Here is a 234,266-nt window from a genome sequence, read left to right as displayed (position 1 = left end):
ACATCTACATGGAGCACATCACAGACCACCGCTAATACTCTGACCCCACCAGACAGATCACCGCCAGACTGGACCCAGCCTGAATCCCCCCTCTGCACCTGATAGACTTCACTTTGAGAGGAATCTTAAGCAATGGACCACCCCACTCCACTCAAAGAGGACCCCCGCGATGAGACTGTATATGGACTGAGACACTTTCTTCAACTTACTTCCTCCACCACTGCAGACCATTGTACAGATTTGTGTGTATCCATCTTCTTTTTGTCTCAGCATCAGGAACCCCCTCCTTTCCTTTTCCCCACTCCCCTCCCTCACCCCCCAGGCTTAGTTGGCTAACATTGCATTTTCTGTAACCTAGTTGTGCTCCCTTCCTCACCCTCATCCCTCTAATGTTAGTCCCTCACTCGGGCAATTTGTATTTCCTTACTGGCTGTCATCTTTATTGGACTTGCAATCCTAAACATCTACTAATAAAATTCAATCTACTCTGATCAGTCCCTTTGAATCACCCAAAAGAAATAGCATCTTTAATTTTTTTAGCAACTGCTACAAGACAAAGCTTTTACCATGTAAAATAACTGTGGAAAACAGTAATACACCAGCAGAGTAGGTTTGCAAAGGTCAATTTTTTAATAACTGCTCTTCTCACCACGTTATGTCATGCAGTTACAAAGTAGTTAGAAAAAAAGCATGAGTTTCCAGAAGGGACTGGTTAGTTTCTTTAAAAAAAATCATTTATATTCATGACATAAATAACATCTGGCACTTTGATGGAACTCCACTGGACAAAGGCCTTGACAAAAACCTCAAAAAACTAAGTTTGAGCCAATACTGTTTTAAGGTCCACTTAGCTGTACTTGAGTGTTCAGAATATGCAAGACCTCCAAATGAAGAGGAAAAAAAAGATCACAAGTCAGGGTGTATTAAGACACCAGCTAAACTTTATAGCAGCAGTCTTACTTTTTTGTAGTAGTTGGGCCACCTGTTTCTGGGTTACAGTCCACTTGAGTTGTTCATAGAGGCAATATAACTAATGTTTAGAAAGCCTCTCAAGATGAGAACACTGAAAAGAATTTGAAAAGGTTTAGAGTTCTTTGGACTACATGTTTATGATTATACTTATCAAATTCAGTAATTCTCAAAAAACGCCTAGCAACTGAAAGGTTAGATAAAGTGACTTAATTAAAACATTATCAGAACAGAGATGGCCTGATGTCCGTACACAATTATACTACTTCAGCTTATAAAAATACCAGCTCCTGTCGCTTATCTCTATATTATAGTGCTTGAGTCAAGTTCAGGCTGAGCAAGCAATTGAAAGCAGTCCTATAAGAGCAGCAGTTTATAAAAAAGAAAACAAACATTGCCAAAAGAGAAACAGGTTTGAAGCTATGGTACAAGTAAAAATTAGAGACTCCTATTAAAGTTACTCCCTGCAGGAGGTCCATTCTGCCTTAAACAATGCCACAGCATTATTTATATAAGGCCTTATGAAAGTGCCAAAGCCAAAATTATATCATTAAACAAAAGTGCACGAAGTAGTAGTGAGCCAATTGCTCATCTAGTACAGGATGCGATAGGTGGCCCATTCACCAGGACCACTAATCTGTACATTAAATGTACCTTTTTGTTTTCAAGGTGAAATACCCAGAATGGCCCCCACAAGTGCAGATGAAGTAGTTATCTTTTGATACATATTTGTATACACCCTAATTCATGGATTTTTCTTTATTAAAAACTAGATTGGACTGAAACTAATTGAGAATCCACTCTAATTTCAGAAGAAAGGGGGAACAGTTATGGTTACATGTAAACTTGTGATAAGCTTTTTCAAGAAGAGGGTACATAACGGCAGGAGAATAAGGTATCAATAAAGGGTAGGTAATAACCCATTTATGTAAAGGTTAGACCAGCCTCATTGTACACCCTGAAAACTTTTTCAATTGCATTGACGTAAGCAGCTGTTCTCAGGTCCAAACCCAGGTTGTACTTCATGGCAGTGCGCATGATTTGCTAAAGTGAAATGGAACAAAAAAAAAAAAAAAGTCAAATAAGATTTCTTGAAAAGCCTTTCTATGTACACCATTTCAAAAGATTTTACTTAAGGTGGGGGTGACAAGGAATTTAGATTAAAAGCTCTGCTGTTAAGGCTTGTCTTCCCTAGATTTCAAGTTGCCTCCTTTATGAGGTTTAAGACACCATACTTCAATCAAATGAGGATGGGGACTGAACTTCACAAAAAAACAAGGTTGTCCCAGTGGTATGTCCCTCCATTTGAAAATATTGGGAAAAAGGGGTGAAAATCTACTACCCATACAAATGACATTAACACAACTTTGCAAATACTTCTACTGCAACAGATTATTCTAGACCACCAAAAAAGGACAAGCAAGTAATTTCTATAATACCCAAAATTTTTGGCTAAAATTTGTCCATACCCCCATCAATGGTAATCACCGTTTATGTCAAAAGACATCTACACCTAAGCCCAAGTAAAGCTAGTACACAGTGGTTTGTAATAGTATCTTGCTATTGTGGCAGTTTAGTTTCCGTCCTCTTTCTGTAGATCCACCTATCAATACAGTACTTACTCTGGCAGAACGCTCCATGGTGTAGGCCAATCCAGAGTGAACAATGTCTTTCTCAGATGCACCCTGCAATGGGAGAACGAAATCAGAGCTCAAACTGAAAGAAATACACAATGATTAACTGCCTCTGGTACATCAAAATGCAATCTACCATGGCTAGGTTCCTGAAATTGGTTGACTTCTTATGTAGAGTTCTTTTAACGCCCTATAGAAGAAATGCTTAACTCATGCAGAGTTTAAATAATTACTGGGTAAACTATCGAACGCTTTGTGCAACTAAACACTACCTTACAACATATGAAATATGGAAAAGTTCTGATGAAAACAGAAAATGTGCGTCATGCCTCCAGTGAATAACGTTTACAAAACTGGCACTCTGTTCTCAGTTTCTACAGAATAATGGGGATTGGAGAAATACTATTTGAATTTAATATTTGAATTTAAAAAGAATGTATTGAAGCTCTAGAACATTTCTTACTCCAAGCGCTTTTTAAAAAGTATTGCTAGTATAAAAAATATTCTGGTCTGTTTTACTGGTGTAGATCAAATCCATCAATGATGAAGATGAAATTATTCAGAATTTGTACAAATGCAAACAATGTTTTTAAAACTAGGGATAAAGTCATTCCGTCACGCAAAATTCAGGAATCCTAAGTTACAAGGGTTAATGTAAACCTCAATCTTCAATATCCTATTTACAAGGTGGCTCCAATTTGCTATTAAATGAAGAATAAATATATATTTTTTCTAAATGGTAGTTTATTTCTCAAATAGAAAAAATAGACTAGATTAGATGCAGAAATTACTGGGTATGTCTCTAATGGTTTATTATGAAGGCAGGCAGCATAAGGCTGCTGCAAGGGTTCACTTCGGCCTTGTAATAAACAATCAATAACTAGTCTGCTAATTCAAAGATTATTTTCACTTTCCTTGGAGAATTCCTCTGCCTTCAAGTCTATATAAAGTGGGAGAACATTATCTTTTCATCCCCTCATGCCAGAAACCCTTATTTCCAATTTGAAGCTCTCTGAATCGATTCAGAAAAAATTCAGAGAGCTTTGTAGATTCAGGCAGTCCCCACTTGCTGCCACAGGGAGCTGGACCTGGACTCCTTGCCAGTAAGTAGAGGGTTGGGGTGGGTGGGGAGAGGTAGGATGGACACCAACCATGGGGAGGGACTCCCACCAGGCCCCATCCTCTGCCTGCTCCCCTAGTCCCCTTAGCTCCCCCAGCACCCCCCCACTCTCCCAGCACCCCCCTCCCCCATGGCTGCCCTGCCCAGCCCTAGCTCCCATTTCTAAAACAACAAAAAACAGTCCCTACTTAGCAGCTGCTGCAGTGGCCATCAGGGCTTCTGGGGGCTTGTGGCAGAGCCCCTACACAGCGTGGGGTAGTGGGGAGCAGCAGGGATTGCCCCTCGCCTGGCAGAAGCTGATGAGTGTCGGGCTTTTTTTTTTTCCCCCTGAAGAGCCAGGAGGCTGGGGCTGGGTGGGGCAGCCACTGACAGGGCTGGGAAAACGGGTGGGGGGATGGAGGCTCGTAGTAGAGCCCCCCACACAGTGTAGGACAGTGGAGGGCAGCGGTGATCGCCCCTCCTCCCCCCCCAACCTGGCAGCAGCTGGTGAGTGGGGGCTTAAAAAAGAGCCAGAATGCTGGGGCTACGAGAGCGGGTAAGGCACACAGCACGGGGCTGTGGGGATCACCCCCCTGCCTAGCAGCAGCCGGAGAGAGCCGAGCTTTTTATTTTTATTTTTTTAAAGTGCCGGGATGCTGGGGCTGGGGGTCAGCCATTGACAGGGCTAGGAGAGCAGGCAGGGGATGAGGGCTGTTTGATTCGAAGATTCAGCAGCAGCTAAATCTTTGAATCAGATTTGGCTGAAGCGATTCAGTGATTCGAATCTCTGTCCTAAATTGAATCACTGTCCCCCAAATCAGCTTAATCCGAAGCAAATACTAGCCACTTCGTACAGGCCTGCCACTGAGTTTGGTTTTCACTTGGCATAAATGGCAATTTCAAGCTGACTCAACTTTTTTTTTTTAGATTTTTTTTTTTGGTCACCAATGAATTAATAGTATGAGCAACCCCTAAAACACTCTCAATATCTTCACTTTATATATGGTGTCATGCAAAAAAGACCATATGGGATTTAAACTTGCTACTTCTAATCTGAACAGCGACTAGTACTACAAAGAACTGAATGATTAACAGCGCAAACACCAAGTAAATTCTATGTACACATTAAAATGTCAGCTTCAAAGAATATTGGAATGTGAAACATTATGGAGTCATATACGAAGAGACCAATTACAAAATTAGCCGTGTTACTGGGCACATCCTTGATAGCAGTCACATCCGCCCAACAGAAGAGATTTTATCTACAATTACAATACTGGATTGCAAACTGAAGCAAGTCAAAACATTGCAAAGCAGTCCCTTACTGATATTCTATCCTGGAATTCTGCTGTAGGCACAACTGGAATAGTTCCTCCATGTTTCCCAAACTTTCTTTCTAAACTTTCTTGAACAGACACTGGAAAAGAAAAGGAAACAATGGCAAGTTTATTTTCAGTTGCTGGTATACTTTTTTGAATCAGCATTTCGTACATGGAAAAACCATGTGTATGCTGTTTCACAAAAGTAAAATGAAAGATACTAATATTTCAGGATACAGTTACTAAAAATAAAAAAAAGCATCATAATTTTGTATTTACATCACCAGTTTCCTAGTCAACTCTGTCTCTAGCCCACTGCAAATAATGCCAAGAAGGGGGTGTGAAGAAAAACAAACTCTCAGCTACTTTAGTAGGTCCCCAATAAGGAGCAAAGCAACATAAAGAGGTTCTGTTTAAAAAGTTCCTTATCTTAATCACCAACTCTGTTCTATCCTGACAGACTGAGGCAATCTTCAGTGCTACTTAGCATTTTTTGACAAGTCTTATTTAAGCCTGGTGTGAAATCGTACAGTTCTACTCCAATAAGACTCTACTTTTCACATAAATCAACATTTTGGTCAGGAAACCAAGAAACCAATACAGTGGACCTCAGTAGAGCTCTTCGGCCACTAGCCACATTTTAAGAATACCTGTACCAGGCTATGTTAATGTACTTTACAGATATCCTACTTGGCTGTATATGCAGAAGGGCATGTAGCCGCTCAGGGACAAAAGAAGTGCACTTCCAAGTTGTAACTTGTCACCTCATCATACCTAGTATACAGTTGAAGGGATTTTTTTAAAATGAAGAGTATTTTACTTCTTATGAAACTGGAAGTGAATTGGGGCTTTTAAGGCATTTTAACAAAACACTTAGTATCTATTTGTTAAGCCATTGATAAGTTCATACATTCTTTCTTCAAGTATTACCAGATTCATTAGTGAATTACTAATACATTTCCTTTGCACTTCATGTTTTCCCCACTATCCAAACAGTACGAACAGTTATATTGAATATAGATCATTTTCACATCTGGCTTCTACACCCTTTCACAAAGACATGGAACACATCTACAATTTACTTCCTACTTTATTAGAATTTCTTACTTATCCGTTGAGCTAGTAAAAGAACACTTACTAAGCAAATGGTAGTTTGAATCCCTTTCATACTTAAAAGTCAAACGTCCGTAACTGACATGGTTCAAATTTTTCAGCCACTCAAAGTAGGACACTGTTACACCACCAGCATTTAAGTAAAGATCCTGCACAAAAACAAACTTCTTGAATGATAAACATAAGATACCATAATGTCAACTTAACTTAAAATGTAAATTAAAATGTACAAAACATAGCATGGCTGGGTGTAATGGATGACACAAATTCAATCATGAATTTGCCCATGAATTGTAAGTTTTACTTGGTTTCTACTTGTAAATGTATTGCTTGCTTGTTTGCCTCTCCCAGCACTGCCCCCCAGACCCTCTTCTCTGCCTCCCTTCTGCTTTCGTATTCTAATATTTCTCTCTTAGTTATACACTGGTTTATGTACATCCTCACAGCATATGATAAAGTGAGTTTCAGCCTAAAAAAGCTTGTGCTGGACCCCCCCCACCCCACACAGACACTTGGGTTAGCCTATAAAGTGTTAATCTACCCTCCCTTCTACTTGACTTCAGACTAACACAGCTAAGTCTCAATTTTCATATACCGGTGTTGAACTCAACCTGATTTTCAGAGATGCAGAGCCCCAAAAGTTCCTACTGACTTCAATCAGGTGATCTTTGATGTCTAAAATTAGGTGAATAAGCATGAAAAATTTGACTGCTGAATTTAGACTTCTCCTCCCTACTTCATTTCACTGGACTGAATACTAGAATGTCATGTAAGATGAGCGATTATAAATCTCTGACAAATATTTACAGATCATTTCCTTCTTGAAAACTGCATTACTTCGATGCAATAGATATATTTAAGTAATGGGGTTGTAATGCAATCTGGATTTTGTGGAGAGCAGCCTCGCAAGTCTTAAGTGAAGTTACAATACCTTTTAAAAAGATGAGAACAGAAAGAACACTATAGAAATATCTTTTACATGAAAATATTCAGAATAGTTCTTGCAGTTATTCTTTTATTAAAACCTGTTTAAGGCTGCTCCTATGATCCAGAAGAATGAGTTTGCATTATTTTTCATTAACATTTACAAACAACTTACAGGAATGACCATTATATTCCTCTCCAAGAAGACTTTATCAGCTGCAGGGGTTGTAGGTCCATTGGCACCTTCAGCAATTATCTGGGAAAAGAACCACAACACAATAACCACTTACATAGAGGGCAAATGCTCACTGAGAGCTCGAGCCAATATGAAAATAAATCATTCTCTACATTTATAAACAGGGATCTGGATTTTCCATTTGCCATGACAAGATGGAAAAAACTGCAGATTCTCTTTACCGGAGAAAAATGTGGATTTTTCATTTCAGAGAAACATATGGATTTTGCACTTTTGCAAAAAGCTCTCTGCAGGCTGGCAGAGTTCTAATCTGCAAAGGGCTGGGAGACAGCGAGAGGAGGATGGTTAGGCAGGGGGCGCTATATGTATGTACTGTATATGCACAGGGCCGCCAGACAGCCTGGAGAGCAGGTCCCCCAGGTAAGTCTAGCAGGTGGGGGAAGGGTGGGGAGAAGGGGGGACTGAATCCCAGCGCTGGAATGTGGGCTGCAGGGCCCCGGCACTGAGCACAATGGGGCCACAGGCGACTCATCCACGGGGGTGGGGGGCAGGCTCCCCACCACAGCATGCACTCCCAGGAGTGGGGGGGAAACCTGCGTGTCCCCCCGCCCAGATGTGTGCGGGGCAGAGGCAGGTGCAAGCTGCCCATTTTGGGCTCAGGCTCTCTGTCCTGCTACCTTCCCCCAGACCCTTTGCAGCCCAGCAGGTGGGATCAGGTGAAGCAGGGCAGAGTGAGACTGGGCGGGGAAAACTCCTTGTCACTGTGAGCCTTGTGCTGCCCTGGCCAGGGGAAACCGAGTCCCCTGCCCAGGGGGAGGGCAGCCAACATCCACCCCCCAGCCCCCACAGTCTCTGCTCTGGCCTGGGGTGAGTGCTGCCTGAGGGGGAGGGGTGGGGAGAGAAGCTGGGCTCTGCACTCTGCTATGCTGCAGTGGTTGCCACCTCCTGCGAGCAGCAGCCAGGGCTTAAGCGCTCCTGCAGGGAGCTGCAGACCCAGGTCCCTAGAGCCATAACCCTAGCAGCTGGGGGACCCCTCTGGCAGGGCTGGGGGCTGTGATCTGGGAGTGAAGGGTCTAAACCTGAATTCTGTGAGCTAAGGGGGCAAGGGAAGCTCTGATTTTGCATGATAAAAAACCCAAAATCAAATACCAAAATGTATAGGTATTTAGAATGTATTTTATTATGGTGATTGAGGAACTGATAGCCTTCCAAACTACTTTAAAATGATAAATATATCAATAAAATATTGTGTTCAATTGATACATACATAAAACACACTAAGAGAGAGAGCGTGAGAGAGGGAGCGAGCTTAGTCTGTCCCTAATGCTCTTGGGGGGGGGGGTGTGGCTCCAGCCAGTCCTGTATCAAGAATGACAGGCAGGGCCAGGCAGAGGGGGAGGGGGGGATGTGTGGGCACACATCTGCATGTGAAATGGCTGCAGCCATATGCAGGCTTCTCCACCCTGCTCTTGGGAGGCAGCAGTGCGGGGTGGTGGGTGGCTGCCCATCCCCCCCGCCACTGTCATTCTTGACAGGCAATTCATGTGCACGCGCACACGCAAGTGCACACACACACTCTATATAGTGGTGTTTCATTTTAATGAGAAATTTTGGATTTCTTTCAGACAATGTGAAATTTTTATCAGAGAAAACTAGAAGCCCCATTTATAAGTTACACATTTAAATTCCAGGTTTAATTGATCATCTTACTTTTGCTTTGACCTTGTGAGCATTGGCTTTAGTCAACTGTTTCTCACTGGCAGCAGGGATGAGAATGTCACAGTCTGCTTCCAAGATGCTGCCTTCAAGTGGTTGTGCTTTCGGGAAGCCAATGATTGTTCCATGTTGCTATTTGAGGAGGAAAGGAAAAAAGGGGTTATTTTCACCCTCACGGTTTATTGCCCAATGTAAAATCCTGACTTCTGCCACTGTATCATGATAAAATGTTTCAGCTTTGAGAAGCATGCACCCTGAAGTGGGTCTCTGAAACACTAATGTGAAAAACACAACACAATTCCCTCACATTAATGATAAAACAAATGCTTGATTACCTTCACACTAGTAACAAATAGAAACATAAAACAATCACTATTTCTGATTCTTGTTTGATAGGTAACTTTAAAACATTACTGCTGACAGAATAACCTATAAATATTTCACACCACCATCAGCCTCCAATCTCCTCCTGATTTGGCAAAGGAACATTTAAATCATTCCTACTCTCAAGTCTTACCAATTTGAAATCTTCTAGTTCCTTTGGGTCTAGGCCATCAGGATTCCAGATAGCTCCCTCATGCTCTCCAACAGCAACACATTTAGCTCCAAAACGATGCAAATATCTCATAGAATGTAATCCCACATTACCAAATCCCTGAAAGAATAGAGATGGGAAAGAACAATGAAAATATTTAACTTGTTGCCTTGTTTCTGCTTTTCACCTTTCTATGTCATATGCTGGCATGAAGACATACGGTGTCAGTAGGGGCAGGAGGAATCCTGTACACTTTTAAACAGAATACCCTGAGGTCCTACATATTACTACTTAAGTCCTACTTAAAAGACTGGTGACTGAACTGACTTGCATGTCATGCCAATATTTACATCCCCCTCCCTCCCTCCCTCTGTTTCTAGGGTCGGAAGGGACCTGAGCAGATCATCTAGTCCGACCCCCTGCCATGGCAGGAAAGTACTGGGGTCAAACGACCCCAGCAAGATGTTCATCTAACCTCCTCTTAAAAACCCCCAGGGTAGGGGCCAGCACCACTTCTCTTGAAAGCTGGTTCCAGACCCTAGCCGCCCTGACTGTGAAGTAGCGCCTCCTGATGTCTAGCCTAAACCTACCCTCTGCCAGCTTGTGACCGTTATTCCTGTCACTCCTGAACAGGGACTCCCCCAATGCCTGCTGATCCCCCCTGACTAGTTTATAAAAGGCCACTAGATTGTCCCTCAGCCTTCTCTTTTGGAGGCTGAACAGGTTCAGGTCCCGTAGCCTCTCCTCGTAGGGCCTGCCCTGCTGTCCCCTGATCATGCAAGTGGCCCTCCTCTGGACCCTCTCCATGTTGTCCACATCCCTCTTGAAGTGTGGCGCCCAGAACTGGACGCAGTACTTCAACTGTGGCCTGACCAGTGCCACAGAGGGGGAGGATCACCTCTTTGGACCTGCTCGAGATGCATCTGCAGATGCATGACAAGGTGCGGTTGGCCTTCCTGACTGCCTCCCCACACTGCCGGCCCATGTTCATCTTGGAGTCAATGATGACTCCAAGATCCTTTTCCACCTCCGTGCTGACAAGAGGAGAGTTCCCCAACCTGTAGGTATGGTGCCGGTTGTTCTTCCCCAGGTGCATCACTTTGCACTTGTCTGTGTTGATTCCCATCCTATTCTCATCCGCCCACCCCTGTAACCTGTCTAGGTCTGATTGCAGCCTGTTGCTTCCTTCTAGTGTGCCCACATTCCCCCACATTTTAGTGTCACCAGCAAATTTGAAGAGGGTGCTTTTTACCACCTCGTCCAAGTCACTGATGAAGATGTTGAACAGTGTCGGCCCGAGGACCGAACCCTGCAGAACCCCGCTGCCCACGTCCTTCCAGGTTGAGAAGGACCCAGCCACTACCACCCTCTGGGTGCGGCCCTCCAGCCAGCTGGCGACCCATTTGACTGTGTGGGTGTCGACACCACAGTCCCCCAGTTTCTTAATGAGAATGGAGTGAGAGACAGTGTCGAAAGCCTTCCGGAAGTCCAGGAAGACTATGTCCACTGCTACCCCTGCATCTAATGATCTGGTGATCTAATCATAGAAGGCCACCAGGTTGGTCTGACAGGACCTGCCACTGATGAATCCGTATTGGTTGCCCCTAAGCATGCAGTCCCCTGCTGGCCCCTCATGGATGTGTGCCAGCATAATTTTCTCAAACAGCTTGCCTAGGATCGAGGTAAGACTAACTGGCCTATAGTTTCCCGGGTCCCCCTCCTTCCCTTTTTTAAAGATGGGAACCATATTGGCCCTCTTCCAGTCCTCCGGCACCACACCAGAGCACCACAAGTGCTGGTAAAGCCATGCCAGGGGTCCTGCAATGACCTCAGCCAATTCCTTTAGAACTCTAAGGTGGAGATTGTCCAGACCGGCTGACTTGAATACGTCCAGTCCCTCCAGAAGCTCCCTAACTAGTTCCTCGCTCACCCTTGGCCCAGGTGCACCTCCCCTGGGGCCCAAGGGGGGCCCCAGCAGGGAGGTGGCTGTTCTGGTCCCTACTTAGAAAGACGGAGGCAAAGAAATCATTAAACATGTTAGCTTTGTCATCTGGTGTGATGACCAAATTTCCCAACGTGTCCTGCAGGGGCCCATATTACCTGGGACCTTCTTTTTACCTCCTATGTATTTAAAGAAGGACTTCTTATTGTCCTCAATCTGGGAAACTAGTCCTAATTCCATCTCTGCCTTGGCCTTCCTGACTGCCCCCCTACATCCTCAAGCAACTGCAGTATAGTCATCCTTGGTGATGACCCCTTCTTTCCAATGGGTGTACGCCTCCATTTTAGCAAGGAGACATTCCCGAATGCTTTTGGTGAGCCATGGAGGCTTGTGTGCCCTCCTGCTCCCTTTGATCCTCGTTGGAATTACCTTCCTTTGGGCTTGGAGGATCATCTCTTTAAGGAACAACCACTCTCCTTGGAGAGTGGTCTCCCTCCCTCCCCCTCTCTCGGCATGACATGCAAGTCAGTTCAGTCAAAATATATATATATTTTTTTGTTAAAAGTGACATGCTTTAGTAGCTGGCCAAAGGTCTCAAAAGCCCATGACAGAGCTTAGAATAAAATAAAGCTGAAGCTCTTGCTTTTGGGGAGTAGTTCCCCCTTTTTTCAGAATCAAGCCTTGATACAAAAAAATGAAGATTTTTATGTAACAAGTTTGTCTTCAAGTGCTCTGCCCTCATTCTTTCACCATTAGTCTCCAGCTATTTGCCAAGTTTTCAGTTTACTTGTTCAATTTGAAGCTCTATGTTTAGGACTGAGCCAACATATAAATTCCAAAGGGCAAGGATGACAGTGTTCTACTGTTTTTCTAAGCAGGCTACAGGATGTTTGCCTCAAATCACTGGTTAACTAGCAAAGTTCAGTAAGGTCACAATCAGGTAGTGCTGTGGACTTGCTGCAAAATGTAGTAATCACCCTTTTACCATTTCTTATAATAAGCACACTGGAAAACAGTTCCAAATGAAGCAGACAGGCCCAGTTTCCAGATTCTGTATCTTAATAGCTCACTAATTGCATATTTATCAAATCCTGCTATTGAAACAGAAGAAATTGAAAAAAAAAACTTTAAAAGAACATTATGCATGTGAAGAGGTATTAGAAAATACTTCTCAGTGTAATCCACTACTTGGCAATAATCAGGCTGCTCCTAAAAGTTTAAAATGTAAATTGGAATTGCGGGCCTCCTAAAATATTATGAAAGCCAAAAACTTCACATCGTAACTGAAAATATAGGTCACCATTTGGCCCTTCCTTGTCTGAGTAGCACCCTGAAGTTTAATGAGTGCTAAAGTTAATCCTTGATGTTATAAAATGTCACTACTCCTCCACTACTCTAGCAATTTTAAAAACAATGACATTCTCAGCTTTTGTCAAAGTTATTATACATCTCAATAAGTTACCTGAACAGCAAATGTCTTATCCCCAAACCCTGGAGTCATTCCCAAAATGCTCATGTATGATGCTTCATTGATGAAATTTTCAATTCCATGAAAGAGACCACGACCAGTGGCAGAGATGCGCCCATGGATACCACCTTGGCTGATGGGTTTACCAGTAACACAAGCGTGGGCATTAATATCCTGCAAGACAGTGAAGAATTCTATGAACTGTATGCATTTCTCTCAGACTGGGATCAGTCATGAACAGCTGAAGTAAAATGTGTTATGAAAGTTGCAGAAGTATTTTTTTCCTGATACATTTAACATTCAAAGCTTTTCCTGAGAGCTGTAATAGAAATGTGGAACTGTCATGGATGGTCCTTCTTCAGCTTCCAGCAAAAATACTACACTATGGTGTATGGCAGGTTAGTACCATAAGGACAGTATCTGAAATAAAGCATAGCTTTATAAAACTGTTGTAACTAACAAATCTAGTTACACCAGTTGATTCTGATTTTATTTTATGATATGTTTAGCTCACATGAAGATAGGAAGCATGAAGAGCCCTATCAACACATTGCCTGTTGACAAGAAAGCACTGGGTGAGTGAGCTTTCAAGTGAATAATAATATTGTGATAGCCACTGCAGATATTGACAATTTAATCCCTTCAAAACCTTAGACATATTTATATCTTAAACTATTTAATCACCTTTAAACTATCATACAACAGGAAACAATAATACAGTCTTCTTAAAAGCAGACCCTATGAAAAATTTGAAACTTTACGCTCTTGATTGAGGTGATGCCATCACAGGCAATTGACTCAAGTCAAAATACTGACAGCATATGGCACAAACCACACCTTTGTGTTTGCTGAACAGTGGTTTGACCCTTTAGTGCAGTCATATGGAGAAAAGGTAGATAAGAGGCTGCTATTTTCATCTAGAAGGGTTCAACTGCAGCAAATCTGGATTTTGTTTTTTTAAGCACAATCATGTCTACTAAAATACATATATTTCTACCCAGTTACCTAACCTATACTATATAACCAAAGTAAGACTTCCTATTTAAAACCTGACAAAGAGAAGAGAAGACAGCATCTGTTTTCCAGTAGTGTTATCTTGCCATTTAGAATTTCCAGTCCAAAATTATCTACATTTCTTATAGAAAGCAGTCTGCTCCCTCTTGTGGTTTGCCGGCTGCAAATCACTTGTCACTTACAAGTATCACTTGTCACTCCAACAGTCTTGGACAATCCATCTGAGATATTACAAAGTTTTCACTCAGTCATATTTTAAAAACCCTGAACTAGTCACTATGTACCCAAACAAAAGGAAAGACCTGTTTATAAATACTGTGTTTGTGAACACAGCTTTCTGTCACGAGAAATGCAGTTAAGGAGACAAGATTTTAGATTGGGGTTTGAGGATGGGGACAGGGGGGCAAAAGAGAGATGCATCAGATCTTTTCTTCAAATTTATCAGTCAATAAGTTCAGTGTTAGTACTTAATAAAGCAATCCAGAAAGTTAAGGAGGATTTTCTGGAAAAGTTGATATGGTAGCTATTAAAGGATTGATTGGTCTGGTAGGAAAGGGAGGAGCAATGGAGAGACGCTACTATTCTTAAAGCCATACATTCAAATAACAATTTAATTTAAATCCTGGCTTCAACATTTTTAGAGATTCCTGACATCTAGAATGGTGCTTATGCTTAAACAAAAATATTTTATTAGATACCTCAGAAGAAAGAAAAATATTTAGCTTTCTAACACTAACCCATAAATCATTGTTAATTTTCTAAGATTCCTATCATAGTATTTGTAATCTTTGAACTTGCTGGATGTGGCACATATTTAAAACAACTTTATTTAGTTTTCTGGCTTACTCCTTAACCCTACTCTCTACTCTGCCATGCACTTCTTATTTCTCTGCTTCTCCTGTCCTTGAAGCTTCTTCCTGCAGATTTTACTTCCTTTTATCCTAGACATTTCAATGGGGGAATCCCATTGCCCTTCTAACTGTTGTTTAAACTCTCCCCTCTCCATTTCAGTTTAAGCTCTCTGAATATACTTGGGGGGGAGGGGGGCACCACAGTATTAATCATTTCAGTTCCTTCATGATGGATCCTGTCCATAGATTTACTCATTCACCCAAAAGTCTGGAATGGGTCATACTCCGTTTTCAATCTTTTTACTGTTACAAATTAATTAAAGTTTTGACTTTAATAGTGCTGATCTAGTTTTTCTTCTGCTTTTCCAGGAGCTCATTCTGCATGGGTCCAGTGGTTCTTCAATCATCTCCTTTACTTTTGTTGGTTTCCTCTTCCCTCTAAAATCTAGTCTCAGTAGTTCTTCCCTCAGACAGCTGCATTTATTTTGATTTAGATTACTCATTCTACCCAACTTCTCATCCAAAAAGATGAACCAAATCCAATCGACACTACCTGAGCTCTGCAGGTCTAATTTAAAAAAAAGAAAATATGCTGCATGGCTCTAGGGGAAGAAGGTACCATTGTGCTGACTAAGAATTACATTTTGCAGTTATTGATTTCTGCTCTCAACTGTACATTCATTTTTACAGAAGTGTGCATGCAACACCTCTGCAGGGACTGGTACAAGTTGCATCTATGGAATGGGAAAAAGCCAAGAAAGCCGGGGGTCAACAGCTGTCTAGGAGCAGTCTACCAAATTAACAGAATTATGTCTGAAGGTGGGCCACTAGTTCTGATCCAGCAGCCACTGCTGTAGCTTCCTCTCTACCACATTGCCATTGATGTCCCAGCCTCAAAAGACAGAAATAACCCACAGGTTATAGGCTGCCAGCCCATACTCTAAACATTTTATTTTTTTCTATTGGTGTTTTTACCAGTTATCAGCCTGAACTAGTGGTTGAAACCAACACTTTTTTATTGAGATTATAAAGATGTTATTCAAGTCAACCTGAATGCAGTACAAGTGCAGAAGGCTGCTGCTATATTTGCTTTCATAACTTCTATAAAAAGAGACAGATTGTGACACTAAAGAGGTATTTGGAGTTACTGCAGAAACCAAAGTGAAAATTCTGTATACTCTGCATCCTCCCAGTGTTACTGAAGCCCGCTCTAAGAGTATCACACAGCCCTGGCTACAGCCCAGCCTGTCCTATGTAGGTCTGGGGAACACATGCCCCCCATACTCTCCCAGGGTACAAGCAGTGGTGGAGACACCTTTCCCTCCCCCCCCACCATAAGCTACAGCTCTGGCCCCACTTTCACCTGCGCCCGCCCTCTCCCTCACTACAGGGAGCACTGACTTGCCCTCCAACACCCTTTCCCTTTCCCCTCCCCCTACACCAGACTTACCAGCTGCAGGGAGCTCTCCACGCTGCTGGCTCTGCTCCTTGCTGCCTGAGTGCTATGCTGCGGCTGCACGTAGCACAGGCATTTACTGGCCAAATTATCAGCCCTATTGGGCCAATATCCAATACAGCCAGTTTTCTTTATATCAGTACTGATCCGATATTGGACCGATTATTGGTGCACCTCTACTTATTAACCATTTGTAAGTCTCAACTGAGAACTCAATTTTAGAAAAATTATTTTAATATCGTGTTCAAATTTGAAGGACACAGTGATTTAATAATTTATAAAACTGCCTTATATAAAATATATGGTCTTTGAAGAGACAGAGTATTATAAAAATCGGAATGTTTAATAGAGTCTTTTTAAAGAAAATTATTAAGCCTAAAGGCTAACTCAAACTAGGTAAAAAGCAAAGTTCCTATTTAAATATAGAAGTCTTCTGAATTAGTCACTTTATCATGCTTTCTTATTGCTTGCAGTGTTGCTATCTTGCATTTTTACAAGTATATTCAAAGGTTTACTAAAGATTTAATTACAGACTTCACTTAAAACTTTGTTTTGCAGGTCTTTGTTTTTAAATGCTTTCGTAAAAATGCACATTTTCCAAAAAGAACACCAGTTGCCAACAGCTTAAGGCAGTTTAAATAGTATCATGCTACTTTCTTTATGACACACAATATATAAGGTATCAAATAATGGCTATAGCTGCTTTTCCTTTGAAACTGGTCATATTAGTGTAGACCACTTTGAACATCTGATGCTTAAAGAAAGTCATTAAGCTATTTTTTCCAAACCATGACCTAAAAACCTCAAATCAATTACAGCTCTATAGTTTACATTCATAGATTAAAATTAATCATAGATTAAAATTGGTTTAATTAAATAAACCTGGAAGATTAGGCAACAGGGTGACAAATCTCTAGCACAATGTTGGCTGGGTTTAAGCAAAGAATAAAGAAGCTTTTTCACATCTAGGAATCTGCTCAAAACTTACATAGTGTCCTATAGTATTGGCATAGGTGTCTGCAATCCAGGACATCTCCCTCTCCCCTGTGCTCATATCTGGAGCAGGTACATCAATACCAGGTCCTGTTGGCAAGAGTAAAAACATCTCTCAAGAGTCAAGGACAAATCATCTTCAAATCTTCTACATCTCTTCTCCATCGGTTGAGAGGTGGGAATAGGTTTCTAGCCAGAAAGATCTACTTTCCTAAAATCCCATTTAAAGCAAATATGCACACTTTTGACTCAATATTCCATTTCACACAACATAACATGCACCTATTTCAGAAAACTGCCAACAAACTATTCAAATCACTAAAATAGTCATTAGTTAAAATAGAGAGATAAGTGTCTCAAGCACGTATTTGTATTTTTGTTTAAACATTTGCATGTAGATCACTGTCCATGTCACTGATTTATACTAGTATTACATTTGCTTGTTCTACCTTTAGGAACTTGTCTATGTAATTTCATTTCTCTTTCATTTTGAAAATGTACATTTTCTTGCTTGAAAAATATTTAAGATTGGCTATTCTAAATACTGTTATCTAGTTTAACTAAATAACTTTTCCCTCTATTTGTTCCTTGTTCATCATACCAGAATAGAACATCACCTACTTATACAGAGTATACATCACCTACTTAAGAATGACAGGTACAAAATAATGCATTTCATGAAAAATATTCCTAAATGCACCTCCATAAATCAACTGTAACAGGTAAATTAAACACAGCCTCTCCTACAATAAGTCAGTAATAGAAGCATTTAAACTGTTAATGAAACCAGAACAAAAGAGCACAACAAACCATTCAGAATGTCAAAAATTATCTGTATACAAGCTTGACTCAAATCAGTGAACAGACACAGCTGTCCCTACATAGAGTGAAAAACGGAAGATAAATGTATAAAGGGACATTTATAGGGATTACTCTCCTGACCTCTTAAGTAGAAAAGATCTTTATCAAATGCCTTATTCTTCACCTTGGTTCTTAGGAAATCAAAAGGTTTGGGCCATGCAAAAGTACCCTAATAACTTTCATTTAAAATGGCCAAGTATTCCAGAACAGTATCAGGTCAAGTAAGAACTCCAAAGAGTGATATGAGAATAGCTCAGATATTCAAAGAATAAGAATAAAATGGAACACCCATTAATATCACAAAAGCTGATGTGCTATGGTAGCCACCTCTGCTTCTTTTGAAACTATCAATGTGGTCCCTAAGAGGTCCTTAAGTACTCATATCTTATGGGCACAGTGGAGCAGAGTCCCTTAATCCCTGCTACTTAGTCAATAAGAAGTCAGTATAAGAAGGCTGCAATTTGATGTACACAGCTAGGGTCAGATGCATTACAGTAAGCAGCCAGAAGAGAGCTTAGATAAGGGTTATAGAGCAACTGGTGAGTTGGCAAGCAACAGGAAAACAAAACAGAGTTCCAGGAAGAAAAGGGTAGAGCCAAATGCAGTTGGGCAAAACAGGCTGCTCAGTTGATTCAAAAGTTTTTACTAGAAAAAGCTGCATTACATACCAATAAATCCCTTCTTTGCTAACTCCATGGTAAATCTTCTTGTGATTTTTTCCAACTCATTGTCCTATAAATAAAATGAAACAAACATCACAGGTTATTACAGTTCACCAAAGTCAGCCATAAATTTAATATTAAGTGTAATATATTAGTTTTTACAAGAAAAAGGGTGTTTCATGGATTTATAGCTTTTATGCCATCTGCTTATTAATGGTCTTTTTTTGCAATTTCAGTGCTGTATCTAAATTGGTTTGAGGTAGTACCCAATCTTCTCTCTTCACATATTTCAACTCAAAAGGAAGCATAAGTGAATCAGGACAGTGTTTGACCAAACTTCAGTTCAATGTTTAAAGTAGAATAGTCCTATAAAAATAGTCATGTATAAGAACTGAGAGTCAACAGCAATATCTTTCCTGATTACAGCATAATTAACACAAGACTACAATTAATTCATGCAATTCCTTGAGTTTATTTTTAAATTTAGTATATACAATACATGAAATTATATCAAATTATATATAACATTTGCTTTCATTTTTGGAAGCTTGGCTATAATTGGCTTTGATTTTAAAAAGTTTGCTAGTAAAGCCACACTAAAGAAATACTATTATTTAGATTTATATCATAACATGTCCAGGAGGGCTCAGAGCAGTTTACAATAAGTGACAAACCAAAGCAGAAGATTTCCCAAATTACACCTCAAAAACTGACAACTCTACCGAACTCCACTATTACCCTTAAGAGCAAACCTTCTAGCCAAGTCCAACCCTCAGACTTGAAAACAACTGAAAACTATTTTGAAACCAATAAAAATTATCAAACTACTTCTCTTAAGTGAAAACATTTTCTCAGAAAGGTGATACTTAACCCTTACTAAACAGCATCACCTGGAAAAATTTTAGGCTCCAAATTAGTATCAATGACTTCACATTTCAGGAAAAGATTTAGCTATCTAAATAATCCATGTATTTGACTTTTTATATATACATTATACAGACCTTAAATACAACATTGTTTTTGATCCAAACTTGGCCATCCCAGGCATGCAAATAAGCTTAATTTAATTTCTTCAGAGTGAGAAATGGATTTCAAAACTATCAATGCTGCTCCAGAGAACTATGAACTGGTTAGCCTAACCATTCCAGTAAACTAAGTGTACATATGTAATTTAGACCTACTGTATAGTTTTTAGGATTGATCTTAACACCAGCTTTTGCTCCGCCAAATGGCACATCTGAAATAATAAAAAGGAAAATGATTTTACTTGTCAAAGAAAGAAGAGAACAACATCAGTAAGACTGTACAGAAAGTGTGTAAACAAAGATACAAATATACACATTTGAAAATTATCAAATCTCTAAACAATATTACTTTTGAAGTTGAACCTTTGCTATATCCACAGCACAATTTCACAAATAAATTCACTAATGTGTAGGTTTGGCAGGATTTGATTTTTTTATCTGTAAATGCTGAAAAACGCTAATTTTACCTCACACTCCCAGACTGACAAAAAAATATTTCCATTGTTAATAATCAAAGTTTAGAGCAAGGGGATGTAAGAAAAATGATGGCTAATGAAGTGGATGATGATAGGGAAGCAGTCCTACAGAACAGTTTGGACTACAACTCCCAGAAACCCCAGGGGGACTGGGAACAAAAGAAGAGGATGTGACGAAGCAGAAGGGAGGGAGCTACAGGGAAGTGGAGCCAGGACTGATGCCACTCAGCTGGTGGAAGTCCTACAGTAGCTGTTTGTCATGACAGGTGGTTAAACTGCACTATAATAATAGTATACTGTTATTACTAAATCATCTACCCCTAGTTTCATGAAATCCTGAAAAATTAAGTCGTTAAAAATAGAAATACATGCTTAAAAATAAACATTGATATTGTCTGTTGAAATGATAAAAAAAAAAAAAAAAAAAAAAATTCATCAAATTCTTCCAATCCTACTAATGTCAATGAACTCCTCTGTTCACAGGAAGGGAATATTTTCCAATCAGCTTGAAAAGGATCTTTAACTCAGGAAATCTAGCCTACTTCCTCTAGGTTCTGCTACAACATTTTTGTTCAAACAGGAACTTCTACCTCTTTCACACCCCCATCCACTCAATCCCTGATCAGAGAGAGGTATTTAGTCATGTCAGTCTGAAGTTAGGCCCAATGCAAAGTACGGTTTCACTCTATATACTAGTGGTTCTCAACCTTTTTAGACTCAAGGCACCCCTGGGTACACTCAAGGCACCCTTTGGAAAATGCCAGGTCTTTTTTTTTTTTAAACTACAGAAACATAAAAGAACAATTCTTGTGCTGCAAAGAACTCAGAAAACAAAAAGGTCAGAAAATGTTTTTAACACTACGGGTTCCTATTTGAAATCCCTGGATTTATGTGAACCACATTTACACAGTTTAGCAGTATTAACATTGTGTAGCATCCCACAACACCCTTGAAAGGATCTCAAGGCACCCTGGTTCAGAATCACTGCTATGGGCTAAGCCTATAGATTAACCCAGTTATAAGGTGCATCTAAATCCGTGAAGTAGTTTCCATGCAATAATGACATCTTAAAAAAAAGAAAAGAATATTTTACTGAATGATACACAGCAGGTAAGCTGAATCTGGAGAACTGAGTATATTCAAACATACGTAGCAGCGATAGCAAAGGGCAACATGCTACTTACACATGTGTCAAACGTCCAGCCCCACAAGCTATCAGGTAGCAGAGAGATGGCTTGTGGGGTTGCCCGCAGGGCCAGAAATTTGGTGACTGGCTGAACTGTGGTTAATACTGCTCCAAGAACTGCAGCAATTAGCACTGCTGCTGCTCAACTCAACCCCAATTTTCCAAACCCTCAGGCAAGATGGCATGGTTTCTTTGATACCCCTTGTATTACTTATACTATGGTGTAAGTGATCAGAATGATCTGTGGCAGATTTTATACAAAGGAGAATAGTATCTCAGATTATATCAAATTGTGGGGCAAAATTAACACACCAGAGAGTAAGGAACAGATCCAGGCAGATAGGTTGGAAAAATGGGCAGAACGAAATAGGATGCAGTTCAAAGACAAGTGTGAAGTGCTGCACCTGGGCAAAAAGAACCACCAACACACTTACAGGCTAGGGGATGACCTTCTCAGCAGCACAGCAGCGGCAAGGGATCTTGGAATCATAGTTGATTCCAAGATGAAAATAAGTCATCAATGTGACTAAGTGATCAACAAGGTTAACCACACTTTATCATGCATTAGCAGATGCATGCTGAACAGGTCCAGGGAGGTGATGCTTCCCTTCCATGAGGTACTGGTCAGGCTGCAGCTGGAGTACTGGGCACGGCACTTCAAAAGGGATGCAGAGAATCTTGAGAGGGTTCAGAGAAGGGCCACTCATAGTCAGAGGCCTGCAGGCAAGGCCCTATGAGGAGAGACTGAGGGACCTAGATCTCTTCAACAAGGCTGAGAGGTGATATTGTGGCTGCCTATCAGTCCATCAGGGGAGGGCAGCAGGGAATAGGAGATGCTCTATTTACTAAGGCACCCCCTGGAGTAACTAGGAAAAATGGCCACAAATTGATAAAGAGCAGATTCAGGTTGGACATTAGAAAGGACTTCACAGTAAGGGTTGAAGAATCTGGAATGGACTTCCAAGGGAGGTGGTACTCTCCCCTACCTTGGGGGTCTTCAAGAGGAGACTGGACAAGCACCTAACTGGGGTCGTCTGACCCCAGTGCTCTTTCCTGCCCAGAACAGGGGATCGGACTTGATGACCTACTGAGGTACCTTCCAACCCCAACATCTATGAATCTAAACATTTAAAAAAATTAAATCACTCATATCTTAGTATGAAGTGAATCCCAGCTAATCCAATTAAAAATAATGTCACTTACCAACCACAGCACATTTGTATGTCATTAGAGAAGCCAAAGCTTTCACTTCATCCACACTAACATCCATGCTGTAACGAATACCTGGGAGGAGGAAAAGGGATAAGAATTATGAAATTACTTTGTAAACAGCAGCAATTTAAATTATAACCATCAACTGTAGGCCACCAACCCATTGCATGTTAGCAGGTACTGTACATTTTGCCTGTCAAGATGCCAGCAAAATGTACAACAGACTTGAGATAAAGAAATAATATTTGAGCAGATAAAACATGGGATTCTCTTCTTTCATGTGAATAACTAACTTTCTGATTATAATTATTTTTTATATGGTTAGTAATTGTGAGGGGATGCTTACATGTCAAACACTTAACTTTGGCAAGAAAATAAACTATGTGCTTTGAAAGGACAAACAGTTATGGTAAATAACTCGCTACACTATTCGTTGTATATAAGTTATAAAGCTGTCAGCATCCTACTAGATTCTTAAACTTTGCCACTCATTCACTACTTATGTAAGATCAAGTCATTGCAAGTAAGAGACTTTTACAGGAAGAGGGAAAGTAACACAAAACAACATGTTAAACTTGCAGGCAGTTCAAAATGAGGTGAAAACTGATTACTCTGAATATTTTAAGTACAAGAACATTAATCTTTCTTCAACTGATTGACTCTTAAGGCTTTTCTGGGAAACTATTGTGACATCTCTCTGATAACTGGCAAGCATGAAGAGATTTAAAAACATGAAGAGATTTAAAATTTAAAACCAAATTTAACGCATCAATTGTATAGATCATTACCCGATGGCAGTAACAAAGTAAAGCTAACATTAACTTTTAGTCACCCCATCCTGAGGACAAAAAAGGAGCTGGACAGAATGTAGTTTAGTAACTGTGCAAGTTTAAGGATAGGTCTGGTCCACAAGGGTACTTAGATGCATATGCTTTTGTTGATCTGGGCCTTAGTATTGACAAATGCATACAGATAACAGCAATAGGTTGCATCCAGACAATATTAACTATTATCTAAATTCTTCCCACACTGCTAGACAATCTTACTGGAAGGTTAGAATTTATTCTCTACCATAGTCCTAAAACTCTTAGGAACAGGCCATGAATTGTATCAACTTGTATACCGGTTGGTAGCAGGCACAGAGTGTTTGTTAGAAATTAGAATAATGGTCCACATATGTTCTTATACAGAGAAGCACAAATCTAGGCTCTCAGAAGTGAAAGAGTGCACATTATCCCAACTGATGCATTGATCTGCTAATGAAACCCATTCCTGAATGCAGTGGAAGTGATCCCAAGTCTACAAAGAAAATGAGTGCTGCTCTAAGCTGGAAGGCCAAAACTCTGCCTCTTACGTGAGCATACTGCTCAATAAGTCCAGCAGGCAGTTCAAGTCTGCACTGAGCAGAATTTGAATTTAGTGTTTTGTCTGAGAATGAATCGAGAGACTAATAGTATGTAGTTTTTCCATAATGAAGCAGTTACTAAAATGGTAAATTGAGACTTGAAATAATACCAGCAGTTTTAAACAGGATATTTTCACATTAGAAATTGGAAATGCAACACATTAGAACAATAACGATTCAGCCTTGAGGTAGAACTCACAAATTCTTGATCACTCCCTACACTAGCTTCAATCACTCAGTATAAGGGAAGTGGAAGTAACCATGCTTTCTTGACCGTACCTAACCTGGCATGAACCCTATGCCCAGTACGGACTGTTCTGTCTGGGGCCAAACATTGCAGCTTCGTTCTGCTGACATGCCATGACTGTGGGGCTCCCCTTCCAACCAGAGGCAGGCTAGAAGTGCCTGAAGCCATTACAGAACTCAGCCTTTTTTATAACCACGACATGACATCTCTGTTCCGCCTGCATTAGGTTTACCAAGCATTTTTACTACCGATGTGGGTCATTAATATTTCTGCAGGCACACAAAATGTTCTGTATTAGTAAATTTGGTCAAAGCCACAACAGATACTCTGTACCTCAGTAGAAGGATATAGTGCCCGGGAAATGCACTGTCCTTGTCCACAGGTGTTACAATTGGGGACAAGAGTTCTGGACACTTAGACAACAAAAAAGCCTTCGTCTCTAAAGGCAAAAAGAGAAATAGAAGCTAAATATGTGGCTTAGTTCGGTCTTTCCCCTTTTTCTGGCTAGCACAGCCAGAATCTGTTGATGTGAATTTTTCTAGGACCCATAATATATGAAAATAATAAAATTCACTTTAATTTAAAAAGGTTCCATATCTTGCAGGTGTTCTCAAAAGCATTTTTAAAAAGTGTATCATACAAACAGTCCTGTCAACTACCCACCAACACATCTCCCATTTGCAACCACACACTACATACATAACCCATGTGTTGATACTCATATGTCCATACCAAATTTGTTTCTAGTGAGGCTTCTCAGCAACTCAGCTACTGCACACACTTTTTTTGAAAGGGAAGTTTCCCTTTCAAAAAAGTTAAAAGCTCTATTTTTCTTACAGTTTCACTATTAGACCAAGAACTGAGCAAGAATTATTTCAACAGATCTCTCAGCATGTTAGGAGCAAATATTTCTTCTCTCTTCAGAAAAAATAGAACTGCTAATTTAAATTACCCTTTGTTTTACTCACTATTTAAAAGTGGCCATTCTAACCAGAGATTCACCTGCTAAAAGTATTTAATACTGAAGTACTGGGCCTGAACTGTTAGATCGAATCTATTTGTCACCTGAACAGCTGAGAATAATCATATTTAGCTACATGCATATTAACAAATATTCCTGAAAAACATTTGAAATATTCAAATTGCAACAGAAATAAAATATTGACAGATCTGGAATAGCTAGAGCTTTTGATACGGAAAACAGACAGGAAGTTTTAGCCTTGTGTTGAACAGCTAAGATCAAACAGAAACATGCAATTGAGAATTAATCATAGTCTCTACAGGAGGACGCAAAAATAAAATTTAATTTCTGTTCTATTAGGACTTCAATGCAACGCAGTCTGACAGCTTCCTAATTTGGCAGGAGGGTCTAGTTTAGACTGGGAAACAGGAAGCATTGTTGTGCCTCTGTAAAGCCCTTCTGGGACTACAAATTCCAGTTCTCATAACTTTATTTCAGTCTGAAATAAATATAAACGTAAGTAAAAAAAAACCCCAGCAAGTATGCTGACCTTAAAAGTCAGTTAATTCATAGGTAGTAAAAGCTACTATGTACAAGCTGCAAACCCAATTTATGCTTTTTGAGTTTCGAAATCCTACTATTTTTCACAAAATAAACTTTAGAAATCTGAGACAAACTTGAACAAAACAGTTGTTTCTAATGAAAGCCTCCAGTTACAGGATGACTCACTAGCATGGAAAATACTTTCCACTAGAAGAGACTCACATATTCTTGTTTAGGTTGAGAATTTTCTCTTTCTACCACACCCAAAATAAGTTAAGCTACACTTCACAGAATAAGAAAGTTTTCTCCCTTTCTATATATTAGGTAACAGCAGCCTTTTAATTTTTTTAAAATTTAGATTCAGCTTTTAGACATTTGTATTTAAATGATACAAAGTAGTAACTACATGTAAGACTTTTTGGTTTTCTGGAATATTTGGTGTCAATGGAGCTATTTTGCTCAAACTACAGAGCAAGATCCAGTCTGTACCCAGCCTAGGTCAGAAGGGATATGAAAAAAAAAATTTTATAGGGCTGCTACTGCCAGGTGTTCAAAGAAAAGGCTTTGATTTTAAGAGAAAAAAATCAAAACTTAGCTGCAGATACTAGACTTAAGTGGGTACAGCTTATAGAGTTAAGAATATTGATATATATTTGCTTAAAGGGGGACCCCTCCCGCAAAAAAACCAGAATTGAGACACTAACAGACTAACTTTCATATGTAAAGAAATCATTACTTTTTGCACTATGCCTGACAGCCTGGAAACGTTTATTAAATGCATCCATCTGCAAAACTGATAGATTCAGAATATGCCCAAGGGCCTTGCATTTGATCATCGCAGAGTATGATCTATAACTTAAATACTCTTCCATCTACTGTACACCAAGTACTTGGATAAACAGAAATCTCAAGAACAAATAGAGCCTTTTTAGTTACCATAGTAACACTTCTCAGCAAAACATTCAATCCGCTACCACCCCTGCATTAAACATATTCTAAAACTCAGCTGGTTTGGCATGAGATCACCACAACTTGAACTATCCTTACCTTTGTAAATCATTCACATCAGCTTCAGGGTTTTGTTTTCAACAACAACACATCTCCCTCTCCCTTTAACTGTTATTACACCAACACATGGCGTATCTGTTCTGTGCACTTTTGCAAAATACTTATGGACTATCTTGATCATACAGCTGTTGATAGAATGCAGCCCATGATTCTGACTTTCATTCCTGATAATTCACATTTTAACTTCATGTTAACAACAGTTGCTTGACTGCTGCAATACTCCTGTAGGCTACTGACTTAGAGAGCCAGCCCAAGGATAGGGAAGAAAATCCCAATACTGAATCCAGCCCTTTTCTCTCCAGACCTTTTATTGGTTTCACCAGCAATTTTCACTTTGCCCTCCAATATAAACAATACAGAGTAAATCAAGTCCTGCATCATGATGCACAGGCCTCCTTACCACAGTCCTTCTGCTCCTGGCAGCCATTCTCTAGGACCCCTCTAAGTTGTCAGGCTGGAAGTTTCTACTGAACCTGTATCTAACATGGGGGGGGGGTGGGAACAGTTTCCTGCATCTTTCCTCTTCTGGGGTACTCTTCCTACTCAGGCAGTCACCTGAGCCCCTTTCCTGCTGGCTCTGATAATATCCTATAACAGACTCAAACACCTATTCTGAAAGAGGTCTGTTTCAAAACACGGGCTGACCATAAGGCCCCACAGCCTTTAAGCAGATCACTTTACAGATCCATTTAAGCCAGGGGTGCTCAGCCCTCAGGCAGGGAAGCCCTGTGATCCAGCCTGTCAGACTCTCCAAGGCTAGGTACAGACATTCAAAAAGCCCAAGGCAGAATAGTTTACCACACACACTCACCTTTTTTTTTCTTTTTTTGTTTTGTTTTGTTGGGGGAGGGGGGTGTTGTCTTAGACTGAGTTCTGCCATTTTTAAACCAGTCTGTGCACGCCAAATTTGTTCTGTTACAGGTACAGATTGGTTTCTGATCACTTATACCAGTAAAAGTGTAATGCCTGTACCTGGTCCAAGAGTCTGGAAATTTAGTAGGGGATGAGCTATGGCAATTAACGCAGCCACCACTTCCCCACCACCAAATATTGAAGCCTCATAGGCCAGACAGCATGGCCCTGCATGTGTGATCCCACTTGCAGACTCAGGGCTGGGATTGGGGCCCAATCTGGTCCACACAGGGCTGCAGTAGTGGGTCTGATCTGGTGTGGGGAACTGTGGCCTGACCCAGCACACACCAGATCAGGCCCCTTGACTGGATTCAGCCTGCGAACTTACTCCATCAGCTCCGTGCTGGCAGCAACTGCGTGCACACCTTGGAGCAGACAGCAGGGCAGCGCAGCTTGCTCTGAGATGTCCTTGAGTCACCACCAGCATGAAGCTGATGCCGGAGCTGTGGAAACCAGCACAGCTGTTTGCAGCCTGCCCACTGCTTACTGCTGCTGCCCAGAGCCCAGGCTGGCTACAAACAGCTACGCTGGGCTCTGGAACCCTGCTATCACCTCTGTGCTGGGAGCAGGGGAGAGACCGGGGCTGCACTGCCTCAGGCCCCTCCCACACCACCCACTCCAATGCGCGGGTACTCGCACTGGTATAGAGCTGATGCTGGAGCTTGGACCCCGGCACAGCTGTTTACAGCCTCCTGGCTGCAGCTGACCCTGGCTCTGGGTAGCTGCTGCCAGCCAGGAGCCCAGGCTGCTCCTAGCAGGCAGCTGGGACGCTGGAAGGCCTGCTGGGAGCAGCCTGGGCTCCATCGCTGACAGCAGCTACCCAGAGCTGAGGCTGGCTGTGGTGCGCTAAGCAAAATGGCTTCACGTGCCAGAGGTTGCCAACCCATGCCCTAGCAGGATATTCAAACCCAGCCCTTTTTGCCCATGGGGCACAATCTGACACGTTTTCACAGCACACTTACCAGATGTTGTACAAAGGATCAATCCTCAGCCAGGAACCAGAGAAGCCTCCATTAAATGCATTATAAATGCCCAGCGGTTGAAACATTCCTCTGGAAAGTAGAAGGGTCATTTTCAAATCCTCACTCCATCCAATAAAGAAGTGACCCACACCCAGGTTTCCTGCTTTCTAACTCAGGTGCTATTGGGTAATTTTGGATGAGCAATATGGGCAATGTGTCTAGTTTTTTGCAAGCAAGTCACATGGGTCCAGATCACAAGCTTTAAGGAGAGGGTGAATAGCAGATAACCCAAACAGTGTCGGTGCTTCTCACAGGCCCAGAGTAGGGATGTAAATAACAATGAAGTACCTGTTTAAACTCCGCCAATGTTATTGGTTAATTTGCTAATCAATAATAAATATCTACCAGGGACTAGCTCCCAATTATACTCACTTGCTTTAGAGGTGGCAGAAGTGGGCTGGGAAACCCCTTGGCTACTGCTGCTGTCTGCAGCTTTACAGAGCAGTGGCAGGGCCCGCTGCTGCTTGCATCCAGCTCCAGTCCCTGGGCAGCTGTACATTGGTGGAAGCAGCGGGCTGGGAAAGGCCCTCACCCGCTGCTGCCGCCTGTGGCTTTATGGAGCTGTGGTGGGTTTTGCTGCTGCTGCCTACAGCTGTCCTGGGTCCTGGGGCAGCCATGCAAGAGTGGCAGCAGCAGGGTAGAAAAGCTCCTCACCCACTGCTCCTGATGGTGTGTGGCTGCCTGGAGGCTGGGACCAGCTGCAGCCACAGGTGGCAGCAGCAAGCTGGGAAAGCCCCTCACCCACTGCTGCCAATGGTGCACAGCTGGTATGGGGCCAGGCCTGCAAGCAGCTACACTGGGGTCTACAGAGCCCTGGCCTGCCTCACTATTGGCATCGGGGTCACGCATGCCTCTGCCAGATGGCAGGGAAGCCGCAAGGGACCTGATCTTTCTTGTGGCAGTGCAGCCCCAACCCCTACTGCAACTATTTGTAGCCTTTCCGTTGCCCACTGTAAGCAGCCTGGGCCTGCCCAGAGCCCCGGCCATCTGTGACAGGCGGCCAAGAGCCTGCAAGCAGCTGCCAGTGGCAGATGCATATACATTTTGGAGTGGACAATGGGGAGGGGGCTGGGGCTGGGGCTGCACTGCCACAATAGCTTCCCACCTTAGCTGCTACTAGTCCCTCTTCTTGCCTGCCCAGCTGTATTCAGGGACATGGCACTGCTTCCCTTCCCCAGACTTCTCCTCCAGACTGCTCCCTGCTCCACGTTAAACAATAACCAATAAGATATTACCAGTTATCAATATGTGAACAATTAAATGTTTAACCATTCACATCCTTAGCCCAGAGCTAGGTTTCTAAGTATATCCCCTGAGGCTTAGACCTTGTTCCTCTCCTTGGCAATTTTTATTGGCTGCCTTAATCAGGTCCCTTACTGACACCACTAATTTTTGAGAACTGCATTTTCAGGTTTCCAGTTCTCTCCATGCATTGGATAGAAAGCTAAGCGTCTAATTTGGTGTTAGTTTACTGGGCAGCAAAATACCTAGGCACCATAGTAATTAATTCAAGTCTTGTGGGTTTATCCCTATGTGTTCAGAAAAGTACCATAATCATGAGCTTTTGTTTGATATACTAGAACAGATTAACTAGTTACTCCAAAGTGACCCTCAAACCTTTTCAGAACGAGTAGTCATTTTCTGACCAGTCAGAAGCTTAGTCATGCAGACTCCCATCCTAAGGCTGTTGCTTAATGCTGATTAATCATCTGCAAAAGGGGCAAACAGGAAGATGGCAGGTTGCAGATGACAAAACTTTAATTACTTATAACCAGAACAAATTCCAGAGGATCCTAATAAAGACAGATGGGCAAGCAACGCTACAAAATAAAACTGCTGACAAATATAAATATATGGGAACAGTGAAATAATGGCTTGGGGTACAGGACTAGATGGACCAAAGGTCTATTTCACTATAGCAATCTGTGTCCTTTGAGAAGCTACTCTACTACTTCATTCAAGGGCAAAACATGCATGCAGAGGTATAAATTCAACTTAATCCATGCCGGATCGCAGAGGTACAGCTTTTAATAAAGGTCACACAAAGATTCATTTGAATAAGCAGCACCTGTCTAAGTGCAAAGAACATGAAACTTTTTTTACATCAGCAACCAAGCATGTCTTACTGGCAAACATGAGTAGCTCATTAATGTGTACTCTTGGCATAATTTGTTGCTGTAGTAAGGACTAAGCAAACTTTTACTTCACAAGTATTAGTACAATGTACAGAGAACTTAATGTAGCATATTAACTCTTGCCTCTTTGGTCCTAATGTCAGAAAAGAGACTAGAGAATGGTTACGATATGAGCCATCAAAGCAATGTACTCATGCAAGCCTAAGGTGCACTTAACAAGGTATTTCCAGTTGAGACCAGGAACTATTAACGAATGCATTCATTACCTGGAATACTATGTAGAAAGTATTCCATGTTGAAAGAAAGGATTAATTCAACTTCAAACAGGTGCAGAGACTGACTATTGAACAGGGGCTGGCAACCCCTGGCACACGTGCCAGAATGTGGTGCCTCTGTGGGGGATGGCAGGGAAGGAGCTAGGCCTGCGGTGCCAAAAACAACCCCCTTACAGCTCCCTCACCAATCACCCCTGGCATACCAACATCTTCCAAGTAGAGGGTGCAGGTTTTTTTGGCACTCTGCCCAAAAACGCTGCCAATCCCTGTGCTACGATGATCAAGGGAGTGGAAAGCCTCAAAACCTAGAAAAGCAAAAGCTCAAAAGTGATATGATTCTTATCTTTGCATCTAGAAATATATTACCAGGCAAGCACCTAAGGAAAAACTGCAATTTAAGTTCAAAGACCATGTTGACTCAAGAACAAATGGGCACAAAGTGGCCATGGATAAATGTACCCAGGAAATTAAAAGAAAGTTCCTTTGTTCTTCTGCTGGATAAAAAAAGTTACAAATAGGAATGGTGAGGACAAAAAGCCCTAACCAGATTCACAAAAGAACTGAATTAGTTATGAATGGGATCATGACACTATTGCCTGCAATAATAAGGGACCAGATTCAACCCAAGAAGTCCCTTACAGTCCTGTCCTGGTTTTCCAATTCTTCAAATTTGATATTTTTACTAGCCCCAAAGAAGATGCATCAGACCTATGAAACTAAGATGTTATGTAGCTTGTGGGCCAAATCCAGCCCGCGGGACTCCTCAGGGTTGGGAAATTTAATGTCAGGGAAGCAGTGGCAATACTGCCATCTGTTTGCTGCCAACATTTCAAGCTTCATGGGTTGGGTCTGAGCTTGGCCACAACACCCCTTCTCTTCAGTCTGCCAGGTTAAGGCTGAGCAGCACCCCTTTCTCCCCATGGGGCTGGGCCATGTGCCCCCTCTACTCCCCACATGGGGTTGTGCCACACCCCCATCCCTTCCCCCTACCCTACAGGGCCAAACTGGGGCTAGCCCAAGCCTCCTTCCACCAAGTGGCTAGACTGGCACCAAGCTCCACACCCCTATTCCCCACCCCCTCGCTATGCACAGTCAGATAGGACCCTGCCAGATCCAGCCAATGGAGGGATTGGGCACTTTCATCCTGCCTGCCAGGAAAAAAAGATTAAACAACACTGATGTAGACTGTGCACACACAGTACAAATGGTTTATTCTACCTCCTTTTCTATAAAGTTTCAAATGTCTTAAAATTGAAGCGGCGTACAAACCCGTGCCCCACAAAAGTGCTAGCAAGATTAGCAGAACAAGATAATATCTGTTTTGATTCCTGGGGTAGAGTCCTGGTGACTTCTGAAGGCTTAATCTCCACATTTTATATTCTGCAATTTGTTAAAGACAGCATGGACACAGTTCAAAGATTCTTCAAGTTCACTCTATCCCTATGGAAATAAATTCTATCCATGTAGCCATGCCCACACATGAAGCTTTACTGATTTTAACTACATCGGTATAGTTACAGTACACCCTGTATATGCAAAGAAGACTCACTGGTCTGAACTATTGTGACTGTGGATAAGTGACTGCTACCAGTGACAGATCCAACATTAGCAGCGGTTTTAGTATTCCCTGTAGGGGTGCTGCTGGGGGAGAAAACAATAGTAGGAAGCAGAACGTAAATGTGGAGGAATGAAAACCTAGTTATTTTAGTAAGAAGCCCACTAATATGCAGACAGGAAGGAGAACAGAAACAGAAAACAGAAAAGAGGGGGAGACATGAAAGCTTTTTTCAGCAAAACTAGTTCCTTCTGGGAGTCTGCCAAGCAGCACCACATAAGGAAATCATATTTATGCATCTCCAAATTATGGGAACAATATTAAGAAACTTCCATCTCCAAGATAAATACTTGGACATGAAAATTTATTCACTACTGATTATTACTTCTTTACATTTTTACTTCAAGATTTTTGAAAAGCTGAAACCTCATGGCAGAGATACAAAATGCAAGGTGTATGTCAGAAGCTGGCAGAGCTTATTTCCCTGGAATTATAAACCAGGTTTGCTATATCAATTTTAAACCATTAAAAGCAGGCATTATACATCAGTGATTCTCAACCTTTTTAGACTCAAAGGCACTCCTTGGAAAATGCTAGTCTTAGTTTTCACTCTTTTTTTTTTGCCTACGGAAAAAAAAGCAGTTTTTCTGTTGCAAAGAACTCAGAAAGACCACAACCATGGATTGCCATTTGAAAACCCTAGGTTTATCTTGTGAATCATGTTTGTAAACCTAACTACTAACACTGTGTAGTACCCGGAGACATCCTTAAAGGACATGCCAGGATTCTATAGCACCCAGGTTGAGAATCACTGGTGTAGACAGAGGCCGAAGACTCTCAACCCCATGATAAATTTACTTTACAAATTACAGCACCCTAAACAGTCAGTTGGCATTTGAACAGGTTTTAAGAAGTTCAAAGATTATACAAAAATAGTCTAAAAGCTTTGGATCCATTGTAAATGAGTCCTATTAACAAACATTTAACCCTTTTCATACTATTAAGCAGCTGTAAAGTCGACAGCAAATGCTAATGTATGCAACACTAAGATACTTTCTTCACTAACTGTACGTTATTCAAGCCCTATATGCTATCAGAAACGCATCTGCTAATGAACAGTTGCAAGTAACTGGATGTTATGCTGAAAATGACATAAAACAAATCTTATACAGTCTACACTAATTTTTTTTAGAAAGGTTAATTATTTTAGTTAGAAACAGCTAGTCTACTTTGCCCTGAAGTAGCTGTACTTTTGCCGTCTCTCATTTCCTGTACCCTATTTGGACCGTAGATCTCTAGGCAGTTGCCACTGTGATGAGCAAGAGCAGCTGTGGTTTCCCGTTAACACCACCTCTTTGCATGAGTTGTCATTTAAGCATAGGAAGGAAGAATGATCCATGGTTTCACTTCAGCCAACACTAAGCATTAGCTCAGTTTTAAGAAGGTGTGGGGGGGGAGGAATGCACGGTAAATCACAAGTACTTCATGTAATAACCTCTAAGAACGGCATGACAACAAAATGTTTTCTTCTTTTCTATGAGTCTGATGGAATAAGGAAAATAATCTTTTATTTGACTTCACCGTCATTTACTTCTTTCTCCCTTCAACCCAGAAACTGAAATGCCTTTAAGATCTGTACAAATAATATCAAGCAGAATTTTTAAAGAACCAACCTGGAAAAGTTCACAGCAGTTTAAGTGTTCCTAGAGAAAGGAAATGCCTAACCATGAAAAGAAATAAAATCTATTATTTTGAGTTATAGTCAATTCTTGCCCATGCCCATACAATAAGTTACCTCTTCAATAATACTGAAATACAAAAGAAATGCTATGAAGATATGAGCAGAAACGTGATTTAAGGCAGCATCTCTAATTCTGAGGGTATGAAAAACAAGTTATAAACTTATACCAGACAGCATTTTTAATATGCAGCAGGGTTATTTCACCTACGACACTGAGCAGCAATTTCTTCTCTGAACTACTACATGGGCTGAACTGCTACTGACATGGAACAGGGTACCTTATTGGATTAAACCAGCTTTTGTTTGTAAGGCCTTAATTTTTTTTTTTAAATCTACATTGCCTATAGACCAGGGCTATGAAAATGGCAGCTTTTGAGTATTTAAATCATGGCCTGCAGGGCCAAAAATTCTGCAGCAGGTTGAGCAATGGCAGCATTCTTCTCCACAACTGCCAGAACCACTGTCAACAGGGTTGAGAACTGCTTGTCTCACTGTAGAATTTCCAGGTTGAGACCCTTCTGAGAATGCCTTCCAGCACTGTGTTCATCAAGCTGGTTGCCCCACCACCAAATTTCCAGATCAAGATCTCCAAGTTTGGGTTGTCTTTTGGTAGCTGGGCCAGATGTGGCAGCAAAATCTGTACACCACAGTTAATGCAGCTGTCATTTGCCCCGCCAATGGTGGATCATCCAACTTACAAGAAGCTCCATGGTCTGGTTTCAGCCTGCCAATTCAAATGAGTTGGATAGCCCTGCCTTAGACTATGAGAAGCATTAAGAATTTCTGTGCATTTTTTGCTTTTCTTTCACAAGACAGTCTGTTTCGCTTTCAGGGGGGATCAGCAGGCATTGGGGAAGTCACTGTTTCCCCAAGTACCACCAGGAGTGACCAGGAATAACAGTCACAAGCTGGCAGAGGGTAGGTTTAGGTTAGATATCAGGAGGCACTACTTCATGGTCAGGGCGGCTAGGGTCTGGAACCAGCTTCCAAGAGAAGTGGTGCAGGCTCCTACCCTGGGGGTGTTTAAGAGGTGGTTAGATGAACATCTTGCTGGGGTCATTTGACCCCAGTATTCTTTCCTGCCATGGCAGGGGGTCGGACTAGATGATCTGCTCAGGTCCCTTCCGACCCTAGAAAGAAACTATGAATAGCTAACTACAAAAATTACTGGCCTTAGATTTTGTAAATACCAGTAATTACATCCAGACATTAGTACCTACACTTCACTATAAATCAGGGATCAGCAAGCACACCTGGGTCAGAGCATGGTACATGAGGCCATTTTCCTTGGCACAACACAGCTGACTCAGACTCTGGGCAGCTTCTGCCAGCAGCTGCCAAGAGCCCAAGCTGGCTGCAGCTGGTAGGCTGCAAACAGCTATGTGGGGCTCTGCAGCCCCAGCACCAGCTCTAAGGCTGAGGCAGCTGTGTGCACACCTCTGGGTGCATGGCTAGGAAGGGGCCTGGGGCAGCGCAACCCTGGCTCCTTCCTCACCATCTGCTCAGAGGCATGTGTGTCGCTGGTGCCGGGGCCCTGGAGCCCAGCACAGCTGTTTGCAGCCTTCCAGCCACTTGCTATAGCTAACCAGAGCTTGGGCTGGCTGTGGAAGGCAGCTGGGAGACTACAAACAGCTGCGCTGGGTTCTGGAGCCCTGGCACCAGCCCTATGACAAGAGCAGGTGTACCTGCAGCTCATAGTGTGTGGCAGGGAAGGGGCTGGGACAGTGCAACCTTGGCTGCCCCAGTGCCGGGGCTGCAGGCTTGGCACAGCTGTTTGCAGCCTCCTGGCTGCCTGCTACAGCTGCCCAGAGCCTGGCACTAGCTCCATGACAGTGGCAGGTTTACATGCGGCTTGCAGCCATGGCAGGAAAGGGGCTGGGGCAGTGCAACCCCAGCCCCTCCCCCTGCCATCCACCTGGAGGCATGCACACAGCTACTGCCAGCAATGAGGATTGGGCCCCTTGTGGCTCTCTGGCATGCCAAGTCAAGGCATGGGTGGAGGTTGGGGTGATTTTAGCACTGCAGCCAAAAACGTTGCCGACTCTGCTATAAATGGACCATAGAACTTCTTAGGAGATTTCTGTCATGGGTATTAGGAACAGGACATGAGGATGATAACCTAGAACAAGAGAACACTAAAGAGAAATACTTGTTTTATAGTTAGAGACCTACTTAAATTGTGGTTTCACAATTTTTGCAGAAACAGCAAAAAAGTGGCAATCCCTGCTAACAATGGCATTGGTTGTGATTTCCCAGGAAATCAACCAAAAAACTTAATAAAAAGAAAATGCTGGATCCCCACTGCTGCAGTCCACACTACAGGGGAAGGCATCTGGTGGTGGGAAGGCACAAAGAGCAGCAGAGCCAAGACTGCAGCTGTCCTGTTGTGCCTCTCTGCCAATTAGCATCGAAGGACTGGGCCACACAAAGGGCAGCTGGAAGTCAGGATGGCATCTGCCCCATCTTTCCTCCTCCACCTGGGGCCTCCCTGACAATCAGCACCAATGGGTGGGGACACTATGTAATTGGCTCTTTGGGCCATGACCAAGCCACAGAAATTGCTTTTTCTTGCTGCGAGTTAGGTAGGTCCCTACGTATAGCATTATGTACTTTAAACCCTAGAACCTACTTTAACCCCTGGTCCGTAACATCTAAAGAGTATAAAATACTGATATTTGGAAATAACATCTCTCATCTTTCAGTTTAGTATTTTCTATGTCCTCGATTAAGTATTTTCCTTATCTAGACTTAAAATAAGGACATTAAGCCAAATTTGATTACATGTCTAATACTCGAAGCTCACAAATTACTCAGGATATTATTTTGATTACTGACACTAATGTACTTACTAATAATAATTTACCAAGATGAAGCACACCTGCTCAAACATTGTTATTTGCAATTAACCACAAATTCTTCTACACCTTATATAAAACATAAATCTTTATCAAAATATGAAGTTTCTTCCCCTAATATATCAACCCACATCGAGAGCTTTCCTTTTACTAGGATTTTGAAATAGAGCTTCACCAGCAACAGAAAAAAACCTAGGAACTGCATCTGTCTTGGCCCAAAAGCCTCCCCAAGAACTCAACGTGCCAGCTTTCTCCTTGAAACAATTTGTGTGGCAGAGATGGTTGTCATTTCTGTACAGACCATTTTCCACACTCCTCAGTGAGAGGTGACCATAGCTAGCAATTTTCCTGTGTGGTGGATAATTTATGATACAAAACTGAGCCCTGCTTTCATATACTTCAGCTAGTGTTTTCCTCTCCGCTAAAGTATATGCAACTGAAAGAGTGTGTAATAGTTACCATGTACGCAAGTTTTGAAAAATCTATGTTTGGATATAAAATGGTGAGCTGATGGGCCCAAACCACCAGTTTCAGCAGAACGCCAGTTTAAATTTGGAGAATAGCTTTCCAAATATTATACAATGCAGTATGGCATCTTCCAAAGACTCCAGACAGCTTTGTGCAACTTAGACCCATTTTATTACACTGATGCTTTTTTAGAAGCCAAAAGCAGTAACATCAGCATATGATCAACAGTCTTGAGGAGGATGACTCAAAATTATGAATGGAAATCTGCCTCAGAAGTAAATTGGTTTTGGTAAAAAACCACAGCATCAATAATCTGTTCCTTTCTCTCAGGAGCCAAGAGAGGAAGGAGGAAACAAAAACAATTCTTCACCTTCATATCAGTAGAAAATAATGATGCTTAAAGTTTAATACAGCTATTAGGCAGAAGCTCAAAGGCTGATGCACCCACAAGTGCTGAAGAAGAGCACCTTCCCTGCAGCTGGGATAGTCTCCTCTAAACAAACTATTTGAAAGCATCTGAAAACTTAAAGTTTTATGATAAACTGACACTTCCTAGCAAGCATGTGTTGTCTATTTGGTCTCAATAGTTGTTGGATTATTAAAGATCAGTACTCTGCCTAGATCAAAGATGATGTATCTTATACACCACAAATAAAATATATAGTGTTACTCCTCATGAACTATTCTCTCGCCTTCTCCCACAAACCCGTCTCTTGCCATGAATACTCAAAAGCAGGACCTCTTTGCTGAAAAGGAATTAAATACTGGAGCCTGAAGGCTCTATGGCAGGGATTGGCAACTTTTTGGGGCAGAGTGCCAAAAACACCCACAACTTCAACTTATAAAATGTTAGCATATCAGGGCAGACTACAGGGGAACCATGAGGAACCCAATTCTTGTAGTGGCCATATAGCCCTACTCACTTCCCTACCATCCACTGAGAGGTGTGTGTGCACCCACTGCCTTCCATGAGGCAGGCCTGGGCTCCACGGACTCTTGTGCAGCTGCTTGTAGCCCCCCTGCTGCCCGCCCACTGCAAGCAGCCCGAGTTCTATGGCAGGCAGCAGGGGCCTCTCCAGAGCCTGGACTGACTGGCAGGCAGCTGGGATGCTGTGCTGGGGTCTGTGAGGGGCCCAATCCTTCCTGTGGCAGCGCATCTTCTGCCTGTCCCCTGCCATCCACCAAGGCACATATGCCAGGCAAAATACCTTCATGTGTCATACATGCCAGGAGTTGCCAACCCCTGTTCTATGACATTTGGCAATGACAGCAGAAGAAAATGCAGTGACACTAGCAGGACCCTCCCTCCTTAGGGAAAAACATGAATACAATTTTTGCCATTTGAAACATGAAATAAAAAAAAGGAAAAGCAGCAATGAAGAAACCAACATAGATGCTGAGTACTTTACTAGTCTTTCAATACTATAGTAGTGGATGCAATGTCATTATCTATTCTAGACAGCACTGCGTACCATTTTATAGTAAAAAAAAAATCATTATATTCATGATACATTATTACATAAATCACCAGAAGACTTCAAATATCAGAAAATGGAGTGGCAAAAACCAACTTTAACTTGATTACAGTAAAGATGTGGCTATGAGCAATAACAGTGGTAGCTCAGAATGCTCTTTGCACATCTACACTATAAGGAATAAAGTGAAGAGCAGAAACAGAAACAGAGGAGCATCTCTACCTAAGAGAGGACATCAGGAAGTAACAGCCATCCATACTTCTGACAAGATCATGACAATAGGGGACGTACATTCTAGTTCCTACAAAGGAAGCCACTGCCTATGACAAAGGAACTTAAAAAATTAATTTTCACAGTAGTATGTTTTAAAATGACCAGTTTGGGACTTCTTTTGTACTTCTAGATCTTAACCAAATCCATTATAGGAAAATCAGTACCTATTTAACCTTGGAGAAGTTAAGCAGTATGCAAGCAGTCCAACTTCTAAAGCAACAAAACCTCAAAAACAAATTACCCGAGGCCACAGAAGAAAACATCCGTCTTGAAAAGACTGATATGTTTAAGAAATCAGAATAACAAACAATTCCAATCAGAGCAAGCTACTAAATGTCTATTCCAAGAATTCCTAGTAACAGAAAACAAAACTGCCACCAAAACTTTTTTCTAGCGGAGTGAAACATGGGATCCATCAGAAAACCTCATAAAGAAAAGCTTTTGAGTCACATTCTCTACAAAAGTTAAGTTCCATTTAATTGCTTCACTCCCGAGAAACCTGGCCTGCATTTTTGCCTATTTCACTACTAGTCCCTTCAGTCTAAGATCATACATCCTCCTGAAATGATCTCAAACTAGTTAACACAATTAAAACAAATTATGCAGTACAGACTGTGATATTATTCAGGCCTGATGTATTTTAACTCCATCTTTCAAGGAGATACAATCCTGGCCAAGTTTAGGATAGCATTAAGGAACATAACCTTCCTAACCAGCTGAGATTAATCTCTTGCTTCTTTTAAAGGAGGGATAACTAAATGCACTGAACCTTGAGGGATGGTGGTAGAAGGGAGCATGTAGCTGACTGGACACGTACCAAGTCAGCTTTATCTTAGAAGACCATTTGTTTTGGGCCCTTTCAATACATTTATCTGAAACCGTGCCAAACTAACCTGTCCCTTTTTCCCAATTTTGCATGAGGATGTTTTGTGCAAAGATCAGACAGCGTGAATTAAGAAAACCCAAAAGGGGTTAAAATCACCTCTCCCCTACTTCCTTCAGAACTACACTCATTTTTCATAGCTGAGGTTCCAGACTCCTTAAAGCTGAGCCCTTCTCTGGGTTACTTCTGATTGTTCCATCATCTGCTCTGGCTCAGAAAAGGCACTTTCACCCCAAAAAGAGCACAGTGTTTCGGGAGTCTGATGCCTCATGATGAAACACTGGGGTGACATGAGAAAGAACTGCTGACAGCAAATGAAGGCTGTGGAGCCAAGCTGCCCATTCAGCTAAGGGGACTTCTCTCCCTCCCTTTCTACCTTCCCAGAGAAGGGACAACTCCTGGCAAGTGGCACAGAGATGGTTACTGAGCCTTGTCTGAGCAGCCTGGCCAGCCCGTCATGGATCCGCTTCTCCCAGTGGGGCTTTGTTGAGGGGAACCGTCAAAAATAGGATGGTATCTGTTTCTAGTGATTTACAACTGAATGAGGCACAGGCCTGCACACAGGTCTGCTCAGCTGCTGCTTTGCTGCCGGGTGTACAGCTGGAGGGAGAAGCACCAGGCCTCAGGGCAGCATTGCTAGGTCTTCAATATTAAAGTATCCAATCGGTAGGTCAAAATGATTGTATTTGCTGAAAAACTATCATATGCTGAAAAAAACAATGTGCAAATATACAAATAAGCAGGCAAATTAGTCTTCTTATTTACTTTATAGTGCTCCCTGTAAGTTGCCAGTAAGGAGGAACTGGGCAAAGCTGAAACATTTCTTCATTTTGAAGCAAGCGCTGACAGCAAACCCAAATCAGTTAAGACTCCCCGAGTGCAACTTGGGTTTTGCAGATACTGCATCAGTTTGCTGCCTCAACAATTATCATACATTTTGAACACGTGAACTCTTATTGATCATACAAGGGTTACAATGATCGTACACATACGATCGTTATCTGGCAATAGCACTTAGGGAACAGCAGGGTCGCCAACATGGGCCAGGCGGGGGGGGGGGAAGGGGGCCGTGAGGCAGGAGCGCGGGCGCATGCGCGGGGCCTCACCTCCCTTGCAGGGGGTGCGGTGCTGGCTGTGCTGTGCCCGGTAGCCCTCGACCACCTCCCATTCGCCGTTGTCACGCTTGATAGGGAAGGAGACGCTGAGCACGTGGTTGCAGGGCTTGATGATGCGCAGGATGCCGCGGACACGGTGACGGCGCTCCTCCAGGCTCTCCCGCGTGCGCAGCCCCTCCACTAGCTGGTCCTCCACTATACCGGCGCCGCGGTCGAAGAAGCCCTCCACCATCTTGAAGAAGTTGGGGTCATCCTCCCGCTCCGCCTCGCTGTAACGCCGCCGCTGCGCCGCGGCCGCTGCCACCGCCCCGGCCCCCACCGCGGCGCCAGGCTCCGCGCCCGCCAGCACCAAGCCGGCGCTGCCCGCACGGGACACCAGCAGCTCCCCCAGGTAACGGTACATGGCAACAGCGGCTGGGGTAGCGAAGATAGAGCTGCGCGCCCGACGCGACCCAGCGGCACAATAGGCCCGACCCGGCCCCGCCGCTGCCTTTAAATGGCCGGAGGGGACGAGACCGAGGGGCCACTGGACGCGCGCGCCTCCCCGCCGCGCCTGCGCACTTGCTGCTCTCGGGGCGCCACCGCCCCCCCCCGTGCGTTGAGAGGGGGCGGGGCGAGGCTGTTTGCGCACTGCCCTCCCTCGGAAATACCGGGGAGCAAGTGGGCTTTGCGCTGCCTCTGAACCGTCTGGTTGGGGTTTTGTGAGGCGGGGCGGGCGTTGAGGGTACCACGCTCGACCACAGCACTCGGTAGGTCGGCGGCTCTGCCCTCGGTCAGAGCCCTGCCTCTCCGTCGCGGCACACGCGCGCTACTGTGCCTCAGCCCTGCTGCCGCCGGTATCCGTGCGTGTGCCTCCGCCATGCCCGGGGCCTTCGCACGTGCCTTTCCCAGATAGTGGGAAGCGCCGTTCTGCAGTGACTCCGCTGCCCCGCCGGCGCTAGGCTGCAGCTCCCTACCAGGTCCTTCCTGCCGACCCCCGCCCCGGGTCCCTGATTCTGGACCTGGGCAGAAGGAGGCCCAGGGAGCTGAGCCGGGGGCAAGGTGTCACTCATGCTGCTGAATCTGTCGCCTGAGCCGGCCTCTGCCCCTGCCAGACTTGAGCTGGCCCTTGTGCAGTCAGTCCCTGGGCTGGGGTCCACAATCGGCTGCTTGGTGCTTGGTCCTAGCCCTGGCACTGCATCTGAATCCTGGACTTGTTATTTCCCTAGAGCAGTCTTGCCTCGCGGAACACATGCTGCTTAGTACTATCTTAAGTTAATCCTCCTGTGACAACTCATAACTCTGCTACCATAGGATTGCATTTAGCTTGTGTTCCTCTGTTTGAAACATGGACACTTGGGTTTTAAGTGCAGTTAATGCATCTTAAATGTTATGTGCTATGTGTCCCTTGGAGACTAACTGGTTAAGAGATGCTTGAGTTTTGTCAATGAGTTTAGCATCTGGTGAAGTAAGCTGTTGCCTATGAAAGCCTACATCTCCTTGAACTAGTTAGTCTTAAAACTGCCAACCTGTTTAAAAAAAAAAGTGTTAGACAAAGAAATATCAGCCCATATATCACCAGGTGACTATTGTTTGATGGTTTTTTCTATGGTGATTAAGGGCCAGTAATAAGTAAGCCTCCCATTTTGGAGGAGGATGGTGTGGAAGAGTTTAGTCTCTTGGCCAGCAAAATGAGTTTTGGGATGCAGTCTGAATGAAGTAGGTATGCCTTCTAGGAAAAAAACCTAGGGAAAGCTTTGCAGATTCATGGACGGAGGCTGTTATAACTGGGATGGAAATGTCCCTAAAAGAATGTCTTCACTGCTGGGTTAACTCAAGGGCTGCTTCTAATCCAAGTTCCATATGTGCAGTATGGGGTATGATGACATTTCTAGCTCTAGTTGTTTGATGTACATGCCACAGCTTGACTTAGTGAAACTTGCCATCTGCTAATGCAACTCAAGAGTGGGGTCGTTCTCCAGCTTTGGCTCACTTGAATTACACGAGCACTGGTGCTGTGCCATTCAGCCTGCTGGGCTTCCCACAAGTCTGGAAATTTGGTAGAAAGGAGGTGATGGCACCGCTCCTGTGGTGCCAGATTTCCAGACCTGTGAGGAACCCCAGGCCCTGCACACTGAATTGAGTGCCTGGGCAGGGGAAACGCTGGCTGCCAGGGCCTGAGCCCAGGACATGGGGGTGGCCCAGGGCCCCGGGTCCTGATCCTGGGTTAGGAGGGTGCAGTGCCTGGCTCCAGGGCCTGATCCTGGCATGCGGGACAAGCCAAGGCCTCATAGGGCTTGATCCAACTTGTGAACTGTCTCCACATTGCTCACCTGGCCTGTGGGGCCAAAAGCCTGAGCACCACTGCTCAAGTGGAGTTGGCTAGGTCAAAGACATGCCCCAGAGTAAAAAAGAATATGTGTTGTAGGCATGTACTTCTAGGGATTTCCTTTGCAGTAGTTCAGGTACTTGCAGGCAGTGGCACAACAACTTGACTGGGTACCCAGGGCAGCTGCCACACACAGGGGCAGCAGGAACTTCTGATCTCATGGCATCAGCTGTTTTTTTTCTGTACTCCCTTCTTCAGTTGCCCAACCCTTGTTACTATACTGTCTGCAGGTACTTTGGTATGCAGGAGATTTGCTCTCCTTAGTTGCCCCTTTTCAACTGTCATGGAACTTCCTAGTTCAGGGTGGGTAAAATGTGGCCTGCAGTGGGTTCCTCAGCCCCACCCAACCTAGGCACAGTGGGCAGCCCAGGCTGTTGTTCACGTGACTGGTCCTGTATGTGCAATATGGGGTATGTCCTGTTCCCAGCTTTTTGTCTGCCCGTGGCCCCATCTCACCCAGCTGGCTGAGCATACCCTGCCCGCATGGGTCCTAGGCCAGTTTTCATGGAGACTCCCAGGGCCAGGATCATCATGTGGTCACAGTGCAAGGTTAGGTCTTGGGCCTGGGGCCCAGGGCAGAGCCACTTACAAAGTTTTCTTGTCGTGGAGGGAGATGTTGTAAGTAGAATGGGGATGGGCTATTATTTGAGCTGGAGGGCTACTTAGGGAGTTTTGGTGAGCTGCTGTGGGCTGGGGGGAAGTGGGGGGTTCTGGCTTGGCAGGGGGAGGGGGCGGGGGGGCTGCAGCTCCCCAAAACTCTCTAAGTGACCCTCCAGCACAAATAATTGCCCATCCCTGTTCTAGTTCCAACATAACATTTCCCTCCATGATGGCATTATTCAGCAAGAGGTTTGATATAAGAATGACAAGACCAGAGGGAAAAACTGATAAGGGTGCACCAATAGAGATTTTGGAGGCCGATACCGAAAGCTGATATTTAAGGAGGTGTATCGGCCAATACTGATCTGATGTTCAATACAGCCTCCAGATGGGAAGTCTGGTGTGGAGGAAGGAGAGGGGAAGGGAAGGGGCGTGGTGGGGGTTGGATCAATGCCCCTGTGGTGAGGGAGGGGGCTGGGGCAGGCATTGCCAAGGGGAGTCGGGAGGGGGCACAGGATGGAGACGTGGCACGTGGGGTGGGGACAATTCCTGCTGCTGCTGCTTGCACCCTGGGAGGGCAGGGTGGGGGCAGCATGTGCCCTGGGATCTGCGAGGTGTGGGGCAGGCTGCAGCTGTGGAGCGGAACCAGAGCTAGCACTGCATGGGGCTTTTCTTGCTGGGGGCTGATCTTAAACCGGGCCCACTCTGAGCCCAGCCCCTGGCAAGAAAAGCCCCATGCAGTGCTGGCTCTGGCTCCATCCTGCAGCTGCAGCCCATGCTGTTCCATGCAAATCCAGGGGCACATGTCCCCTGCCCTCCTGGGTGGGATACAAGCAGCAGGGGAAGCTGCCCCCTCCCCATGAGCCATGCGTCTGTCCCATGCCCCCCTGCCCTGGCTAGGCAGTAGCTGCCCCTGCCCCCTCCCTCACTGTAGGAGTGTTGATCTGCCCTGTTGCACCCCTTCCCTCCTCCCTCTTCTTCCAATTTTCTAGCTGGAGGCAGCTCTGCAGGCTGTGTTCCATGTTGTGTTGTTGTTGCACACAGTATGGGTATTTATCGGCCAAATTATTGGCTCCATGAGACCAATATCAGATAAAGACAATTTTGTTCTTATCAGTTCCGATCCGATATCAGACTGATGTATTGGCGCACGTCTAAAAACTAATTTTCTCTCTATTCCTGTTTTTTTTGACAGAAACATTTAGGTACAATTTCGCTGTTTGGTAAAACTGTAACTTTTTTTAAATTATTGGAAGATGTATGCACATATTAGAAGTCAGATTTAGGTTCTGGGCATGGTTATTGAGTTTTGCAGCTGGTGAAATTAACACGTTAAGGCCAGAAGCATGTAATAATATCACTAAGTAGTAACTTTAAAAAACACAAAAATGCCTTCTTTGTATTCATCTCAAGATTCTATTGCTGTGTTACCTGCATTTGATGACCATCTGCGTATTTGAGTTTCTAACATGGGATCGAAACAAAAACGTTTCACGGACATTAGAGGCTGGAAGGGACCTTGTGCAATCAGCGAATCCAGCCCCCTCTGCCATGGGCAGGAAGTCTGCTGGGGTCAAATAATCCCAGCAAGATAAACATCGAGACACCTTCTGATTGAGTCCAGAGTAGATTCTTGCACTACCTCTGGGGGGAGTCTGTTCCAGACTCTGGGCACACAGACTGTAAAGAAGTTTTTTCTTATGTCCAGTCTAGGTTGGCCTTCCAGGAGTTTGTGACCACTAGACCTTGTTGTCCCTTGGGGAGCCCTGGTGAGAAACTGTTCTCCCAGGTCCTGATACACCTGGCTTATATACTTGTAGGCTGCCACCAAGTCCCCCCTGAGCTTTCTCTTCTCCGGGCTGAAGAGTCCCAGGTACCTCCGTCTCTCCTCGTAAGGCTTGCCCACTTGGCCTTTGATCCTACGGGTGGCTTCCTTTTGGACTCTGTCAAGCATATCCACATCCCTCCTGAAGTGGGGGGGCCCAAAACAATGCAGTACTCCAACTACAGTCTCCCTAAGGCCGAGTAAAGCAGGAGGACGATGTCCCTGGTTTTGCTTGAGATGCATTGGTGGATGCATGCCAGTTTCGTTTGCTTTGCCAGCTACGACATCATATTGGTGGCTCATAGTGGTCAATCAAGATCCCCAATCAAGTTTCTCTCGGGCATGATGCTAATAGGCGTAGCACTGCCAAGCCTATAAGTATGCTGCTGGTGCTTCCTCCCAAGGTGGGGCACCCCGTACTTCTCTACATTGAAGGTCATCAAGTTTTGGTCTGCCCACCTTGCGAATGTGTCCAGGTCGGCCTGTAACCCCAACATATTTTCCAGTGTGACCACTTTCCCCTGACAGTTCATTGTCATCCACAAACTTTGCCAGCCCACATCTGATGCCCAAATCCAGATCATTAATGAAGAACTGGAAGAGTACGGGCCCATGTACTGAGCCCTGAGGGATGCCACTGGCCACCTTGCGCCACGCTGATTCTCTCCCATCAACTAGTATTCTTTGGGTCCGACCCCAGAGCCAGTTCCCAGCCATTGGACTGTGTGATGGTCGAGGTCATAGCTCCACAGCTTAACCATGAGGACACCATGGGAGACTAAGTCAAAGGCTTTTTTAATATCCAGATATATGACATCCACTTAGTCTCCCTTGTCCCAGCAGTGCGTAACCTAGTCATAGAAGGAGACAAGGTTGGTCAGGCAAGACCTACCAGTAATAAAGCCATGTTGGCTTGCATTCAAAAGGTTGCCTTCCTTTAGCCTGTAGCTGATGGATTCTTTGATGATTTTCTCCAAAATCTTTCTAGGGGTGGATGTCAGACTGATTGGCCTGTAATTCCCTGCATCTTCCTTCCTTTCTTTCTTGGGACCACTCTGGCTCTTCTCCAGTCTTCCGGAACCACACCGACTTTTGTTTGCAACCATGTTACTAACAGTAGTTGATCTTCAACCCATTCCTATGAGGTTTGTTTGTTTGTTTCCCAATCCATTTTTCTGTAGGAGAAGGGAAATGAGTTGTGGGTGAGAGCTAGGATTCAATTGTGAAGCACTCTGGTTCTAACTAGACCACATTTTTTCTGTCTGTTCTAGTCAAAACTGATAAGCGTTAAAAAATCACTAAAGGAATTGCTTCTTGTGGATTTTAAACACTGCTATATATGCACATATGTGCACATGTGTCTAATGGTTTCTTATCAATTTTAAAATAACAGTAATGAAAGATAATACTGTGTGTTCTTTCTTTTAGTGTAATATGTGGAGAGCATTAAAAGACTTATCTTGGATGGTTTTAAAGGTAATTTCTATATTGTGCTTGTCACTAGAAATTTCAGTAAATTTCTTACTAAAATAAGATCTCCCCCATGGAATTTAGATACAGAGATGTATAGTTAATGCATGAATGTAAGGAACTGCAGCATGGGGCATAGCTTGGTTTGTACATTTATTTTAACTCTTATAGCTAACTCTTATATGTACTTAGAGATTTATTTGAATTCTCATGTATGTGATAGGGTGACATGTTAGTGTATTGAAACCTAATAAAGGAAAACATTCTAAAATTGGAGAAAGAATACAAAGCTACTTCTAACACAGTTTTTGCTTTCTAAGTTTAGTGTTAACTTTATATTAGATTAAAGTAATGAATGATAAACAGTGTTTGTTTTATGTTATGGTTACTTGAACTGAAGAAGGCAGTGTTTTCAGACATTTCATTTTAGCAAGTATTTTTGTTCTTATTGTTAAAAATATTATTGCTTTGTTAACAAAATATTAGTTGCAAGTTTATTTAATTCCACTGTCTGAAAGTGCACAGGAAACTGCTGGGTAGATCTTTGTTGCTTTGCTTTTCCTAAATTTGATTGCCATAGAAGAAAAAAATCCGGATAGCTGTACTAGATTAAAATTAAAGCTAGTGAGAAAAAATTATCATCAAAATTAGTTGATTCAATTAAATAAAATTTACTAAAGTTGATTAATTGTGTTGCGTCCTTCCACCAGACTGGCAGAGGCCAAGAGCTAGAAAACCCAGGAAGCCTAACCTTCTTGGATGACCAGGGTAGTCCATTCAAGTGACTGCCTCAGATTTCTGGTTTCCCTGGCCTTCCTTTCCAGAACCACTCAGGCAGACCATCCTGGAGCACTGTCTATGTATAGAGCTGAGTGGAGAATGGTAATGCCTTTTGGGAGAGAACTTCATTTTTTTGATAGATTTCTTTCCAAACCAAAGTTGAAAAGAAACTGTGAAATCTTGAACTACCCTGCAAACCAGAATTACCATTCTTAACCGAGCTGAAGTTAAAATCTTCATTCATACCACTTCAGACAATTGTTAATAGCTGCTTAGAGTTAGGTATTTGGATTGGAGACCTGCACAGAATATCCAAATGTTACAGGATATTTGGTAGTCTGTTTAATGATATTTCTCTAAGTCAGCCCCAAACCAGTAAGTAAAAATAAAAGGTTCTAGGAATATGGGGTCATTAAAGTTCTCCAATGTTAAATATGCCAATTTACACAAGAGATTAAATTATTATCCAGTCTGAATCAAGGATTTTTGTGGGTAATAGTTTTGATTGGACGAAGTTGGGGATAAAGTTAGACAAGCTTTCAAAAACAAGGCCTTTTTTATCGGGTCTCATTGACCATCATGGTTATAATAGCACTCCAGTACTAACCAGTCTGAGTAACTCTATTCTTCCTATCTAAGTTCCACCTGTACTTAGTCAGGTAGGTTTTTTTTCTTGATTTCCTCCCCCCCCAATAAGTGTGTATGCAGTGTTGCTTTATGCATTTTTTTTCTTTTGCTAGGTGAACTGATTTCTCTGCATGTGTATCTAATGAAGAATAGTTCATGTAACATGGTGAAATAGGCAGAATATATCCCAGAGATCTGCACTGATAAAACAAATGTGCGTGTGTACTGAAGGTAAGAATTTTGTCTGTTACTTATAAAGCATTTTGGATCCTGAAGATCTTAGGGTGAAAAGTACAATATTATTTTCTTTAATAATAAAATTAACCTACTGGATACATGACAAATATATGTTTTAGGGTTTAGCGGGGTTTGGGATCTGTAAAACAAACAGTCAAGCAGAATAGTCGCAAGAAACTTCAACGAGTAATAATTTGTGTTGAATGCAATGAGAACGTAATCAGAATCACATAAACCTAATATAAACACATCTTCCCAAAAATTTAACCAAAAATACTTCTTGTTACATTTTCTTACATCAGAGGTTTTCAAACTTTGTAAAGTGGAACCCTTTCATATAATTTCTTTTGCCACAGAACACTTACCCCTATCCTGAAGACTGACATGGAGCCAGGCTGCCCAGCCGTGGCAGTGCAGTGCCTCCCAGCCTGCACCGCCATTACCCCCAGTCTATTTGCAGAACCCCTGGTGACCTGTCACAGGACCCCAGGGCACCCATGGAACATGGTTTGAAAATCACTAGTTTTTGTGATGAAATGAGAGAACCTTGCAGTTCTCTGGGCTATAATCTGCCTAAAGAAAAAATTGAGTTGTTCTGCTAAAGAAGAAAAAATAAGTTATTTACAATATTCATGAGAATGGTGCAGCTGGTTCCCATATGAGCTATGCCTTATAAATTCCAAGAATTAATTTAGTCTCATCTGTAATGCTCTCTGCATACTACAAGATCACTCTGCTTGGCATTCTTATCACTTAGCATTCTGACTATAGTTTTTTCTTGTTCAGTTTCTTTCCTGGCTCCTCTTTCTTTCCCTGCTCTTTTATTTTTTTCATTCCAGTGAAAAAGCTCTAGATAAGTGAATAGTTAGGATATTATTGAGACTTTTTTTTCTGTTTTGATAAACCTTTCAAATATGGTTGTTAATATGTACAGTAAAATATTTGCAATGTGTTAAGGTTACATAAACATACAGCTGCCTATATTTTTGTAACTCCATATGTGACATTACAAATTGCCAAATGAACTAATTTTTATATTTGCAGATATTTATACATTTCATCTTTAAATTATTGCATGGATTTAGAAGCTGCTCAGTTCAGCCCCTGAGCACAAATGCAGAAAAGGTGTGCTGTGGATAAGCTAGACAAAGAAAAGTATATGGTATTAAGGAAAGTGCAAATACAGAATGAGGGATCTAGGGGTTTCAGTGGACCACAGACTCAGCATGAGTCAGCAATGTAATGTTGTTGCAAGAAAAGCACATGCAATTTAGGGTTAGGTTGTCAAGACTTTTAGTTAGGTAAAAGGAGGTTAAGGAGGCATGTGTTAACATTTTTCAAATAATTGAAGGTCTGCTGTAAAGAAAAAGGAGAAAATTCCATTCTGTTTTGCTGTAGAGGGCAGGACAAGAGGCAGTGGGGTTTACACTACAGCAAAACAAAAGTAGATTAAATCTCAGGGGGAACAGTAAAAAGAGAAGACAGTGGAACAAGTTGCCTACAGAGGGTGTGGATTCTTATTTATTTGAGATTTTCAATAAGAGGTTGGATAAGCAACTGGGATGGCTGAGAAACAACAGTAAGTCTTGCATATGTGCCTGGGGCCATGGGTGTTTGAATTGATGACCCTCACGGTCTGTTTTTTCCATGGAGATACAATGCACATTTTTTGCTGTAAGTTACCATGACTAAATGTGACAAGGCTGTCCTGCTCATTTGGACTCATGGGTCAGCTCCAGATCATGGGCCTTACTGTGGACTGGACAACCCAACTCCAATGGTGGGGCTGTGGCTTGTTAGCGCAACTGCCAAATCAGCTGTGGTGGCATGGCTCATTCCTCTGTTTCCCCTGCAAACTGTTTTAGTCATCAGCTGTTACCAAGGATCTGACTTTGATGACGGGTATGGGGAGTTCTAGCAGTGGCAGCCTTTACTCCCTAGGTTCTGGAGCCATGCTAATGCAGCAGACCTAGAAGCTGTGCTATGTCCCAAAGGCACAGTATAACCACTTGTGGGCCTCCTGGTGGACTGCCAGTTGAACATCTTTGAAATATGAAATTGCGCTAGAGTGTGGGATATCAGTTCATAGATTTCATAGGGCTGGAAGGGACCTTGGGAGATCATCGAGTCCAGCCCCCTGCCCAAAGGGCAGGAAGTCAGCTGGGGTCATAGGATCCCAGCAAGATAAGCATCCAGTTTGCTCTTGAAGGTGTTCAGTGTAGGTGCTTGAACCACCTCCGCTGGCTTGCTGTTCCAGACCTTGGGGGCTCAGACAGTAAAGAAATTCTTCCTTATGTCCAACTTGAAACGGTCTCGCAGTAGTTTATGACTGTTCGACCTCGTCATCCCTTGGGGCCCTCTGGTGAACGAACGTTCCCCCAGATACTGGTGGTCACCCCAATAAACTTATAGGTGGCCATCAGATCACCCCTGAACCTGCGCTTTTCCAGACTAGAGATCCCCATGGCTCTCAGCCTGTTGTTGTAAAGTCTGTTTTCCTGACCTCTGATCAGTTCTTTTTCTGACACAGGAAGCAGCATCTGGCCTGATCATCAGAAGAGGCATATACATAATTTGGCATACTCATTCTATAGCTAAGTGGGTGAAATTTGTGTCTCATGAGATATATCTGGGTTTTACTCGCATGTCTGCCTGAAGTAGATTTCATAGACATTTGGGCTAGAAGGGACCCCAGAGGATCATCGAGTTCAGCCCCCTGCACCAGGGGCAAGAAGTCAGCAGGGATCATAGGATACCAGCAAAATAAGCATCCAAATGTGTCTTGAAGGCGTACAAAGTGGGTGCTTGAACCACCTCCAGCAGCAGTCTATTCCAAACCTTAGGGGCTCGGACAGTAAAGAAGTTGTTTCTTATGTCCAGCCTGAATCGGTTGCGGCGGAGTTTATGACCATTCGCTCTTGTCATCCTTTGGGGCATTCTGGTGAACAGATGTTCCCCCAGATCCTGAATGAGTACCCTGATAAACTTATAGGTGGCCACCAGATCACCCCTGAACCTGCAGTTTTCCAGGCCGAATAGTCCCATGGCTCTCAGCCTGTCATCATAAGTTCTGTTTTCCTGACCTCTGATCATACTTATGGCTGTCCTCTACACCCTCTCAAGCTTTTCTACATTCTTTTTGAATTGTGGAGCCCAAACTGGATGCAGTACTCCAGCTGCGGCTTCACCAAGGCTGAGTACCAGGGGAGAATGACGTCCCAGGATTTGCTTGAGAAGCATTTATGGATGCAAGCCAGCGTTTTGCTCACTTTACTAGCTGCAGCATCACGCTGAAGGTTCATGTTCATCACGTGGTCAGTCATGACCCCCAAGTCCCTTTTATCTGTAGTGCTAACCAGCGTTAGCCGAGCCTCTAAGGATGCTGCGGGTTTTTCCTCCCAAGGTGGAGAACCTTGTATTTTTCGGTGGTAAACACCATCAGGTTTCTCATCCGCCCATTTCATGAGCCTGTCAAGATCTGCCTGGATCACCCTCCTGTCCTCAGGTGTGGATGCTTTACCCCAGAGTTTGGTGTCATTGGCAAACTTGGCCAGTCTGCTTCTGACACCAATGTCCACATCATTGATGAAGATGTTAAATAGTATAGGCCCTAGGGCAGAGACTTAAGGGCCCCCACTGGTTACCGCATGCCAAGATGATTGGCTTCTGTCAACCACCACCCTCTGGGTCCTACCACGGAACCAATTCTCTACCCAGCAGATTGTGGTGAGGTCGAGGCCTCAGTTAGCCAGTTTAGCCAAGAGGTGATCATGGGATACCAGATCGAAGGCTTTTTTAAAGTCAAGATATACAGCGTCAATCTCTTCCCCCTTGTCCAGGTGATAGGTTACCTGGTCATAAAAGGAAATGAGATTGGTTCAGCAAAACCTACCTGCAACAAACCCACGCTGGGTATCCCTCAGGATATTGCCTTCAGCTAGTCTGTTAAGGATGACTTCTTTCATAATCTTTTGCAAGACCTTCCCCAGGATAGAGGTCAGGCTGATGGGCCTGTAGTTTGCTGGATCTACTTTCCTCCATTTCTTGAAGATAGGCACAACATTGATGAAGTGCCCAAAGATTGGAAGAGGGCCAGAGTGCCAAAAGCTCTCAAAGATCCATGCTAGGGGCTGAGCTATGATGCCTGCCAGCTCCTTGAGTACCCTTGGGTGTAACCCATCAGAGCCCCAGCCTGTCAAGGTGTGTTCCTTCACTAGGTCAGCTTCATTGGAGGGCAAGGAATCTCCCTCACCCAGGCCTCTCTGACCCACAGTGGGCAGGGGCATCCCTTGGGACTGGTGAAAAACTGATGCAAAATACCCATTTAGCAAGTTCGCTTTTTCCTGGGCATCAGTTGTCAGTTGCCCTGTCTGGTTTAGCAGGGGTCCAATGTTGCCCTTGCTTTTCCTCTGGCTCCCCACATATTTAAAAGAGGACTTTTTATTGTCCTTGATATTTGTAGCTCGCTGGAATTCCATCTCAGCCTTGGCTTTCCTGGTTTACTCTCTGCAGGTCCAGACCAAAGCAGAGTATTCCTCCTTGGTGGGGTTCCAGTCCTCCATCCTTTGTAGGTCTTCCTTTGAAGATGCAGGAGGTCCACCAGTTCCCTGGAGAGCCAAGGGGCCTGCTGTGCTCTTTTTTGCCTTTCCTCCAAGATGGGATGGACTTTGCTTGCGCATCCAGGATTGGTCCCTTGAGGAGCAACCACTCGTCCTGAACTCCCCTCTCTAGCTTGTAGCCCTTTAAGGGCCTCTCTGACAAGTCTCCTTAGCTTGTCAGACTCAGATTTCCTGAAGTGATCAGCCCATGGTTACTGTCACCCAGCTTCCCTTCGATTGTTAGGTCACTGATTAGGTTGTCCCCGGTTGCCAGTATGAGGTTGAGCAGCGCTTCACCTGTTGTCGGCCTGTAGACTTCCCGCATCAGAGGTCATCCATGCATGAGAGTAAGCTTTGCGACCACTTGGATTTGGCTGAGCCCTCCTCCCACGAGGTGTCTGGGTAGTTAAAGTCTCCCATGACAACCATATACTGGGAGTGTGCAGCCTCAGCCAATTCCCTGGTGAACTCCTGGTCAAGGTCTTTTCCCTGGGTAGGGGGTCTGTAGTAGACTTCCAACATAGTATTCCCTGTACCGTGTTCCCCACGGATTTTAACCCAGAGGGTCTCAAGTCATCCACCGTGAGTGCCAGTGTTGGCTTGTAGGGATGTGTAGCTTTCCTTGACATAGAGAGCTATGCCCCCTGCTCTTTTGTCCACTCAATCCCTCCTGTACAGGGTATAGCCATCTATACCTGTGGCCCAGTCGTGGGTGGAGACCCACCAGGTCTCTGCTATCCCTATGACATAGTTATCTGCATTTAGCAGGAGAACAAGTTCCTCCTGTTTATTCCCCAAGCTCCTGGCATTTGTATATAGGCACGCAAGTGTCCCCTTGGGGGCCCTTGCCTTGCCTACATTTTGTTCCAGGGCTCAGGCTGGGGTGGGACCCCTTAAGTGCCTTGGCCTGCTGGCTTTGCAAGGGTTGCTCAGCGGGCCAGCAGTGGCAGTAGTTCCCCCATCCCTCCGCAGGCTTAGTTTAAAGCCCGGTAAAACTTGTGCAACTTCTTGATTATCTTATTTGTTAGGTATCTCCCTCAGGAATGGGCATTAAATTACTCAAGACTTTCCACAGGAGTCACTTATGTTCCTCTGATTTATAATCTAGGTTATAAGGTATTTTATGATCAAGGTCCCATTTTCTCTCTTTATTTCCTACTTCCGTTCACAATGCGTAACTTTTCACTTTTTGTCCAGATAGGCACTACATTGGTAGAGCTTCATCTAGGTACAATGCCCTGCCCACATAAAATAGCCTGTAAATTGTGGCTGTAAAATAGCCTGTAAATTGTGGCTGTAAATGATAGCATCAAGATACTACTTATACAATAAATGTTTCATCTAACAATACTTTTGAGCACCTTTAGAAATGGGTATTCCTGAGTCTTACACATTGAAATTTCCAGCCTCAAGAATACATTGAAATAGAATTTTACTATAATTTTAGTTCTGTTTTTTCTTTTCTCGCTGTTTTCAGTGCAGTATGTTGTGCCATATGGAGCCTATCTGTTCAGGGAAAATAGAAAGTATACTGTCATAAATCGACAAAAACACAGTAGAGCATTTTGCCAGCTTTTTTAAAATCAGCTAAGATCATGGGATCATAGGAAAGTAAGGCTGGAATGGACCTCAGAAGGTCATTACTAAACCATCCCAGCCAAGGGTCTGTCTAGTCTGCTCTTGAAAATTTCCAGAGATGGAAATTCCGCAGGCTCTCTAGGTAGTTTATTCCAATGCTTGATCACAGTCATAATCTAAAAGTTCCTCCTAATCTCCACCCTCGGTTTTCTCTGCTGTGGTTTGGGGCTGTTGCTCCTATTCCTGTTCCTTGCAGCTTCAGAGAAAAACCTATTCCCATCCTTTCCATAATCATCATTCAGGTATCTAAAGACTGTTAGCAAGTATCAGTGTATCAAAGATACATTGAAGTTGTCTGGTTTTGTGCTACTATACTTACTGAAATACAAGATGAGGGGTCTTTCCTCCCCCTCCCTTCCCCCAGTCAGCATGAGGAGGGGCAGGGGGAAGCCCCTCATCTTACATTCACATAGGCAATGTATTTAATGAGGTTTTCTTCTGTCTTTGAACTGCAGTAAAAGCAGCCTGTGCTCAGTAACAGAAACCATCTTTGAAGTCGATTAAATGCAACCAGCAGTGAGCATGACTATAGAGTACATGGCTCATGTGGGGCAAACATGCTGATTTTTGTAAATATATTTATTTCTATATGTATCTACTTATACCTCTACTAACTTGTCTTGTGACTGCTGTGGTTCACCTGACAGTCCAAAACACACCTTTTACAGTTGCACCATTTTCATTTCCGTGACAAAACTGCACTTGCATGCCCACTTGCCTATCACTGTCACCATTAACAATCACCATTATGCGAAGGACTTCCTCAGTGCCTTCTCTTCTCCCAACTCATTTGTCATTGTGTTTGTTGTCTGCATTGTCATTGCTCTCTTTGAGGGAGCTTCCTCTGATCAGTCTATACCAGTTCCCTTTCTTCTGTATGATGTCCACTATCTCTTCCTTGTCATCTTCTACCGTCTTCCTGTAGTGCCAGTACATCTCAGTCCCATTTTGATGCAGCCCTCAACTGAAGGGCATGTGTGTCTGTTCATGAACAGGTTCCTGGTTTTCCACAGGGTGTTCCTGATGGAAACCTACTGCAAGGATATGTTGGTGCATCCCATCTAAATAATAACTGTATCTAAAAATAACGTAATCATTATTATCTGAATTGAAGGTTACTTCAAATTTTAAGATGACCCCACAATAATTAGATTCCATACATGGAAAATTATAACAAATTGTCCATTGATAAAATCTAATTAGGAGCAGGTTGTCTTAAATTCATCTTTGTCTCCCTCCCTTCCTCCCCACTTCCTACCACTGTGGCAATGAAAACAGTTGTGGGAGGGGGTGAGGGACCAGATCTTCACCCCTTGTCCCTGCCATGCCTGTTTCTGTACCCCACCATGCACCCTCCTCTGTGCCTGTGTATGCTTCCCCTGTCCCCTTCCTCCCACCTCCTTTGCAGCCTGCCTCCTGCTCCCCCATGCCTTCTTCCACTGCTTACGTTCTGCTGCAGCTCTGCTTCTCTGGGGCAGTCAGCAGCAGTCTGGCCCCAGCCTGGCCAGAGAGAAGTGGCATCATGAATGCCACGTGCCCCCAGTGGCTGGAGGGGCATGGCGAGCTCCTGTAGATGGTGGTGGCAAAAGCATGGTGGCAGCAAGCAGGGAGCTCCCGCAGGTGGCCACAGCGCTGTTAGTGGGGGTGGCTAGTGCTGACCAGTGGTCGGCGACCACCCGCAGACACTGGTGGCAGCAGTGGCCAGTGGTGATCACGGACTGCCTGCAGATGCTGCTCGCAGTGTCAACTGCAAGGGGGGGTGGCAAGTGTTGGTGGTTGACAGGAAGTGCACTACCACACTCAGGGGGTGCATGTGCACCTGCATGCACCCCCTACGCATCGCCAATGAGTGGCAGCTCCCAGTTGGGTTGAGTTAGGACTGGAACTGCAGCAGAAGTAATGGGAGGAGGGAAGGGGGAAAGGCAGGCAAAGAGAGAGCAGACTAGGGGTGGTGGAAAGGCTGCAGTTTCCCCCTCCACACACCCTGTGGTTTCTCTTGTACTCCCTCCAGCTGCATGTCCCCTTCCCTGCCAAATGAGCCAGTATGGCCCACAACAGGTGGTGCCCCAGTTCTGGCTTCAGCTAAGCAAGAGATGAGCTAAACTCAGAGCTGAGCTACTGCCTGTCCCCAGGCTGTTACTCAAGTCTAAGGCAAGGCTTTTTTTTTCTCTCTTTATACTGAGGTGGGGTACAAAGAAATCTCATCTTGGATGCAAGTAAATGGAGTAAATTTGATGGGAAGCTTTCTAGTGAAAGCAGTAGTGAAGGTTTGCCCCTAGCTTCTGTATCATGCCATCAATTCAAGAAATTCCCCTTTAAATCATTGGAAAGGTGTCCTTGTAAACTAGTGGCATTCTGCAATAGACCTTTCAAAATATTTCATCATAAAGTGTAGAGCAGATTCAGATTTATACTGAATTAAACAAATGTCAACTCATTACAAAATTTGCCAAGGTTTACTTGACTCTAACTCTTCCTTTAATGGAATGATTTTTTTTTTTTCGTTTCTACACATGGAAAATAAAATACTACCTCTGAGTTTTGTGTTTCCAGTTAAATTTGTTTCTTCTTATTTGCCATGAATAGTGAGTATGAAGAAGAAAAGTTGTTTGTCTTAACGTATTTTTGATACTGTGTAAGTGACAATTTTGAAATGCAAGGAAATGCCTTATTATTTTTAACATTATGAGCTAAAATTGTATACTAGGCATTCGGTTCAACACCTTTAAAACAGGATACCAGTCTTACTTTACACTTTTATAAAGTTAGATACTACGTTGCATTGGCCAGGTACTAAATTCCAATAATTGCCTTGTGTGTAAAGACAATTTTGGTTGCAGTGTGAAGCTGTGATGCTTGTGTTTGTCACCCTTGAAAAGCCTTCTATCTCCCTCTGTTTACATTGTTGGTGTGCAGGATGACTGAGACTGCCAGCTGCTTATTTCAGCTCTGTGATTTAAAAGCTCTTTAGGTATATACGAACTCATGATCTCATCTCTTGTTTGGGAAGTCTGTGGAGATCCAAAAACTGTACTCTAAAATGTCCTTAGGTACGCTGTTGCTTCTAGCATGTTGCTAAATTAGCTTTGCAGAATAATGTATTTGAAAAATAGTAAAACATTACAAAGCAATGCATTGGTTCATCCTGCATGTCCAAATCCTTTGGAAGTTGATGAGAGTTTTCCCTTTGGCTTCAGTGGGCTTTGGATAAAACCATATCCAAAGGCAGGGTGTAGCAGGGACTTGCTTAGGTCAAATATTCCTTAAAACTTCCCTGAATTCTTCATTTTCCTGGGCATACTTGCCTCTCAGGAACCACCACTGACCTACATCCACACTGCTGTCTAACATCTCAGTCTATCTCTGACTCAGTTTCCTGATGTGGCAGTGCTGCTGCTTCTAGTCTTGCCTCTCTTACTCTCTCCTGTGGACCCTTAGCTTCCTGGGGCTAGTCAATTTCCTATATCAGCTGTCACAGTCCTCTGGGCAGACATGTAATCAGGCTTCACTGCTCACAGCTGGGCTGTAGTTCCTGCAAGCTTGCAAACTGTAGGCTACTGCAAGTCTCTGCCAGCCAACCTACTACAGTCACTCTCTTAATTCCCTATCTTTCCTTGTATATCTCCCTGGAAGCCCTCTTAACTTCCTGTGGCCAGCCAGTTATTCCCGTCTGTTGGCCCAGTCCTCTGGGAAGATGTGTAATCAGGCTTCACTGCCCTAAGCTGGGCAGTCCCGGCAAGCTTGCAGATGTGTGCAGCCTGCTGCAAGCCTCTGCCAGCCAGCCTGCCACACAGGGCAACATAAAGACTCTTACTTTTGCCTGTTCCAGTAACTAAGCAAACTGCTCTTGGCATATTGGTAAAGCAAGAAAATGAACCAGAGCAGTAAAATATAATGTTTGGCTTTAGATTTACTGTTTTCCTTTTCTTACCTGATTCCTAGTTGAAAAAAGAGGAGGATGTCTAAATATACTATAATGGAAATACAAAGAGCAGTTGGGAAGGTTCTTTAGCCACCTATGTTAACTCCTGGAGCTAAAATTGTTAAATGCAATATTTTATATAAAGCTGTTCATTTTGGTCACCACAGCAATCTAGAACAGGGCTCTCCAGGTCATGGGTGGGTTAAGTTGTGGCCCTCGGTCTCTTGTCTGGCCATGACTCCCCCTATTTCTCTGGTTGCAACAGTAGCCAGAGACTCTGGGCTCCTCCTCTGGCTTCTGTTGTTTTCCACCCGTCCCAGGGAGCAATGTGACATGGTGTGAAAGCCACATGGCATGCAGTGTACCTGTGGTTATGGGGAGTATTCACGTGGGGGGGGATCATTGCAGTGGAGGGAGGAGGGAGGCAGTGCCTGTGTGTGTGTGTGTGTGCACTGTAGCAGTGGGGATGCAGCTGTGTGGTGTAATGGGGAGGCATCTATGTGGCAATGCAGTCTGTGATCCCTATTAGTATGGCCTGTGGGGCATGTAGCCTGTTACTGGGCATGGGACCCCTGACTGCTTAGAGCAGGGGTTTTCAACCTTTTATAGTCTAAGTACCCCCAGTGGCTAAACACTGGGGGGGTGCAGACCGCACAGGTGAATGCCAAGCGGGGGTGGGGGGAGGGAAGGGTAGTGCCTGGCCGGACGTGGAGCCAGGGAGGTGGGAACAGAGTGTCACTGCCTTGCAGGGGTGGGGCAAGGGAAGCTCACGGGGTGAGGGCAGCGGCGCCTCTCTGCAGGGTGGGGAAGCTCACCGGGCTGGTGTGTGGTAGCTGCTGTGTGTGAGCTTCCCTGCCCTATAGAGGGGTGCCACTGCCCTCACCCTGCTCCAGCCCTGCTCCTGGGAGGTGGCGATGCTCCATCCCCCACCCACCTGCATGTGCCCCGTAGGACTGGTCCAAGTACCCCCAGGGGTATGCGTACACCTGGTTGACGTCCTCTGGCTTACAAGTTGGACAGCCATGAACAAAAAAGCTCCATGGTTAGAAAATAATGTCATTAGGAGAAACTGTGAAATGTATTTGAAAATAGCATTCTAAAGTAAATTTTATATTTTCTGAGTCTTGCTGTCAACAGCTATATTGTTGAAAAATGGTAATTGAGATGCTAGCAGCATGGGAGCACAGTGTCAGAGATTGTTAATTCATTATTAAATCTGGAGGAAACTGGTTTGCAATCTGAAAATCTTGTTTATGGAAACAGAGTACCTTTTGTTTAAATATTAAACATTAATGGCCGTACAATAATAAACTCATGGGTAACTATCATCTGCACTATTTTTTTTTGCATTGCTGTTAACAAAATCTGCTTCTTTTTTACATTTAAAAGGGTTGGGTATTGAATTCTGTGTTAAGCATTCAGAATCTTTATGGTTAGAGAAGGGTTTGCAAGTTTTAGTCTGCTGTGGGGTATGCTCCGGTTGTCACTCCTGATTCTAAAAAAACAAAATATATCTTTGAACATCACTTGTAAAACTCTTGCTGATTTGGTAATTAACATCATAATGACCAAGAATAAATTCACTCTCTCATCACAGAGGATTTCAAAAGTACTCAATGTAACACAGTTTAAAAAATGTAATTGTATCTATGACCGGAGTCAAACTCGAAGCCAGATCACAAGTTTGGTGGGCAGGCCGTCTGCCCAGATTCATTTGCCATGACTTGAGTGTTAACAATATATTAAACAGAAGGCAGCCCATTCACAACCCCAATGCCAGGGGGCGCCATCCATGGCTCTGTGTCACCCCTACGCCATGGCCCATGCTTTGCAGATGGCATCTAAGCTTTTAACAATTCCAGCCCCACACTGAGCCCCATTACACTCTAGCCTGGAACCCAGCCAGAGCCCTACTAATTAGGCAACCTCAATCCCTGACATCACTCAGGACAGGCAGCTCCCTAGACCTTCCCTCTTGGTTGTGGCTCCCCTCTGGGACCTTTGGCCACACAAGTCCTGGCCCACCTCGAGGCTAGTCAGAACCTTAGGACCCCTGGCTCTGGGCATCTCTCACAGTGGTTACTCTACCCTTTGACCATCCTGGTCCTGGCCTCAGCATTGACCAGTTAAGGGTTTTGTCTTGGCTCTCGTGTTGCTCGCTCACTCTCTTTTGCACGCATCCGCCTTCTCAGTCCCTACTATGGGGTTACCCACTCCGTTGTGGGGGCTTGGGTTAAGGCACTCCTACCTGCCTTTCACTGAGGAGCTGAGTGGTCCTGGTATTTGAGGGGGGCTGCCGTGCCACCAGCAGTCCCACCAGCCCTTCCTTTCCCAGCAGGGTGCAGTTCTAGGTCATGCCCAGGACCAGGAGCCTCCAAGCCATCCCCCTGGCTCCTTCCCTTACCTCCAGGATGTTCCATGCCGTAAGGGAGTCAGATGGTGTTGCTCACTCGGCTGTAAGCAAGCTAACTGCTGTCTCTGCCTGACTTACCTTTGTTTGAAAATGGCCACCTTAATCAGGCACCTGTTGCCTGCCTGCTCCAGCCCTTAAAGTAGAAATAAAATTAAAAGGGCTTCTTTCATCCTGTTAGATCAGAATACATTATGCTCAAATAAAGCAGTTTGATTTATGTAATAGTGGATTATAGTCCACATTCTGTTATCTCTTAGATCTTTGCAAACTCAGTGATTTCAGCATGATTTCACAGATGTAATGTTCGGCAGCTCCATCGGCACCACTGATTCTGAGTGCTTAGTTGTGTACATTTCTATAAGTATCAAAGTTATTGAAAAATTATGTTGTTTCTTATTTGCTTTTCTGGATTATTCTTTGGGCTTTAATCCTGCGAATGCTGATCACTTCCAATTTAACTATTCTGCCCCTTTCTTGAAAATTAAGTGGATTAGTCATGTGTTTAAAGTTAGTCACACATTGAAATGTTTGCAGGCTGAAGCCTAAATTTATCATGATTAGAAATCACTGCAGTTGATCTAGTCTGCTCTGAGATGGAGTGATACATATGTCATGTGATTCATTGGGTCAGTTACTAGAACAATAGTGAAATATTCAGAAAACGTTGATTTGAATTGTTTTGTGTTGTCTGCCAGTTACTCAAAATAAACAGGAGAATGCTTATTAAGGAAAGATTACTTGAGTAATCTGAAAAAAAATTACACTTTTGAATACAAAAAAACCCCCTTTCCTTTGTAGTATCTGTGGTGCACATCTGCCTCAAGCTTATCATATAGTTTAGTATTGTGGCAGTTGTATACAAATATTTTGTATGCAGAAATCTGACTTTTATTTAGTATTAGTTTTAATTTACTCTTGTTTATGATGTGGCTAATAGCGAAGGTTGTTTTTTACAGTCAAAGTCAAGAAAATTAATGAGCCTGTTAACTGAAAGAAAAATATTACCTTATTTGGCACAGCTTTGTGTTGTCATTGCCTTTTTTCAAGGAATTTGGATCTTAAAGTTACAGAGTCATGAGGGAAAATCTGGGCATGGTTTATATTTTTAAATAGAATACATAGAAAATTAAAATTGTGAGTTTAAGGAATAAGAATTTGATTCTGCAATGAGATTCAGAGGAAGAAATGGTATGACTTCCAAATAGATTATCTAAAATGGACAGATATTTGAGACCTGGTGCTAATGTTAATTTAACATTATTTTATTTCTATTTTTATTGGAATAATGAAAATATTTTATACTGACATGGTATCTGTGTGCCTCGCAAGAGAATGAAAGTATTTGCCTGAGAAAGTGTAGGTGCCTTGTGTAGCAGCGAGCTTTGAGTATAGACGCAACATGGCTGAAGATAAAAATAACAATAGATAAATGAGCTAAAGAGAAAAGGTTTGTAACTATGATGTGAAAAATAAAAGAATACATTCTGAGGAAGGATAACCCAGTGATTTAAGGTGATATCCTGGGATTTTAAGAGAATTGCTCTGCCACAGACTTCTTTAGTTACTTGGGGTCAGTCATTTAAGTTTTCTGTGCCATAGTTCCCATTATGAAAAGCAGGGTTGATTATACTTCCCTTAATCACAGGAGTATTTTGAGGGTAAATATAAAAAAAATTTATTTAGGCTTATAGATTTCATGGAGATGGACGTCGTAGCCACGTAGTTAGACATTCATTAAAGAATTAAATAAGATCAACTTGTATTCTTTAGACTACTTTCCTATTCAATCAATGTGGGTTTTTTTCCTACTACCAAATTCAATTTATCCCATGGATGTTAAAAGTGTTTTGTATCTTCAGATTCTCATAGGAGGCAAGTTTAAAAGATTCTTCATCCTGGTTGTCAGGATTTGCCATGGATTGTCCTAAAACTTTTTCACAAGTTAGGAGCAGCAGAGACAGGTTGTAATGGGGCGTATGCCACCTGTTTTGTATAGAAACTAAGTAAAACAAAGGTAGTAACATGGCATTTCCTGAGTTCTCTCAGGATACAGAGAATTCCTGGAAAATAAGTTAAAGGCAGTATAAAAACATGCTCTTCCTCATGAGTTTTACAAATACATCTTTTTGGTGGTTGTCTTCCTAATTTTATTGATGAAAGAATAAAAGAAATGATTGTAAAATCACCATATTACGATGTTTCGTATTACTTTTCCTTCAGTGAATTTCATATATTTTATTTGGCTATAAAATTCAGCTGTCAGCACTCTGTGCTTATCTTGTGATCTAGAAATCGCAGGTTTCAGCCAGAGATATTCTGGAAACAGAATTTGGCCCACAATTTTCATGATATATAAGGAAACTGTAATGTATAGCTCTAAAGTGAAGTTGTTTTCCTCAGCCAGTTAAGCAAAAATAACTTAATAAACAAGAGAAACAGAATAGCATGGGATTCTCTGAATGTTTGTCAGCATGGATCCCACTGTAGATGTGTGTGTACTTTGTGAATATAAGATTGAATTCCTCTGAATATCAGTGTCATTTAGAGCCATGCCCCATCCTGTGCCTCTGTGCAAGAGCTCCTGTACAAGACCATAAAGTGATGATTGGCAGTAAATTTCCTTTACAGCCCATGGCAGCAACATGGAGTCCTGGTTTATTTTACCCAGTAGTTCTTAGTTTTGGCTACATTTCTTTAGATGAATATAATTAATTGATATACAACTTCCATGAATGATTGGTAGTTTTGAACTGAATATTTTTGGTCAGAGTCCTTTGAAAATCCACCTCTGTAAATCTGTAAAAAGATGTCATCAAAATTCAGGAGAAGAGGTCTCCCCTCTTATCCCAAAAAAGACAATATGGTTTTAATTCACTCCAAGACCTCAGAAGGCTCAACAAATATATACACTGTCAGATGCAGGATAGTAACACTTGCCTCCATCTCTTCATTTCTTCAAGCACAAAATAGGTTCATCACTCTAGACTTGCATGATGCATACTTCTGAATAGCAATCCATCCAGTCTACAAGAAGTACCTAAGATTTACAGTGAGACACAATTTTCCCTGAGTCTTGGGTCCCCTAGCCCCGACTGGGCAGCTTGTCCTGGCCCAAATCCCTCCCTCGCTGTGGAGGCGTTGATCGGCCTCCCCCACACCCCTTCCCTCCCCGCTAGCCACAACAGACTTACCAGCTGGAGGCAGCTGCATCCAGCATGGTTGAGGACTGCTGCCTGTTTAGTCTATGGCCGTGTCTTTGAATCCAATTCAGTCGAATTGGGACAGTGACTTGAATTGCCAAATCAAATCACTATCCCTTCAAATTGGCTGAATCCAAATCAAATACTTGCCCCTTTGCACAGGCCTAGTGATTGCCCAGAAACTGAGGGCTGCAGGGACTCCAGGGGCTCTAACCATCTCTGGAAGGACACCTTGCCACAATTATAACAATAATAAAAATATAAATAACAGTTATGATAACTGTTGCTGTAAACTCCCAGATAGCAGTTTGCCTCCTCTTTGAAAGTGGTTAAAATGAATACAAGCAGTTTCCTACACTGTGGTGATGCAGTGTCATAGTGATGTACTTATATATAGTGCCTTTACTGGAAAAAAAATACTTTTTACCCTGTTGCTTAACTGTGCTACAAAGTCTTCAGATTATTTTTTAAAGCGTTCTTGAACAAGGGGCACTGCATAGGCTTATTTTGTATTTCTCTATGTCTCTCTTCCCTATCTATTAACAAAGTAGATAACTTCTTTTGGGGCACCTATACACGAGCAACGAGGGTGCTCCAGTCCACTGTAATGCATGTTCCAGCAGTTTCCAGCTTGTTCAGTGAGCCTTAAAGTACCTCCACCGCCATTTTTAAGTTAGGGGATGCTGATACATGAGATGTTCCCGGCGCTTTAATTAGACTGGCTCTCAGAGCCGCTCTATTTAAAAGCGACCCCTTCTCCCCCACCCTCCCCAATCCTGGAGTACACGTATAAATGCCCTTTACATTATCCCTGATATCTGGAGCCCTGGAAATGACCTGCCCTGTTTTTTAACATATTTGAAAAACAATCTTGCTAGGTATAACTAGGCTAACAAGATTTATATACAAGTGAGTATCTACTTTCAGATAAATCACAGGTTAAAAAGAAAAACACAGTAAGTGACATACTTTAAAAACTCCTAAATCCAAGCCTCATAGCTAGGTTAGGTGCCATTTTGGAGCTGAAAGTCCTGAGAGTTTTTTTCCACAACTGTGCTGATACCACCATGAGAATGGATTACAAAGTATTTTGAGCTTCTAATTGTTGTTTTTTTTAAGCTCTATTTTTAAAAATTAAGAAACATACAAGTATGAAACATGTTTCATATGCTTCTTCATTTGCTGTCAGCTAAAAATCTGACAAAAGTGGTTTTAGGACTACCTCTGAAGCTGTAAAACTATATGCAATGACCATATGCAGAAACATTGAAAAAATTAATTAAAGGAGCTCCTAGGAATCCATGAATAGATGCTCCTTCATAAATAACTTAACCATGCTGCCAGCCAGAGTAAGGAACAGTAATTTTTTTCTGTATAGGTCTTGCATATACTAGTCTTTTCTCCCTAAAATTTTCCAAGGCGCATAATTGTTGCAGCTTCATTGATATTGACTCTCCTTCTCACCCCATGAGCCTTTCACTCTTGACTGCAACAAAAGGCCAGCTTCAACAGGAAGGGTGGAAGATTCTCTCATTTCTTGATGACTTAGGCAACATCTGGAAAAGTGGGAAATCTGGGTTCGAGTCACCTCAGAGTGAGAAAAGGCATAGAGCCCCAGATTTTCCATCTCTTGAACAACAGCTGTTAAATATTAAAACTCTGAGGAAAAGGTGAACACCACCAATCTCACTGTTTGGCAGTCACTAATTGCATTTCTGCTTCCATCAACTTTCAGGCCTGTGAGAAGTTCCAGTACTGTAACTGGGGTGGAGGCGGGGAAGAAGGGGTGCAAGTAGGACAGCAGTCCTGGGATCCGCTTTTATGGAATGGCACAAAAACAGCCACTAATGCAGAAGTGGTTGACTAGTTCATGGACCAACCCCATGGAACCAGTTCTAGCCATGGACTGAACCTGTGTGCCAGGCCATAGACTGGCCCTGCATCATTCATTCAACCTGCGAGGCCAGATGAGTTGGGCATCACTGGTCTAGATGACGCTGAGCTATCCATTTGAAGAACCATTTCCACATGGAAATATGTCTTCTTGATAAATGGCTTCTCACTCTGTAGGAGGATTGCTTATCGTGCTTAGAAAAGTTTCTATCAGTAATGCTCAACCAGCCAAAATCAAAACCAACAGGTAGAATGACTCTAGGTCTGGGTACGATATCCAGCTGCAGTTTTGGGATATTATTTTTGGGCAGACCAGGAAATAGCTACTGGCCAAATAAGTGTGGGCAAAGTTGAAAAGGAGAACTCCTAAAGCTAACCATCAAGTGAGTTCTATAGAATCATGACCCTGGTCATGAGCTGCTCAAACCAAGAGTACAAAAGCCTTGCCCTTAGTTGTAAGGACTGTCAAGTTTGACAGAAGGCACCACGTATATTCACACTGATGTGGCACAGCTGCCCCAGGTATGTTATGTGCCAACATCACCGTGCTTGATCTCATGTCCTCTGCTACTCTATCCTTTGGCAGGTAAGTTTTCTGAGAGAGAGAATTAATCATACTGCCTTTGAGCTGTAATGTTCTGTGACACAGAGAGGAGGATTTCTCATATTTTTAGGAGTCCTGGTACAGGACTGGAATGCATCCTTGTGATGCCACGAGCTCCTGCTGGGACCCTACTGGGCCCCTGTCCCAAACTGCCAGTTGTTTAGATATGCATAGACAGTTACAGTTTTTCCTTATGTGAACAGCTACCATTGCCAGGCACTTTTCAAATACTCTTATTGCTGTGGAGAGTGTAAAAGACTGTAAAATGTTCTGATAATGATTTTGTTTCGCTGCGAATCTTAGGTATTCTTGTAGACTGGATGGATTGCTATTCAGAAGTATGTATGGGGAATAACCTTTAAGAAAATGTTGCAGTTTTCACAAAAGAAGCCCCTGGATGTTCTCCTGGAATAATTCATGCACATACAAGAATAGAAGTCTCTAAAAATCCAGATACCAAGCACTGTATTCGCATGTTATTAAAATTCTCGCTTGAGCATAATTCTTTTCAGCAGCAAAGATAGGAGGCTTTCACGCTTTCTGAGGTTTAGTATTAACTAAGAAAATTCAATCCTCTGTGAAACCAGCTGCTTCTGTTTATCGTTGACAGCCCTCAGACTCAGGAGAACATAGGGATTGCGCTGTTGGTAGGTTACTGGATACCACTTCTTGAGTGGCTGTGGAGTCTAATGTATGACAGGCGGACCCTCTGGCAAGTTGGACATGCAGACTTGGTTGAGCTTGCACTGGCATGCCATGTACCATTTTGTCTTGGCTGCCTCTGACAAAGGACAAGAGACTTATGGATAGAGAGTGCCTATTTAAATATCAGTAGATTCGTTAATAAAATATTATTAGGTCTTTGATACCAATTCATTCAAGAAGTTACATTGAACCTAAACAAAAATGCACAGGATTGTTATTAATTATGGATATTTACTAAAGAGGTAATAACAGTTGTGCAAAATCTTATAATGTAGAAAAAGAAGAGAAAAGTTCTTGATATCACAGACATTTAGAAGTTGGCCTGATAATAGACTTATGACTTCAGGTTAATAACAAGATAATAAACGCTACTGCAGCTGTTGCGTCTGTAAAATCAGTGGTAAGATCATAAGATTAAATTGGACTCACACATTCTGTCATCCATTGATTCTAAACTTGATACTCCCCCCACCCCTTCCCCCTGGATATTTTCTGTGAAAAACCATAATGAGGCAATGGATTAGTTTAGAATGACATGACCATGAGTTACCAAAACAGCTGTGAGAGAAATATTCCAAGTTGACAGAATGTATAGATCTCATTTTTAAGACGTTTTGGAAGTTTTATAATGAAGTGCACTTGCTGGGAGAAACTAGTACTTTTTTTGTCTCGAGTACCTGAGACCAAAAGCTCAACCAAAGAGTTCCATCCATTTTTTGTATATTATTTGTGTTTTACCTACCTTTTATATAGGACTTAGGATTTCTATTTTTTGTAATAGTAACTGTATGTTCATGTCCCTTTTAATTATGTGGCATATGTATTGCAAAACAAAAATCAATAAATAGTGTTTATTTTTTAGAAGGGAAAGTTTTGCAAGAGACTTTTGCAGAAGTTGGCAAAGGCTTTGCATAGCTAAAAGCAAAGTAACTTACTTTTACTCTACTTTTTCACAGCAGTGGGAAGCATCTAATTTGTCTGAATGGAAATAATATTTTTCTGTCTGAATATTCAAACACCTTCTTCCTATAAATTATCATTTTAAACAAATGACTGATATTGCTATAATAATTTACAGCAATTGAAAGTACTCAAATGAAAAAAATGTTTGTTTTCAGGGAAAAGTATAGACGTACTAAGCCAACACACTTTAGGTAACAAAGTGCATCCAAACAGAACAAAGTTTTGGAAACCTTACCCCTTCAAGTAAAGGGGTTGTTTATAACCAAGGAGGTCCCTTACATTCCTGTGTTCCTAGTTGTGAAAACTCATAAATATATGTTTAATTTTTAGCACTTGTGTAGTCCGTAATGTAATGCATTTAAATCACTATATGAAAGTGTTATAAAGAAGAAATAAGTGTTGCAAAGTGAATTCAGCTTTGATCCCTGAGTTCTGGTTTAAACTCTTGAACTTTTCTGCTTATAATATGGAAGGGTTATCAAGTTAGCACCAATGTTCTTTTCGTCCACCAGTATTAAGAATGAGATACCAAACAGATACATCGGGAGGTGGGAGGGAAAAATAATTTGATATAAAAATAAGTGGCTTGCAGATTCACTCTTAATCTGCATTTGAATTTCACTGGAAAGTTCAAACAGAATTTACATGGGTCCAATTTTATCCAATCTATAACAAGTGTTTTAAAAGAAGATAATATAGAAATCGGTCTCATCTTCACAGAGGAATTCACTGGCAGAGCTGTTGCAGAATAAGCTGTAGCTGAAAGTGTCCGCTTCTGTAGACTTTGTTTCAGAACAGTTATTTTGCTTTGTGAGTAATTATTTTGAAACAAAGTCAGTTTTATTTCAGAAAAGTGATATCAATCACTTTCCCAATATAGACATTTACTGGTGACAGTATCAGCTACATCAACCTAAAAAAGCCAATTGCCAATAATGTCAATTTTCCTTTTATCAGTACCAATATGATATGGACCGATGTATCAGTGCACCTCTAATACAGATATTTTATATGCACTACAAGCTCACAAATTTTTCAGCAAACAGTGCAAAATGTTCTCTACCTTCTCATCCACCCAGTTCACTGTTGTTTTGGTAGGCTATTCAAATCTCTTCCCTCATTGCTCAACATATTGTGAAGATCTTCAAAATACTCTGAGGCTCCTCATTCCTGTGTTCCCATCAGTGAGACTCATACCTCATTTGGATCCTTGAATATAGTTTCTCAATGGAAGACCTCAGTTGTCCCATTGAATCTTTTTTGGGCTTGGCCTTTCATTGATTTGAGGGATAAAATGTTAATGGACTTCCAAGCTTCCTCTCATGTGGTGCCAACATGGAGTTTCACTGTACCTCAGAATATGATCTTTCTTTTCCTTTTACATGCTTTAATGGCATCTGCAATGGGGCCATCACGTGGCTGGTCTCCATACCAGCCCACCCCTCTGTTTAGGGCAGTCTACCCTATCTCTCCTGCCATGACTTGGTGTAATAAACTTATTGTGAAATACAGGAGGCTGCCATTTAACGCCTCAATGCCTAGGGCGTTACACACAGCTCGGACCTGCCTTTTAGCGTGTCCCATGCCTCGCAGATAGCATCCAAAATACTAGGCTCCACTGGCCCAAACTACCAACTGTTTCCACACTCTCCACTTTCTTCATCATCTGACCCAAAACTCAGCCTCAAAATGTCTGAGGACTTACGGGGGTCACAATTCCTCTTCCCCCTCACTGGGACTACTCCACCACCCTCTCACTGGGGCACTAAACACACCCCTTCACTGGGGCTCACTCAACTAGCTACTTATGGGGCTGGCCTGTCCACAGCCCTTCAGGTAGCCCCTGCAACCCTATTCTTCACTGAACTGCTCAGGCCTTCAGGCTGCCTTTGCGGCATTACTGTGCATGGCCTAAACTTCAGTTGACTTCTCTGCCCCCTTGCTATGAGGCTACTTTTTTGCTCCCTCCCTGGGGCCAACTCCACACCCTCCTAACTGGGGTATCGGGTCTTATACCTTATGGGCTCAGGTGTCCGAAGACATGCCTGGCCCCACTGCCTTTCCCTACTCTGGGTTACCCACTGGGATGCAGGAGCTAGGGCTGTAAGGTGCACCTTGCCTTGCACTGGGGAAGAAACTGGCATGGCGTTTCATGAGGACCACCCCACTATGGGTGGACCCACCATACCATCCTACTCCAGCAGGGTGTAATTTTCAGGCATGCCCCAGAAACAGGAGCCTCCTGTCATCCCCATAGCTCCTGCCTTTACCTCCGAGCAGCAGTTTCAGCTGGGTGGTGGTCTTCCGGCTGCTTGCAGCAGATTGCTGCCCTAGCTGTGAGGTCCTGGGTTTAAAAAGGAGGCTGCTCAGCCCCCTCCTATCCCAGGGCCCTCCTGCAGTCATGTGATGACTGGCTTGTTACCTAGCTCATACCTGCCAGCTGCCCTGTTGCATGCTCTGACCCTTAAAGTGGCAGGCACCAAAGGTGCTCTGCCACAGCATCATTGACAATTCTGAACAATTTAAAATATTGCTGGGCATTTCTATATCTGTTGAAATGAATGGGATAGGTCATCCATTTTAGAACTTATCTTTTCAAGGTTCATAAATGCAGAGAGAGGTGGCTGAGTTGATTACAGTTAGTTCATGTTATCAAGGCTACTTTATAGTCACAATAGTTAGAAATTTACTTTAAAAATAACATGGGCTTAGATTCTAAGGACAAAAAGGCAACATGAAAGAGGTGCCTGTATTATTGTACAACTATGCAATCTAAGCCCTGCATCCACTGATGGAAATTCGTAAGTGATTTCCTACATTCCCATTCCCATTTTTACCCCAATTCTCCTTGTAGGTGACATTACCTGATTAATTTCTATTCTTTTACTGTTTAGAGCAGATTTTTTCACCAGGTGCTATATACCTATTTTTTAACTGAACTGAAAGGAAACTAAAAAGAGATGATTAATAAACAGACTTCAGCTTTTTTGTAGTGCAAGACCAATGGAATTTTTGTTTGGTTTTTCAATAAGTTAATAAATTGTTTTAAACTAAAGGCAAGAAAAATATGAAAAAAAATACAATAAAATGATAGAACTGCCATCCTTTAAAGTTCAAGGGAAACACTTACTAATTTCTTGATATTTAGGACAGACAGGGTCAGATCTTTGTCTGGAGTTAGTCTCCATAACTCTTTTCAACTAAAACAAGACTAGCCGTTTTGTTAAATCTAAGCGACAGGTTCAAATCAGACCATTGCCATAAGACTACACCAAATAGAAATCCAAAAACATTATGGGGGTTTTTTGAGTTCTATTGAAAGAGAACAGTTTATCTTTATGAATCTATTTTCCTATCTATCTCTTCTGATATGCTGTTGTTTCTGAAGACATCATTCTATGTAATAGTTAAAAAATGAAACTATAATATGGGGTGGGATTGTCATAATTTATTTTTGCTAAGTAGGAAACTAATGCCTCTGCTATCCCTATTATAGCTGTAATGTTCAATGGTAGTGACACAAATCTCTTAAACTCTTTTAAAATATCTTGCTGTTTATGTTTAACGATAACAGTATTAGGGAAAAGACATTTAAAAGTCATTAATGTTGACTTGTAAGATCATTTAGTAGAATCTGTTTATCACTATTTATTTTTGGAAGAATTTTTATTGTTAGATGAGGGTCTTAAAACTGGTACAAATATTTTGATATACTTAGACTAGGTATTATAGGCGTTAGTGACAAAGTTGCTTTTAAAGAGTTTAGTTAAAATAAAGACTTCTGTCTTGTATGGGATGGAGGAAATACTCTGTGTTCTATCAGATTTGGTATAGCAATATTAATAATCACTTGTATTTCAAGTGCAAAACTTGCTGATGGAGTTAGTTGTATTTTAATAGATCATTGACCCATCAATCAGACTCTGACCACTTCAGAGATAAAAAGCTATGATTCTATTGGTCTTTATGAATAGCGCAGTCTTCTGTAAATTAAGAAATGGTATAATCATTAACAGCAGTAATGGATATGTGCATTCAGGTTTAAACTAGTATCTCTAAGAGCTTCAGCTGTTATTATCATTAATGTAGTTAACTCTTTCTCTACCTGAACATGATCAAGATGTATTGTGTAATAGGGCTGTGTGAAGCTTCGGGTGCTGATTCGTTTCAGAGGAGATATGGCCCAATTTGGTGGCCAAATCTCTGAATCTGAATTGAATCAGAAGACCAGTAAAAAGGTCTGAATCAATTCAGAAAGCTTCAGCAATTCCGGTAGTCCCTGCTCACTGCAGCAGGGAACTGGAGTCAGACTCCCTGCTGGTAGGTAGGGGGTGGACGTGGGGACCGTGGCAGGACCCCTGCAAGGCCCATTCCCTGCCTGCTCCCCCAGCCCCCCTGAGCATCCCTCACCCCCTGCCCACTCTCCCAGCCCCACCCCATTGCTGCCCTGCCCAGCCCAGCCCCACCACCCAGCTCTTTAAACAACAACAAAAAAAAGCCCCCACTCACCAGCTGCTGCCAGGTGGAGGGGTGATACCCGCTGCCCTACACCACGTGGAGGGCTCTGCCACGAGCCCCCTGATCCCTGCCTGCTCTCTCAGCACCCCCATGGTTTCCCTGCCTGCCCCAGCTCCTAGCCCGTAAAAGAAAAAAGGAAAAAAAAAGCCCTGATACAGCAACCCCAGGGCTTCTGGGGACTTGTGGCAGAGTCCCCCCACACAGTGCAGGGCAGTGGGGATCGCCCCTTCCCTGCCCCCCCCGCCCATCCGTGCTCCCCCCCGCCCCAGCCTGGCAGGAGCCGGTGAGTCTGGGCTTTTGGGCTTTTTTTTTTAAGGCCTGGGAGCTAGGGCAGGCAGGCCAGCCATGAGTGGAGGCTGGAGAGCGGGTGGAGGTCAGGGGGCTTGTGGCAGAGCCCCGCCACTTTGCGTGAGGAAGCAGGAATCGCTCCTCCGCCTGGCAGCAGCCAGTGACTACAGGGTTTTTTTTTAAAGATCTGGGGCCGGACAGGGCAGCCATTGAGAGCAGGTGGGGGATGGGGCCGTTTCAGAGATATGGCTGATTCAGCTGTGGCTGAATCTCTGAATCTGATTTGGCTGAATCGATTCAGGACAGTTATTCGAATCACCAGATCAAATCATTGTCCTCCAAATCAGCCGAATCCAAAGCGAATACTAGCTGTTTTTTGCAAAGACCTACTGTGTAACGCTTTAAATTTCTGGTAGTGATAGGTGAACAGTTTATATACAAACTGGTAATTTATAACTTGTTTTTTAAAGGACTGCAATAGAGTCAAAATCATGATTATTGCTTTTTTTCAAACTTCATTTCTTGGAATTTTTTAACACAAAAATCAAAGTGAGTGTTCCGTTACAGAAATTTTAATAAGATGTAGAACTACCTCCTAAAGAGTATTGTTTTAAAGGGCCATTGCCACATTGAATCTTAAAGATAGCCTGCCGGGCTTCATTGAAATGTTAAATGTATTTCATGTGTTTTAAAACTTTTACTGATTGTGAAGTAATTTGTGATGTTGCTGTGTAGTGCCTTTACCATAATAAATCCCTTTGGAATCACCAAAGTAGGCTGCTCTGTAGTGGGTCACTTGGTGAACTGAGCACAAGACAAAGGCTGATAATGTTACTTAGGTTCAAAGACCTTAACAAAAATTGCTTGGAAGGAATGTGATTTAAGTGCTATTTAATGGTCAAACGACTTATGAAAATGTTCAGGCTATATAGAAAGCCTGAATTTCTAGAATTAGCCTCATGATTTTGTGTTTGTGTAATTTATTTATGATAGAAAAAGTATGGGGATACCAATTTTATATAGAACAGAAAAAGTGTTGATCTCGTTTGAGAGAGAGTCAAAAGTTATGCTGTTAGTACCCGAATTTACATGCAGGCATTTTTCTCAATTGCAGAATTGATAGAGAAAAAAATGAGGGGAGACTATATAGACAATTAAGGTACTGATAAAATATTGCGTAAATGAAGATCTGCTAACACTTAATAGTTATTCTTTGTCATTTTAAAATTACCATGTCGGTTGAGCAATGCTATATGTTCGTTGTATATGTTCTGTGCAGCCTAACTTACTTTGAATATATTTTAATGCATCAGATAATCTTTCAAAATAAATGATTCATAAGATAAAAAAATCTTCTCAAAAAAGTTGGCAGAACTTCTTCATATTGGAACTTCCATTAATCCACTTCGAGTAAGGCATTTCACAGGGTTTCATGAGGTATCTCCAGACATGTACAGTAATAAAATCTGCCAACACACTTATTTATTTGAAGCTGCCAGACATTTGAAACATTTCATACCTTGTGTATGTATATGATCTATATAATGATAAAGTATGTAAGTGCTATTAAATCATGAGGTAATGGTTTAATTAAAAAAAAATCTCAGCCACCCACAATTATCTGCAGAAAAATACAACATTAAAATGGCTGTGAAAGCATTTGTGTATGGAGAAAATCCACTAAGATAAATTTCATCATATAATTGGTCATTACTTGCAGTGTAGTTCCCTGTGGTTCGGTGGTAAAATCTTTGTCTGCCATACAGGAGATCTGAGTTTGATTCCCTGATGCTTATACAACTACAGCCACGGAGGCATCAAACGTTTGGACTTAGTCTGGCCTTTGGATTTGTCTCTGGGCTAAATGGGGGGGGTGGAATGTCTGGGCAGCCTAGGCATGTGTCAAAGGTCTGGGTGACCTCTTGTGCATATGCCATGATCCAGAAGGACTGACAGTTGCCAAATCATTACTTGCAGCATGTATGTGTATGTGCTCTTACGATATAAGTAGACAAGGTTCTTTGGGTAGATGTGATATCTTTTATTAGACCAACAATGATATGAGCATGCATACCACTTAAACCAGTTTAAATCTGAATTGGGCAGACATACAAGCCTGTTAAACCAGTAGGATTTCTTTGCCAGACGGTTACAATTTTTATAAGTTACGCTAAATAAAAGTCCCACCTCAATTCTTTTGGATTTCTAAAGAGTATTTGCTGCTTCTCCCCGCACAAGCAGTTATATCAAATAAGCAAGTAACACATCAGCTATTCTGCAGTACAGGTTTTCCTCACTGTATGTACAAATTCGCTTTTATGCAATGACCCTTTTTAAACTAAAAAATTAGTTATATGCGAGGTAAATTCACTCTTATGCTATTGGTGTGGTGGAAGCCCACAGTTAGTTAGTTGCTTTGTGCAGTGCACTGTGGGAGTGACATCCACCAAAATATAGTCTCCTGTGTGGATTTGTGCTCCTCCCTCATTGTCTGAGATGTGTTTCTGTAGTTGCCATCCCCATTATGATAATGCCCTGTGCTTGTGTACTGTCTGCTGTTGGTGAGTATCAAAATTGTCTTGTAAAAATGGTAGAAATAGGTCTGAGGGTCAGTACAGTCCAGGTCTTGGAACGTATCCCTATTTGTTACATTGTAAAGTGGGTTCCTTTTATGTAAATTCAAGTTATGCATGATTTTGCAGGAATGCATGTACAGCATAAAGCGTGGGAAACCTGTAATTACCTGTGTGCCCATTCTTACCTTGCCTTAAGTGCAAGAAAACATCCCATTTTCACTGGAAGGGTGTGAGCCCTTCATTTAATGCAAAGAGTATACTATATATATGTGCAGGTACCACGGAGTAGCTGATGCACCGTAAACTTACATCCTTGTTTATCTGGCAGTAATTTCTTTCATAGTTTCATAGTTGTTAGGGTTGGAAGGGACTTCAATAGATCATCGAGTCCGACCCCCTGCCCTGGGCAGAAAAGAGTGCTGGGGTCACATGACCCCAGCCAGCTGCTTGTCCAGTCTCCTCCTAAAGACCCCCAAGGTGGGGGAGAGCACCACCTCCCTTGGAAACCCATTCCAGATTCTGGCAACCCTTACTGTGAGGAAGTTGTTCCTGATGTCCAACCGAAATCTGCTCTCTGTCAGTTTGTGGCTGCTGTTCCTGGTTATTCCAAGGGGTGCCCTGGTAAACGGAGCATCTCCAATTTCTTGCTGCCTCCGCCCCCCTGCCCCGCCGATGAATTTGTAAACAGCCACAAAATCCCCTCTCAGCCTTCTCTCGTGGAGGCTGAAGAGATCCAGGTCCCTCAGTCTCTCCTCATAGGGCCTTACCTGCAGGCTCCTAACCACACAAGTGGCCCTCCTCTGGATCCTCTTGAAGTGTGGAGCCCAGAACCGGACACAGTACTTCAACAGTGGTCTGACAATGCCACATGGGAAGTATCATCTCCCTGGACCTGTTCATGATGTACCTGCTAATGCATGATAGAGTGCGATTAGCTTTACTGATACTTCAGCACGTTGACAGCTCATATTCATCTTGGAGTCAACTATGACTCCATGGTCCCTTTCTGCCACTGTGCTGTTGAGAAGGTCATCCCCTAGCCTATAGGTGTGTTGGTGATTGCTTCTCCCTAGATGCAGCACTTTGCACTTGTCTTTGTTGAACTTCATCCTATTCTTTTCTGCCCACTTTTTTCCAATCTGTCCGTCTGCCTGGATTTGATTCCTTCCCACTAGTGTGTTAACTTTACCCCATAATTCCATGTCATCTGCGAATTTGGACAGAGTGCTTTTCACGCTCTCATCCAAGACATTGAATAGCACAGGTCCAAGGACCAAGGCTTGGGGGACCCCACTGCTCATCTTTCTAGGTCGATACCAACCCATCCACCACCACTCTCTGGGTGCAAACCTTAAGCCAGTTTGCCACCCACCTGATCATGTAATCATCTATGTCACAGCAGCTCAGTTTGTTTATGAGAATAGGATGAGATACCATATCAAAGGCCTTCTTAAAACCCAAGTAGTTGACATCTACCTCAACTCTTGCATCTAAGTATTTTGTGACCTGGTCATAAAAAGAAACAGGGTTAGTCAGGCAGGATCTACCTGCTGTGAACCCATGCTGGTTGCCTTTCAGCATTATTTTTCCTGCTGGGCTCCCACAATGTGATCCTTGATAATTTTTTTTAAAGGTTTTCCCAAGGATAGAAGTGAGACTAACCACCCTATAATTTCCCGGATCCTCCTGCCTCCCCTTCTTGAAAATAGGGCCCACGTTGGCCCTTTTCCAGTCCTCTGAGTGCTCAAATAGCCATGCAAGTGGCTCTGCTATGACACAAGCCAGTTCCCTCCATACCCTTGGATGAAGATCATCTGGGCCTGCTGACTTAAATACATTTAGCCCCTCCAAATGTCCCTTTACTGGGTCGATGCTGACTGTTGGTTTGCTGGTGTTCCTCCTGTGCCTATCTATAATGCAGTTGGGAGAGTTGTCTTGATCGGTGTTCAGGAATACAGAGGCAAAAAACTCATTGAAGAGTTCAGCCTTGTCCCTCCTATCTGTCACCAGTTGCCCTAGCTTGTCTTGTAGGGGTCCTATGTTACCCTGTGCCTTCTTTTTGCTCCCTACCTGAAAAAGGACTTCTTGTTGTCTTTTGTCGCCAGCCTGAGTTCCATTGCTGCTTTGGCCTTCCTAACTGACTCCCTGCAAGTGCAAGCCAAGGAGGTATACTCCTTGGTAGCTACCCCCTGCTTCCACAGCCTGTATGCCTCCTTCTTTGCACCTAAGCTTTCCTGGATTTCCCTGTTCATCCAAGAGGGTTTCCTGGCCCCTTTGCCCCCTTTTGTGCACAGTGGGATTGTCTCCTTCTGCTCCCATATGATAGCTCCCTTGAGGAACAACCACCCTTCCTGGACTCTCATTTCACCAATGCTCTTGATCTTCAGTGCCTCACTAACTAATCTCCTGAGCACAACGAAGTTAGCCTTTCTGAGGTCTAGCACTTATGCCCTGCTGATTTATTTTTCCCACCCTATGCTGGGTAGTGAATTCAGTTAGTCGATGGTCACTATCCCCTAGGTTACCTTGTACCTGCAGATCCCCCACCAGGTCATCTCCTTTAGCTAGCACCAAGTCCAGCAAAGCATTTCCCCTAGTGGGGCCGTATATCTACCGTGTTAACTGAAGATCCTGTATACAGGTTAAGAACCTATGTGAGCAGTTTTAGATCTGGCTGACTGCTCCCACCAGATGTCAGGGTAGCTTAAGTCAACCCATGACAACCATGTCCCTTGACTGTACAGCCTCTGAGAGCTGCCTTGAGAATTCTGGGTCTAGCTTATCCTCCTGGTGTGGCAGTCTGTAATAGACTCCCACTACCAAGTCCCTTTCCCCCCAACCCCCTTATATTCTAACCCAGTACCTCAATTTGCCCCTCCTCTGATCCCATCTTGATTATAGATGTGTATTGCTCCTTAACATAAAGAGCAACACCCTCTCCTTTTTTCTGCACTCTATCCTGTCTGTACAACCTATAATCCTCAATGCTTACTGCCCAATCATGAGTAGGGTCCCACCAGGTTTCAGTTAGCTCAACCAGGTTGAAGTTATTGCTTGCAAGCAGGAGTGCAAGTTCCTCCTGCTTGTTCCCCATTCTCCTAACATTAGTGTAGAGACATTTAAGGCCCACAATGGGTGCCTTTGATACCCCTCTGTCCTGATGCCTATCAGGCCCCTTAGTACTTACCTGGGCTGAATCCAGTGCATGGTTCATGGCTCACTGATCCTAGGATCTCTTTGTCCTCTGCATCCCCATCCCCAACGAACCTAATTTAAAACCCTACGTAGGAGATCAGCCAACTTGTAAGAGAACAGACTCTTACCTTTCGAAGAGAGATGAAGACCATCACGTCCCAGGATGCCTCTTTCATGGAAGTGCGAATCATGGTCAAAGAAGCCAAAACCCGCACGATGGCATGAACTCTGGAGCCGCAGGTTGACTTTTCTGATGTAGGTGTCTTGATGCTGATGGCGACCGCTGACCGGATTGACGAGAAGACCACCTGTGTCCCTGACTTCCAAAGCCTGGACCCCAGAGCCCTGCAGTCATTTATGATACAGTCTGGACTACCCCTGGCCACATCATTTGTGCCCACGTGGATGAGGACCTCATCTGGCCCTCCGACTACTATCCCATGGTCCTCATCCATGTGGGCACAAATGATGTGGCCGGGAGTCCTTGCAGTGATGTCCTGGATCCAGGCTTCAGCCAGGCAGCATACCTCCTGCGCCATGGGATCTGAGCAACAGATTGGTCCCTCCATTCCACCGCAATGACTCGGTGTCTCTTTCTCCGGCGGCCTAGTTGTCCCTCAGCCTGCATGGTGGTTGTTATGGATGCGGCTTCCCCTGCTGCATTCTTCTCCAGTGCTGCCAGGGCCTAATATCTGTTCCCCAGCTGCACTGGAGAAGTTATCTTAGCTGTATGATGATTGGCCTTGGAGGCGACCTTCTTCCATTCATCTGCATCAGGTCTCTCCTGTGTTGCCTCTCCACTAGGTGTCTGATTCTGAAGAGAATGGAAATTACCCGTCAATCTCATCCTCTGCAGCCCTGATCCCCCACAGCCTGCTAACCTCTGCCTTGAGTTCCTCACCTGGCTCTTCAAGGTCTCAGGCTGGGCAAACATGGGACAGGTGAGGGAACTCCAGCTCCCCCTGCCTTCCCCGGGCCAGGGGCCAGGGTGCCGCCAATCCTCCTGAGGGCTCCGCCTGGGTGGAAGCCTCAGGAGCCTTGGGTGGGAAGCATCACCAGGGCTGGGTCCCTGGCTGTGTGTTGTGTCCTTTCTATGGTTGAAGATTGAAGGCTCCTCCTCTTCCGCTCTGACTTACCTTGTGCACCAATCGTACCCATGCATAGCCCTGCGCACTGCCTGCAAACTGCTTCCCCTGTTGGCAGTCCCTGTTTGCTGGCTTCCTGGTAACTTGTTCATTTATTTCTATTAAGACCTGCAATTTATTACCTTCCCTTTTGTTCTTTCTCCTCTTCCTTGAAGTCTACAGGACTTAAAGTGTGTACATGCTGTTTCAAATCTTAAAGGTTTAAGAATTCGATTCTGATTTGCAGAAATGCAGGTATATAGCATCCCAGAAATTAGGATATTGCATTCAAAACTCTTTTAAAAGAACATTTTTTAAGATTTTGAACTTACACAATCAAGTTACTGAAAGTCAGAATTAAAGCTGCATATCCATATACTCTATAATGCAGTTTTCATGAAATAATCACTGTTTTATAGCTACTTCCATAATATGCCTAAGTTTTATATAGGATCACATTTCATGAGGTCTATATTACCTTCTATGAACTCTAAGAATACGAAGGTGTATCTGTGTCATAGAGTTTAGTGACCCCTAATGGTCTATTGTGAAAATAAAAAATGAAAGAAAAATATGTTTGTTTTTTTTCATTGCAGTGTTTATTATAATATCCTGGTTTTTCTTTTGTAGTGGACCAAATTTTTAAGTTCCTTTCTGTGATTGTTATGCTTGCCACCATGACCAGATTCCAGCAGCCCCCAAAACATTGAGATAGATAGATAGATAGATAGATAGATAGATATATATATATATATATATAACCAGATGTATCTGCATTTTGAACTCCTACATTTAGAGAGTTGCATTTGGATAGCAGTAAGGCTAAATTATTCTTGATACATAATCCAGTTTTGAAGAATGTTGTAGTAGAAATGAAAAAAATAAATCCTTTGTTTCATATTTCCCTAGCTGGACTTGTCTTAATATGCAAGAGAGGCTGGACAATTCTGTCTTTACGTATATGAATTAAAGCTACTATTGAAGCATTTTTCTTAAGTTTCACTGTGATATTTTAGAGGTTATTGAAAGACTAACTTAGGAATTCAGTAACAACACAACTTTTAAAGAGCTGCTGTATTAAAATAGTCATCTTCCCAATGTGACTTTATTTTACTGCACTTATTTGTAGCTTTAAATATGTATTTTTAAAAAGGATTTGCATTAGTAATTTTTAGACTGGTTTTAACGTTTTTTAAATACATAGCATCTCTTTGAGATCATCTTCTGTGGTATGACATGAAATGTGAATTAGGTTGTAAGAAATTTTGGATATAGTCATTTGCCTTGTAAATATATCTGAATTATATATATTATCTAAAAAATTAATTCATGTTACATTTTTTAAGCATCAAATAATGGTATTGAGTCTTTATAGAAATGAAAAAAGTTTAGCTTCCTGGAAATTTTGTTCAGGAATGCTCAGATTTCATTCCTATGTACACAAAGTTACATCTGTTACATAAGGACAATGACACCCTGATTTTTAAATTATTATTTTTATAAATAGAACTGTTGGGAAAAATAACTCATTCACATTTTTCTGTACTAGAAATATTTAATTGTATGGATTGTCAAAAAATGTAAACTGGTTATATATGTTGTTTTTAGGGCATTTTATTAAATACTACTGTTTCCGGTTTAATTATTTGGAAATACGTGACTAGTTGGAAGATACAACAGTTTTTTGGCATTTTATGTGAATATATGAAGTACTGCAGTTATTGCACTAAATTACGTGTTCTCAAAAATCAAACCTATGCAGTAATTGAATATGTCTGGAAGACGACAAATCCATGTTTTCTTTGGAGCACCCATCATTCCAACTCAATTGGAGGTGTATGAGAAAAAGTGTTCTTCAATAGCTGCTGCTGAACCATGGAAAGAACTACATCTTTCCTATTGTGGGCATGCCTTAAGCTTTTCCTCTGAGAAAGTAAAAGAAACTGGCCATGTAGAACTTCAAGCAACAAACTCTGTGGACCTGACTCATCATATCAAAAATCAGTTTTCTTTGAACTCTGGACAGAGGAGATTTGAGGTTGCAGAAGACTGTATGACATCTTGTGTTTCAGTAATAGGAAGCATGGACATTCTTGACAATGCACCTACCAGAACTGGTGATCTAACTTACTCTGATTATCAAAAATCTAAAGATAGAGAAACATACAAAAATCAAGTTGCATATCAACAGCCTCCTCAGATATTTACAAAAACAGAAAAACGCCATAGAAAACAATCAAAGGACTGTTTTTCAAACTCTACTGAAAGTGATACCAGACATATGAAAGACAACTGCTGTGATATTTCTGATTTGTTTTCCAGTGCCAAACAGATTAGCATACATCTAAAATCTGTGGGACAAAAAGATGTTACATCAGAATTGAATAGTGTTAATCATGAACATCTGAGTCAGTATCTGGAGATGTGTTTTCCCATGAAATTAGAAGAGTCAAAACCAAAAATAATTAAGAATGATTGTTTCAACCTTGCAGTATCAACAGACACTGAATTTCTTAGTATAATGACTTCAAGTCAAGTTGCCATTTTTGCACAAAAAACATTTAAAAAACAAGCTGCACAACTAAGTGGATTAGAAACAGGAACAATGTGTGTTGAAAGAAAAGCAGCTTTAAGTCAAACCTTTAAATTGAACCATAATGCTGGAAAATGCATTAGTGTGACTGAAACTGAATACAGACAAGAGTCTTCCAAGTCTCGTGGACTTTTCAGTTCTGAAGGTGCCAGAAAAACTAGCTGCTTTGAGTCTACAAAAAACCCAGATTCTTGTGAAAATACAAAAAGGTCCCTGCAGCTCTTTAATGTTTCTGAACAGCTTCTGAATGAGATCCATATTGAACCACTGAGCACAGGACTTCTGTGCTCCCAAGTAAATTATTCTCATAAATTCTCTTCTAAAAGAGCCCGAACATTTGAAGATACTCCAAGTATTATTAATTCGGTACCTAAAACCGAAAACTCAAAGAGAGCTAAATTGTCTTGTTCTTCAGCTAGTCCTGGAATAATAGCAGATCGAGAGAAAGTATTAGAATTTGGGAAACTCCAGAACACTCCATTATTACTTAAAAACTGCTGTTGCAAAAGTCAGAAATACGTTGTTTTGGTCGTAGTAATACATCCGTGTCATGTCAAAGAAATTCTAATTAAGTCAAGATCAAAATCTTCCTCTAAAATTCCCATAGCAACTATTGTTGTTATCGACCAGTCAGAAGTAGAAAGAAAAATTGTGCTGTGGCGAGCTGCTGCATTTTGGTCACTCACAGTGTTCCCTGGTGATATTGTACTACTCACAGGTAAGAACTCCCTTTTGTTTTCTTTTTTAAATTAATCTCTTCATCTCTTATTTATGTGTAGTGATTTGAATATGTCACAGTTAAGTCGCTCAAAATCATCTCAACTATCTAGCCCCTTCAACAACAACAAAATTTGACTTTTAGGGAGACCATTAAAAAATTACTGTACAGTGTTTGGAGAATCTTTGGGTACAATGTTTAGAGAATCTTTGGGCTCTGAAAGACTTTACATTTTATAGTAGCATGTTAATCGTGCAGTAAATTATTCAGCCAATTTATGATGTGATAAAATGGTTCATCTGAAGACCCTGTCTGCCTTGGGTACAAACATGTACTATATAAAATATATGAAAGATTGCAATTGGTGGAGTCAAGTATATATAAGAAATACCTTCTCTTAGAGTGTCTTTATGAGATGCTTGGTATCAGATTATTTAATGTTTTACAGTAAGGGATGACTATCATGGTGCTGAGAGAACTTTTTAAGTGTTCTTAAGACTGTCCCAGTGTATTCTAAAAATTATTTGTTTTAAAAGTAGTTTATTTCTTCTTTAAATTTACTTTTTAGATGCAAGCTAATACTCCATTCCAAAGTGCTCCAGTGAAGTAGGTAGAGTTCTCATTTACAGGGTTCTGCTTCTATGGAGCAACTTACATGATGAATCACTAGGAATGTACTTTAAGTCAAAGTAACTTAAAGCCAAAGGTTGGCTGTTTCTGAAAATTACCTCCTTGAAAGTCAGTCTTAGATATTGCACAAAAAGAGAGAAGAGTGTACTCAGTAGTGAAGTGGGTCATTGAATAATAAAGAAAGGAACAGTAGATTACTCCATTATGCTTTGGCAGAAGAAAAAAGAAAAAACAACTAGCAACTTAATTATATTGATACTAGATTGATATTGATACAAGTTTCCAAATTAAGATTCTGAAGTAAAATCAGTTCCTGAGTGGGACCTGTGGACATTTTTCAGTGTGTTCTGTGCTGATAGCCATCCATTTCCTTTGTTGCAGATGTCACTGTGTATGAGAACCTTTGGTTTGGGGAGATGATGCTACAGTCAACCTTTGCCAGTCGGTTATTAAATCTGGGGAGCTGCTCAGCTATTAATCCCAAAGAATGTGAGGCTGAAATATATTCATAAGAGAACCATAAGAGGTTCCAATTCGTAACCTTTGTACAGGCAGTCCTCAGACTTACGACACAATTGGTTCCTGAAAGCTGCATCTCAAGTCGAAACGTAACTCAGAACCAATATTCCCATAGGAAACAATGTTATAAATTGGGGATTGGTTCCTGAACGAAGGCCCAGTACCCTATTTTCACCAAAAATAACACAGTATTTTATACTCAATCAATTATAGACGAGTAATATAGCTACGTTAATGTATTTATATTGTAAACAGCAATCATATTGATTTGGAAGGACTTATTTGAGGTGACTTTGCTGGACTTTTTGAAGGGTTCTTTGTTGGAGTCTTCTCAGGAGTCTTGGCTGTAGGTTTTTCTGGAGTCTTGTCTGCTTTCTTAAAATGTCTAAGGACATTTGGATAGATGTTCTCTTCTTTTGCTGCAGCTCATCTGGCTGCCCCCCCTGCGGTGAGGTGAGCAGTGCTGGGCTACGTTTTGGTGGTGCTGGGAGCAGGGACTATGAGCAGCTGTGAGAGAATTAGCATCTTGTCCAGCTGCTCCCCCATGGTGAGGTGGAAGGCGTCAGGAGTGGGGACTCTGCCATGCCACCACTTGTCCAGCTGGGGTGGAGGGGTGCGGGATGCAGGCGCAGAGGCTCTGGGACCAGAGGTTATTCCCTGCTGCCACTTGCCCAGCTGGGGCAGGGAGCAGAATGTGCTGCACTGCCTCAGACAAGCAATGCACAGTGGAGTAGCTGCTCAGGCCTCCCTGCACATCCTGGATGAGCCGTGGTTTCACTCCGCCCTGGTGAGCGGTGGCAGGGCATGGGGCAGATGGAGCCAGAGCTGCTCCAGGCATGCGGCAGGGGTTATGGGGAATTTTAGGGTGGCTGCAGCCCCCACATAGCCACTGCTCTGCTGCCTGCCCTGTGCAGATCTGGGAGCACACGTCCTCGCCGTGCCCTGCAGATGCCACTGCTTGGCGAGGTGAAACTGTGGCTTATCCAGGAGGTGCAGGAAGGATGGAGCAGCTCCTCTGCTGCCCGCCGCTTGTCCAAAGCAGTGTCTCCACCTCGTGCTTCCCCTGCCCCGGCTGAACAAGTGGCACCAAGGCAGAGCCCTTGCTCCCAGTATCTTCCACCCAGAGCAAGCTGCATTGCACGCCCCCACCCTGGCTGGGCAAGTGGTGGCACAGCATAGCCCCTGTTCCCAGCACCTTCCACCTGGCACACGGCCCCAGCCACCTCATGCAGATCTGCAGCAGCGCCCCCCACCCCCGCCCTGGACCTGCGGCATTCAGCAGTGGGAGCTGTTGGGCCCCCTCTCCGTGCCCCATCCCAGCCACAGCCACAATCTCTCCCTCACTGCAGGGGCATTGATCTGCCTTCCCACACCTCTTCCCTCCCCTCTCCCCCGCACCACCACAGACTTATTAGCTGGATGCAGCTGTGTTCAGTGTCACAAAGGCAAAACCAGCATCGTAACCTTGAAACAAGGTGTCAGTTTACAAATGTCATAAGTGCCATTTGACGAAACTTGAAATGTAAATAGAGGACTGCCTGTACTAGATTAGAACTCAAAGAAGAGAATATTAAATCTTTTGTTTTCCAAAATTTATTTAAAAAATAGTTATTTAAAGTAATTTTATTTGTATTGATGTTTATAGTTTTCTAATAAATAAATATGGAAAATTTAATTTGTACAGAACTCTACCAAATTTGAAAACAATCCTGGACTGAGAGGCTTTTATACTTTGTAGTACAATTTAGTGGTTACCATTAAAAAGTATTAATTTACTGAAATATCTTAGTTCTGTGAACTTGGAATACAGAAAACAACATAAAATTTGTCTCGGGGATAGCACATTAGTAAACAATGATGTAACATAATCATCTTAATCAAAATTGCTTTACACCTTACAATTTGGTTATTGTGTAAGATGCATTTTTATTTTCACATGAGTTTTGGGTGCATTTAAAATGGCACATATTTAGTGCTGGAATTCTGTCACAAAATAAAGCATAACTTTTCCACTGTTAAAAGAAATGGCACCTTGTACTATTTCAAAGGTGGACAAAGTGGTACAGATAATAAACGGTAATACTTAAGATCTTTTCTTGACTCCAGAAGTCCTTTGAGACTTACTTTAATATTTTTTAAGTTTCTCATGTAGTAGACGTTGGTGTTCTCCAGGATTTACTGGCGTATGTATCTTCAAAATTTACCTACCTCAGAGATCTTCCACGCATGCATCCTCAGAAATGGGATAATATACAGCATGTTCAACTAGACCAACTTCAGCAAGATACATTGATTCATTCAGTATTAAAAATCATCAGCATCTCCATACTAACAGGTTAGTTGACTTATTGAACTTAAACTGCCACCACATCATAATTACTTTGCTGAAACGTAATTAAATTCTGCTCTAGCAATTAGTATTTTTAAATAACAGTAAACTTTTTTAGTTAAACCAACATTTTTTCTTTTTTTTAATCGGTATTTAAATTTTAGATGCTGTTTCTGACCTTAGAACATTGATACTCTGTTAGGCCTCTGCTACACATTATACTTGTTACACAATTAACAAAATCACCCTGACATCTGCGGGAGGGCAATATAACACTGCACAGGCAATCCATAAAGTTTTAGAGAGCGTTGACAGCTTCCTGGTGCAAATGTTGGAGAAGCCAACTGGGTGCCATGCTATTCTTGACCTGCTGCTTACAAACAGGGAAGAATTGGGCAGCAGCAACCATGAGATGATTTGAGTTTAGGATCCTGAGGAAAAGAAGGAAAGAAAGCAACAAAATAAGGTCTCTGGACTTGTGAGAAGCAAATTTGGATTCACTCAGGAAACTGATAGGTAGGATCCCCTGGGAGGCCAATTTGAGGGGGAAAGAAGTCCCAGAAACCTGGTTGTAACTGCAAGAAACATTATTAAGGGTGCAGGAACAAATCATCCCAATGTGCAGGAAGACTAGCAAGTACAGCAGAAGACCAGACAGGCTTAGCAGGAATCTCTTAAGTGAGCAGAAACACAGCCAGGAAGCTTTCCAAGAAATGGAAACTTGGAAAGACAGCTAGGGAAGAGTATAAGAATATTTCTCAGGCATGCAGGGATGAAATCAGGAAGCCAAAGTGCAATATGAATTGCATCTAGTAAGAGACATGAAGTGTAACAAGAAGGGTTTCTACAAGTATGTCAGCAACAAGAGGAAGATCTGGGAAAGTGTGGGTCCCTTACTGGATGGAGGAGGCAGTCTAGTGACAGATGACACACAAAAGTCTGAAGTACTCAATACCTGTTTTACCTCATTCTTCAGAAACAAGGTCAGCTCCAGGACCACTGCACCTGGCCGTACAGTTTGTGGAGGAGATGGAGTAGTGAAAGATCAGGTTAGGGACTATTTAGAAAAATTGTGTGTGTACAGGTCCATGGGGCCAGGCACAATGCACCTGAGGGTCCTAAGGGAGTTGGTCGATGTGATTGCAGAGTTGATGACCATTGTCTTTGAAAACTCATGGCCATCAGGATGATTGGAAAAAGGCAAATATAGTGTCCATCTTTAAGAAAGGGAAGAAGAAGGATCCAGGGAGCTACTGGATCCAGTCACCTCATTCCCCAGAAAAATCATGGAGCAGGTCCTCAAGTAATTCATTTCTAAGCACCAGTTAGAGAAAGTGATTAGGAACAATTAGCTTTGAATTCACCAAGGGCAAGTCATGCCTGAGAGCCACATCTGATCCTCCCCTGAAGTTCAAGAGCTGGACAACAGGGAGTAGGTGCGACTGCTGAGCAACCTGGAGTGGAGGTGAACCCCCTGCACCACTGAGCCACTCCGGCTTTCTCTGTGGGGAGTATGCCCTGGGGTAAGTAGCACAGCTGCAGTCCATGCCCCAGCAGCCCAGCGCCTGATCCAGCAGTTCCAGAGAGAGAGGAGGAGGGAGGAGGGCGGGCTAAGGATGTGCTCCCTGCAGGGAAAGCCAGAGCAGTGGGAGGGTGCTGTGCTGCCTCAAGGAGAAGTGGGCGGGGTTTCAGCCGATTTTTTGGAGAACTGCAAGTACCATGCCAGTGAGCTGCATGCAGCTCATGAGCAGCGGTTTGGCCACCTCTGTAATATAGCTTGATTTTAGCAAGGCTTTTGATACCTTTTTGTAGCATGTTGGAGTCCCAATGGCAGCCATGATGCCCCCTGGTGGCTCTGTGACCATGACCTGCTCTACCCCAGGCTGCCTTTCCTTCTTGTCCACCATGCTTTGGTTAATAAAAAATAGGGAGGCTGCCCATGGGCCTATGCATAGGCCCCAGTCCAGCTGGAGCCTGCCCTGGGTTGCCCCGGCACCCTACTGGCCTCTACTAGTCCCAGACCCTTCTCTGGGCATCCTTATGACTGTGCTGCAGCAGGGCACCTAAAGCCTTGGGGGCTAAATGCGCAGCTCCAGTCCTCCCCTACACCATGCTCCAAGCCTCACTGGTGTTGCAGTAATGATATTCTCCTGTCAGGGCTTCGGCCTCTGCCCCTTTATTCTAGAAGCTAGGAGCTCTTCACCCTGTGGCTGCCAGGGAGAGACTAGCCTGCTAGCCCAGCCTCAGGCTTGTATCCTTCCAGGGCCCTGACCCCTTCTGGTCAACAGGCTGGCTGCAGGTGCCTGCTAATTGGCTTAATTGCCCTATAGTCTTGGCAACCTTCAGCTAGTGCACTCTGCCTAGCTTGCTGCTGCTTCCTTAAAGGAACAGAGAGCCCCAGGTGTTCTGTTGCACATCTCCCACAATATTTGTGCAAACAAGCTAAGGAAGTATGAGTTGGATGAATGGACTGTAAACTATATAGAAAACTGACTGGATGGTCAGACAATAAGGTTAGTAATCAATGGCTTGATGTCTAGTTGGTAGCCAGTTTCAAGTGGACAGCTTCAGGGGTCGGTCCTAAAGTCAGTTTTCCTAGAATCATAGAAAATTAGTGTTCACAGAGTCATAGATTCATAGATGCTAGGGTCGGAAGGGACCTCAGGAGATCATCTAGCTTTGTTCAATATCTTCAGCAATGATCTGGAAGATAGGATGGAGTGCACCCTCAGCAAGTTTGCAGATGATGCCAAGATGTGGGGAGTAGTTGATATGGTGGAGGGTAGGGCTAGAATTCAGAGAGACTTTGACGAATTGGAGGATTGGACCAGAAGAAATCTTATGAGGTTCAGTAAGGACAAGTGCAACATCCTGCACTTAGGACGGAACAATCCCATGCACTGGTACAGGCTCGAGACCAACTGGCTAAGCAGCAGCTCTGCAGGTAAGGACCTGGGAGTTACAGTGGGCAATAAGCTGAATATGAGCTAACAGTGTGCCCTTGTTGCAAAGAAGGGTAATGGCATAGTACGCTGCCTTAGTAGGAGCATTGCTCTCAGATTGAGAGATGTGATTATTTCCTTCTATTCAGCACTGGTGAGGCCACATCTGGAGTGCTGTTTCCAGTTTTGGGCCCCCCACTGTAGAAAGGGTGTGAACAAATAGGAGAGAGTCCAGCAGAAGGTAATGAAAATGGTTAGGGGGCTGGGGCACAAGACCTCTGAGGAGAGGCTGAGGGAACCCATTAGTTAGTCTGAAGGAAAAACTGCAGGGGATTTAATAGCAGCCTTCAGCTACCTGAAGGGTAGTTCCAAAGAAGATGGAGTTAGTCTTTTCTCAGTGATGGCAGATGACAGAACAAACAGTAATGATTTCACATTGCAGCAAGGGAAGTTTAGGTTAGACATTAGGAAAAATGTTCTCACTAGCACTGGAACAGGTTACCCAGAGAGGATGTGGAATCTCCATCCTTGGAGGTTTTTAAGACCCAGCTAGACAAAGCCTTGGCTGCGATGATCTAGGTGAGGATAGTCCTGCTTTGAGCAGGGGGTTGGACTAGATGACCTCCTGAGGTCCCTGATTTTCTATGATTCTCTGAACTAGTTAATCGTGCAGTAAATTTAGACTGGCCACATGTACTAGGTAATATATGACTATAGCTGATTGGCTCTTTTTATAGTTGCATAAAAGTAGTGCTTGAAAATGTGTAACAATTTATGTGGTTTCTATCCAACTTTAATTTGAATATGTAGCAGGGCCCATAGATTCACAAAATGTGATTCTTTAGAAACTCCAGTGTGGTGGTCTTGGTGATGCAAGGAGAGCTTGCTTGTGGAACTAGCAACATAGAGGTAATTCATGTTCTCCCAGTGGTGTTTTGAAAAATGAGGTTCATGGATTTTCAGAGTGGTATGGCCTCATTCCTTCATATTAACCCAGTGGGGTAAAGAGGTTTGAGTGCCAGGCTCTTTCCCCCTCCTGTGATGAGTACTGGCCCAGAATTTGTGAGGTGGAGTAGAGCTGCAATTGGCCCCAACTTCCTGACCAGTGGAGAGTTCTAAGAATGGGATCTTGAGGAATGGAAAATCAAGACCTTAGTGGTATGCCTGAATCCCTGGGTAGAGGTTCAGTGGTACTGCTGAGGGTACCATGAGGTGGAAGGAGGGTTTCCAAGTGCTGTGGGTGAGGACAATAGGCCAGTTCTAGGGGGTGGGGGGGTATATTCAAAGTGCTGTTGAGGATGGTCTTTGCCCTGCAGTGTAGTTCTGTGGGCTTCTGTAGGTAGTCCTACCCTGATTGGTACCTGATGAAGGCTGATCTGGGTAGCCCACTGCTTTTCCCATGGTGTTTTGCAAAATGAGACTGGACTTGAAAACCCTGTCCCTGCATGGGTGTGTAGGTAAGGCCCTGGTGCAGGCTGAAGAGAGTACCCCTGGCTGTAGTGTCCCATTGGCAGAGGCTGTTATAGGTACCCTTTAGGGAAGTGCAGTAGGAGACCACCTTTCTAGACAAGAGTCTCTTCAATGAGTTGAAACTCAAAAAGGAATCCTATAAAAAGTGGGATTAAAAGTGGAATTGGTCATATTATTTCAGAATAATATAGGTGTATTATATGGGTGTGCAGGGAAAAAATTAGGAAGGCCAAGCCAAGATTTCTGATGCAACTGGCAAGGGACATAAAAGTAATAAAAAGGAATTCTGTAAGTATTTCAAGAGGACGACCAAAGAAATGGTAGGCCCCCTACAGAATTTAGTTATGGATAATGCAGCAAATGCTGAAGTATTTAATGCCTTTTTACTTCAATCTTCACAAATAAGGGGCAACTACCAGATGAGTACAGTTGGCAGAAAAGATAAGCGAAGGAGACATGCAGCCTAGAGTAGTTGAAGTAAGTGAGGGATTACTTAGAAGCTAGACGCTTTCAAAAAGGGAATGAATGAATTCTTGGAGGAAAGATGCACCAGTAGCTATTGAGTATGGGAATTTAGGTACAGCCTCTGACTCAGAACTTCCTAAACCTTAAGGCTAGAGACAGATGTTACACATAAACTGATTTAAGTGATCAGAAACTGGTTTAAACCTGTAACAGAATAGATGTTCAGTGCACATAAACCAGTTTGAAAATGGCTGAAACAAGTTTGAGATATACCTGGTTGATTGTAGTATGATTTGACTCAGGCCGGTTTATCCATTGTCTGTCCCAGACCCCTTCCTGGTTTAAGTTAAACCAGAATCCTCCAGCATCCCAGCATGCTCTCTGGCCTGGGCAGGGCTCTCTGCTGCAGGGCTGGGTCTTGATGACAGGGCTTTCTGCTGCAGGGCTGCTGGGTGGGACTTTCAGCTGCAGGGCTGATCCTTCCTCTCTGGTCTCTAGTCCAAGCCAGGGACCAGCCCAAGCAGAGACACTGGCCGGCATAGCCCCATTAAGGTGAAGTGGGTAGGGAGGAGGTTAATTCTTCCCTCCTTCCCCTCCTCCATCACCACAGCCAGGGTCTACTTGTTTGCTGGGGAGCAAAGGGGAGGGTGCTGCAGCAATGGTCCCTGGGGCTGGCAGACCCTGGCTGCAGGGCAGAAGGGATGGAGGAAAGAATTAACTTTTCTCCCTGCCGCCTTCAACTTAACAAGGTCATGCCAGGGCTCTGTTTGGTGGAGGGGGGAGGGAACTCTTCCCCCTCCACTTCCTCCCCTCAGGGTGGGAGGGCTTTATGCAGCACTGGAGAGGAATTCCTGCTCTTCCTCCTGGGGTAGGAAGGGGACTCTGCGAAGCTGCCCAGCCCCTAGAGGGGGACTCTTCCCCTGCTCCTCCCCCACTGCATGGCAGGGAGGGGGCTCTATGCCAGGCCCAGCCCCAGAGGGGGGCTCTTCGCCCCCCCCACACCAGTCTGTGTGGCACTCCTCAGCTCAGCCCAGCCCAGTCCAGCTGGGGCACAGGGAGTAGCTGTAATGGAGCTGCAGCTGTTAGGGGTGGCTTTGCCCTGATGGCCCAGACCAGCCTCACTTAGCTCAAGCCAAGGCAGCCGTATGGCCTGACCAAGCTATGGGGGGGGTAGGGTAGGGTAGGGTAGGGTGGGCCGGCCCACCCCAAGCAGCTGTGGCTCCCAAGCAGCTGTGGCTCAGTGACTGGGATGTTGAGCCCTATCAGCATGTGCAGCCTGGCTTAGCCCAGCATATAAACAACAGGTGCTAGCCAGGCGGCTCAGAGATGCCGCGGGGGTTCATGGGGCTCTTGCCAGCCTCATTGATGGGTGGCTACTGGGCTCTGGGCTCACTGGCCCCTCTGAGCCAGCCCAGCTAGCCCATTGCCTGGCCAGCCACTGGTTGCACGCTGGGCCAGGCCAGGCTGCACTCACTGATGGCTCAACATCCCAATCACTGAGCCGCAGCTGCAGGGGGTGGCCCCACCCAGATCATGTGAATGCCTTGGCCAGGTCTGAGCAAAGCTGGTCTGGGCCATGGGGGCCAGGCCAGGAGCACCACACAGAGCTGCCCTCCCTACCCCATGGGGGGTGAGGAGAAGGGGCAAAAGCCCTCCTGCAACACTGAACAGCCCCCCCCCACCCTGTGGGGGAAGGCAGGGGGCAGAGGAGTTTCCCACTGGGGGAAGGCAGCCTTGCAGAGCCCCCCTTCTCACCCTGTGGTGGTGGGAAAAGCGCTTTCCTTTGGGACAGCCTGTCATAGAGCCCCACCCCGCAGCAGTGGCAGAGCAGCAGAAGAGTCCCCCTCTGGTGCTGGGCAGCCCTGCAGAGATGCCCTTCCCACCTCTCAGCAGCAGGGGGAAGAAGGAGGGGAACAGTCCCCCAGCACCAAACAGAGCCACCCTCCCCGCCCTGCAGCAGTGGGGGAGAGGGAGGTTGGGGAAGAGTTCCTCCTGCAGCCATGTATGCCAGGATTGCTCCCAGTTATCAGGGATCAATGGGGTGGACAGAGTGCTCCCCTCCTCCTCCTCCTCCTCCTCCTCCTCTGCCACAGCAATCTGGTCAGGCTCCCACTTCCCCCACCTTCAGCACCCTGCAGGTGAAAGTCAGGGTTTACTCAGGCTTGCCTGGGTCTGGCCATGCCTCCCTTCCTCACCTCAGCTTCCCTGTGGAAGGGGGGCTGCTCTAGTGCCCCTGGGCTTCTGGTTTGAGCCACTGCAGGCATGTGCCAAGCATCTATCCATTTGCAAACAGGTTCACTCTGCAGGTGAGACTAACCTGCAAAGATTGAATCATTTCAGGCACTTTGAATGTCTGTCCCTAGCCTAAAGACTTCAAATAGGAAAGGAACCAGTGCTCATACCGTGTTTACTCTGTTTCAGCACCCACTCTCTGCCACTGTGTGACACAGGGTATTGGCCAAGATAGACCAATAGTGTCACCTAGTAAATGGCAGTTTTTATGTTGCAAGTCAGTAGGTCTGGATGGGATGCACACTAAGCTAGTGAAGAAATTGGCTGAGGTAATTTCAGAGCCATTGGTTATCCTCTTTGAGAACTTGTGGAGGTTCAGTGAGGTCTCAGGTTACTGGAAAGGGGCAAATATAGTACCCATCTTTAAAGAAAGGACAGGAGGAGGATCTGGAGAATTACAGACCTGTCAGTCTGACCTTGATACCTGAAAAGATAATGGACCAGGTCCTCAAGGTCTTCAACCAGCTATATACCCAGGTGATGGTTATTATATCCAGATCATAATTCTTTAGCTTGCTTATGAGAATGTTATGTGGGGAAGCTTTACTAAGTTATGTGACATCTGCCTCCCTTAGTTGCTAGGCTAGTTATCGTGTCAAAAAAGAAAATTAGTTTGGTTTGGCACTGTCTGCTCTTATCACTTTGTTATCTTTTAGATCTTGCAAACTGATTGTTTAATAATTGGTTTCAGTATCTTCCAGGGGATTGAAATTAGGCTGTTTGGTCTTTAATACCCTGTGCCAGCCTATTTTCCTTTTCTATATTTATTATATTGCCCTTCTTTAGTCCTTTGGGTCCCAGTCTTTCCTCTGTGTACCTCTGGTACAAGAGATTAATTGTTCTTGAGATTACAGCTAGTTAATGAAGCTCTCCAGCATGAATTTAATAGACACTGAAGATGTAAATACATCTCTCTCGCCTAAATACCATTTGAGAGATATATTTACCTATCGTGCCTCTTGTTCCTATCTTTCCATTAAAATTAATTTTACGTATCTATTTGAAACTAATATTCTTTCTCATTCTCACAAGAAAAAATTGTAGTTTCTTTCTTCCACTCGTATATAAATCATATATTGTAAGACTGTGTCTAATTATCTGATTTGATCTTTATTACCACAGGTATTTTCACATTTTACAGAAGTTCACAAAATTATTATCAGAAGCAAATATTTTGGGGGGTGATATCTTTTATTAGACCAACTGCATAGCTGGGAGAAATTTCAGGCAAGCTTTCAGGCACAAGATACCCTTCCTCAGGTCACTTCAGGGTACCTTGAGCTCATAAGCTTGTCTAAAATCTCTCCCTACTGTGCATTTAAGAGACCATCACAGCTACATCACTCCAACATTACCACAAAATTAATGACATTCATATCATTTGAAACTTTTTCAGAAGCTGTGTACAGTTATAAGGGAGAAAAGCAAAGAAAAGTTATTCTAACAGTGGAACAGGTCAGAGATCAACCTTATATAATGGTACTGTGGGGTGCAGGGGCAGCCTGGTACCCTCAACTACAGAAGAAAAAAGGTACGTATAGCTAAATTAAATGGACAGTATCTGGTGGAATAACATTTGTATACTCTGCCATTACAGTCAGGAGCATAAGAAGGAGAAAATATTAAGCCTCTCTGCAAGGTATGAGTGAAAAATAGAAAAGATACGTTGTACATGCTTCTTTTAATAATACTTAAGCATTCAGTTATAAAATATTTAATTCAAGATTTATGTGGCCCTTGGTTCTACTGTGATGACATATTTTGCAGTGTTAGATGTCTAATGAATTTCCTTTACTTGAAAATTGTCGTCAGCAACAAAAATTACAGTGTCCTTTGTTTTCAGAGTCTTAACTGTTAAGATAATAAAGCAGGAATATTTATAAAATGTGAATGAGATTTTATCAATCTACTTGTGTTATATTATTGCAAAATCGTAAAAGAGAGGTCTTTAGAAGTGTTCTGATATCTCAATTTACCTTTTTCCTTGATACTTTTATTTTGGAAACTGTAGCTTAATTTTTTTTTAAAGGCCCAGCATGTTCCCTAGTTTTTCCACTCTTTAATTTCCAGAGTACATCCAGTGTCACCACATTATCAGACTCCACACAGGGGCTATTGGTTCCATTCACTAAGGCTAGGGACAGCCATTCAGAAAGCCTGAGCCTGAATTAATTCAGTCTTTGCAGATTAGTCTAACCTGGCTAGGCAAAATCGCTTTGTAGCTACACAGACATCCCAGAAATGCAGCCACATGCCTGCAGTGGGTCAGGCTAGAAGCTGGGGGATGCTAGACCAACCCTCCCTTCCCTTCCCCAGGGCTGACTTAAAGGGAGCATGACCAGGCCCCAGCAGCACACTGTGATTAGGGAGGAGTCCCCCCTCCTTGATAACAGAGCATTTATCAATTCTGTTATCAGCATTTAGCACCCCATAAGAAAACAAACCCTTGCTGAGCAGTTGAAGCTCTTAAACAGTGTTTTCCAAAGGAAGGAATGCAGGGACATTACCAACTGAGCTGTTGATTAGCTCCAAAAGACCCTAACCAAGCACTGTCCTATCTGCCTTACATAGCACTAGCTAGCATACCACATGCTGGCTACAGTCTGTGCTGTGGGGGAAAGGAGAAAGGGATCTCTGTTTAAGCAGCAACTGGTGAAAAGGGGAGGGGGGCACAGGAAAGCCAGCAGACCCTGCTGTGCCTGCAAGTCTCTGTTGGAGCTTCAGCCAGGGAGCAGAAGCCAGTTCTGCTGTGGAGGAGAGCATCTCGCCATGCCCAGAAAGCATACCAAGATGCTGGGGGAGTCTGGTTTAGCATATACCACAGTGTCTGGGACAGACATTGCATAAACCTGTTGGACCCAAATCAGTTAAGTCTGATACTACATTCAGCTAGATTTATCTCAAACCAGTTTCAGCCATTTTCAAACTGGCTTATGAGCACTGAACATCTCTTCTGTTACAGGTTTAAAACAGTTTCTGATCACTTAAACCGGTTTATGTGTAATGTCTGTCTCTAGCCTAATTGACTGAAGGTATCCCTGTTCAGAATCTCAAGCCCTACATTTTGCAGTTGGCTATTACTGATTTACTGCTGGTTTTACTGGTGGTTGTTTATATAATGTGTAGAAACGGATTTTTGAGTTAGTTACCTGTAGTTCATATTTCTAATCAGTAGTTATTTTAGGGTATTATTTTGCAGAAACTGAAGTACAGAGTGCATGTCCCCCAGAAGTCAGTTTAAAGTCAGTATATTATAGTGTACTTGACATTATTTAGTATTTGTGGTTATGATTTTAATGAAAAGTGCAGAATCTGTCATATATAACAGGATTGTCCAATTTCTGAGTACCCAAGGGCCACATGCTGTGCGAGCCACGGGTAGGCTTTTCCATTGTGCTGCACTACACTGTGTGAACTGCCCCAAGGGACAGGGGCAGAAAGCTGAAATTGCAGGAATAAGGGGAACCTGGAGACCCCTGTGTAAATTAACTCTTTGTAGGCTACCAGTTGAACAGACCTTACCTACAGTATACAAGATGGGCTTAAGAAACATTTTCCCTATAGCTCTAGTGTTCTGGGGGCCAGCATACTGAAAAACTTTTAGGATCTTATTCCCACTAGTCATTAGACGTGTGTAAAGTGGCAGGTATTCGATTCGTATTTGGCCTATTTGGAGGCACAGTGATTCAGTTTGGTGATTTGAATCACTTTGCTGATTCGATTCCGCCAAATCGGATTTGGAGATTCGACCGCAGCATATAATGTGGAATCATTAAAACACCTACAACTTTGTCTTTTTTTTTTTTTTTGGATTTGGATGAAAACAGCAGAGATGGTAGTCCCTTCTGAGGGCATAAAGCCTGCCAAGTTTTAAGGAGATAGGTGCAGGGGTTTCTGTGAAAGTGCCCCTCAAACTGTTGAAAGCAAGAGTATGTGCTGTATGTGCTTTTCCTGGGTGGAAGGAATACTAAAGCAGCCAGAGGCTGGTATGCAGGCAAGAAAGCCAGTCAGTGAAAATGGAAATTGAGGTGTTGGGGGGCAGGGTGAGGGACAGGCGGGGGGGCAGGGAAGGGGGTGTAGCAGGTAAAAGTGGAGCGGTTCCTGGGGAGTCAGAAGTCAGGCAGGTTATAGTGTGTCATAAATCCAATGTCTATATTGAGTCCATGAGTTTTTGTATCTAGGAGGTTGATGAAGTGAAGTTCATAGGCTCATCTGTGAAAAGTGTTTTGTAAATTTAAACAAGCACAGAACCTCGGTAACCTTATCACCAGAAGCAAACTTCCTGTAGCCCAAAACACACCGAATGGATGCGGACCATGCCATGACAAGAAATGCAAAACCTGTCAACATAAATCCAGTACCCTGACAATTACTGCATCCCCACAACAGAGCCATTACCATTCATGGATCTTGGAGCTACGCTTCTAAACACATTATATATCACATCCAAAGCCCCAAATGCCCTAATGGAAAATACATAGGAGAGACCAAACAACAACTGCACACCAGAATGAATGCACGCTGAAAATCTATTAAAGACAAGAAAACCCAATTACCAGTGGGGGCACATTTTTCACAAGAAAGCCACCCTCTCTCCATTCTCTGTCCTGATCCTCAAGGGAAATATACAAAAACATCTTTTGTAGACAAGCCTACAAACTTCATAAATCTCTTGGATATAAAAAAATCATGGACTCAATATAGCCATTGGATTTGTGACATACTAATACCTGCCTAACATCAGACTTCCTAGGTACCTCTCCACTTTTACCTGCTACATTCCCCTTCCTCCCAGCCTGTCTCTCACCCCTTGATGCCTCAATTTACATTTTCGCTAGCTGGCTTTCTTGCATGCATTGCATGCCAGCGTTTGACTTCTTTACTATTCCTTCCATCCAGAAAGAGTCCACACATCAACTATTGATCCTTCCTCAGCCTGACAGTTGGTTTTTAAACCTGAAAGCTTGCAAGATATATTTCTCCAACTGTTCAGTTGGTCTAATAAAAGATATTAGATTGACCCAAAGACCCTTGTCTGCCTTGTGTGTGTTAAGGCAAAGCGGAATGAATGCAGCAGGATGGTAGCCTGTAACAGGGGGCCTTCCCGGTGCCAGTTAGTTCTCAGTCTGCCCACCTGGTTCCGGTCCAACTGCCCGCCCATCTTTTTCCTGCCATGCCTTGATGGAAAACTGATACAGATGTTACCCAGGTAGGAGGCTGCCCATTTAGGCTCATGATGTCTAGAGGTGACATCAGTTCCACAGCTCTGTACTTCTACACTGTGGCCCATGTCTCCCAGATTGCATCCTTCACCCATTTCGCTGTGGTCCCCTCTCTCTGGAACCTTTGGCCTCCCTCTTAGGTCCTGGCCCTGCCTTCAGGCCAGTCAGAGTCCCAAGCCTCTTGCTCTGGACATTCCTCACAGTGGGCCCCTTGCCTTTTGACCCCCCACCCCTGTGGGTCCTGGCACCAGCACGGACTAGTCGAGGGTACCTCAGGTCAGATCTGAGCTGCCTGCCTGTTCTCACTCTCACAACTCCACTGCAGCCAGTAAGCCTCAGGCCTCTCAAAGATCTTACAGGTTTGGTCTTTCCCCAGCCAGGACTGTATATTCATACGTGCAGTGGCTATAGGTTATCAGGCATCTCCTTTCACCAGGGAGGTTCACAGTTCTGGCAGTTCCTGGGGCTGCCGTGCCACTGGCAGTCCCACCAGGCCTTCCTGCCCTGGCAGGGTGCAGTTTTAGGTCATGGTCAGGACCTGGGGCCTCCTCCTTCCCCATAGCCCCAGCCCATGCCTCCAAGTTCGTCCTGGCATGGGAGCTCAGCAGGGAGATGTTCCTCCCTGCTGGCTGGTGAAAAATCGAACTCCTGTCTCCAGCTCTGAGAGTGGGGCATTAAATCATTGTGGAAGGAACTAAAGGAAGGAAACAGGTGTGGAGTGAAGAGGGTGGCACTCACTCCATCTGCATATGGAGCTTGGGGAACCCCAGCAATGGGAGGTTGACCTTCAGGAACACCAGCTGTTCCATCAAACCAGGATCCAGGAAGGTACAGTGGGGTGTCACAACATCCCCAGCAATGCTGAATACCCTCTCGCTTGGAACGCTGGTCAGTGGACTGGACAGGTATTCCTGGGCAACTGAGGCCAGATCCTTACACATCTAGCTGTGTGTTGCTCGACATCACAGTGGCATCTCATCCTTGGCGAGATGAGTATCCATCGAGGCCTCTGCACTACCTGCCGGATGGTGGGGTCTGGTGCCTCAGGACCCCAACATTAAAGCCATGCCCTTGGCCCACATTGGCAGCGGCTATGGAGGAGGAGATTGGCTGGTGCTTGGAGAGCTGGCATGGGACAGTGGATCCCCCTCTTCCACATGCCCCCATCTGTGCCCTTCTTCCTCCCTGACTGTTCACCAGCTCCACTGTCCAGTGATCAAGGAGTTTGCTGCTGCAGATGCTCCCCTTCGCCCTTGGGTCACACATGCCCACCAGCACATGAACTGTACTGTACTGCAACAAATCCAGCCATTTTTTGGTGCCCTTCTTCAGCTGCTTCACCAGTGCCTGCACCTTTGGTGACAGCAGCTTGTCCCAGCCAAGAACATTGACCCCCTGGAATTTCTCCATTTGCTTCTCAAGCTCTTTCACTACAGGGATCACCTGGCTAAGAAAGGCATTGCCAGTGCTGAGGCTCTCAGTGGCCTCGAGGAACAGCTCGAGGACCACCAAGATCTGGGAGATGGTATCCCACTCAGTTTTGTTAAGGGGGTCTCTGATCCCAATCTCCTTGAGCAAGACCATCTCATGGATGGCTTTCTGTTGCTCATACAGCCTTTCAAGCACCAGGTATGTGGTGTTCCACCAAGTCTGTACTTCCTGCATGATTTTGTGCTGTGGGATGTTCAGCTCTGCCTGTTTCTCCTGCAGCATCTTGCCCCCCCAATGCTCCGGTAGAAGTAGCCCACCGCCTTCCTGAATTTCAAAATGAGCTGGCTGGTCATAGTAGTGACAGCATCATCGCCAGGAGCCCTGTTCCCCTCCAAGGCATTTCTGATTATGAGGTGGAACTTGTGTGCTACATGGTGGATGCCAACAAGTAGCGTCACGCACCATCTCAATCATATCGACACAGTTGTTTGTGACCACGAACCCATAGATGAGCTTGCCCTGCCCAACAAACCACCCCTGCACCATGAGGTTCATGGCCCCCGTGATCTCTTTTGCTGTGTGGGACTCATCCATCACCTCCACTTGAAGGGGAGAGCCCACCGATGGCCTGGCTGATGGCACCAGTGCCCTGTGAGGGAAAGGTAGGCATGATCTCCACCCCGGCTGCTCCAGATGTCTGAGGTAAAGTGTAAAGCTACCTGCAGCCCTGTCTTTCACACCTCCTCCCTCAAGTACTCCTTGCATGCCTTATACAGGGAGGGCACCCCTGTCTTTCTGAAGGTGGGGCATGTGGGCACTTGGTAGGATGGGGCCATGAGCACCATAAGCCACCTTACCCTGGATACTCAACAAAGGAGAAGGGCTGGCCAGCCAGAGCAAGCATCTCCCCAATGCTCTAGGTGACCTCGCTCATCTTGGGAATGCACCCTACCCCCTTTGTCCCCACCTTTCCCTCACTGATCCAGGGTGACCTGCTTCTGCTTCTTGGGGACTTGGGGTTTGGAGTGAGAGGGGGACTTTTGGGGGGGCACACTACCACTGGTGCCAGGCTGAGGAGGAACAAGGGCAAGGGAATGCTGCCTCCTAAGATGTAGCAGCATCACTGTGGTGGTGAAATGTTTCCATCCTTGCCCTGGCTGATCTGCTTTCAGCAGTGCTGGCAGGTAGCATACCTCAAAATGATCCTACACTACACTACTCCCCCCCACCGTTTCTGGGTTGTGGGTGGGGATCCCGCCTTATCCCCCTCCTCAGCAGGCAGAGGCACAACAGGAGGAGGAGCTGAATCACTTGCCCCCACAATCTCCTTCAAGGTGCCTTCCCGAGAAGGAAACCTACCTCTGGGGGAACTTTGGGTGTGGAGCAAAAACTCAGATTCCTCTTTTCTTCCCCAGAATTTCCTTTGCTATGGCACTCAGATTCCCTGCTCCCAGATGCAGCTCCTTCTCTGGCACCAGAAGGCTTACACTGGTAACTGAAATTGGAGTGGAGAATGTCATGCTGCTGCTGGTTGTGGTTACTGGTGTTATGGGTGGTGCTGCAGGTGCAGACACAGCTCCTTGCTCTCACTAGCAGAAGACTCCTTGCTGCCAGGAAAGAGGGTGTGTTAATGGGTGTGGGGGGGTGGGACTTGCAGCTCTCCTTCTGCCTCCTCTCCCTTCCATTGCCAGAATACCTGTCACCTGCCTTTCTAGCATGCTTCATGATGTTTGGTATGCTGCAAAATGTGTGCGTGTCTGTGTGTAATATATGTTGTTCTTTCCTGCACAGTGATGACACACTATCAGGGAAAACACAGATTTCTTTTTGTGGAAAGGAAAAAAAAGGCTAATAAGAATAAAAAAGATAATTTTGGGGGAAGAATAAGCTGAAAGGAATGGATAACAATAAGGACTGTAGGCAAGGGTAAATAGGGAAGGATTGGATAGAACTTGGTGGCAAGAGACTTCCCAGTATCAAGCCAGAGCCCTTCAGATGCTGCTGCTAAACTTTGGAACTTTGGAGTTTGTTTCGACTCCATTTCTGTATCAGAGGAATTTACAAACGTTAACAAATTAATTGTAAAAGTACTTCTGTGGGGTATGGTACCCTTTTTTACAAAATAAGACATTGGACACCAAAGCACTAAGAAGTTTCATAGATTTCATAGACATCAGGGCTGGAAGGGACCTCGGGAGATCATCAAGTCCAGCCCCCTGCCCAAAGGGCAGGAAGTCAGCTGGGGTCATAGGATCCCAGCAAGATAAGCATCCAATTTACTCTTGAAGGTGTTCAATGTAGGTGCTTGAACCACCTCCGATGGCAGACTGTTCCAGACCTTGGGGGCTCAGAGAGTAAAGAAATTCTTCCTTATGTCCAGCCTGAAACGGTCTTGCACAAGTTTATGACCGTTCAACCTAGTCCTCCCTTGGGGCGCTCTGGTGAACAAACGTTCCCCCAGATCCTGGTGGTCCCCCCGATAAACTTATAGGTGGCCATCAGATCACCCCTGAGTCTACGCTTTTCCAGGCTAAAGAGTCCCATGTCTCTCAGCCTATCATCGTAAGATCGGTTTTCCTGACCTCTGATCGTGCGCGTGGCTCTCCTCTGGACTCTTTCAAGCTTCTCCACATCCTTTTTGAATTGTGGAGCCCAAAACTGGACGCAGTACTCCAGCTGCGGCCTCACCAAGGCCGAGTACAAGGGGAGAATGACGTCCCGGGATTTGCTCGAGAAGCATCTATGGATGCAAGCCAGCGATTTGGTCGCTTTACTAGCCGCAGCATCGCATTGCAAGGTCATGTTCGTCTTGTGGTCAATGATGACCCCCAAGTCTCTTTCTTCTGTAGTGCTATCCAACGTAGCACTGCCGAGCCTATAAGGATGCTGCAGGTTTTTCCTCCCAAGGTGGAGAACCTTGCATTTTTCGGTGTTAAACACCATCAGGTTCTCGTCCGCCCATTTGCTGAGCTTGTCCAGGTCAGCCTGGATCACCCACCTATCTTCTGGCGTGGATGCTTTGCCCCAAAGTTTGGTGTCATCGGTGAACTTGGCCAGTCCACTCCTGACTCCAGTGTCCACATCATTAATGAAGATGTTGAACATTATAGTCCAAGGACAGAGCCTTGAGGGACCCCACTGGTCACAGGGCACCACAATGAGTGACTGCCATCAATTACAACCCTCTGGGTCCGACCACGGAGCCAATTTCCCAGCCAGCGGATCGTGGTAGAACCAAGGCCACAACTGGGCAGTTTGGCCAAGAGGTGATCATGGGATACCAGATCAAAAGCTTTTTTGAAGTCAAGATATATGACATCAATCTCTTCTCCCTCGTCCAGGTGATAGGTCACCTGGTCATAGAAGAAAATGAGATTGGTCAAACAAGACCGGCACCACATTGGCCTTCTTCCAGTCTTTGGGCACTATACCAGAGTGCCAGGAGTTTTCAAAGATCTGTACAAGGGGCTGGGCTGGGCTATGACGCTCACCAGCTCCTTGAGTATCCTGGGGTGCAGATTGTCAGGGCTGGCTGACTTGAAGGTATCCAGCTTCTCAAGGTGTTCCTTCATGAGGTCAGCATTTATGGAGGGTAGGGGATCCCCATCACCCGGATCTCCCTGTCCCATAGCAGGCATGGGCGTCCCATGGGACTGATGAAAGACTGATGCAAAGTACCTATTTAATAGGTTAGCTTTTTCCTGGGCGTCAGTTGTCAGTTGCCCCAGTTTAGCAGGGGTCCAACGTTGCCCTTGCTTTTCCTCCGGTTCCCCACATATCTGAAAAAGGACTTTTTGTTGTCCTTGATGCTTGAAGCTAGTTGGAGTTCAGTTGCAGCCTTGGCTTTCCTGGTTTGCTCCCTGCAGGACCGGACCAGCGCAGAATAATCCTCCTTGGAGGTGAATCCCATCCTCCATCCTTTGTAGGCTTTCCTTTTTAGCCGCAGGAGGTCCGCTAGGTCCCTCGAGAGCCAGGAGGGCTGCTGTGCCTTCTTGCTGCCTTTCCTCCGTGTTGGAATAGATTTAGCTTGTGCACTGAGGATCATGTCCTTGAGAAGCAACCACTCTTCTTGAACTCCCATCTCCCTGGGGTCATGGTCCCTGAGGGCCTGACCGACAAGCCTCTTGAGCTTGTCAAAGTCGGCTTTTCTGAAGTCAAGGACTTCTGCGTTGCTGACTGACTTGCCAGCTTTACAGCGGATGGTGAAGGTGATCAGCTCGTGGTCGCTGTCACCTGGCTTCCCGTCGATCGCTAGGTCGCCGATTAGGTCGTCCCCCGTAGCCAGTACCAGGTCGAGCAGCGCTTTGCCTCTCGTTGGCCCATAGACTTCTTGAGTCAGGTAGAGGTCATCCACGCACGAGAGAAAGCTTTGCGACCGCTCGGATTTTGCTGAGTGATCTTCCCAGGAGATGTCCAGGTAATTGAAGTCACCCATGGCAACCAAGGTCCTGGAGCAAGCGGCCTCAGTCAGTTCCCGGGCGAACTCCTGGTCAAGCTCAGGACTTTGAGCGGGAGGTCTGTAGTAGACTCCCACCGTTGTGTCCCCTGTGCCGTATTCCCCACGAATTTTTACCCAGAGGGTCTCTTGCTGTCCATGCTGGTCGCCAACATCAGCTTGCAGGGACATGTAGCTTTCCTTCACACAGAGAGCTACACCCCCGCTCCTTTTGTCAACACGATCCCTCCTGTACAGGGTATAGCCCTCTATCCCCGTGGTCCAGTCATGGGTGGAGTCCCACCAGGTCTCCGTTATCCCAATGATGTCATAAGTTGTTGAACTTGTCCAAATAACTTCGTGATTCAGCAGTAGAGCAGGAAATAGATCCCTTAAGGTCTCTTGACTGCTGATTGTGTTTTTGTCTCTAGAGCAAGGGTTTACAACTTGTTTCTACAGTGAGGCACTGCTTGTGGCCAAGGGCCCCCTGCAGGCCACACCCCTCGCTCTCTGGTGATCAGCAGAAGCTATGAAGGGAATAAATATAAAAAGGGAGGTACTACGACCCTAGGAGTGCATTTGCTGCTGCATGAGAAAATCAACTGAATAAGGCAGAAAGTAGGACCCCAGGGATACCTCCTCTGCCATTGTGGCTGGAGGATACTGCTTTGAGCTACCACCAGCCAGATCTGGTCCACAGGCAGCTGGTTGCTAACCCCTGCTGTAGAATATTCTCTCTTCCAAAACTCAAGTAGGAACAGATAGAAATAAAGATATGCAAAAGGAACTTTTATGGCAAGAGTGTAGCTTGCTTGCAGAAACTGAGGTTTAAATGTATAAAACCTCTATTTTAGAGGTAGATAAATGAGAGATTAGGATAGGCGAAGTCTTTGGTTAGAAGTGATATCTTTTATTAGACCAACTTAAAGTTGCAAAACAGTTGTTATTTGCAAACTTTTTTGCAACTTTTTAGATGGTCTAATAAAAGATATATCGCCTCTACCCAAAGGCTTTGCTTGCCTTTTGTGCTCAGACCAACATGGCTACGGTCTAGATCCCAGAGATTAGGATATGTAAGTAGTATCCAGTAAAAATGGAGCTGCAAATTCTAGAGAACAGAAAAGTAATCTTTTCAGTAATACAACAGATCATTGAAATTGTGGACATTGAAAAAAATCCTGATTCTACAGTTCAAGTTAAAGCAAATATCACAGTTAATCAATCTGTAGAACTTCCATACTATAGTACAGGTATCATTATTTGGATGTTCAAAAAGCCTCCCTAAAAAGGTTAAGAATATATAGACCCATATAGGATTATTATAATTGTTTTACCTTACTACAAATCTTCCATCTTATTCTTCAGTTAGTGTTCAGTGCATCTAGCAATTCATATTTTAATCATTAAAAGACTGTATCTAAAATTTAAGATAAAGACTGATTTCTCAACTGTCCAAATACCAATTGCTGATAGTCAAGCCATGAACGTTTGATCCAGCAAAACAGCCGAGTAGATAAGTCCACATCAGGCCAAATGGGTACATAGGTCACGACAACTAAATGGCACAAATGGGTCACAGGAAGACAGCATGTGATGGCCATTCTTGCTAAGAGAAGTCGAAAGTCAGCTAGGCATGTGATAACCATTTGTAGAAGGTTAAAGTTTACGACATAGTCTTGCATAAGTAGGTGTAAGGATTTGTACCTTTTTCATCTACATGTAATGCTTTATCAATATTCCTGCTTTGGAACAGCAAAGCAATATTTCTTAAAAAAAGTGATACAGTTATATTGACATCTTGCTGAAATTGTAAAGAAAACCAACTTGTGTATGTTGCCACTAAAGAAATTATCATTACAATTATCAATACACAGCATTTCTGTACAATAGTATCAGATGCTAGGAGCCTCTCTTCTCTGTTACTCTAATCCAGATTTTAGGTTACAAACACAAGTGGTTCGATTCATGAAATATTCTTTTGAGAACAGAATAGCATACAGTAGAACCCAGGTATTTCACAAGCTTAAGTGTTCAACCTTCCTATGAAAATGAAGGGATGAAAAACTGCAGCTCTTATTTGAAATGATACTACTTCTCTGTATTGGACCTCTGTTTGGAGAAACAATACCAGTTGTGGTAAAAATGAACATTTAAGCAGCAAATTCTCAATTCAGCATCCCAGTGCAAGTTAAGCTGGTTGCAAACCACCCAGATATAAATTATTCATATTCTATTGCAATAAGTTGGGGTGAAATCCTGAGGTCGGTAGGAGTTTTTTCACTAAAGTCAAGATTTTAGCCATGACGTTTTTACAAATTTAATTGATGTGACTGAAAAGTTATTTGTGGACAACAGCAGTTAAGATTAGTGTTAAACTATTGGGCTAAGGACAGACATTCAAAAAACCAGAGCCTGAACTGATTCAGTCTTTGCAGGTTAGTCTAACCTACCTAACTTGAACCAGTTTGCAACTGACCAGACATTCCCTCCGGACAGAGAAAATGCAGGCACATGCCTGCAGCCACTCAGGTCAGGAGCCAGGGGGTGCTAGAGCCCGCCCTTAGCTGTAGGGGGAAGCACCCAGCAGACCCCGGCTCAGGTCTGTGGGACAAAGGGGGAGATTCAACCCCGGTCCTATCTAGTTCACTCCAGGCTACTGCCAGGACTGGCCATGACCCCGCCACTGGAGCAGCCAGCAAGGAAGTATGGGTCTGTGCTGGTGGGACAGGGAAGAGAGGGGAGAAATGACCCTCTTCCCTGTTCGCTTCTGGGGCCAGCATCTGGTCAGGCCCCTGCCCCTGCCTGTCCAGCTAGGGAGCAGAGGGGTGGGGCCAGCCCTGCTCCACAGGAGCAGAGAGCACAGCCCAGAGAATGTGCTGGGATAGTTTCATAGTTTCATAGTAGCTGGAGTCGGAAGGGACCTAGGTAGATCATCTAGTCCGACCCCCTGCCTTAGCAGGAAAGAGCACCGGGGTCAGATGACCTCGGCAAGGTGCTCATCTAACTTCCTTTTAAAAATCCCCAGGCTAGGAGCCTGCACCACTTCCCCTGGAAGCTGGTTCCAGGCCCTAGCCGCCCTGACTGTGAAGTAGCGCCTCCTAATATCTAATCTAAACTTACCCTCCGCCAGTTTGTGACCGTTATTCCTGGTCACTCCTGGCAGCGCACGGGGGAACAGGGACTCCCCCAATACCTGCTGATCCCCCCTGACCAGTTTGTAGCAGGCCACAAGGTCCCCCCTTAACCTTCTCTTGTGGAGGCTAAACAGGTTCAGGTCCCGTAGCCTCTCCTCATAAGGCCTGCCCTGCTGACCCCTGATCATACGAGTGGCCCTCCTCTGAACTCTTTCCATATTGTCCACGTCCCTCTTGAAGTGTGGCGCCCAGAACTGGACGCAGTACTCCAGCTGCGGCCTGACCAGTGCCGCATAGAGGGGGAGGATCACCTCCCTGGACCTGCTCGAGATGCATCTGTGGATGCATGACAGGGTACGGTTGGCCTTCTTGACTGCCTCCCCACACTGCCGGCCCATGTTCATCGTGGAGTCAATGACGACTCCAAGACCCTTTTCCGTCTCTGTGCTGGCAAGAGGGGAGTTCCCCAACCTGTAAGTGTGGTGCCGGTTCTTCCTCCCCATGTGCAACACCTTGCACTTATCAGTGTTAAACCCCATCCTATTCTCATCCGCCCACCGTTGCAACCTGTCAAGGTCAGCTTGTAGCCTATTGCACCCTTCTAGTGCACCCACATCCCCCCACATCTTAGTGTCATCAGCAAACTTGAACAGGGTGCTTTCTACCCCCTCATCCAAGTCACTGATGAAGATGTTGAACAGTGCGGGCCCGAGGACCGAGCCCTGCGGAACCCCACTGCCCACATCCTTCCAGGTCGAGAAGAACCCATCCACTACCACCCTCTGGGTGCAGCCCTCCAACCAGTTGGCGACCCATTTGACCGTGTGGGCATCAACACCACAGTCTCCCAGCTTTTTGATGAGGACAGGGTGAGAGACAGTGTCGAAAGCCTTCCGGAAGTCCAAAAAGACTACATCCACAGCAACCCCTGCGTCTAATGATTTGGTGACCTGATCGTAAAAGGCCACCAGGTTGGTCTGACAAGACCTGCCACTGATGAACCCATGTTGGTTGCCCCTGAGCATGCATTCCCCCGCAAGGCCCTCCTGGATGTGTGCCAGGAGAATTTTTTCAAAGAGCTTACCCGGGATTGAGGTCAGACTAACTGGCCTGTAATTTCCCGGGTCCTCTTTTTTTCCCTTTTTGAAGATAGGGACCACATTGGCCCTCTTCCAGTCCTCCGGCACCTCACCAGAGCACCACGAGTGCTCATAGAGCCGCGCCAGGGGTCCCGCAATGACCTCGGCCAGTTCCTGTAGAACCCTAGGGTGAAGATCGTCCGGACCAGCGGACTTGAACACGTCCAGCCTCTCCAGAAGTACCCTAACTCCTCGCTAACCCCTGGCCCAGGCGTGTCTCTCTCAGGGCCCGAGGGGGGCCCAGCAGGGAGGTGGCTGAACTGGTCCCTACTTAGGAAGACAGAGGCAAAGAAATCGTTAAATATGTTAGCTTTGTCATCTGGCGTGATGACTAAGTTGCCCATCGTGTCCTGCAGGGGCCCCACATTACCCGGGACCCTCTTTTTACCCCCTATGTATTTGAAGAAGGACTTCTTATTGTCCTTAATCCGGGAAGCTAGTCCTATCTCCAACTCTGCCTTGGCCCTCCTGACTGCCCCCCTACATCCTCGGGCGACTGTAACATAGTCCTTCTTGGTGATGACCCCATCTCTCCATTGGGTATATGCCTCCCTTTTAGCAAGGAGGCATTCCCGGATGCTCTTAGTGAGCCATGGGGGTTTATGTGCCCTCCTGCTCCCTTTGACCCTTGTTGGGATTACCTCCCTTTGGGCATGGAGGATCGTCTCCTTAAGGAGCAACCACTCCCCTTCGACATCTGATTCCCTTCCCCTCTGGGTCCTCAGCGCTTCCCCAACGATCCTCCTTAGCTTGTTGAAGTCAGCCCCCCTAAAGTCTAGGGCTGTTGCCTTGCTGCAGCCCTTTGCCACCTTACGCTGGATGGTGAATTCCAGCAAGCGATGATCACTGTCTCCCAGGTGGCCCATCACCCGCAGCCCCCTCACCAGGTCATCACCCGTGGCCAGCACCAGGTCCAACAAGGCGTCTCCCCTGGTGGGACTGTGCACCTCCTGGGTTAGATGGAGGTCCTGCACTCTGGCTAAGAACCGACGTGAGCGATCAGACTTGGCTGACTGCTCCTCCCAGCAGATGTCTGGGAAGTTCAGGTCCCCCATGATGACCACATCCTTAGCTCTCACTGCCTCTGTAAGCTGACCTAAGAATTCCTGGTCGAGCTCTTCTCCCTGGTTGGGAGGTCTATAGTAGACTCCCACCGTTAAGTCTCTCTCCCCTGGACTGCCTTTTACTCTAACCCAGAGCACCTCAGAGTGCCCCCCCTCTACCCCCTTGCTAATTAACGAGGAAGTATATTCCTCCTTGATGTAGAGTGCTACTCCTCCACCTTTCCTTCCTATCCTGTCCTTCCTGTATAGCCTGTAGCCCTTGACACTCACCGCCCAGTCATGCGATGAGTCCCACCACGTTTCTGTGATCCCTACTATGTCAGGGCTGGTGACAGCTAGGAGGAGGGCGAGTTCCTCCTGCTTCTTCCCCATACTTCGAGCATTCGTGTAGAGGCATTTGAGGCCTCCAACGGTTGTGCCCACTGACCCCCTAGTCTCAGCAATGCCCCGTCCCCCATCGCTTACCTGTTTCTCCCTTTTGACCATTGGTCTGGGCTCGCTGGCTGTTGCTGGATGCTGCAGGGGCTCTGGTTTAACTTAAACCAGGAAGGGGTCTGGGACAGAAGTTGCATAAACCAATTTGAGCTTAATCAGTTAAGTCTTATACTGCATTTAGCCAGGTTTATCTCAAACAGGGTTTGGCCTTTTGAAACTGGTGTATGTGCACTGAACTTATGTTCTGTTACAGGTTTCAACCAGTTTCTGATCACTTAAACTGGTTTATGTGTAATGTCTCTTCCTAGGATGTATAAAAGCAGTTCATTGTGCCTAATGGTGTTGTCTGTAGTAAGTGTATCCACTGTATAGTTAGAATAGTGCAGTCACTAAAGAATTTACTGCTGATGCTCTGTAACAGCTCTGTAAGGCCAAAATACAAAGTGGTTTATTCTCTGTTATCATGCTGAATAAATGTTTTAATATGCTTTAAAGGACATGAAAAACTAGTATTGTGGAGCAATAGGTATTGCAAAAATTACTTTTGTATGTGCCTTGACCAAATTGAAAGTAGTACTAAAATAACCTTAACTTTTAAAGAAAAGTGATTTTCTCATTAGAGAAAAGCCAATGTGAAATAGTTTAGCAATAGTCATTTTATTTTGAAAATGTGAAAAATAGCGGTATAATAAGGAGATTTAAACCCTGCAACAGGATTTTAAAACCCAATCAAAAAGTTGAGGAAAACTGGGAATGCTGGCAGTGCAGTTTTTCCCTCAGAACAGTAAATGTGGAAACTGCAAATTCCTAAATAAGGTCATAAAAGCAAATAGATTGAAAGATACAACAGCTGAGCAGACAAGTGGCCAAGCACATAGGGAATGTTGAAATATGCTTCAGTGGTCTGATGTAAAGCCATTGAAGCCTATGAAAAGTCTATGATTTAACGTTCTTTGCATCTGTTATTCTTTCTGTGAACCAGATTTGTAGACCTAGGTTTTCAGGCTGCATTTTCACCCATTCCTCATTTCTTTGTAATATTTTATTTTTCTCGCCCATGTTACGATGATTTAAAAGGACAGTTTAGCGCATGAGAACTGCTATTCTATTAAGGATGTTTTTGAGAAATTATACATTGCCAGGTAATATTTTTTTTCCAGTTTTATTAAGATTCCATTTGATATTTTTCAGGGCATCTAAAATCCAGTTTTGCAAAATTATGAAACTTACGTAGAAGGATTTCTAATTTTGCTCAGCATAGGAAGAGGTAGAACAAGACCTTCTTTAGTTTGGTACAGCAAAAAAGGCAAAATAAGAATGGATTACTTCAGCCAGGGGAATGTAATTTTTAGCTGAAATCATCTGTGGAGTTCTGGATAAGCAAAATAATCTGTTTCCCAGCTCTCCTTTAATTCCACTCCTCATCTAGGCCTCAAATTCCTTATCTTATTTCCTCCCATGGTTAAGTGTGGCCTTGACAACCTTATTTTTCTATGCCTTTTGTTCTAATGAACCTGAAAATTAATTCCATTATTGTCTCTCTTCATCTGAGAGATGTAACCTTTTATATAATTATATCACAAGCCTTTTATATAATTATATCTAAAAAGAAGGCTATATAATTTTTGTATATTAAATAGTATATGATCATGCATAGATAACATTAATCCTAGGATAACTGTTTGTATGTTCTTAATGTCGTTTGTAAGGTTTTTTTCTTTAAAAAAATACTTCAAAACTGAGGAAAAATAAAAATGTTGTAAATGGGATTATGCTGATCCCCTGTATAGATCATAAACAGGCTTGAGATCTTTAGATCTACATCATAGCCCTTCACCTCTTGATGTGATAACTAGTATCAGTAGAAGGTTATTGTCTTTTATCCCCCAGCAGACCAGGATGGAGGTACATATACTTTAGGCCTGTATGAAGCAGCCAGTATTCGATTTGGTTTCAGATTCAGCCAATTCAGAGGGACAGTGATTAGATTCAGTGATTCAAATCACTGTCCTGCTTCAATTTGGCTGAATCGGATCCGAAGATTCAGTGCCCCTTTGGAGATTCAGCCATAGACTAAACAGGTAGCAGTCCTCAACACTGGACACAGCTTCCTCCAGGTGGTAAGTTTGTTGTGGTGGGCAGAGCGGGGAGGGAAGGAGCTTGGGCATTGTGGAGCAGATCGGCACCCCTACAGCAAGGGAGGGATTGGGGCTGGGGCTGGGACCTGGGCTGGGGAAAGGTGAGGACCTGCATGGGTGAGGTGGCTTGTGCCGCTGCACACCGCCAGTTTGGGAGCTGCTCATATGGCAGCTTGTTCAGCAGCTTTTGCCATTGCTCCCACCACTGGTCTGGGAGGGTATGGGGCATGGGTGTAGGCATGTGTCCTAGGATCTGCATGGGGCAACAGGGCTGGGGCTGCGCCAGGTAAAAAGTGCAAGGTTCTGGGAGGGGATTTTTTTCTCCTGATGTGGCCAATAATGTGGCTGATAAATGCCCTGTGCATGTGCACAGATGCAGTATGCACAGGGGCAGGAGTAAAGCCTGCCAGCCCAAGCATTGGGCTGGTAAGTGTGTTGTGGGGGAAGGGGCATGGGGGAGCAGATGGAAGCCCTAGCAGTGAGGGAGGGTGTGGGGCAGGGGCAGGCACTGCTCAGTTGGGGTGGGGCACAGGACAGAGCTGCAAGTGGCTCATCTGGGGGGCATGGGAGAAGAGCGGCTCCCACCCTGCATACACCCTGGGTTAGCATGGGCAGCATGTGCCCTGAGATCTGTGTACGGGGTGAGCTGTCACTATGGGCTAAGCCCAGAGGTGGCTCTGAGCTGTTCCTGGCGGGGGACTGGGCTGGACCAGGCTGTGTTCAGGGCAGGCAGCAGTGGTGCTGGGAGAGGGGCTACAGCCAATTTTGTGGTTGTGTGTGTCCCGCCCCCCACCCCCCGTAGCCCCTCTCGCAGCACCGCCGCCACCTGCCTCAAGAACAGCCTGGTTCAGCCCTCCCACCAGGAACAGCCCAGTGTAGCTCCCAGCCCTCAGCAACAGCCTGCCCTACCATACCCTGCGTGCAGATCCAGGGGCACAGCCCCCCCTCCCCCCATGCCCTCCCAGGGTATGTGCAAAAAATTTTTTTAAAGCCTCTTCTGAGCATATGCAAACTCAGAGGCTTATAATTTGACCCAGTTGAGGAAAAATTTTGCAACCGACAGCAAAAGACAGGTGACACCTTAATAACCCCTCCCCCTTCCCCTAGCCAAATTTCATCTTTCTTTTCCAAAGTATGAAAGTGCCTCTCTCACCAAGTGCTAACACTTAAAGACAAAATTATTTTAAATATATTTTAATATAAGTGAGTAATACATATTTTCCCTCATTTCCAGAAATGGCTGAACTGTTTTCTGATTAAACTTTCAAAAGATAACTAATCTAAGTGTTAACATTTTTAAAGGCACCTGGAAAAAGAAAAATAAATTGTGTAGTTTGTTGACCAAACTTCAAAAAGGGGAGGTTAATGACAGGGAATTGTTAACAAACTATCAAGCTCCTCTTTTGATACCTTTTTTCCCCCAAGCAAAATTCTACCCTTGGATGAGATGTGGTGGAGAATTTCAGATGGATTAGTTACTTTATGGGAAATTTCAGTTGAAAATTGAGTTTGCTATAACCCTTACATAGGTGCCTGGGCGTGTCTACACATGCCCCTATAGCACTGTTGTTTCTGTGCCATCATTTAGTACTTCCTTTTGGAAGTAACAACCATTACTGCACTATGCTGGTGGCACATGGTTATTTTTAGCCCCTACGTCTCTGTATCTGTGGCATCACAGTTTGCACCCACCATAGTGTGTTGCTATGGTGACATAGTGTCATGTGTAGATGTGCCTCTCAGCTGTACAGTGGATTAAAAATGAGTAATATTTTAGTGCCATGTTCTTCTCTCGGTGGCTTGTATCAGCCACAGGGAATGGAGGAGAGGCTCTAAAACCATTTGAATGGAATATGTATGCAACAAATGTCATCCAAGTGTCTTATGTTTAGCTTTCCAGCAGCCTAACATATCAGACATGAAGTTCAATATCCTCTTAGTAATGCAATGGATTTTCATGTGACTGCATTTCAAGGATACCCACAGTTTAGTGACCCTGAACACCAGATAGCAAAGTATTTCTCTTTTAATGCCTTCATTATTTGCTATATGTGATTGTGCAGATCATTATAATGAAATGTCCTGAGCAAAGTGCAGAGTTTGGGGAAGATCAGTTAAGTGTTTGGAAGTGGCAAAATGACTCTTATTGGTGATACCCAGTATACTTTCAGAACTGAGTATCAGAACATCATGCTAAAAAACTGATTTTGGCAGAGTGCTTGGTTTACTGATCTCTAAACAGTTGGTTAACTAAAAATAAGTTTAAAGATTGCTGGTGTATGTTAAGACCTAAATTCTCTATACTAATTCCCACAACTGACTTTTTCATAGCTATTTTTCTCTTCAGACATGTATGGAAGTTTATAGGAATTCTGCTCACATGGGGAGAACAAAAATAGCTTAAACCCTTTCTGGATTGGAGAGTAAGATTTAGAATGGCATTTTTCAATAATCTTTCTCATGACTAAAGCTTACCATTTTTAGCACATTGTCATTTTGACATCCAGAAATAGCTAGGAACCTTTAAAACAGAACATAATCAGTAAGGCTGAGCAAAACATAATTCCATTTCACAGTAAATACTTTTGTAACATGTTCTGATATAAAATAAAAAAAAGTGAGACCTTTTGAAAATTTTTCCAACAGAAGCATGAGAGAGACTCTCAGCTTATATAATAGGCAATAGTGTGGATGCATCCTACAGGGACATGGGAGAACTGGTTATGGCCCCTGGACCACAACAGCCTGACAGGGGCTTGAATTAAGAGCTTCTGCCTCTCAGGAGAGTGTCCTAATGGTAGAGAAGGATGTAGAGTTGGCTTCTTACTCTAAGAATGTACATCAGACATGTATCTGAATCTGAGAAACATTTTCCACTAAAAAATTTGGTTTCAATGGAAAAAGGATTTGGCAAATATTTTGACCAACTCTAATGTTTATGGCTCTTTTAGGTATCATATTTTAAGGTGTTTAGGTCGGCACGTTGTATAAGTTGACCCCATATTTCTGTTAGGATTTTTGTACATCCAGTGTATATGTCGACCCTGCCTCAGTGTGTGAGGCGCTGGAAGACCATGCGACCTCATGGGAGAGGTAGTGTGCTCGTAGGCTCCCAAGAAGTTGGATCAACCCTGGGAGCTCAGGCAGCACACAACCCACTAGCAGCCCACCCGGCTGGCCCCGGGGGGCTGTACCACCATGGAGGGAAGGAATGGGCCCCACCACAGCTCAGAGTCTGCCTCCCTGCTCACCCTTCGCCCCAGCCACAGGGTAGGCGAGGAGACTACGCTGAAAGCTGGATCAAGCCCCTCATTGCTTCTGCCTTCAGGCACCTGTGGCTGGCAGGATGCCTGGCACCATCCGGGAAGGGGCTGGCTTTATGCAAAACTCGACAAAACTCGACACCATGAAATATAGTTTGTAATGCAGTGTTTCTGTTTAAGAACAGCTTGTAGAAAACTAGTGCAGTCGTTTCTAGTGCATTAGAAAACTTTCTTACTTAATTACTCTAGTGATTGTCTTATTCTAGAGAGCGCACAGCATTACCAACCTCAAGCATTCAAAATTCATGCTCTAACTTCGTAAAAATCATTAGATTGCCTTAGAACTCACGAGATTTTAAAAGTGATAAGTTTTGGATTCTTTTTGCATGTATTAGGTTTTGAAGTGATTTTTCTGTAACCATGAGGTCTAAAAACTTGCATGTATTCATGAGAGCTGAGAGTCTCATGCAGTTGATTAACATTAATTGCATAAGAATTAATTGTTCTTTACTTATTTGTTATCTTTTAGATCACCTCTGGGAATTTAAAAACCTCCTTGTCCAATGTAGTTCTATCTCGGGTACCTTTGAGTTGCACACAACTCCTTGGTCATCCTGTGAGTGCTTATTTGATGATGACAAAAGGGTAATTATGTTTAAAGAGAAGTTTCAAAAAAGTGAAAAGTCTGTCATGAAGATGACAGATCTGTCAACACACCTAATGGAAAAACGTTCAGGTAAGATTATTATCTAAAAATAATAAATGGCTATCTATTTAAGGAAACACATTGCTAAGCATTAGAGGTGCTATAATAGTAAATGTGTTTATCCCCCCACCCCCGTAAGTTTTTCTGGGGGGTAAAGGGTAGGGACTTTTGGTGGCAAAGTTCAGGGGTTAAAGGTGGGACTTCTAGTCCCAAGATGGGAATGGAGGAGGGGAGGCAACTGTCAAGGGGTGAGGCTACCCATGTGGCCCTTGACAGCTCACCAAAACTCATTAAGCAGCCCTCCACCCAAAATAATTGCCTGACCCTGGTCCATAAGATACATTAGATGACTTACATTCCTTCATCTCTTATCATGGAGTTGTAGATTGTGGAAAATCACTACTTAAACATACACAGTAGAGCTTGCTTAACAGAACTTCTGAATGATGCAAGTGCAGTGCACATGCTCCTGGACTCCTCTGAGTGTCTTCCGTTGCATATAGTATCTACATTCATCTAGAGCTCCAGTTATAAAAAAAAAAAAAAAAAAAAGGCAAACCAAATAATCCTTTTTGCTGATTTTCCCATCTGTCAAAATATCATTAGATGCCATAAACTTTTGCTGTATCATAATATCTTGTTGCCCTATTATCACTTGTTATATCTGGCATAGGCCATGAAAAGCTGTTACATTGTACTGAGACATATGCCCTTTCAGCACCACAAAAAGCAAGTGTTCAGCCATTCAAGTGGTTTGTCAATTCCATGACAAAATGTTAATTCTTTGCAATAGGAGCTTCATAGCTGGTGACAATTTCTAGCACCACGTGCAACTCCTGTACCTTAGTGGCACAGACCAAGGCTTGGTCCACCAACATCCTAGGAGGCTTTACTCTCTCCCCACCCTCCACCATGGCTACAGGGTACCTGTCTGCGGTGCCATGTAAGCTGGGCCCACATGTTGCCATGCAAACTTGCTGCTCAGCCCTGCCTTTCTTTGTGAGCCAGGATAAAATCCTGCCCAAAAAACACTCTAGGAATATACCTCCTAAACCATCCTGCTGTGCCAAAAATATGTGTTCCTGTCATGGCACTATCTCTGGTGTTATTTACTAACCAAGGAAGGGCAAAGAGCAGGAACTTCTGGCTGAGCTTGTGTCTGCATTTTAAAAGATCAGTTTTTGGCTTTTACAAGTGGTAAATGCCCTGGCTGGAGTAAACAGGAGACTTGTCAGCATTTCTTGTGGAGCAGTGGGAGTGTTAATCCTGCAAAGCTGTGCTTTGGTTGACACCGCCAGGAAGTCCATGTGTACTCAGTCCAGTGACTGGCTGTTGCAATTTGGAAATTCCATGGCTGAAAAGGGGAAGCTCTACAGCCCCCTTCTGAAGTGGAGCCAGCATCCGTGCCCTCTCCCCACTGCTGAACTTTCACAGATTGATGAACTAGGTAAATTACAGTGATGGAGCTGCCTCTCCCACTTTCCTACCCTGAACTGGTCAGTGAAGTAGGGAACACGTGGCCAGGGCCTTGGTCATGTCTGAATGGCCATACATACTGCTGTGCGCACCGACTCACACAGGAGTTGACTGAGCTTTCAGAGGAAGTGGTGACAGGCCTTGACTCAGTGCTGGCAGGAGTGTAGTACTGGACCTGCCAACACTACTGGATTGGAAGCTGCATGGCACACAGGCAGCAGGGATCCTTGAAAGTCTGGAAATGAAATGGACAAGGTTTTGGCAGTGAAAACTGACCACGTGCACTGTGACTGCACTCCTAGCAAAAGTATGGGTTTTTGTGCCAACAACACAAGATCTGATCAAAAGCTTTGTTTTTACAGGACTGTTTCAAGTGAAAGCTCAAATCTTAGAACTGAAGTTCGTGATTGCTACTGACCAGTTCAGGCAACTCATCTTAGACTCTGACACTTCACTGGAATGCATTTTGGCTTCCCTTCCTCTTATAACGTATTCAGGGTGTGCCAAATGTGGGTTGGAACTACAGACCGATAAAAACAAGATCTACAAGCAGTGCTTGCGGTGCTTACCATTAAACGAAGTGAAAACGTTCTACAGGTAAAACAAACAAAACTAAAATAGTGTATAGTTTTAGTGACGTATTAAAATAGAATAGCTATAATGAATCTAAAAATGCAGCAACACAAATTCACATTGCAGGTGAGAATACATTCTATTCTTTACTGTATATATGCTATTCAAAAATAGAATTTTCTCATGGTCAGAGCACATTTTTGGTCATAAGGAGGTGGGATTTCTGTGCCGAGCTCTGCCACTAATTTTTCATGAGATTTTGGCTGAGCCACATCAGCTCTCTGTGCCTGAGTCCCCTCCCTGCTCTCTCCTCTGAGATGAAATACTTCTGTGCCTTAGAGAAAATGCAAGTAACTTGGTTTTGAAAAGAGTATTGCAAGAAAAACTTTGCAGAAACCTAAGTATTTTTAATTATGTATCATTATTACTATTGGTTTTATTCTGTATTTAAATAACCTGTTGTTTATTTAGTCCCACTAAATAAAGGAAATAATAAAGTTTAGTGGTACTACAGCAGTGGGCTATGGTTAATAAAGATTTTGATTTTAGGTATCATGTCAGGGCCAAAGGAAACCATTTTACCACGTCAGTCTAGCTTTTAAAATGGGTGAAAAGGTGACAGCATCTCAACATTAGATAATCCATCTGATTTTTACTAAGGGAAATAAATTTGGGAAAAAACCTGCTCTTTTCCAATAAACATACTAGGAAAGAGCAAATATTTTAAGATGAAACAGCAGATGGCATCATAGGACAGAATATGCACACATTTTTATATGCAAAGATGAAGTAAGCTACAATTCTGTATTTGATTTAGCATCATTATTAACTGTTTCATTGTTTCAAGTAAGCTTTTAGTTCAAGCTAGTACTGCATTTTTTTAAATATAAAATGACCCCCAATAATTAGATTCTATCTATGGTAAATTTATAATTTTGTTATAACTAGTTATGTTATAGTTATATTAGTTATATTTATAAGTTGGTATATAATTTTGTTAGCTAAGATTCTAATGATTGGATGTTTGCCTTTAATTTGCCCCCTTCCCACTGCTAGAGCAGGCGAAATACATCTTCGGGGGCAGTCAATGCCCTTGCTCTCTGCTGCCCCCCCCCCAGCTTTCCCCCTTTCCCTGTACCCACTCCCCCCACACCCTGCAATCTGTCAGACTGATCTCCTGAGCTTATGGAAGTAAGGAGAAAAATTTGCATATAGGAAAATTACTACATGTATCCATAGACTTACTTCAGGCAGAATTGATGCAGTTTACCTTTTTTTAAACTGCCGCAGGTTTTAGCACAGGTACTCACTCTATAAACCAGGGGCGAGCAATTATTTTGGACAGAGGGCTGCTTACCAAGTTTTGGCAAGCTGTTGAGGGCCGCATCTTGAGGGCGCCATCTTGTGACTGATAGTCCCACCCCTTAGCCCCTGACGTTTGCCACCAGAAGTCCCTCCCCTTGCCCCCAAAAGTACTCCTTTTAGCCAGGGGTATTGTCATCTTGGAACCAGAAAAATACCAAATTATATTCTAAAATCTACAACATTCATTAATTTGATTTCAAAAAATATTTTTGTCCTGATTTACATGTGTTTGTGTAGTGTACACAGAGGTGACTGCACAATAGCTTAAAGTGAAGTCTTACTCTTGTATATTATGAAGGGTGTGTATAGGTTTGTGGGGGGCTGTGGGTATGTGGGGTGAGGGAGCATGTTGGTATGTGTGTGGAGTGTGGATACGTGGAGTGTGGGTGCGTATGGGGCTTGGGGGGCAATGTGTGGGGAGGTATGTGGGGTGTAGGTGGCTAGGGTTTGTGTATGGCAGTGTGCAGGGAAGAGTGGGTACATGTGTATGGTGGGGTGTGTGTTTGGGACTCACCCTATGAACAGGCACACACCCTGCCCCTGCAGATGCACATAGACACTGTGCCCCTATGCCTGCAGACACACACACACACACACACACTCTCTACCCCTGTGCCTGCAGACACACACACACACACACACTCTACCCCTGTGCCTGTAGACACACACACACACTCTACTCATGCCTACAGACACACACACACACGCGCGCGCGCACACACACACATACACACACACACACACACATATGCACTATGCCTCTGTACCTGCAGGCACACACACACTCTGCCCTGGGTCCTGCAGACACATACATACACACGCACACGCACCCTGCCCCGTGCCTGCAGACACGCGCACACACGCCCCCTGCCCCTGCAGACACACACACGTAAACACTGCTACCAGCACAGTCCCATACTCCACGGTTTAGGGATGCAGCCGGGAACCGCCTGGTGCTGAAGCAGGGCAGGGGCAGGAAAGCAGGGTACTGGCTGGGGTGGGCGGGGCTCAGCTGCTTAAGTCTGCTATGGGCTCCCTCTGGGTCCTACTGCCCCTGGCTCCAGTCAGCTTTGATAGGGGGCCGGGGCAAATAAATATTAATTTACTACATTTTTTAGGGGCTTTGTGGGCTGGATAGAATGGCCTGGCAGGCTGGATCCAGCCCACAGGCCGTATTTTGCCCACCCCTGCTATAAACACACTTTTAAGCAGCACTTTTTACCTACATATATATTGAATTTTATTAGTAGATGTTTAGGATTGTGAATCCAAAAAGATGACAAAAGCCAGTAGGGAAACACAAATTGGCTCCAGTTCTTGAAGAGAATAGTCACGTCCACAATCACGACCTTCTTGGCCTCTTTGTTGGTGACCATGAGGTCGGGTCTCATCTGGCTCTCACAGCCCAGGACAGTGTGGTTCACGGAGATCTTCCATGCTGCGGCCAGGATGGCCGTCACCAGGTGGTCCTGGACAGCATCGTGGCAGAGCTGCCAGGCTCTGGCGTGCGGCCTGTAGCTGCACAGCACATGGGGGAGGGTCTCTATTGTGTAGCTGCACCTTTGGCACCTCTTGTCCCAGTGGCTGAAGCGGATGACCCCATTCAGAGGCAGGCAGTTAAGGCAGGTGTGGTGGAGAAAGCGCCAGTCCGCAAAGCACGTGAAGCTCTCGTTGGGCATGAAGTGGTTGCTGGAGTTCCACTTCAAGGTGATGCCGAAGACCTTGCCCTGGTTGGGTTTCGCCCTCAGGTTGCCGGCATATTTGTTTCGGACGGCGTCCTTCAGGAAGCGCTCCAGCAAGATCCTTGTGTGGGGTGTCACGGTGTTGCAATTGGCATGAGGGACTGATTGCAGGGAGACTTCCAGCTCCTGGCACTCTTCGGTCCAGGCACAGCCAATGCGCTTCCCCAGGCGACGCGTGATGTTGCAGGCTCAGCTTCACAGCGAGGCAGAGTCCCCGCCATCTCTGCCAAACTCTCCCTCCAGCGAGCCACTGAGGAAGGTGGCCAAGTTGCATCCAGTCAGCTGTCTCGCGATCCTATTGCAGGTGGTCTCCTCAAGGGCACTGTTGATGACGATACTTACCGTGGGGTCTAGGCAGGTCAGGAGGTGGAAAGCGTGGGTGACCACCACAATGTCGCAGAGGTCTCCTATGCAGAGCATGTTGGCACCTCCCTGTCGGTAGGGGATGTGCAGGATCTTATTGCCGACCCTCAGCAGCAGGTGCTGCCACTTCTTCAGCAGCCAGTGGAACTCAGCATCCACCTTCTTGAGGAGTGTCTTGGGAGCTGCCATGCCTCTCAGGACGAATGCGACGCGGGGGATGAGGAAGGTGTTCACCACATCTGTCTTCTACCAAAGGGCCAGCAGGGATGAGTCCAACTTGTGGGCATCCTGCATATCCCTTTGATGGTCTCTTCCAGTGTCTGCTTGGCCCGTTGGCCAGTGGGCATTCCCAGGTGGCAGTGGGCCTCACCGTCGCGCAAGTGCCTCATTGCCTGCCCCTGGATCATGAGAATGGAGTCCAGGACATGGCTTTTCTGCCTGCCGTTAATGTGCAAGGAGGTTCACTTGGCAACGTTGAAGCGCAGGCCCATCCACCTGGCCGCCTTGGATCTCACGTCCAGCATCTGTTGCAGCTGGGTGGCGTCAGGAGCAAGGAGAACAAGGTCATTGGTGTAGGCCAGGATGCTCAACTTCTGGCCGTACGGGTCAAGCCCACCGAGGCCACCTGCACAGCTTGAAGGAGTGGTTCCATGGCTAGGTTGAAGATGATGGGGCTGAGGGGACAGCCCTGTCTCACCCCCAATGGATGGGGATCTCTGTTGTCTCTCCGGCAAAGACAGTCATGGTGCATCTGCCATAGAGCTCTCGCACCAGGTCGATGATGCCATCTGGTAGGCCAAGCTCGTGGAGGGTGCCAAAGACATGACGGTCGGGCACTAGAGATGTCCAGCCATGCCACCGTGCACTGCTTCCTGGTCCTCCGGGCATTGTCCAGGGCCATCTGGAGGGTGAAGTTGTGATTGTAGCAGCCCTCCGTTGATATGAAACCCTTCTGTCTCTGACTGATGGCCCCACCGGTCACCACCCAGTCGGTGATGTGGGCCACCAGGCAGCTGGCATATAGGTTGGCGTTGGTGGAGCACAGAGCGATGGGGTCTCCAGTTGCCCGGGTCAGTCGGGTCTTCCTTCTTGTGGATGAGGACCATCATGGCCCTCTTCAAGATGGTGGGTGTGCGCTGGAACTCTCTGCACCTGTTGAAAAGAACAGAAAGAACAAAGCAGCCCAGGTCACGTTTTTTGAGGAGACTGTACCTGATACTGTCCCTGCCAGGGGCGGTGTCCCTGGTCCTCTTGAGGCAGGCTTCCACTTTCTGCAGTGTGAAGGCATCCTCGAACCCCTCCGCTGGGGGGATGGGGATCAGTGCTTCAACAGTCACAGGGTGTGGGGCGGCGGCTTCTGCTGGGGGGTTGAAGACCTGTTGAAATAATTAAACAGTCTCCTGGGGGATGTGGCAGAAAGGCAAGGGTCTCTCCAGGATCTCTCTCACCGCCTTGAGATGGTTGGCTCAGTACAGATTCTGGATCCGGGAGGTGGCCGTCAGGTTGTAGTGCTGGCACCTGGGTCGCCTCTGTGGCTGCGGTCTGTGGTCTTGTCACATCGTTGGTCTGTTGTTGCCCCCCCAGGGTTGGCCAAATGGTTGCCGAGAGCTCCTCTATGAGCCAGGCCGCTGAGGCCTCAAAGGTTGTGGTCCTGGAGAGCTCCTCCAGCCAGAGGGTTTGCCAAGGGGTGGGCATCCTTTGCTAAGGGATGGGTTCCGTACCTGGGGATCCTGGCATGTTCGGGAGATGGGAGGCTCCCAACAGTTCAGTTCCTCCAGGCGGCTCTGGGATCCTTGGTGATTCAGGGGCATTGGGTGGTCCCAGGGGTCTGGGAAGTGGGCGTTCTGGTTGGGACGTCACATCCTGCCGGGGATCCCTGGGCATAGACCTGCATGGTGGTGTCACTGGGGCAGGTTGCTCTGCTGGAGGGTCCTCAGAGATCTGGTCCAGTGGGGTTGTTGGCAAGGTGGCTGGTCTCATGGGCCTTTGCACCACAGCCTGGTCTGACGGGCCAGGGCAGTGGACCTCACCAACGTGCCGGGTCTCCTCTTGGCTCTGTGGCTCTCACATCCCTTCTGGTGGTTTTTCAGGAGCTTCAGGGCCTCATACTCAGTGCCACACTTTTAAGCAGCACTTTTACCTGCTTATATATTGAATTTTATTAATAGATGTTTAGGCATGTGAATCCAAAAGATGACAAAGCCAGTACGAAAATACAAATCACCCAAGCGCGGGACTAACATTAGAGGGATGGGGATGAGGAGGGGAACGGAACTAGGTTACAGAAAATACAGTGTTAGCCAACTAAGCCCAGGAGTGGGGAAAGGGGGGGGAGGGGTTCGTGATGCTGAGAGAGAAAGAAGATAGATGCACACAAACCTGTACAATGGTCTGCAATGGTGGGGGAAGGAAGTGGGTTGAAGAAAGTGTCTCAGTCCATATAGAGTCTTATCGCAGGGCTCCTCTTCAGGTGGAGCTAGATGGTCTGTTGCTGAAGAATCCTCTCGAAGTGAAGTCCATCTGATGCAGAGGGGGTCCAGGCAGTCCCCTTTGGGTCCGGTCCGGCAGCAGTCTGTCCAGTGAAGTGAGAGTACTGGCAGTGGCCCATGATGTGTTCTACGTAGATGTCGCAGGACCAGCAGATGGTGTCGGACACCATGAGGCAGCGCATCATCTTGGTGTAACGGTGGGAGACGTGGCAGGCACTCAGGACGCTCTTGTTGCTGAGGTCTCAGAATCTGAGCGTTCCCACAATGAGCGCGTCAGCCATCACATTATAGCCACAGCCCCTCAGGATGTTGGCCAGCAGGGTGCACTTGTCCCGCTTGTGAGCCCAGGCATCAGTGAAGGCTTGCCGCTGGTTCTTGAAGGGGATACACTTGATCTTAGCCCAAAAAGCTGAGAAGCAATTTTTTTTTTAATTTCGTTTCCTGGGCAAAATTAGTTCTGAATTAATTTCCAAATTTCAGCTGAGCAGATCTCAGTTGTTCAAGTCTGTGTGATGCTACCACCAGCAAGTATCCTACCTCCCAGACCCATAGTCTGGGACTTCAGATACTCCCACTTCACGGCAGGCATCTTACATGCAAGCTCTGAGACCAGGGGTCTTGGAGTTCTGTTGCCCTCTAGTGTTGCTTGCCCTCAGCCAAAAGGCCGAAGGAGCAAGCTAGGGTGAAAGCCCAAAAGTCCTTTCCCATGGCTATAAAGTGTGTAGTCAAGATCCTTTCATTTGGAGGTATTGCAGACTCTCACAGGGGTCAGCCTGCCCACGGTGCAAGAGAGAGGCTTTCATCCTCTAACTACACTGAGTCATTCAAGACCAAGAAGATGGTATCTCCCTTGCCAGGTAAGTATGTGATGCATGATATTAGTCCAAAGCCAAAAGGTTCATGATTTTTTATATAGTTCATTAGCCTGGGCCTGAGCACAGTCAGCATTTCAAGCCATGGTGACCCGTCTGCTCAGCAGTGCTCAGTACATGCGTGTACTCCAAATACCCCCCAACCCCCCAAAAAGGGATCCATGTGCTAATTAGTTCCCCACTCATGTCTGAAACTGGATGGTCTTGTCATGAGTCCTGCCATCCTCCAAAAATTTGTATGCAGATAAGGCACAGTAACTTGATCTGGTTCCACTTAATGGGGTGCGGGCACACTAATCATACAACAGACTGAGAGAGGACCTGGCAGAGGGATTTTGGGTGAATTGTTTGGGGCTGCATTTGGTGTTGTTTGCCAGACTTTTAAGCTACGAGAAGAAGAAACAGGAATCATTGGAAATGGAAAAAAATGCTGCAGCTCAGCTGTGCAAGTGAAGAGGAAGTTGAAATGCATTTAATTTAGTGGCTCACCAAAACTTGAAAAAGAGTTAGTGCTGAGGGGCATTACTATATGTATTATTTAGACTCCCATCAGTATTTTTATCCAACATAGGCTTGTGTTGGTTGTATTTAATCAACTTCCTGGTTGTTTTCCATTAATAAACACATGCTGCTTTTGGCAGCAGTTTAGTGATAGACAATGTCTTTAATGAGATTTCCTTGTATGCAATCATAAGACTATGTGGGGGGGGAAGCCCCTCATGATAGAGGGCAAAAAACCTCATCTTGTATTCAAGTAAATATGGTATATATCTTTTGGAAAGTACCATAATTACAAAGTGGATTACATGTATAGCACAGGTGAATTCATAGCTGATAAATTAGGTAATTGAGACTGTAATATTTATCGCCTTCATTTCTTAAATTACCCAGCCTGATGTAAAAAAATTACCCTTTTCCTAATTTGCATGTTTGTCCTGATGATATCTGTGTACTGTATATGGGAGTTGAATTTGATGAAGTAAGCTGTCACCTGTGAGAAATATATGTCTCTCTAAACCAGGTAGTCTCTAGTCTAAGGCACCATCCTGCTCTGGTTCCTGCCTAAAACAGTTAACTTCCTATCTCCTTTTATAAGAGATTAGTCATAGAACAAAATTTTCTGCTTGTAGTGCCAGGATATTAATAGCTTGTTAAAGCTAATGAGACTGTTTGAATGAAGAATTTTCTGAGAACAAAGCTTGAGTTAAGAAACTGAGACTGGTCAAAAGGAGAAACCAAGTCAATATAAATCTTTTCAGAATGCTTTATTTGGTCCAAGAAAGACTGCTCTGCAGTCTGTTTTATTCTAAAACCTGAAGTTTTGTCCCGTCTAAAAAGAAATCTTTCAAAATCTACTAACCCGCAGACCTTGAAATTAACCATGTGACAAGACAGCAAAACTGAAAAATGCAAATACAGATTCCATGTATAACAAAAATATTATAGTGGTAATAGGATATACAGTTAGAAAAATAATGGAGATAAAAATTGAAGGGAGAGGAAAAAGATAAAGGCCAGTGTTGAGATGGAAAGATACAGTTAGGAAAGACATTAACTACTTGAGTAAGAACAGGACACCCAGTAATTGGAACAAGTGGAGAAGGAAGATCAGAGCAGATTACTGTATAGTTGAATGGTTGTAATAAAGGGGAGAGAAAATTAACCAATGTAGCCACCTTAAAAGGGAGTAGAGTGTACATCTGCTGTTTTTAGCTCTCATTTTTATTTTCTTTTTTATGTCAGCTGTTTTTGGAAACTAGCAGATGCGATGGCCTTGCCATTGTCGTCTTTTATAGTCTTGGGCTTTCTTTTAGTAGGGTGAAGAACTCTTAGTTTTGCATTTAATCATATTAGGCACATCTACATGAGACTCCCTAATGCACAGTAGCCTGTTCTGCTGCACATTGCGCATCACAGCAAAAACCATGCATCACAAAAAAAAATTCACCTTTGCTACTGCACATTAGTGCAGCTACTGCAGCTTTATCTAGTACCTCATATTAGAAGTATTAAACTTTAATGCGCAGTAGCAAAGGCACATTAGTGAACATGTAGACGTGCCCATTGAGTCCCAGTGATCAGCTTCTTGGTGCTTATTTTGTTAGAAGCAGTAAGCTATGCTGTTGTGATGTTATAACTTCCAGTACAAGAACCATAATAGGGACACTCTGGGCATGTCTGCACATGCCTCTACAGCGCCATTGTTACTGCACTGTCATTTAGTACTTCCAAAATGGTTATTTTTAGCCCCTGCGTCACCATAGCAACACACTGTGGCAGCATAGCTGCAGCATCTCAGTTTGTGCCTGCTGACACTGTGTTGCCATAGTACGTTGCTATGGCAATGTAGTGTCATGTGTAGACATGCCCACAGTTGGGCAAATAACTATCAGCCTTTAAAAATATTAGAAGAGTAAATGCTTTCACAAAAAACATGTAATTTTGATGATAAATAAGCAGTAGTATTAAATGCAAGACATATGATAATGCCACTCCATGCTTATTTGGCAGCAGCTACACTACTATATACACTTCTGGGCACTGCATTTTATGAAAGGGTATAGAGCACAGTGGTATCAGAGATCCAGCCTGCATGTGTCATATGCCCCGTGGGAATTTGGTGACCAAATAATAGAGCTCTGTGCTCTGGTCCACAGCTTATGGACCAGCCCTACATGTCTGAGTGATGATGAGAAGAGGGCTAGAACAGGTGGATATTGGAGAAAACCATGCTCAGCATGAAGAAGAGCTCTATGACTGCCATAATTATAAAAGAAGATTAAAGCAGCTGGGATAAATTGTTGGAGGAAAAGTAAAAAGCGGAGTTCTGCCTGTACAGTTAGAGCAGGGGCAGGCAATTATTTCGGGCGCAGGGCCACTTACCCAGTTTTGGCAGGCTATCGAAGGCCGCATGGGTAGCCCCACCCCTTGACAAGTGCCCCGCCCCTTGACTGGTGCCCCACCCCCTGGTGACCATCTTGGAGCCAGTGTCCCAGTGTCTTGTGACCAATGTCCCAGGGCCAGCACCAGTGGGGCCCAGAGTGGGGCGCAGGCTGGCAGGGGTCTGTGAAACCAGGGGGAGCTGGTCCACCTCCATAGTGCCCCTGCCAGCTGGGACTCCATGTTCTTGCCACCCTGCTCTGGACCCCGCCGGCACTGGCCCCATGACACCGGTGCAGGCCCTGTACTTCCATTGGCTCCCTCCCTGCTCACACACAGTGTCCCCTTATCCCTGCAGTACAGGCAGGGGACAGCGCACAGCCCCGATCCTCTGCTCGCCAGCAGGGAAGAAGCTGAGCTTCCCGTGCCGGGGCAGCCACGTGCTCCCAGCCCAGAAATCCCGGCTGGGGGGCGGGGCCAGGTGGGCCTGCTGTTGTGGGAGCCTGCTGGGCTTCCCCTGGGTCCTACTGCCCTTGGTTCCTTTTATTTTGACAGGAACCAAGGGTGGAGAAATATTAATTTTCTGCATTTTTTTTTAGGGGCCACACAGGCTGGATAGAATGGCCTCGTGGACTGGATCTGGCCCATGGGCCATATTTTGCCCACTCCTGAGTTAGAGGGTGTGATATATGGAGTTATGCTTGCTGTTCCCAGATTACAGAGCAGAGTGGAGGGTATTTGGTTTTTGGAAATAATTTTACCCTGTTGGTACTGACTGAGGGTTTTTGCCTTCCTTTGTAGCAGGGTGCATAGCATCCTTGGATCTCCTAAGTCCATTTTAACAATCCTTACAGAAGAGAGATGCTGACAGCCCTCATCCTCCTGCCTTATCCATGGCAAATTAGGGTGCTTTTGGTGGATTTGGGCAATATGCCTTGCACAATAGGGTTTGCTTTTAGGAACAGGTTAGACAAGGATTTGTATGGGATGGTTTGGATGAGGATGATCCAGCCTCAAGCAGGAGGGGTAGACCGTGCTCAACTTCTGTCCCAGTAGCCAAATCTGTGTTATCTGGCCTGTGGGGCTTCCCACAGGTCTAAAATTTGGCAATGTGGCAAGCTGCAGCAAGTACTGCTGTCACCACTCACCCCTCCCTGTACCTTCCCAAATTCCTGGACCCATGACAAGCCTTATTAACTAGATAATATGGTCCCATGTGCCAGATCATGCTTGCAGGTGGGGTCACTCCACAGCTGAATCTGGCATGTAGGGTTGTGCTAGCATGCCAGATTGCATCCATTGACTGATGCCATGCACCGATGCTGCATTGGATCCAGCCTCCAGACTGGCCCTGTGTGGCTCATAGATCAGCCTGGAACCACTCATACAGCCTACAGGGCCAGAAGTTTGAGCACCACTGGACTAGATGACCTCAAGCCCAATTTTTCTATGATTCTCTAACTCCTATGGCATGCAGACTGGTCTCATGGGTCCAGATGAGTTTGACATTCCATTGTAATGAAACTGGATAGGATCCATGGATGAAGAATATAAGCCATGGAAGGAAAAGTTAATAAAACTAGATATGCCACAGGTATGACTCAGGTGTGGGAGGTCAGGCTTAGAAACTGAAGGTTTGCAATATTATATGTCCAGAAGCTAGGCCAAGGTTCAGAGTACTGGGTGTCGGTCTGAGTCCAGTGCTTCATTCCAAGGTATCAGGTAATTCCATGTTCAAGATCAGGCGAGAATTTAGGAGCCAAGGAATGCAACACGCAGGATTAAGTAGGCAGGAGCCAAGGTATGGAGATTCAAGGCTGGACACAGAGCAGGAAGCATCTGAGGCAGAAGCAAGACAGGTGCAGGGCACAGGCAAGTCAAGAGGATCTGAGAAAGGAGTGGGAGTATCCAAGTCAGGCACAAAGGTTCACTGCAGAGATACTGGAATGTTGTTGTAGGGACAAGGCCCTGCAGGAAGTGGGTGGGTTTTATAGCCCTTCCATCAGGACAGGCTTCCCATTAGTTCCCTTGGGTCACATGGTCTCCCACTGCAAACCTTATGGGAGAGACTTGGTCCAGCACCCAGCCAGGTACTTGGTGGTACCGCAGCCTAGGTATCTGCCCACAAGCCTGAAAGACCCAGGTTTGAGCACCAGGTGTCCTGACAAGGTAGCATTGGAGATTGTAGCAGCAACCTGGTCCCAGAGGCAGCAGTGATGCACCCCGGTGGTTGAATAATTCCTGTCCTGTTCCACCTCTAACCTATCCCCCTTCACTTTCGCCTGCCAGGCCTTGATATTCTTAACGTTTAGAAGGGAGGCTGCCACGGGAACTTAGAGTGAGTCTCATTTGGTCCTCTTGCCTGTGGGTCCCTTTTGGATCTGTGTAAGGAACTGGACTCTATCTGTTCCTTAAACTGCATGGGACCGCCTAGCCCCTACACAAGTGCACCAGATGCTTTATGAGCTAATCATGGCCTCCAACCTCCCCTACAGCCATACCTATACTTCTCATGAGTTGCCAGTCACTCATCAGTGGGTGCTGAGCTCAATTTCCACTCACTCAGTCTGGGCCTCCCTGCCTGTCTTTGCCCCTCTTTGAGGCTTAGTTCTATGTGCCTATATCCATCTCTGTCCCTTCTGGAACTCGGGTTCCTATGTTCCTAATTGGTTTCCGCCCCTCCTGGGCTATGGGCTCCCTGAACCTGTTGATTCTTACCACATTTGGGCTATGGGTCCCAGACCCTGTTTCTCGCCGCCCTTGGGCTATGCTTCTCTAGTTTTCACCCTTCTCAGGCTATGTTCTTCGCCTCTCTTGAGCTATGGAACCCTTGGTCCCAATTCTGCCCTTCTCATGCCCTGTGGTCAAGTCTTTCTCCCTTTCTCTTTCTCTAGTCTTCATCCTCTAGTGAAAGATTGCTCTGTGTGTTGGGACCCAGCTCCTGGCAGGGCTCCCTACAACTGTTGTGTGCCTCTTTGGCACCTCCAGGACCTCCAGCCCTCCCTTCAGGCCCAAACCCAAACTGCCAGTAACAACTACAACGCAAGCATAAGCACACGGGCTGTAACATAAGTCCTACTCCTGACTGTGTAGCTAACCTTTCCCTGTAAACCTGTAACCTTATTTGTAACCTTCATTGCTCTCATTTGGTCTCTCAGCTCTGGTTTTTTGAATATAGGTTTCCTTCTGTGGAGGCTTGTCTTCAGAGCAAACAGCTCCCAGCCATTCTCTCTGACAGAATCCTTTTCAAAGAAGAGCTCCTTCCCTGGCCACCCACAAGGCCAGACTAACTCCTCTATCAAGCCCTGGGCTTTTATACCTTCTAAGCCCTGCCTGCCCCTGAAGGTCATGTGGCTGTCCTCACCACCTGCTTGTTTCATCAGGACTTGCCTTCTCCTTGCTATAGGAGCTGCCAGTTACATCTGTAGCTGCTTCCTTGTTGCCTGGCTAGGGTCTGCTCTACTGTGTTGCTCAGAGGTAGGCAATTTTTTGGGCTGGAGGGCCACTCAACAAAATTTGATGAGCTCTTGGGGGATGGGGAGGGATGGTGACCCAGCCTCAGCCCCATCACAGCTGTTTACACTGTGCAGGGGTGTGGGGATGGCCTGGGGAGATTTCAGTTTATCCTAGCTAGATGGAGCAGGTTGGCAGGGTCACCATGGGGACAAGCCCAGGACCCCCATGGCCAGATGGATGGGATAGAGCCATGGGTGAGAAGCATCCAGGAGCAGGATGGGCAGATGGAGCCAGGATTGCGGGGCAGACCCATGAGGAATAACAGCCATAAGTTGTTGTAGAGTAAGTAGGTTTAGATTAGACATCCGTAAGAACTACTTCACAGTCAGGGCAGCGAGGATCTGGAACCAACTTCCAACGGAAGTGGTGCTGGCTCCTACCCTGGGGGTCTTTAAGAGGAGGCTTGACGCCTACCTAGCTGGGATCATTTGAGACCATTTTTTTCTCCTGCCCAGGCAGGAGGTCGGACTTGAAGATCTACAAGGTCCCTTCTGACCCTGCTTCTATGATTCTATGATGCACTCCCCACATTCCTGTGACAGGCGCTGGTTCACAGGCAGAGGCCATCTGCTGCCTACAGAACCAGCACCAATGATAAGGATGTGTGGGGAATAGATCATGGCTCTGCCCTGGGCCCCAGCCCTATGCTGACACTGTCCTATGATCCTGGCCCGCCAGCCGATCCTGTTCCCAGACACTCCTCCCCATCCATCTGCTTGCCGCCCTGTGCTGTTTGCCCAGCCGAACACACCCTGCCCATGGGGATTCTGGACGGGTCTCCATGAAGACCCTGCCCACCTGCTTTGTCTGGTGCACCCAGTGGCGGGTGCAGGGCAGATGGGCCCAGGGTGCCCAGGCAGCATAGCCAGGGTCTGGCAGTGGTGGGACACCTGCTCCCAGGAGGTGACAGTGGAGGCTGCCAGGAAGCGGACTCCAGCTGCTGTGTCCCGACCCTCCTGCCAACCACTCAACCCCACAGACTACGTCCTAGTGTACCTGAGCCACATGTGGGGATAGGACCAGCTGCATCAGGCAGTGGCTCCATGCCTGGGGGCAGCAAAACCAGCTGCACGCATCACAATCTGAGATCCTCCCTGTGCTTGGGCTGAGTGGGGCCGAAGGACCAGCCATGGGCCAGATGGAATCACTCATTTTGCCTGCCCCAGGCGTTGCTGTAGCAGAGCCACACCTGCACTTGGCAGTCCTAGCCTATGGCATCTAATTGCCTTCCTCCTTGCAACCAGCTTACTCTGTACAGTGTTCCCTTGACTGGTGGCAGGTGTTCTTTTCCTCAATGGCGAGCACTCTGCCCAAGTAACAGGACTTCCCTGGTGCCTACTCCTTTGCAGCTACCCTCTGTTCAGCTCTTTGGACTCTATCTGCTGCAAGTTTTCCCTTAAAGTAATGGGAGCATTAGTTTTCCTGTTACAGAGATAAAAAGAGAGGACCTGATAGCAGTTTTCAAATATTTGAAAGGCTTCCATAAAAAAGGGAGAAGAACAGTTCTTGCTTGTTACAGAGGACAGAACACTAAGCAATGGGTTTCAGCTGCAGCAAGGCAGATTTAGCTTCAGATTAAATCTTCAGAAAACTTTCAAGTTGTGTAAGACTGGATATAAGGAACAACTTCTTCACAGTTCGTGTGACCATGCTCTGGAATAGAGTCCCAGGAGGGGCGGTGCAGGCTCCTACCCTTGAGATCTTCAGACGGAGACTGGACACACACCTTGCTGGGGGTTATTTAACCCCAGCAGTCTTTCCTGCCCAGGGCGGGGGAGGGGTGGGGCGGACCCAATGATCTCACAAGGTCCCTTCCAGCCCTAAACTTCTGTGAATCTGTGAACAGTATGACAATGAAAAATGCTGCTTCGGGAAGTTGTGGAGTCTCTTTAAATTGGAGGCCGTCAAGAAGAGGCTGGGTAGGCATTACTTACTTGAATCCAAGACAAGCCTTTTTTTTTTCTCCAGTTACCATGGGGAAGAAAAGCCTCATTTTAGTTTTGAGTATCAGCTTGAGGTTGGTTATAGCTTAGCTCTGGCTTTGGCCATGGGCTCAGGGATAAAACCACAGCTGAGATGCTGCCTGCCCCAGGCTGGAGAGAGGGAGTGGTCTGGGCACACGTCAGACACCTGCAATAAGGAGTTGGGGGAGAACATGCAGCCTGCTTGTTCTCCCTCCCCCCCCCCACAATTGGCCCCTTGGCCTTCCCTCCACCCTCCTTACTTTCCTTAAGCTCTAGCTCTGGCTCCAGCCCCTCTGGGCTTTTTCTGGAACAGGCCAGGGCTGGGGCTGCCACTGTTGCCAGTTGACCTGGAGCCACCCAAAAGGTAAGTAAGAGGGGAAAGCAGGGGTTAGGGGAGGGCTGGCTGGCTGGCAGCAGGGTCATTGGTTAGGAGAGGCATGTGGCAGGGGGGACAGGCAGCAGAGGGCAGGCACAGAGGCTAGAGGCAAAGGGTGGCGGGGGGGAGGCAAGGTTTGGGGGGTGTATTCCCCCCCCCACTGCTTTAGGTGAATTAATGCAAATGAGCCCCCAATAATTAAATTAGATACATGGAAACATATAACAGATTTATAAATATTCCATGCACAGAATGTAATTATTGAGGGGTCATCTTAAATCCAAAGTTGTCTTGGATTTGGGTAGATACAGAAAAAATAAGACTTTCAGTATCTGTGCAAGGGGTTGGTGGATGGAATCCCCGATATCCCTTCCAGCTCTACAATATGATTTTCAGTGCCATTTGATTCAGTGAGGAACAGACTGCATACATAGTCCTTTTTTGTTGTTTTGGATCTGATAACAAGTTTACCATGCAGACATCTTGTTATCTCCTTTAGAAAATCAGTAAGAAGAAAAAGAATAAGATTTTTCTTCTGTTTCTTTCAAGTATTATATCCTCAAGAATTAATAAAATTCAATAAATATTGAAAAACAAATGCTAGTTCTAATTAATTTATGGACACAAGTCTTTCTGAAAAGGAAACATGATTTTTTCCTCTTTAATATTACAAATGATTCTTAGTTGATTAGAAGTATTGCCAGGGGAACATAACAACTGCTTAGCTGCCAACAGATTCTTCTAGTCTTAACTGCTTGCCTACAGAAAGTAGGCTGATTTGGCTGCAGTACTGGTTAGGCATTTGGAGTTGAAAGCAGGAAATGTCCTTGAATCCTGAAATACCGTTGCTTTACTTGAGTATATTTGTTTTTGCTATAATTTAATTCCACATCATGTGGCAGGCACGGGAGACACACCTGTGTATATACAACACATATACTCCATATATTTGCTTGCTCTGCTTATTTTGAGCTTTAGAAGAATGCATTTTCACCCTCTAATAAAAATACCTGCATGTTCCTTTTTAAAAAAAATTCCAGGGCTTACATTTACAGATTTTTTTTTTAAGTTTAAAAAGTTATTAGAAAAGAACACTTGTCTCATAAGTCTGTATTTTTTTTGTCACTGTACTTCCTGTTTGTGTAGATCAGGCCAAAATTATCCATGCTAAGGTAAATTCTCTTTAACTTAATAGGAGGTGTGTTTCACTAGGTATGGCAGGTTTGGCTCATAGCAAGTAGCTCATGATAATAACTTCAAAATAGAGAGTTGAAAACGTCCTTAGATCAGGAATGGGCAGTTATTTCAGCTGGAGGGCTGCTTAATGAGTTCTGATGAGCTGTGGGGTTGTAGAGGGGGGGGGGTGTATGTGTGTGCACGCGTGTGTGTGTGCGTGCATGCAGGGCATGGGGAGTGGTTGTGGGTGTGTGGGATGATGTGAGGGAGGGCTCGTGGCCCATGCAGGCAGAGTCCCAGAGCAGCACATAGCTCTGGCCATTTCTGGGAGCTGCATGCGTTGGCAAGGAGCTGGGCCAGACCACCATGTGTCTGTTGCACAGGGCTCCCTGCATCTCAAGTGCAGCTCCCAGGACCTGGCCAGAACTGCACATCACAAGCAAGGAACCCCACACGATGAAGCCAGCAGCCTGGCTCCACTCCCTGCCAACACGTGCAGCTCCTCAGACATTGCTGGGAAGCAGGGCTCCCTGCTGCACTTCTGGCAGAGGTGGAGTCCCAAGAGCTGAACATTGCAGCAAGAAGCAGCAAATGCCACCAGCTTGATCATGCAGCACTTACCCCTGGTGGCATGTGAATCTTGGGAGCGGTACGTTTGCCACAGGGAGCCCCATGTGATGGAACCAGACCAACCTGAGCTCTGTGTTCTGGCCACCTTGATGGGTGTGGGCCCCAGGCTCTGCATTCCTGCCCATTGTAACTTTTCCCTGTCCCCCAGTGCTTCCTAGAACACTGCAGCAAGGACATGAGGAGAAGCCAGGGGAGCCAAGCGGTTTCTCCGGCAGCAGCAGCAGTGGCCCTGCCTGGAAGCTGTGTGCTGCATGGGGCCGGGATTGGGATGCTCTCCCACATGAGTGTGGGAGCACAGTGTGTTGCCCAGGTGGCCGTGGGCCTCATACGAATGCAGCAAGAACAGCTGTGGGCCAGGTAGGGTACAATTAATTGGTGGGCGCTTGCTCATGGGCCAGATTTAAATTGCCTGGCAGGCCAAATTCAGCCCACAGGCCATATGTTGCCCACCTCTGCCTTAGATCATTCTTTAAGTGATTAAGGGCCCCTCTAGACATGCAGGTAAATCACAATAGGATCTGATGCATAATCCACATGGCTGTTTCTTGCCATGCCACGCATGCATGGCAGGAAGCATGACTAGGATCATGAATTAGATCCTATCAAACCTCATTTCTGGTGTAAGGGGAACACAGGATCATGATCCCAGGCTCCCCCTGCACCAGCAAGTAGAAGCTCACATGACTGGCAGCCCCCTCAGCTGACAGGGCTCCCTGACATGAGGGTATGCTAGGCATTCCTGCAGCTGGAAAGCAGCAGCTGATGTGATCCACACATCCATTTGGCTGGGACACTGTGTCAACTGTGGTCTCCTAAATATGGGGGTGCCTGAAGCACCCCTGTAGCTGGGAGCCCTGTCAGCTGATGGGGTATTCAGCCACAGGGGCATGTGCTCCCATGACTGGGAGCTCCTAGACTCAGGTGTACATGGGCCTTTCCCAGCTGGAAGCTGTAATCAGCAGATGGTACTCCCAGCCGTAGGGCCCCCAGCCATCCATTCAATTAACTGCACAGTAGGAAGCAGCTACAAAGTTATTTAACACATTTTGTGGAATTACTTTGTAGCTTATTCCTCATTTTTGTCTCGCCATTAATTGATTGAACATGTGGCTGATTAATCACTTCAGATGTGATTAACTGGTTAGTCATGCTTTAAGTATAATATGTAGATGGGGCCTAAGAGAAGTCATAGAGACATAGAAAAGCTTTTGGTTATAACTCTATAGTTAATCCAGTAACAAAAATCCTTGTCTCACATTTCCCTGAACCATAGCTATTTCCCATTATTAGTTATAGACCTATCTTTGCTTTTCATTATTTTAGTTTTGAAAACAACAAATCTTGCAAGATCTATAAGATAGGGAAGAATTAATATTACCACTTTTAGCAATGAGGAAATGGGCACAAAAAAATTATGTGGCTTGCCCAAGATCACACAGAAAATCCATGGCAGAACTGATCACACAACTTTAATGTCCTATGTTTTTAGGGCATGTTTAGACTGCCTCCAGATCATGCTATGGAGTGGCTCAGTGAAGTAGAGCGCATCTCTTCTGTTTGCACTAAACTCCTAATTGATGTAGTGTCTTTGCCTGAGCATAGAGCTAGACATGTACCAATAATTACCTAACACAGAGAAGCTTTTTCGTGTGTGACCAGGGCTGTTCTGAGGTGGATAGATTACCTCTGAGATGAATTTAGCATGCACAGAGCAGCCGTGCCTTGCTTCACAGTAGTACTCTATAATATGGGCCAGAGATGTTGCAGGCACGTCCTTAACCATAAATTATCCTTCCCTCAAGTCCTAAGTCAATAGTGCAACTATGAGCTTGAAGAGTAAGTGTCAGATGCCCAACTGGTCTAAACCAGCATCACACCATAACTTGCTTTTATCAATACCTGAAAGGTCTCAAGTGGTAGAATTTTTATTGTCCTTCAAAATAAAGTTTTTTGGCAAAAAACTGCAAAAGCATAACTTCCCCATTTTCTGCAAATACCTATTAACTTATAGTTCAATGGCACTGTCATTCATTGTGTTTGGAATTCAGCAACCTCAAACTTTTCCTCTCTAGATGGTAAGAGTTGAGAGCACAACAGAGATTCGTCATACCACTAATATTATGTAATTGAAAACAATATTTAATTACCTTGACCAGAAGTTGTTTCAGCTATAGAAATTCACCATTTCAAATTCTTTGTGTAAGAGTCTAAGAGTCTGCATACTTGTTTTCTGTTTTAGACCTGCCCTGATGACTGTAGAACATGGGGAATGTGATATTTGTATTCATGTGGTGTCAGAGTTGATGGAAAAAATCTTCCTTAATATTCCTGCAGACTGGCTGAACAGACTCGTAGGTACTGTTCCATAAGTTATTTGCTAGTAGAACTATTAAGTACACAACAAAAAATCCCAAACCATAACAAACATAGTTACTGACCACACACCAGAGGCAGACTGCTGGATGAGACAGGCCATTGGGATCGGTACAGTATTTCTTATGTTTTATATAACATATTTTTAATCTTTAAAACAATTTGTTTCATAGTGACCTTGGGAGATGCTTATACCTAATTCCCAGACTTCAGAAATTATTACTCTGAAGTTAAGTTGCTAAATATCAGTCAGTTATTTAAAACTTGGGTCTGTTTAAAATATCTGTGTGCCTCTCCTTTCAGAATTCCCCTGAGGTGGCAGAACTTAGCCTTTCTGCCAGCAGAATAACACTGTCTGCAACTAGAAGACAGCCACTACTTGGTAAAAGATGTGTAGATATGCTTGCATCTTGTGACTGCTGTGGTCATTTCAACATCTGGTGCCTTCCCATAGTTCACTTCACTCCTGCCAGCACAGCTGGCAAGCTGTGGAGCCATGCTGACATGAGTACTCTCTGGGGGTGTCCCAGTTGTGACTTTTTGCTGGCAAAAGTTCCAGTGGTATAAGCAGTCTTGTGTCAACAAGGCCTTAACGTGAGCTTTTGTTTTGTTTACAGCAGGGCTGTCCAACTGGCTGCCTGTGGGGGGTGCATGTGGCCCATGAGGAGTTAACATATGTTCCCTGAGTAAATTCAGGGACCTAAGGAATTGTAGCTCATCACATAAATAAAGATCTTGCCAAATAAGAGTGTGTTCAAACCTCCTCCAGGGAAGGATATATGTGTTTTTTAATTACTAGCTAGTTTCCGAACTTTGTTATTTATCCAGTGCTTTTTTCCATTTCTGTTTTAACCTGGAGTACCTCAGTGACAAGACTGGACAGATTGGACTGTAAAATGACAGCTCTCTGGGGTGGAAGGGAGACTTAACTATTAGTTGCATGACAGCAAAGCATGACTGGTTGGTTCTCTGTCTTTTGCAGGGCCCTCTTCAGATACAACCTATGCCATGATAGTAGCAGACCTATGCCACTCACTGCTAGCAGATACCAAAGCATCCTATTTGTTGGAAATTAGAAGCCATTTTGTGCTGGATGAAAACAGCTATCCTTTGCAACAAGATTTTCATCTGCTGGATTTTCATCCTGAAATCTGGAGCACTGACCTCTGCAGTTAACAGAGATCATATGAGCAAGCCGATAGCAAGCTAAAGAAAACAAATAAATTAGCCCATGAGAGTGTTTTTTAAAAGTATAAAATTGTTTTATGCTTAATTTATACAAAAATCTAAATATGGAAATTTGTTATTTGTATATACTGCTTCTGTAGTATTTCATGAATTGTCATGTGGTATACTTTTATACAACAATTTTGCTTTTATTTTCATTAAAGAGGATTTTCCCCATTGATTGCTCCTCCTCTTTTCATCATGTAGCAGCTAAACTTAAACCACTACATAATGCAGCCATCTGATTATTAAGCTACATTAGCAGGAGCACATGGTATTCATGTTCTCTAATTTGCACAGCTTCGTACAATAACCTGCAGACATTGACCTTAGGATATACGACACAGTCAGTATAGCCATTGACTGTTGCAGAGGGGAAAGAGAGAATGGTTAGAAGAGGAGAGGTCTATAGCAGTTTTTGTCCATCTGAAACATTTATGTATATCTGTATGTATATCATTCAATCCCTGTAATGTTATGTAGAATCGTTAAATGGCAAATCTCACATAGTCACAGTACTTGTTATTTTCTATAAGCAGCACTGAGAAAGGAAGGAAGCAGCATTAGTGCAGTGCAATATTTTTATTGTGTATTATATACTGTTTGAGACAGAAATGGATGCACTGTCAACCTGACAAGTACAAGCAAAGGACCAAAAATCCCTTGTTTTCTAGCTTTAGTAACATTTAAATGAACATTAATAATACATTATTAATTGAAGCTACACATGGTCTAGTAACACCAACATGACTGATACACAGTTTCATAGATGTTAGGGGCTGGAAGGAAGTTTACAGATCAAGTCCAGCCCCCCCGCACTTGTGCAGGAAAGATGATTTATTGTTCACCTTTATCAGATAAGTTGTTGTCTTTTATCTTAAAGGTGCCACACTGTAAAAATAGTGGTCACTACAATTGCATTGTTACATTAATTTAGTTAGCACACATTTAGATATCATTTTGCTTCCCAAACCAGGCAAGCTATCTAAATAATAAACTTTTAAACAGTTTTGAGGAGTAAACTGGGAAAACCAGATCTATGACACATTTTTGTTACTTGATAACTCTGATTCAAGGGAAAGTATATACATTTCTCTTGGGAGACCAGATTTGAAAATACTGTACCTACTGCCCATCTTAGAGGTATTCCAACACACAGTACCTTTTGCAAACAGGAGCAGTGTTTTCAAAAGAAAAAGTGCTGTAGTTTCTCAGGAGATGCTTTGCTTAATGTATTAAGCTAATTAATGGTGCATCCTGTTTGAAAGAAAGCCTGTTTTATATCTACTATAAAAATTACAACACTGATTGGAACATAAAGTACCAAATGATTCATTAAAAGGAAGTTAGTTGATCTGATTTATAATTGTTGTTTTGGGTGTGAAAGGTCCTAGGTTCAAGCTCTGGATGAGCAGTCAAGGAGGGAAGAGGATGTCCTGTTTATTTTACACTGATTAAAAATAATTGTTCCATCTTACTTTTCCACTAAAACTATTTCATCAGAGTTCAAGCTGGAAAGAGATTTTAATATGAGAGTTTTAGCCAACATTTTCAGTACCTTCTCCTTTGTCTGTCAGTTTCACCAGAAAGTCAATGTTTTAATTTGAGCCAGTTGGAGACATTCAGCTAAACTGTTGAAATAAGTACAGTTATCTTGAGATGCACATAATTGTGCTAATGGTTGTTCTGAATATTATCATACTCCCTCCCATTCAAATTTACAGTATAGTCATTCTAAGTAACATAGTATATGCATTACATACAGTATTCAGCCAACATAGTTTAGGCCCAGTTGATCAGTGTGTCACTCCAATTTAGTGCCAAAGTACCCATATTAATTTTAGTGAAGTTGCCTTGGCCTAGAACAAGGATAATACAGCGGTCAGTTAGGCCCAATTCCTAACTTGTTTTACATTGCAGCCACATGAAAATGTAGTGACCAGCAGGCAGAATCAGTAGCCCAAATTACTGGATATAGGATTACTATACTCAGGCTTATCTTTGTTTCATTTGGTCTATCGTACATAATTAAAGAGAACTGAAAAATAATTTTGGAGGAAGAGGGAAACAGTATTAGCAGCCAACTATGTTGTGTGCATGTAAGAGGAGGTTAAATGTAAAGTTGTCAGCTGGAGGAAGAGGTTAAATGGTGGGACCATTTTGTGTCCTTGTCTTTGGATTAGAAAGCATATCAGCACTTGTGTGTTATAGGAGGTCTGTGTCCTTTGACTACCATGCAGAGGGACCAGTTGCTTAATTAGGTGCTACAGCAAGAGTGTGCCATCGTTTAACTAGCTCCTTAGGCTTGCTGGTCATTTCATTCCAGTGTTCCAGCTCTCTGCCCCTAGCGTACATATAGGGCCCAACCACTACACGTCCTAGTTGGTGGCTTTCTGAATAGAAAAAGAAAGGGTGGTTAGTAACCAGTACCTGTCTAATGCTCTGATTAGATCTTTACCTAAGATCAGAATATTAGCATTTATTTTACTAACTTTTAAAAAAAAAAGTATTTCCAGTTGAGTGTGCTGTTAGGATACCTACAGATGTTCAGGGCCCCACTCTAACACCTGGTGCTTTACATAAAGTGGCATGAGTTAGAGGCCCCGCGCTTCCCCAACCCAAAAGACAGACATCCACCCCACTCCCCTCCCCATCTCTGGTCATTTAAAGCAGCTGGCAGCTCTATGCTGCTGCTATCAAGAGGCCCAGGTCAGGGTGGAGGAAGGGAGCCCCTGCCATGTGGGCTCAGCCTGGTTCCCCCCCAGTACCCCATATGGCAGGAGTCTGTGAGCCAAGGGGTCTCCCTTCCACCTTGCCCCTACTCCCCTCAGCCCAGAGCTGCCTGCTGCTCTGAATGACCAGAGCTAACAGCCCTGGAGGCACAAGCAGCAGCCCAGTCCTCCTCCACACAAAAAATTAACCCTGGAGGGAACATGTTCCCTATGGCACTCTGCTTTAGAGTGCCTTAATCTAATACCTTATTTGTAGGGACCTACCAAAATCACACTGGAAGTGCACTGCCCAGCAGCTCCTTTAATCTTGCAGTTTTCCCCATGTGCCCCCACACACTGATTCATGGAGGGGCCCTGCCACTTGCTCCTTACCAGCAGGGAAACTTAAACTGCAGTTTTAAATATGGCGCTGTTTTTACCTCCCAGACTGTCAGCAGCAAGCAGCAGGGGTACTCAGTGATGGGAGGCAAAAACCATATTGTGGTTCTCGCCTCCCTGCCAGTCAAGAGCGAGCAGTGGGGAGAGTCATGAGGGAAACTGCAAGATTAAGGGAGCCACTGTGCACACTTCTGCCATGATTTCAGTAGGTACTTACTCATTTGACCAGGGTTAATTTTCCACATAATCAGCCATTTTAAAAAAGCTCTGCAGCCATGCATATACGTTGTCACAGGTGTGGAGAGTTTCAAGGGTGACATTTTTTGTGAAAAAAATGTAGGTTGTATAAGAACCCTATATCTTGAGTTATAGTACTCTTCCAGTATGCTCCAATCTTGTATACATATATTTTAATTTCAGTCCTTACACCTCAAGAGTTACTTCAAAATATATCCTGCTTTGGTCAGCTGCAAACTGGCTGAGACTTGGAGGTGAAAGGCTCTTTATAGGAAAGAAGACTTCTTAGTTACTGCAGTACCAAATCAGAGGTTGGAAGTTATGGATTCTGTTTCCAGCTCTGGACCATTGACTCAGTCTGAAACTGAGCAAATCATTTAACTTTTCCATGCTTCAATTTTTCATCTGTAAAATGGGTTTAGTAATTTGCACCCATCATAACTGGATTTATTTTTAGGTATGTAAAGCATTTTGAGATACTTGCATGAAAATTGCTATGGATTTGTGTGTTGATTCTAATACAGATGATATCACTAATTCCAGAGTCAGATCATTATGTAACTTTTGGCAAGATTTTACACTTGAATCTTGTGAAAATTGAATCTTGGCACTTGAATCTTGTGAAAGTTATTTCTGTTTCAGTACTAAGGCCATGTTTAGATTTGAGAAAAAGGATAATAACCAGATAATATATGGATGCTTCCTAGGTCACAACATTTCTGTTGCTGACCTGTAGTTTAATTTCAAAGAGATGTATATACCCACAGTCTGTCTTCTGTCCAAATTATTCTAAATATTACTGTAAATCAAGTATTGAATTAAATGTGCAGTTATCCACCTTTACTATGAATGATTTCCCATTCTCATCAGAATATAACAAGCAAGGAACTAGTGGTTCTTAACCTTGTTAGACTCAAGGCACCTGTCAGAAAATGCTAGCTCTTAACTTTCACTCACTTCTTGACTACAGAAGAATGGAGCAAATCTTCTGTTGCCCAGGACTCAGAAAGACCATAACAGGTCATAATGTTTTTGACACTATGGATTCCTACTTGAAATCTCTGGGTTTTTCTTGTCAATGTGTAGGTGTAGGTGCTAATATTAAGTGGCTGCATGCTGCACCCTAAAATGAATCTTGTGGCACCCCAGGGTGCCATAGCATCCTGGTTGAGAATCACTATTTAGACATCCCTGGTCTCTGAAAGATGTGCAAGTAACACACTAAGGCAGACTACTGCAAATCTCTAAAATTACTGTTTCCCACTGCAGGTTCATTCATAAGTATGAATACTCTTTTGCTAAAGAAAAATATATATTATATTTTAAAACAACGTTATTAGCTTTTCTGAACCCTTTTCCAGTGGCTTAACCATCTAAGCAGCAGCTTCTGAAATACCCAACTTTCCTATTAATAAGTACCATTGTGCTTCTCTCAGTTTAGAATTATCCAGAGTAGACTTATGCCAGTGTACAAGAGCCTAACAAGCTTTAGGACATCTCAGGTACAGTAAATTATATTGCTTACTGTCATCCTCAGCTTTCTGAAGTACAGACAGGCTCAGGCTTGCTGTATCCAGCTCTTTCTGGTCTGTCTTGAAGCTGAAGGATTCATTATATACTGGATTGGGGGATCCTAGAACAGCTGCTGTCTTTTTACACTTGATGAATTTATTGTGGTTCATCAGTGCCACTTTGACATACACACCTGCAATGAAACAAGATTAAGAAAAGAAAGCAACAACATGTCAAGAGCACTGAGACGAAAAGTACAAAGATAACTGAAAGCAATTCCATGCTTTCAGATGCTGTGTATCATAAAAAGGTTAATGAAGGCTTATAAAATAGGTATGATGCTATCTAGTGAAAACACAGTGATGCTATCTAGTGAAAACACTTTAGGTTCCCATCAAGGAAAGTGGCATTACATTCAAGACAGAGATTTATAATGTCACTGATTTCTTGCCCTTCATCTTGGCACACTGGAAAGGAAGTTTGTAGAAGATACTGGCACCTGGCAAATAAAAGTTGTGTAGTGTCTGTTTAAATTTTTTGTCTTTCAGAGACTTCGCAAAAAGGAAAAAAAGAGAGGGGGAAGAAAGAAACGTAATGTCTTCCGTTGCTTCCTGATCTATACCATCCCCACTCTTCATTGTTGTTCAGCTTACATCTGAATCTGCTAAAGTCCGAAGTGGTCTGAATATTTTCCGTTTCCCCCCAGTTTAAATATTCACTGGAAAATACATAAGAACTTTCCTCTTGCTGACTATACAGCTGTCTTTTCCCTAAAAGCAATACAAGCTCCCCTGCTGCTGCTTTACTTGCTACTCCCTGTTCCTCAGTTCATTAATGCAGAAGTTTAGCAGTACTATAATTTCCAGAGTTGACTGTTAAGTTGATTAGAAATGTCAGGAGTGATCCCACAACTGGCAATGGGAGAATAAAAAGATCTTTATCTTTTCTAGTATCCTATCTTTGACTAATATGAAACATTTAAGAGGAACATGCAAGAACTCCTCAGTAGACAGAGATGGAATAAAACTCTGGTTTTATACAGATCTAATACTAGTCTCTAACAATCAGACGTGCTCCAGGGCTTAAACCAAAGATCAGGTGACCCTTCTAAAATGTTATATTTGGTTATAACAACAGTAGATAGCATGATTTCCATATAAATAGTTAATCCTTTTTTGGATCCTGTTAATTTAGTTTTGATGTGATATAATCCTCTTTACCTCAATAAAAAGAAAAATTCCTGGGTGCCGTACTAAATTATTCTTGTAACTGGAGAATCAGTTTTGGAAGTAACACTTGATGGTTAAAGCAGAAACACTAGGTTTGGTGCATTTGCTTTTCATGTGTTGCAACGACATTCACCTCACTTCTCAGATTATATGGTTTTTAATCTCATTCAATTCAGTGAAAGTTATTGGTCCAAACAGGAGTTTGGAGGTTAACATTCTACTCCTACATCCCATTCACAGACATTACACATCTTGGTATTCAGCAGTTTACATTCAAGAGAGACTGGGTTTAGCAGGCTCTGTCAAGTCATCACACTTATTTTTAAAAACACTAAATTCACTCTCCAGCTTTATTCAATCAGTAAATACCCCTTTATTGATCTGTATCTTACATCAGACTACCATAGACCTTGCTTCAAATATCACCCATACAAGGAAACATAGTGGAGTAAACACAAGAGACTTCTCACATAGGTTTTCTTTAGCATCTGCAAGAGAGTCAGCAATCACCAAGTCAGCTGTACTAAAAAAGCATTACCAAAGGAAATAAGGACTGATTGATTTAATTTATTAAGTATTTATCATTTAGCCTGGGGAACTGTTTGTTGACCATTCTTCCTTCCTTCCTCCTGGAGAGTGTCATGCCTTTCATCAGTGTACTGATGGTTACTATAATAACCTGCAAGACTGTGGCATCAAATTAACACAGCAGCTTTGTGGCATGTGTATTGAAAGAAACAAAGTGAATTTAGCTCTTGCTGTTGAAAAATTTCAAAGTTTCACTTAGAAGAAAGATCAAGTATAAGAAGCTTTCTCCTCTGGGTCATAAAGGTAATGACAATGAAGAACTGTCCATGTTTAAGCTTTTCCACTCTTAGGATGTTTCACCTACATTATTTGTAATTCATTTCCCAAAAGCCAGTCATATAAATGTTAGGGCTGTGCAAAACTTTGGCAACTGTTTCATTTTGGAGGTGTTTCAGCCCATTTCATCATCTGGAACACCGAATCTGAATTGGAACAAAAGGCTCCGAAATAGCTCTGAAATTAAACAGAACTATCCTAAACGTTCCAGAGGCAGGATTGATCTGGGAAAAAGAAACTCAGAAGAAGGGGGCAAGGACTGCTCTGGTATTGGCAGCTGTAGCTGGCTAGTGTCTGCGATCTGTCTCAGGTCTGTTCCAATCCTGGTTCTCTGAGGGAGGGATGGAGAAAGAACATATAAGGCTGTTTGTGAACTGCTCTCTGCCTTTTGTGAGATCTGTCTCTTGCAGCACAAGCAGCAGAGTATAGCATCTGAAGGGTCTAGGCTGGCAGCAGTAGGTAGTTTCTTGCTAGCAAGTTGTAGCCAACTATTAGCCAATCCTTTCCCACTTATCCTTGCCTGCCATCCCTGTTGTTAATCCCTTTCAAATATTTCTTCCCCCAAAATCCTGTTGTTTATTCTTGTTATTTTTTTTCACCCCAAAAAAAGCTGTAAAAAAAGACAGTATGGCAGTGTCTCATCACTGTGCAGGAAAGCACTACACATATACACATGCAGACACATTTTCCAGCACACCAAATATGAAGCATGCTGAAAAGGCAGGTGCCCAGTCTTCCGGTGGAGGGGAGGGCAGAAGGGCCAAAGTGAGAGCTACAAGTTCCGCCCTCCCCCCCCCAGACAGATGCACCTTCTTCCCTAGCAGGCATGAGGATCCTGCTGCTAGTGGGAGCAAGGATATGGGAGCAGTGTCTGCATCTGCCCCATCTCCACTAACACCAGAAATAATAATAACAACCAGCACCACCAGCATGATAAGCACCATCATGACAGTGTCCCCCACCCCAATTTCAGTTCCCAGCTTGAGCTTTCCAGTGCCAGAGGAGGAGCTGGATCTGGAAGCAGTGGAGCTGAGGGCCATAGCCAGAGAAGTTCTGGGGGAGGGGTAATCTGAGTTTAAGCTCCACATGCCTCAGAGTTCCCCTAGAGCCAGGTCTCCTACAGAAGGCACTATGGAGAAGGTTGTGGGGGCAGGTGGCTCAACATCCCCCGCCATTGTGCCTCTGCCTGCTGAGGAGGGGGGATAAGGTAGGATCCTTATGCGCACTCCCAGAAACTAGTGGGTAGTGTAGTGTGGGATCATTTTCAGGTGGCAGATGACTCCACATGCCATCTGCCTGTAGTGCCAGTGCAACGCCAGCTGAAGGAGGTGAAACACTTCAGCACCATGGGTATGCTGATGCATCTCAGGAGGCACCACCCCCTAGCCCATGCTTCTCAGCCTGGCACCAGTGGGAACGTGCCCAAGAGGAAGTTCCCTCCTCGTTCCAAAGCTCCTGTCCCCCATAAGTAGAGGCCAGCCACCCTGGACCAGTGGGGGAAAGGCTGAGGGAAAGGGAGGTGCATTCCAAAACCAAGTGAGGTCACCCAGAGTATTGGGGAGATGCTTGCTCTGGATGGCCAGCCCTTCTCCTTTGTTGAGTGGCCAGGGTTCAAGCAGCTCATGGTGCTCATGGCCCCATCCTACCCAGTCCCGCACACACCACCTTCAGCAGGATGGTGGTGCGCTCCCTGTACGAGGCATGCAGGGAGTACTTGAGGGAGGAGCTGTGCAAGGCAGGGCCACGGGTAGCCTTACATGTCACCTCAGACATCTGTAGCAGTCCGGGTGGAGATCATACCTACCTCTCTTCCATAGGGCACTGGTGTGATCAGTCAGGCCATCGGTGGGTTCTCCTTCAAGCCGAGGTGATGGATGAGTCCCACACAGCAACGGAGATCATGGGGCCCATGAACCGCTTGGTGCAGGGGTGGCTCATTGGGCAGGGTGAGCTCACTTGTGGGTTTGTGGTCACTGACAACAAGTCCAATATGGTTAAGGTGGTGTGTGATGCCAACTCTTTGGCATCCTCTGTGTGGCACACAAGTTCCACCTCATAATCAGGGATGCCTCGCAAGGGAACAGGGATCCCGGTGATGGCACCATCACAACCAGCCAGCTCATTTTGAAATGCAGGAAGGTGGCGGGTGGAAGATGCTGCAGGAGAAACAGGCATCGCTGACCAGCACACAGCACAAAATTATGCAGGATGTGGAGACTTGGCGGATCGCCACATACCTGATGCTCAAAAGGCTGGTTGAGCAACAGAAGGCCATGCATGAATCTGGCTACAGTTGCTCAGGAACACCTGTCCTGTCCACCAACCAGTGTTCTGAGCAAGAGGGTGTTCAGCGCTGCTGGGGATGTTGTGGCACCCCTCCGCACCTTCTTGGATCCTGGTTTGGTAGAGCAGCTGGTGTTCCTCAAGGTGAATCTCCTGCTGCTGGTGTTCCCCAAGCTCCACATGCAGACAGGGTGAATGCCACCATCCTTACTGTCTGCACCTATTTCCTCTATTTATTTATTTATTTTTTAAACCATTTAATGCTCTGCTTTCAGAGCTGGAGGCACCATTCACTGTATCATTAGCCAGCAAAGGAAGATCATCTTCTTGCTGAGCTCCCACGCCAGGATGAATTTGGAAGTATGGACCGGGGCTTTGGGGAAGGAGGAGGCCCCAGGTCCTGAAAATGACCTAAAACTGCACCCTGCCAGGGTTGTGAGGCCTGGTGGGACTGCTGGTGGCACGGCAGCCCCCAAGAAATGCCAGGACCACAAACCTTCCTGATGAAAGGTGAGTAGGAGGCAACCTTATAAACTCCAGCCACCATGCACACGCACGGTCCTAGCTAGGGAAAACCCAGACCTGTAAGATCTTTGAGAGGCCTGAGGCTTGCTGGTTGCAGTAGAGTTGTGAGGTTCCAGGTGAGCTTAGCTGCCTGGAATAACATCTGCGAGACATGGGCCACAGGCTAGGGTAGGTATGGAGCTGCAGAATGGATGTCACCCCTACACATCAGGGAGCTAAATGGGCTATCTCCTGCCTGGGTAACATCTTAATCAGTTTTCCATCAAGGCATGGCAGACAAAAGAGGGCCGGGCAGTTGGACCAGAAACAGGTAGGTGGGCCGAGATCTAACCAGCATCAGGAAGGCCCGCTGTCACAGGCTACCATCCCTGCTGCATTAATCCTGCTCTGCCTTAACACACACAAGGCAGACAACGGTCTTTGGATCACTCTGATATCTTTTATTAAACCAACTGAATAGTTGGAGAAATACATCTTAGCAAGCTGTCAGGTTTAAAACCCTTCATCAGGCTGAGGAATCATCTGCAATTGGTGTGTGTGCTGTTCCTGGATGGAAGGAATAATAAAGAAGCCAGCGGCTAACATGCAATGCAGGGAAAAAAGCCAGTCAGTGAAAATGTAAATTGAGGTTTCAGGGGGTGAGGGATGGGGGGAAGGTGCATGTGGCAGGTAGAAGTGGAGGGGTACCTGGGGAGTCAGATGTCTGGCAGGTTATAGTGTGTCATAAATCCAATGTCTATATTGAGTCTATGAGTGTCTGTATCAAGGAGGTTGATGAAGTGAAGTTCATAGGCTCATGTGAAAAGTGGTTTGTAATTTCCCTTTGAGGATCAGGCCTGAGAAACTGGAGACAGAGTGGCTTTCTTGTGAGAAATTTGCCCTGACAGGTAGTTAGGTGTTCCTGTCTGTAATAGATTTCCGGTGTGCATTCATTCTGGTGCGCAGTTGTTGCTTGGTGTCTCCTACATATTTTCCATCAGGGCATTGGGTGCACTGGATGAGATATATAACTTTTCTGGAGGTGCAGTTGTAAGATCCAGGTGTGGTGATGGTTCTGTTGTGGGATGTAATAATTGTGGGGTACTGAAGATATGTTGGCAGGTTTTGCATTTCTTGTCCTGGCACGGTCTGAATATATTCTGTGTGTTTTGGGCTGTAGGAAGTTTGCTTCTAGTGATGAGGTTAGCAAGGTTCTGTGGTTGTTTGAATTTACAAACCACTCTTTAAAGACAAGCCTATGAACTTCACTTCATCAGCCTCCTGGATACAAAAACTCAAGGACTCAATATAGACATTAGATTTATTGACACACTATAACCTGCCAGACATATGACTCCCCAGGTACCCCTCCACTTTTACCTGCTACATCCCCCTTCCCACCCCATCCCCTGCCCTCCCAGCTTGTCCCTCACCCATTGACACACTATAACCTGCCTGACATCTGACTCTGACTCCCCAGGTACCTCTCAACTTTTACCTGCTACATCCCCCTTCCCACCCCACCCCCTGCCCTCTAAGCTTGTCCCTCACCCCCTCACACCTCAATTTATATTTTCACTAACTGGCTTTCTTGCATGCATACCAGCCTCTGGCTTCTTCACTATTCAGTCCATCCAGGAAGACCACATGCACCAACTGCAGATGCCTCCTCAGCCTGACAAAGGGTTTTAAAACCCAAAAGCTTCCTAAGATATATTGTTCCAACTGTTCCAACTATTCGGTGAGTCTAATGAAAGATATCAGAGATACCCTCAACTGGTCTGTGCTGGGGCCAGGACCCAAAGTGGGGTCAAAGGGCCAGGGGCCCACCGTGACAAATGCCCAGAGGAAGAGGCTCAGGTTTGCAACTGGCCTGAAGGCGGGGCCCGGCCTAAGGCAGCAAAAGGTCCCAGACAGGGGACCACAGCTGGAGGAGGTGAAGGCATGGGCTGCAGTGTAGGGGAGATAGGCAGCTACGGAATGCATGTCACCCCTAGACACCTAAATGGGCACCCTCCCACCTGGGAAGCAACTGAATCAGTTTTCCATCAAGGCATGGCAGGAAAAAAAGAGGTGGGCGGTTGGCCCAAAAACAGGTGGGTGGGCGGAGATCTGACTGGAAGGCCCCCTGTTACAGGCTACCATGCCTGCTGTTTTCATCCTGCTCTGCCTTAATACACACACACACACAACATGTGTTTTGCTTTGAACAGTTTGAGGTGCAGTTTCACAAAAACCCCTGCACCTATCTCCTTGAAACTTGGCAGACTTCATGCCCTCAGACAGGGCTACCATCCCTGCAATTGTCATCTGAACCAGGCAAGAAGTGACAAAGTTCAGGCATTTTAGTGATTCCCCATTATAGCCTATGGCCAGGGGCAACACGTAGGAATGCACCGATGTCCCCCCTGCGAGTGCCAGCTGGGGAGCAGAGCACTGCTTTCATGGTGAGTGAGATTGGCCGTCCCCCCACCCCCAGTCAGCAGGATCAGGCACTGGGGGACCCTTCCCCCCCAACTCAAGCACGAGACACCCATGCCTATGGCCAAATCACTGAAACAGCATCCAAACTCCAAAACAGAGTTGGCCAAATCAAAACGGAACAGTGATCCAAAATACCAAAACAAATCACTGTCCCTCCGAAATGGCTGAATCCAAAACCAAACTGAAACATAACTGTTTCGCACAACCCTAATAAATGTTTTCCTTATCTCTGCTCTCTAAGGCCCATTTATAGTAGCTGTTCTTAAAGCCATGCCTTTACAACTAGGGCATGGCTTTTGACCTCATGTCTTTGCTTATTGGAAAATTATTTTGTTTGTTTGTTTTTAATATCAGTTCTGCCTTGAGGAAGGCAAACCCATCTCTAGAAACAAAATGCAATATGTATCTTGTTTTTACGTGCTGCATTTTACATATTGAATTCAGAAAACATCATTTTAGCATTTTATAATAATGCCTGAAGTCTGGATGTTTAGAGATACCTGATACAGCAGCATTTCATCTCTGTCAGTAAGAGCCTTGTTACACCTTACACTGTGAGCTGCACAAATGATGTTGCAATTACAATACTTCACAAGTTTCTAGAAGTGCACTGAAGTCACACAGTTGGGTTCAGATATTATTTTGAACCCATGATTCAGAGCCTATGGATCTCTGAAATGTAGCCTTTTCTGATTTGGAGGCCAACAACCATGTTCACAGTTAATTGTGGGCACCAAGCTTCAGGCACAATAAATAAAAGTTATCAACATCTAGTTAGCACAGTAACACAAAACTTTGTTTCTGTTAATTCTGAAATTAAATCATGCTGGTGTTTAGTTATTCAAATGGGGTCAATGCAAGCTTGGCGGTGGATGAACAGGGTAGGAATAAATTAAAACAGGAATTCTGGAGTGGTAAACTGAGAGTAAGGCAATACTCACTTGTAGTAAGGCTCTCATCTTGTAGCTTCAATCCCCTTGCTCTTAGCACCACCACACTGAGACGTCCCAGGTAGTCATTATAGCTGAGGGAGAACTGGATATCTCCATACTCTGAAGGGGGCTTTGTAAGCAGAAGATTACTGGTAAAATTCAACTGAAAGGATCTCTCTTCAGTCATATACAGACGGACACTTCCTGCCACTTACAGTCATATACAGATGGGCAGTGTTTTCTGCCACTTTAAGAATGGAAAATGAACTCTAATGTCTTTGTATTTCATTTGCAATGAGCAGTATTTTGGTGTTGGTTATATTAGACAAAAGTGCTTTTGCAGTGTACTATTCAAGAGATTCCAGTATGCTCCCTCACACTAAATCCTTCACTTTATTTACATGAGTAAATACGCTGATGTCAGCAAAAAAGTTTTGTACCCTCTTTTTAACTGCTAGTCTCATGTGACCCCCCATCCCTCTATTGCACATTATCAAAGTGTTGCTTCATACTCCCACACTTCCCACAACCTTTCTCCCCTCAGGACCAGCATGAGTAATGCTGTAGCCATTGGGCAATATAAAGAATTCCAGACTTGTCACCAGCTAAATATCTGTTTTTGTAGGTTTAATTGAATGGGGTCAAACTTGCTGATGTGTTATGAAAGTGCTAACAAATGAGAAGGTTCCTTAAAGGCTCATCTGCAACATTCCTGTACATTTGAATTACTATTTTTGAGGGTACAGCATTCTTTTTGTTTTGCTGTGACCTGCTTTTCTCTCCTCTTTTTAATTTCTGGCCATGTACAGACACTCAGTTTCTACAAACATTTCCATTCTCCCATTAGAAAACAAAAGCGTGCAGCCATTCAAGCTTTTTCTCCCTGAGCAAAAATGGCTGCTCTGAGAGAAAAATAACCCAGGAACAACCAGAGTTAAATTGCTCCCAGGAGCTTCTCCTGGGAGACTTAATGTCTGCAAGCTTTTCACCAGTTTAACTCCTCCTAGGAACAAGGAGGAGTGGAGTTAGGAGAAAGGGCCCCTGCCTTCCTGAGACCAGGGTCATCCCCTGGAGAAGGAACAAGAGGCAGCTGTTCCCCAATCCCACAGACATGAGACGAAAGGATGAGCAACTCCAGCTGCTCTCCGCCCCGTTCACACCAGAGCTCCCAGTGTGAGAAGCAGCAAGGGGTTTTGGCATGCCTCTGCTCCAGGCACTAGGAGCCAAGCGCAGCGAGTGTTGGTCCCCACCTGCTTCCCCCTGCACCCTCCCTTTCCCCACAACTCAGCTGAGCAGGGGCAGCAAGCTAGGCTTACAAAACTAGCTTTGGGCTCCACTGGTTTCCTTTTCTTTTCCCTCACTGCTCAGCTGAACAACATGGCTGGGAATTGAAAAGTTGGCACAGCCAGTAGCTGGGCTTGTAAGTCTGATTCTCAGCCATGCTGGCTTCCACTTGCAGTTTAAAAGGCAGAGAAGCTGGGAAATGTGCTTGGGGGAAGGCATCTCAAGTCTGGCTCCCAGCCCTACCAACTTTCCTTTGCCTCCCAGGGCAGAATAGGATGAAGCAGGCTGTTGTGTGGCAGTGTCAAAGCTTGATGAAAAGCCCTTGCCTTGCCCCACACTACTCTGGTTCAGACCAAAGTAGTATATGGTGAGGCAGCTGTCATTCCCCTGTGGCAAGGGTCCCAGAGGTTTGCTTCAGTGGCTGAGTGCTCCCCATCCACCCTGCACTTCTCCAGGCCAGCCCAGAGAAGTGCAAGGAGCAGGGCTATTCTCTTGCAGAGGAGAACTTGGAAGGCCCCCCATCAGGGCTGACAGGATTGGGGGTCATTCTCCTGGGCCTGGGGCCCTTCTAGGGCAGTCTGTGGCAGCTGCTGTTTAGCAGCTACCATCTGCCACTTGACAGTCTGTCCCTTTCCCAGGTAGGGGAGAGTACAGGCTGTCAAGTAATGGGCTCTCCTAAGGGTGGGGTGGAAGAAAGTTATCTGTACACAGCTTATAACAAATAACAACAGAAAGTGTTCTAACACTTAGCTACTGCATTTTGTTTAAGCTGTGGAATAGGTAGATATCTATGCATGCAGCTATTCCAGTGTTAAGTCCATGTTGGGGAAACATCAGAAGTTCTGTAGAGCTGAATGTTATTATGTCAGGGTTCAACAAAACAATATATTATTTGATTTCATGTTCTTCGGTCCCATTCATGTCCACATGTAGTTACTGTATGTTCCCTAGCCATCCTAGTAGGCCCATCAAGATGGAAAATTTAAAAACACAAGTCAGAGTAATAGTTACCTCATTTATTTAACCCTTTGCTTAGTTGCCTACCTCCAGGTTTTCTGCCTCCAGATCTCTCCAGATGACCAGTTTGCTGTCACTAGTTAGTGTTTCATTTCTCAAAGGCAAAATAACTTGGCCCAGGAGGTGATGCCTTTTCTGTTTATCAGTGTGAAAGACCAAGAACTTCAGGGTTCTTTGGTGTAATGTTTTACTGGAAGCCTGTGCAAGAATAAGAAAAGTATTTCAATATAGACCAAATGGGTGCTACTGAATTATTTATACCACTATGTAGAATATAATCATCATGTATATTTAAGACAGATTTTTTTTGAAACGTGTTGGAGAATTGGAATTTGAAAAAAAATGTTTTAAGCCCAGTGTTTTAAGTGTGTGAAGTCACAATTGTGCAAAGAGCTCCTAGGATCCAAACAAAAATAGTATTAATATAATTGTAAAATCTCTAGAATGTACTTCAAATAGTTTGTAAATTAATATAAATTAATATTGTGAAAGTATGATATTGTGTGATGTTCCACTTCTAGAAGCAACTGGTATCCCCTGGGAAGGCATGCATTTCCTAGTAGTTCAAAACTGATGCTTTTAGCATTGTAGTGTTGCTAGATGTCATACCTTCAACCTATCACTTTACTAACTATGGACATTACCCACCTGAAATCTTAATACAGGGTAATTCCGGGGCCAAAGAATTACATTTTGAGAGGAGTAAAACCAGTTCACAAATTTAAGAGAGATTGTTTATTATTTGGTTTGTTTTTAAGCTTCTCAGAAGTAGGAAAATATTAGTAGTTTTAGGTTAATGGATTAACAGATCAGGTAAAGATGTTTGTTTAAAATGTCATGACAAAAGCAATGTATTACATAGCTCCATAGTTTATCATCAGGACACACAATAACAGGAATGTCTAAATTATTTTTCAGGCTTGTTTCTGTACTCAAAAATATAAATGTATAGCCATATAGCTAGCAAAATACCTTGTATGATTGACCCTCCTTTTGGTTTATGAGTATGCATTTTTCTTTGGAAAAATGCATTGAAAATTACTAATTTATTAAAATCAGAAATTATATAAAATATCTATCACAAAATCCAGGAGCTGTCTGGTTTATACTAAAACTTTCAGTGCTTCTAGTCATTCAGTTCTGCAACAGATCACTGACTTGAGCTGGAGTTCCCAGGATGGCCAGGCTCCCACTTACTAAACAGCAGGGATCCAGGTTTTCTCTGATAACTCCCCTCCCACAATTTTTGGATTAAAAAAAGTAACCCAAAATCCATTTTTTTCCATGATTAAAATGAAACACCACTGATATATGCGTGTGTGTGCATGTAGATAAATATACACACACACAGATATATGTAATTAATGGTGTTTCATTTTAATCATGGAAAAAGTAGATTTGGGGTTACTTTTTTAATCCAGAAAGTAGGGATTTTTTTAAAATCAGAAAACCTGAATGCCTACTAATAAGGAAGCTTGGAACCCCAATGAACCCCAGTCCAAGTCAGTGGTCTCAGGATTTTGATTCACTGCTGTGGAGCCAGAACTCCTAGGTCTTCCAGGTTCTGCAGCAAGGAGACTGAAGCTCTGGAAACACTGATTTCCCAACTGTGTCAGTCTATGTGGAAGGGCTACCCTGGAGTAATTGACCTGGAAAGTCTAGGGTCTCTAAGCACCCCAAACTAGACTGACTAGAGCTGGCATGAAAGCAGACAGATGTCCAAGAGAACACGTGCCTATGTTTTGACAGAAGTTTATTGAAACTGGTTCATTCTTGCAAAGTATTTTAGTTGCGATGAATCATCACTTCTGGGCAAAAACTTGCTTCATTGGAACGTTTTTACCAGCTAGTCATGGCCATATATGTGTTGGGAAAAGTTCATCATGAGATGATGTAGCCCTCTTGACTACCTAGCCTATCTTACTTCCTTTGATCTTATTTCCCTTATATTCATAGTGAAACATCATAGGCAGAAATCCAGTTAAAAAGCAGGTACCTGAAAAACAAAGTTTTCATCAAAATGTGGGTTGGAGGTTTTGCATTTGGTTTTGGATTGCAGGAAACGCCTTTCATCTGGCAACAGGTAGATTTTAACAAAGGGACTACAGGAATCTGCAGGGGCCTGAAGGTTTCTGGCTTTAATCAAGAAGACAAGGAGCCTCTCTGTTTCTTGCTCATATTCCACTGAGAACCAAAGACGACCAATGTTGCCCTCAGGGAAGTTTGTCTCGCTGTTGTCTTCAGTGTCCTTGTATAGTTCTGGATTGATGGATCCTATAACATAAGCCCCAGCTTTGTAAAATAAAAAAAAAAAAAGAAAAAGAAATCAGGTTGACTTTAAGGGAAACCATGTATCGTTCTTGTTTACTGACAAGCTGCTTCTACATATAAATACAAGGTTTGAACTCTCTGAATTCAAAACTTGGGAAATGTTTGTTTCTAGGGCCCATCTCTTTTATTCCTTTTATTACAGAGCAGGGCCCATGGGCCAGATGTAGCCTGGAGAGCTGTGTGATTTGGCCTGTGGGGCTCCCCAGAAGTCTGGAAACTTGGCAGTGGAGTGTTAGCAATTCTGCTACCAGTCCTCCACCACCAAATTTCTGAGCCCTATGGGCCACATGACATGGCCCTGTGCATAAGATCCTGCCTATATGCACAGAGGTGGATGACAGGGCCCAACCAGGCACACATGGGGCTGGAACAGTATGGTTTGATGTGTGGCTGAGGGCAAGCAGTGGGGCCCAATCCTGTGCATGTGGGGTGATTTGACCCAGATCCTGAGTGCATAGCAGTGGGGAGGGGCTATGGGGCCTGATCTGTAATATGTGGGGTAGTTTGGCCTGATCTGGAGCACATGGGGGTGGGGCAATGAGCCTGATCCTGAATAAGTGGGCTGAGGATGGGTGGCAGGGCCTGATCCTGAAACAGCACAGGGCTGACATTTCAGGCCCCATCCCACACAAGGCTGTGGCTGCGGCTGCAGCCACCATATAGCATGCAGGACCAGTGCCTGGTTCACTCTGTATTGTCTGGGGCCCCAGCCCTGTGCATGCCAGATTGGTCCCACAGAGTGGATCCAATCCACAGAGCAACAAGTTTGGGCACCAGTGTTATAGACAGTGACTGCTTTGCACGGCTCCTGGGAGAAAGTAGTTGCTGCAGCCCTTGTAGGCTGCAACAACTGCAACTGGCTATGCCCACCCATCTGGAGAGGTGAACACTGTCATAGCAGTCTACAGTGTTGTGCATGTGGAAGATAGTGGGGAGGCAGGGCTGATGGTTTCTTGTGGCCCAATTTTGCAGGAAAACACAGGAAGTGGTTGGGACTATTCCTGTTGAATACTGTAGTAAATTCACAGCAGATGCTACTCAGTATCATTTCCTTTCCAATAGTCTGTCCCACCTTTGCAGTGTCATCATACCCAAGGAATGAAAAGATGACCAAGATCCAGGCTGAGGGGTCATGTACAGCTCATTGTCCTCCTGGATCTGCTCTTCATTTGTCAGATTAATCCAGTCTTGCGCATGAATTTTTGGTGGAATGATGAATGGAACACTTCTAGTTCTGCTCAATGACAACATCCACTATCAACTTTTCCATTAAAACTAAGAAAACCACATTTGGTAACAGGAACATGTATTTAGTATCATTATAATTTCAAAGTTTTCCATAAATTATATCTGTATCACTCAACCAAACAACATAATACTTTTTATTCTATGCTTATGTAAATTGTAAAAAGTTGCTTGTATTGTGGCAGATCTTAGAGCACCCAACCAGGAACCTGGCACATCGTTGTGCTAGACTCTGTAAATACAAACATATTTTTAGACAAATCCCTTTAATCCTCAAGTAATGTGTAAAAGCAGGCAGGGGGGTTGCTTGTTTTGTTTTGGAGACTGAAAGCATAACATTAGCCCCCCCACACACACACTTTTTTCCTTTTGGTCTACTGCTTCATTAATTCCTTGATCACTAGGTTCTTGAAAAATTTCATTCTGAGCATCACCAGATAGTACCGACCATAAATTTGATTTCACCAACAAATAGCATTTTCTGGGGGGGACCTCATGTCTACAGGGAAGGGCCTTGAGTCGAAAAGTATTGAGAACCACTGCTCTAGTGTGCGTGTCTGCCTACATTTTGACATTGGCAGGATGAGAGGCATGCAGTTTAATAAGCAGTAGCCTGTGATAGGAAGAAATATTTTCACCTTGTGCTTTTTGGTTGAATTGCAGGGGACGATTGGGTAAAATTCTGATCCTGTAGACTGGGCTCCAGACATGGTGGAGTAACTGGATTGACAAGTTCTTCATAAGAAGGTAGGAAGCATAACTTCTTCCAAAGCAAGTATAGAGCTATTCCAATAAGGGTGAATAAAAGGATCCCTCCTATCACACCTCCTGCCACAGCTGCTACCTGTTCTGATTACACACAAAAAAAATACAATATAGTGAAATACAAGATAGAATAGGGGATTTTGAATTGGGATATTGAAATTTAGGATTAAGAATTTCTAGTTACTGTGTGTGTTAAAATATTTCATGACAATGGAATTGTTTGTTTCATTGCTAATTATATTGACTGAAGTTTTAGGGACAGGATTTGGCCCTCAAATATTTTCTTGGGGTCAGTCTAAGCCTGTGGATTAAACTCCCAGAAGAAATAGGGACCATCACAAATTTCACCACCTACTAATCCACATGCACGGCACATTTCTTTGACCTACATTCTCAGATACAGACACATAGCAAAATGTTTGTCTGAAGGAAATGAAAACCTTACCAAAGTTGTGTTGCATGCATGCACACACACTTCTGCTTTGTAGAAGACAAGAACAAACAATATAAGCATTAGTCACATTATTTAATACACTACCGGAATGTGTACAAATATTGTGGTGATGTTGACAGAGTAAGAGCATATGTAGAAGGACAGTAAACTTAGGAAGCAAAAATTTGGTTTTTTTCCAGTTCAATGTGAGAGAGTCCCAATAAAAAGCAAGCTAGACGCCAAGTATCAAGCAACAAATAGTACCATTACTTTGATTCATTTCCTTTCTTCTATGCTCACTTTTAAAAAATTGTCAAAATGAAAAACAAATTAAAGTTTAGAAATTAAACAAAACACAGACTTTTTTTTTTTTTTTTTTTTTTTTTTTAGGTAAAAGCAAAGTTAAGAAAGAAAATAAAACAATTACAGGATACATATGTTTCCTGGTTTGGAAAGGTTAACTCAGACATCATCCAAACATTGTATCTGGAACCCTGATTACTTAAGATACAAATAATATCTCCAGAAGTTCTGTATCAGCAAAAATGAAGAAAGTTTATAAAGGAATTGCAAATGCCTTTATTTAATAGTAACCTACAGAACTTCCTTGATAAGAAGCCCTCTTAATAAAAAGCAAGTGTTGAATATTGCTAATAGGCCCTGGTCACTGGTGCTGCAGGCTCCTTTATGTAAGCTATGGCAGTAAAGCAACTACAAAGAGACTAGATGTCCAGTCTCCCAGACCTCAAATGACAATCACAGAGTCCCCATAGGCAACGCTATGCTATCCTATACAAAAGACTTTGGTGCCTGTGACATGCCACATTCAGTTTTAGGCAGAGGAGACATGGCAAAGACCCTTGTATACTTGGGTTTTTGACTGCTCCAGGGGCCTGTAATGTCAGCTGGCAAATCTACAGTAGAGCAGATGACAAAGCAAGGCAAGGCCAGACCCTCATCCAGGATATAACCTCTGTATATTCTTACATGTGAGTGACCAAGTTAACCTGACTATGTGAGATCAGAATTGTTAGAAGTGTAGTGTCCTTGCGAGCCAATCACCCTTCCCTTTTCGCAAGAGTTCCCAAGGTGTGAGAGAACGAATGGCTGCAATGCCTTTTCAGTTCTTCCTAATTCAGTTTTATCTTTACTTCTTTCTCTTGACTTTCCCTTTGCCTTCAAACCCTTTCTTCTTATACAGACCATGGACAGACAAACCTCTCTTCTCTGCAAGCTTATGCTATCTTTAGTAATGGTATATTTTGGTTATTTATGGACTTGGCAACACAAAGTTTTGAGCCATATATGAACTTTCTCAGTGTTTGTGGCATTCAAAAGCAGGTGCTCCTTTATTATCTGAATCAGCATGGCTATACTCAAGTTATGAAATCAACTCCAGGTTGCTTGGATTGAGGATTTACTCATACAGTATGAGGCATGTTGTCAACTTCCAGCAAATCATAATAAATAAACTATTTGTTCAGATTTGAAGTGATCACTAGCAAGTAGTTTATAAATGGCTGGTTGGTAGAGATACATCTGATTATACTTTCTTCCTATATATTGTTTATGATGCCCAGCTCTGTGTACATTTTTTCTATTTGGCTTGTTTAATTGACAGCCTTTATAGCAATGCCTGTAAAAATATCCATTCATAAAGGCCAAAAAAGGGCCATTACATCATTTAATCTGATCTCCTTTATAATAAAGCCAAGGTTGTGATAGTGTTTCTTTTACTTTTTTGTATTCAATATATATTTACTTTTCTATCCTTTGCCTTCCCTTAATCAAGCTCTGTTCTTTATGGTCACTGAATCATTTCCCTGTCAATGATAAATTAATCCAATAAGAAAGTCTTTTCAAGGTTTTCCTTCAGGCACAATTTATTCTTCAACTAATGGCACACAGTTCAACAAAACCTTTATATGTATAATGAGTCTATTCCTAGGACCAAAAGCAGCCTGTAGTGGAGCAGAGGCTTTTTCCCCCTTATGCTTCTGCCTCTGTTCCAGGTAAGCCACAGAAGCAAACTTCCTTCCTGATTTCAGATCTCCAACTGTTCTCTCTCAGCCCTTTCTAGGAATCACTTGGGCCCTTTGAGCCCACTTGAATAGATCTGACTCCAAACTCTCTAGCCCTTAAATATTTAGATACTTGCATTACTGAACCTTCCAAAATAATGGGTAATCATTTTTATATCTCTTGTTCTTGAAATTTATAGCTAAGTTGAGTATTTTTAGGTGTCAACAACACTATAAATGTTATAATTATTGGTAACAGGCAACTGGATAGCCTGTTTAATATAAATAAAAATTAAAACATAGAGAAATCTGGTTGTACTAAACTGGTAACCTAATTTCCTTTGCCTGCATAAATATAAATCAGAGATTTGCTCTTGAGCAAAAAACTTCAGCATATGCCTTTTAGTCATACAGGACACACTCACAGAGTTCCATTAACACACTTAGGTATTTCTACAGAAAAAAAATTGTCAACTCACTTCCCCATGAACACATCTTTGTCTATAGTTTTGAAAACTAGAGAGAGAGTGTCAGTCCTTCAATATAAATAACTCTATAAAATGAACTAGTAAAAATATACTAACATCAACATTGCAAATGTTTGTATGGTTGATGGTTTTATTCTCTACCCTGCTATATGCATGTTTAAAAAATACCTAGCATTTCAAGGGTCATAAAAGCTGAAGCCAACTCCCTTTGTTTTCAGTTTATTTCCTCATCCCCATTCCCAAGTAGTTACACCCATTCTAGCCATCCTGTGCTCTACCTAATAACTCTCTTATCTATACAAGTATTAACAGCAACAAACTAAGAAGGTCTGTAATGTACCATACAGCAGCCACTCTGGAATGAGGTAGAGCAGATCCAGAGAGAAGGAATTTCTAACTGTCGTGTAAATTCAACCTTATTTTTCATTGCTGAATCATAATGTTTAAATGTTTCCAACTGATTTGCTCTACTCACTGACTTTAGGTCAGATTGTGCATTTATTCCTACTGGTATAAATATTCAGTTTATCAGCTGAGTACAACATTTGTATTCAGAACTTACACAAAGTAACTGGAAGCTGAACTGGGCTTATTTTCTTTTTAAAGCAGTTGGCCTGGTCTGATTAAACCAAACCATACTAAGAAATAGATCAGAATACAGTGTAGCCCAAATCAAAAAGGTAACCAGTGCAATACTTGTGGATAAGCAGTCTGATTTTTTTTTTTTGGAACCACCTGCACTGATGGAAAAAATACAATATTATTTTTCCATCTGTGATATTGGTTCATAGTAATCAAAGTCTGAAAGGATTGCTGGAGCAGTGGATTAATTTTCTTGCACTATATGCCCTGCAAGGACCATCAACATGTGTTGGGTACCATGCTTGATCTTAGTGTGCACAAGATTTTGATAAGCAAGCTCTCTCTCTCCCTTGAACTTACAGCCTTTTGCTTATTCTTTGAAAAAAACTGCATAAGCTTTCACCCCATTCCATTCCCCAACCTTCCTGCCTGTCTCTCTGGTAAATCTTTAACTTAGGAATTAAGGAAACATTAAAACACATGTGACAATGTATAAAATCTATTACAGTTATGTCTGGGTAACACTTCATTGCAAACTTTAATTTTATAGAACTCTCCAAATCACAGCACACTTTCCCTTTCTTCATGTTGTGATTTACATACATATCCCAACACAATCTTTTAAGAAAGAAAAGAAATACAGTATTTTTTGACCAAAAAAAAAAAATAAAATAAAAATCAGCTTTTATTTTTCCTTGTGTGCTCACTTGGCTCTACTTGGATTACTTACAACAGACACCAAGCAATTATTTGATAGCAGGGCAGTCAGCAAAGGCATATAAGCAAAATCAAAGAACTGCAAAGCTTCTTACCTCTTAGATTTACTGAGTTTTATGCTCATAGGTATTCTAGAAAGGAGCTAGACCTACAGATTTCTGTTTGGGTGCATATATGTTTATTATATTATTACTGGTTAGAGAGCCTAGATCAAGGCACTAATTCTCTAGCACGAAAGTCAGGAGGGATTTGACCAATTCCAAAAAATTTGAAAAGCCATCTGCCAGAATGAGCAGCATGTAAATGGGCTGGATTTCTGACAGGAAGGGAAAGTTCAGTTTAAATTGCATTCATAGGAACCGATATCAGGCAAGAGTAAGAATGTAACAGATGCAGGCATGGGATACCAAAGCTGAACAGCTGAGCTGGCTTGGCTTTACAGTGTTGGGGCTCTCTACTGCAGTGCATTGTTCTCTCCCTAAGACCAACCACACACCAAGTCTCCAGATTTAGCCAGGAGAGGGGAAGAACCACAGCAACCTGAGCCCCAAGTTTCACCAGGTAGAGTCCCATCAGATAGCAACTCCTTGTTTATTCTTGCTCTCCCCAAGGGGGTCATGCAGTCCTGGATCTCAGCACTGGCACTTACCAGACATGAGTTCTGGTGCATCTCACAGCTGCTAGTTTGGGTCCTTGTCCCTGCGGTGCAGATCTCCAGCTTACAGCCCCAGCCCCATCTCTTCTGTCCCCAGTCAGCAGCAGCTCACTTTCTTGCCTCCCTTTACCACAGGTAAGCAGCTGGGTAGAGTGAGCACTTCACCTCCCTCTGTTGCAAGGCTGGGGATGCAGCACTAGCAGAGCTGGAGTCTCTCAGGTGCCAGTCGATGACAGTTTTTCCACATGGATCTTGCATTTCTGACAGCCTGAGATTAGGAGGAGGAAGGCAGCAAATCCCTGATCAACTACCCACTATGTCCCTCTCTCATGCCACTAACTACTCCTCCTTCTGGTCACAGATGAGCTCCTTGGTATTTAAAGGGCTGCAGGGACCTGCCAGCTCCTGTGGGCTTGGAAAGCCCTGCAATCAACTCCTCCTAGCCCAGGCTAGGCTGCTTTGCTTTAGGGCGTTTATTGCATTCTTCAGATAAAATCACCAACACCAGGCTGCTTCCTAAACCTTTCAACTGTATTTTGCTGATGGGGTGGGGGAGCTTAGGCAAGATTCTTGGTGCCTGCCTTACTGCTCCAGAAGGCAAGGCTTTATCAGATCAGTGTGTTTGTTTAGTGAGAGAACAGGCATGGTTTATTAAAGTGTAAAGGTGTCTAGTTAATAAAGGGAATTCCTGAGAGGGAACCTGTATGAGGTGCAACACCCCCCGCCCCCCGTGGCCAGGCAGAGAGGACTGTGTAGGGGTCTTTCTAAACTGAGGCAGAACTTCAGGACAAGGAGTGTGACAAGCCTGGTGGACTTCTGAGCCAAGGTTCTGGGATGGGAAGCAGAGTCTAGTGGTTACAGTACCAGCCCAAGCATCAGGGAACTGGTTCTGGCAGGATTTTCCACAGACATGCTGTATGCAAAGCACAGCACTTAACATGCCTGTTTCTCCACCTGTAAATGTTTAGTGTCCTTTGTAGTGTACTTAAAAATCTTTGTATCTTAGTACTACAGAACTTCAAAGCATTACACAATTATGAACTGTTACATTAATCTTCTGGCAAATCTTGATAAGCCAGTTCAGTTGTTTAAACTCAGATAAGAAAAGAATATATAGGTAAAGCATAATGTATTTTTAGCAACAGTAAATGGTATTTTATTGACAGTCCTGCAGAACTGATATGGTCTGGAGAACTGGAGTGCAAACTTAGCCAAAACTTCCTCACCTCTGTCCCTCAGCCATGCCCTCGGGAACTTCTTACAACACTGGGTAGAGCAGAGATCCATTATTTAACATCTTTATAAATAGGCTAGAAGAGAGGGCAAGCCACACGTTAATGAGGCCCGCAGTTGAAACTAAACATGGAGGAGCTGTGAAGGTCAGTGAGTGCAGACAAATTATACAAAAGGGAGAGATTCAGAACTTATGCATAAATAAATGGAAATATATCAGAAAAAAAGTTAAGTCATTCATATGAGGGAAAGATACTCTAAAACAGATAATCAGTAAGGGAGAAACCTGGACAGGAGTAGCTTTGATAGAAATGCAGCTGTGTTAGTGGATAGTAACTTTACACCTGCAATTCACTTAACAGATCAGATTTCTACAAGTAATCTGTAATGGATTTGGAGTACACAGTTACCTTTCTTATTAAAGATGAAGTAGTAGTTTTAAATTGTAAGCTCTTCAAAGGAAGGAATGCTAGCTGAATATTCAAAAGCACATACATGCATTACAAGCACAAATCCTACAGAAATCCAATGAAACATGCTTCCAATTCACACAAGCACTTTTTAAATCCATCCCATGTTTTCAAATACATTTGTCTTTTGTTTATCACAATAGAAGGGGCTGATAACACCATCTGTTGGTTGCTGAACATTTTCCATTTTTGTACCAGCAGTCCTCAACTTACAACTTTTCCAGTTACGGTAAATGGCACTTACGACCTTTATAAATTTACACCCTGTGTTGAGGTTCTGATGTTGATTTCAACTTTATGATACTCTCAACACAGCTGCCTCCAGCTGGTGAGTCCCTGGTGGTGGGAGGCGGGGGGAGGGAAGTGGTGTGGGGGGGCAGATCAATGCCCCCCACAGCGAGGGAGGGATTGGGTCTGGGACAGGGGCTCTATCAGAAAATAGATTTTTCTTAAACTGGTTAGTTTAAAAAGAACTTCAAGACATCAATATCTTTGTAAAGGCTTTAAACTTTAATTTCACCTCTGTCTGAATAACTTTCATCCATGCTATGTTTCATTGTACTGTGGCTCCTTTAATCTTGCGGGTACCCCCAGGCATGCCCCCACCCCCACACCATTGATTGATGGAGGAGCCCCACTTCTGTCTCACTCCTGATTGGCTGGGAAGCAATTATCATGGTTTTAAACACGATGCCATTTTTGCCTCCCCACCACTGATTGGCCAAGGGGCCCTGGCAGCCCCACTGCTTGCTGCTGACTGGCAGGGAGGCAAAGATGGCACCATATTTAAAACCATGGTTTTCGCTTCCCTGCTGATCAGCAACAAGCAACAGTCAGTGGCTGGGAGGGAGAGCAGCGGGGACAGACCTGCAAGATTAAAGGAGCTGCAGCACAGCCCACTTCTGCTGTGAATTCAGTAGGGGGCCTAATTATAATTTATAGCAAAGCTCATTATAACTAAAAGTCTTAAAATACTTTTCTAATTTTTCAAATATTTTACTTGGTGTTGAAATCACCGTGTTTGTAGCAAACCCCCCAGTTTTTCTTTTTTTTCTTTATTTTAAAAAGATTCCCTCCCCTTCCCCAACCATTTCTGACTTTTTCTCTCCCTCTCTATTCCCCATAGATAAGTATAAATAAGCTAAGATGTAGGATAATCTTAACATTTTATTGTAGGTAGTAAGTTTTATTTTTCTCTCCCCTCTTTGTAAATAAGTGCCCTGATATTTTGATATAGATATCCACTGTTTCATAAGTGATGATTATTATGTTTGTATTGATTTTTTAAATTTTTTTTACTGCTTTTATATTGTGTGTTTACTGTTTTAGGCCTATATATATAAGTTAGCATAAGTCATGTCAAGTATCCATCTTGTAATGTCAGGCCTCTATCTTATCCCCATGCCCAGTTGTGTAACCCATGACTCACACCTACTCCTCCTATGTAACTTGGTTCCTGAATGAATGGGGTGAATGAGGTTGCTTGAGAGACAATGGCAGTAAGCTCCCTCTGCATGACCGAACTATCAGCACGAATACCTGGACCAAGGACCCAGCCCTTGGAACCACCCTCAGCATTCAAGAAACAAACGATGAGGCAACCCACCATTGTGCCAAGGCTGCACATGCTCAGTAAGAACACCTGGAACCCTCTGGGACAGGACCGACCTTGCCTGGACAGGTCTTCCCCATAGGAGATCAGAGGTAGTCTGTCCCATAAAAAGGGGTAGTGAAGACTGACTCTTTGGGATACCCTCTCCATCTGGACCAGCACCACGCCACACCACCAATCCACCCAGAGGCCTTGCCAGCAACCCCCCTCTGGACAACACCTGCTGGACAGAGACCCCTTTCCAGCCTGGATAGGTAGCTATTACCCCCCACCCCTCTTCAACCAAGGACTTGGACTCTGCTTCTCTTCCCTACCTGCACTCCAGCCCTTCCACTGAGTCTCTTTCTCCTGCTGCCATGTTACAACCATAGTAAAGCAAAACCCAACTCAGGGGTCCAAATAACAGGCTTATTAGACAACACACTACCAGTGATTAATTCCTTTTGAGCATACACCTTGACTGAGTTGGGAGAATAAAACTTGTTTTAGGAGTCTGGAGCCAGCCCAGCAAAATTGATGTTAGATGATCATTGCTTTGATTCTCATAGTTTTTGCTTGTGAGAGGTCACTAATGTTGGGGCAACTATCTTCCCACTGGATTTGAAAGATCTTCTGTAGGCATCATTGGTGGTACTTCTCCAATTACTTCAGTGTCTCCTGTATGCAAATCATGTCTCAGCTCCATACAGTAAGGTGGGGATCACTACTGCTTGATAAAACATGAGCTTGTTTTCAGATCTGATTTTGATCTTCAAGCACCCATTTCCTCAGGCGTCTGAACTGCACTTGCACTTTGAGATGATGATGTTGGATTTCTTCATTGATGTCAATCTTCTGTGACAGATGGCTTCCAAGGTACAGGAAATACTCAGTGCTCTCCAGAGTTTCACTGTGACTCTGAATTACCAGAGCTGGGGACCACTCATTAAGACCTTGTTGATAGAGAACCTTAGTCTTCTGAAGATTTAGTGTCAGTCCTATTTTCTTACATGCCTTGGTAAAGACATAAACTATTGCCTGAATGTCTGCTTTTGAGTGAGCACAGACTGCATCATCAGTAGCACACATGAGCTCAATGATTGAGGTCAGAGTAGCCTTGGTTTTGGCTCAGAGTTAGCTGAGATTAAAAAGTTTACCATCCATTTGATAGATTGCTCCACTCCAACTGGAAACTTGTTGGTGATCAGATCACCAGTAGGGAATATCGAGAAGAGTGTTGGAGTAATGATGCAGCCTTGCTTAACTCCCCTTGTAACTTCAAAAGGATCTGTGATAAATCTGGTACTGAGAACTACCATTCTCATACCATTATGAAGCAGGCAAAGAATGTAGTAGACAGTAAGGCAATTCCTCTGTTATTTCCGCAGTCAGACTTGTCTCCTTTCCTAAAGATTGTCATCTCTGCGGTCATCTGGGATTTCCTCATCGTTCCATAGCCTTAAGATAAGGCTATGGAACTGTTCTGTGAGCTCCTTTCCCTCCTACTTGAAGAATTTGGTGGGTTTTCCATCAGCTCCAAATGCTTTGTTGTTCTTCATCTGCTTGATGCCTTTCTTCACCTTGTCAAGGGTTGGAGGGATTCCAAGTTCATCTCTGACTAGGTATTGCAGAATGGAGTTGAGAACACTCTCATGAACAACAGTGTTCCTTGAGAAGGTCTTCAAAATGCTTCTTCCAATGGGCAGTGATGGCTCCCTGTTCCTTGATCAGGTCTCCTCCATCTTTAGGTCTCTAGGGAGTTAGTCCCTGAGTGCTTGGAGTGTAGCTGGCTTTGGTAAAACCATTTAAATTGTAGTAAAGCAGGAACAACAGAGTGTATACCAGACTGCAATTTCTCATTTGTTATGTTTGTAGGCAGGCATGAATCAAGGAATTTGAGTGCAGCATGAGAAAGTGCAAAATCATAAAATACACTATATATAGAAAAGTCATAAATTCAAGTGCACATTGTAAGCCAAGATCTGTCCAATTAAACCAAGAACTCTCACTGGGGCAGCCTTGGGGAAGATGCTAAAAATGTACAGGTGTAACCGAACATAGCATTCAGCCTGATGGGTCTTCGTTACTGAGCTCAGATGCCAAGATGTTGAGTGCCTTTAATCACTGAGAAGACTGAGATGTGCCTGTGAATTCAACTCTTTTATGCATGCAGTTATTTCAACTGCATATCATTTTAAATCCCCGTAGCTTTCTGTGTGCACAAATGCTGGGTTTGGGGGTATAATCATACATCTGTGCAAGTAAAGAAAATAAGTGTCCAAAATTAAAGGAACCGCAGTACAGTGAAATATAACATGGATGAAAATTATTCACACAGAAGTGAAATTTAAGTTGCAAGTGTTCCTTTACAAATGTATGATGAGTTGAAGTTCTTTTTAAACTAACCAGTTTAAGAAAAATCTATTTTCTGATAGAGGTCTCTTTAAATAGTATGTTTTGAAATTAAAGAAAAAAAATCTTTGCAAAAACACCATCTTCCTTTTCCTGCTCCCTTACTAATGGCACTTGAAAGATCTTTGAAGCAGATTTAAGGGCAATACTACTAAATATTTCAGGCTCACCCTTCCTCAGTTTCCTCTCTGTGTATCTGTCTGTCTGCTTCATTGCTGAAGCTGTTATAGATGACTCCCTACTAGTGCAGTCATCAAGGGTGTGATGCCCTCTTCCTAGTACCCAAATTTGTGTAAATACCTTTACACGAATGCATATGGACCTTAGGCTTCAAATCTATCTGAATCAAGTCCTGGAAGACAAACATCTCCTCCTTCATGTATCTAAATATTTATTAAATTTGCACAATGATTCCTTTCTGTTTGCAAAACTGCTGTGAAATTACAGGACACTCATAAGTCTTTGGTTCCCCCTGCTGGTTTTTGGTTTTGTATATTGTCAGTTAGGAAATGACTAATTTTCAGGGGGCATTCCTCAGCTTTCCCAGAAAAATAAAATCCAATAAAATAACATAACATGGCAGAAGACAAGATGAATTTGCAAAGAAATTTTGTTTAATGAGGTTTCATGGCAGGTGTCAAACTGGTTCCATAAGAAACAGTAAATATGTCCTTATAGTCCTTAGACCAACACAGCTACAACCAACACCCCTGAATCATGGATTGGTAATATTTGTATATATATCTTTTTTGGATAGTACTGTGGATATACATGATGTTATTCAGGAGATTAGATGTATTAAACATAAATTAACTCAAGGCTTAATCCAAATTCTACCTAAATCAATAAGAAAGACTTCTACTAAGTTCAGTGGGTTTTGGACACTTCTAGAGCTTCAGTCTAATGAGTTTTCAATCTAACCCAGATCTCTTACAAGCATCAAGGATTTTACCAGTGAGCCACAACAGCAGGTTATGCAGGAAGGTGTATGTACAAGCATGCATAAGAACTCTGAGGCAGAAAAGGTCTTTGCTCCTATGAAATCATATATTCTTACATGGTACTTATGCTAGTCCATTGCTTTAATGGGAATTGGGGGCAACTACATTTAGTCTGTTCTTCAGCTCCAAAAATACAGGCTCAAATTCTCCTGACAGTTATGTTCTAACTCCCTCAGAATACACATATAGATAGTGAAGAGAAGAGAACTCCTGGAATAGACGTTGGTACCATAAGATAAAGAAACAGGCTGCACTGATTGAATGCAGCACATACTGGGCTGCCTAATTAGCTCCTCAGTAAAGTCTCCACGTCTACATGTATGACCCTATTAGGCTGCAGTAAACCAATAAACTCCATCTTATGATGGAGTTATTTACCGTGCAGCAATGCACGTGTAGATGCTGACCTGGGCCATGAAGTTGCTTCAGTGCAGGGTCTGCCTGCTGCCTAGCCCCACACTGGAGCACCCTGTGCCCCAACCAGCCCCTTCAAAGCACATTGAGTCAGATTGTAGCAGCCCTGGGCTAGCAGACTGACACCCCCTGCCCACCCTGGCCTCTTGCCAACCAGGGCTGCTCTGACACAGCTCAATGTACTGCAGTCCTGGGTGCACATTCAAATGCAGCTCCCAGGAGCAATAAACTCCAGCATGGTATGTGCTAGAATTTGCTTTGAATTAATTGCATTAATTGCATGTGTTCAACTGAGCCCACTGTCATGAAAGCCTTAATATCATCTCTGCATATCTAGCTGGGTTGAGCTTGTCATTGAAAACTGTGAACTGTAATGTACTGGTGGTAAAGACAGGCAAGGTTCTTTGAGTAGATGTGATATCTTTTATTAGGCCAACTGAGTAGTTGGAAAATTGTTCTTAGCAAGCTTTCGGGTACAGTCACCCTTCTTCAGGCATAGGAAGTCTCTGATGGTCTGAGGCTCCAAGGAATGAGAGAAACTTAAAGTGTGGCAGGATGTCAGTGAGAATGTAAATAGGCAGAATTAGAAAGCCAAAAGGTAAAGCAGAGTGGGGGGTGGGGGGAAGAGAGAAGAGGGGGAAAAGGCCAAAGGTAGGCATTATAGTGGTAGACTGCAAGGTAGAAAAGAGGCTGTCTGTGAAAAAGGAAATAGTTGGAGATCCGGGAAACAGGAATGTTCCCGTAAAAGTGTGATAGAATATCAGGGAACATATATCCTTAGACCAGGTCATTCTATTCAGCCCACAGGACTCTTAAAACAATTAGAAAATATTTATCTGCTCCTGGCTGCCTATCAAAGATGACAGGAGCCAGAGCAGGTGTGTGTGTGTGCGCGTGTGTGTACGCAGGCAGGGGCAGTGTGTGTGCAGGTAAGGGTAGTGTGTTTGTGTGTGTGCAGGCAGGGGCAGAGCGTGTGTGTGGGTAGGCAGAGTCAGTGTGTCTGTGCAGACAGGCAGTTTGTGTGTGTGTGTGTGTGTGTGTAGGTAGGACAGTGTGTACTTGTGTGTGTAGGCAGGGGCAGAATGTGTGTGTGTTCATAGGGCGAGTCTAACACGCTAACCCCACCATACACATGCACCCACACGCCCACCTCGCACTGCCATACATGCATACCCACACACCCTCACACACCCAGCCACCCTTCCCCCACACACATCCCCCCACAAACCCCATACCCACCCACATCCTATGTATCCACACACACACACCCACAGCCCCCCACAAACCTATACCCACCCCCACACAATATACAAGTGTACGACTTCATTTTAAGCTATTGTGCAATCACCTCTATGTATACTACACAAACACATGTAAACCAGAGCAAAAATATTTTTTTAAATCAAATTAATGAACGTTGCAGATGTTCTCTTTCTTGAATATATGCTGGTATTTTTCTGGTTCTGAGATGACAAAATCCCTTGCTGAAAGGAGTGCTTCTGGGGCGAAGGGGAGGGACTTCTGGTGGCAAAGGTCAGGAGTTAGGGGGCAGGACATCTGATCCCAAGATGGCGACCAGGGGGCAGGGCGCACCTGTCAAGGGGTGGCGCTCCCTGTACGGACCTCAACAGCTTGCCAAAACTCAGTAAGCAGCCTTCTGCCTGAAATAACTGTCTGCCCCTGCCTTAGACAAATGCCACTACAACCAAAAACCTAGCAACCTGGGGGTAAAGAGAAACCTTTCCAAAGAACTTTAGGTACTTTATTGTCAAATTTAACATATAGAGGCAGTATTCCCCCTGGACTGTGCTTAAGTCAGGTTGGCAGGGCAATGTGGGGAAATTTGTACTGATATTTGCTGATGCTTACCTACCTATTCATTGAGTGAAAAAGAGACTTTGGATTCTGCATCTGCTAATCTTTCATTACAGTGTTCAATGACTAGTAAAGTAACTTTAAAAATGTACTGGATCGCTAAGGTCTTCAGCTAAATTCTTCACTGAGTCCAGGGAGGCTTTTCATAAAAGAATGGAATTAGTGTAAGCATTTGTTTTACAATTCCCAAAAACTTGAGCATCAATTGCTACTTGATAGAAGAGAATAGAGCCCATTTAACTAAATTATTCTGTGGTACTCCGTACATTTAAGGGTGAGAGAGGGGATGGGGAGGGATGAATATAACAAAGAAGTTGATCCATAATTAGTTCCAAAAAATATGCTTAAATTTTCCTCTCATCTCATCAGTGTAGCCCCACTGAGTTCCAATGCTGATGACCAGCAATAAGCTTTTGGAATAGATAAGCTTATGGAACAGCCCCATGAACTTGGCCAATAGAAAGACTAAACAGCTAACACATAAGGCATGTATTAGAGTTGGAGTGTTATTGTAGGTGTTTTAGTCCGGGAAATATGCAAAAAGCAAGGGTATTTTTAGTGATATATTGGAACAACTGTATAGTTGGGAGAGATGTCAGACAGGCTTTTAAACCCAGTGTCCTGCCTCAAATCATTTAGTACAGGGTTGTTCAACCTCCAGCCCATGGGCAAAATGTGGCCCACAGAGCCATAGCATGTAGTCCACAGGTCTCCCCATGGGGCAGGAAATTTGGTTTTGAGTGGTTGCCATTAATATAGTCACCCTTCCCCTGCCAAATTCCCAAACCCCACATGCCATTTGCAGTCAGGCCATGCTCCTTCCCCGCATCTGGATCAGGGCTGGGCCATGCTTCCTTCTCCGCACTCCCTTTTCCCATAGAGCTGGGCCATGCCCCCTCCCCCTGCAGGCCAGGTTGGGTCCCAGACATGTCCCCTTTTCCCCCTTGTGGAGCCAGGCCACACCTTTTCCCCACTGGGCTGGGCCACGCTCTCTTCTACCTCGCTAGATGGTGCCCACCATGCCCATCCTAGTGCCAGATCAGGACCACCAACAGGAACTGGTGCACTGCAGATGGACAGGGTACTGCCCATTCTCCAGGAGGACAAAGGTTGAGCATTACTGATTTAGAGCATGGACAGACAAAATGATTATATTGGTATAAAAAGAACAGTGACACAAATCCCTAAATTGTGGTAACTTCAACTAATCCTGGGAAGAATTACCTCTGAAGAAATCTTGGATGAAATGCTACTGGTATATTACCAATTTTTTTTTCTTCACGTTCATACCAGAATCACCTGTTGCTAATAGCAAACAGCCTATTAACTGCTCTTCTGTTTCCTAGTGGTAAGGCACAGGACTAGTCACCTAGCTAATCCAGGATAGCTGTCTGTTCTTGATTTAATTATCTGTCTGTTCTTGATGTCAGTATAATTTAATTGCTTTGTACTTAGACTAGCCTATGTATACCATCAATCCATGCCATTAGTTACAACAGGCTGTAATAAATGATTATTACAAATGGAACGGTGTAAGTTCATCAGATCCTGCTGCTTGTTTCTCATTTAAAATATATCTATATATGTTCAAAAAGAGATAACAAATAATTAAAAGGTCCTTCAAGCTAAGGACCAGATGTAACTTCCTTTGATACTTATTATTACCTCCTCACAGTAAGAAAGCTAAGTGCCAGAAAGAAACTTTTTTCTGCCTAGAAACCAAACATAGCACTTGTAGTCCTTTCTAAAGATGTAAGATTCAAATTGTGGTACAAAAAATAATCTAAAAGCTACTAGTCTAGCATTATCTAGCCTATTGTATAACTTAGGTTTAATGTGCAAAGGAATACAGACATTTTCCATGACAGATCATTACATTTTTTTTCCTCAAACCTAATTTTTGATTCAAGAAGAAAGGTCTAGACTCCTGAAATCTATAAAACATTATGTCCATCAGGGGAAGGTACATAAAACTGATAGATTAGAACAAGATTTAGTTGCATAAACACTATTATTGCACATCAGTCTGTCTCAGAGTCAACCCTGCAGATTATTGCAAGCAGGGCTAGACTGCAGCTTAGATTCCATTCTACTGACCTTTCCATGGAACTGTATGTACTTGAAATAGCATTATATCCTTGTTGGAGTTAAAAACACCTTGGTTATTTTGCAGCTCTCACCTGAGCCTCTCATAATAAATATATGGAACCATTACTCTGCCATGTGTGACATGCTATCTAGACCTGTTAGTTATATGATATTTAGTCTGCATTTCATCCAAGCAGGGTTAATTCCTCCAAATTTATTGTAAGCTAAATAATTTGGAAATAGTCCAAGTCAAATGAGTAAACAGAGCACTGATTAGGGTTCCTATTTGTATATTTTCCCAAAGCAAAGTAAATGGTAGTTTTAGGATGCAGTGCTTATGCCATGCTAAGGTTAACTAGGCCCATATTTTTGGTAGTATTTTCCCACATCATATCTGGAAACAGGGTCACAAAGGTTCAGATGCTCACAGATACTCAGATGCCTAGCTTATATTGGGGTGTTTAAGTTCCATTTATTTCAAATGTCCACCCCATTTGGGTGCCCAAGTTGAGATGCCTTAGGCCTGATTTCGCATTTTTAAGCATTCTATATGGCTAGAACAGACCCTTTTCAACAAGTTTGCATGTTCTTGCATATATTTTCCCTTATAACAGCAGCATCCCTGCACAGACTTTATCTGATGTCTTTTTGTCTATCTGTTAGGGCCTGCTCCTATTCCTACTAAAATTAGTGGGAGTTCATCATTTTCTTGATTTGGGATTAGAAGCAGGTGCTTAAATCCACTCGTTTCAACACAAATTGTGACTATGATAGGGGATATAGGTTCAATGATATCTCCAAAGGCTTGTTTAAGGGATTTTTATCACAATTATTTGCTGTCCAAAGATAAAAGCACTTCTTGAATTACAAGAGGAGAGGAAACGGTTTATTATGTTTGTTAACCTGTTCTTGAAAGAAACATTCCTATTTTGCAAGACTGCCTTTGCTTACAGAAAGCCATACAAGGTAGAATTTTTAGGGTCACCTTGAGGTGTGTAATTATTGTAATGTTTATATGAAAGTTTCTAAACTAGGCCTTTGGAGCACTGCTTGGTCACATGATGCTGGCTTGCCTCCTCGTTTCCAGTTTAGAGAAGCAGAACAGATGTGTTGCACAAACGGCGGTTCGTTGCCCTGGAGGCGCGCTGAGATCACAGACACACAGACATCAGTCGGCACAAAAGGATGTATTTGTTTGCAAACAAAGGTTAGAGTGGAGCAAGCTTGGTGCTCAGATCACCTCTAACGAACTAATTGTGTTTGCAAGTGGCATTTATCTTCTCTCTCCTGGGCACGTGTGCAGACACAGGAGTTCCTGCAGCCTACTTCGTTTCATACAAACATACATGTAACTACATCATCACATACATCGCATGTATAATATAATTAGCTATTTGAGTATACGGGGCGGAGAGGTAAATATGCAACAGCTCATTAAGCATGCTCAAAACCACAAGAGTTCATCAAAGGTTCATTCCCCCCCCAAGGCCATGCAGTTGAATTATAGCCTAAACTGGTTTTTGTAATCAGCATGTGAAAGGGTAAGGAGGGACTGGGGGAGAGAAGCCTTGGACAGTATTTCTTTCTTATCAAGAGCAAGATGTAAGCTGTGCAATTCTAACAATATTCCCCCCTCAAGATGCTTTCTGCTTCCCATTCTTATTTAGACAGATTAAGATAATTACGAGGAATTTTTCTAAGAACCATGACTTTTGCTACAGTCTGCGCTTTGAGGGGGACTGTTGCAACTTGCATTCCTTCAACTGTAGTGGTTATCAATCTTATGAAACAAGGAGTAAGGTAAGGAATAAAAATTAACCCAGCCAGAGCACACAGAAATACAAACCCTACTTTTTTCCACCAGGCTCTTCCAAGCAGATTAGGCCACCAGTCCCCATCCCAAGTGTTTTTCCACGTTTGTATTGGTACATGGGCTATTTTTCTAATCTCTTTGGCAATCTCTAAGACTGCTTTCCCGTTATCATCTATTTGGAGACAACAATTAGAAAGGTTGAACTTTCCGCAGACTCCGCCATCCTCTGCGAGTAAATAGTCTAAGGCCATTCGATTCTGGTATATGGCTTCTCTCATCTGAGAACTTTGTCTGGCCAATAACTCGAGAGCAGTGGCAGTTTGGTTAGTAATTATTTCCAAGACTGCCTGCAACCTGATAATTCTATTTAACATGTATATTGGTGTTCAGTATCCCCAACTTCCATCATTGGCCCATGTGGCCAGTCCATAATACTCAATAATCCTTTGAGGGGGCCATTCATCCTCCTTCCACTTTTGGGAGCCACCCCGTGTCAAACTTACATCAATACTTCTCTTGTTCCTTTTCCAATCATCATACAAAGAGATTCCCAACTTATTTCCAACCTCAGACAGTAGTAAAAAGAAAGCTGGTACAATCACCCCAATGTAGCAGGTTCCTACCCTCCCTTGTGGTAGTATTGTATAGGCCCGTCGTCCGCAAATCCAATAGTATCCTTTTAAGCCCTATTTTCTCTATTAGTGGCATTTGGAGGGGCCCAACCATAGGGCATCTCGGGAAACCCCAAGCCCCCTTCTGGACCCAAAGGACCAGCGGCTGCGAGGTTTCCTTTTATGGAACATTCCCATAGCCCATCCTGGTTCTTGTTTGTACAATCTGTTCCATCACTACTTTGATTTGTGGCACTCCAATACTTATTAAACCACGCAATTGTTCCATTAGGGTGCTGCCACTCTAGCCGATTATACCCTGAGCTGTTAGGATAAAAAAATCTGTTCTAATTTTGTAAGGTTCATCCACCACACCTTCAAGGTCCATGTGCAATGGCTATGTCCTAAACTCTTTCCTGTACCATTATTACTGATGCAATACTCTCCTAATGCCACTTGGGAAAGATCCCAGCTGAGGCTTTCATCCCATTCTTGGCTAGTACTCTTAACATCCGCCTTACTACTCACTAGCCACTTTGGGGCCAGAGGAAAAGCCCTCCAAGGCCACCGTCCTCCGACCTCCTGGAGTCCCCCACAGGCCCAGCAGTTGGTGAGATTGAAGGTACCTGCAATTCTTTCCATCATGTCAACATACAAATTTGCTCCTGGGGAAGCAATTGAGGGGAACGGGGATATAGGGTGGCAGCTAGGGCTGCTCAATCCTGCCTCTTTTACTACATGGATAACAACAAGGCATATTAAGACTCCCGCCATATCCTCCCTCTCTTGAAATCGAATACAGCCTAAAATCTTCCTTTGTTACTTCCTTATCTGATTTTCTGAACTCTGATTAAGCCGTCTCAGGCGCACTTGGAGATCACCAGTAGGTTCACAGCTCCACCTGCTGGCTTCTTGTTCCGAGGACGGCTCAGCCTCCGGAGTGAGCTTGTCCTGGGAGCTGGTGTCCTCTGATGCTCGTGGATGTTGTTTCACACAGGTATGGTGTATCCAACTGTCAAGGCCGGCAATCTTTACAGCGGTGTGGGTTGTTAAAAGTACCTGGAAAGGGCTACTCCACCTCTCAGTCAAAGGTTCCTTTTTCCACCGCTGCACCAAGACCCAGTCTCCCGGGTGGAATTCATGTACCGGAACGTCTAAAGGCAGACGTTGAAAGGAGGCTGCATACCTGTGAAGAGAAGACAAGACAGACTGCAAAGCAATAACGTACATGTGAAGCTCACTATTACCTAATTCAAAAGTTACATTTTCTCGCATCCCAGGAGGTAAGACTCGAGGAGGCATGCCAAACATAATTTCATATGGGGTTAATTTAATGCCCCGTCGGGGAGTGTTTCGAATGCAAGTAAGAGCTAGCGACAATGCCTGAGGCCACTTAAGGTGTGCTTCAATACAGATCTTGGTGAGTAGAGTTTTTAAGGTCCTATTCATGCGTTCCACTTGTCCTGAACTCTGTGGTCTCCATGGTGTGTGTAGTTTCCAAGTGATCTTGAGGGCTTGTTCGACTTCTTGAACTACCTTTCCCACAAAGTGTTGTCCTTGATCCGACTCGATGGATTCGGGCAGGGAATACCGGGGAATGATCTCCTGCAACAGATACTTCACTACTGTAGCCGCAGTGGCAGTCCTGGTGGGCCAGGCCTCGACCCAACCGGAGAGCTGGTCTACCATGACAAGTAAAAACCTATGATGTCCGGACTGTGGGAGCTCGGCAAAATCAATCTGCCATGCTTGTCCAGGGTACGCTGCCCAGGGTCTACCTCCCATTGGCACAGGAAGTTTCGTTCGAGGGTTTACTTTCTGACATGTGATGCACCTGGTAGCAATACACTGAGCTTCTACATATAGCCCTGGGGCTACTGCTTGGCGGATCACTAGATCACCCATAGCCAAGCCTCCCATATGGGTACTTTCATGGAACTGGTGCAGCACCTCCCGAAGCAATGCCCTGGGTATCATGACTTTCCCTCCTGGTACTATCCACCACCCCTGGGAGTTCTTTTCTGCGCGAGCCTCCTGTGCAAATTTATCTTCTTCAGGGGAATACTGCGGGACTAGATCCCGGATGTATGGCCATACGGCATGGGACAAGGCCTGCCTGGATACTTCCTCCGCCTCTCCACCAATAAATGCGGCTTCCTTTGCTGCCGCATCAGCCCTTGCGTTTCCAAGCTTATGCTTTTCCTCAGCAGCCTTCCCATGGGCTCGTACATGAATGACTGCTACCTCTTTAGGCTGGTGGAGTGCATCTAGTAGCTTGATAATCTGGGGGCCGTTAGCAATTTTATTCCCAGAAGCCGTAATGAAACCTCTTTCTTTCCACAATAGTCCGTGCGCATGAACCGTAGAAAAAGCATAGCGAGAATCAGTATATACATTAACCCATCGGCCTGTCCCCAACTGTAATGCTCGGGTGAGCGCAGTGAGTTCCGCGGCCTATGCTGACCATGAGCTCAGCAATGATTCCCTCCGTACTACCTTATCCAAGGTTACCACTGCACATCCTGTTCGTCTTTTTCCATCGATGACAGAGCTGGAGCCGTCTACAAAGTATTCAGCATCTGGGTTTTCAACTGGGTCCTCAGCAAGATCAGGTCGCACCTGTGTGGTTTGATTCAGGACCTCAAGGCAGTCATGCGTTGGTCTCCCTGGTTCCGGCAGCAAGGTTGCAGGGTTCAAGGCTGTAGTATGTTTGAAAGTAAGTTCTGGATTAGAGAGCAAAAATATCTCATACCGTGATTGTCTGGAGGGGTTGAGAAACTTTTCTCCCTCAGTCCCTAGAATCTGGGGAACTCCATGTGGGGTGTGTATTTCCATGTCCACACCCATGACTATCTTCTGGGCTCCTTTGACAACCACTGCTGTGGCTGACACAGCCCGAAGACAGGCTGGCCACCCAAGCGCAACTGGATCTAGAACCTTTGAGTAATATCCTATGGGTCTCCAAGTTGGGCCTGATGGTTGCGTCAGCGCCCCTGATGCAACCCCTCGATTCTCATGAACATACAGTCGATATGCCTTTTTATTATTTGGGATGGCCAGGGCAGGGGGCTGGGTTAATGCTGCCTTAAGCACATCAAAGGCGTGCTGCATTTCTTTAGTCCATTTCCATTCAGTGAGACTCTCCTTAGTCAGGGAGTCATACAGTGGTCTAGCCTTCCCACCGTAATCTGGTATCCATAGTCGACAGAACCCAGTTAGCCCTAGGAATGCCCGCAGCTCCTTGGGTGACTTAGGTGAGCCTAGACCTTGGATTGCCTGTATGCGATCCGCACTCAGGGCTCTGACTCCCTTTGAGAGCTTATATGCCAAAAATGTAACTTGAGGCTGACATATTTGGGCTTTTTCTCTAGAGACCTTATATCCTTTTTCCCCTAGGGTGTTTAGCAGTGATCTGGTGGCTTCCTCACAGAGTTGCAAATTTGGGCTTGCAACCAGCAGGTCATCCACATACTGGAGGAGAGTCACTGCGGGGTGTGATCCCTTCCACTCCTCCAAGTCCTTCTGAAGGGCAAGTCCGAAAATATGGGGGGCTGCTATGAATCCTTGTGGGAGAACTGTCCAAATGAGCTGGGCTTTATGGAAAGTATCTGGGTCCTCCCATTCAAAAGCAAACAATTTTTGACTCTCTAGGTGAAGGGGAATGGAGAAGAAAGTATCTTTCAAATCTAACACTGAAAATATTTCAGCTTCCCCCGGTACTTGTGTTAAAATCGTGTGTGGGTTCGGGACTACAGGGTGGTCTGAAAGAACTGCTCGCAGGTCTTGGACCAGTCTATATGAGACCCCATCTGCCTTCAGCACTCCAAGAATGGGGGTATTATATGGTGAGGACCCTTTCACTAGCCATTTGTACTTCTTGTATTTCTCTATTAACGGCTTGAGTCCAACCCTGGCCGCTCGGCTGAGTGGATACTGCTTTACCCGAACGGGCCCCTCCCCATCCTTGAGTATGATCCTTACCGGGGAGACCGACGTAGCTCGCGCAGGGGTTCCATCAGCCCATACCGAAGGATCTACTCCAGTCACGTGATCTTCAGAACTTACTACAGGGCGTCGGCCCTCCAGGAGAGCCATCTGATAGTTCGAGCTCTGCTTGACAGGTAACTGGACCACCATCTGGTTGTCTCTGAAAAATATCTCAGCTTGCAGTTTTGTGAGTAGGTCTTGCCCAAGTAGCGCAACTGGGCAACTTGGAGAGTATACAAAGGAGTGCTCAAGCAAATGGTCCCCCACTTTGGTGAGGAGTGGCTTACAAACGGGGAGTCGGGATTGCGTTCCCTCAATCCCTTCCACAAGAACATGCTGTTCGCTAGTTCCTGCACGGGGGGTGGTTTCTGGAATAATTGAAAATGTAGCCCCAGTATCAACCAAGGCTTCAAAGTCTCTGCCACCAACCCTAATAGTTACCATGGGATCTTCTCGGGCTCCAACCCGAAGGGTAGTGGTCTTAGATCCCTGTCCCCTTCATTCTGTGTCCTCACCCTTTTCTTCTGCCCGCATGAGGTGACCCCTTGGTTCACCCTCTCTCTTCTCCTTCAACTTTGGGCATTCCCTCTTCCAGTGTCCTTTCTCCCTACAGTAAGCACATACGTCTGCTCCCACTCTTCCTCCTTTCCCTTTCTGTATCCCAGTCTTTCCAGGGTTACCTCCAATTACAGCAGCCGCCAGCGCTGCCATCTGTCGCTGAGCCTTTTTATCCTCCTTGCGCTCCTGCACTTGCTCACGATTCCCATGTACCTTATATGCGATTTCCACCAGCTCTGAAATCGGTTTCCCGGGACCTCCCTCAGTTTTCTGTAGCTTCCTATGAAAATCAGCAGTGGATTGACCAATAAACATAAGATTTACCATGCGTTGATTATCTGGGGCTTCTGGATCTAGGTCCGAAAACTTAAGGAATGCCTCGTACAGCCTCCCGAGGAAGGCTGAGGGATCCTCTTCTTTTCCCTGTCTCACTTCATACAATTTAGACAGATTAGTAACCCGAGGCACTGCCTTCCCCATTGCTTCCACTATAATCCCCAGATACTGTGCACTCAGCTCTCTTCCTGCTGCGGTATGATTATCCCATCCCGGTTCCTCAACAGGGCAGGTATCATGCAAGGCACGACCGGCAGTTCCCTCCGCTTCTACCCTGGCTGCTGCAATGCGCTCTGCCATCCCCAATACTAATCTCCTCTCCTCAGGGGTCAGGAGGGTTTGGAGCATCATCTGGACATCAGCCCAAGTGGGTTGATGGGTTTGCCCAATGGATCGAAACAAGTACCTCATCTTTTCAGGGTCTTCACGAAAAGAGGGGCTCTGATTCTTCCAGTTAAATAAATCTGAAGTACTAAATGGGGTGTAGACAAAAGTTGCATCGCCCCTCTCTCCGATAACCTCTCGCATCGGGCAGTTCAGCACCGGCCGTGATTCTACAATATTGCGCAAATTATAGTCCTTATTTCCTGATTCAGATGGGGCACTTGGCTGAGGCACTCGCTCTGAGTCTTTAGGTATATTTTGATACGCCGGTGGTGGTTTCCCTGAGGGAGGAAGCGGTGGTGCAGAGGGACTGGGTCCTGGGGAGGTGTCTGATTCATCCTTGCTACTTGTCAGGGTGACCGGAGAACGAACCCGATACTCGGCCAATTCAGGATCCCCCCCACCCTCATTAGACTCAGGGAGTACAAGAGGTCCTCCTTGGGTCTTTCCTTTAACAACCATCACATGAGACTTTACTAAGTATTTCTTAATCCAAGGTGGCTGATCTTGGACCACTCCTAACCAACAGTCTATGTAAGGGAATTGATCCCAGTGTCCATTCTGCATAACTATTTCATGGACAGCTGTCACTTCTTTTACTACAAAGGATCCTTCTGGGGTCCAGTGGATCCCGAATGTTGGCCACTCGAGTTGACAAAACTTAATTAAATCATCCTTTTTCATCTTCACCCCATAATCTGCCTGCTTTGTAAATTTGCTAAAGTTCCATAAAACACAACCCAGAGGAGTACTTGAGTTTTCTACACGGGAGCTACCCACACCCATTTTAATGCCCACAAGACTGCGTCCAATGCACACCAAATACCAGAAAGCATGCACCAAAAGATCCGAGCCAAAGACTGTCCGCAAAAGTGCGTCCAATGCACACCAAACTCCGGGCCAAAAGAATCCCCGGAACAAAACCAAATCGAACAAGTCTCTTTGTCCCCAGATCCAAAAACCAAATTGGGCAAGGGAATTTGTATACTCACTCAAGTATCCTAGAGATCTTGATCGGAATGCTGGAATGTGTGTCTGGCGTCCTCAGAAACCAAGAATTTTACACAGGTAGCCTTTAACCTCCCGGGTACCCCGACTCAGTCTCAAACCCCCTGGGTGAGCCCAAAAAGGCGGCTCGGTGCGCACTCCCCGTGGTGGCAGGGACCATCTTGTCACTGGGTCCCAGGGTGGTCCAGGAGGCTCCTGGCTGGCTCACCAAATTGTTGCACAAATGGCAGTTCGTTTCCCTGGAGGCGTGCTGAGATCACAGACACACAGACATCAGTCGGCACAAAAGGATGTATTTGTTTGCAAACAAAGGTTAGAGTGGAGCAAGCTTGGTGCTCAGATCACCTCTAACGAACTAATTGTGTTTGCAAGTGGCATTTATCTTCTCTCTCCTGGGCACGCGTGCAGACACAGGAGTTCCTGCAGCCTACTTCGTTTCATACAAACATACATGTAACTACATCATCACATACATCGCATGTATAATATAATTAGCTATTTGAGTATACGGGGCGGAGAGGTAAATATGCAACAGCTCATTAAGCATGCTCAAAACCACAAGAGTTCATCAAAGGTTCATTCCCCCCTCAAGGCCATGCAGTTGAATTATAGCCTAAACCGGTTTTTGTAATCAGCATGTGAAAGGGTAAGGAGGGACTGGGGGAGAGAAGCCTTGGACAGTATTTCTTTCTTATCAAGAGCAAGATGTAAGCTGTGCAATTCTAACAGATGGAAGAGGGGCAATGAAACGAAGAGCAAAGCTAAAAAGCATGATTAATTCCTCAAAAAAGACAAAACCCTTATTGTTCTAAAGGCAGCTTAAAATTATTTAAAGGCTATTCTAATATTTTTCCACGCAACTATTTGCTGTTTTTGATAAAGGGTTGTTCAGCAATTGTAGGAGAGCTGCGTAAGGGTGAAGTAAGAGATTTGCTTCATAATATGAAGTACTTGTTTTATACTAAACCTTGATTATAGGAGAAGGTAAGCAAGAACACTTTGTAATCAGCTGTTTGATAAAAAAAAATGCTTAGCAAAATATCTGCACTTCTGCTTAGTCATTGCTGAGTCTTTAAAATGTTGACCCAAGGGTTAGGGACAGATATTAAAAAAGCCTGAGCCTGAATTGATTCAGTCTTTGCAGGTTAGTCTAACCTGGCTAGGCTGAACTGGTTTGTAACTGAACAGACATTCTTTCTGGACTGAGGAAATTCAGGCATATGGTTGCAGTGGCCCAGGCTAGAAGCCAGGGGGCGCTACAGAAGTCCTCCCTTCCTTTCCAGAGTACTGATCTGAATGGGGCGTGGCCAGGCCACAGCAGCATGCTCTGATTAGGGATGTCTGCCTGCACCATCCCAGGCTTTTCCCCACTGGCTGCTCAAGGGGCGGGAGTGTTGCCAGACTCCCACTCCCTGCTAGTACTCTGAAGCAAGGGAAGATCTGCTGATGATATGAAGCTTTTCAATCTCCTTCTTCCTGCTTCTTTATACTGTCTACAGCAAACCTGCAGGTGAGCAAGCCAGCAGGGAGCTGATATAATAGTGTTTTTATCACCTCATCAGCAAAAAATGACCTCTCTCCATTTGTTCAAACTCTTCTTAAACAGCTTCACAGTGGCCCTGTTGATTAGCTCCCAAAAGCTGTAAGAAGTCACTGTTCTGTCTGCCTGTCCCAGCGAAACTGGAGACACTCACAGAAACACCTCTCGGCATTAGCTAGCATACCACAGGGCTATGATCCATGCTGTGGGAGATGGGAAGGATGAGGGGGGATCCCTCTTCAGCAGCGAGCAGCTGTGGGGGGTGGGGGCGGAGCTGTAGGGTAGGAGGAAGCCAGGCAATTAGGGATATGTTCCAAGACCTCTACTGTACTGACCCTCAGACCCATTTCTACCACTTTTACAGGAAATTTTAGTACTCACCAGCAGCAGACAGTACACAAGCACAGGGCACTATCATAATGGGGATGGCAACTACAGAAACACTTGTTGCAGACAACGAGCAAGGAGCACAGATCCACACAGGAGACTGTTTTGGTTTGTATCGGTGCCACAATGCATCACACAAAGCATCTGACTGTGGGCTTCCACCACACCAATCACATAAGAGTGAATTTACCTTGCATATAAACGAATTTTTGGTATAAAAGTAGTCATCGCATAAGAGCAAATTTGCACATACAGAACCCACATAAAGTGCCTGCAGTCTCTTGTGGAGGTGCAGCCAGGGAGCAGAGGGGAGGGGCCAGTCCTCAATGAGTTACAAAGAACAAACTGATGGTTGAATCAGGTTAGCCATATGAAAATGCAAATATCATCCTGAAGGCAGCTTTTGTGCTAGTATAAAATGAAATTGCCACATAGAAATAAAGAGGTCAGAAAAAATGTTTATTTCTAGATATTATAAAAATAGATGTGAAACTGCTGGCAAGCAGTTCTAAAACTTTCAGTTTTATTCCATGCTGTATAGCTATTTCATACTTTAATGCTTGCATCCTTCTCAGTACTAAAACCTAGATTTGCTGCAGAGAAGAAAACTATACTTAACACCAGTGTGGTCTAACCTCTGTGGGCTGAAGGACCATAGAACGTGCCTTTTCTATCACGATGTTATGACATTACACCATTATCAAGATGCTGTGATGCAAATATCACATCAATTTCGTATCTTTGTAGGCAATAGGTTCCAAAAAGATACTTAGGCATTGCAACACCTAACTTTTAGGTTCTTTACCCTTGGATGGGATCAACACGTGGGTGAGGCACATAGGTGCCCCATGCAATACCTGGAGACTGTTAGGTGCCTTGGAATAGGATTCACTCTAGGCAGCATTCGGAGAGGGAAACCAGCTAAATTAGCCAAGAGGAGATGTCAAGGATAGGGTAATGTTTTAAATTCTGTCTTAAATCTCTGGTGTTTAGGCAATTGCTTCCACGTGGGATTTACAGCCCTGAACAATTCACCTGAAATTAGGTGCCTAAATCCTTTTCTCAGTGGGAGTAGGAGTTAATCCTCTCTCTGAGAACATGGCCATTGAAGGGAGAGGAAATTATTTTGATGCTATGTTTTATACAACAGCCCACTGATTTCATAGATTTCATAGACATTAGGGCTGGAAGGGACCTCGGGAGATCATCGAGTCCAGCCCCCTGCCCAAAGGGCAGGAAGTCAGCTGGGGTCATAGGATCCCAGCAAGATAAGCATCCAATTTACTCTTGAAGGTGTTCAGTGTAGGTGCTTGAACCACCTCCGCTGGCAGACTGTTCCAGACCTTGGGGGCTCGGACAGTAAAGAAATTCTTCCTTATGTCCAGCCTGAAACGGTCTTGCAGGAGTTTGTGACCGTTCGACCTCGTCATCCCTTGGGGCGCTCTGGTGAACAAACGTTCCCCCAGATCCTGGTGGTCACCCCTGATAAACTTATAGGTGGCCATCAGATCACCCCTGAGCCTACGCTTCCAGGCTAAAGAGTCCCATGGCTCTCAGCCTGTCATCGTAAGATCTGTTTTCCTGACCTCTGATCATGCGCGTGGCTCTCCTCTGGACTCTCTCAAGCTTCTCCACTTCCTTTTTGAATTGTGGAGCCCAAAACTGGACGCAGTACTCCAGCTGCGGCCTCATCAAGGCCAAATACAAGGGGAGAATGACGTCCCGGGATTTAGTGCACTCAACCAGAAAATGGGAGATCTAAGTTCAGAACCCTAGCTCCTCTTCCCAGGATAACACTATCACCACCACTGAGTAGTCTGTTCTGTGGTAAAGATGCTCTTCATGCTTCCTGTTGCAGCTATTACACTTTGCATAAAATAACTAAAGATAATTTGGGTGACAGAGAAAAAGACTGAACATGACACTATAGCTTACTGGTTAGGGCATTCACCTGAGAGTAAGGAAATCTGATTCTAGTCCCCACTCCAAGACTGGCTTATGTATTTAAGTATTTTATCCAATGACTGTTTAATATAAAACATCAAAACAGATGTCGAAACATTGGAACAGGGGATAAAACCCAAGTCTCCTCCTAGAGGAGGAGCTGAACCGTTAGGCAAGAGAGGTATCTTCACACTGTTGCCCTCTTTCTGATCCACAATCTGTTAATTCCACGATACAAAGTGGAACAACTTCAACATGGAGCATCCCTGATTCAGAGTATTTAGCAATTATGTGGTTGAGGCATTATTTTGGGAGGTGGGTGATGTGAATTTGAATGTCTGCAGGCAGAAGGGGAAATTGCACCTGGATTTCCCACTTCTTGAATAGCACTCCCTCTAAAAACTGTGGCACCACTATTGCACCCTGTGGTTTTGAGAAAAATTGATACTGTTGCAACATTTTGGGTAAAGCTTGATCATCCTATATGTGTGCATTAGTGTGAAGGAGTGAGACAAAACTCATAACATGGGGGGCCGGCAGGGCTGCAGATGGGTGGGTATTTCCTTCCTTTCCAGCTTCCAACTTCCGGAGCAGCATCTCGCTCAGGATTGGAAAGGGAGGTCACCCAAAGGTATTTCCGGCCCTGGAGAGGGGCAGAGGGGGATCAGTTCCCTGCAGGCTGCAGGGAGAGAGGAGCAGCTGAACATCTCGGCAGGCAGAACATGCCTGAGGAACACCATGGGAGTGACCCTGAGGCAGGCAGAGGCCTGTGCACACATGGCCGGTGGTAATCTCCAGAGCAGAGCTGCAGCTGAGGTTCCAGAGCGAGGGAGTCCACAAGGCCTGAAATAAGCTCCAGAGTGGAGTTTTCAACAGAGGATCCGGAGGAGGCCCTGAGGAAAAAAACTACAGCCACAGATAGAGCCTTCCTGCACATGCGGGAGACCCTAAAGAGCCTGTGAACATTCATAGGGGTGCAGGGCAGGCCAGCACATAGCAAAGACTGGACTAAGGGATTTTTTTTGTCTGGATTATGGTGATTGGGATGTTGAGCACCTGATCATGGGTAAAAGGGATATTGCTGAAGCCTGACAAGAAGGCCGAGAAGCAGCTGGGGTTTTCTTTGTTTTTTGTTTTTCTTTTGATTTCTGGAGCTCAGGCCAAGACTGGCCCCTGGAAGGGTGTACCCAAAAGAGGCCCAAGGACACCCTGGGGTAGCGGGCCTGTCGGGGATAAGGCCTCCACTGCCTCCCCGCGTCAGGCCGCTTACCAGTTGCCAAGGAGTGGCTCACCTGGGGTTGGGCTTTTTACACACGCTTGCCTCTCCTGCCACAACTTTGATGGTAATATTAATTGGTTTATATGGCTCGGCGAGTGTCATCCAAAAATGAGGCTCCTCGGCATCCTACGGGTCCCACGTCGATGAGGGCTCTGCCACCCCTACACCCTCGCCTGTTCCACCGGGTGGTGGCCGGCTATCTGATCTGTAGATCACCCCAGATCGTCCATAAAAGAAAAGGCAAAGGTAAACACAAATGCTGTGGACAGGGGTTCTCTGGATCGAGGTGACTGCTTCGACCTTCAGCACCTGTCCTCCGATATCCCCCTGTATGTCGTGGGGTTGAAACCCCTTCTCTAACTCTCAATGAGATCCTCTGGGTTCGTTAGGGCTCCTTGTAGCCGCTCTGCCCCTTGCTACAGGAGCTACGGGTTTCCCAGACAGTGATTGCCCTTATATTCCAGTTTATACGGTACCCGGCTTCTGCCAGTTTCCAGCCATTCTCAGGAGGCACCAAACAGTGCGCAGCCCTGCCAGGCCAGCTGCCCAGGCTTAACAACCCCGCTGGGGCTTACCCTTCCTCCAAAGGGTCCTGCCGCGTTTGAGGACGGCTCGCATCCGCTGGAACGTGCTCCGGCCAGCTTCAGCTTCTCCACTGCCTTCTTCCGGTTCCACCGCCCCTCCTCTGGCCAGCTCCGGCGTCTCTTTTATGCCGGGCCTTGCCGTGCTGGTGCCTCCCTTCTCCGTGCACCTGGAAAAGGTGAGATCCCGCCCAGTGTCTTGGGCCTGTAAGCGTGTGATTAGCGTGCTTGCACCTGGGCGCAGAGCCCCAGAGCCCGCCAGCTCCTTCTCTCCCTCACAGGGCCAAAATAAGACCACAACAGGCAGCACTGCAACCTGGCTGCAGAAGAATATTGTGAACACCATCTAGAGAGGCTAGGCTAGGATAAAGGGGAGGTTTTGGAGCCCCACAGAAGAAACAGGGATCAAGACCAGGCAGGATCACCACGGGCAGTGCCACCCAGGAATATATATGTCATCAAAATCGTGGCATGCAAGAAAACATAAGATCCACTTCCTGGCAGACCAGGTGATCCAGAACCAAGGTCCATCCTGTCACCACCTGTAGGCAGACAAGCTCAGGGCAGTGGTAGCAAGCTTTATAAAAGCTACAGCTGTCACAAGTATGTTCTGAAGGTGGTCAAATGTCCTGTTAGTGAATCCTGTTGTGTTTTGGTGTGATACACGTTCTGAACTGCCCAGCATTGACAAGGCTGAGACACCTCTGAGCATGCTCAGAAGCAGTACTTTTGATACCTAGGGAACTTTACAGGCAAAATTATAGGTACCTACACAATTAGGTTGTGTTTTGTTGGCCATTGTTTTGGATCTAGGTGCCTAAATCCATTTATGGATATATTCCTGCTGGGAAAGTCTGGGGCTCAGGGAATTCCTTGAGGAAGTGGTCCAGTGCTGTAGATAGATTAATGAAATAAGAATTGTATATCATACCATGCAAGTCACGCACTGCAAAAGGTATTGCAAAGCTAAATCTCTACTGTGAGGCTCTGATGATTGTGAATTACCTTTAGCCACACACCACAATGGTACTGTACAATAGAGATGACTTATTAATGACAAACTTCTTGTCTAGAAGTAGCCCACAACCACCTTTACTTAAACATTTACAGTACATAAATTAGAAAGGAATTATCACATTAACATTTTAAAACATGCAACATAGCCATATGAGTGAACTGAAGTCGAAACTTGGCTGTTTATAACACTATTTTTCTTCTGAGTTGCTGTATTTATAAAATGTTGTGGTAAATTTTATTTAAATAAGCATTTTGTGTATCAGATTTGAGGTGATTAATAGGCTTCACAAATTTAACCATTAAGCTATTTTCAGGTGTGCAGATGGTTAACACAGGATCTCTGGTCTGAAGACCAGACCGGCGGGAAGAGGGGCAGGCCTAGGTTCTCTTGTCTTCCTACTCAATGTGGACGGGGACTTGATGACTGAGAAAAAAGAGACCAAGGCTTACATATAAGCTAAGCACATGAAACTATTTGCATGCACCTACTTTACACACACAGATAGGTTTGCATGTGCAGCAACTACCTGATTTGTACACACAGTCTATTTGCTTGTATAAGCTAAACTTTGATAATCTGGACTCTACATAGCTCATATCCCTTAATAAAAAATGTCTGTTTTGGCTAGGAATTACTCAGACAAGTGCGCTTGTAACTGATGTTGTGTAACAGCATATTTGGTTTCTAGTCTGGTGTTACATTAGGCTATGTTTCATTACATTGTGCCATGATGGCTCAGATTGTGCTATGAAGAAGTCTAAAGCAATATTACCCTTCAAAAACACTAAAAAGCTTCAATGCAGATATGCAGGATTTGATCCAAATAGATTGTGGCAGATGGAATTCAAGTAAATGAGCAGCGTTACTCACAAAACTTCATTTTTCCTGGAGGGCAACATTATTTTTATAGACTACAATGAATTTAAAAAATACATTAGGTTAAATTCATTCTGGTTGCAGATGCTACTTCACTGAATTAAGTGAAGTTGAATAATGTGAGAGTTGAGTACAGGCTTCCCAGTGCCTTCTGCAGCAGGGCTTTCAGCTGTAGTACACTACACATGTTTCTCCCCTAAGGGGAGGTCCCATCTTGTTACACCGTGGATGTGCGGTTTTGTGAGTAAAAATCCAAAGCTGAGTTTTCCAGAGTCAGCTCAGAGAGATGCTCCCAACTGGAAACAATTAGCTGCAGCTGAGCCTAGTTTGGCTGGGGAAATAGAAAGTGCTGGCAAAAAGCAAGGATGGGGAAGTTCTAGTCAGAAGTGGTGTTCTGTTTATAAGTAGGTAATTCTGAATTCGGCAGTTAGAGAGCTCAGCTTTTGGGCAGAAGCCTTAACAAGGTTAATAAAGGAACTATTTATCTCTCCTGTCTGTGACCAATAAAATAGATTAGAAACAGTTCATATATAAAACTAAAGCCAACTGATGTAATGGGGTGGCCAGCTACCCTGGACCCTGATCTTGGGGGAGAGAGGGAAGGTGGTGCAGAGCAGTAGCTGCTGTGGAGTTGTGCTGGTGGTGTGGTAGTAACTAGATCTTGCCACTGCCTCTGTGCGTGGCAGCTACCCTGGATGCCTGGTCATATTGTTATACCACTGCTGAAAGCCATGCAGAATGAGATCTGGGGCTGTCTTGAAGAGGTTTCAGAAATTTGTGGAATGAGACTGACAAACAATGGAATTAGCAAGCAGCGAGCGACAGGAGGAAGAGATGTGCAGCTGCTTAACACAGGAGCCCTGGTTTTGAAGAACACGGAGCAGGGCAGGCCTAGGTTCTCTTCTCTCCCTGCTTGTGTGGAAGGGGAATTGATGACTGTGAGAGAAAAAAGGGACCAAGGCTGGTTAGAGGCTCAAGTCTAATTACCTTAGAAGGATTCAACTAATTTATATAAACTGAAAGCATCATGGGAATAAAAGGAATCAGAACTCAAAGTAGAGGTGATGTCTTTTATTAGACTGACTAGATTTTAAAAAAATCTTTATTTACAAGCTTTTTGGCACAAGCACCCTTCTTCAGGTGTAGGAGAAAAGATTGTAAAAGCTCTCCTAGGTAGAAATGGATGGGCTTCCAAGGGAGGTGGTGCTCTCCCCTACCTTGGAGGTCTTGAAGAGGAGACTGGACAAACACCTGGCTGGGGTCATCTGTCCCTATCACTCTTTCCTGCCCAGGGCAGGGGGTTGGACTTGATCTTCTGAGTCCCTTCCAACCTTAAAAATCTATGAACTCTATGTGTGAAAGTCCATATTTCAAAGGAGAGTTGAAGGTGTGGTAAAATCTCCTGTTTGGAACAGTTCATTTTATGGGAAGAAAAGGATGGTTATTATTTCTTCATGGGAAGAAAAGGACTGTTATCCCAAACCTGGTCACAAGGGGTTGCTACAGCCACTAACAGAACCTTTTAGTGCTCAGTATTTTACTATTCCTGACCTCTGAATAGTAGAAAATCAGATTGTCAGAAGCCATGAGATGTCATTACAAATAATGCCCTCCTTGGCCTCTGGACTTTCAGGAATTATATTTTAAAGCTTTTCTTCAAAACCATAAGCGTTTAAACCCCTGTATATTTTTAAAATACAATCTGTTTTTGCATATTTAAACAATGACAGGAGGTAGGACCATAAGAAAAAAAGAAACATAATGAGAACTGCTGACAGTATCATCATTTTTTTTCCACAGGGATCCTGTAAAAATAAACTAGACACATGAATCAGACTTCTGTTTAAACTCATTCTTGTACAAAATGTCTGCCCAGTTGCCCAGACTTCGTGGGTCCAACAGACCATGTTCTCCCATCCCCTCCCAACTGACTCTTTCTTTACCTTCCTCCTTGAGTTACCTGGTACTGACTGTCTGATGACCAGGAGATAGGAGACAGAATTTGAGAATCACAGAAATAAGGTTTTTAAAAAAAGTCAGCAGAACCTTTTACTTACAGTAAGTGCATTTTGTTTTTAATGTTAGGAGGTAAGATTTTGAATGTAAGTCGATCTGAGCAAATCCAAAGTCAGAAGATAAGTCAGCCCTTCTCACAGGGGGCCTGAGAGGAAAGAAACTTTGAGGTATACCTCTCAGTTTTCTGCACACTGTCCTGGGAGGATGAAGACGAGGTAGTGTTGGAAAAGGAAGCTGCTCTTCCACCCTCAGATCCTTGGGACCCTAGAAGCACAGCTTTTAAAATCCTCGCGCAGCTTCTCAGTAGCACCTATTATCAAAAGGATGCTTACTGACTTACTAGGGAATTGTGCTAAGGGTTTTTTGTGGGAAGCAAGTACTGACTCCAAGCTACAGTGCTGAAGAAGTGGCATACTCAACTCAAACAGACGCAGTCCTGTAAAGCCAGAAGAAAAAATAAATGTACCCTTCCTATGGGCACACTGAAGGGCATGGTGTGGACCCAGGTTGATTTAGTGAGCCTCTGACGTAAAACTAAATGAGAGGAACAGAAACAGCTTCCTATGAATTCCTGTTTGGCTGTACTGCTGTAATAAACATGGCAGAAAAAGTTCCACCGAAGATTCCCAAATTCTGCTGCTTTTGAGGGGTAGTAAAGCAGCTACCAACCTTCAGCTTCACAGCCTGACATGTCAATTTCTATATGGAAATCATCTGGAATAAAGTCTGGAAGGACACAAATAATCACCTTTTCTGAGTAAAATCCAACACTGAAGGCTGAGATAGATCATCCCTTACACTCCTGAACAGTTCAAGATTTGTCTTCTCTTTCCCTCCACCCTCTAGCCAGAATAAGGTAAAAGTTGTGGTGAAATTTTCATGTCAAGGGTTAGCTATAAAGATTATGATGGAGATATATAACAGGATGATCATTTCTACTTCTGTGAGCACAGGACAAACAGGCCAGGGAAGGATTCCTTTTGAAACTTTTGATTTTGCTGTTGTGAAACTTGATTTCTTTTTTTCCTGCTCTTCCTGAGATCTCCTTGTTTTACTAGCCAGCATGGCAGTAAAAGAACAAGGCTTGGTCACAAATGCTTTTGATTCAGGAAACGCAGCCACATGCCTGCACTCATAGGCGACTGGTGCTTCCTAATACTGGGGGGGCACTAGCAGCTGATCGCTGACTAGGGCGGGGGATTCCCCAGCAGCCGATCATCAACCAGGAGGCTGGGGGTGGAGGGAGAAAAAAAATTAGGGTGGCAGAGCATGCATGCAGCTCCCCCCCACACATGAAAGTCGGTGGGGAAAGGACCATGGCGGGGGGGGGGGAAGGGAGCGAGGCTGAGGGCTGGCACCAGGCAGGGCTTGGGCTTGGGACTGGGGTACATTGCACCCATGTGGCTGCTCCTTCCCCCGCGCTGGGGGTCACTGCCTGGCACTGACGTTGTTGGGGAAATTGGCTAGCTACTGTGTAGCACCCATACACTGCAGGGTGTGCTCATACACTGAGGAGCACTGGCCACATCCCGTCTCTGGGCTCGTTCCTAGCCACGATCAATTAGGCAGAGAACGAGGGAGTGTCGGCAAGATGATTTATTGCTCTGCAGAGGGGTGCTCAATGCCCAAAGACAAAAAGCTCCCCCGATCTGAGTTTGATAGTACTTTTTTATGTTAACAGGTCATACATATGCAAATATAAGTACACATAGGCATAAGGCATATATGCGCGCGCATCTTTGGGGAATTTCCACAAGTCTGGGGTCCTTCTACGTGCTGTTGCTGGGTTACAGAATGCGGAACAGAGCAAACTTAAGCTGGCTGAAGTTGGTTTGGTGGTCTCCAAACTTACTGTCAATCAAGGGGGAGGGGTTTCAAGCTTCTGCTTTTAAAAGGTCATCTCCTGCTTTCCTTTTTTATTTATGGTTGTTTTTCTTACAACGTCCACCACCCCCCAGCCGTGCACAGGCCCTGGCTGCCTCCCTGCACTGGCCCTGGTCCAGCCCCAGCCCCAGCCCCGCAATGCCGGGGTGGGTGGGCTTGGAGCTGGAGCAGGACCAGGAGCTCCCGGGACCCCTGCTCTACCCTGCCTCATCTAAATCATCTCCAGAAAGAGCCCAGCGGCTCCTGCAGAGTTGCAACGCTGAGGAGTCAAGGGGAGCACATGTCCCCCCAGTCTTTGCATGGGGCAAGGATGGGCGGCGGCTGTGAGACGAGCCAGGCCCTGCCTGCTCTGCGCCTCACTGCAGCCTTTGAAAGCAGCGCACCAACATGTGTGTCCCAGCGTTGGACAGGCTGGGCAGCAAGGCACATGGCACTGTGCTGCATCACTTTCAAAGGCTGCAGCAAGGCATGGAGCAGGCAGAGCCCAGCTTGTCTCACAGCTGCAGCCCTGCTTCTAGGTGCCTCTAGGATTTGTCACAGCCAGCAGTAAGTTGCAGTCAGCAGGTCAGCTCTGTACTTGGGGGAAGGGGAGTTTAATCCTCCTCCCAGGCCCCAGACCCCTGCCCGGGTTTGCCTGGTGGGGGCCAGTGAACCAGTCCTCACTGCTCCAGCCCTGCTCTCTGGAGCAGACAGCCCTGCCCAGCCCAGCCCAAGGCTGGGGTCTGGGACAGAAGTTTCATAAACTAGTTTGACCTAAATCAGTTAAGTCTGATACTACATTCAACCAAGTTTATCTTAAACCACTTTCAGCCATTTTGAAACTGGTTTATATGCACTGAACTTCTGTTCCATTACAGGTTTAAATCAGTTTCTGATCACTTAAACTAGTTTAAGTGTAACTTCTGTCCCTAGCCAAAGAAGTACAATCCACTAATAAATGTAGGGAAAATTAGAAAAAAATTTCTAGGCTAGGAGTAGGGCCATTTGCCCCTACTGAAATGTAACAAAAGGAAAATACCAGACAGGGAACCTGGACAATACTCACTGCTTTGACCTAGTCCACAGGGCAGAGGTCCATCCCCATCCTGATACTTTTTTTTTCTGTTCTTTTCCACTTGTGGCAACCATCCCCCAACCCCTTGCATTTTCACTTTTCTTACAGAAATACACCTTACAGAATACCTTACATCTTACAGAAATACACCTTATTTCCCCTCTTTCCACAGAAATGTTATATGGCCTCTTTTTTCCTCATCTGCTTTTTCCACTGCCTCAAGTGTCCAAGCTAGGGATATCTCCCACTAAGTTTTCTTGCTTTATTTTTTCCTTTCTGCATTCCCCTTCAGAAAATTCCTTTCCCACTGCCTTGTTACTGTGTAGCCCAACATGCTGCAAGAAGCCCATTCTGCATACTATATCTCCTTCCTGCTATCTCCCTACAGACCTCTGTCTGACCTATTGTTTGCACTTCTCCTGTACATTACAAATTTCAGCAGATTTTCTAAATTTTACTTTTTAGGTTTTTAGGTGCTTCTTAGCAATGAGTTTATATAAGTCTCCATCACTAGGAGAGAAAGTGCCCTGTGAATCAGTAGAGAGGATCACACTTGACCTGTACCTATATAAATAGTCAGAGGGAAGAGCCATACGAAGCTAGGAAAACTGGGGGAAAACTCTGTATGTGTAGCTAAACACTTCAACTTTGGGAAGTTTTTGCTGTAAGCAACTGCATTAGGTATTTGTGTATGCATTTGCACTATTGAGGATAGCTTTAAGTGCTTTTTGTCTGCACTTTGGACCTTGATTTTATACCATCTCTGTTTTTACAAAGCTGAGTTTTGTGCATCTGAGTTTTGTGCATTTGCTTGCTTGAATTTTCATAATGCGATGCCTTGATAATTAAATATGATCCACTGATGTATTTCTGCAATACCAAAGGCTGGGTTTTGTCCACATTTTTGTAGAATCTTGCAGGATAGAAGGTACTGCAACACACATGAACAGTAAGTGGGTAGTGCTGATATACATCTATTTTTTTAACCACTCTTGTTCGGAGGACTTACTACAAGCAACTTTTACTTATGGAAAAATAACTATTGATAGGAAATGTATTTTGAGTTCCTCCCATTCTGTCTTCTGTAACAACCAGAACAGTTCTTTTGCACCAGTGCCTGGCAGATTTCACAGGTTTGCAGCAAGCACCTGTCATCTTCATCCTGGATTGAAATCTGCCTGCATGGAGCTCATTGCAGCACCAGGGCCTGTTTCTGTAGATGCTTTTAGGCCCTGATAATTAAGAAACTGAAATTCAAGTTACATTTCCCAAATACTCTTCCTCTGCAGCTTCTTGGGTAAGTTATGGTGAAAGAGAGTGGCACTTAAAGTATTAGCCCAAATGTCTACAGGGCCTGCTGGAGACCCCTCTCTCCCTTTCTTACTCAGCCTAAGCAGACAAGACTCCTCTGAATTCACCAAGATATTGCCATGCACATAAACTTGCTGTGCGTTTTCAGCTTAACAGCCTTTGGGACGATTAAAAGCTGTAAGTGTTTCCCACCGGTGTTTTCTAGCCTGCAAGGCAGTGGGAATGCCCAGAGCAGCAGTCCCACTGGGCCTGAAGATGAGCTTCATAGTTACCTTTCACCTTCTTCTTTTGCCACCTCCCTTATTTTTTTTAATCTTTTCTTCTCTTCCTCCATCTGCTCCTTCTTCTGACCCTACCCTTTCCCCTGCCTATACTCCCTGGTAAAGTTGTTGGCTCTGCATAGGCCCAGTCTCTCTCTAATCAGATGAAGCAGCAGGATTATCTTTGTCCCTCCCTCCAAGGCTCCATTTTGTTTCCTCTTAACCCCGGGGGGTGGAGAATGTGTGTGTAGGGGGGAAGCAGAAAGAGGCGTCACCTGTAGATGCAAAGAAAATCTTCTTTCCTCCTTAGCCCTTTTTCCTTAGATGCTGTTTAACATCCCCTCTACCCCACACCTTGTTATCAGCAGCAGGACGAGGAGCAGGCAACTGAGTTTCCAAAGAGAGTCCCTCCTGTGGCTTTTATTCTGTTGTTTAATTTCTGAGTATCTTTCAGCATCTTCTCCAGGTAATGTGGACTAAAGGCTGGATGTGCATCCTCTCTGAGTAGGGGCAAGGTAAGGACCATGGAAGCCACATCTTGCATGGTCTTTTGTCTTCTGCAATTATAATGAGACCTCCTTTTAAAACAGTCTCTGAGAAAAACAAAGCAGATCATGTGGAAGTGAGAGGAGCTGCAGAGAAACAGACTCGGAGTCCTGTCACTGCTGCCTGGGGAGGGGAGAGGTAGCCAGACTTAAAACTTGGGGAATAAAGCTATGGAATGGCAGAGCTGTAGTTTCTCTAAAAAGAGAAGCCCCATCTAAGATATTTATTTAGAGCTCTGAATAGGCTCAATGCATTTCTTCAAAGATGATTCTCATTCTGTGCTACAGTTTGAAAAGTCTAATTCAAATGCATTTGTTTGCTGTTAATTTCATGTTCTGGAGAATGTTGCAATAATTTCCTTTTGTAATAAACAAATAGTTCTGTAAATTTCCACCCCTCCCCAATCTGTATCTAGATTTCTTGTGCATGTGGAATTTTGTCCTTTTGTAATGAAAGAGCTCTGCTGAAAGAGGAGGAGAGAGGAAGTAATATTGAATGGTTTTATTGACTGATTTTTTTAAATTGCTGTTATATTCAGTTAGAGAACAGCTCTCCAGTTATTTGTTCCTTGTAGTTAGTTATCACACACATTATTTTAAACTTCTCAGCAAATTAGCATGTGACAGCACATGCAATCTGAAAAATATTCCTACTTGGACTATGTCCTCTTATAAATACAGGTTTTTTGAAGTTTAGCAGTGGAGGATAAAGGATCTATCCATTTTTCGGGGATAACTTTAGTTTCCATCAGTCCAGAATTCCTGAAACCTGGTTCACTAAAGGTTCAACCTAGATACAAAATTATTTTGCAAAATATGACTGGGGAATAGTTACTTTGCTAGGTTTAAAAATGCAATTCTTCTCATAAAAAGTTTCTATATTTAAAATTAAGAACCTACATAGATTGGTTGATGGATTGCGGGGAGGCAAACAAGATGTGGGGTGGGGGTTAAAAACAAAATCACAAACATGAAATATCATACAAAGGAGGAACTATGTAACGATTACAATTTTTAGAAAATACAGTGTATTTCTTTGGAAGCTATGCTAATTTACACTTTTTTAAAAGAAAAACACCTAAACAAATATTGTCCTTAGGTACAGAGATGATTATTACCACCCTGATTCTGCAAATATTACTCATGTGCTTCAAGTCAAATATTTAAAAGTTTGCAAGGGCAGGGAACAACATGCCTCATGATCCAAACTCTTGTCATCAGACAACAGATGTTAGAAGGGTTTCATTTTTTAAAAATTAATATTGCAGCTTTTGTCAACTCTTAGAACATTTCTTTTTTCAATATAATACTTTGTATGGTATGCTGTTTACCTATTTTGTTTTCATGCTAATGGGGAAAATTTGTAGATACAGATTTCATTTAACTGATAATGAATTGCATAAACTTTAAGAATGGTAACTTGTAACAGACTAACAATATAGTGAAGCATAGACTTCACCACACACAGACTAGTCATTTTCTTATTAGATAACAATAGCACCAAATTACAGCATCAGAACCATAATCAAGGCCATAATCATCATCTCTACCCAAGCATAATATTTGTTTACTACATGGATTTATGACTAAATGTATTCCTTTGAAGCTAGTGCCATCTTTTATAGTGAGTTAGACTTTTTTCCTCTAAATAATCAGAATTTTAAATCCGCTAAAAAATGTGGTTAAAAACAGACATTATCTATAATGTTTCTTATGATCAATGGATTGAATTTGAAGTTTAATGTTGTCTTTGTCAAGAACGCTAATAAAACAGTATAAATCAAATGTGATGTTTCCAGATGGACAGAGGCATTTGTTCCAGTAATGAGATAATGCTGCACCTGTCTGCAGGCTGGGTTAGTTCTGGGCAGATCAACAGTGAATTCCTTGTCTTCAACAGCTCTTTTGGACTAAACAGGTTGTATTCCTAGCTGCTGTTCCTTGTAGTTAAGATTCTTGAAATCTCAGCAGCTCACAAACCCAACATAAATGGTCCTGCTTAAATATTAAAAAAGGAGGAAATATTCAGTGTTTTAGATAAAACTTTGAGTACCTTTCTTGTGTCGGGCATGAATAAATATTATTAAGTGCATGGCTTGGGAAATCATTCAATGCAGGGAGATGCCATCTTCACTCCACAATTTTTTGTTGGAAAACATTTAGCTCTGTTTTTATTGATTTTGTTTGTTTGTTTCTTTGTTTTATTTACAAAATATAATTGAATTCAAAATCACATGGGGGAGTTGGGGAGGGGAGAGGTTGGAGGGGTTCTGAGGTTTGTTTGGTTTTTTTGTTACTTTGCTTCTTGTCACAAATAACCCTTCAGCTCACTGTAAATTTTAAGACCTTACAGAGTTGTTTGTATGGCTGTCAACTTACTTGCTTCAATATGTCTGGTTTGTTTCATTGTCTTTGTAAGGAGTTAATGCATGTTCTCTGTATGAATTGTTTTGTACAAATGAAGAAAACAGATTATTGAAAGTAAAAAAAAATTAAAATCCCGAAGTAACTAGTGTTGGGGTTGTAGAGCTGTGTATCTTTTACACCGTTAATGGATTGTAGAAAAACTATGATGATAACTAGCTTCTGAAATGGCTTTTAACTTTTTTATATATGTGTACTGCTTCCTAACACTCTTCATTTGAATTATATTCTAAGTTTTATTTGAATGTATATTGAGAGTTTTTGTGTGATCATAAAGGGTGGGATTCTCTATTTTGGCAGGTAATTGAAGTTAACTAGTAGCTGAATGTAATTATGAGTTGCAGTGCTAGTTCTTTTGAATTTACCATGGTATATACCAGTGGTCCTCGTAGTTACGGCCCCACAGGACAGGTGAATGGTGTGGGGTTGGTCCGCGGGCTAAATTGGATCCTGCATGCCAGGATTGGACTCTGGGGGCCTCTCGCTACCCCTGTGTGCTGGGATCAGGCCCTGCACGCCCAACCTAGTGCATAGGGCCATGGTCTATACACATCTGTGGGGAGCCCTGTGGGCTGGATGACAAAGTACTGGGGACCAGTTCTGGCTCATGGCCTGCTGGCTGAGCACTTCTGATATATGTGATAAAGCTACACGTATTTAATTTAGACTGGGGTGTCAAAGATCTGCTCTGTGGGCTGAATCCTGCCCATGGAACCATATCATCCTGAGCGCTCCATAGGCAGAGTGCAGGATATGCTGGATGGTTCATGGAGCAGTGTCCACAGACCAGTGGAGCAGCTGCAATGTGTAGCACAGCTGTGGAGCAGCCATGTGCAGCTCTGTGGCTTTATGGTACCGCCCCAGTGGCATCTCCGGGACCATGAGGAACATTCCACGGTGGCTGGAGCAGGACCAGAAAGTAGAGCCAGTCTGTGAGTTAGCCACCCCTGCTCTAAATATTCTCCATGTTAAAGATGCATTTCATTGGCAAGATTGACACTTGTTATTGTTGTTTTGCTTTGTTTAATAAAAAGGCCTAAAACCAACCATCTATTATTGTAGATTTCTGTGAACTAAACTCTATTTTGGAATTTTGGGAAGACTAGTAAAAGCCTGATGCACTGGACTAAACTGGACTTGAAATATGCTGTATAAACCAGCCTTAAGTAAAGAACCTTGATTAAATTTAAACTTTTCTATTATTTTAAAATTACTGAATTAACCTAATAATACCTTTTATACAGTAGTATTTCTCTGGTTCTGTGAAAAAAAAAAATTAATGAGGTGTGTGTATTTTCTCTAAAGTTTCCTAATAATCTGAGGCAAATTCCATTGAATAAACAAAAGCACCCATTAATCAAGCACAAATTTCTTTTGTAGCTCAGTAATTCTATTCCCAGTTAGGAAATGGGAATACAAAGAGGCTAAGTGTAAATGAGGTTGACATACTGGCCAGGCCGAATGCTGTGAGTCTGCTTGTTGACTATTAGAATTTCATTTTAAGTGCCAGACTGTCCTGAAAAGGAACTGCAAAAATAGCCCCTCTGTTTCTGAATGTACTTGAGGGCATATCTGCTCAGAAAGCATACATTTATTCCTGATTGCATGGCAAGTCTAATGTAGCATGGAGGAATGAGCTGAAGTCTTTCTCCTTTTGGAGAATGCTCACTAATTAAGTAGCAGTGAGTGCACACCTGCATCACTGCATGCACCCTCGGAGGGCATGGGAGGCGTGTGCCCCTGGATCTGCATGTGGGGCAGGGCAGGCTGTCACTGGGGGCTGTGCCAGCATCTTCCCGGCAGGCACTGGACTGGGCTGGGCTGGGCTGCGCTCGGGGTGGGTGGCAGTGGTGCTGGGAGGAGGGCTACAGGGGGGCCTACAGCCACCCCAAAATTTGCCATAGCCCCCCTCCAACCCCCCTTCCAGCTCTGCCACCTCCCACCCTGAGCGCAGCCTGGCCCAGCCCCCCCACCAGGAAGAGCCTGGCACAGCCCCCATGCCCTCCCAGGGTGCACACAGTGGCAGGAGCTGCCACCCCCTCCCCATATCCCCAGATGATACACAGCTCTGTCCTGCACTCTGCCCCACCCTGGCTGGGCAGCACCTGCCCCAACCCCTGTCCCACTCCCTCCCTCACTGCAGGGACCTGAGTTTGCACCCTCCCATGCCCCTTCCCTTCTCTCTCCCCATCCACCACAACAGACTAACCACCTGGACACTGCTCTCCAAGCTGCTGGGCTGTGCTCCTGCCACCTACCTGTTCCGCTGTGGCTACGCGCATGCATGGGTCATTTATCAGCCACATAATTGGCCACATTAGGCAAAAAAGGCTGATTTCCAATACAGTCGATTTTCTTTATATCAGTCCGATATAGGATCAGTGCCGATATATCAGTGTACTTCTGGATACACTAAAAATAGTATTGCAAGCATCTTAAATGCAAGAACTTCTATAGTAGAGCAGAGAAAGTCCCCCCAAAATTGTGGATTCTCAATAAACCCCCCAAATCTGTGATTAAAATGAACCCCCAAAGCCTTCTTCCTGCCTCTCACTCCCCCACCCCCACCCCCTCCAAGCCCTGCTGGTGCCCCTTGCTCCTCACTTACAGCTTCTGCTCCCCCAGCCCTGCCAGACAGGGCTCCCCGATCCCAAGGCAGGGACCTGGGTCCCCAAGCCCCACGCACTGCTCAGCAGGGCAACAGCCCCAGCCCTGCTCAACTCCCTCCCTCCCTATGGGGGCCTCAATCCACACCCCCACCCCAGACTTGCCTGTGGGAGCTGCTCTCCAGGCTGCCTGGGGCCTTGTATATGTACATGGCGCCTCCTACCTGACTGTCCTCCTCCTGCTCCCTCCCCACCTCCTGCAGGCTGAACTCTGCCAGCCTGCAGAGGATTCATCTCAAAACTGCAAAATCCACTCCATTTGCCTCTGGTAAAAAGGAAAATCAGGGGTTTACTCCATTTTTCCATGGGAAATGGAAAACCCAGATCCCTGATCATCGGTACTTAATAGTAGATGCTTCATAAGGTAAATCCCGATTGTTCAAGATAGCGCAGGTGAGTAAGGAATCTTATATCAAAACTGACGTTAAAAAAGCTTCCTGAGTTGGAATTAGGTCTCTTTAAGGCTTATAACAGTTGTTGTCATTAGATTTTGTTACTCTGCTTTTCTAGTGTTAAGAGTGGCTGATAATAAGCAAGTAGGCATTTCTATCATTTAATCAAGATCAGGCAAGAAATAGAGAAATGCATTTGTTTTCCACAAAATCGAAGGTAAGCTTTCTTCCCCTTTCCCCTGCCTCCAGCCAGGTGCTCCAGGATTGGCAACTTTTAATTTCTTGTTTTCTTTGTTTTGTTTTTTTGTCTCTGAAAATTATTAACAATAGCTAAATATGTAAGTCTTAGTTTGCGCTTGTGTTCTAGTCGCAGCTAAGAGGTATTAAAGCCTATGCTGGTTATAGAGCTGCTTCTTTTGTGGGCTTGAGTCACATCTCTCAATATTTATTAGCTAGTATAATAACTACTGCACTTTATATGTAAAGGAACACAAGAATTCTAGATGAAAGATTTTCCATCATTCTGTACTTCTGTGATATCAAAGGAATTGTTTAAGTGATGCTGCAAATCACTTGGTTGACCTAACATATATTAAAATAGACTTTGTTACCCTTGTTGTTCTGTTTAGAAATCAATCCTGCATGTAAGTTGACTTCAAATTTTCAGATTTAGTTTTAGAGGAAAAAAAGCCCAGCTTTTACTTGACGTGTGTTTAATGACAGTTTTGATGACTACAGATAAAGACGGTGAAATGCTATTGTCCTTAAAATCTCAGAACAATTAATAACTAAGGAAAGAATCAAAAGGATCAACTTAAAATATGAATATAAAAACTTTACTGAAAAAAATTCTGACCTGGTATTTTTAGCATGTGTAGAAATACTAGAAGCACAAAAGACAAGACAGTTTGGACCCTAATTATTGTTCAGCCCCAAATGTAAGTCTAGTTTGATTTGGTTCTTTTTGAAGGAAAAAAGGTAGATTTATGATCAGAACATTTACTTTTTTCAGACTAATTTAGCAAGTTCACACACAGATGCATGCTGTCTTTCCTTCCCCTCCTCTGGGCAGAGATTTTCAAACCTCTTCCACTTCAGGGAGAGGAAGAGGAAGTGTGGAATATGAACCCAGGACTTCCTAAGCCTGATATTGAAGCTTGTGGTTACTTCAGTGCTGTATGCTCTCATGAAGAGTTTAGCACACCTGAAATAAAAGGTACTGAATATGTGAACCTCACAGCACAATGTGGTCCCAGCTTCTGATGACTGTCACAGCTCAGTTCAAGCAGACACAAACTCAGTATGACCCAACTTATGATAAATATTGCATTATTGTATATACCCTTGTCTCACTGTTATCGCTAATAATAAATCCTTTTATAATGTAATACAGGCTGGCCACCTGGCAACCCCTGAGGGGTTAACATGTAGCTCCTGGTCTCCTGATCCAGGTGCTGCTTATCCCTTTGCTCTGGTGCTGGAGTTGCATCCCTCCTCAAACTGCTGCTGCTACCTCTGCCCCTGGGAATGCCATAGCCCCCAGGGCTGAGAGAACTCAACAGGGTGAATTTGATTTAAATTGATTTAATTTAAATCACTGAGCAGGAAGCCTTGATTTAATCATTCTTTTCTACAAAGAGTGCATTCTTGTTTGATATAAACTTAATACATATTATTACATTTCTGAGTTGTGAAGTTTCATTTTTAGAAGGTACACACTATACATTTTAAAGCAGTTATATATTTTGATATTTTTTCAGGTTGATTTTGCAGCTACATCAGAGAACTGAATGACCATTTGGTTATTTTATTTACCAAAGCTAATTGAAGCAGATACTTGTGAAGTCATTGGGAGGTGAACTATCTCCAATACACTATATTAATCATGGATATTTGGGGGATTTTTTGCCACACTATATTGGGAGGACACTAACAACCATTTCCAAAAACAACAGACATTTAAATTGTTTTATTTAACTAAAACAACAAGCATGCGTATTTTGGATATTTTTCTTCAATAACATGTATAATTATTTTAACAAAACAAACATAGGTATTTTTTAATTTATAACTACTTTAGTTCTAAATGTGAAATGTGTTTTTTAACAAAAATTAAATGGATTATTTTAGCCAAGTCAACATGAGAAACCTAAAATATTTGCAGAGAGACAATAGGGCTGATGGGTAGGTAATCAGATCCATTATATCTCATCTCATCTTCCGTAAAGCTGGCAAGTCAGTCAGCAACACGGAAATCCTTGACTTCAAAAAAGCCAACTTTGGCAAGCTCAGGAGGCTTGTCAGTGAAGCCCTAAGGAACCACAACCCTGGGGAGAAGGGAGTTCAAGAAGGATGGTTGCTCCTCAAGGGAGCAACCCTCAATGCACAAGCTAATTCTATTCCATCTCGGAGGAAAGTCAGCAAGAGGGTGCAGCAGCCCTCCTGGCTCTCCAGTGATCTAGCAGACCTCCTGAGGCTAAAAAGAAAGGCCTACAAAGGATGGAGGGGAGGATTCACCTCCAAGGAGGATTATTCTGCACTGGTCTGGTCCTGCAGGGAGCAAACCAGGAAAGCCAAGGCTGCAACTGAACTCCAACTAGCTTCAAGCATCAAGGACAACAAAAAGTCCTTTTTCAGATATGGGGGAGCAGGAGGAAAAGCAAGTGCAACATTGGACCCCTGCTGAACCAGATGGGGCAACTGACAATTGACGCTCAGGAAAAAGCCAACCTATTAAATGGGTACTTTGCATCGGTCTTTCATCAGTCCCATGGGATGCCCATGCCCACCAAGGAACAGGGCGGTCCGGGTGAGGGGGAACCCCTGCCCTCCATTAATGCTGACCTCGTGAAGGAACACCTTGAGAAGCTGGATACCTTCAAGTCAGCTGGCCCTGACAATCTACACCTCGGGGTACTCAACAAGCTGGCGAGCATCATAGCCCAGCCTCTGGCATGGATCTTTGAAAACTCCTGGCGCTTTGGTGTAGTGCCCGAAGACTGGAAGAAGGCCAACGTGCCTATCTTCAAGAAAGGGAGGAAAGTGGATCCGGCTAACTATAGGCTCATCAACCTGACTTCTATCCCGGGGAAGATCTTAGAAAAGTTTATTAAAGAGGCCATCCTTAATGGACTAGCAGATGCCAACATCCTAAGGGATAGCCAGCATGGGTTTCTTGTGGGTAGGTCTTGCTTGACCAGTCTCATTTCCTTCTATGACCAGGTGACCTATCACCTGGACAAGAGAAAAGAGATTGATGTCATATATCTTGACTTCAAAAAAGCCTTCAATCTGGTATCCCATGATCACCTCTTGGTGCAACCGGCCAATTGTGGCCTTGGGTCCACCACGATCCACTGGCTGGGAAATTGGCTCCGTGGTCAGACCCAGAGGGTAGTAATTGATGGAAGTCAATTGTCATGGTGTCCTGTGACCAGTGGGATCCCCCAGGGCTCTGTCCTTGGACCCATATTGTTCAGCATCTTCATTAATGATGTGGACATTGGAGTCAGAAGTGGACTGGCCAAGTTCGCCGATGACACCAAACTCTGGGGCAAAGCATCCATACTAGAAGACAGGCAGGTGATCCAGGCTGACCTGGACAGGCTCAGCAAATGGGCGGATGAGAACCTAATGGTGTTTAACACCAAAAAATGCAAGGTTCTCCACCTTCGGAAGAAACACCTGCAGCATCCTTACAGGCTCAGTGGTGCTACGCTGGCTAGCACTAGAGAAAAAAGAGACTTGGGGGTCATCACTGACCACAAGATGAACATGAGCCTGCAATGCGATGCTGCAGCTAGTAAAGCGACCAAATCGCTGGCTTACATCCATAGAAGCTTCTCAAACAAATCCCAGGACATCATTCTCCCCTTGTCTCGGCCTTGGTGGCCTCAGCTGGAGTACTGCGTCCAGTTTTGGGCTCCACAATTCAAAAAGGATGTGGAGAAGCTTGAGAGAGTCCAGAGGAGAGCCATATGCATGATCAGAGGTCAGAAAAACAGACCTGAGAAAAACAGGCTGAGAGCCATGGAGCTTTTTAGCTTGGAACAGCGCAGGCTCAGGGGTGATCTGATGGCCACCTATAAGCTTATCGGGGTGACCACCAGTATCTGGAGAAATGTTTGTTCACCAGAGTGCCCCAAGGGATGACGAGGTCGAACGGTCATAAACTATTGCAAGACCATTTCAGGCTGGACTTAAGGAAGAATTTCTTTACTGTCCGAGCTCCCAAGGTCTGGAACAGTCTGCCATCAGAGGTGGTTCAAGTGCCTACATTGAAGACCTTCAAGAGTAAATTGGATGCTTATCTTGCTGGGATCCTATGACTCCAGCTGACTTCCTGCCCTTCAGGTGGGGGTGGACTCGATGATCTTCTGAGTTCCCTTCCAGCCCTAACGTCTATGAAATCTCCATATGTTGTTTTTAACAAAGAGACACAAATCCACAGTTTGAGTAATGAAACTAAGTATCCCAAAGGTGCTTAACGGGATCTTCTAGACTGAAAACTGAGTCCTATTGGGTAGAGTGGTATTCTTTAATCTTTACTAAACTATAAAGGAGCCTCTGGGAACCTCATGAGATTGGGCTCCTAATATAGGCCGTGCCTGTTGTGACCTATTTATAAAACTTTTCTAAAAAGGATACGTGAATATACTGCCTCTAATAGTACAGAGTTAGAAGTTATAATCCCTATTCCATGATGATATCTTTGAGTTTTAATGTATCTTAAAACCATCTTTATACAGGTTAAAAAAAAAGCATCTTAACAAAAAATACGATTAAATACAAAAATTTTTTTTTTAATCACTGATTTTTATCCACCCTGGAACTCAGGGACCCCGAGAACTTGCACAGCATCCATGTCACTATTTCACAGCTAGCTTTGCCTGCCATGTGATGGGGGAAGAGGGTATGGTGTGCTGCAGCATGTTCACGTGGCATGGGAAGAGAGGTGTTGTGTGATGTGTTTAAAGCATGTCTGCATGACGGAGGGGGTACTGCATGAAGTTTTCCAGCACGTTTATGTAGCATGGAGGGAGAGAAAGCTCCTGGCTCTTGATATGAGGATGACAGTCTTCTGGTAAATAAGGCAGTCAGTGGTGAGTCCATAGATGACTGAGGGGACCTGAGATTTGCATGCTTGACTGCAGGTGTGGCAAATCATCCAAAGGAGGAAGGAGTAGATCCTGGCGATGTTGGGTCAGAGCTCTTTCCCTTTGTCTTTTGTCCATCTGCCTCCATAGCAAAGTGAGTTTGCTCAAAAAGATCATGCCTTGTTGTACATCATGGCGCAACAACAGTTCAGTGCTTGAGCCTCTTAGGTGTTGGTGTAAATACTGGATTTCTTCAGATTGGCTTCAAGGTATACTTGAGTCTCTTCTTTTAAGCTTAAAATTCCTATAAGCTACCTCTAGGCTGGTAACCATAGGAAAGTTGTGAATGTAGGACCTATTTTGAGATCCAGTTGTCACATATTCTTATGACATGTCCTGTCCAACGGAGCCCATGGTGGAACGCCAAGCCAGAACACTGGCATTCATTCTTCTTCCAATTGATATGGAGAATTTTCTGAAAACACTGCTGACGGTAACTTTCCAAAGCTTTCAGCGTTTCTGATGTTTTGTCCAAGTTTCATACCCGTACAGTAGAGTAGGGATGACAACAATCTTTTAGACCAGAAGTTTAGTTTGGGTTCTGATGTCATGATCAATCATCGAGCCAAGATTTTGGAGACATCCAAAGACAGCGCTGGCTGATTTTATGCATAGTGGAACATTGTTGCCCATGCTTACTTTTGTCATACTGAATGTAATAGTTTGAATTCTTGTAATAACTGCCCCTTAGCCAGTTTAGACAAAAAGACAAGGTTCACCTTCTTATCTAGGCCATTGCTTGCTTTGCCTGGCCTTGCAAAAGTGTTTGTTTAAAAGTCTTGGGTTTTCAATCTTATCTTTAGAGGCCTTTAACAAGTTAACCGAAGAACAAGAAAAACGACCCTTAAGCAAACATTTGGAGAGATCAAACCCTAGAAGCTTTTGAAAGGGGGTTGGGAAAGACAGGTCACCCAGTGGTATGGAAAATCTCCCAAAAAGCAAGAATTTAAGAGCGCCCAAGTGGGACCAAAGGAAGGGGACTTGTTCCTATCACTGCTGAGACCAACCCTAAAACCATAACTAAAGAATGAAAGTATATCTGGGGATTTGGTTTCTCGGAATTCTGGGATTGTGAGTATACCATGAGAAATAATAGTAATGATTCAAATTTAACCTTTAGTTGTAATTGTAGCTGTTTTTGTAATACTAATTCTTATAGCATTGTTTGGGAAGGAAGTACATTTGGATCATTGTTTCTAATATATGTAGTTATCATGTTTTTAATGTTTGTGGTATTTCTTAAAGCTAAGCAGTATTATATGTGTAGTAAGGAGTTTTAATAAACATATTAAAGGAATAAAAATCGTAATCATTGTGAAAACGAACAGGGCTCAACCTCACTCCATGAGCATACTGATTTGAACCAATATATTGTGTGGGACTTCTCTCTATCCTGTAAACCCATAAGAGACAGCTTTGTGGGAAAGCTGGCTACCCAGCATGAGGAAATGCTCAATGTTCTCCAAGAATTGTCTTCTAACTATAACTCGTTAGTTTGGGTGGGTTGGTAAAGGATCTTTGTTTTTACAAAGCTGACTGGCATTTCATACACTTCATAAAAGGAATCAAGAGTGACCTGGAACTCTTTAGTTGAGTGGGCATGCATGAGACAATCATCAGCATATTGAAGATCTGTATTGGAGGTGTTGGTTATCTTGGATTTGGAACATAATTGGTTGATGTTAAAGAGGTTTCTGTCTCTGCGATACTGGATGCTAACTCCAGAAGGAAGTCTGTCAACAATGAACTGCGGAATAGCTACAGTAGAGTGTTGGTGCAATCGCACATTCTTGCTTGACTCCAGTTCTAACAGCAAAAGGATCTGTTTCCAAGCCATTGCTTAGGATAGTTGCTGTCATGTTGTTATGAAGAAGTCTGTTAATAGTACCACATTTTGGCAGGCATCCAGACCTTATCAGGATCATCCATAGGGAAGATCTGTTGATTGAATCTCAGGCCTTTTGGCAGGTCAGCGAAGGCCACACACAGATCTCAGTGTTCACAGCTCATGGCACTTCTGCAGCTGGCTGGCAGCAAAGATTGTATCTATGGTATTTTTGAGTGGTCTGGAACCATGTTAGGACTTAGACTCCCTTTCCTTACTGAGGAATTTCTACCTATTGAGGATAATGTGGGCAAGGATCTTTTCAGGTATGGACCGGAGTACAATACCACGATAATTGCTGCAAACCAATACGTTCTTTTTACTCTGGTAACGATTCTGGCATCTCTGTAGTTATTGGGAATGTGTTCATGTTTCCATATTTTTATAATAACAATGCCTAGTTGGTGGGAGAGCTTTTTTTCCACCTTGTTTACAATTTTCAATTGGTATTCACTAAGACCATGTGCTTTGTTGTTCTTCATGCCTAATGGCTTTCAGGACGTCTTGTTAAATTGGTGTATCCGCAAAGTACTCCTTAATGGCGTGCTGTGACATGGCTTTGACATTAGAGCAGGGGCGGACAAAATGACCGATCCAGCTGGCAGCCGGACTCCATTTCCTAGAAACCCCTGCATTCATAGCTGGGGCCGGTCTCCATGGAGACCCTGCTGACAGGAAAGCTTAAGGGTGGGGTTGCCATGGAGACCAGCTCCAGCTGTGCTGCCAGGGTGCATGGCAGAGCAGGGCAGGGGGCTGCCCTGGAGTCCTTGGGATCTTGTGATGGGGGCAGCTTGCTCTGGAGCCAGGGCAGAGCTGTGATCTGTAGTCTGCATGTTCCGGGCAATTCAATTAGGTGCATCTTAAACCAGTTTCAGACATTGTGAAACATGCAGGGACGCACAGGCAGGGAATTGCAGCTCTGCCCCTGCTCCAGACCAGGCTGTCACTACTGCAAGAAGCCAGGACAGACCTGCAACCCCCTGCTTGCACGCCCCTGACCAGTGTGCAGGCTTCAGATCACGGCTCTGTCCTGGAGCAAGCTGCCCCCATTGCAAGATCCCAGCAACTCCAGAGCATCCCCCTGCCCTGCTCTGCTCTACTGTGCAGCTGGGGCTGGTCTCCATGGCAAGTGCAGTCTTGAGCTTTCACGGCACAGCTGGAGCTGAGGTCTCCGTGGAGACTGACCCCACACATGCACAGGGGTGACCAGATCCGGCCCATAGGCCAGACTTTGCCCATCACTGGATTAGTCTTGGTTCAGAAGCTCTTGAAAGTGCTCCTTCCACTGTGCGTTGATGGTGGAACTGTCTTTAAAGAGTGGTGTTCCATCCTTGGACCTCAGGGAGGTGACTTCTCGTGTGCTTGGCCCATGGATAACTTTGGCTGTGGTAAAGAAGCTACACATCATGGATGTCAGAAAACTTTTGAATCCCTTGCTTTGTCTTCCCACCATATGTTGTTTCACTTTCCAATTTTCCTCTGGGTCTCAGCTGTAATTTGGTGATAGGTGTCTTGCTTCTGTTTGGAACTGATGTCATTCTGCCAAGTTTTGAAGGCTCTCTCCTTTTTTTTATCAATGAAAGCTTGAATTTCCCTAGTTTTTTCATCATTCTTATCAAATAGGGAGCAGCCAGAATGAACTAACCCATATTCTATTAGACTTAGGAAGGATCTGCATCAAGGAGATATTGGTTCTGGTTTATTTATTACGCTGTAGCTGAAAGTAAAATGAGTATCACTCCTGTCATTAAGTAAAATAAAATGCTTAACTTACCTTATTACATGGCAATTTATAAACTGGTATGAAAGGCATTTGAAGACGCACTTTTTTTTGCTCTACCACCTCTTGCCTATAGGAGAAGTTCTGTTACCTATGAGGAAGCAAAACTACTTTTAAGCTACTCCTTGTCTTACATATTTGAAATCCTGTACAGTAAGCCAGCCCCACCTGATCCTGGGACCTTGGAAAATGGAGCCTTTATACTGATATTAGTGAAGAGTGAATGAACTTAATAAAGAACAAGCAACAGGAAGTGCTGTGAAAGCAACAGAAAGTTCATTATAAAAGAAAATAATTCTGATCTGTTCAATTTGGGTACTAAAATAGAAAAAGGAAAATATTTTTCTCTGTGATTTGTACATAAAACTATTTGGCAAAAGATTTCAATGTGCTTTTTAAGTATAAATCAAGCTTTAAATCCCTGTAGCAAATGGGTTTTGCATTTTGTCCCCGTGTTACAGAGAAGTCACAAGAATTGCTCGAGGTCACACAATATGAGTCACAGATAGAAGCTAATAGTTCAGATTTCCATTGCCCTTGTCTAATCCCTAAACACAACGCTTCTCCCTTTTCATAGAAACTAATATTATTTTGTTGCTAAAAGTGCAGTCTTCCTATATGCACATACTCGCCTGTGATGTAACTTTGACTTTTCCAGTTGTATCTTTGCTAAATAGGACAATTATTCTGTGCTGTAAACAAATTCTATTGGTTGCGCTGATGGCTCTGACAAAAGACTGTGATCATGTGAATTTCACTGGGTGTCTGTGTGATATTTTGTATGCATAGCACTTTATACACAACAGAAATACAGGGGTCTAATGCCTAATGTTTGTTCGTTTGTTTGGGGTGGGTTTTTTTTTTTACAGGCCTAAAACTTTTGGAGATACAAATGATTGGGTTTCCATCCATACAGACTTCCAATTAAATAAGTAAGTCTTTTCAAAAGTGAAGTGGCCTGTCCTGATGGGGGGGTGGTGGGGAACCACCTGGATTAGTAGAGCCCATCATCCTGAACTGTTTTTACCAAGACAGCCTTGCACCAGAGGCTGGGCCTATGTGAACCTCCCACTGAAGTAAAACAGTAGCTTAATTTAGATAAAGTTCTATAAGGAATAAGTCAATAAAGAAGGCTGTTGTGGGGAGAGTGGTTATCCCTTTTTCTGTTTGCATTTGGTACACCCTTCTTGTGTTTTAAATCAAACACAAGAAGAGGGCATCTTTTGCTAATCAGAGGGCTAATTTTGAATGTTAGATCTTTTGGTGCACACAGGTTTGGAGAGAGGGAATTTATTTTGTATTTGAAATATTCCATTATTATGGTTGGAAATCTAAGTAATGGTCACTGTCACATTTTGTGTATTAAATACTTGCAGTTCTAAAGGAATTCAGAATGCTATTCCCACCAGAGCTATTGTGTTCTACCATTTAACTGGATTACAAGTTAAATTTAAGTCTTTGCTTTGAGTATGATATTCAGTTTAGATAAACTAAGGACTAATTAGTATCTAACTTTTGTAGACATTAAGACATCCGTGGTGAGCATAATGTCAGCATTGCAAATTCTCATGATATGAGGTAGTTTATTTTAAAACCCAGGGATTGTCTTATTACGTAAGCTTCTCTGCTTTCATTTCAAGGCTGAGGAGGAAGGTTTGGAAATATAATTTACAAATTTTGCAAAACCAGAAGTAAGATAGAAAAAGGCAATCTTTATTAAGCTTCAGTCTGCTGGTTCTGCCAATAACTTTACACAATCCAAAATAGTTAAAATAACATTCCCCTTCCTGGTTTATAATGTAATCATCTGTGAGAGCATTTCTTTAGGCATTCATGCTCAACCCCTTCTTCTTGAGGCTCCTTGATTTTATCCTTGTTCCAGGGCTTCAGGTCTCCAGTTCTTGCCAGTTAGAGAGCACTGCCAGTCCCAATGCAGCCTGTGGTCTCTGCAGAATCTTTCCTACAAGTCTCTGGATTCAGCTATTTTTCCTCTTAATTAAGAGATTCTGCAGCCCTAATTCACAGAGCAGTGCTCTGATTCAAGCTGGTTTTGCAAGCATGTCTGTGTCCAGATACCAGCCCTACTTCATAGGTGATTCCAGGAAGGAGAAAAACTCTTAATAGCTGGGTTTTACCAGGGTCAGGAGGCAATTAGCTAATTTGCTCCCTTCTCTTCCCTACAGCCTTTCATGCTGGCTGGCTCCAGTCCCCAGTTTTCTTCTGGGAGAAAAGACCACCCTGTTACATGCTTTCATTTGCATGTTGCTTTTGATTGTGCATTGGGCAGAATTATGAAATTGTCTTTAGTAATTTATTTTTAAAAATCCCCCCAAAACAAAGAATACTATAAATCGGAAATATCAAAATCCATTTACTTACTGTTTTCAAACGGGATGGGAAGGTAATCTCATGAGGTTATTTCGTTGTGTTAATGCTTCGGGGACTCAGAATGGATGGAGGAAAGCTCTATGGAAATCCTTAGATATTTCTTCACCTGATAGCGAGGGACTCATATACTGTACATCTGCACTCTTATTCCCAGGGAATGAACAGGAGAAGTCTGTTCTCTCATTACTGCTGAGGCTGGGAGTAGGGATAGAAAGCAAACCAAGCTAGTTTGGTGTTACGTGGTAACTAAAAAAAAAAGTAAGACATAGCTGGTCAACTTGCTGAATATGGAGTGTAAACTGATTTCATAGATTACATAGACATTAGGGCTGGAACAGACCTTGGAAGATCATCGAGTCTAGCCTCCCGCCCAAAGGCCAGGAAGTCAGCTGGGGTCATAGGACTTTGTGGACTTTGATTATATACTCTGCTTTCACTGAATGCCTTATAATATTCTTGCTGTGTACAAAGCGTGCTTGCTTTTTTTTGTATTCCTAAAAATATTGCTGTGGAAAAATGGTCATAGAAATACATTTTTTTAATGCTGATTTGCCCATCTGTAGCATTATTATGATTCAGACAATAGCAAGTACTACTTTGGTCTCTTGCTCAAGATGTCTTATGATAGGCAGCTAAAGAGAAACTTATGCACAGAGAGCATTTCTTCCAATTTTTCAGTGGAGGTTGACCTGTGCTTCTGAGGAGGATTTCCAAGACTTTTTTATTTGTGAGTTTAACTGAAAGGTAACATGAATTACAGTACCAGATGATAAATAAACAAAGTAACTGTGACTAGCAGAACTGAGAGTGGTGGTTAGTTTGAAGTTAGGTAGAAGGTAGAGTACATTTGCACCTTGTAGACTAAACTACCAGATTTATTTGAATCCAAGATAAGGTGTTTTACCTCCATTCAACATTAAGGGGGGTGGGGGCTTATCTTGGATTCAAGTACAAGATAGAGAGGGGGGCAGGCAGCTGCTGTGACTCCGACTCTGGTCCAGGGTCTGGGTCAAGGCCAGACCTGCAGCAGCTGCCTACCCTCCCCCTGCTCCCTTGGGCTAGGGACAGAAGTTACACATAAATCGGGTTAAGTGATCAGAAACTGGTTTAAACCTGTAACGGAACAGAAGCTCAGTGCACATAAAACAGTTTCAAAATGTTTGAAACTGGTTTAAGATACACATATGGGGTGTAATTTACTCAAGAGTAAATTGGATGCTTATCTTGCTGGGATCCTATGACCCCAGCTGACTTCCTGCCCTTTGGGCAGGGGGCTGGACTCAATGATCTCCCGAGGTCCCTTCCAGCCCTAATGTCTATGAAATCTATGAAATCTAATTGAATGCAGTATCAGACTTAAACTGGTTTGACATAAATCAGTTATGAAACTTCTGTCCTAGACCCCCTATATGGTTCAAGTTAAATCACAGTCCTCCAGCATCCCACCATGCTTTGCAGCCCTGGGGTGAGCCAGGCCAGGCTGTCTGCTTCAGACAGCAGGGTTGGCTCTGCCCCTCTGCTCCCTAGCTGGAGCAGTGAGGGCTGGCTGACAAAGGGGTAGGAGGTGGGAGGGGCAAGCCTAGCTGGCAGGGGGGACTGGACTGTCCCCTCCCTCCCCCCTCTGGCAAAACCTGGGTGGGGTCTGGGGCCAGGGAGCGGGGCTAAATACTCCTTCCACCACTCAAACTTACTGCTGGCTCTGACTGTGGACTACAAATCCCATAGGCACCTAGAAACAGGAAGAGGAAGTGGTGAGGAACCCCTGCAGAGTCCTGCTTCTGTGATTTTTGGACTGCAAATCCCAGATACCAGCATGAAGCCCCTGCTGGTTATGTGCCAGAAAGCCATGTTGTAGCACCCCCTGGCTTTGGCCTGAGCCACTGCAGGCATGTGGCTGTGTTTCCTCACTCAAAAGTTAATGTCTGTTCTAATTTAATCTGTGCATTTTAGACTAACCTGCAAAGACTGAATCAGTTCAGCTTCTGGCTTCTTGACTGCCTGTACTTAGCTTTGCAATTTTACTGTCAAGCACAGCTCTGAATCCAGATCCATTGCCTCCCAGGCATGAAGCCTAAACAAGCTCCAGCCCAGTTGTGTAGCACTGTTCTGCTGTGGCTGCTGCATGGCCAGGCAGGGGCCAGGGCCCAGGAAGGAATGGATCTGGAGCAGTGGGGCTGAGACGGGGGCAGTAGGGAGGAGGCAGAAGGTAGAGTCTGTATAGGGACAGAGGCTGCAAGGGGGTGGGAGAGAGGCTGTGGGGGTGCAGAGACTGCAGGAGCCAGGCAGCAGGGGTGCAGATACTGTCAGCAAGGGGCAGACTGCAGGGGGGACTGTGGTGGGGGAACAAGTGATGGGGGCTGCCTGCCCCCCAGCTGTTTACCCCCTCCTGCTGCTGCTGCTTTTCCTGCTGCAGACGGTGTGGGGAGGTGGTTGAATTTAAGACAACCCTCCAAGAATTAGATTCTCTACATGGAAATTATAACAAATTTGATTTTTTTTTCTCCATATATAGAATATAATTATTACGGGGCAGGAAGCGGTCTTCAATTCAAAATCATCTTGAATTTGGGCAAATACGGTAAATTAGAAATGCATAAGCTTTTGTAAGCAGTAACTTATTTCATCAGATACACCTACCCTACTTCTTGCAGAACTGGCCACGCGCACATTCTGTAGATCTGCAGGGCAAATTTATCCTTGAAATAACAGAGAGTAAGAACCTCTACTGAAAATTATCACAAGTGTAAAATAATATTGTTTATTCATATATACAGTATGCAGTTGTTTGTAGAATCCAGCTGCTAACTTATGTCTGAGGTTTGGTTATTACTTAAGAAAAAGCAAATAATTTAACCTTTTTATGCTGTGGACCAGCAGACCAGAAGCGACTGGCGTACTGCAGGCCAGCAGCCAACCCTTCTTTATACTCAGTATAAAATAGGGTTGGCTGCTGATCTGCAGTATGCTGGTCACTTCCGGATTTCTGGTCCCGCAGCCAACCCTCCTACAGACCAGCAGCCAACTGTTCGCGGCCTGGTACCAGGCTGTGGCCTGAGGGTTGGGAACCCGTGATTTAAAAGAAGCTTGCTAACAGTATTTAGCTAGGCAGGGTCAATGGAAAGTGCTATATGATATGTGAAATAATCATGGGTTAGTATACTATATGGTGAATAATTGCGGTCTATAATCTCCTTCTACATCTCTCTGTCTGCCTCGGGTACTGCATATACCCATTTGCATAGAGATCTTGGGGAAACACTAAAGAAAATCCCTGTACAAGATCATCTATGGCTCAGATGCTTTTTAAGGTTCCTGATTAATGTTAACTCCTCTTTTTTAGTTTCCTGCTCAGACACCTAAACATCTAATCTTTTTGCCATGATTGATCTAATCTTGTCAATGCCTTTCAGGTGTCCAGACCCCCTGGCAGTAACAGATGCTAATTATTGCTGTTAATTGACATTTTCTTTTGTGTGGGCGGTGGAAGAAGATGGAAATACCAGGAGCTCTTATGATAGACTGTATAGTTTCAATAACTATCAGCTGGATCCTCTTATCTTGTGCAAGAGACCTGTAAACTTCAGTATAGTTAACAGTGGGCAAGTTTATGAGTTGTTGGGGTTTTTTTGTACGACTTCTAGATATAACAGATTAGTTCACATGGCTGCATTTCTTTAACCTTTATATTAGTGGCAAAACTAGCTTACTACTCTTAACTAAGAGTAGTGAAACTAATACTAGAAAAAGGAAATGTTTTCAGAATTTTAATTATAGCAACTTTCTATCAGGATTTTTCTATAAAAGAACTTTATAATAAAGGTTCATTCTGCATTCCTACTACTGACATGTACATGCAGTTTGCCAGGGAATTTTCAGGTTATAGGTGGAATATCTGTAAGAGGCTTAAACAGAGTTAAGAACCTAGATATAGCAGCCTTCTACTAGGGTAAATCTTATAAGTTAATTAAAATCACACTGTCCTCTTGGTGTAAAACATATGTATATGGATGTCTTGGTATTAAAGTAGCATTCAGTGCACTTAAGTAATAGTATTCTGCATGGTTTACTGGCAGGTAGATACTGGTATTATGAAGCTGGACCTTTATTTGATGAAGTGCTGATTTATAACGTATTTTATAAATGGATTATTGACTATAGATGCCTAACTTAGGACACCTTAATAGTGCATGAGTTTCAGAAATAGTAGCTATCCACATTGTAGGTAAGCAGTTGGGTGCCCCAAATTGCTAGTCTAGTTGAAAAATCTTGTACTTTAGGAAAAGAATAATGATGAGTAAACCTCACAGTCATAATGATGTGGATTGTCACCAGTTTGTGTTGAACATCTAAGATATGTAGAGAGAAATAATCCATAAAAAGTTAGATATCAAATGTGGAAAGTAATAGCTAGAGTTGCTGGAATTTTGCAGCATTTCTTTCAGAGAGTATTTATCCTATAATATGCTTTTCTCTCTTTGCCCCTTTCCAAATTTAATGCATTTGCATTAAATGTGTTTAATTAGTGGCCCAACAGTGAATTTTAAATAAGCACAGCTAACTAATGTGATTTTTATTTGGTAAACACAGCTGTAGATTTCTGTGTGATAGTAGAGAAATACAGCTGAGTCTACCTAGAACTAAAACACAATCAACTGAATAACTGCTATATCATTCTCCCATGTGTCACAAAATCTTCCTTCACCTACTTGAAGTGTTTGATTTTATTGATGTTTCCAGTTGGTATGTCCTTTCTATTTTTATTAGTATTACATTGTGGCATTACCTACCTGTTTTTTGCATGTTATTTATCATGTCCTTCTACTTTAAATTCAGGTTTAGTAGTACCACATATCCAACTGTGTGCTTTTTAAAATAATGGAGTAGGATTTTCAAAAGCACACAGCATTAACTTGGCTTGGCACATAGGCTAGGGACAGAAATCACACACAGATTGGTTTAAGTGATCAGAAACGGGTTTAAACCTTTAACAGAACAGAAGTTCAGTGCATATAAACCAGTTTCAAAATGGTTGAAACTGGTTTAAGATAAACCTGGTTGAATGTAGTACCAGACTTAACTGCCAAACCATCTTATGAAACTTCTGTCCCAGACCCCTTCCTGGTTTAAGTTAAATCACAGTTTCCCAGCATCCCAGGTTGCTTTGCTCTGGAGAGCAGGGTTGGCCTTGCCCCTCTGCTCCCTAGCTAGGGCTGACAAAGGGGTGGGGGTAGGAAACCCAGCTGGGGACTGCAGCTGGCTCTGCCTCTAGGGGCAGGGCAGCCCCTGCCAGACGTCCCAGCTGGAGTGGAGGGGGTGGGGGCATGGGCAGGTAGACTCAGGGCGAGGGAGGAGGTTTAAATCCCATCTCGCACCAACACGGAACCCCAGCCTGGGTCTGCTTAGCAGGGGCTGGCAGGAGACCAGCAGACTGGTTGGGAGAGGAGGAAGAAGGCTGGGGAACCTGGGCTGGAGGGACTGGTCCCCTGCCACCTCTGAGCACAGGGCCAAGCTCTGCAGGACCAGACTGAGAGGTGGGAGTTGTTGGCAAAGATCTGACACAATTATCATGTGTATGTGTTGGTGACAGAGCTAAAGGAACAGGAGAGTCCCAGATTGCTTGGGCTGGTGTGACCAAAGAAAGCAGAGGACTACATTTACATCATAAAGCAGAACCTGTAAAAGGTGGGTGACTGGAATACCTAAGCAGAGATGAAAGATGCTGAATGAGTGTGAGTCCTGCCAAAACTGCTATAGGTGATGAGCATACTAATGTCAAAGCACCCAAGGGCAAGAAGGGGGTGGAAGTGCACCTTTAAAAACACTGTGGGATTTCCACTCCAACACCTAAGACCACCTGCTGATTCCCCAAGAAGGACTTGTGGTATACCTGGCGGTAAGGAAACACTCTGTCCTCAGGATTACATAAGACTTATGCAAGGCTTTCACTTGTCTTTTTCCTTTATTGCATTCTGTTAGACTAAGCTGCATGTGCTCTCACTGTGTTTTACTGTATCTTGGCGTAGGCAAAGATTTTTGGTTGTTCTTTGTTGTGTGCTTGAGTTTGCAAATTGCTGTGTTCAATACATGCTTGCTTCACAGAAAGGACTATTGTTCAAGCTTTTATGAATTCAATGCCACTACCTCTTTCCCCATCCAACCCCTCCTCGGCTTGGCAGGGGCTGCCCCCTGCCTCTGCCCCAGCAGGGAGTGGTGGCGGTGAGGGCAGGGCAAGAGCTTGGCAAGCATTCTCCCCCCTGCCACCAGGCAGGCCCCCCCCCACCAGGCAGACCTGCCCTGGGTTGCAATGTGGGCCAGAGAGGGGATTTAAATCTCTACCCTCCAGTGTGCTAGCCCTGGGATGGGGCCTGGCCACGCCCCCTTTGCTTGAGCGGGGTGGTGGGGCAGGGGAAAGCTTTAGAGCTTCAGTCCCTTCCCTTTGGCAGTAGCTGGCAGGCAAGGAGGTATACTCTAGCATCCCCTGGCTTCTGGCCTGAGCCACTGCAGGCATGTGGCTGCATTCCCTGAATCAAAAGTGAATGTCTGCTCAGTTTAATCTCTGCAGTTTAGACTAACCTGCCAAGATTCATCCTTGGGCTTTTTGACTTTCTGTACTTAGCCTAAAAGTCATAGTTAAAACGTCAATTCAGTAAGCTAAAACTAAGGTCTCTTGAAAATCCTATCCAAAAAATAGTAACAATTGAAATGTCTATAAATTGCTGCTCTATATATGTTGCAATTTAAGAAGTCCAGCCGTCTGTGACTATTCACACCAAACTGGGTCGTATTGCATTACATAGGAAGTTTCTTGGATTTTAGTGGTATAAAGGTCCTGTTTCTAGCTGTGATATTTTGTTAGTTAAAATGTTTTCCCCTCTAAAAATAGATTTCTTTTTAAACATGCTGCTTTTATTACTTGTTTTGCAATCAATTCTACATCAAATCTGTTTAGTTTACAAGTAAAGATTTCCCCTAAGCCATATGCCAGCTGTACAACCTATCTTGGACTCTAAGGGCAAAAACTGGTTTTGGGGGCAGGGGGTTGGTTTTGGGGAGGGTTTTTTTTTTTTGCATCCTATACATTATTTCAGTCACAGAGGTGCTGCAAATCCAGCTATGCTCTTAGCTATCCTTGAGCTAAGAGGTGTAATTGATTTATAAATTAAATCCTGCTGCTAATCAAAAATTATTTTCCATTTAATTTACTCAGTCTTAGCTGGAAAGCTAATCAGAATAAAAAGCAATCCAACTTTGCCTGTGTGGTTTTTTTTGGAGTTACATTTTCAGTATGTTTAGTTTTTAAACCTGTTGTTGGTCTGGATTGAAGTTTGCCCTTTGGGAATCAGTGTATTTTGAAGGAGCAATTCCATGTTTTGGCAGAGGATGGAATCGTGAAAAGAGAAGTGTTAGGGGAGCAGACTTTTATATCCAGAGTCCTAAAAGGTGTTTAGAAGTTTAACTGCTATAGATTTACAATAATATTTGACTGTTGTAATGGAGCTGGATAAATAGGCATGGTGCAGGTGAGATAACCAAAGGTGCAATCATAAGTGTCACTTATCCCATGGTTATCATTGCTAGAAGTCATGTACATATTCAGTCTTTGATATGTTTCCAAGGTGTTCCAAAATACTAATTAAATATTATGATCAAATGTTGCAGTGTGAAGAGCAGAGCACGTACATCAACACTGTTACATTCTCTGGAGAATTCTTTCAAGATTATAGCTACCTTGTAAGAAGCCATAGTTATCTGTTAAGAATTCTGTATTGCCATCATTCAGTGGGAGGGAAATGGTGCAAACGGTTTTCATAAAATGTTGTTACATGGAAAGGCCCACATAATACAATAGCGTGTGTAACCATTTAAAATTTACTTGGTCCTAATATATTGATTTTTTTTCACCTGACTAAGAATCCTTATTCCTTCTTGAAAAGAATGACTTCTGTTAAATGTTCCAGTGAAATCAGTTTTGTTTTTTGTCTACAGGGCAGAACCTTTCACTTTTTTTAACAGCAATGTGGGGATGTGCCTGAACAGAGTGAGGGTGGCTGCTTTTTGTTGCTTCTCGGCTTGCAATTTGTTTATGCACAGCAGCTAGCACGGGCTGCTTTCCTTCCTCTCCATTCCCTGCCTCCCAAGGCAGGGAATAAAACACTTCATAGGTAAGGTAAATTTGGGAGTCTTCTAAACTCTACGTTTTAGTATTAGGACAGATTAACTTTCTTCTAGGTCCCAGTTCTGCAAACAGAATATACATGATCAACTGCATGTAAGCTATGACTTCATCTACCTCGTGAGAATAAAGCAGAGGACATATTCAAGTCTATAGGTTTAGGCCTTAAACTCTTTTTTTAGTTTCTACCTCCAGAATGTACACAACAATAGTTTGTTGCAGGGATCTTGTGGCTGTTGAGCAATTAGTGATGAACATCATTAGAGAAAACTTTTAATATCATAATGCATTATGCAGATTGATATACAGCAACTTTTCAGTAGAAGAGAAAATTAAATCTAAGATTTAACAGTAAACTTCTGTGCTACTTAAAAACATCACAGAGGTTAAGAGAGAGATTTGCTCTTTGTTACTAAAGCAGTTTGAGAGTTAAATGCTTGATTACTAGGATGGTGAGATGATATAAATAATTAAATGGAAAAATGATATATATCACTTTTTGTTTGTTTTATAGACCCACTTTGAAATTGTACACATACAGGAACTGCAGAGCTGGGATTCAGTGATGGTGTTGTCTTCCTAAAACCCATATACTGCTGCTCATACCATTACAAACCACAGCAAACTGGAAGTTGATTAGCTTTACCAGTTTTCATTGCCACCTCTGGGAACTTGGTAACAAGTCATTAAATTGATAAGAATTGGGTTTGTTCATTTTATTTTTGAAAAGGCAGTGGTATACCAACAGGGGTGGGGGCAGTAGGGGACCACGGCCCCTGGACACCAGCCTGGCGGGGTGGAGGCACCGGCTGGAGAGCCTCCCACATTTTCTGTGTGGCCCATCTGCCTGGCTGGCAGGTTGTGGGCTTGTTCTGCCATTCTGGCCGGAAATTCCAGCTAGAGCCTCTCCCCTGCAGCCGGGGTGCCACGCTGGTAATTCCCTTATGGACGTGCTGTGGGGTGGGAGGCAGGGCCCTGCACAAGCTGATTTTTCCACAGCTCTGCACCCTGCTCAGATTGTCCCAGGGGGGTGCAAATGGAAGTGCTGGCCCCCAGGTGCTGGGGACCCTCTGTACTCCCCTGTGAAAATGTAGCAGTTTCAAGGACCAGAGAGGGAAAAACTGGGGACAGGGAACTAGAAGTACTTCTTCACTAGCAGCCTCAGGGAATTTTTTTTTCTCACCTATTTGTTGTCCCTGTAGAAAAGCTTATATGGGAGGGGGAAGGAAATGGATACTGAAGGTGAATCCAGAAAAGGTATACTCCCAGCTGTTACTGCAAAAATAATATATAGTGAAGCCAAGAAATGAGTTGAATAAGTTGGGGCAGTCTCATGCTAAACACTTGTCCCAGGTGTCCTATCACTTCAAATGAGTGCTTTTGCGGTGGAGTACCGAGGGTCTCTGGCACCAGGGCCAGTGCCTCCATTGGTGCCCTCCCCCCCGGATGATCTGAGCAGGATGCAGGGCTGAGGCAAATCAGCCTGTGTGAGGCCCCGCCTCCTGCCCCATGGTACATCCATGGGGGAATTACTAGTGCGACACCCCAGCTGCGGGGGGAATTTCCAGCTAGGATGCCAGAACAAGCCCACAACCCACTGGCCAGGTGGGTGGGTCACACAGTAAACGCAGGAAGCTCTGCAGCTGGTGCCCCACATTGGTACGCCACTGCACTGTTGTCCCATTTTCAGAAACTTCCCTTCCAGACAAAAGCATTTATTTGAAGAAATTGATGAGATACCTGTCCTTGGTGTCTCACCCCCATTCCTTTCCCAGCCCCATTTTTACTGGCATGATTTGCTGAGACTGGAGCTTGGAAACAGCTGAGCATACTGGAGAGGGGGGCCTGTCCTGTTTTGGAGGTTCTAAAAATATGGTCAACCTAAGGAGAATACTATTACATATAAACTTTTGTTCTAAGTAAGGCTGGCTGAATAGTGCTGAATGACCATTTAATGGATTTCACTAGTATTCATCCTTCGCTGTAACTAAGTTAAACACTGCTCAGTGAATAAGTTATCACCTGTAAAACTCTCTGACAAATATTTAATCCCACTTCTTGACCAATGCCAGTAGTACATTACACTAAAAGCCCCTGAAAATTGATTAGGAATGCACAATTGTCCATTATTTTATACTGTGTTTAACTAAAAATGTCACTGAATTTCAGAGGCATGTGGATTTTAGGTGCATGGTGGTGCAGACCCTTTGATTCTGGCTAGCAGAACTTAGTTTGTAGACTACTAGATTTCAGGCAGCTGATACAAATCTTAGAAGAAATACTTCTCTTTTTGATCAAAAATGTCTTTAGCAAGTGAAATAGTACAAGAACATAATGTCTATGTAAAATTAACACTGACATGCTGTCCACACTAAAATATACTACCAATAATAATGGGGCATATGCTAATATATAATATGTAATTGCAAGGAAAATTTGATCCATATATCAACATGATTTTATGGATTCTTTTGTATTTATCCACCTACATGCTGTTATTAAAATTGTAATTGGAAGCACATACATGAAATATAAAAACCAAGGAATTTAGTCATCATAATTAGTCAGTAAATCTCTATCAACTAATAAAATGCACATTTAATATTTTGAAACTAAATGAACTAGTATATTAAATAGGTCACAACTAATCATAAGTCATACCAAAACACACATTTGTTGCTTTCAAGTAAAGTAGTTCAGTGGAATTAGTGAAAGCATTCTAGATCCCCTCATGCAGCTCTCTGAAGCTAAGCCAAAAATAGTGGATGTTAATTCCATTTGTAGTCTAATCCTTTCCCTGCTGGTCTAACAATTTTTTGTGTATGATCATGACAACATATCTACCACAAAAGAATGGTTCCCTTTTTTGTGTGTACAGGTGTTTGTATATGCAGATGAAGAAGTCTCAATTTCCAAACTAAAATCCTTCAGATAGGTCAAAACTAAGAATAGTTCCTTTAAACACAAGTCAACAAGTATAGAATCTGATTATTGGAGATTTTCCTTGAATTTGCCCCCTTCCCACTGCTACAGCAGGAAAAGTCAGGTGGCCTTCGCCCCTCAGGGGAGTCAAGTGGTCCCCTTGCCCTCTTTCCCCCTCCCCTCCCCCAACTGCTTCCATGAGCACATGGCAGTGAGACCCAAATTTGGAAACAGTGAATTGACTTTGAGATAAACATATAGGCAAATTACCATGGGTACGGTTACCAGATTTGCCCATTACTTTGGGGTGTGCTCATTTATTAAGGATACATTTCTAGGGTCTTGGTAATTCTATCAATGTGCTGCTTGTGTTACTTGTGTTTCTGTATGGAGCTGTATCTCTCCCTTCTGCAAGCCCTCACCCCCCCCCCAATGGAGCTATCTTGCAGGACTCAATTTCAGTGGGGCTGGGTTCCTCCAGTCACCAAATCAGTCACACACACACACACACACACACACACACACACACACACACACACACACACATTAACGTGACACGCCTGACCCAGCTGGGTTGATCAGCATGGACAGGCTGACACCCTCCTATGCCAAGAATCAGTTCATCAGAGGAACAATAAACTACAGTCAGACACAAGCACACAGTTAAACAGAATACCTCTGAATCTGGCTGGGTGTCCAGATGACATCTCATGGGCCAGCATTCAATTCATTAGGGCATGTCTGAGCCAAACTGGGTCAATCAGCCTGTACAAGCTGATCCCCTTATGTGTTTCAAACTCAGCACATCCCAATCTTTTAGTCTTTTGGTGAGCAAACCCCACAGTATTTTTGGGCTTCACAGGGATCTTTAGCTTAGATAAAAGAAGTGTTGCTGCAGAGCACGTGGGGAAGGAGAAGTAGAGAAGGAAAAATATACCCAGTTACCACCAGTTTGACTATAAAGGTTATTTGTTGCTAAGTATATGACATTTATAATGGCACTAGTAGTAATAGACATGCACAGGAAAAACAAACACAAACAATCACAGTATTACCCTGGTTTCACTAAGTATTTGGGAAAACTTAGCTCAAGCTTAATACAGTTCAGGTTCAGAAATCTATGCTTAGGGAGGAAAGAGAGAGAGCTGGGATCTCACCAGTCCAAGGCACTCAGGTTGCAGAGCTGACAGGTTAAAGTTCTCAGCACGATCCTTGAAGGGAGATGATCTGCCTTCTTCAGCCTCTCAAGAAGAAAAGTGGGTGGTGTCAGCACACACACTGCTGCTTTTTACAGATTTTTATACTTTCAGTTCAGCTTCTTTCAAGCATTCTCAATAGTGTAAATCAAATTGTCTTTTCTATTGACAAGGGGTTATCTGGTTTGGAACATTTCAGGAAACTGACTGATAATCAGGAAACACATACAGTTAGGGAGTAACCAGATACCTAGGAGCCAGCTTGAAATTCCTTTGGCTAGCAGATATACTGATGGGATATCTCCTGGTGTCTTCCGAAACAACAGATAGCTTGCAGCATCACAGTTTTGGATTTTTACTTGTGAACAAGCCTCAGCTTAGCATGACTGTTCTAGATCTTACTATAGTCTTTTAACAGACTTAAGGCAATTATTGGAGTGTTCATAATCTTTGGGAGGGGAGGACTTCCACCAGTCATCCCGGGAAAAATATGACAACACTTGTGGTCAGGGCTCCAACGGGTTGGACGCTTGTGATGAACCCTTTACCATTGTTCAAATGTTGCCCATACCCCCTCTGACTTAGTGTCTTGCCTCAGCATTCCCTAACCCAGCAACTGAGTTTTAGCCAATTAAGTTTAAATAGGCCTCCTGTAGTGGGACTGGGGAATGTACGGCCAGAGATGCCTATTAAACTTACTTCTGCTTAGAGATGTGTGTGGGATGGGGGAAGTCCTTTGTAAATCCAGATTAGAACTGGTCTGATAAATGCTGAGCTGGGTGTGTGTAAATGTGGCTTGATTAGCATTTGGAGCACAGATTCCCTATCAGGCAGTGCTCCCCTGCTTCTCTGATCCAGAAATTCACTACAGTCTTTGCTTCGGGCTTTCTGTTCTCCATCTCTCATGTAAAAGAATGGTCATCTGGTTCCATCTTGGATGCAAATGAGACCTAGGGCAGTTTCACTTTTGTCACCCTTATCTGGAGGGTTTTAGGTGCATCTCTCACTGCATCTTAATTGGTTTTGTTTAGGTGGGGGGGTGGGATTCTTTTTGAGTCAGGCAGTCTGTGTCCTGTGTCAGGGTTCCCCAAGAACATGGAGCTGAGAGGTAACAGTACCCATAGATTTAGTTTATCCAGAATTGATGCATTTCACTGTTTTTGATACTGCTGCAAGTTTTTAGCACAAGTATGCTGTAAACACACTTTTAAGCAGCACTTTCGTACCTGCTTAATATATAGCAGAAACAACGCATGATATTAATTCAAAGCCGAAAGGCTTACAATTTACCATATAGTTCATTGGACTTTAAGCCATGGTGACCCCACAGTTCAGTACTGTGTAGTGTGTGTTTTATACTCCAGATATCCCCTCTCCCCACCCACAAAAGATTTTTGTGGTAGTTAGCAGAGGGTTGGGGTGTACAGAGTGGAGGAGAGAGACCCAGAGCTCAAACAATGGCACTGGTGGCAAGTAAACATGAGGTGGAAAAATATTTGAAGAGTACAAATGAAGATATGGAGAGTGGATGAAGGTGACAGCAGGAGCAACAGCAGAGGCATCAACGACAAGAATGACAATGCCAGAAGGAAGACAGGGGCATAGGAGAGCAGGAGACAGAGCGGGAGTGGCAGGAGAAGGTATGCTGAGTGCAAAGCAGAGGATAGTGGAAGCATGATGGCAGGCTGGCCCACTGGGAGTGGCATGGCAAGAAAACACAGAACAGGCACTGACAAGCTAGAGAGGAACAGAGGCTGTGGATAAAGGCAACTTTGACTGGTGATGGAAAGCAGATGGGATTGACGATGAACAGATATGACTTCCTGGAAAAGGTACTGTTTGAGATTTTGGAAGTTCAGGTGAACATCTCACTAACCTTATTGATTTTTTTGGACTCAAAAACTTGGGAATTGACTTACTGGGATGGAGAACAATATTAGAACTTTTGGAAAAAATATGCAGAGAAACATGGGACGGAGGAATTAAGAGGAATAAAGTTCAAAGCAGGGGAAGAGTCGAGAGAGTATTATAGTTCAAATGTACATGGATTGACAAGAGGCAGAAGACATAGAAAGATGGATGGAAAAGTACATCCAAAGAGTAATGTCAGTAGAGAAAGTAAGGGACAAATATGGTTTCTGTACAGGGTCTTGGAGGGCATGAATGCTGTTACAACTAGACAAGTGAAGAACTACATAAGAGTGGCACATACCTGTAAGGGGCAGATTAGAAAAGCAAAGGCAGTGACCAACTTCAGGTTAGCAACTGAAATCAAGGACAGTAAGAACTCCTTCTATAGGTATGTAGGTAATGGGAGGAAAACCAGTAGAAACGTGGGACGACTTCTCAATGCACCTGATCACCAACACCAAGGAGAAAACTGAACTCCTGAATGAATATTTCACATCTGTATTCCATCAGTCTAAGAGTGATAGCTTGCCAAATGCAAATATGACACAGAACAGTCACAGTTGGGATGATCACCTACCAATAGACAATGTAGAGCTGATGAAAGAACTGCTAGAGAGGCTGGATATCTGTAAGTCAGCAAAACCAGATGAATTCCATCCAAGAGTGCTGAATGAACTGCTAAAGTTGTCACAGGACCACTGGCAAACCTATTTGAGAATTTGTGGCACTCAGAGGACCAGAAATGGGCCAGTGTTGTGTCCATCTTCAAGAAGCAGAGGAGAGAGGACCCAGGGAACTACAGGCTGATCAGCCTGACCTAAATTCCAGGGAAAATCCTCAAATTTTTTTCAGGGAGTCCATATGTGACAAGCTAGTTGAAGGCAAAATTATGAATGACATTCAGCATGGTTTTGTCATGGGTAGGTCATGTCTGACTAACCTAATCTCCTCCTACGACCAAGTTACTCACCACCTGGATAAGGGAGATGAGGTTGACATCATTTACTTGGACTTTAGGAAGGCCTTTGACTCAGTGTCCCATGTGGCTCTCAAGGTAAAACTAGGGGACTATGGGCTCAACAATTCAATGGTTAGATGGGTGGGAAACTGGCTGTGGGGTCCGACCCAAAGAGTACTAATAGATGGATCTGTGTTGACCTGGCAGAAGGTAACCAGTGGGGTCCCCCAAGGTTCAGTATTTGGACCAGTGCTTTCAACATTTTCATCAATGATCTGGATGGGGGTATGAAAAGCACACTAGCAAAGTTTGCTGATGACACTAAGCTCTGGAGAAGTGTGGCCATGCATCAGGGTAGGCTAAATGATCCAGGTGGACCTAAACAGATTAGTTAGATGGACAGAACAGACCAGATGCTGTTCAACACAGAAGTGTAAAGTGCTCCATCTGTGGAGGAAAAATTCACAGCAAACTACAGGCTCAGTGGTGCTATGCTAGCTAACACCATGCCCAAAAGGCATCATAAAATGAATATGAGCCACCAGTGTGATGTCACAGTTAGCAGAGCAAACAAAGCTGGCATGCATGAACCAATGCATCTCAAGCAAAACTAAAGAAGTTATTCTCTCGCTCTACTCAGCATTGGTGAGACCACAGCTGGAGTACTGTGTCTAGTTCTAGGTGCCATACTTCAAGAAAGATGTAGAGAAGCTGGAGAGAGTCCAGAGAAAAACTATCTGTATGATTAGAGGCCTGAAGAGCAAGCCATATGAGGAAAGGCTGTCAGATATGGGACTGTTCAGCCTGGAAAAGAGAAGACTTCAGGGGGATTTGGTGGAGAGCATCAGGGGCTAGCTGAACAGCTATTCACCAAAGCACCCCTAGGGGAAAACCAGGAGCAATGGTCATAAACTCCTAGAAGAAGGTTTCAAAATGGATATAAAGAAAAACTTCATGGTTCATGTAACCAGATTCTGAAATAGACTCCCAGCAGGAGTGATGCAGGCACCCACCCTGGAGATCTTCAAAAGGAGACTGGATGCACACCTTGCTGGTGTTATTTGACCCCAGCAATCTTTCCTGCCCAGAGCAGGGGGGCTGGATCTGATCTCACGAGGTTCCTTCCAGCCCTAAACTTCTATGAATCTGTGAATCTTGCAAAGCGGACCCCAGGTCGGGTATTGTACTACCCATTAGTGATTCAGATTGGGGCACACCAGGGTTTTATAATGTACCATGGTGTGGCAGGGCACTGTGTGTGCCTGCCATTTTAAGGCCCTGGAGCTGGCAGCCTCCAGGTGCCTAATGAGGGCAGCCATTTTGGGTTCAGGGATGCCTATATAAACAAGTCAGTTTGGCTGCTGGAGGTCAGGCAACAACACCGCCTGGCCAGAGGTCTGCTGAGTTTCATCTGGAGGTAAGGGAGGAGCTGTAGGGGATGGTAGGAGGCTCCTGGTCCTGGGTATAACTGGAAACTACACCCTGCCGGGAGTGGGTGGCCTGGTGGGACTCTCAGTAGCGCGGGAGCCCCCAGGAAATACCAGGCCAGTGAGCACCCTGGTGAAAGGTGGGTTGGGGCACCTTAACCCCTAGCCCCCACCATCAGGTGGGTTACCCCTTTGTTGGAGGGCCCAGAGGATGGACCCTTGGAGAATGAGAAAGGGCCATAGACTCAGGCCTGTCTGGGTTTCCCCTGACTGGCCCGTGCTGGGGCCAGGACCAGAAGGGTCGAAGGGCCGGGGGCCCACCACAAGGGACGCCCAAGAGCTGAGGGCCTGGGGTCCTGACTGGCTTGGAGGTGGGCCAGGGCTAGTAGCCGAAGGTCCCAGTGGGGGGATCACATCCGAAGGGGAACCAGCTCAGGGAACTATGCATGCCCAGTATGACGGTGGAAGAGGCCGCCTGAAGGGGAGGAATCCAGATGGGGTCCAATAGTAGGATTCTGGGGCCCAGAGTGGAGGCTGGTGATTATGTGACCATCATGATGCCATCTGCAAGGCTTCGGCTGCAGTATAGGGGAGGAATGGAGCCGCAGATAGCGCCCCCTGGCATTGGGGCAGAAAATGGGCAGCCTCCTGCTTAATTACATCTATTGATTAATTTAAGGCATGGTGGGTGAGAAAGCAGGTGGTTAGCCCAAGAACAGGTGGGCAGGCCACTTGGAGATTGGC

General features: G+C 44.1%; 3 protein-coding genes across 12 annotated transcripts; 1 reads left to right on the top strand and 2 right to left on the bottom strand.

Moving 5' to 3' along the window:
- Positions 1-607: 607 nt before the first annotated feature.
- On the bottom strand, positions 608-42,125 carry GLUD1 (glutamate dehydrogenase 1). Its single transcript, XM_090057732.1, has 13 exons — positions 41,576-42,125; positions 22,643-22,723; positions 19,934-19,989; positions 18,759-18,822; positions 17,225-17,319; positions 12,910-13,089; positions 9,488-9,625; positions 8,965-9,102; positions 7,234-7,314; positions 6,160-6,283; positions 5,028-5,119; positions 2,592-2,654; positions 608-2,013 (listed from the first exon to the last, which is right to left on the bottom strand). Exons 1-13 carry the CDS (start codon positions 41,985-41,987, stop codon positions 1,894-1,896), a joined length of 1,644 nt encoding a protein of 547 aa, XP_089913858.1. The 5' UTR covers positions 41,988-42,125; the 3' UTR covers positions 608-1,893.
- SHLD2 (shieldin complex subunit 2) lies at positions 41,837-141,256 on the top strand. 10 transcript variants are annotated; one of them, XM_090057722.1, is made up of 12 exons: positions 41,845-41,975; positions 47,366-47,522; positions 47,806-47,853; positions 49,368-49,485; positions 82,737-84,439; positions 85,451-85,558; positions 87,729-87,923; positions 96,483-96,617; positions 117,877-118,083; positions 119,892-120,126; positions 139,715-139,830; positions 140,831-141,256. In XM_090057722.1, exons 5-12 carry the CDS (start codon positions 82,900-82,902, stop codon positions 141,022-141,024), a joined length of 2,730 nt encoding a protein of 909 aa, XP_089913848.1. In that variant the 5' UTR covers positions 41,845-41,975; positions 47,366-47,522; positions 47,806-47,853; positions 49,368-49,485; positions 82,737-82,899; the 3' UTR covers positions 141,025-141,256. The 10 variants fall into 10 exon arrangements, with proteins under 10 accessions (XP_089913850.1, XP_089913854.1, XP_089913846.1 ...); XM_090057723.1 differs by lacking the exon at positions 41,845-41,975 and adding an exon at positions 42,239-42,333; XM_090057724.1 differs by lacking the exon at positions 47,366-47,522 and having other exon boundaries at positions 41,837-41,975; positions 82,891-84,439.
- A 138-nt stretch (positions 141,257-141,394) lies between these two features.
- SYT15 (synaptotagmin 15) lies at positions 141,395-166,105 on the bottom strand. Its single transcript, XM_090057733.1, has 8 exons — positions 165,763-166,105; positions 160,746-160,956; positions 159,954-160,096; positions 158,528-158,823; positions 156,559-156,729; positions 154,240-154,360; positions 145,948-146,127; positions 141,395-143,468 (listed from the first exon to the last, which is right to left on the bottom strand). Exons 1-8 carry the CDS (start codon positions 165,767-165,769, stop codon positions 143,329-143,331), a joined length of 1,269 nt encoding a protein of 422 aa, XP_089913859.1. The 5' UTR covers positions 165,770-166,105; the 3' UTR covers positions 141,395-143,328.
- Between the last annotated feature and the right edge of the window lie 68,161 nt (positions 166,106-234,266).

Source organism: Crocodylus siamensis, chromosome 7 (genome assembly GCF_052110815.1).
Source record: "Crocodylus siamensis isolate JL-2025a chromosome 7, ASM5211081v1, whole genome shotgun sequence".
NCBI classification, from domain to species: Eukaryota; Metazoa; Chordata; order Crocodylia; family Crocodylidae; genus Crocodylus; species Crocodylus siamensis.
This window is presented reverse-complemented; position numbering and strand designations above follow the sequence as displayed.

Excerpts from the sequence above, each read along its gene's own strand:
- SHLD2 (XM_090057724.1), top strand. The coding sequence starts at position 82,900 with ATGTCTGGAAGACGACAAATCCATGTTTTCTTTGGAGCACCCATCATT. Across the intron at positions 85,559-87,728 it reads AGCTATTAATCCCAAAGAAT|TTTCTCATGTAGTAGACGTT; the intron begins GTGAGGCTGAAA and ends ATATTTTTTAAG. Across the intron at positions 87,924-96,482 it reads CAGCATCTCCATACTAACAG|AAGCTGTGTACAGTTATAAG; the intron begins GTTAGTTGACTT and ends AAACTTTTTCAG.
- SYT15 (XM_090057733.1), bottom strand. Across the intron at positions 160,097-160,745 it reads ATTCAACCAAAAAGCACAAG|AACTAGAAGTGTTCCATTCA; the intron begins GTGAAAATATTT and ends GTCATTGAGCAG. Across the intron at positions 143,469-145,947 it reads TCAGAAAGCTGAGGATGACA|AAAGCCACCAACTAGGACGT; the intron begins GTAAGCAATATA and ends TTTTCTATTCAG.
- GLUD1 (XM_090057732.1), bottom strand. The coding sequence starts at position 41,987 with ATGTACCGTTACCTGGGGGAGCTGCTGGTGTCCCGTGCGGGCAGCGCC. Across the intron at positions 9,626-12,909 it reads ATAAGACATTTGCTGTTCAG|GGATTTGGTAATGTGGGATT; the intron begins GTAACTTATTGA and ends CTATTCTTTCAG. Across the intron at positions 6,284-7,233 it reads GGAATATAATGGTCATTCCT|GATCTTTACTTAAATGCTGG; the intron begins GTAAGTTGTTTG and ends GTTTTTGTGCAG.